Source organism: Asterias amurensis, chromosome 10 (genome assembly GCF_032118995.1).
Source record: "Asterias amurensis chromosome 10, ASM3211899v1".
Lineage (NCBI taxonomy): Eukaryota > Metazoa > Echinodermata > Asteroidea > Forcipulatida > Asteriidae > Asterias > Asterias amurensis.
This window is the reverse complement of record NC_092657.1, coordinates 4,458,822-4,747,179: the sequence shown is the minus strand read 5'-3', so window position 1 is coordinate 4,747,179 and position 288,358 is coordinate 4,458,822. Positions and strand designations below refer to the sequence as shown.

At 39.7% G+C, this 288,358-nt stretch overlaps 14 protein-coding genes across 29 annotated transcripts in view; 10 read left to right on the top strand and 4 right to left on the bottom strand.

Annotated features, from left to right (window-relative positions):
* The window catches only part of LOC139942484 (integrator complex subunit 12-like), a 9,741-nt gene extending 9,255 nt beyond the window's left edge, over positions 1-486 (top strand). Inside the window, exon 8 of the mRNA XM_071939290.1 lies at positions 1-486. This exon is cut by the window's left edge and continues 1,518 nt beyond it. The gene's annotated coding sequence lies outside the window, so the exon portion shown is untranslated.
* Positions 487-506: 20 nt separating this feature from the next.
* LOC139942494 (single insulin-like growth factor-binding domain protein-2) lies at positions 507-5,667 on the bottom strand. The gene is made up of 4 exons (XM_071939304.1): positions 5,521-5,667; positions 4,404-4,512; positions 3,092-3,237; positions 507-1,103 (listed from the first exon to the last, which is right to left on the bottom strand). Exons 1-3 carry the CDS (start codon positions 5,574-5,576, stop codon positions 3,100-3,102), a joined length of 303 nt encoding a protein of 100 aa, XP_071795405.1. The 5' UTR covers positions 5,577-5,667; the 3' UTR covers positions 507-1,103; positions 3,092-3,099.
* Positions 5,668-22,970: 17,303 nt separating this feature from the next.
* On the top strand, positions 22,971-75,529 carry LOC139942473 (vinculin-like). Of its 11 annotated transcripts, none has more exons than XM_071939265.1 (29): positions 22,971-23,358; positions 32,868-32,975; positions 34,294-34,465; positions 35,385-35,530; positions 35,986-36,154; positions 37,027-37,124; positions 37,797-37,920; positions 38,992-39,137; positions 39,327-39,519; positions 40,280-40,428; positions 40,579-40,741; positions 41,209-41,357; positions 43,107-43,172; positions 43,993-44,104; positions 45,656-45,853; positions 47,384-47,475; positions 48,803-48,934; positions 53,106-53,342; positions 55,970-56,077; positions 61,030-61,092; positions 61,817-61,879; positions 63,557-63,622; positions 64,451-64,606; positions 67,555-67,636; positions 68,949-69,073; positions 69,537-69,652; positions 70,966-71,089; positions 71,645-71,735; positions 72,722-75,529. In XM_071939265.1, exons 1-29 carry the CDS (start codon positions 23,296-23,298, stop codon positions 72,886-72,888), a joined length of 3,678 nt encoding a protein of 1,225 aa, XP_071795366.1. In that variant the 5' UTR covers positions 22,971-23,295; the 3' UTR covers positions 72,889-75,529. The 11 variants fall into 11 exon arrangements, with proteins under 11 accessions (XP_071795366.1, XP_071795365.1, XP_071795370.1 ...); XM_071939264.1 differs by having other exon boundaries at positions 53,103-53,342; XM_071939269.1 differs by lacking the exon at positions 53,106-53,342 and having other exon boundaries at positions 22,972-23,358.
* LOC139943361 (uncharacterized) lies at positions 56,147-59,127 on the top strand. The gene is made up of 7 exons (XM_071940189.1): positions 56,147-56,226; positions 56,851-56,913; positions 57,314-57,376; positions 57,635-57,700; positions 58,013-58,075; positions 58,332-58,397; positions 58,997-59,127. The coding sequence occupies exons 1-7, from the start codon at positions 56,147-56,149 to the stop codon at positions 59,106-59,108; spliced, it is 513 nt and encodes a 170-aa protein (XP_071796290.1). The 3' UTR covers positions 59,109-59,127.
* A 2,984-nt stretch (positions 75,530-78,513) lies between the features above and the next one.
* On the top strand, positions 78,514-89,686 carry LOC139942480 (WD repeat-containing protein 76-like). 2 transcript variants are annotated; one of them, XM_071939284.1, is made up of 13 exons: positions 78,514-78,664; positions 80,132-80,329; positions 80,593-80,673; positions 81,276-81,337; positions 81,645-81,786; positions 82,790-83,095; positions 84,071-84,229; positions 85,167-85,303; positions 86,279-86,380; positions 87,066-87,218; positions 88,199-88,249; positions 88,622-88,724; positions 88,958-89,686. In XM_071939284.1, exons 1-13 carry the CDS (start codon positions 78,560-78,562, stop codon positions 89,105-89,107), a joined length of 1,749 nt encoding a protein of 582 aa, XP_071795385.1. In that variant the 5' UTR covers positions 78,514-78,559; the 3' UTR covers positions 89,108-89,686. The 2 variants fall into 2 exon arrangements, with proteins under 2 accessions (XP_071795385.1, XP_071795386.1); XM_071939285.1 differs by lacking the exon at positions 78,514-78,664 and adding an exon at positions 78,722-78,817.
* Positions 89,687-94,205: 4,519 nt separating this feature from the next.
* On the top strand, positions 94,206-167,380 carry LOC139942475 (uncharacterized). Its single transcript, XM_071939275.1, has 10 exons — positions 94,206-94,600; positions 145,788-147,814; positions 149,663-149,819; positions 151,056-151,227; positions 157,613-157,706; positions 158,755-159,026; positions 160,622-160,804; positions 161,088-161,322; positions 161,897-166,369; positions 166,502-167,380. The coding sequence occupies exons 1-9, from the start codon at positions 94,499-94,501 to the stop codon at positions 162,129-162,131; spliced, it is 3,477 nt and encodes a 1,158-aa protein (XP_071795376.1). The 5' UTR covers positions 94,206-94,498; the 3' UTR covers positions 162,132-166,369; positions 166,502-167,380.
* On the top strand, positions 150,820-286,923 carry LOC139943434 (uncharacterized). The gene is made up of 5 exons (XM_071940245.1): positions 150,820-150,945; positions 272,253-272,581; positions 273,309-274,850; positions 277,609-277,612; positions 281,402-286,923. Exons 3-5 carry the CDS (start codon positions 273,321-273,323, stop codon positions 286,801-286,803), a joined length of 6,936 nt encoding a protein of 2,311 aa, XP_071796346.1. The 5' UTR covers positions 150,820-150,945; positions 272,253-272,581; positions 273,309-273,320; the 3' UTR covers positions 286,804-286,923.
* Positions 168,303-171,680, top strand: LOC139942492 (uncharacterized). The gene is made up of 2 exons (XM_071939301.1): positions 168,303-168,399; positions 170,817-171,680. Exon 2 carries the CDS (start codon positions 170,826-170,828, stop codon positions 171,300-171,302), a length of 477 nt encoding a protein of 158 aa, XP_071795402.1. The 5' UTR covers positions 168,303-168,399; positions 170,817-170,825; the 3' UTR covers positions 171,303-171,680.
* LOC139943435 (protein Hikeshi-like) lies at positions 186,558-190,516 on the bottom strand. The gene is made up of 3 exons (XM_071940246.1): positions 190,357-190,516; positions 189,402-189,424; positions 186,558-188,330 (listed from the first exon to the last, which is right to left on the bottom strand). Exons 1-3 carry the CDS (start codon positions 190,514-190,516, stop codon positions 188,130-188,132), a joined length of 384 nt encoding a protein of 127 aa, XP_071796347.1. The 3' UTR covers positions 186,558-188,129.
* Positions 190,357-205,425, bottom strand: LOC139942495 (uncharacterized). The gene is made up of 10 exons (XM_071939306.1): positions 205,291-205,425; positions 203,869-204,138; positions 203,358-203,461; positions 202,508-202,971; positions 201,654-201,841; positions 201,210-201,295; positions 200,935-201,046; positions 199,849-199,974; positions 192,097-192,334; positions 190,357-190,487 (listed from the first exon to the last, which is right to left on the bottom strand). The coding sequence occupies exons 1-9, from the start codon at positions 205,298-205,300 to the stop codon at positions 192,117-192,119; spliced, it is 1,578 nt and encodes a 525-aa protein (XP_071795407.1). The 5' UTR covers positions 205,301-205,425; the 3' UTR covers positions 190,357-190,487; positions 192,097-192,116.
* On the top strand, positions 205,421-215,912 carry LOC139942478 (uncharacterized). 3 transcript variants are annotated; one of them, XM_071939282.1, is made up of 8 exons: positions 205,421-205,503; positions 207,227-207,706; positions 208,165-208,269; positions 209,156-209,893; positions 210,343-210,450; positions 211,168-211,281; positions 212,528-212,908; positions 213,088-215,912. In XM_071939282.1, the coding sequence occupies exons 2-8, from the start codon at positions 207,430-207,432 to the stop codon at positions 213,309-213,311; spliced, it is 1,947 nt and encodes a 648-aa protein (XP_071795383.1). In that variant the 5' UTR covers positions 205,421-205,503; positions 207,227-207,429; the 3' UTR covers positions 213,312-215,912. The 3 variants fall into 3 exon arrangements, with proteins under 3 accessions (XP_071795383.1, XP_071795384.1, XP_071795382.1); XM_071939283.1 differs by lacking the exon at positions 205,421-205,503 and adding an exon at positions 205,993-206,189; XM_071939281.1 differs by lacking the exon at positions 205,421-205,503 and adding an exon at positions 206,405-206,512.
* On the bottom strand, positions 219,328-266,484 carry LOC139942476 (osmotic avoidance abnormal protein 3-like). Of its 2 annotated transcripts, XM_071939277.1 has the most exons (17): positions 266,429-266,484; positions 256,132-256,241; positions 243,853-244,083; positions 242,070-242,216; positions 241,332-241,470; positions 239,804-240,037; positions 238,295-238,444; positions 236,903-237,130; positions 236,296-236,313; positions 233,709-233,972; positions 232,828-232,955; positions 231,481-231,614; positions 230,658-230,880; positions 230,046-230,257; positions 228,914-229,115; positions 225,260-225,377; positions 219,328-223,432 (listed from the first exon to the last, which is right to left on the bottom strand). In XM_071939277.1, the coding sequence occupies exons 3-17, from the start codon at positions 244,075-244,077 to the stop codon at positions 223,257-223,259; spliced, it is 2,598 nt and encodes an 865-aa protein (XP_071795378.1). In that variant the 5' UTR covers positions 244,078-244,083; positions 256,132-256,241; positions 266,429-266,484; the 3' UTR covers positions 219,328-223,256. The 2 variants fall into 2 exon arrangements, with proteins under 2 accessions (XP_071795378.1, XP_071795377.1); XM_071939276.1 differs by lacking the exons at positions 256,132-256,241; positions 266,429-266,484 and adding an exon at positions 244,521-244,915.
* LOC139942488 (L-fucose dehydrogenase-like) lies at positions 246,534-259,343 on the top strand. The gene is made up of 9 exons (XM_071939294.1): positions 246,534-246,814; positions 248,760-248,798; positions 249,374-249,471; positions 251,207-251,273; positions 255,580-255,671; positions 256,227-256,331; positions 256,983-257,050; positions 257,547-257,643; positions 258,444-259,343. The coding sequence occupies exons 1-9, from the start codon at positions 246,724-246,726 to the stop codon at positions 258,606-258,608; spliced, it is 822 nt and encodes a 273-aa protein (XP_071795395.1). The 5' UTR covers positions 246,534-246,723; the 3' UTR covers positions 258,609-259,343.
* Positions 261,587-272,249, top strand: LOC139942489 (L-fucose dehydrogenase-like). Of its 2 annotated transcripts, XM_071939295.1 has the most exons (9): positions 261,602-261,873; positions 263,062-263,100; positions 264,168-264,265; positions 265,133-265,199; positions 267,077-267,168; positions 267,713-267,817; positions 268,573-268,640; positions 269,453-269,549; positions 269,710-272,249. In XM_071939295.1, the coding sequence occupies exons 1-9, from the start codon at positions 261,795-261,797 to the stop codon at positions 269,860-269,862; spliced, it is 798 nt and encodes a 265-aa protein (XP_071795396.1). In that variant the 5' UTR covers positions 261,602-261,794; the 3' UTR covers positions 269,863-272,249. The 2 variants fall into 2 exon arrangements, with proteins under 2 accessions (XP_071795397.1, XP_071795396.1); XM_071939296.1 differs by lacking the exon at positions 263,062-263,100 and having other exon boundaries at positions 261,587-261,873.
* Positions 286,924-288,358: the final 1,435 nt, after the last annotated feature.

Genomic DNA, 288,358 nt, shown 5'->3' with positions numbered 1-288,358 from the left:
TACATTTTATACTTTACAATCAGTCAACATTTTAAACTGGTCTCTAAAGGATAGAATATTTAACCCTCCTACTGTTGGACCTTTCAATATTTTTTACTTTGGTTTTCAATAATAGATAAACCATGCCAGCCTGAACAATGCGATTACATTATCTGCCTTTTGCTAGACCCCTTTGTAATACACGTGACGTCACACGCTCAAAAAACGCCCTCACTTTGGTCAAAAGGTGCCCTCACTGGAATCAAAGGAAGCAAATCATTGGACGACTGCTGTTCTTTATGCGTACAAACGTGCACGTGATCTCAGCATCCCTGTAGTGTTTTGCGTTATGCAAGGTGTCTTTATTGGTTTATAGTGCATCACATGACTATTTGGACTAAAAAGCCGCACGACTGCAACATGCTATTTTAAAGTAGCTAGCAGTGTTCTATACCTGTAGCAACCAATAAACTATCCAATAGCAACCAATTTACTATACCATAGCAACCAATTTACTACGCCCATAGTAAAAACGGCTTCTTGGTCATTATTACATACCTAGCAGCTATGCATTATGTGGAGATGTAAAACAATTACAGTGTATTAACTGTTTTCACTTTGCCTTGAGGGAAAACATGGAGCAATTGCTCCATGGGAAAGAGAACGCCCGAGTTGAGTCATGTTTTCAACAATAGCTCTTGAAGTAGTCAATACCTGATACTGTGCACAGCTGTGCACAGCTGTGCCACACAGGTGTGTTACTTCACGGCGGCAATGTAGGCAATTGCCTCAATGCCCCCGGTCATTGTCTTGGTGTCCTTGAAATGATCCAGTAGAATGTTACAAATTCCTCATATAGTGTGCCCTTTACCAAAGAGAAAATAAAGGCCTGACCACCAGGCCTGACCACCATACAAAACATGTGCAGTTGAATTGTGTTTAGCAACTCGCTGGAAAATTAATGTTTCCAAGAGTAGGAGGGTTGACTTCTTCATACAAATTATGTTTAGGTACATAGAGTTGGTACAAGTCATAGACTTGGTACAAGTCGAGTTCCATGCTTGTTCACACTGCTGGGCCGTTCCAGTGTTGAGTTGCAAATACCATCTCTTGATTTTCCTGACCTGTACAAGACAGAATACAATGTAGATAGATTTAGACTTAAGAGCAAGTTAGACTTGTGTCAAGTCTAGGGTTTAAAGGAACAACCGCTTGCTCATAAAATAAAATTAAACAAATCTTTAAAAATCAGAAATATCAGAAACCCAAAACTCCTTGTACACATTTTTTAGATCTAAAAGTTTAGATGATCCTGACCTATACAACAGGCATGCAACTCTTCCGCGTTTTGTTTTGTTTTTTAAACGTGAAAACTTTTTTTTTTCCTTTTTTTTTTCCGGAGTTATTTTTTTTTTAGCCTGATATATGCCTGGCATTAACAGTGTACAACTACAATCATGTAAAATAAGCCTAGTACATGCTAACAATGCACCTAAGAGCATAATAAACCTCAACATTTTCTAGGGTACCATTGTGGGTATCATGTCCCGTGGCATTTTGGCTGCCTCGCTCCGCACTTGCATTGTGCCTTTGAAAATTTTCCTCTTTTTTTTTCAATGGGCACTTGCATGCCTGATACAAGACGGATATAAAGACGAATTTAGATCAATGGGAAAGTTAGACTTGTGTCAAGCCTAGGGTTTAATGGAACAACCCCTTGCTCATACAAAAGTTAAACAAATCTTTCAAAATCAGAAACAAAGAAATGCAAACTCCTTGACTATTTTTTAGATCTCAAAGTTAAGATGATCCTGATCTATACAAGACGTATCAGACGGATTTAGATTAAAGACAGTGGACACCTTTGGTTATTGTCAAAGACCGGTCTTCTTAATTGGTGTATCTCAACATATATGCATAAAATAACAAACCTGTGAAAATTTGAACTCAAATGGTCGTCGAAGTTGCGAGATAATAATGGAAGAAAAACAACACTTGTCACCCTTGTGTGATTTCAGTTGCTTGATTTCGGGACCTCAAAATCTAATTCTGAGGTCTCAAAATCAAATTCGTGGAAAATTACTTCTTCTCGAAAACTATTACCTCAGAGGGAGACGTTTCTCACAATGTTGTATACTACCAACAGCTATCCATTGCTTGTTAACCGAGTAAGTTTTTATGCTGACAATTATTTTGAGTAATTACCAATAGAGCAAGTTAGACTTGTGTATATCTACTTAAAGCCATTATACACTTTCGGTAAACAGTATTGTCCAAGTCCCACACTTCGTGTATCACAACTTATATATAAAATAACAATCCTGTGGAAATTTAGGCTCAATCGGACATCGGAGTCGGGAGAAAATAACGGGAAAACCCATTCCTGTTTTCGCGCGTTTCGCCGTGTCATGACATGTGTTTATAACAACTCCGTAATTCTCGTTAACGAGAATTTATATTGTTTTACCGTTTTCTCAAAAAGTAAAGCATTTCATGGACTAATATTTCAATAGAAGTCTTTTACCATTACCTTCTGTAAACCCTGTAAATTATTTGTAAATCTGTGAACTTTTTTTTTTTTTTCTGTACCGAAAGGGTCCAACGGCTTTAAGTGGCTACGTAGTCTTGGTTCTTGTGCATAATTTGTGTGCTTTAGATGCATATTATATAATAAAAGGCTTTTTGTCTGAATTGTTTTGAGTGAGAAATTACTTCTCTCTCAAAATCTATACGCTACCAAAGGGGGCCATTTCTCACGATGTTTTGTTGTTTTACACTGTCAACAGCTCTTCATTGCTCGTTACCAAGTTAGTTTTTATGACAACAATATTATGTTGAGTATTTACCATTAGTGTCCAGTGCCTTAAACGATGACAAATACAGTGTATTTAATGGGAGACTTTGGGACGCTAGGTGGCAGCAGACTTACCAGGTAAATTTCCATTGTTTACGTAGTTCTGAGCGTGCGCACATGACCGAGAACAATGGATTCTACCTTGTTAGTCTGCTGCCACCCAGCGTCCGAAAAGTCTCCCATTAGTTTGCAGTCTTGCTTTATATTCTACTACCGCAAAGTAGATATTATCTTTTGCAATAAACCCATATAAATTACCTTTGACATTACTGCTCAGGCTTGCAGTATCCGGGCAGTGATGCACAACTGGTTTTCCCCTTTTTGCAGACTGGTTTTTCACAATAAAGACCTTCAGAGCACTTGCCGTAATTCTCCATTAGCCCCTCACACAGCTCGTCCAACCCCTGAAGATAATATTAATAGTTTGCATTTAGAGGGATATGATTTCTCCATTTTCAACCGGATTTCCGGGGGGGGGGGGCCCAAAATGGGAAATTCCGTGGTTTTTTTAGATCAAGTTCTAAAAGAATATTAACGCTCAGATTGAGGAGTAAGGCTGTTAAAACCAAAGATAAATGTTAAGTTTGTGAGCTCGCATGCTTTCGCGCTTTGCCGCTCAGAGTTTTTGTCTCTTTCTCAACAGCCTATCAACACATCCCTTATTTATAATGCGCTGGTATCCCTTTTAAACGTGCCACATACAAGAAGCAAAGATCTTCATTATATAAACAATTCTTTTGCAACTTACAGCCCGAGTTGTTGCCAACCCAGGGGCCAATTTCATAGAGCTGCTTAAGCAAAAAATTCGCTTAAGCACGAAAATAGCTCGCTTATTTTACACATGTTACTGCCCAAAATGTCATGCCATATACATTGCTTGTAACAGGTATTTAGCTGTTGTTTACTTAGCATAACAATTGGATGGAGTCTTGGCCGGTAATCAGATTTTACTCAGGCAAGGATTTTTTTGCTTTTAAAAGCAAAAATTTTGTGCTTAAGCAGCTCTATGAAATTGGGTCCAGGTTGGAAAACTATAAAGCCATATAATAATGCAAATCAAAAACACATCGCTACTTTTTGTGACAACGTTAGCATACCAAAATAGTCAAACATTGTGTGGATATTGTTGAAAACTAAACAACTAATTAGGCCCGTGGGAGGTATTTTATTTAATCGGGTTTAATCGTCTGTTAAAAACACTGGACACAATTGGTAATTGTCAAAGACCAGTCTTTTCACTTGGTGTATCTCAACATGCTTAAAATAACAAACCTGTGAAAATTTGAGCTCATTTGGTCGTCAAAGTTGCGAGATAACAATGAAAGAATAAAAAACCTTGCTTTCAAATGCATGATTTCGGGACCTCAAAATCTAATTCCGAGGTCTCGAAATCAAATTCGTGGAAAAGTACTTCTTTCTCGAAACCTACGTACCTTCAGAGGGAGCCGTTTCTGGCATTGTTGTATACTATCAACAGCTCACCATTGCTTGTTACAAATTTTATGCTAACAATTATTTTGAGTAATAACCAATAGTGTCCACTGCCTTTAACAACTAGGTTCAGTCTTACCTTAGTGCAGACCTTACAGCAATCGCACTCGTCTAGTATAGTCCCGTATTCACAATCTGGCTCTACACAGTTCATATCTTCACAATCCATGCAAATGGTGCCCTCGCAGCTTTAAAAGGATGGGTGTGAACACACAAGAACATTAATAAGAAACAGTTTTGTTCGGCGCTGCTATTGAAAAAAACTCATAAAAATATGGACTTGACCAAAAAATTGTTTTGTTTGACGAGAGGGCGTCTTTAAGCTTTAAAGCTGGGCAGGGCCCAATTTATTAGAGCTGCTTTAAAGGCCCCTGACCCGTTTGGTAATCAGCGGCGTTAAACTAGGGTATACAAAAGTAGGGGCAGGATTTGAAACTTTGCATGGTGGAGATAAGATACAGAAGAGTTTGCGGTAACACCAACCAAAAATTAGGGGCACACAATTTTCTAAGGGGTGGGGGGGGGGGCACTTCAGAACAAAGATGGAGCGTGCGAGCGCGTAGCGCAAAGTCTTCACGGCATGGGGTCTCGAACATTTTGCATTCTAGATGCTCCGTGGTGCAATCTCAGGCCAAATAGACGCATGAAGAGAACTTGTAATTGACGAGCAACTTATAATGTAGTAATAATAATAATAATGAAATTTATACCGCGCATTTTCCATATTAAAAATGATCAAAAGCGCCTTACAATAAAATGACTACGAAGAACTAAAACAAAGATATTATAGAACACAACCCAAAAATAACATATTTATTAATTAAGCAAAAGTAAAATATGCAATAGAATAAACACATTTCTAAAATCCAACTTCGAGGCTTTGAAAGCCTTCAAAATAAGAGATGTAGAATGTGGGCCCAAGTAGAAAAAAAAGAAGGGTTGGTCGGTTTGGAATATATTTTTTTTGTGAGAAATTTGGTGAGAAACTGCCTTTAATTTGCACCTTGTCAGAGTTCTGTGGAAAAGTGGTGGACTGGGGTGATATCCACTTTTTTTAACTAAGTGGTGACACAATTTTTCGTTTGATATGCCCAAGTTCAAATTTAAATTTTGGTCAAAGTCCCAAAACGATGACGTCACATTTGAAACATTAACATTGTATACAGTCAAACACAATTGTCTTCTTTAGCACTTACCGTTGAAGACACACAGCCAAGACTGCCAACATCGCCAGAGCAAGAAACTTAGACATTTTGTTTTTCGGAGTGTGAAGCCGAAATCACTCTTTTAAATGTCCTAAGATTGGTACGAGACTCAAATCGACTGAGAACGAGGTTGTCGTTATAGCTGTGACAGAAAAATTTTGTGGCGTTTCATTTCCGACGTTGACTCTTTTATACAAAGTACTCCGCTGCGCAAAATTAATATCTAGGATGTTCCATTCTAAATGAAGGGTTGATTTGAAATTTAATGGAAGGGGTATTTATTATTTACTGGGTTATTTATTTTATGTTATTTTTAATCTTTTGACAATAACAAGTGCACTATCGTCTACTGGGGCAACAAATTTGAACAAAAACATTCTCTCGCAACTTCGACGACCAATATTGAGTTCAAATTTCACAGGCGTGTTATTGTAAATGCATATGTTGAGATACAGCAAAACGGAATTTATGCTACTGGCTGGACATGTGGGGGTCATGAAAATAACTGAACAATGGACCCCACAAGACAATCTCAATGAACCCAACGAGGAAGTTCTTTAGAAAAAAGGGACAAAAGGTTAAACAACGCAGGACCCCAGCAAACCTTTTCCTTAATGATGTGCTATGTGGTTTTTACTTTTTACAAGTTAAGTTTCCTTTCGGTGATAATTTCTTTTCTTTTTTTCATTTAGAAAAAGAGCCATCCGTTTAATAATAATTCTAGAAGATTACCGATTTTGAAATGGTTTCTCCCTTTTTCTCAATACAAAGCAATATCGCATCATCACCAACATTTGATACAATTTAGAAATCTGTCCCACAATAAAATCAAAACCACCGCACTGTCATCACACAAAGGCATGTAATTAAAGCCAATATGTTTCTGAAATTATCATTGTGTCATTCATATAACTACCTCTTTTATAATACACACATATTGGTTTAGGCCTGAAAGGAATGATCATAGATTGGTTAAAGCCATTGGTCACTTTCGGTAAACAATGTTGTCCAAAGGCCCACACTTCGTGTGTATCACAACTTATATATCAAATAACAAACCTGTGAAAATTTAGGCTCAATCGGTCATCGGAGTCGGGAGAAAACAACGGGAAAACCCACCCTTGTTCCCGCACGTTTCGCCGTGTCATGACGTGTTTAAAATAAATCCGTAATTCTCAATATCGAGAATTGATATTGCTTTAATGTTTTCTCAAAAAGTAAAGCATTTCGTGGAGTAATTATTTCAAGAGAAGTCTTTCACCATAACCTTCTGTTAACCCTGTATGTTATTTGTAAATCCGTGAGCTATTAATTTTTTTTTCTGTACCGAAAGTGTCCAATGGCTTTAACGACCGTTTCATTATTTCAAAAATTAAATTACAATGTCCATAAGTTTAGCTGACCTGCAGCCGATTTCACGAAACTTAACGCAACTGCGTAAGTCCACTTGCGCAACGTTTATGATGGCGCAATTCTTACCCCCATAAACGTCGCGCAAGTGGACTTACGCAGTTGCGTAAGTTTCGTGAAATCGGCTGCTGTCCTCTAATTCAGTAATGCGTTGATACAACCAGTTTCTGACACTGCCTTTAATTTTGTAAACTAGAGCTATTATTCAAAGGATCAGCAATTAATTTCATCTAAAGCCTGTGACCCGTCCTTGGTGTTTTGTTCTCTTGCGTGGGAGGAACAGCTGCTTCGAGGTTCACAAACGGAATCTTTCAAAAACTAAACAACATCGTGCAATTATTTTTCCTTTGAATGAATTGGTAGTATTTGTTTCACACTCAATGGCCTTGTAAAGCAGTAGCCGCAGAGGGCTGCAATTTGAAATGTGTTTCAGGGACTCTTTTTTTTGTAGTGCAAAAACTAATTAAGAAATCATTCAATATTTTTTGTGTACTGTTTTGTTTATTGCAATATGGTTTCTGGTGTGGTATGAGATTCTGTCTGCCCGGGCATTCTGTGAAGTAACGCTGTTTTTGAGAAAAAAAAAGAATTTCGCACTCAAATAATAATAAAAGTCTTCAGCTGATGCCTTTTATTATGCATCGGAAAGCACATACATTTTTTGTGCAAATAGGTTGTTTTTCTGTCACTATTTTCTTTCAACTGTGATGACCAATTGAGTTCAAATTGTTTCAAATTTGTTGTTATATGCATGGGATACACTAGACTTGACTCAAGTCCCAATCCCGTGCCATCCCCAGAAAACTACTGTTTTGTGATGCTCTGAATTCCAAAACCTGTTCCGCATTTTGACGGCGAGCGCGCACTGTACTGTATGCTACGGTGTTGTTTCATAGTAAGTTGAGGTAATAGCTTAGAGACCTCTCACACGAGAATGGGACTTGAATCAAGTCTAGGGATACATCGAAAACCATAATAATTGGTCTTTGACAAATAATACCAAAGGTGTCCAGCGCCTTGCTGCCCATAATACGATCTCTATGCAGAGTCACCTATGAATTGCCTCAAAAACAAAATTTTACAAAACAAGAATTGAATTTGGTGGTTTTTGTGGTTTTATTTCTCCAACAAGCGATATATAATATAACATACATAATTTGTGAATCTTAAGTTATCTACAATTAGGCCTATAACTATAAATTCTTCAGGGTCGTAGTTATTAATTAGCTTCAAGTATGGGGATATTTTCTGGGCGCTCAGCCACGGGGCCACGATTTAACAATAGACCATTTTGAAAACTTAGACAACTTTTGCAATAAGTTACTCGATTCAACATGCATTTTGAACTACCTCAAACTACTAAATATAAATTGATGTTTGTAATTGGAAACTTTCGAACGCTAGGTGGCAGCCGACTTACCAAGTCCATTGTTTACGTAGCTCTCTAAGCGTGCTCACTTTACAGAGAACCAGTCTGCTGCCACCAAGCGTCTCAAAAGACGTACATTAACTAGCAAACTCCATAATAACATTAAAATGCGACACAAATTGTCTTTGCAAAACTTACAATGCACTAGCTTTTCAATTGATTGCACAATATGTCACTACAACAGACTTGGTGCCACAATTATTTTTTAAGTCTAATTAAGCATTATTAATATTTAATATTAACCTTCTACTTGTTGTGAAAGTTCCACCGTATTGTGTATGTACAAACAAAAATGCGTAAATGTTTTTATTGGTATTTTTTATGGATAAGGCTAATTCTATGAGCCCTAGTTTTTAATCGGCATGTGTATTTTGTAAAGTAAGCTTCCAGCTTAAAATCTTGCACATTCCCGTATATACCTTTGTTATACTATAACTGAAATCAGGTGCTCTATGACAGTTTATGTTCACATCAAATACAACAATATTGGCCTACATAATCTTATCTCTAAAAGGATACATTTATTTCAGATAAAGACGGTTTTGGGTTTCCGAACTTATATAGTGAACTTCCAGCTTGAAACTTAACACATTTACGTAGAAAGTTTGTAATACTATTATTGAAATCAGGTGCTCTATTGCAATTAATACTTACATAACAAATACCACAAAAGGCCTACTAGTATTTCGTGTGAAAGACTAATTTGGAGGCTCTAAAAGCTCTTTGGAGCCCTGCCGTCATTTTCACCAAACTCTTCCTAATCTTTTTTAGGACTTAGATTAAGTTCCGTATAATGAAGTAGGACGCATTGAACCCGTCCTATGTTTAGGACGGGTTACTCGTCCTAACTCGAGATATGGGTTAACCCTAGCGTTTCTTGAAATCGGCTGCAGGTTAATCGGTAATGTGCATTTGTATAGACGATGTGACCTATGTTTACATTCAAACCGCCCTCTGTTGACAAAACACTGTATACGTCATTTTCGCCGGGAAAAAGACACGTAGTCATGGTAATTGATTACATACACTTTCTGGCTGGCTGCCAAAACACAAAGGTTTTGCCCGGCGGTATGCACGCGAATCATGTTATTGTTTTCAAATGACGTCAGAGGTCACATCGTCTATAGTGAACTCCCTGTTTGAAACAAACATCTGTCGATAAATTATAATAATTCTTGAAATCATAATAGTATGTGTTCTTTCACACTACAAATACCACAAAAGGCCTACATAATCACAATAATAATTATTGGTGTTTTTTTTCAACAAAACCCCTAAAACTGTGCATCAATTGACCTGAGCTATTAAAAAAACGCCACTCGTCCTATAACTCGAGATATGGGTTAATCCTAGCGTTTCTTGAAATCGGCTGCACTAGGTTAATGTGTACAGTGCATTTTGTATAGTGAATTCCCCGTTTGAAACTTACATCGTCGATAACTTGTAATAATTCTTGATATCAAAATCTGTGTTCTATCACACTACAAATACAATCAAAGAGGCATGAATAATCAAAACTTGATTCTAAGAGTACTCTTGTTCAATTAAACCGATCAAGACGGCTTTCGGTTACCACTGATTTTTGTTTCATATGTATTGGGTGTTTTTTTTTGCAAGAAAACCCCTAAAACTGTGCATCAATTGACCTGCAGCCGATTTCACGAAACGCTAGGATGAATCCTAACTCGAGTTAGGATGAGTAACCCGTCCTAACTTAGGATGGGTTCAATGCGTCCTACGTATTTGAATACGGAACTTTACTTGTCCTAAGTCCTAAGATTAAGCCTAAGTTAAGAAGAGTTTGGTGAAATCGACGGCTGGAGCTATTAAAAAATGCAGATTTCTTCCTATTATTTCTTTTTAAAGGCATGCACACAGTGATTCGATCGTTGTGATAATATTAAATCATAGCAATTATACAGACACTGTAATTTTGGCAACAAAACCGGCTGGGTATCAATGCCTTGGCTATTAAACAAGTTTACTGCTTATTATTTGTTTAATAAGGCACATACAGTAAACCGAACGTTGTGCTATTTGTGTTCATTCATAGCAGTAACTATAAAAGATCCAGCTTACAGGCACGTTATACACAGCTAAACCGATATAATTGACTTGCACACTACGGGTCTCATTGTACCATTTCATAAATGGGTCGAGTTGACCACCTTGTCCCACCTGTATCATCCCGTTGTCGTAGCTTACCCAGAATCGACGATACTCAAACTCGTCCATTAGGTCGCCCTTGAGAAATTCCACGTAAGCAGGATAGCACTGCCCCTCACAGAAACGAATGATTGACCTGGTGTTCGTCCAACCACCGATAACTATAATGTACAACAATGAAAGACTTTAGAACACTAGGTGGTAGCAGACATACCAGGCAAGTCCATTGTTCTCAGTAATGTACGCATGCTCAGAACTATGCAAACAATGGAAAATTACCCTCAATGCTTTGTCTGAAAATACTGGGAAAACTTTGGTTTAAAATTGTCACAATGTGAGTTGTAAAATAGTAGAAACCGAAGAAAAAAAATCAAATTTACACTACATAGCGTTAAAAACACATACAATTATTTACATTGGTGTTTTTATAACACCAAAATCATAGTGACAACTTTGTTGTGAGCTTTAGATGGAAACACGCTACTGGTGAAAATTGTCTCTAAAACCCAAAGCAATCCAAGGTCAGCGTATATATACGTTTTTCCAGCCGTCGCAATCAATTTAACATTAAAACTTACCTATTTCGTAAAACTTGTCTTCATTTTCCCCTTCAGACAAGGCTAACAATATGCTGTGTTTCCCTTTTGCTGCAAAGTCCAGTCTAAATGTTGTGCTTGAGTTGAGTCTCGGGAACACGAACTTGTAATGGTACTTCTTCGGGATAGGGTTAGCCGGTATCTCAATAACATCGCATTCTGCCAGAAAAGAAAAAAAAAGAGAAAACATTTTTTCGGAACATTCTTGCTTGACAAAAGCAATCTGATGTAGTTACTTGTTATTGTCTAAGCTTTATTCAAAAATGTTGGACAATTTTGAATTCCAAACTAATTAGCAATACACTTCCTAGCCTTGCTCAAGGCAGTCGCATTATTCGCTCCGAAAAGACGCCGCTGTAAACCCACCCGTATACCCTGTTCGTGGTGCGTGCGATCACACCGCATGACCCACCCGTATACACACTGTCAGATCGTACGAATACTGTTCACACAGTCATCGCACTCGTACCACAAACCGCATGCGGAGGCCGTCAGGCCGACAGCCTTGTCGGGTCTGTATCTTCCGGGTTTAATGTGTTGTATTGAAAAATTCCACTAGTGGAAAAAAATGGGGGGGGGGTGGGCTCTCGGATATGCTAGTATGCAGCTCATGAGTATGTATATCGTTCGTCAGACATATCAGACAACACAGGATGTGAGGCAAATGAATTATTCATTTTGACATCCAATTACGCACGCCTATCATGCTCGCTGAGCGTCCGTGGTGGTGGTGTGTGATGATGTAGACATGTCTCATCTTTCGCGGGCATTATGGTAATGAGCTGACCGTGGGAACTCTTCGCTTATTATAGTAATGAGGTCAGTGGCTTCAACACAGACCCTACAAGGCTGTCGGCCTGACGGCCTCCGCATGCGGATAGTGTACGGGGGCACCGTGTCGTGCGATGTTACGCAGAGTGAATACGGGTGGGTTTTATACAACGGCGGTCTTTCTCCGGAGTGAATAATTCGACTGCCTTGAGCAAGGCTATACACTTCCATGAAAAGCTCATTGATTTCAGCCAGAAGTTCCTTTCAGCCATTGGATAAGAGATTTGTTTAAAAAATCCTTTGGCATTTTGAGGGGAGTGGTGCGGTGACTCTATCTTCAAACACTCATAATGTTCAACAACCTTATGTTCCGAAACCAAATCTGGGTATTAGGAAAATATACCATTAGTGTTGGACAGTAGAGTTAAAACATTAGGGTGTAACCGAAGTATGTTTAAGTCAAAGATTTAACCTAGGGAACAGTTGCCATGCTGTTTTGCTAGACCCTGAACTATGAGCTTTTGGACCGAAGCTTCGTTGGAGTACACAACATTTTGCTCTCAAACAGACTGTTTGGGACAGCCAAAATGTCACTAGGGTTTTGAAAACTTACCTGTATGAACTTGTTCGTCAAAGTAGTAACAGCCATTTGATGGTTGTAAGTCAGATTTATCCGCTGCGTACACTGCCCGGTTCAATTCGCAGAGCTTGTCATTCTCGCAGAAGTTGAACGATTTGCAGGCGTTCTCCTGCAGACAGAGTACTGCGCAGAGCACATGTGACTGCACTGTTGCAGTGCGGTACGTCTTACCGCGTAGTGCATGGTCCCGTATAGGGCCGGGATAAAACTGGTGTTGATCTCCTTTGCGCATCTTCTGATGGACGCTTTGTGGTTGACTTTTGCTCAACACATTCTCAGATGTTGCGCTGTCCCAATAAATGAGTGCTGACAGCAGAGCAAGTGCCCACACCACGTACACCATGTTGCTTCTGGTTGATATGAAACAAAAAGAATAAAGCAAAAATAAACACAAACACCCAAAAATGCATTTTTTTTATAAAGACGACTGATTAGTAAATCATCAGGTCTACCTATAGACGAATACCTTCTTAAAGGTAGCAGGCGTAATACAACAGACGTAATCATGAAAGAAAATTGTTCACACCGACCCCCCCCCCCCCCCCCACCAATAAAAGGGGGAAAATTTTGAAATTTTAAAAACGTAAGTTTCAAAGAGCTGCTTATGGCCGATTTCGTGATTACTGTACGGTTTCCACTTCACAGAGCTGCTTACCGTACGCACACGAACATGAATGCTTACCTCCGGTACTAAATAACTGCACGAAAATATATGACGTCACAATGGAAATAATACGCCGCCCTTACATAGCTTTTGTCTCTTGTTAACCGGCTACTGATTAAATGTGAAGGCGTTAGTTTTTCATGGATGATGAATAAATACAGTTTCCTTTGTGGTTACTAATGAGCGTTTTGTTGGGTAAGAGCTAAATTAGCAGCAGGGAGGGGAGGAATCGTGGCCCCAAAGACGGCAAACCTAGCTCCTTTGTTGTCACATTACTAATAATTTCCTAGGCATTTACAGTTTAAGCTGAGCATTTTATAAAAACATTCTTCAATGACCCAAGCCCACTGTTTGTTCAGAGCCAGATACGAAGTGACTTAATTTTAAGGAACTAATATGCGCATTTTTAGAACCTTTTTTTTTTCTTTACGGAATTCGCGTTTTGCTCAACAAAACATTTCAGAATGCAGCCCTTTTAAAGGATTTGGGTACTTTTTAAAAATGTCTATAGATTTACATTAAACTTACACACCGTTTGAAGATAATGATAGTAGAAAGCGTACCTTAAAATATTACTTGCTGAGGTTCTGTAGTTTTTGAGAAATGAGTTAAACAATGTCATGAAAATACGTTTGTAAATGCTTAAAATAATTTTCGTCTCATGAGACGAAAATTACTTTTAGGTCATTGTTTTACTCATTTCTCAAAAACTACAGCACCTCAGCACGTAATATTTTCAGGGAAGCTTTTTACTATCATTATCTTCAAACTGTGTAAGTTTATAGTGTAAATCTGTGGAAATTGTGTTTTTTGTCCTACAAAAAGTACATGCATGCCCCCTTTAAGGCGGACGTGATAGGAGTGTTCTGTTTCGGGATCTATGGAAAGCTCATGTCACTGCACGTTTATCCAATGATATCATTGCATCTAATGGAATCACTAGATCTGAGTAGCAGGTACCTGTCTTTGGGATAAAGACAGGGACACAGTTAAATGTTCCTCCAATGAAAGAGAAAAACACAAGGGACAAGTGGTGATCCTCTGATTAATAGCTTCAGTTTACAAAATTAAAAAATATCCAAAACCCGCATCGTTTTGATTTAAAATTGACTGTATTCAGCACATACACGTACTAGCTTCGCAATGGCGAAATGAGCAACTTAAAGGGTCTGTATATGTTTGGTAATGACTCTGAACAAAAATGGCAATAAAAACCTAAGTGGTAAAAAATTCAGTTTTTGATAGTATAATTAATGTTGAGGAACATTCCACTTCGAAGTACTGCGATTGGAAAAATATATCACCTTTATTCCCCGAAATTTGAATAATATGAAGCGCGCGCTTGGCCTCTCATAAAAGTGTATTCAATGGGAGACTTTGGAACGCTAGGTGGCAGCAGACTTACCAGGTAAATTTCCATTGTTTACGTAGTTCTGAGCATGTGCACATTACCGAGAACAATGGATTTACCTGGAGTGTCTGCTGCCACCAAGCGTCCCAAAAGTCTCCCATTAGCAGCAATCTTCCTGTGTGTGGACATAACCTCTCCAGATCTCGGCAGTATCCCGAAACACTACTACATTCTTTTTCAATGAAATTTCCACAGGTCACGCTATATAACGATAAATTCCAAACTTATGATCGTGATATTTCCTTAAAGCCATTGGACACTTTCGGAACAGAACAAAAAAAAGTTCACAGATTTACAAATAAGTACAGGGTTTACAGAAAATAATGGTGAAAGACTTTTCTTGGAATACTATTCCACGAAATATTATTGTTATTGTTATTGTTACTACTGCTACTGCTTCTGCTACTGCTACTGCTACTGCTACTGCTACTGCTACTGCTACTGCTACTGCTACTGCTACTGCTACTGCTGTTATTATTATTATTACGATAAGTTTGGATTTCTCGTGTACGTACACGATCGGTATACCGAAACTTGAGGTTATGATAGAGGTTTTATTCTATTTATGTGGCGGCAAAACGCTTCCGTTAAAAAACAGTTACGAAAGGCGCGTTATTAGTTTTTTACAAAATGGAGTCACGCCGTGCCTGGCTCTGTACAAACAGTGTGAGTGTGTCCTTGAAGAGTTTCATTATAAAGCACGGCTGAAACTGCCATGCCTATTATATATAAAAAATAGGCAATTATTATTAAATTGGACAACAAAGGAGGTTTGCCGTCTTTATTTGGGGTCAAGTTTTTATAGCTCCTTTTATAACTCCTGCCTGCTGCTAATGAAATTGCCAATAAAAAACAAGTCATGCACCAAAATTGTTTATCCTAAAACGCCTTGCATGACCTATATAGCATATAAGTATGGGCCAATTTTATCTGCGTCACACTTGAAGGTTTGCCGAGGTGCAGTAAAGACGTTGTTTTCATAGAGCCACCTAATTAGCGGTCTCTCTCCATCACGTAAAAACAAAGGTAAAACACGTGAAGTTATTCATCGTTTAGCACCATAAAATTAACAGCAGGCCCCAATTTCATAGAGCTGCTAATAACGGTAAGCGTACATTTTCGTGCTTAACTGTAGCAGAACAACATAATGTGTAAGGGCGGCGTATTCACAGGTAAGCAAGAATAATAGGGAGCCATGTTGCGCGTTCACATTGAAGCCGGGCTGAGTAGTAAAAAAAAATACTGCTGTAAGCACAAAATCAGCCGTTAAGCAGCTCCATGAACCTGGGCGCGGTTCAAGACCATTTCGATTTTTCAAATAATACCGTCAAATGCAATCAATGCGTTTCGCTTATTGCATTTTTTTTATTTTAAAATGTACACTTTGGGTGGACATCGCCATTTGTACTCCATTTTGGAGAGAGGGTCAGTTTTGACAATTATTTTCTTTCATGATTACGTCTGTTCTCATCCAAAACTATTTTTTTCTGGTTGACAACAACTGGGCATAGGTTTTATTATGGCTAATATAGGTTTTCTCGGTCAATTTGGGAAAATGAGCAGCCAATTTAATTTTCAGGCGATCGAATTAAAGCTACTTTGCCTCTCCGGTTTTTACTGTGTTTCAAATTCAGAATTCGGTCATTCAATTTCATCATAAGTCGAGTCAAATTCCTTTAGCATTCTGTTCAATTAAGCGAACCGTCATTCTTTTTCGTGACAAACACGCCTCAAGAAGCGTCTGCGAATTTGAATGCTGCTTTGATGAATTGTTAAATTGAATGATTATTTTGTTAAATCGAATGTCGCAACAACACATTTGACTAATCACAAAACGAAATCGACTGACCCTTTTCAGTTGAATTCGATTTCGTGCGAAATAGAATAGCTTGGTGGTTAAAGTCACCTGGAAGTGGTATTTTTTCAAAATAAAGCTTTTGTCACTAATATGTGTTTTGATGAGTGGAATGTGAATAAACAGTTAACTAAGGTTTTAAAAAATCAGTTCTTCTGTTATTTACAAATTTAAGAGTAGACCCCGACCCGAGAGGGCGCTGTTCGTGACGTCAACCGAGGCAGACTTTGCCTGTAATTCGTAGAGTAAACACAATTGCAAAGTACATGTACGGACCAAGTCGTGAGTTTGTACGTTTCAAAAAGAAAATGTTTTTTCCGGCAATGCCGACTAGGTGTATTGCTGCTGAATGCAGAAAAAACACTTTTTGAAATGTACCAGCTCACGACTTGGACGTACATGTACTTTGCACGTGTGTTTACTATACGCATTGCAGGCAAAGTCTGCCTCGATTGACTTTACAAAAGAGGTAGGCGGAGTCAGCCCCCCAAACAACTTTATATATTTTTGAAACATATAAATCGTGACAAACAATTACTAAAAAAATTGTTTTATTGTTCGTAAGCATATACTCTTATGTTTGAAAGGAAAAAAATCTATTTCCAGGTGACTTTAAATTGGCTGCTCATTTGCCGAAATTGACCGAGAAAACCTATACCTTTGAGAAGGTCTTGGGAATGGTAGACCTAATGATTTGGCCATAATCAGTCGTCTTTATAACAATTTGTATTTATGGGTGTTTGTATTTATTTGAGTTTCATTTTTATTTGTTTCATATCAACCAGAAGCAATGGTGTACGTGGTGTGGGCACTTGCTCTGCTGTCAGCAGTCATTTATTGGGACAGCGCAACATCTGAGAATGTGTTAAGCAAAAGTCAACCACAAAGCGTCCATCAGAAGATGCGCAAAGGATACCAACACCTGTTTTATCCCGGCCCAATACGTGACCGTGCACTCCGTGGTAAGACGTACCGCACTGCAACAGTGCAGTCACATGTGCTCTGCGCAGTACTCTGTCTGCATGAGAACGCCTGCAAATCGTTTAATTACTGCGAGAATGACAAGCTCTGCGAGTTGAACCGTGCAGTGTACGCTGCGGATAAATCTGACTTACAACCATCAAATGGCTGTTACTACTTTGACGAACAAGTTCATAAAGGTACGTTTGAAAACCCTGCATCTAGTGACATAGGGTTGTCCCGAGCAGTCTGTTTGTAAACAATATGTTGTGTGTTTCGACGAAGCATCGGTCCAAAAGCTCCTAATTCAGACCCAGCCAAATTGCATGGCAAATGTACCCCAGGTTAAATCTTTGACTTAAACAAAATTCGGTTACACCCCTATGTTTTGACACCACTGTCCGTCAGTCCTGGTATAGTATTTTCCTAACATTCAGATTTTGTTTGGAACATAAGTTTTTTTTACCATTATGGGTGTCTAGATGTAGAGTCACCGCACCACTCCTCTTAAAAATGTCCATAGGATTTGTTATAATTATAATAATAATAATGCATTTATAATGCGCCATCTATCTAGTGTACAAGACCCTATTCCGAGGCGCAGAACAAAAAAAAACAATACATACAACAAAAAAGAAATGTAGAACATAATAAAAAATTATACAATGAATAATCTACTGTCAAGACATGTAATGAGCTAAGTGTAAAAGGATTTAAATAAATGAGTTTTAAGCAAGTTTTTAAACAATGGAAGAGAACTACAGCACCTGATGTTATTAGGTAAAGCGTTCCAAAGTTTAGGAGCACAAGCGGAAAAGGCACGATTGCCATATGATGAGGAAGTTCTAGGAATAGTTAAAAGGGACTTAGCAGAAGAACGAAGAGTGCGAGAGGGGGCATAAGGTACAAGGAGATTTGCAATATAAGACGGAGTCAAGCCGAACAACAAATCTCTTATCCAATGGTTGATATAGGAACTCCTGGCTGAAATCAATGAGTTTTTTATTTGAAGTGTATCATTAGATTTGGACGGGAATGCTGTTATAACGTGTTTTTTTACTACTTAAATGTATTTTGATATTAATTTAGTACACTCTTTAATTTTACGTTATTATTAATTAAAAGATCAGGCCCCAAACTCAAGATTTTGAAAAACTAAAAACACTTCTGCCGTTGGCGGCGTGCGTCAAAATGGCAATACTTTGACGTCATGTGTGGGAGTTTGCTTTGTTATACCCCACGCTGCAACAACGCGGCTAAACAAGTTGGAGCTCCCACATTGACGTTACATGAGTGATGACGTAACAGCTTTTAGTGAATCATTCATAAAAGCACTGGATAAAACGGGGTAATCGAAATGATTTTTTTTTTTTACACATTTAAAGACTATTTATACCCATACGACTCAATTTCCTTATTGGTTGAAAACATTTTAAGAGAAATTCAGCCAAAAAACAACGCCTTGCCATTTTCGTTTAGGTAGGTTATACTTAAAACAAAATGTTTGAAACTCAAAATTTTCCAACATTTTTAGATATTCGGTAATCTTGAGCTTTTAGACAATAACAAGTAAACTAATCGGATTGCTTTTGTCGAGAAATTGTTCAGGAAAGTTTGTTTTCTATGTTGTTTTCTATTTTTTGTCTGGCAGAATGCGACGTTATTGAGATACCGGGCAACTCTATCCCGAACGACTTCCATTTCAACTTCTTGTTCCCGAGACTCAACTCAAGCACAAACATCAGACTGGACTTTGCCGCGAAAGGGAAAGAGAGCGCAATGTTAGCTCTTTCTGAAAAGCCAAATGAAGATGAGTTTTATGCAATAAGTACGTTTTCTGTTAATTGTTGTTTGTCTTTCATTGTGTCCACGGTTCCGCCCCTGTATATAATATTAATCTTATCCTGCGCTATGTTCCTTCCACACGTCTTCGTTCTTTGGATTCTGGCTTACTTGCTGTGCCCCAAAACGCTCGCTAATTTGGGGTTGGGGGGGGGCGACAGGTCCTTTGCACTCGCTGGACCGTTCATTTTGAAGTTGCCCTCACACATTCGGTATACTAGTACAGGACAGTAGACACATTCAAAGACAGATTGAACAAAAACAGCCTTGTTGCACAAATTTGTGTTTTCAGATGCCTTTCAGCTGAAGTCTTCCTTTTATTTGAGTAAGAAATTACTTCTTTCTCGAAAACTATGCTATAACTTCGGAGGGAGCCGTTTCTCACACAGTTTTATAGTATCAACAGGTCTCCATTGTTCGTTAACAAAAAAAATCTGCTTATAATTATTTTGAGTACTTACCGATAGTGTCCGATGCCTTACATCAATTGTTGTACATTTTTTACCAAACAGCTATCGGTGGGTGGGGCAACACGAAGTCAGCCATTCGTTGCGATAGGCATTGTTATCCTTTCGATTTTGAAGTTTCGAAGGACGACCTACTGGACGAGTTTGAGTATCGTCGATTCTGGCTAAACTACGACAACGGGATGATACAGGTAGGACAAGGTGGTCAACTCGACCCATTTATTAAATGGTACGATGAGACCCGTAGGGTGCAAGTCAATTATGTCGGTTTAGCTGCGTATAGCTCGCCTGTAAGCTGGATCTTTTACAGTTATTGCTATGAATGAATACAAATGGCACAACGTTTCTGTTTGCCTTTAAAAAAAAATAAGCAGTATACTTTTTAATAGCTCATTGATGCACAGTTTTAGAGGTTTTGTTGCCAAAACTATAGTTATTAACAAAAGGGGCTGTATAGCTGTTATTGAAAACAGTAGCACAACGATCGAATCACTGGGGTATGTATGCCTTTAAAAAGAAGTAATACCAATAATGCCTCTTTTTCAAATAGCTCAGGCCAATTGATGCACAGTTTGGGGGGTTTGTTGCCAAAAATATAGTTATTAAAAAAACAATAGATGTAACCGAAAACCGTCTAATTGGTCAGTTTAATTGAAACACTTAATGTTCTATTATTAAAGATATATTAAGATTATGTAGGCCTTTTGTTGTATTTATAGTGTGAATAACTGTAATAGAGCACAGATTTTGATCTCGATAAGTTTAACAAGTTATCGACGTGGATGTGTTAGTTTCATGTAAGTTAACGTTCACGGATAACCGTCTTGATCTGAAATACTCTTATTCTTGTAAATATTAAAGGCAGTGGACACTATTGGTAATTACTCAAAATAATTATTAGCATAAAACCTTTCTTGGCGACTAGTAAAGGGGAGAGGTTGATTGTATAAAACATTGTGAGAAACGGCTCCCTCTGAAGTGCCATAGTTTTCGAGAAAGAAGTAATTTTCCACGAATTTGATTTCGAGACCTCAAGTTTAGAACTTGAGGTCTCGAAATCAACCATCTAAACGCACACAACTTCGTGTGACAAGGGTGTTTTTTCTTTCATTATTATATCGCAAGTTCGATGACCGAATGAGCTCAAATTTTCACAGGTTTGTTATTTATGCTTATGTGGAGATACACCAACTGTGAAGTCTTTGACAAATTACCAAAAGTGTCCACTGCCTTTACAGCTAAGATTATGTAAGCCAAACAATATTGTTGTATTTTGTGGTGTGAAAACTAGTTGTAACAGAACACAAAATTTCAATTAAAGTATTAAAAATTAATCTACGGATAATAATGTGCTATAGTTTCAAGCTGGAAGTTCACCATACACAAAAACAAATGCACAAACCGATTAACCAGGGCTGCAAAAGAGGGGTAGCCTTTCCCAAAACTACTTATAATAAAAACATTATTGTACATACACAATCATGACGGAACTTTCACTTAAAAAGTAGTAGGTTAATACTAAATATTAATAATAATCAAATAGATTTTAAAAAAATTGTGGCACGAAGTCTGTTGTAGTGACATATTATTATCAGTTCATTTATAAAGCTTTGCGAAGAGAGTTAGTGTTGCTTTTAACTGTTGCTTTTTCTAGTTAATGTGGGTCTTTTGGGACGCTTGGTGGCAGCAGACTTACAACAGGTAAAATCCTTTGTTTCGGTTAAGTGCGCATGCTCAGAACTACGTAAGTAATGGACATTCTTGGTAATTCTGCTGCCACCTACCGTTCAAAGCTTTCCAATACCACACATCAATTACTTGTAGGGTGTACATGTTGGGGAGAGTTCAAAATGTATTTTTTGAATCGATGAACTTGTATTACAAAAAGCTGGACAGTCATAATTTTTGTAAATCTTGTCTAACTACGTGGCCTCATCAATGGTTTAGCACATGGAAAATCATCCCCATGCTTGAAGCCAATTTGATTACTCATAATATAAAATTATTGTACATAACCTATATGATTCTAGCCTTGATCAAGGCGCTACAGCCAGCCGCGATCTGCAAAATCCCAGTCCCCATCACTGAATTCCGCCAGCGCACCCCTATACATAACACAGTGCATATAATACGTGTACTACAGCGTATGTGTGTACATGTACATGTACCATCTGTATACGGTACACTTACGGTACATGGGTACCTCCCAATTAGCCACGTGTATGAGGTTGAAAATACAAAGACACGACCGTTCTCACGACTACGCTATACTGTTCTCGCTGTACAATGTATGGTAATGTACATTTGTGTATGCACTGCATGGGTGTGCCGCGAACCGGGACGGGGAACAGTACGTCAACAGCCTTGATCAAGGCTAATATGATTCACAATATTGATGTATGTCATTATCGTTCGTTGGATGAATAAAAACCACATAAAAAGACAAACATTTCTTGTTTGGTGAATCTGTTCTTCAATGCAAATCATTGATGCCTCTGATCTGTAGATTGTAACTATGAGCAGGGCCCAATTTCATAGAGCTGCTAAGCACAAAAATTAGCTTAGCATGGAATTTCTTCCTTGATAAAAACAGGTTTACAACCAAATTTTCATGTGATTTTCAGGATAAGCAAACAAAAGCTGAATACCAGTAACAAGCACTATGCAACAAATGGAAATTTGGCTGGTAATCTTGTTTTTATGTGGGTAGAAATTTCATGCTTAGCAAATTTTTGTGCTTAGCAGCTCTATAAAATTGGGCCCAGGTGCACAGGGAATTCTGTCCGCCGGAGATCTTCTGTGTGGTGATTATAGGTTGTAACTATGATCGCCACAAGAGGGCGTGCAACAGTCTCAAAAGGGTAGTGATGGAGGGGGCGGGGTTCGCTACCGGTGGACATAGGACCCACGCCTGTAATAATTATAGATTTGGGTGATCCGTCCCTCCTAGTCCTAGACATACATGAACATTAATTGAACTTTTTTTTTTTAATGCATACTTGTGATTTCCCATAAAGACATTTTTTATATTAAATTTGACAATTTTCATACAGTCTGGAACTCCCCCACCCCCGCACCCCCCCCCCCCGCCCCGCCCTATGCAGTAAACTTTTTGACAAGAAAAAACAATTAGCAACAAGTCGGGAAACAAGACCCGTCCAGCGTGTTCAAAATACCTCCTCGGAACGTGTATTATGCATGGAGACGAACGACCAGGCACCCGTCTATAAATAACCTCAAAAACCCAACCCGTGTGCCCTGCATTGGAACGCAAGGAATGTTGCTTGCTGAAAGACGATCATGTTTACTGACTTAAAAACTGTCATTAAACCGGAAAAGTGAGCATTTTTACACCGGAAAAACGCAAGTTCGTGGTATATCGGGGACACTGTTGGATTGCTGTTTATTCTACATTGCTTCCGACTAGTCGGTTTTACTCTGTATTCTGAGTGCAACAGTTCCAGACAACGAGAACGGAGTTGTTCAGCGAGCAGAGGTAATTTTACCCCCCGAGGCCAAATAGCAAACTAGCGGGTGCTAGTGCAAGCAGACAAGATGCCGACCACATCGTACCGCACGAAGACTATTCACAGCATCTTGGATCCAGTTGCCCAACAGGTATTTATGTCCACATTTCTTCGGTTTAATCATGGCATGACAGGTTTTGAGTCGAAGTGTTTGAACTTTGACTTGAGTTTATAATTATGTTCATCCTTCCATTCTATTTCTAATCTAAGGAAAACTTTCCAGCCACCACTTTCTTTGACTTTCTCATTCATTTTTTACAAAAATAAGTTTAATCTCGAAATTTTGACATCCCGATAATGTCAAAATTTCGAAAAAAGGAGAACAGCGCCCCAGTTACTAATACTGGGTCTACATCATGGTCTAGGCCTATAAGATGTAACTATTTTATTTCATAACGAATGAGAAAGTGGTGGCAGGATACGGACAATTTTCAGTTCAGTTCCTGCCGCCCCCATTTTTCTCTGTTTTATCCCAGGGCCAGGGTGTAGTTATAGTGCATGGAGGTAGAAAGGACCAAAGCCAAATGATATTGATAGGGCCTGTGTAAGCATTATAAAAACTTCCGACAGATTTAATAAGCACAGATAAATCCTGGAAACAATTTTCCGTATCCTGCCACCACTTTTTCATTCATTTTGGGATACTGATTTATTTTGAAACATTTTGAATGAGAAAGTGGTGGCAGGATGTACGTGTATACGGAAATGTTTCTGTTTTTTTTAACTGTAAATATAATGTGTCTGTTAAGTTTTTGTTATCAATCGTGAAGGTAAATATATCCTACATGACGTAAGCGTGGAATTTCCTGCTTCCGTAAGCGGCTATTTTTTGCTTACGGTAAGAAGAGCCATGAAATTGGGCCCTGCTATGATGGGGACACCTTGACAAAGTTGCTCGCTACATCGTGTTAGTTCCTGTGTGTTTCCTATCCCGCCCCCTGAGGAGGTCGGGCTTCGCTCTTTTCATTTGTTTATTTTGCTTTAAAGACACTGGACACCTTTGGTAATTTTTAAAGACCAGTCTTCTCACTTGGTGTATCTCAACAATGCACAAAATAACAAACCTGTGAAAATTTGAACTCAATTGGTCATCGAAGTTGCGAGATAATAATGGAAGAAAAAAAAACACCCTTGTCACACGAAGTTGTGTGCTTTCAGTGTTGGTTTCGAGACCCCACGCGAGAAATTACTTCTTTCTCAAAAACTATGTTACTTCAGAGGGAGTCGTTTCTCATAATGTTTTATACTATCAACAGCTCTCCATTGCTTGTTACCGAGTAAGTTTTTATGCTTACAATTATTTTGAGTAATTACCAATAGTGTCCAGTGCCTTTGATAAAGTAAAACAATACAATGGTCTCTGGGGAAAAAGGAAAAGTAGACGCTTAGTTTGCAAGTGAAACCACAGAGAAATCCTATGTCATAGAATACATGTCCTTTTTAACTTCACTTGACAAAAGCGTAGCCAAAATCTCATGTGTTTGTTTTGGACAGTAATTAAATTTGTTCATGTTTGTTATTTTTATTAATCATTTAAGTCAAGGTTCACTTTTGTGTGTGTTTTTTTCTAACCAGTTCCGCAGATTTTATTTTATTTAGGGCCTTGTGCATTCTGTCTATTTTAATAATAAGTTGATTTAATGTATTTCTTCCTGTTTAGCTAATATTACTACAATAGGCCTGGAATTTCATTTCAAGCCCATTTTCATTTTGCATTAGGAACTTCCATTGAAAAATCTTTAAAAATTAAACTCAGTTAGAAACTTTTGATGGGGCACCATTACCAAAGCCAAGACCAAAAGTGAGCAACCGATCGTTGACCTAAGTTGCCTCTTTGTAATTAATTCAAAATGAAATGGTTCTCAGAAGTAGCTGTTCTTTACCAACCCTTACAAGGTGTTATTTATTTTAATTTGGTTTTACTTCATTAAAGACAGTGGACACTATTGGTAATTGTCAAAGACAAGTCTTCTCACTTGGTGTATCTCAACATGCATAAAATAACAAACCTGTGAAAATTTGAGCTCAATCAGTCGTCGAAATTGCAAGATATTAGTGAAAGAAAAACCACCCTTCTGTCACACGGAGTTGTGTGCTTTCAGATGCTTGATTTCGAGACCTCTGCTCAAATTCTAAATCTGAGGTCTCAAAACCAAATTCAGGGAAATTTACTTCTTTCTCGAAAACTACTCCACTTCAGAGGGAGTCATTTCTCACAATGTTTTATATTACCAACCTCTCCCAATTGCTTGTTACCAAGTAAGGTTTCATAAATATTTTGAGTAATTACTAATAGTGTCCACTGCCTTTAAGAGACTCAAAAAAAAAAATATTAGTTGTTTTCTTGTTGTTTTCTGGATTGTTTTTTTTTTTTTTTAATTGTTATTCTCTAATTATAGGTTTTCCGGTTTTGACTGGAAGCTTACAACAGTGGGAAGAGAATAGATATTATTTTGCCACAAATATTTACAGTTGGCAAGTCCATGCACAAACAGACGGGTTAGCGGAAACAAACAATTATTTTTATTACATTTGTAGATCTCATTACCACCATTGTCTAGCCAGCTGGACTACATTGTACAGTAGTTAGACTCTTATAGTTTATTTCCTCTTCTCCGTTGATCATTGAGGGAGAGCAATCAACGATCATGGTTAAACTTTCAGCAGTCAAGGCCCAATTACTTAAAGCCTGTAAGCAAAAGAAAACTCGCTAAGTGAGACAAATATTCCTTTAAGGAGAAACTGGTTACCAACCAAAAGTCCTTTGGTTAACATTGATGTGACAGGCGCCCTGGAGTGTATTTTGCTTATTAGGTGTAGACAAATTTGCTAAGCAGAAGAAATTTGCTAAGCATGTCCACAGTGTTTTTAGTAACAGGTGCCCCACCCATTTGTTGCTTAGTTTAGGAATTTGCTACAATTTTAAAAGCATTTTTTTTGCCTAGAATAGAAGTTTGCTGAGCAGTGTAAAACAGCAAAATAATGAAATTGAACCCTAGCCACATAAGGCCGAGTGAAAAAAGAAATATGGTTTTTTGGATTTTTTTTTTTCAAGATGGCCACCATTCTTTTTAAAATGTCAAAATCCATTGGTTTTTCTACTGCGCAAACACACAATACATGAACGAAACATTTTGGACAAGACATTCAGATTGTTTTAGCTCAGATCGTTTGTAATAGCCCTTTTTTCATAAAAAAAAAAAGAAGAGAAAAAAAAGGAGGTGGCCTCTAAGAAGGAAGCGGGCGGGGACGCTAAACAAGTTTCTTTTTTTACTCGGCCCAGTAACAGATTGTGACATTGTGTATTCTGACTAACTGAATTCCTATTCATGAGTAATTTTACCATAACCCCTGCTGGGAGAAAGATAATCTTCAATCACTGTATGGAGTTGAAAATTATTAAAAAATAATGTGAGTCATTCAGATGCAGACATCAAGCAATGGGGGTGGCCAGCTGGCCGTGGTCGCCCTACCAGGTGCCTTGAACTTTGCTCTTGACGGGGCACAGTTTTCCTCTCGTTAAGGGCACCTTTGATGAGGAAAATTTTAATTTGTATTGGAACTTTGCACTGAACACCACAGCAAAAGCACGGGGCACTATTGTAAGACATGTGTTGGGGTCCGAAGACTAATGTAGTGTGGGGGTCCAAAGCAGCTGCTTAGTACTGGAAATGGAGTTTTAAAGACACACAGGGTCTGTTTTCTCTCCGCCAATGTAGTTAACCCTTTATTGAATTGTTGAGTGACCTAAGTCAATGAAACTCCCAAATCTACAAGAGAATTTGAATCTATGGATATTTGCGGATATAATGAAAATAAGCATGAGTCAATAACATTGCATTATAATGATTAAATAAAAGGTTTAAAACTACAGATACAGTTTGGCATCCTCACCTGATGAGGATTGTGCAGTCGGTGAGGAGCGTGGGGGGGTCTCTAAACTTCAAAGGGCGCCATCCCGCATCCTCAGTGGAGAGAGAATAACTTTATAGTATTTTATAACAATTAAACAATTGCTCCAATAATAAAGGAACAACTCCTCACACTATGGCAATTGTTGTGGGTGTCATGGGTTATTTTGACGCCTGCCCTATTTTTTGCTGATAGTGTCTGGCTGATTCAAGAATTCAGATCTGTAATGAAATTTTCTTAAGGAACACGTTGCCTTGGACCGGTCTTTGAAAAGCGATTGTAACCGTTTGTTATAAAATGCATATATATATTTGTTAGAAAGATAATTTAAAAATGGCCAACCGTGTTAGTCGATAAGGTAAAAAGAAAACCACGCAATTTTGAGTGATACTTGTGTGGATCATTATATTATACTTTTAAAAAATCTTTTTAATCATACATGCATGTATAATAAATAGTTACAAACACTTTTCAAAGACCAACCCGACCGACCGATCCAAGGCAACGTGTTCCTCTAAAGTACAAAACATAGTTCATGTAGCCCAAACAAAGTGGCAGTGATGTTATCAGGAAGGAAGTTGCAGATATAAAATGATATAGGAAAAAAAAACTACTTTTTCACATTTCACCCCAGAGCTGATGCGTTTTTGAACAGGCATTTTCTCCTTGGTAAAGGGCACCCAAACAAAGTGGCAGTGATGTTTACAGGAAGGAAGTTCCCGATATAAAGTGTTATTAGAAAGAAAAAAAAAACTTGTTAAAATTTCACCCCAGGTGCCAGGTCTGATGCTTTGTTTTTGAAAGGGCAAGGGCACTCACTGGCAAGGCATTTTCTCCTGAGCATTTCAGAGTATTTTAAGGGCACTAAGGCAGTGACCACGGGGCATGGAGGCAATCACCTGTGTTGCCTCCATGAAGTTTCCGGCCTGGTGTACTAGAATCAACGATGCATTATTATCACACATGTTCATGGTCAGCTGGCTTGCCAACCAGCTTGCCGCAGTACCGACTGTGTCACTAGGATCGTGCCCATGTTTGGTAGGGTGTAGTTCTCATACACACAAGCATCATGTGTGTGTGGTTAGATGCTGTATCATCACTATGTGTGTCATCAGTAGACCATGTATATATTCTGTCATGCGAGTACATCTATCCAGCTACTTGTCAAAGCCTATCCAGCATCTAGACAAGATGCTTCATGTATTTTAAATGATCTACCATGGCATTTTGTTTTATTGAGTGCATGGTGTAGGCCTCTCACACAAAATTGGGTTAGGATTTTTTCTTGGAAATTTAGAGGTTTGGAATGAATAGTGCTCTTCCCAAAAGCAATAGTGCACCATCCCTTTATGATGTTTTAATAGATAAATAAACAGAAAATAGGAATAGCCAACTCTTCCAAAGACCAAATGCTCTACCAGGCCTGATACTCCATGGATGCAGCGGAGGCAATTGCCTCCGTTGCCCCTTGTCATTGCCTTGGTGCCCTTGAAATGCTCCAGTGGAAATTTACAATTTCCTCATAGGGGCAATTCCACGGTTAGTTTCGTTACACTTTTAGCTGCTTAGCACAGCTCTGTGATCTCCAATATTAACATGAAAGCCTATCAAGTCTCCATTTTTGTACCATGGCTACATCTTGGTTAGACCTAATATACAACAAAATTACAAACTTCTAGACACATTTATTCCGTTGTTATGATCAGTTTAATTTTGGTTAGTTACGTTACAAAAAAGGGACATGGAAAAAAAATGCATGTCTTTGAACAAAAAGTTTCCTCAAACAGGGTACAGCTGAAACAAACTTTACTATTTCTATAACTACAAGGGTACTAGCAAGTGTTTTGGTAGGGGAAAAAATAAAATAACTCATATCAGTTCCAGGCATTGCCCCAAAATCATGGTTAGTTACGTTACAGTTAGTTACGTTACACTTTGTCCGTGACTAATATTATTTGTGATACACCCTTTGTACTTCACTCACAGCTCTAATATGGTCTATATTAGTAACTAGTATGCAATACTACACTATATACAAATCAATTAAGCAAAAAACAATGGAATAAAGTAATATTTGGTAACAAAATTGCAAAAAAGGTATAAAAAGCCATTACCTCGCCATATCATTAACCCAGGTCACATATATTACAAAATGTTTATATCTGTAACATATAAACTTGTTCCTTTACATTCATAAGCCATGTAGTATTTTAAAGTCACAATAAACCAAGTGAATTTCTCTCTTACATAGATACCAAAGAAAACAAAACAATAGAAAGGATGTTAAATGAGTCGCTTGTCTTGACTCTTGGTCATGGACACTAATCTTACAGTTAAACAGAAATTTTGAAATGCTCGTGATTGTTGACATTTTCTGGCACATCTAGCTTGAAAATCATTTTGTCCCTCGTATAGAAGATACAAACATTTTGAGTGGGCCATTTTACATAAGATGTTTCACTGCCCCTCCCATGCCATCCACATGACCTTTGCCATGGGAGGTGCAGAAGAAAGTCCAGCGAATTTCAATCTTGTGCTGCTCTTGAAGTACAGCTGTCACGCTCCACAATGCTTTTCAGCTTAATGCTTAAATGGGCAGTCTCTCTCTCTCTTCATCACACCCTCCCTCCTTTCCTAACCCCACCCTGACCTACCAACACCAGTTCCTCTTTGCCCTTCTACTACATACATGTACCCCCTCCCTAATTAATACCTAAAGCCTTTGATTATCCATGTACAAAGGAAGACTTATTATAATATTAAACCTTTTGAACACGTTCCGGTCCTACTTTTTTTTGTGCTTTGTCCTTTAAAATATCTCTACGAGATGCACATCAAAATGTTTTTGTTTTTTTCACACTAATCGCATCCCATGGTCTGTTTGCACAGGGCAACAAGCTTATAATGAGTTTGCTTCCCCCTTACATACAAGCTGATATTGTTGACGATTAGACAGCAAAATCTCTCGCTGTTTCTTATGTCACAAAATGTCTGGACGGCCACTGCCTTTTTCTCCTTGTATTTTTTTGTAGTGACTAGCTGCCTTTATGTTTTCTTAGTGTTGCTAATTGCTTTTCCTTGTTTGAAAATGGCCAGTTTGATCTATGGACATAAAAATAAGGAACAAAGTCAATCAACTTTTTTGAAAATTGCAATTTTTGTAACTATACACATATGTATGTACCTGATGAACAATGTTAGAATTATACACATGCAGCACTTGTACACAAACTCTCATTAATTTAGTATATAGAAGAGAAATACAACTTTAAGATAACCCTTTAAAATAAAATTCATGTGGATTACACCATGTAACTTTATTGTCATCAAACTTACCCCAAAAAGTTCACCACAAAAGTTGAAGAAGATGAACTTGTAGGACAGGGGTGTTGCGCATGGATCTTGCATACATAATATGCATACAGACAAAATGAGGCACATGGCAAACAAAACATTGCTAGAAGTTGAATTGTGGGTCAAAGAACAGTATCACACTTCCCTAACTTGTTTAAACTCTACAACATGGCTGAAAACTTATGCTTGTGTCAACTTAGCAGCATCTTAATAGTCTTTATGTCGGTTAGTTACGTTACGGTCCGGTTAGTTACGTTACATAGTTAGTTACGTTACAGTTTTTGGCTGCTTCTATTTTCCACATGGTACAATTTTTATGATTTTTCCTTCCTTATTTTAATTAAGGATTGCACCAAGTAGGAAAATTCAAGATATAAACATTTTAATTGATTGCCTTCTCTACAGGCAGAAACAATTGGAAGTTTTGGTTAGTTACGTTACATAAGGTTTAATGGGGGTACAAGCTTCACAGATTGATGGTCTGAATCTATCACAAACACAAATTTTGACGATTGCAGCCAATGTGTAGGTCCAATCAATGAATAAATATGACTAGATTGATTTGATACCTTGTTATCTTCCCCCTTCAGTAGTAAATTGAAGTTGCACAACTTTTTTACACATAATTTCATGATAAAACATTGTTGGCACAAAAATTATTTTTTTGTAACTTTCTTGCAAAGACATGACATTGAAACCATTTTTTCCTGAATATTTTATGTATATGCTACAATATAAGCCTAATTTTTACTTAAAAAACCCAATTCTAAATTTTGAGGTCATGTCCACTTCTTCATGGAATTGCCCATAGGGTGTCCTTTACCAGGAAGAAAATGCCTTGGTGCCCTTGCCCCTTCAAAAACGAAGCATACAGGCCTGCTCTACCATTCCTTTAGGGGCATATATTGCTGAAAGACTTTTTATTTTAAAACTTTAAAACTAAGAGAATTTGAATGAATGTACTACCATACTCTTCCAAAAAACCAATGATGTTTCTGGAGTGGAAAACTAGAGGTTTTGAATGAATGAATTTACTTATGATAAGTTATGATGGATCTACATGTACATGTACCATCAATTTGTGATGGTTTTTGGATTAATGCACCAGAGGGATTGAATGAATGTACTTGTTCAAAATTTAAGATGTACCATGCGTAATAATAACAATTATAGCGTTCATCCATGAAACATGCTCCTGTGTGCTTTTAAAACAATTTTTAAACAATATCAATCCATTTAAAACCATACAGAAAATACATTTAAAAAGTAATTATAGACAGTTATCGGTACACTAAAAATAAAATTTACCGGTAAAAACTGATGTTTATTGAAAACCAGAGGATTGAAATGAATGTACGCTATCAAATTACACTAAATCTATGTGTCAAGTTTAAATCACAACATTCATTGACAATATAAGTTATCACACAAGCGCGAGTGGAATACGGAAAAATTATAGCGCTTCTGGGTCCCACATCCAACGAGGCCGAAGGCTGAGTTGGATATGGGACGCAGACGCGCTATATTTTCCGTATTTTCACGAGCGCGCGTGTGATAACTTATTTATCTTCAAGAAAATTGGCGCGTGATATAGAACACACAAGACGCATGGTAGTGATATTAGCCGTGCAATATAGGTTTTTATCACCACTCCATTCTGCCAATCTGATTGGAGGATTAGTGTGTACCTGAACTTGACGATAATATATTGTACAAGCAGGCCTGTATGCTTCGTTTTTAAAAGGGCAAGGGCACCAAGACCTTTCTCCTTGGTAAAGGGCACCCTGTGAGGAAGTTTTAAACTCTACTGGAGCATTTCAAGGGGCACCAAGGCAATGACTAGGGGGGCATGGAGGCAACCGCTTTCGTTGCCTTCATAAAGTACATGTATTAGGCCTGTTGTTTGAATACAAGTATTTCATTTTATTTTATTTGAGAGTTTAAAGCCATCGGACACTTTCTGAACAGAACAATAATTAAAATAATAAACAAATAACTTACAGGGTTTACAGGAAGGTAATGGTGAAAGACTTCTCTTGAAATATTATTCCATGAAATGCTTTACTTTTTGAGGAAACATTCAAACAATTAGCAATTCTCGATATCGAGAATAACGGATTTATTTTAAACACATGTCATTACACTGCGAAATGTGCGGAAACGAGGGTGGGTTTTCTCAAATTTTCTCCAGACTTCGATGACCTATTGAGTCTAAATTTTCATAGGTTTGTTATTTTGTATATATAAGTTGTGATACATCTGTGTTGGCCTTTGGACAATACTGTTTACCGATGTTGTGCGATTGCTTTAACAAATACATTTCCTTTCCTTCAGGTTGGACAACTTGTGATCCTTCATGAACAAGCTGAAGATGGAAATGCTATGTCAGATCTGACGTCGCCAATCCAGATCGTCGCCCAAGCTGTCAGCAACCTCGTAGCTGTAAGGACTCAAAAATCAAACCGAGAATATTCTTTTAAAATGTAGAGACACGGGAAGGAGGCAGCAGCCGATTTCACGACACGCTAGAATAAATCCTATAACAAGTTAAGAGGAGTATCTCGTCCTAACTTAGGATGGGCTTAATGTGTCCTAACATCCATAGATACGGAAGTAAACTTGTCCTAAACGCCCGGTCACACAGGCCCGATAACAAGAACGAAAATGAGGACTATAAAAATGCACACCCTTGATTGGTTGAATGAGCTTGGGCATACTCTGCGCGGAGCAATGCAACCAATAGAATGTATTCTATTTTATGTCATAATCTTTCAGATTGAAATTTGAAACCTGGCATAATTTGATATCAACAACAACAACAATCTCTACATTCCAGAGAGGCATTTTTTGCAATAGTCAGAAGGTCAAATTCAATGCATTTTTGATTGAGTATCATCACAACTCAATAAGCTAACTCACACAAAAATATGCAGACCCATATTTATTTGAATTGTGCATTTAGGATGTTGAAAAAATTGCACTGTGCCAGATTTCATAAAGATGTAAGCACAAAAACTAGCTCATTACCAAGGAAGTTTGTGTGCAAATAACTATATATTTTGCGTTACTACCAACAGTGTCCAGTGCCTTTAATTTGGTATTATGTGCTTGGGTTACTTTTTATGATAAACATCCCTATGACATTGGACCCGGTTGTCTGCTGGCCAAATGCCGGTGAAAAGTCTGGCTGGTCTTTCTGGCTTACTTCATTACTTCATTAACTTACATATTTGTAAAGAACCACTTCCTGCACAGATTCTTCCTTTTGGCTTCAAATTCTATTCGAAGGAATTGTATTTGTTTGGTAATTGGAACCCTCTGTTGGTTTCAATCTTGTATAGAGAGGTTTTGCAAGCGTGCGGATACAGATACAGATACGGATATGATAACCGTATCCGTTCACGTCAGCCGCGTGTTGGATTTTGTTTCGCAACATACATGTACATGTATAGGTATGTGGCTCTTGAGTACACTCGCATTCATCATTAGAGTGTTTTTCCCAACAAGCATGACCGATAGAGACTATGTGTTTTGTACACTGCCTTTTTTTCATCGTTTTGCTTGCAAATGACTAACAATTTTCTATCTGTATCAAGCACTACATGTATACCAGTGAAAGCAATTCGGTGGGAAATGTTTCTTGATCTGGCCACAAAGAAATGTGGGATCCATGGTCATAGGTTCGATTCCCACCCGAGGTACAGTGCATTGTGCCCTCAACCTTCCTTAACATCTCCACTTTGAATCCCAACTGTTCTAGGTCGGTAAACAGACTGCAAGTACCAGCAAAGATGAGATACTACGCCGTGAGATGCCGCCTACGTTTCAGATGGTGGAGCGGTCTTCCGGGTTATTGGTGGACGCAAGTCACATGTTACAAGCCGACCCGTACTCTGTACCGGCTAGGAAGAAGCTCATTGATGGAGCTAGAGGTTGGTGCAGGATATCGTGGTGTATCGTGGTCTGTTGTTGTGTGTTGTAGTGTATTGTGGGCTGTCGTGGTGTGTCGTGGCCGAGCAGTCTACTGCTGAAACACCAGAGCTTGGGTCCAGTGAACTAGACTGTTTGGCCATAACACGCCCTACTTGTTTTGTTTGTACATCCAGGCTTTTTTAATCGAGGTATAACATTTTGACAATTTCAAACTTTGAGAGGTTTGCGATAACACCATGTGAATATTTCTTTTGAGTAGTGATGGGTCTGAAGAGAAATGGTGTTTAACGACTTGACGTTTCGAACAGTATGCTCTGATTGTCTTAGCATAACCACCGGTTTGTTTCGGGAAATTTTGTGGCCGAGCGGTTAAGAGCACCGAATTCTAACTCAGGTGTTTCTGATCAGCAGAGTGTGGGTTTGAATCCCCAGCCGTGACAATTGTGTCCTTCAGCAAGACACTTAACCATTGCTTCGTCCTTTGGATGGGACATAAAGCCGTTGGTCCCATGTGTTGTGTAACGCATGTAAAAGAACCCAGTGCACTTATTGAAAAGGGAAGGGGTTCGTATGCGCCGTAGCACCTTGTAAACCCTGTGCTAAATACATGAAATAATTGGGTCTTAGAATTCATCACTGCAATAACCTATCTTTCTGAAAGTTTGTATATATACTCAGCGCCTCGAGTACCTTGTTTGGTAGATACGTGCGCTATATAAGACTTCCATATTATTATTATTTTTATTAACCAACAGTACTCAAAAGACATTACACATGGTGTTGCTGCAAACCTCTCTTAGTTGAACTTCCACCGTGCAAAGTTTCCAATCCTACTTAATTTCAAACTTCCGCGTATTAAAGTACGACTTTAGGAGATTGTTTCGCACTTACTAAACGATATTTACATTTTCAATGCAGGGATTCTTCAAGGCACCTCTGATCTCCTCTTTGTATTCGACGAGAGCGAAGTGCGTAAGATCGTCAAGATCTGTGAGCAAGTGCTTCAGTTGTTGGCCGTGTCGGAGGTCGTTGACACCATGGCAGACATTCTGACCTTCGTTCAGGTACAGCACAATTTATTTGTTTTGTTTTGTTCTTAGCGTGCTGCGGTCAATTGGTACAGAGCACAGGACCCAATTGAGCAGACAATTTTGCTTACAAATTGTGAGCTTAGCATAAATTTCCAGAATACCAGTCAAATGTACATGTGTCCGTCTGTCCCTTGTCTTTGTCTTTGTGAGTCCTATACAACGTTTTAGTCTGTCGATACATGTAGGTATAGGGTACAAAAGCCACGGCTTAACCCAATCCTAAGTTTTGCCCTTCTGACTTACGTATAATGATAGCTACTCTTTGTAATTTTAGTCTGTTGATACATGTAGGTATAGGGTACAAAAGCCACGGCTTAACCCAATCCTAAGTTTTGCCCTTCTGACTTGTATGTATAATGATAGCTACTGTTTATAATTTAATTTTTTTGTTTGTTGATGAGGCTAATATCATCTATGTTTAATTACAGAGTCTTACCCCCGGAGCGACCAGCATGAATGGTCAGGTATCAGCACGCAGGGAAGAGTTGATCAACGCGTCCCATGCCGCTCAACTCGCTCAACACACCGAACAGTTCCAGAAGCTTATCCCCTTACTGGTCTCTAGCATGAAGATCTACGTCTTTATCGTACAGGACAGTAAGTATAACGGCAGCCCAGTGAAACCTTATGTATACACCGCCCTGATTAACCGTTCATTTGCTCGGGACAGACTTTTTCTTAAACTAGTTTCAGGCTCACTCTACTTGAAACAAATAACAAATAATAATAATAATAACCAATTCTTATATAGCGCATTTCACAATAATCGTAGCAATGCGCTTTACATTAGTGCCCTGGTCATGGGGCCAATAACATCCCTGTTTAATGTTTCTCAGCTCCCTTGGGAGTATACAGCCTGGGAAACAGTTTATATCGCTCCAAAGGCTTTTTCATTCACAATATCAACCTCTACCCTTGCAGGTACCCATTTATACCCCTGGGTGAAGAGAAGCAATTATAGTGAAGTGTCTTGCTCAAGGACACAAGTGTCCTGACCGGGATTCGAACCCACACTCTGGTGACTTAGCACCAGAACTTGAATTCGATGCTTTTAACCACTCGGCCATGACACTCTAAATGACTTCTGATTTATGATTTAAAAATCTGGGAACAGCAATTAGTTTTTTTACCACAGTAGAAACCTTTTTTACTGTAAGAGTCGTGCGTTTCTTTCAGTTAAATAAAACATAATGTCCACAGATTTAGATTAAACTTACATGGTTTGAAGCAAATGATGGTAGAAAGCTTCCCTTAAAATATTACTTTCTAAGGGGGCTGTAGTTTTTGAGAAATGAGTAAAACATTTCACCAAACTAATATCGTCTCAGTTGTAGCATGTAAAATGGGTCGAAACATCAGGCCATTTAAACTCGATTTTGCACTTACACCATAGGTCATTTTGGTTGGAACACGAGTGCAACACAACAGCTAAGCTACATGTAATTCTATTTTCTCCATTAATTTTACAGATAAACCAGGCAAGCAAGAAGCCTGGGAGAATCGTACGTACATTGCCAGTAAAATGATCTATCATATTCAGGAGATCATACGCGTTCTGCTAGCTGTGGTGAGTTGAGTTACATGCCATCATTGCCTACGCCCAAATACAAATATAATAAAATATCAGAGTCTTATAGCGCATGTATCTACCAAAAAGGTACTCAAGGCGCTTAGTACACATACATTTTTACAGAAAGATAAGTTATTGAAGTTATGAATTCTTGGCCCAAATATGGCGAACCCCTTCTCTTTTCGGTAAGTGCGCTTGGTTCTTTTACATGCTTTACACAACACACGGGACCAATGGCTTTAAGTCCCATCCGAAGGGCGAAGCAATGGTTAAGTGCCTTGCTATTAAGACCGGCTTCCATCTATGTTGCATGGTTGGATGTGGCTGGCTGCCAATGGCCCCCTTGCATTCCTAGGGCTAAAACACTTTGTGGCTGCGTTCGTCACATCTTGGCTTCTCAGCTTCAAGTAAGGAAGATTGGCCACCTGAAATATCAGTGTTATTTCTATAGAGAGGGGCTAAAGGCCCAATCACACAGGCCCGGGTAAAGAGAACGAAAACGAGAACGATTAAAATGCACGCCCACGATTGGTTGAATAAGCGTGGACGTATTCAGCGTGGAGCATTTCAACCAATAGAATGCGTTCTCTTTGCGTCGTTATTGATATCGTTTTCGTTATCGCTGCATGCAGTGTGACTCGGCCTTTATCCTCTATTTTGTCACCCTAGGACGATGATAGTTTCCGAGTGGATGACGTGACTGGTCTGCGTGCCGCTCAGAACCACATCAGGAACAACATGGAGAAGGCAAGAGGCTGGCTAGGTGATCCCAACGCAGCACCCGGTGGCATGGGTAAGACTGATTGCCCCTGGTGCCCCTTTACTGATTTTCCATTGTGCCATTTCACTGATTGCCCCTGGTGCCCCTTCACTGATTGCCCCTGGTGCCCCTTCACTGATTGCCCCTGGTGCCCTTTCACTGATTGCCCCTGGTGCCCCTTCACTGATTGCCCCTGGTGCCCCTTTACTGATTGCCCCTGGTGCCCCTTTACTGATTTTCCATTGTGCCATTTCACTGATTTCCCCTGGTGCCCCTTCACTGATTGCCCCTGGTTCCCCTTCACTGATTGCCCCTGGTTCCTCTTCACTGATTGCCCCTGGTGCCATTTCACTGATTGTCCCTGGTGCCCCTTGACTGATTGCCCTTGGTGACCCTTGACTGATTGCCCCGGGTGCCCCTTCACTGATTGCCCCTGGTGCCCCTTCACTGATTGCCCCTGGTGCCCCTTTACTGATTTTCCATTGTGCCATTTCACTGATTGCCCCTGGTGACCCTTCACTGATTGCCCCTGGTTCCCCTTCACTGATTGCCCCTGGTTCCTCTTCACTGATTGCCCCTGGTGCCCCTTCACTGATTGTCCCTGGTGCCCCTTTACTGATTGCCTCTGGTGCCTTTCATCCAATGAACAGCTGCAATGACACTCCAAAAAGAGCCCCAAAACTGCCTTGAGTCTTTGCCGAGAGTTTGCCCCACAGCAGGACATAAGTCACAACAGTGTAATTTATGTGGCATTTCAGCTGGTAATCTGTCTCTGTTTAGCAACATTTTGCTGTGCTAAGCAAATTTGTGTACGTGCCAGCTTTCTGAAACTGAGCCCTAATACAAGTTTTGTAAAGCTGTTGAGCAGAAAATACTGCTCAGCAAAATAAATAAAAAGAGTTGGGCACCACTCACAACAATTTTCTGTTATTAGCGGGTTTCTGTGCTTAAAGATTTCATAAAGCTGTTAACATAGAAAACACTGATTAGAAAATGTCTATGCCAAAAATATGGGTGGGGCACCAGCCACAACAATGTAAACTTAATGGACTGGTGTCCAGCAACCCGTTTCTGCTAAGTAATTTCTACTTTTGTAACCCACAGGTGAGAAAGCTCTACGACGTATTCTTGAGGACGCTCGGAAGGTTGCCAGCGGTCTGGACGGGCCACAGAGGGCAGCAATAGAGCAAGCTATTGACGAGATCACTGCCATGACCAATGAACTCGCTGACCTCAGGGCCAAGGGCCAGGTACGTCATACCGCCCCCCCTTCCCCCCCTCCAAGTCCTACTTTGATGGTTCTACCATTTTGTTTACCATTGTCGGCGGTGCCTTACAGAGCTTGGTTGACGAGATGGAGGGTCAAATTTTTCCAGTATTTTTTAATTAAGTAACTTCAACTCTACAATACCATCATTTCTTCATTTTGTCATACACAGGGGAATAGCCCACGCGCCTTGCAGCTTGCTAGTGCCATCAATGGTAAACTGGCCAATCTACAAGCACAGATCGATGCTGCCATAGCCGAGGTATTGAAGAGCAGCATGGGCAAGCTTGCCTACACTGCTGGTGGGAAGATGGCCCAGGCTAAGGAATGGTTGAACAACCCTGGTGTTGATGATCGCGGAGTTGGTAAGACTTTGTACTTTATTGTTTATTTTGATTTATTCTGGTTTTTAAGTCGATGACTCTCAGAAAAACGAACTTATTCACTGTACTTTTAGATGCAGGAGGATTTTAGATGCAGGAGGAAAAACCCAGAGAATTATTCTAGGGACAACCCACACATTCGGGCAGGAACTCAGTCGGGCAGGAACCCAATCCTGGTAGTGCCCCAAGCGTGATTCAAACCGGGGTCCTAGAGGTGGACGGTGACGAAAGATACCATGACGCCATCCCAACCACCCAATTATTGTGATGATGTTTTGGGTGATTTTGATCAATAGGATGCTCACGCCTATTAAAGGCAGTGAACACTACTGGTATTTACTCAAAATAATTACTACCATAAAACCTTTCTTGATTACAAGTAATAGGGAGAGGTTGATGGTATAAAACATTGTGAGAAACAGCTCCCTCTGAAGTGACGTAGTTTTCGAGAAAGAAGTAATTTCCAACGAATTTGATTTCGAAACCCCAAGTTTAGAATTTGAGGTCTCGAAATCAAGCATCAGAAAGCACACAACTTCGTGTGACAAGTGCGTTTTTTTTTTCATTGTTATCTCACAATTTTGACGGACCGATTGAGCTAAAATTTTCACAGGTTTGTTATTTTATGCATATGTTGAGATACACTGTCTGTGAAGACTAGTCTTTGACAATTACCAATAGTGTCCAGTGTCTTTAAGGGAAAAACTCATTCTTCCATGTTTGATTTTTGGTCACCCATCAGGTTATCGCGCCATCAAGGACATCATTGAAACCGGACGTAAGATCGCTGCAACCTGCGATGACCTGGCTCAGCGGAATGAGCTACTCCGTCTCTGTAATGAGACAGAAGCCTTGGCCAAACAACTCAAGGACCTGTGCGATAAAGGCCAGGTATGGTTAACTAGACAAATTTATGTGACGCGATCGAGCTAAATGAGTTGTTTATCGGAAACTTTCGGTAAGGCGAAAGAAGCCAACACATGCTAAGAGGGTGAAACGATTTGTGTGGTCTATCTGTATTTATTTTGGTTTTTTTCCTAGGGGAATACTCCGCAAGCAGAAGCAGCCGCTAAGAAGTTGTCTGAGAAACTTGGCAAGTTGAAGGAGAAGATGACGGAGATCGTGATGGGCCAGGTGTCGTCCGACTTCTTGGACCCCATGGCAGCCGTGCAGAAACTACAGGAAGCTGCGCTGGCACCGGAAGGTATGTGTAGCCTGAACATCTGACGTCACACTTTGAGGGCTGTGAATTACGCCGAGAACTTGCCTTGAGCAAGCATCAACAGACTGACGATGACTAGAGCAAGCTGGTCAAAACTTTGAGACCAATTAAGAACTCACACGCGGTAGTGAAGTTATTAACATCCACTAAAAGCTAAAGTAGTAGTCTTGGTCAAAATTCTACCTTCAGCCCAGGTTGTAGATCAAAAGCAGGACAGTTCTTTTCAGAACTAAGATGTCTCCCGAATTCCGAAAGTAGTAGCACATAAACCAAGAACAAAACCTACCTAGCAAGTAGACACCAGATGAAGTTACGGCGAACTGCCTCAAATTTCATCACCATGTTGTTTGATTGAGTCTTACAGTTTAAGTTCCTACTTTAAAAGGTCCTAGGATTCAACATTGGTTTTTCTGTTGATTGCATTACATGCTCTTTCCTATTACTTTCAGGAACCCCGAACCGTGAGGGTACTTTTACGAGCAGAGCGCAAATATTTCTGACGAATACTAACAAGGCGGCCGACACCGCAGCACGCTTTGCCGACATCGCAGATGCAGATAAAGATACTGTGGATGAGATCAATCGCCTTAGCAATCAGGTTAGTCTTTGGGGTTGTTAGGGATGTCTTGTGGTGTCACGGGGGTGCCCGGGAGACTCTGGGTACTTGGTGCCCTTGGGAGCATTTGGTTGTTGGGTGCCTGGGGAGCATTTGGGTGTCTGGGTGTTCAGGGGAGCATTTGGTTGTTGGGTGCCTGGGGAGCATTTGGGTGCCTGGGGAGCATTTGGGTGTCTGGGTGTTCAGGGGAGCATTTGGTTGTTGGGTGCCTGGGGAGCATTTGGGTGTCTGGGGAGCATTTGGGTGTCTGGGGTGTTCAGGGAAGCATTTGGTTGTTGGGTGCCTGGGGAGCATTTGGGTGTCTGGGTGTTCAGGGGAGCATTTGGTTGTTGGGTGCCTGGGGAGCATTTGGGTGTCTGGGGTGTTCAGGGGAGCATTTGGTTGTTGGGTGCCTGGGGAGCATTTGTAGGGTTTGTAGGAGTGTACCCAGGGAGCATTTGGGTGTCGGGTGGCTTGGGAATATTTGGGTGCCGAGTGACAGGAAAGCTTCTGGGCATCTAGGGTGACGTGGGACCATTGTGTGTTGGGTGCCTGGAAAACATTATGGGGGTAACTTGGGGAGCATTTGGGTGTCGGGGTGCCAAGGGAGAATTGGCAGTTGGGTGCCAAGGGAGCATTTGGGTGTCGGGGTGCCAAGGGAGAATTGGCAGTTGGGTGCCAAGGGAGAATTGGGTGTTGGGTGCCAAGGGAGAATTGGGTGTCGGGTGCCAAGGGAGAATTGGGTGTCGGGGTGCCAAGGGAGAATTGGTTGTTGGGTGCCAAGGGAGCATTAGGGTGTCGGGGTGCCATAGGAGAATTGGCAGTTGGGTGCCAAGGGACAATTGGGTGTTGGGTGCCAAGGGAGAATTGGCAGTTGGGTGCCAAGGGAGCATTTGGGGTGTCGGGTGCCTGGGAAGCATTTGGGTGTATGGTGGCTTGGGAATATTTGGGTGCCGAGTGACAGGAAAGCTTCTGGGCATTTTAGGGTGCCCTGGGAGCATTGTGTGTCGGGTGCCTGGGAAGCATTTTGGTGTCGGGGGTTACTTGGGGAGCATTTGGGTGACGAGGTGCCAAGGGAGAATCGGGTGTTGGGTGCCAAGGGAGCATTTGGGTGTCAGAGAATTATTGCACCGTCTCTAGAGCTGGTTCACGCGCTTTTTCTGCTGCTGCTCCAAATCTATGGAATTCATTACCATCACATCTTCGCCATGCAACTTCACATAAACAATTCAAGAAACTACTAAAGACTCATTTATACAGAAATAGCTGATTGGTTTATTTCACTTTTCATTGGAACATCTTGAGTTTGGATTTCTTTGTTGCATCTTCTGTAGGCGCTCTGTAACCTTGGGAAAAAGGCGCCTCATATAAATGTTTATATGTACATGTATGTATGTATGTATTGGGAGCATTTGGGTGTCAGGGTGCCCAGGGAGCATTTGGGTGTCAAAGCGCCAGGTATTATTACTGCAAGTAGTGGGACGAAGTTTTGAGATACAAGACCATGTCCTTAGCACCAACTACTGGTTTATGTGGCGCATTAAGCTGCCAATCCAGCCAGGAACACCGAGGATACACGACATGTATTAAACAGATTGATTCTTCTCTTTGGTATTTGTCAAGTTTTCTTGTTTGTTTTGTTTTTTTACAAGTGGTTGGGGGTCATTCCCACTGCCCCTGGATAGGCACAGGTTTTGCTGTTGCAATTTTGTTCATTTACTGACCTTTGACATTTTGTTGTGTTTTGTACAGGTTAAGGAGCTGACTCCTCAAGTGATCTCTGCCGCACGAATTGTATTGGTCAACCCCGGCAACAAGGTAATCTGAATTATTTAATAGCAGGTACCCGCTCTGTGCCAATTTCATAGAAAGCTGCGTAAGCACGAAAAGTAGCTAAGCTCAACAGAACTACAGTATGTCACACAGCATCAATGAATGGTATCCTGCTCGTTTTTGCTTAGCAGTCAATTTCCAAGCAATATTTTCTCTTTTAAGAGTAGCTCTAATAAAATGGGGATCTGGGCCCAATTTCTTAAATCTTGTAAGCCCGAAAGGGTGCTAAGCACTGAAAAAAAGTGCTTATCAAACGTTCCATAAAGTTTTCGTTATTGCAACTAGTCCCGCACTCAAATTTTGCTTAGCAAAGAGATTTGCAAAGCGTTAATTACTGCTTAAGCAGCTCCATGCGCTATGAAATTGAGCCCTGATTTTCAACTGAACTGTTTTGGTGTTGATGGTTAAAGACATTGGACACCTTTGGTAATTGTCAAAGATCGGTCTTCTCACTTGGTGAATCTCAACATATGCATAAAATAACAAACTTGTGAAAATTTGAGCTCGATTGGTCGTCGGAGTTGCGAGATAACCATGAAAGGAAAAACACCCTTGTCACACGAAGTTGTGTGCTTTCAGATGCTTGATTTTGAGACCTTAAAATTGAATTCTGAGGTCACAAAATCAAATTCGTGCAAAATTACTTCCTTTCTTGAAAACTATGTTTCTTCAGAGGGAGCCGTTTCGCCGTTTTATGCTAATAATTATTTTGAGTAATTACCAAAAGTGTCCAGTGCCTTTAATCAGCTCTATGAAAATGAGCCCTGATTTTCAACTGAACTGTTTTGGTGTTGATGGTTAACAGGTTGCAGCGTCCCATCTTGACTTCATGAAGAAGGAATGGGAGGGGTCAATGAGGGAGCTCGACGCTAAGCTAACATCCTCACTGGATGTACCTGCATTTATGAAAGCATCAGGTGAGTCAAGTTGCCTACACAGGTGTGATTCAAACCTCTAATGTTTAGGTCAATATGCCTACACTGGCGGGATTCGAACCCACAACCCCCAGTTTGTACATGAAGCTGATATCCTCACTGGATGTACCTGCATTCATGAAAGGTCAGTCAACTTGCCTAAACTGGTTGGATTTGAACCCCTCTTGTTTCTTTGCTGTACCCTCTGCACATTACAGTATCCAAACTGTTGCCACTAGTACTCAGTGTGTTAGTAGTCATCTGGTTTAGCATGCACGATTCAGATGGAATTTGAACCCTTCTACTGTATGTTATAATAATAATAATATTGAAGTCTTATATAGCACATGTATCTACCAAAAAAGGTACTCAAGGCGCTGAGTATATACAAGCTTTTAGAAAGATAGGTTATTACAGCGATGAATTCTGAGACCCATTATTTAGCACCTTATAAGGGATTACAAGGTGCTACAACGCATACAGCAGCCACAGCCAGGAACACCAGGGCGAACCCCTTCTCTTTTCGAAAAGTGCACTGGGTTCTTTTACATGTACATGCGTTACACAACACATGGGACCAATGGCCTTACGTCCCATCCGAAGGACGAAGCAATGGTTAAGTGTCTTGCTTAAGGACACAAGTGTCACGGCTGAATACAGTATTCTAACTGTTGCCACTGGCGCTCAGTGGTCTAGCATGTCTAGTGGTCAAGTACATGTAACCTGGTTTAATACATGTAGCATGCATGGTTTGGGCAGGATTTGAACCAACAACCCCCATTTGTGAGTAATGTTGTAAATAATTTTGGATGCGATCCCCGGCAAAACATATTCACAGGCCTAGCCTCAAAACAGACTGAACAGCAAAATACAAATATGTGGATGAAATTAAGGACAACTGGAACAATGAACAATGAGTGTATGAGGGGAGCAAGCAAGTACAAGAAGTTAATCTAGGATGGACGCAAGAAAACTAGCAAACAAAAGAACATTACAATACTGTGTAATAGCAAAGGTAAACTAAATCACTGTTGCTCAGAAGCATGTTATCCCACACAAAATAAGATTCTTCAGGACTCAAACCCGCACCATTCATGTAACAAGTCTTCGGCTTAACGCACAGAGCAACTCGACCAACCAATTATTAAAAATTTTACCCTTTTTGTTTGCCTTGTCCTTTATAACTTAATCACTCAAAATAATTATTTGCATAAAACCTTACTTTATAACAAGTAATGGGGAGAGGATGATGGTATAAAACATTGTGAGAAACAGCTCCCTCTGAAGTGACATAGTTTTCAAGAACGAAGTAATTTTCCACATATTTGATTTCGAGACCTCAGATTTAGAACTTGAGGTCTCGAAATCAACCATCTAAACGCACACACCTTTGTGTGACAAGGGTTATTTTTCTGTCATTATTATCTCGCAACTTTGATGACCGATTGAGCTCAAATTTTCACAGGTTTGTTATTTTATGCATATGTTGACAACTAGTCTTTGACAACTACCAGTAGTGTCCACTGTCTTTAATATTTATTTGGGTATTTTCAGAGGAAAGCATGAAGAAACAGACGGAGGTAGCCAAGGCTGCCGTCAAGCAGCACGACCCTCAGACCTTTGCCTCTAGTATCTCCAACATTGCTCTACGCGGCAAGAACATGGTGAAGGTCGCTAAACGGGAAGCTGATAACAGCGAAGATCCGGAGTTCAAGCAGAAGGTGGACATCGCATCGGATAAACTCACTGATTGTAAGCTAAACGCACCATCCATTACTTGCGTCCCAGTTCGAACAAATCCGCAATATTCATTCCTAGACGCAAATACAGTTGGGGTGATCGCAGACAAACTCACAGATTGTTAGTTAAACGCACCATCCATAACTTGTGTTCAGTGAGACACGGGAAGGAGACCAGGTCCTCTAATTAATAAAGAACGAGCATTCCCCAAAATACAATCAATGATAATAAATGAACAAGCCAATCAATGGCGTCTAAGATATTATAAGTTATCACACAAGCGCGAGTGGAATACGGAAAAATATAGCGCTTCTGCGTCCCATATCCAACAAGGCCGAAGGCCTAGTTGAATATGGGACGCAGTGCTTCTACGTCCCATATCCAATGGACGCAGACGCGCTATATTTTCCGTATTTCCATGAGTGCGTGTGATAACGTATTTATCTTCAAGCGTGACATAGAACACACAAGACGCAGGTTGTGGTATTAGCCGTGCAATATAGGTTTTTATCACCACTCCATTCTGCAATTCTGATTGGTGTTTTAGCGCGTACTTGTAGATAAATGATAAGATCTCTCCTTGACAGGTTCTTTAATTCTTCGAACCCATAGCACACATACAATACAATGAAAAAAGTCTCAAGAATACCACCTAGTACATGTATAATGCACAGTCAAAGGTCACAAAAAGGGGATCACATACGATATGACTACGCGGATGCATGTGTGTCAATGCTGTCTGGCAAATACACACTATAAGTTATCACAAGCGCGATTGGAATACGGAAAAATATAGCGCTTCTGCGTCCCATATCCAACGAGGCCGATGGCCGAGTTGGATAATGGACGCAGACGCGCTATATTTTCCGTATTTCCACGAGCGCGGGTGTGATAACGTATTTATCTTCAAGCAAACTTGGTGCGTGACATAGAACACACAAGACGCATGGTAGTGATATTAGCCGTGCAATATAGGTTTTTATCACCACTCCATTCTGCCAATCTGATTGGAGGATTAGCGCGTACTTGAAGATAAGTGGTTTTACAATGGTTCCGACCAAAGCTACAAATCGCAATCATTTAGGTATGAAAAGATGGTCTAACACACAATAATACTCACAGATACATGAAGCTCTATAACTATCACTCCCATACATATTACTTATTTTACACAGGTACATATTTTTTTTTCTTTTTTCTCTGTAGCAATTCCAGCTTTTTAACTAGGGTTTATTTTCTGTGTTTTTTAATTATTGATTGTTGTGTACAAATTCTGCATTTACATGTTTACTGCATTTTCTTTTGGGTGTTTTAACTTCATGGATTTTAATAGGTTTTCTTTTAATTGTTCAGCGCCCAGGAGCATGTTAACATGGATAGGCGCTATATAAATTTCCATTATTATTATTATTATTATTATTATTATTATTATTATTATTATTATTATTAATTTTATTATTATTATTATACATGTATAAACAGTGTTTTGGTGCCATGCTCCCTACAGTGTATAACAATAACAATTTTTTTGTATAATTGAAGGTATTCCACCAACGGTGTTGACTGGGAAGCAACTGATGCAGGACATGGGCAACCCCGACAAGATGGCCAACTGGCAAGATGCCAATAACAAGGTACATGTACCAAAACCTTTTTCTCACAATCTAAATAAGGGAATCAATGTGTGGTAGAGAGGTTTTCAACTAGTGGTTTAATCCCAACGAGGCCTGGTTCTTGATAAGTCGAGGTAAATTGTAAAGAAACAGGCCTCGGCGGGTTTAAACCACTAGTTGAAAACCGATTCAACACACGATTCCCATTCATAAATACCTTTTCGGTAAAAAACATTATGATTGTGAAATCCGCCGCCCTCTGGGTAAACAACTCCTTATAAGGGAATGCTGTGCGCGTCGCGCATATCATGTGATGTGGCACAACTGTTTCAGCCGTTGCTCTCGACCAATAGGAATGAAGAAACAGTCTTATAAGAACAGGTGGAAGGTGGCGTTTCACGCCCATGAATAAACACTTTTTACCGGTCATAAAAAAAGGTTTATACACACCCACGTGACGCGCTCTCCACCAATAGGAATAGCGAAACTGTCTGAGGTATTTATGAATGTCTTTTTAATTTGGTTGTTACCCTTACACCGATGCTTATTCAGGAACACCAGGGCGAACTCTTCCTCTGAACGATAAGTGCTCTGGTCCCTTTAACATGCTTTGCACAATGCACGAGACCTAAACAATATCTTAACATCTCATCCGAAGGATGCTGCAATAATAAGCAAGTTCGATCAGGTTACAATCGTCGACGGGTGGTTAGTTCGTGACGTACAAAGCGCATGCCGCTGAAATAAAAGTGCGACTCTAGTCGTTTTCTAACGACCGTAAGTGAAAAAGATGACCGTGAACCGTACCTCTATGCCGTGAACACATAAAAAGTCCATACTCACTCCTTTTCAGCCGTTTTAAGAATAACTGGTCCTCTCTGCCTGCAGCACACTGTGATATGACAAATTGCTATTGGTAACCAAGGATGCCTCAACCAGCCTCGAGTGGATGGTCGCGAATAGTCGACTAGACTGGTCCAACTATCGTTGACTAACGCGGGTTCGATCAGAGTTAGTCATGAATTAAGACTTCAGTTCTTTAAGAACTTTAGGAACACACAAGTCCAAGTGTACAGTAAGTCCACACAAAATGTTTCAAGTCCCTTCATTATGTGGACCTCTTTTGTTCTCTTGTCCGCACTTCGTAAGCATCATTGAAAAACTGAGGTAGACAGGCTCTTCTTTTAGGAAATAAAATGTCCATAAAGAAACATTCTTAAGGCATTGTAAGGAGTACAAGAACAAGACCAGCGAAAAGGACGCCATTGCCATCACGTTGTTCCAGATTATATTCATATGTTGCGACACTAACAGATTTGAGACTTTTACCTTTTTTCCCCCCACACAGCTCATGACGTCTGTTGCGGAACTTAAAGTTCCGTTCATCTTCGTTATTCCTCTTCAGGAATACTACCCCCCTCCGCCTCCGGTGCCGGCACCCCCACCGGCACAAATGGGACGTGCCCAGCCGGCCAATCAGGTGGTCCTATTTGTCAGATTGACTAACTTGAGTGTTTATTATCCTCCCACAGTAACGAAAACCCATCTCAAAGCATGACTGAAAGAAATATGTAGAAGGGTGCGTTGACATTTGGAAAAGTTTAAAATTTACCCTGTTTTTCCAGAAGAGGGCTACACTTCACTGATTGTGGCTGTGGATCCAAATCAACTGTTCCTTTTTTTTTTGGCATTTATTAATTCCTTTGAAGCCAAGGACTCAGAAAAGCGAACTTAATCACTGTATCACAAAAAAAAAAAACTCGGAGACATGACAAGGGAGAAAGTTCATGTAAACCCCAGAGAAATATTTCAGGGAAAACCCATGTAGTCAGGTAGGGACTGATAACCTTATCCACATAGTGCCCCCGGTGGGATTCGAACGGGGGTCCTAGAGGTGGAAGGCGCAGATAGATACAACTTCGCACACCGACAGGCCAGGGCGCGTTACCACCTACTCTCGGTAACCACCTTCAAAGTCCATAAGGATATAGGATTGTTTTTTTTATCTCACATACCAGAACATCGTTTAAAGCCATTGGACCCTTTCGGTACAGAAAAAAAAAAAAAAAGTTCACAGATTTACAAATAATTTACAGGGTTTACAGAAGGTAATGGTAAAAGACTTCTCTTGAAATATTAGTCCATGAAATGCTTTACTTTTTGAGAAAACGGTAAAACAATATAAATTCTCGTTAACGAGAATTACGGATTTGTTATAAACGCATGTCATGACACGGCGAAACGCGCGAAAACAGGTGTGGGTTTTCCCGTTATTTTCTCCCGACTCCGATGTACGATTGAGCCTAAATTTCCACAGGATTGTTATTTTATATATAAGTTGTGATACACGAAGTGTGGGACTTGGACAATACTGTTTACCGAAAGTGTATAATGGCTTTAATAAAAATTCCAACTTTTACTGGTAACCACCTTCAAAGTCCATTAGGATATATTCGATGTGACCTGTGACATCACATGTTTATTAAAGAGCCACAGAGCCTGGACTTCCTGCAGGCAAAATCTGTACCAGCCTAATGGAAGAAATCATAAAATCTTATATTTTATGGAGATTGCACTGTCTAATTCTTATCAACTTTTGATATGATGAAAGGGGGCACATCTCAAAACTTGACAAGCTTTTACTTTCATAATTCTTGGATTTATGTGGAATTATGTCACAAAGTGTCAACTTTCCCATAGGACCAGTGCAGTATTGTGCCTGCCAGAATACCCAAATAATGTACAAGGTCACACTTATTTTAAATCGAGTTTACATGGTCTATAGGATTGTTTTTTTATCTCACATGCCAGAACATCGTTTTAAAAATTCCAACTTTTCCAAATTGTCAATGCAACCATTAACTCAGTGTAGTTAAACCGTCACGTGTACATGTAGGTAACACAGTTTTATATTGTCATTTCATTGATAACGATTAATATAGGTAGATTCCAAAATGGAATGAGCGTCATCCATCCATGATTAATTGTTTCCATTTGATCAACGTTTTGTAAAAATAAATTGCACGATTGTAGATACATGCTTCTTAACCGTACACCACCGTTCTTTCTCTGGGGCATCTTCTTGCAAAATCAGACGAAATCTGGGAAATAATTCATGCCTTTGTGCCAAGTTCTGATTTTGCAAGAACACGTCACAAATAAACCAGTTGGTGAGACAGTCAAAATGGCCGATCGAGTCCAACTGTGTTGCACAGAGCAGCAATGTTCAGTAAACTAACAATCCGTGAGTGGAATGATGACTTTACTTGTGTCTGTTGGACCCTCTTGTTTGTATCTGTGTCTGCATGGAGAATACATATTGGTACTTTACCTGTTGGTACTTTAGCTTTTAGTACTTGTCATATTGGTACTTAACCTTTTGGTGCATTACCTATAGGTACTGTACTTTACCTGTTGGTACTTTTACCTTTTGGTTCTTTACCTTTTGGCACTTTACCTTTGGATCTATTCCTATTGGAACTTTAGCATGGATGCCCAACTGATTTGCTTTAAGTATATACTATTCATGAATAAAACTCTGCCTCTTGAAAGTAGCACTCAGCACTAATGCTAAAAGTAGAAGCTCAGTTCCCAGATCTCAGATAACATATCAAATTTTACTTTCGTCTGAGCACCAACATGTACATGTCTAAGCTCTCTGTTTATGTGGGTGGATATTTCCATCAGCTGTCCAGCTGCCAGCAACAACAATTGTGGCAATCCCAAGGTATCGCAGTAATGATAAACCGTCCGCCATAAAAAAAATAGTATACAAGTCGTCCCTGAAGAGCATGTTGTGTGTGTGTGTGTGCATAACACAGAGAAATGTTGAACATTGACGGTTACTCAGAGATTTTTCTGTAGATTTTCAGTTTTGCAAACATCAGTGATACTGTTAAAGTGTTCGGTATACATGTTAAGACCATACTTGAGAAATACATTTAGGTCTTGGTTGTTTGTTTTTTCTTGGTCCGTATTATTCAGGGCTAGATCTTTAGGCCTTGATGTTGTCAGGCTTGTGATTTGTTCATTTTGTTTTTTTCAGGATATTTCAAAGAAACTTCCCCTGTTTGAGAATTGTTAACGTCATATTCCTGCCTGTTTGCATGTGAACATTTTCAAGTAACATTCCGTGACTATCTACCCAAAGAGAACGAATCTGTGTTGCATCATTCCTTCCTCCTTGTGGTTGTTTTAAGGAAGGATTTTTCATCTTTGTGATTGTCGTCTAATCCAAGGTGTGGAACTAATTCTTCTGGTGTTTCTGTGATGTCTTGCAAGTGTTGGAATGTTGAGACTTTAACTGTCCGTTTTCAAGTGGCTGATATACCCAATTAAGACCAGGATGCTTTTATGTATGAAACTGCGGGGCCCAAATTTCATGAGCACTTTCTAAGCAAACAAACCAGCTTAGCTTGAAGGGACCGGACACGTTTGGTAATACTCAATACATTAATATTAGCATAAAAACTTACTTGGTAACGAGCAATGGAGAGCTGTTGATAGTCTAAAACATTGTGAGAATCGGCTTCCTCTGAAGTAACATATTTTTTAGAAAGAGGTAATTTCTCATTAAAAAAGCTAATTCTGAGAAAGACCTTTTCTTGGGTATCTCAAAGCACACAAATTCGTGCAACAAGGGTATTTTTTCTTCCAGTATTCTTTTGCAACTTTGATGACCAATTGAGTTCAAATTTTCACAGGTTTGTTATTTTATGCATTACAGTTGGGATAAGCTAAGTGAGAATACTGGTCTTTGATAATTACCAAACGTTTCCAGTGCCTTGAAAGGAAACTTTCTTAAAGAGCCTGTTTTTTTTTGTGACATTAAGTTTGTTGAGCACTGTTGTGAGCTGAACAGGTTTGCGAGATTGGGCCCTTTTTTTTTTATTTTATGGGAAAAGCATGTGCTGCGGAATGCAATACTCATCAGTGTGCTGCCTGAGGTCTCATTCGAGATAGTATAATATTGCAGAATGTGTCGTTGTCACTCATAAGTATACCCATCAGGGTGTATTTATACCCACATTGGGAGCCACCCCTCGACATGGGTACTACCAATAAATCTAACGAGGAATAGACACAAATCCAATAGGGGTTTTTTTATACCCTGATTAGGGAAAGTGGTTCCAATGGGGTATATTTTTACCTGTAGTTTAGCAAAGAGACATTATTTATCATACATTTGGAGAGAGGGTTCAAGTCGGGGTAGATGTTTATATCACAATGGGAATAATTAAGCAATGATATCCAGATTGGGGGAAATATTTTCCCCCAATCTGGTCCAGGGCAAAAGTGTATTCCAAAATTGCAATAGCTTAGCTGTTTTTTTTTAAGGAAAGGTTTGTGGTGTCCTCATTCCTTGTTCATGCTCATGGAGGTAGTTTTAAAAAGTCTTCCCATTTATTTGTTGGAAGGGGTTGAACTAGTTTCCCTGTAATCCTGAATAGTTCATTGTAAAGGGGGAGAGGGTCCCAGTCAATGTGTGTCTATCCCAAGTTAAAATTCTTCTTGGTATCCCGATCGGGGGAGAGGTCCCCCATCTGGGTATACACACCCCAATGGGTGTACTATAGGTGACAATGATCCTTTCTGTGTAAACAACAATGAACATCTTGACGAGTCTTTCCATGACCCACTGTATATAGCAGCCAATGGGAGGGCCGTATAACGGCCCCGGAAGCGTGTCTTCATACACGCCCCGCACCCACTCCTCTGGAGGACCTGATCTTCCTGGTTACCAGAGGGCAGCTGCTGAGTTACAAGAGGCCCTACACAGCCCGCCTGTTGCCCCCATGGCGCCTTATTATCCAGTGACACCGGCCTACTCCGCTAATCGTACCGACCCCCTCGTACACTCAGCGAGCCAACAGCCTTACCATGCTCAGGTTTTTATTTAATTTCCAGAATTTCTTTTTTACACCTCTTCTTCAATTGGTTACGATCAGACTTTTTCTTTTTCTTATTTCAGCCTTGTTGTGTTTTGTCATTCGTGTTTTTTTGGGTCAATTATGGCTTGTGATTTCTCAGACTTTTTCATGATTTCAAGATTTTCTCAAAGTTAAATTTATTTCAATTTTTTTTTTTCTTCATTCATTTTGATCAGGATTTGACCATTCTGTATTTTGTACCCTGTGTTTATTCCATCATATTTTCTGTGATCAATTCCGGCGTGTTTTTTTTGCCAGGATCTTCACCATACTAGGGTTGATATGGCACTTTTCTAAAGTTTATTTCTATTTTTTTTTTTTTATCTTATGTAATCAGAATCTTCCCTCCTGGTATTTTATCCTTGTACCCTGTGTTTTGGTTCAGCCGTGTGTTTTGTGGTTCGTGGTTTGATCCATTGTTTTTTCTGTCGTCCAATCAGGCCTGTGATTTCTCAGAATTTTTCATGATTTCAGGATTTTCTCAAAAAAAAAAAAAATCACATTCAGACATGAACTATTTTATTATTATTATTGGTTTATTAAAAATCAAACGTAGCAGCCAAAAGGCTGAATTGTGTTTAGGTTTACAATATAAAAATACATTAAAACATCAAAAAACCAGCAAATATACAATACGAGATTATAAAAATAGAGTAGATGGACTCCATGCACGCTTTTCTGGAAGTTTATTTTAACTGACTTCACTTGAAAATTGGCAATATGTTTTTATTGATCTTAACTTCTTTTAACATTTGCGTTCTCGTGTTATACTGCACATTTTGCATTTTCAATCTCAACTAATTTTTTGGTGCCCACGACAAACTCTTTGTGTCAGATCTGTGACGGTACGCATGCTTCGCACTTGTGGAAGGATTCACATTGACATCGTCTGAAGTTGGCAAAGTTGTTCAAATTTTATCCGCATTCCGCTGTGATGTACATGTACTGCACGCATTTCACATTGGATTTTTAATATTACAAGATACTCCTTCACTACTCTTGTTAAATTCTTATCTGCACTTTTGTGATTGTTTGTATAAGACTGCATCTAAAGTTGGCAAAATTTGCTTGAATTTTTCGATTTACTGGCTCAATATTCACATTTGCAAGTTGGTCATCGAGTTTGTTTTCTTGGCGGTGTCAACATCACGTCTCATTCTTAGAATTGACTCCCTGGACTAGACCTCAACGCTTACATTCCTACCAATAGACAGACAGATGGCGATATGAATCAGCTATGCGCAAAGCTGTGTATTCTTTGGTCAAGTGGTTTTGACATTTTCAGTCCAAAATGTAGCACAACCCAATTACTGGAACTACATGTAATTTTATAGAGCTGTATGTGAACATGTTTTTGGATCGCTTTGGCCCCATGTACCTTTATGTAGCTTATGACGGAAACAAACTCGCAAACTTAAACAGGTCCCAGTGTTCGCTTACGAGAAAACACTTACTGATGATTCTACAAAATTTATGGTCTATTAAAGATTATCGCTTTCACAAATATTAATACAAAGTCAAAGCAAAAGCTAAAGCTGCTGATTGGCTCCATGCTCAAAATGTCAAGAAGCTCATTGGCTAATACAATAATCCCACAAAAGACATTGAATGAAAAGCCAAGTAGAAAAAGATGAAAATGAATGACTGGAGAATGAATATATAAATGTAATATTAAGCATGTAGATCAAGTGATTACTAATTCACATTGTACATGTTATTTTTCTTCATTACATCATCTACATGTTCCTGACCGTTTTTTATTCCACTTTCCATTGTATTTTTGATACAATTTGGTTGATAATTTTTTTGTTCAGTTACTATAGTCACCATCCTTTAGCAGTAGTTATTTCCATCTGTTACCAATCTTCATGCAATATACCTTTGCCTAACTATTTTTTTCCTGCTGTTTACTATATATGCCAAGAACATGTCCAGATGTCTGTGTTGTATCAAAATATCTGTGTTGTATCAAAATATCTGTGTTGTATCAAGATATATGTGTAGTATCCAGATATATGTGTAGTATCCAGATATATGTGTAGTATCCAGATATATGTGTAGTATCCAGATATATGTGTAGTATCCAGATATATGTGTAGTATCCAGATATATGTGTGGTATCCAGATTCTGTGTTGTACAATGTTTACCAGATAAGTAGTTATTTGTGTTTGTTACCAATCCTCCAGCAATATGCCCTCACTGTTCTATTCCTTTCCTGCTGTTTACTAGATTGCAACGAATAGTTCCAGATATCTGTGTTGTATCCAGATAGTTCCAGATATCTGTGTTGTATCAAGATAGATATCTGAGTTGTATCCAGATATCTGAGTTGTATCCACTAGACATCTGAGTTGTATCCAGATAGATTCTGATATCTGAGTTGTATCCAGATAGATCCAGATATCTGAGTTGTATCCAGATAGATCCAGATATCTGAGTTGTATCCAGAAAGATCCAGATATCTGAGTTGTATCCAGAAAGATCCATATATCTGAGTTGTATCCAGATAGATCAAGATATCTGTGTTGTATCCAAAGCAGTAGTATATTTGTGTTTGTTGATAGAGTAACTGATTGTTTTACAGCCATCCGGTTATCAGCCAGTAGAGGCAGCACGTACTGCACCTCAGGTTTATGCTGCGCCTCCCGCCGTACCTCCTGTGCCTCAGCCACCAGCATCATACTCACCGCAGGTCTTTTCCCCTTTACTACTTTCTATCAGTCACTCATATTATAGTCTCTCACATATTCTGTCTACCTGCATGTTTCATTCTGTCACTTTCTTTATCTGTCTGTTTTATACCTTTCTGTTTGTCACATTTTCTTTTGTTTCTCGTCTCTTGTAAGTTTCGTTCTGTTGACCCTGATTGTAAGTTTCATTCTGTTGACCCTGTTTGTAAGTTTCATTCGGTTGACCCTGTTTGTAAGTTTCATTCTGTTGACCCTGTTTGTAAGTTTCATTCTGTTGACCCTGTTCGTAAGTTTCATTCTATTGACCCTGTTTGTACGTTTCATTCTGTTGACCCTGTTTGTATGTTTCATTCTGTTGACCCTGTTTGCATGTTCCATTTTGTTGACCCTGTTTGTACGATTCATTCTCCCACTGTTTGCCTGGTTTTATTCTGTCACCTCTGTTCTGAACCTCAGGTTTCTGCTGCGCCTCCCGCCGTACCTCCTGTGCCTCAGCCACCAGCATCATACTCTCCGCAGGTGTTTTCCCTTTCTGTCACTTTCATCATGCTCCTAGACCATATTCTGTTACCTCTATCTGTATTCTGTCATATTCTGTCTGCTGTTTCATTCTGTTAACCTGAATGCTCATTCAGTTGTTCATTTATACATGCCAGTTTTATACATTTCTGTTTGTCGTACATTTTCTTGTCTATTGTCTACCTGTTTGTAAGTTTCATTCTGTCTCCCACTGTCTGCCTGTTTTTATTCTGTCTACCTCTGTTCTGCACCTCAGGTTTCTGCTGTGCCTCCCGCCGTACCTCCTGTGCCTCAGCCACCAGCATCATACTCACCGCAGGTCTTTTCCCCTTTACCACTTTCTATCAGTCACTAATATTATAGTCTCTCACATATTCTGTCTACCTGCATGTTTCATTCTGTCACTTTCTTTATCTGTCTGTTTTATACCTTTCTGTTTGTCACATTTTCTTTTGTTTCTCGTCTCTTGTAAGTTTCATTCTGTTGACCCTGATTGTAAGTTTCATTCTGTTGACCCTGTTTGTAAGTTTCATTCTGTTGACCCTGTTTGTAAGTTTCATTCTGTTGACCCTGTTTGTAAGTTTCATTCTGTTGACCCTGTATGTAAGTTTCATTCTGTTGACCCGGTTTGTACGTTTCATTTTGTTGACCCTGTTTGTACGTTTCATTCTCCCACTGTTTGCCTGGTTTTATTCTGTCACCTCTGTTCTGCACCTCAGGTTTCTGCTGCGCCTCCCGCCGTACCTCCTGTGCCTCAGCCACCAGCATCATACTCTCCGCAGGTGTTTTCCCTTTCTGTCACTTTCATCATGCTCCTAGACCATATTCTGTTACCTCTATCTGTATTCTGTCATATTCTGTCTGCTGTTTCATTCTGTTTACCTGAATGCTCATCCAGTTGTTCATTTATACATGCCAGTTTTATACATTTCTGTTTGTCATACATTTTCTTGTCTATTGTCTACCTGTTTGTAAGTTTAATTCTGTCTCCCACACTGTCTGCCTGTTTTTATTCTGTCTACCTCTGTTCTGCACCCCAGGTTTACGCTGTGCCTCCCACCGTACCTCCTGTGCCTCAGTCACCAGCATCATACTCTGAACCTCAGGTCTTTTCCCCTTTACCACACATATTCTGTTATCTCCATCTGTATTATTCTGTCTACTTGCATGTTTCATTCTGTCACTTTCTTTATCTGTCTGTTTTATACCTTTCTGTTTGTCACATTTTCTTTTGTTTCTCGTCTCTTGTAAGTTTCATTCTGTTGACCCTGTTTGTAAGTTTCATTCTGTTGACCCTGTTTGTAAGTTTTATTCTATTGACCCTGTTTGTACGTTTCATTCTGTTGACCCTGTGTGTACGTTTCATTCTCCCACTGTTTGCCTGGTTTTATTCTGTCTACCTCTGTTCTGCACCTCAGGTTTCTGCTGCACCTCCCGCCATACCTCCTGTGCCTCAGCCACCAGCATCATACTCTCCGCAGGTGTTTTCTCTTTCTTTCACTTACATCATGCTCCTAGACCATATTCTGTTACCTCTAACTGTATTCTGTCATATTCTGTCTGCTGTTTCAATCTGTCTACCTGAATTTTCATTCAGACGTTCATTTATACATGCCAGTTTTATACATTTCTGTTTGTCATACATTTTCTTGTCTATTGTCTACCTGTTTGTAAGTTTCATTCTGTCTCCCACTGTCTGCCTGTTTTTATTCTGTCAACCTCTGTTCTGCACCTCAGGTTAACGCTGCGCCTCCCGCCGTACCTCCTGTGCCTCAGCCACCAGCATCATACTCTGAACCGCAGGTCTTTTCCCCTTTACCACTTTCTATCAGTCATGCTACTCATATTATAGTCTTTCACATATTCTGTAATCTCCATCTGTTTTATTCTGTCTACCTGCATGTTTCATTCTGTCACTTTCTTTATCTGTCTGTTTCATACCTTTCTGTTTGTCACATTTTCTTTTGTTTCTCGTCTCTTGTAAGTTTCATTCTGTTGACCCTGATTGTAAGTTTCATTCTGTTGACCCTGTTTGTAAGTTTCATTCTGTTGACCCTGTTTGTAAGTTTCATTCTGTTGACCCTGTTCGTAAGTTTCATTCTATTGACCTTGTTTGTAAGATTCATTCTTTTGACCCTGTTTCATTCTGTTTCATTCTGTTGATCCTGTTTGTAAGTTTCATTCTGTTGACCCTGTTTGTAAGTTTCATTCTGTTGACCCTGTTTGTAAGTTTCATTCTGTTGACCTTGTTTGTAAGATTCATTCTTTTGACCCTGTTTGTAAGTTTCATTTTGTTGACACTACTTTTAAGTTTCATTCTACTGAACCTGTTTGTAAATCCCATTCTGTTGACCGCCGTTTTTTCCCGGCTTTATTCTATCCACCTCTGTTCTGTATCCCAGGTATACACTGCCCCTCCCGTCGTTTCTTCTGTGTCTCAGCCACCAGCATCATACTCGTCGCAGGTCTTTTCCCCTTTACCACTTTCTATCAGTCATGCTACTCATATTATAGTCTCTCACATATTCTGTAACCTCCATCTGTTTTATTCTGTCTACCTGCATGTTTCATTCTGTCACTTTCTTTATGTGTCTGTTTTATACCTTTCTGTTTGTCACATTTTCTTTTGTTTCGCGTCTCTTGTAAGTTTCTTTCTGTCGACCCTGTTTGTAAGTTTCATTCTGTTGACCCTGTTTGTAAGTTTCATTCTGTTGACCCTGTTTGTAACTTTCATTCTGTTGACCCTGTTTGTAAATTTCATTCTGTTGACCTTGTGTGTAATATTCATTCTTTTGACCCTGTTGCATTCTGTTTCATTCTGTTGACCCTGTTTGTAAGTTTCATTCTGTTGACCCTGTTTGTAACTTTCATTCTGTTGACCCTGTTTGTAAGTTTCATTCTGTTGACCTTGTTTGTAAGATTCATTCTTTTGACCCTGTTTGTAAGTTTCATTTTGTTGACACTACTTTTAAGTTTCATTCTACTGAACCTGTTTGTAAATCCCATTCTGTTGACCACTGTCTGCCTGTTTTTATTCTATCCACCTCTGTTCTGTATCCCAGGTATACACTGCCCCTCCCGTCGTTTCTTCTGTGTCTCAGCCACCAGCATCATACTCGTCGCAGGTCTTTCCCCTTTACCACTTTCTATCAGTCATGCTACTCATATTATAGTCTCTCACATATTCTGTAACCTCCATCTGTTTTATTCTGTCTACCTGCATGTTTCATTCTGTCACTTTCTTTATCTGTCTGTTTTATACCTTTTTGTTTGTCACATTTTCTTTTGTTTCGCGTCTCTTGTAAGTTTCTTTCTGTCGACCCTGTTTGTAAGTTTCATTCTGTTGACCCTGTTTGTAACTTTCATTCTGTTGACCCTGTTTGTATCTTTCATTCTGTTGACCCTGTTTGTAACTTTCATTCTGTTGACCCTGTTTGTAAGTTTCATTCTGTTGACCTTGTTTGTAAGATTCATTCTTTTGACCCTGTTTCATTCTGTTTCATTCTGTTGACCCTGTTTGTAAGTTTCATTCTGTTGACCCTGTTTGTAACTTTCATTCTGTTGACCCTGTTTGTAAGTTTCATTCTGTTGACCCTGTTTGTAAGATTCATTCGTTTGACCCTGTTTGTAAGTTTCATTTTGTTGACACTACTTTTAAGTTTCATTCTACTGAACCTGTTTGTAAATCCCATTCTGTTGACCACTGTCTGCCTGTTTTTATTCTATCCACCTCTGTTCTGTATCCCAGGTATACACTGCCCCTCCCGTTGTTTCTTCTGTGTCTCAGCCACCAGCATCATACTCGTCGCAGGTCTTTTCCCCTTTACCACTTTCTATCAGTCATGCTACTCATATTATAGTCTCTCACATATTCTGTAACCTCCATCTGTTTTATTCTGTCTACCTGCATGTTTCATTCTGTCACTTTCTTTATCTGTCTGTTTTATACCTTTCTGTTTGTCACATTTTCTTTTGTTTCGCGTCTCTTGTAAGTTTCTTTCTGTCGACCCTGTTTGTAAGTTTCATTCTGTTGACCCTGTTTGTAACTTTCATTCTGTTGACCCTGTTTGTATCTTTCATTCTGTTGACCCTGTTTGTAACTTTCATTCTGTTGACCCTGTTTGTAAGTTTCATTCTGTTGACCTTGTTTGTAAGATTCATTCTTTTGACCCTGTTTCATTCTGTTTCATTCTGTTGACCCTGTTTGTAAGTTTCATTCTGTTGACCCTGTTTGTAACTTTCATTCTGTTGACCCTGTTTGTAAGTTTCATTCTGTTGACCTTGTTTGTAAGATTCATTCGTTTGACCCTGTTTGTAAGTTTCATTTTGTTGACACTACTTTTAAGTTTCATTCTATTGAACCTGTTTGTAAGTCCCATTCTGTTGACCACTGTCTGCCTGTTTTTATTCTATCCACCTCTGTTCTGTATCCCAGGTATACATTGCCCCTCTCGTCGTTTCTCCTGTGTCTCAGCCACCAGCATCATACTCGTCGCAGGTCTTTTCCTCTTTACCACTTTCTATCAGTCATGCTACTCATATTATAGTCTCTCACATATTCTGTAATCTCCATCTGTTTTATTCTGTCTACCTGCATGTTTCATTCTGTCACTTTCTTTATCTGTCTGTTTTATACCTTTCTGTTTGTCACATTTTCTTTTGTTTCTCGTCTCTTGTAAGTTTCTTTCTGTTGACCCTGTTTGTAAGTTTCATTCTGTTGACCCTGTTTGTAACTTTCATTCTGTTGACCCTGTTTGTAACTTTCATTCTGTTGACCCTGTTTGTAAGTTTCATTCTGTTGACCTTGTTTGTAAGATTCATTCTTTTGACCCTGTTTAATTCTGTTTCATTCTGTTGACCCTGTTTGTAAGTTTCATTCTGTTGACCCTGTTTGTAACTTTCATTCTGTTGACCCTGTTTGTAACTTTCATTCTGTTGACCTTGTTTGTAAGATTCATTCTTTTGACCCTGTTTCATTCTGTTGACCCTGTTTGTAAGTTTCATTCTGTTGACCCTGTTTGTAAGTTTCATTCTGTTGACCCTGTTTGTAAGTTTCATTCTGTTGACCTTGTTTGTAAGATTCATTCTTTTGACCCTGTTTGTAAGTTGCATTTTGTTGACACTACTTTTAAGTTTCATTCTACTGAACCTGTTTGTAAGTCCCATTCTGTTGACCACTGTCTGCCTGTTTTTATTCTATCCACCTCTGTTCTGTATCCCAGGTGTACACTGCCCCTCCCGTCGTTTCTCCTGTGTCTCAGCCACAGGCATCATACTCACTGCAGGTGTTTTTCCCTTTACCACTTTCTACCACTCGCGCTATTTGCACATCATGATGTAGTCTCACGCTTTCACTTATTCTGTTATCTCCATCTTTCTCATTTTCTGTCTGCTGTTTTATTTTGTCTCTCTGCGTGTTTCATTCATTCTTTTTGTCTGTTTATCTATCTGCATAAGTCCTACTCTGTATTATCTGTCTGTCTGTCTGTCTGTCTGTCTGTCTGTCTGTCTTTCTGTCTGTCTGTCTGTCTGTCTGTCTGTCTGTCTGTCTGTCTGTCTGTCTGTCTGTCTGTCTGTCTGTCTGTCTGTCTGTCTGTCTGTCTGTCTGTCTGTCTACCTATTGTTGTTTGTGTTTGTAAGTTTCATTCTGTCTCTCACTGTTTGCCTGTTAGTGTTTCACTTGTGTCACACTGTCGGCCTACCTCTGTTTCATTATGTCTACCGTGTCTGCCACTTTTATGTTGTTCACCTTGTTCCTCATTTGTCTGCCATTTTCATTATTTTGTCAATTTGTCGTCATAAATTTCAGGAATAATCAATTTTGTGACACCAAAGCATGAAAGCCATTTGGGGGAAATTTTCACATTCGTCCATTTCTGGCTTTTTGAAAACCTGTATTGTATGTGACGCATTTGGACAAATATTTTGATATCATTTCTTCATGTCATGTGTAGTTCTTTTTGTAGCTTTTTACCTTAAATCACCATCTTGAATGATTTGCTTGCTGTAGCCATCTTCATCTTACAAACAGTCATCTTCTCGACCTTCTCCTCCTCCTCCTCCTGCATCTTACTCATCAAGACGCTCCCCTTATACTACTTCTAAGGTAACTTACTTTCATCATCATCTGCAGTCCCCAGACCCAAGACCCCTCCTCCATCTCCCACTCCTCCTCCTTCTGCATCTTACTCATTAAGATGCTCCCCTAAAACTACTTCTAAGGTAATTTACTTTCATCATCATCTAAAGTGCCCGTACCCCTACCTGATCCCCTTATCATCCTGCAAGAAGTACTTTGCTCTGATGAAATCATGTGTTATCGTAAATCCTTTGTGTTGCGGGCTCACTGGCCCAATGATGATGCCACACCCTTCCTGACATACCCGATAAATGATGGTTGTATGTCCTTCGAAATGTATTGTGATGACACGACCCTCTTGACTCATCGTGATGCCACGCCCCTCTTGATTTTTGACCTACTTTGCCTTGAGTATACACTTTGCTTGTCTACCTTTAACTTCTCTCATTCTTATCACAGCTTTTTCCATTTATACTTTCATTTAATTTGATCCACTGTTTTCTACACTCACCCTTTTCGTTTCATCTTAAGCTTTCATGTCAGAAAAGTCCGTTTCCAATGGGAGACTTTTGGGGACTCTAAGTGGCAGCAAATTTAACCAGGAAAATCCATTGCTCTTAGAAATGCGCGCATGCTCAAAACGACGTAAACTCAAAGTGATTTTGACGCCACATGGCTTTTTCGCAGGGATTGTTTCGCAGGAGTTGACCACAACTTAACTGAATTATTCGCTGCAAATTTGTGCCGTCGAAATTGGCTTTGCATTCACAGGTAGTATGAACTGGTCTAAATTTTTCTGCCACCCCTAGCAATCAAAAGTCTGCCATTCTGCACCTTTGTGATATTTCATCTTTCTCTCTTTCTTTCTCTCCCTAAACTGTAGACTCAGGATTCTGCACCCTTACCACCACCACCACCACCCAGCTACCAACCCATAGAACCACGCAAGGTTTTCAATCCTTTCTGCCTTTGTGTTATTCTCTCCCATTTCTTTAGTCTTTCTCATTGGTTGATTATGTAATGCACTGTGAGGGCGCTTTTAAACCAAATTGGTTATAAGAGAATGCATTTTATACCGCCCAAAGAGGAAATTAAATGATGAAATGCGTCACATTATTCATGTTCTACTCCCATTTCTTAGCATTTCTCGTCGATTTATTATGTAATGCGCTGTGAGGGCCCTTCCTCGCCAGTTTATGTGCGAGAGACCGCCACATACCTCCAAATTTGTGTGGTATGTATGAATGGCTAATGCATTGCCTCTCACCAATGTGGCCCTGGTTCGATTCTAAGCGAAGGCTTTATGTGAGAAGGGTTGTGCATTGGTTCTTTCATACCCCACAAGGGTTTTTGTTTTTTCTTCGGGCTCTCCAGTTTTCATCCCTCCAAAAAGTCAAACACTTTCAATCTGTAGCTGTAATCTGTGGTCGACATGGGTCGATGTGGCTGGCTTCCAATGGCTTGAACACAGAGCCGCTTCTTTCACAAGTCGGCTTCTTTCACAAGTCGGCTTCTCGGCTGCAAGTCAGGATGATAAGCCTCCCAAGATTGGTTACTAAGTGCCCTCACCCAGTCTAAAATAGCGCCATTATTGTTGTTCAGAAATGAAGAAGCGTAAACAGTTTATGGAACTAACACGCTTTGTGGAAGTCACCCACTGTTAAAGTCTAGAATTGTGAGTAGCTATACCTGTTTGGGAGCTCAAGAACTTTGTTGTTGTTTTTGGAGGGTTTTCTTTCTTGGTATTAATGTCACTTAATAACGTTGCTTTGTGTAGGCCGATACCAGACCTATATCCACGGCCCAAATGACCCAAGCACACGTTCTGGACCCCTATGTACCATCAGCCTACAAGGCCACACCCACTGCAGGTCAAGGGTCACGGGCAGCCAACACCGCCGTTGGCCAACAGGACTGGCATACACCAGCAGAGGTTTCTGACTTTGTACTTTTTTTTCCCGTTTTCTGCCGTGAATTTCATTTTTTTTTCACAGATAACTCCTCCTGCCTGCTGATTGCCATACCTAATTCTTTCATTAGCGTTCAGCAGTTAAGATATGCTTGTAATTTTTGCAAGTTTGTTTACTTGTTGTTTATTTGGTTGTTGTTTCATTCATTACGATGTTTAACCCTCAGCTTGAAGCGTAATAATCCGCATGATTGACATCATTTTTTTTCTCATTATGAATTGGTGCGACAGTAAACTATCATCGTTGGTTTGAGCAAGCTTCAGAAGAACAGACTATTACACAGAAGCTTAGGGACTGTTAAGCAAAGTTGTGGGACTCGCTTTTGTAATAGAGTACTTTTTTCCGCACTCATATACTCAATACAATTGTACTTGAACACATTACTCATATTGTCAGAAAAATGTCTTCAACTTGTGTTGCAATTTTATGTGTACTCACGGAAAAGAACTCTTACTTGTACTTAAACATTAAAGAAAGCTCTTTATATTCATCTTGCTCACTGAAAGTTACTGATACTCTTATTCACAGAAAAGAACCCATACTTAAACTTACAGAAAGTTACAGATAGTCGTACTCACAGAAAAGAATCGTTACTCAAACTTAAATTCAGAAAGTTATTCAAACTCGGCAAATTCACAGAAAGGTGCTCATACTCATACTCACAGAAAAGAACTCATACTTAAACGTACAGAAAGTTACTGATAGTCGTACTCACAGAAAAGAATCAGTACTCAAACTTTAGTTAAAAAAGTTATTCAAACTCGTCAAACTCACAGAAAGGTACTCATACTCATACTCACAAAAAAGAACTCATACTTAAACTGACAGAAAGTTACTCAAATTATTCATACCCACAAAAGGGTACTCATTCATACTCATGAAAGTTATAGGTACTCAAACTTGTACTCGCAGAAAGGTTGTGTATGCCCGTCGCACTGTTAAGAACTCTTGGAAATATAATTGTACTCTCAGAAAAGTACTTTGCTCTTATTCGTAAAAAAAAAAAGTACTTACTATTGAATTCACTGTAAAATACTTGTACTCAGACTATAACTCAATCAAAATACTCACTTTAAAATACTTGTATTTACTCTAAATTATTACGTGCAGGTTTTCTAGGAAAAGTGCTCAACTAGCAGCCCTGGTGTAGTGTTAAAGGAACACGTTGCCTTGGATCGGACGAGTTGGTCTGAACAAAAGCGTTTGTAACCGTTTTTTATAAAATGCATATGGTTGGAAAGATGTTTTAAAAGTAGAATACAATGATCCACACAAGTTTGCCTCGAAATTGCGTGGTTTTCCTTCTACTGTGCGAACTAACCTGGTCGGCCATTTATGGGAGTCAAAATTTTGACCCCCATAAATGGCCGACGTGTTAGTCGACAAGGTAAAAGGAAAACCACGCAATTTCGAGGCATGTTTGTGTGGATCATTGTATTCTACTTTTACAACATCTTTCTACCCATATGCATTTTATAAAAAACGATTACAAACGCTTTTCAAAGACCAACTCGACCGTTCCAAGGCAACGTGTTCCTTTAAGGATCCTGTTTTGAATGCCTGTAGCCCTGTACTTTTTTATAACCTTTAGATATTTAAATTAACTGCATCATTTCTCATCTTAAACTGTTAAAGATTTTTTTCCCCCAAGCTAACATTTTTTAAATGTCAAATTCTCTTGGATGCTTTTATTCCTCTTTAAGGCATGATTGGTGTGTAATTATTAAAGACGTTTTAATAAGGTCGACCTGCGATTTGCGTGCGCTGTTACGGAATTGTTGGCATCATTCAATGTGTTGCCTTCTTTCTTAGTGCTTGTTCAAAATTATGACAGTTTAAACTTTAAAAAATTGTCCTAAAATTGCAGTTTTTTATTTTTGCACCACGAAAACATTTACTGCCATTTCCACAGGTCTGTAGTATGGTAAGTTTGTTACAGACCAAATAATGGGAATGAACTTATGAACCCCTAATCAAGAAAAAAATAATGACATATTTTGCCTTTATTTTTATTGCGATATCATGTTTCAAATTCATGAATACTAACTATTTGTTGGCTAACCTTGTAACACTATTCATAAAAATCGTAGACATATATAGCAGCTCAGTTTTGTTATTCGTCAGTCATCTATATTTTTAAGCCACTTGTGTTTCCTACTTTTTTACAAAGACAAAGTATCATCCAACTGTGCAAGCGTTAAATAACTGTGCTAGCTATGTAAGTGAGGATTGCCTAGTAATGTGGAGTACACACACACACACAAGGAAGAAAATCGTTGCTAACCCGTGAAGTACGCTTGACAACAGTGCGGAATTCTCTGCTTACTGCAGAATTCTGCGCTTACGATCACGATTCCCCGCTTATGTGCAAGCGCCGAATTTCTGCGCTAGCCTTGTAAGCGTAGATTGCCTAGTAACGTGGAGGACGCACGCGCAGAAGCCAAAATTCGCCGCTAACCCGTGAAATCAATTGCCGTAAGCAAATAATTCCTGCTTCCGTAAGTGCCGATTCTGTGCTTACGGTAAGCAGAGCCATGAAGTTGGGCTCTGATTCTTTGCTTACAGTAAGCAGAGTAATGGAATCGTGCCCAGGGCCAAATATCGTATAGCCTGTAAGCACTAGAACTTGCTAAGCACAAAAAAAAAGATTCCTTGGCAGAAACACGTTCCAGCAAAAAATTACATTGCGTTTACATTGTTATGACTGGTTTGCACTCAATTTTTGCTTAGCAAAGAAAATTGTCAATACTGTCTCGGGAGTCATACACGGTCTACAGCACTCCGCAAATCTACATGACCCCCAATGGAGGGGCGTGGAGCAGGGGTTTGTAACCTCTTTCCGGCTGGCGCTAAGAAATGCTTCTGCTTATTATTTATGCCGTATGTTTCGTTTATTGTTTGTCGCCGTTAGATGCTGGACAGTGCTGGTAATGTGCGTCAGGCATTTGTGATGTCTCAGCCACCTGTAGAAGATATGAGCAATCTGAGAGTCGGTGAGTCATTTAAAGGAACATTACAGAATTGGTTTTTTGCTAACAAAACAGTTGCTGGCAGTGTAAGCACTTTATGCAATCCACCATATACATAAACTGACAAACCTGTAGAAGTTTGAGATTGATCGCCATTTGGGTCACAAGAGAATAGTGAAAAACCGATAACAAATTTTGCATTGCGTCGATGCCAAAATAAAAATGAATAAAACGCTCACTGAGCGATTAACTCCAAACGCGAAGTTAGATTATTTATTTCTCATCAAATATGAAATTTCAGACAGAAATATTTCAAGGGATGTTTTCTACTATCATCATCAATAGACCGTGTAAGTTTTATGTAAATCTGTGATCTTCACGAATTTTGTTTCTTACCAATTCTGTAACGTGCCTTTAACACATTTCATGTATGCAAATATAATTTTTAAAAATTTTTAAGGCTTTTTCACAGCTCGAAGGGCATACCAAAGCGCTTCTGAGATTATTACCCCTGGTCACTGGGCCATATATTTCATTCCTGAAACCATCTCAGCTCACTGGGGGTGCTGCGAGTTACTGCGCTCCAAGCTAATCATTCACATAAACCATCTCTGCCCTCACAAGTACCCGTTTACCCCTGGGTTGAGAGAAGCAATTAGTGTCTTGCTCAAGGACACAAAAGTCACGACGGGATTCGAACCGACATCGCAAAGACTTAACAACCAGAACTTCAATCCGATGCTCTTGTTTACTCAGCCACAACATCCCCACAATATACCCCCTGCGTAATGCGCAGCGCTACCACACGCGCCTGTCCTGTCTGCACTTATCAAAAAGAGAAGGGGGTTTGTCTGGATTTCCTGGTTTGAGTTGCTGCGTATTGTCCCACAGCACCTTGTAAACCCTCACATGGTGCTATGTTAAGGAATTGGTCTCATACTTCAAGCTCCACAAAACCTTACAGGAAAACACTAGATTGTCGTAGCGCTGTGAGTGTCACTGAGGGACGGATACGAGATGAGAAGCCATTATTGTTTTAACAGATGGGCGAGGAACAATTAATTTAGCAGTGACGCTACAAAGTGCCAAAACCATGCTTTATTTATCCAAATAGGACTCCTATCTTCTATATTAAATTTTAAAGCGTTGCGGTAGCTAAACATGTACAAGGCAAAATAAGGGATGAAAAGTGACGGTTGATTGACCAATCACATGACTAGAGTCTGTGTGCGTTATAAAACACCAACTACCTCCTTTTTCAATTGGTTTTAATTTGGCATTCATAGGATCCAATTCTTAGATTTTTTTGTTCTCAATATTTTCCCATTTCATTCAGACCATGCGCCACCACGACCACCGCTACCCCAGGGTGAGATCCCACCTCCCAGGCCCCCACCCCCAGAGGAGGAGACTGAGGCTCACTTCCCAAGAGAACCACCACCAAGTAACCAACCAATCATGGTGAGTATAGGGACACAGCAAAGGCATGAAAATGTTACGTGTTAATAATAATAAACACCAGTTATATAGCGCCTTTTCCTTACAGTACAAAGCGCTTAGAAAATTACAGAAAAAAGCAATTGGAGTGCAATAAAAAAATCCAAGAGGAAAACCACGACTAGGCAAAGCCTGCAGTATTTAGTAAAGAAAATCCCGCGAAAAAGCCGGTCTCTCTTTGGCTGGAGAGTGCAGGCCAAGCAAGGCGAGAGTTACTGATTGAAAAAGAAAGTTTTAAGTGACCTTTTGAACTTGGTAATAGAGCTAGAACTTTTGATGTAGTGTGTGGAATGGAATTCCACATTCTAGGGCCTGAAACGGAAAGTGTTCTGTCTCCTGATTTTTTGACGAAAAGATGACTAAACTAATTTAGCAACAAACATAGTAGTAGATTTCTTTTTCAATTATCAATTTGTTTTTCTTCCAGAAAGCAGCTTATGATTTGCATCTGGAGACCCAGAAGTGGTCGAGTCAAGGGAACGATCTGATTGCTGCTGCCAAGAAGATGGCTATCCTCATGGCTCAGATGAGTAAACATGTCAGGTAAGAGGGTAGGCAACCTCGGTCCCAGGGGTGATCCCTTTGGCCTCGCCATGGGTGGGATGGTAAGGCGAGATTGGTCACCCCTTGCGCATCATAACATCTGGAATTGGTTGAAGGCATAGAGTTATATATAAGAACTAGAGGGCGCATGAGTGATGCTTCGTGCACAAACGGGACTGCAAGATGACAAGCGCGTCATTCTGCACGCGCGTTGAACATGAAATACACGTTTGAGGTTTTTTTTATTGAACGTTCACGCGATGCTGTTTGTCACAAACACACGCTGTGAGATGCCAGTTTTGTCAACTTAGAAAATGGCCGCCTGCGCACATGCCGGAGCGCGTATATAGGCCAGTGCGCCCTCTAGTTCTTATATATAACTCTATGGTTGAAGGTCTGTGGCCAATCCTCTCAAAGTGGTCGAGTCAAGGATGGTAAGAAGATGGCTATCCTGGCTCAGATGAGTAAACATGTCAGGTAAGGAAGTAGGCCACCGCGGTCCCAGGGGTGATCCATCTCGCCTCGCCATGGCTGGGGATGGTAAGGCGAGATTGATCACCCCTTGCGCTCTCATGACATCTGGAATTGGTTGAAGGTCTGTGGCCGATCCACTCAAAGTGGTCAAGTCAAGGATGGCAAGAAAATGGCTATCCTGTGGCTCAGATGAGTAAACATGTCAGGTAGCGTAAGACGACCTCGTTCCCTTCCCAACAGAAATCACAAGGCCCTACGGCCACTTCAAAGTTAGGGCTTAACTGTTGACCCTAATAAACTGTCACCAGAGACCTGTTGCCACCTTACTCCTGGGGCTGGAGCAGGGTTACCCCTTTCATAGTCCGTATTGAAGGCATGGATATCATCCACTAGGAGCCTGGCTGGTAGAGCAGAAAGCACTACCATCCCAAATTTTACGAAGCAATAATGATTAAGTGCATTGCTCAAGGGCACAAGTGCATGACTGGGATTCGAACCCACCTGCTGCTGACGACAACACGAATGCTCAGGTTCAGCGAACAAGACCATTGGACACGACACGCGAATCAATGCAAGGAAAGGCTTTATCTTCAGCTTTCTTGATACACCTGCAGCTGATTTCACGAAAAGCCAGGATTAATTCTATCTTGAGTTAGGACGAGTAATCCCTCCTAACTGAGGATGGGTTCAATGCGTCCTACCGTCTTCGGATACGGAACTGAACTCGTCCTCAGTCCTAAGGTTAATCCTAAGTTAGGAAGAGTTTGGTTTTCCAGATGGTACATGTATGTAGATTTCAGATTTTGCCAATTGTCTGTGTTTTTTATTTTTTTTTGTAGGGGTGAAGGTGGTAGCAAGAAAGACTTCATCATGTGCGCTCGTATGATCGCCAAACAGTCTGGAGAAGTAGTGAGGCTAGCTAATATGATTGCAGATCAGTGCACAGACAAACGCATTAGACTTGTAAGTAGTCCTCTTATTTTATTTGTGTGCTCGTATGATCGCTAAACAGTCTGGAGAAGTAGTGAGGCTAGCTAGTATGATTGCAGATCAGTGCACAGACAAACGCATTAGACTTGTAAGTAGTCCTCTTATTTTATTTTTTTGTCTATAAGCCCATATGCATGAAGCGATTTTGTAAAGCACTTTCGCATAGCAACAGATTTTGACTGGTAACTTTTGGCAGTAGCAGTAGTAGTGCAAGAGGTCATCTTCAGCCGACGCCAATTCAAGATTTTCTGATGGTAAATTTCTACACATCCTGATCAAGCATGCACCATATGGGACCGGGCCCTGTATAAGCCTAGGCTTTTTCCTGGTGCCCTCCACTTATCACCCTTTGTTCCTAATGCATGTATGTTTTATGATTATTTATTGTGATATTTGGAAATCAAAAAAACAAACAAACAAACAGAACAAATACGAACAAGAAGGTCAGCCCTTTTGGTCAAAAATTGTTTTCCAACTTTTTTCTTCGGACCAAATATTATTAATATTTTCTGTTGTTTCTCTTTACAGAACATGAAGCAAGTGATTGAGAGAATTCCAACTTTCAGCACTCAGTTGAAGATCCTGACTACCGTCAAGGCCACAATGTTGGGAGCTCAAGGTAAGTCAAGGCATTGTCCACACAATGGATATGGCATGATTGGCCTGTCTGTAAAGCGCTTGCATCTCACCACTTTGGCCTTGGTTCAATACACTTGGTTCAATACACCTGGTTCAATACACCAATCCACGTGTGAGCCACGGCGCACGTGTGAGCCACGGCGCACGTGTGAGCCACGGCGCACGTGTGAGCCACGGCGCACGTGTGAGCCACGGCGCACGTGTGAGCCACGGCGCACGTGTGAGCCACGGCGCACGTGTGAGCCACGGCGCACGTGTGAGGAACGGCGCACGTGTGAGCCACGGCGCACGTGTGAGCCACGGCGCACGTGTGAGCCACGGCGCAGTGTGAGCCACGGCGCACGTGTGAGCCACGGCGCACGTGTGAGCCACGGCGCACGTGTGAGCCACGGCGCACGTGTGAGCCACGGCGCACGTGTGAGCCACGGCGCACGTGTGAGCCACGGCGCACGTGTGAGCCACGGCGCACGTGTGGGCAAGAACATGTGAGCCTCTCCAATGCCATTTTGCCATCATTCTGCACAACTCTGCTGCGCGCGCCAAGCATTCGGGCACGCATGTGGGACTCTGTAAATGTCGGCTTTTTGTGCACACCTACTCTTCTCGTTTTGCTCTAATAAAAGCGTTGAGAATGTCTATCCAGATCCAGTTCTTCAGAACAAAACCTTGAAAGTGGATACAAGGTAAAGTAACTTTAAAACTACGACCCAACAAAATTGTGTGACAATGCCCAAACAGTCACTGCTGTCACGTCCGCAATAGAATTTGACTGCGTATCTCTATGTGAAATGACTGAGGTCAAAGGTGAATATACGCGCCGGTTTTGAAGGCAGGTCTCTGGCCTTATTCACGAGCCTCGAAGTGTGACGTCAGATGTTCAGGCTATGGGCTTGTGAGCCTGGGGTGGTGGAAGTGTGAGGCACAACAAAAGATAAGCTTACAATATTATTATTATTTGTACAACAGACGAAGAGAAAGATGAAGAGGCCACAGAGATGCTGATTGGGAACGCCCAGAACCTGATGCAAGCCGTAAAGGAGACCGTCCGTGCCTCTGAGGCTGCGTCCATCAAGATACGCACCGATGCCGGTCAAAAACTTCGCTGGGTTCGACGCAATCCATACGCATACTAGATGGCAAGAGAGGGCGCTGTCACCCAAGGTAGCCCGACAGGATTCTAGGCAACCGACTGCACTTCATGCAAATTGTTCAATTGCCGTAGACCTTTTCGCAAATACCATTGCGCGAGCGCAGACTGTTGAATGAGGTGCATTGTGGGATAGATATGGGTCAAATTTGATTACCAGCTAGACCACACTGCACCTATATCCAAGCTTAACGCACGTGCCCCAGTATTTGCGAAAAGGTCTATGTCACACCAGGGCTCAATTTCATTTTTACAAATAGTGAAAAGACAGATTTTAAGCGGAACTCTTTTTGGATTTTTTGTACAGAATACCTGCTTTTTAACATTAACTAATTAACATGAGATTTCAGAACTCTACGTAAACTAACCGAAGAACATTCATATTGATTGGTGCTTGTGTTTTTTCAGTAAATTGTTTAGAAGGTGGCGTGTTTAATATTAGGTAGATAATTGTTTGTCTTCACTGCCTTAACAAAAAGGCCACTGCTGGATTACCGACCAAGGCCCAGGGGGCGATTTCACAAAGAGTTAAAACTAGTCCTAGGAGATATTAAAATCGAACTCGGCTCGAGACGTTGTGACCACGTTGTTTTTTTTCAATGCCAGAAATTCGTCTGTGCCATCCAGGCCGATCCTGGGCAGCTTGAACAGCTTGATCGTGTTGTAGGCCGATAGCATTGAGGTTTTAAACCTGTGATATATAGATGCAGCGGAGGCTTCCACCCTGTCGAGTAACTCGTCCTAACTTGAGATAGGACCAGTTTTAACTCTTTGTGAAGTCGGCACAGGGCCTGATTTCGTAGATCTGCTTAAGCACAAAAAGTAGCTAAGCACAATAAATTATGCTCACCAAAATAAGGTTACCTGCCAGAATGCCATATCATGTGCACAATTTGGACTGGTACAATGTATGTCCTATGTATTTTTGCTTAGCAGAAAGTTGGTAAGCACTATTTTCTGCTTAAAAAAGCACCTCTATCAAATTGGGCCCAGTTTCATAATATGCAGCCAAGCAGAAATTCTGAACAAAGAAAATTTGACTAGAGTGGGACTAGAACCTGCGACCGGATTAACGTGTAGGCATTATACCAACTGAGCTGTGTAGCCCTATGTTGATGGTCGCCTTTTGGGGCAAAATATCTTTATTCAGGGTGCCAGTCTTATAGTTTTACATAATAACATTCATGTTCATGGTGTGTCTAAAACGGTACATGAAATTGCTGTTTGCTGTTCGCTGGGCTTGACAAGTTTTTGTTTTAGTTTTTAGTTTCTTTATCGTGCTAATTCAGTTTTAGTTGTGTTTCAGAAATCACAAAATTTCTGATAAAGCCATTTTTACAGGCAGCGTAGGTTTTGGTTTTGAGCTGCGTCAAGCGCTCTAACTTTTCGACACCAATATGGCCGAATCATACACTGTGTGACTTCAAAGAAGAACTACCTTTTATTTCATAGAAATGGCACTAAACGAGGTGATAGTACCCTAAAATGTTTAACTAGATATTCTAGACTAATCTAAAGTAGATAAACTCTAATAATGCTTATGTAACTTTTTTTTAATAACTATTTCAAGAAATTTATTAATGTTAGAAGTTTAAGAATGATTATTTTTATAATAGACTTTATTTATTAGAGAGGCCCTATTTTTGCCAGTGCTTTGTGTTTTCTTTTTCTTCTCTCTATGCATATATTAATAAAAATAAGCCTTATTCTATTAACGTGGTAAGAATTAAATTTCTAATAATTTGTCCTATAATCGCAATATGACGTTTTCATATTTAAAATAAAATCATGGGTGTCATTATTTACCCTTGATTCAATCAGCATGCTAGTGAATTGTCCTTTGAAAATAGGATTTTTGAAAATGATTCTTGTTTTTATATTTAAAGAGAATTAGTATGTGGGTTTATCTTGTCAGTCTTTGATCCTACACTTTCAATGTCGTAACTCTATACCAAATCATGTTGAATGCCTGACCCTTGGAAGTGTTATGGCCGAGCTGTTAAATCAGCAGAGCGTTGGTTCGAGTCCAAGTCGTGGCACTTACGTCTTTAAAGCGAGACACTTTGGCCAGGGATCACACTCAAAGATACAACCTGATGGAAGGGGCAGCCAGGGGGATCACACTAATTATAAGAAACCTGCAGTAATTTATTGTTGCGGCTGCAACCGCTGCCAAAACATAGGATTCAAACTGCCTCTACAAATGTAGCTACCATGCAATCTCAGTAGTCTAGTTGGTAAGACACTGCTCTAAAATTGCAAGGTCCGTGGGTTCGAATTCCACCCCAGTAATATGCCTGCGATATTTTTTCACAGGACTCTGGAAAGTACCGAGTATACAGTGCTAACACACATCAATGTACATGTATGGGTAAAAATCAAAATTAATATACCACAGTAATTTATTCACTTCTTTAATACTTTCTCCGTTGAATTCAGAAACACTGCCATTTTCATTTCGAAAAGGTGTTTTGCCTCGTTTTTAGGAAGGCGTTTTGGTACAATGTACATGATCATGTTTGTCATCCATTAAAAGTTAGAAGTAAACGATTAAAGGAACACATTGCCTTGGATCGGTCGAGTTGGTCTTTGGAAAGCGTTTGTAACCGTTTTTTATAAAATGCATATGGCTGGAAAGATGTTGTAAAAGTAGAATATAATGATCCACACAAACATGCCTCGAAATTGCGTGGTTTTCCCTTTACCTTGTCGACTAACACGTCGGCCATTTATGGGGGTCAAAATTTTGACTCCCATAAATGGCCGACCGTGTTAGTTCGCACAGTAGAAGGAAAACCACGCAATTTCGAGGCAAACTTGTGTGGATCATTGTATTCTACTTTTAAAACATCTTTCCAACCATATGCATTATATAAAAAACGGTTACAAACGCTTTTGTTTTGACCAACTCGTCCGATCCAAGGCAACGTGTTCCTTTAAAAGAACAGCTTTTGTTTTGTTTTATTGTACAAAGTTTTTCATTTGTTGTTCTTAGATTCCTTCTATAGAAAGATTTTAATAAACATGATCTATGCAGCAGATAATGAACACTTTACATCGGAGTTGTTGAATTTTGTGTTTATAAAAGTCTGACTTAATTATTTAAAGACACTGGACACTATTGGTGACTGTCAAAGACCAGTCTACTCACTTGGTGTACCCATATGCATCAAATAACAAACCTGTGAAAATTTGTCGCACAAGTTGTGTCTTTTCAGATGACTTGAATTCGAGACCTCGATCTTGAATTCAATTCAAATATTTTAGTGGAAAATTACTTCTTTCTCAAACAATACGCTACTTCAGAGGGAGCTGTTTCTCACAATGTTTTATACTATCAACAGCTCTCTGTTGCTCGTTACCAAGTAAGTTTTTATACTAACAGTTATTTTTAGTAATTACCAATAGTTTCAAATGCCTCAAAAAAATGTAAGAAGTAGTTAATGGTCTAGACCTAATTTCATAAAGCCTATAAGCACAAAAACTTACTAAGCACACAGAATAGTAGTGCTTAGCAGAAACAGGTTACCTAAGTTTGCATTGTTGTGGCTGGTGCCTGAATGACTAAATGTTTGCTTAGCAAAGAAATTTGTCGAGCAGTATTTTCTGCTTAAAGACACTGGACACATGGTAGGATTGTCAAAGACCAGTCTTTTCACTTGGTGTATTTCAACATGTGCATAAAATAACAAACCTGTGAAAATTTGAGCTCAATTGGTCGTCGAAGTTGTGAGATAATAATGAAAGAAAAAACACCCTTGTCACTGGAAGTTGTGTGCTTTCAGATGCTTGATTTCGAGACCTCAAAATTTTAATCTAAGGTCTCGAAATCAAATTCGTGGGAAATTACTTCTTTCTTGTAAACTACGTTACTTCAGAGGGAGCCGTTTCTCACAATGTTTTACACTATCAACAAAGCCTTTTTGAGATATGGCGGACACAATGCTACAACACTATCAACAAAGCCTTTGTTACCAAGTAAGGTTTAATGCTTAAAATTATTTTACACAATGTTTTACACTATCAACAAAGCCTTTTTGAGATATTTTTGAGATATTAAATTTTCTGATGTACACCCAAACCAAACAGTGCGCTCCTATAGTGTCCACCATACCTCAAAAATTACTTGAAAAAGGTTTAATGCTAAAAATTATTTTGAGTAATTACCAATAGTGTCCACTGCCTTTAACATCTGTAAGAAATTAGGCCCCCTGATGTTTCGACCCCAGAGTCTTTCTCAAAGCAACCCTACCTCCATGCTCAAAGGCTAAATGAAAACACAACATTAAACAGGTACTATCTAAGTGTAACTTCGAGAGAGAGAGGGAGAGGGTCAGAAAGCCCACAGGATACAAAACAAGAGGTAAATAATGAAAAAGAGAGATTTGGGGTGGAGGGAACTTCTAGGCTGGTCTTACACTAAGAAGATGGAAACACAAAGTATAATATCAAAGGCGGGAAGAAGGGAAAAAGTAATTAATTCTTAAAAGGGGAATATCTGAAAAGGTTCTTAGTCATTTTCTTCTTGGATGGTTTATTATAAAAGAAAACATTTATAATAACTGTTTGTTACAAACTGCTAATAATAGTATTGAATAATTGAATCTCATAAATCTTTGCCTTAAAATAATCCCAAAAGTCTCATCTCGTTTCCTCAAAAGTGTAAGAGCTAGGGGTTAACCCAAAATAGTTTGAAGTAGGGCCCAATGGTCTTATAAAATCGCAAGTCTGGATTACGTTTGGTCTCTCTACTTTTTAGGTTTAAAGACAAACTTTTAATTATTTTTAATTTACAAAAGGGTACATTGTTCACAATTACTAAACCTGGAAAATTTTGGCTCCATCGAATTTGCACGAAAAACACCCTAGTTGCATTATTTACTTTGTGTGCTTTCAGATGTCTAGCTTGAGCTGAAAAAGTATTTTATTATTAATTGAGTGAGAAAGTAGGCCTACCTCTCTAATTACTTCAGAGGGAGCCTTTTCTGATGTTTTATATCAACAGCTCTACATTGCTCCTTCAAACATGGAGCTCCATGCTTCAAGTAAGTCACATGGGCCCAATTTCATAGAGCTGCTAAGCACGAAAATTTGCTTAGCATGAAATATCTTCCTTGATAAAAACAGGGTTACCAACCAAATTTCCATTTGTTGCATATTGATGCATGTTACTGGTTTTCAGTTGTTGCTTGCTTATCCTGAAAATCACGTAGAAATTTGGTTGGTAATCTTGTTTTTATCATCGAAGAAATTTCATACTAAGCAATTTTTTGTGCTTAGCAGCTCTATGAAATTGGACCCTGGTCACATGCTAATAATTATCTAGAGTAGTCAGTTTATCAATAGTGTCACGCGCATTCAAAGTATTTGCATTTGACTGGTGAAAACTAGCAAACAACCTCCAACAATTACAAAGGCGCCGCCGTGGCGGTGGTCTTTCAACACCACTTATTGAATTCCCACTGCACCTGAGGGCGTCTGCTAATAAACAAAGTCTGGTACCCCGTGTTCTGTTTAATGCAGACCAACAGTGAGAGCTTACGGTACCAGTCGAAAACCTTCAGCATACATTTTCGCGCGTAATATCGAACAGGGGCGAATTACATAACATTTCACTTTTTGGGGTTACCAAACAGTCACAGAAGTGAGAAGAAAGCATGCTCGGAATTGCCGAATTCTACAAATCCTCTCCCAAAACCATGCCGAAAACGAAGAGGGCCCCGACAGAAGTGGCAAGTGCTATTGTGACGAAGAAACGAATGGTAAGGGAAAATCGCGGTGGTATTTTGACGGAGAAAACTGAGGATGATTGGAACTGGAATTCTCGAGTTGTTATTCCAAAGTTGAAGTTGACGGGTGGTGTTAAACATGTGCACGGCATGGTTGAGGGTTTTGACCAGGGATGTGGAGATATGGTAAACTGTTTGTATTAAGTCAAGCTGCTTTCGTAGTGATTTAGTTTGCTTTGTGTTTGTGTAAGTGAGTCTTTCAGGTTAGTAGAGTTTCACCGCAACTGATTTCATGGATTTTGTTTTTCTGCTTAAATTTGACATCTGTTTTGTCTTACTGTGCATGCTGTTCTTCCTTTCTGCTGCTGTCAAAATTTGCTGCTCTTTTTTGGGCCATTGCTGTAATCTATAGAAAATGTGTGTTCTTGCAAAAAGCCCACTTTTCATTCTTTTTAACTTAAGATAAGGTAGTTTGAGTGATTTTGGTCATAAAAGTGGTTCTCAAATTCAGCATCTTTTCCAAAAACTAAAACTTAGGGCAACATGCTGTTGTGCTACTTCTATAGTTTCTAGAAGTACTGTTGTGCGTGCTCGTTCTCTTCTATTGTAACACCCCTTACAAGTATTCTCCCTGCTCATTGGTTTAGAGCGCGTCACATGACATGTCTTAGTTTTGCTAGACGACAGCCGTGTGATAGTGCGTCGGTTTGCCGTGTGCTAGTCCGAAGACTCAGTTCTCGGAGTACGTTCTTGGTTATTGGCGTATTGACTGGCTACCAAAGAAAGCAGTTTTCAAATGCATGCGGCGCGACCGTGTCAAAGTCATCATTCTTTGCAATTGAGCTTCTCAGATACGACTAAGGATGACTAGCCTCCAAAATTATTACCGGTACTACTATTCTTATGACATACACTTGTGGGAATTTGCCTCCATGCCCCTGGTCATTGCATTTGGTGCCCTTTAAAGCCATTGGACACTTTCAGTACAGAAAACAATCAAAAAGTTCACAGATTTACAAATAACTTACAGGGTTTACAGAAGGTAATGGTGAAAGACTTCTCTTGAAATATTATTCCACGAAATGCTTTACTTTTTGAGAAAACATTAAAACAATATAAGTTCTCGATATCGAGACTTACAGATTTATTTTAAACACATGTCATGACACGGTGAAACGTGCGGAAACAAGGTGTGGGTTTTCCCGTTATTTTCTCCCGACGCCGATGACCGATTGAGCCTAAATTTTCACAGGTTTGTTATTTTATATAGAAGTTGTGATACACGAAGTGTGGGCCTTGGACAATACTGTTTACCAAAAGTGTCCAATGGCTTTAAATTGCTTTAGAAGAAATGAAAAATTATTTTTGCCCTTTAGGTCTACTCAGGAAAAAGATGCTAGTCCTAAGAAAGAATGAAGAATTTTATTTGCACTGAGGCAGTTTCCTCTGTTTTTGTAATTAAAGAATAATAAACAATAAGTTTGGCGATCTCGTTTTCAGACTAGAAGCTCGTTTGCTCTGTTGGACCAAAACGGGACAAGTATCAACGTCAAAGTAGAGAATGAAACGAAGAAGCCGGGTAGAGTTCGTTCTGTCAAAAAGGAAAAAAGAGTGGACATCATGAAAAAGAAAGAAGAAGAGGAGGTGGAGCAGTTGCTTGGCAAGCAAGGAAGCGATGATGATAATTCCGATTCTGACGTAAGTTAGGCCAAATAAAAAAAAATACCAGTTTTTTCAAAATAGAGGAGGATGAGGGCCTTTTTATTTGTTATTTATTTATTTTTTTCCAAGATGGCCGCTTAGTATTTCAAGTTAAACAGGCCGCAAATTCTTCAGCTTGAAACACCGCAAACTTATTTTATATCTATTTTATATCCTTTTGATATTACAAGCTGTTTGCAACAGCTGGTTCTATTTCCCATTTTTATTTACGCGCATTTTTTTTTGAAACACTTTGACAGGAATCCGTGGATTATGAGAAGAGGAGACTTCAGAATATCCAGGAGAACAAACGCTTCTTTGAATCCTTGGGCATTCTAAAGGTAAGGATCTGAACCATGAGGGAAACTGACTGAATTTTTAATCATTTTGGGTAGAACAAAGACAGATTTACTAGAGCTGAACATTTAGCCTGGGAGGCGACTTAAGTGTAGAAGTCGCGACTATTGATTGCTTAATCGAGTCGCGACTACCATTATTCAACTACACGATTAATCGTGCAGCCCGACTACAACAAAAATAGTCCCGACAACCTGCTTGGTGAACCTATAGTAGACTCTCTGGGATGATAGGCGGCAGCAGACTTACCGGGTCAAGCCGTTGTTCTCAGAATTTTACCCGGTAAGTCTGCTGCCACCTAGCGTTGGAAAGTCTCCCATTGTGACGCTCACGACTATTTAGACCAACATAATTTACTTTACAAAACACATCCTTTCAGCACAAATTTTACTATATTGCACCTTTGAAGTTGCAACTATTTGAGGTGGGTTCGAGTAGTAAATTTCACTAGTCGCCCAGGCTTATGGGATGCGTACCTGCAACCTCCTTATTAATGTAACGGCACTCGCAGGGTATTTGATGTTCATGGTACTTTTTTTGTCAAGGTCGTTTTTGTTTGAAATTTTATGTTCTTTGTTGTCTGCAGACTAAAAGCACACTGTCTACGCCAGCTCAGCAAAAGACAGCCGTTGTCAGAGGATTGAAAAGGTGATTTTGATTGTGTGGGAACAAGAGATTTTAAAGGGACATATACCTTGGATCAGTCAAGTTGGTCCATGAAAAGCCTTTGAAACAATTTGTTATGAAATCGATATGGTTAGAAAGATGTTTTAAAAGTAGACTATAATGATTTGCATAAACATGCCTTGAAATGGCATGGTTTTCCTTTTACTTTGCAAACTAACCATTGGCCATTTTATGCAGTCAAAAACTTGACTCCACAAAATATCAAACTAGGACTAACCCTCCCTATTAAAGTCTGTCTGTAATATTTTTTGTGATTTTCTAATTTTAGAGAGAAGAAACCACCCGTAGTCATACCAAGACGTGCTCCATCTTTGCGAATCCGAAGACTCGACCCATCGGGGGCATCACTACCAGACCTTCCGGAACAACCGACTCTGGATTGGGTTGAAGGAAGTGATTCCTACAGACATGTGAGTGGGTCTGTCTGTATGTCTGTCTGATTGTTTTATTGTTACCTGCCGGAACAACCGACTCTGGACTGGGTTGAAGGAAGTGATTCCTACAGACATGTGAGTCGGTCTGTCTGTATGTCTGTCTGATTGTTTTATTGTTACCTGCCGGAACAACCGACTCTGGACTGGGTTGAAGGAAGTGATTCCTACAGACATGTGAGTCGGTCTGTCTGTATGTCTGTCTGATTGTTTTATTGTTTCAGGAGATGGGCAAAACCCTTGGCACAGCCTGGCTGGTGGTAAGCTTGGCCAGGCCCAGGCAAGGCCTGAGAGCCAAGCCTAGGCAGCAAGGCCTGAGCCATGGGGCCTTTATAATCCCTTACAGTCAACAAAGGGGAAAGCTTACTAATGGAAAGGATCTCTATTGTTGTCTCTACTGACTGACAGCTCACCCGAAACAGGAATAACAAAAGAGATCACTGTCTGGGGAAAGAACAGTCAAACGTTCATGCCTTCACTGTGTGTGTAATCTTCACGCCCAACTGTACTTTCTTTCAATAATAATGCCTTAAATTGGCCAAGATAGTGAGCTACGTGTACAGTGGGCAGGGCTTATTAGGCCAGCTCTAGGCCCTGAATTGACTAATAAGCAGGTTCTTCTATTGTTAAGCGATTATCAAACACAAAGGGCAGATTTTAGGCTGCAGGGCCATGGGTGGATTTCACAAAGAATTAAGACTAGTCTTATCTTGAGTAACTCGTCCTAACTTAGGACTTGCCATACATTGTTAATATCTCTTAGGACTAGTACTCACTCTTTGTGAAATCGACCCGTGGGCCTGGCCCAGCTTATGGACAGTCAGGCTGGGCCAAGGGTTTTGCCCTCCTCCCTTAGATGATCTTCCAATCAAGGTAACTCAGCAACTTAAAGTGGCTTTCTGGCCCTTCTGATGTTAGACGATATCTCACACAAAAAAAACTAATTGCAAATTTCCATCGTACAATATTTTGTCCTTCATAGGCGAGAAAACCCTCAGGACCTCTGGAGATGAAACCGACAAACAGCGGCACAGAAGTCAACGGGGAGCTTTCCTTCCCCCTCATCGAAACCGTTTCACAACTCTCAAAATCGACGTCGCCTTCGGATCGAGTCGTTTCTAAGGACCTGCTGGCCCTGACCAAGACGCTACAGGGCCTGAAACTGGCTCCGGAGCACCTGGCCAAAGTGACCAAAGACAGAATTTTCTCGGTTGCGGTCCATCCGTCTGAGACCAAGGTCATCGCCTGCGCTGGTGACAAGTGGGGACGGATCGGAGTGTGGGATGTGGTAAGTAGGTGACTAGTGAAATTTACTACTCGACTAGTTGTGCCTCATGTAGCCGCGACTTTGACACTAGTTGCGGTTATAACACACCTCTTGCTTGTTCTGTATTCTGGTTGGCTGAAACACGGTCACGTGGGATGAACTAATATAGGCTAGTGATCGTGCGCGCCTGTTATGCGGGAATAGTACCAGAGCGGGCAATAGTCTTTGAATATAGTGCCCGCAGTAACAGCGCCCTCTCTTGACTTGAACCGTGAACAACAACTACACTGCTAAAAATGGTTTTCTTGAAACAAGAAAAACATCTTATTTTGAGAAAATCTTCTTGTGTCACTCCCTAGAAAATATTTTCTAGGGAGTGACACAAGAATAATTTTCTTAAAATAAGATGTTTTTCTTGTTTCAGGAATACCATTTTTAGCAGTGTACAAAATTCCTTTTTCTGTTCTTATTTGACATTTAAGACCGAGCTGTGTTATGAAACACATATTGACTGGCATAATTCGGTAACTAGTGTATGTCTATTCCCCCACGGGCCTGTAAGTGACCAGAAGAGGGGCCTATTTCCCTCGGCCCTCTTCTGGTCACTCAAAGTCCCTCATGGGAATAGACGTACACTAGTCACCTCGTTGCCAGTCAATATGTGTATACTAATTTCTAATTACCAAGATGTATTGCGGCATAATGTTTGCCGCAGGGGCAGTAGTCAAATTCACTCTGAAATCATTGAAGGATTCAATCACATTCCCAACGTTAATGGAATCCCACTCTCTAATCCGCTGGGCAAGTCGAGAGAAAATAGTGAGAGAACAAAAATTTCACATTTTCCAACATGTAAACATATCCTTAGATTTAGCTGTAACAACCAAAATCAGCTATTGTGTTGTTTTAACAGACTTCATTTAAGAGCGAATATTTTCAAAGTGAACCAAAGGTATACTTTCCCATTAATTGGTCTTAAAAACTGCATTTTAACAGGATTCCCACGATGGTGATGATGGCGTGTACCTCTTTGAACCACACTCTCGGCCCGTCTCATGTCTCAAGTTTGCCCCCAGCAATCCGTCCAAACTCTACTCTTGCAGCTATGATGGCACCATCCGATGTGGCGACTTTCAGAAAGGCAAATTCGATGAGGTATTTAGTCTCCATTTCTCTGTTTTTAATCGGCAATCAGGGCTCCCCCCCCCCCTTGAGTGGGTGTCATGGTCGAGCAGTTTAGAGCATCAATTTTTAAGTAGTCTTCAAAGAGTGGGTTCGAATCCCAGTCATGACACTTGTGTCCTTGGGCAAGATAACATAAACGGGGTGTCGTGGCCAAGCGGATAAGAGCACTGAATTCAAGCTCTGGTGATTCTGTTCAGCGGAGTGTGGGTTTGAATCCCGGTCGTGACACTTGTGTCCCTGAGCAAGACACTTCACTATAATTGCTTCTCCACCCAGGGGTAAATAGGTACCTGTGAGGGCAGAGTTGGTTCTTGTGATTGATTAACTTTGATTGCACTACATATCGGCGGCACAGACTGTATACTCCCCAGGGAGCTGAGATGGTTTAAGGAATTATTTAAGGCCCAGTGACCAGGGGTAATAATGTGAAGCGCCATGAGCGTCACTGCGTGACGGGCCTGAGCGCTATATAAGAAGCCACTATTATTATTATTAACTTTATATGATTGATTTTCTTCACCCAGGGGTATAAATGGGTACCTGCGAGGGAAGAGGTTGATGTACCAAAATGCCCATAGCAGCCGCAAGGGTTGACCTACCTCCATTCACATAAAAAGGTCGAAGTAAAAGTCATGTACAGATATGAAATTTACCAATGAAGTACATGTATGTTAAGACACCTGAAGTATCCTAAATTGCTATCACAAAACTAAATTTCTTGTGCCATGGTTTTGTTGTTGACATTTTTACTGACAAGATTTGGTTAAAGAAATGAACAAAAAGCCACGGCTGGGCATTTTGTGATGGTGCCTTTTTCCATTGTTCATCATCAAATTTGGCGGTCGATAACGCTATGTGAAATCCATCTACTAAATCTCTCCTTTTGTCTCTCCTTCTGTGTCTTTAGGTGTATACCACGGACGTTAACGAGGACATTTACTGCAGCCATTTTGACTTTCTTAGTCCTGATGGATCCAAGCTGTTGGTCAGTCAGAACTATTGTCGGCAGGGACACGTTCAAATAAATGACTCCAGGCTTCGTTGGTAGGTAGAAAACAACTGGAATAAATTTCATAAAACTCTTAAGCAGAAAATACTGCTTAGCAAACTTCTGTGCTAAGCAAAAAAATGGGTTGGGCACCAGTCAAAACAATGTAAACTTTATCGATTTTGGCTGGTATACTGTCCTTATCGACTTTACGAAATTGGGTCCTGCGCCAAATTTCATAGAGTTGCTTAAAGGCAGTGGACACTATTGGTAATTACTCAAAATAATTATTAGCATAAAACCTCACTGGGTAACAGGTAATGAATGGGGAGAGGTTGATAGTATACAAATATTGACTGCTTCGACTGCTATGGTTAAAACTACGACACCCGAGGTGATCCCTGGAGCGTTCTATTTTCCTGAGGCGTAGCCGAGGGGAAATGGAACGGTCCGGGGATCACCGAGGGAGTCGTAGTTTTAACCATAGCACGAGTTAAAGCAGTCAATATATATTTGTTTTATAACACGCCAACAGACTATTTATCATCTTCGTACACGTAACGTTCGTGCGCGTGTTTCAGATACACAGATGCACAACTGATTGGGTTTGAGGTGAGTAAAAAGACGTCAGGGTACTGCACGTCGTGTGATAGTCGTGTTATGGCCGAGCCGATAAAAGCACCGAACCCGAGCTCCGGGAGTGTGGGTTTGAATCCCAGTCTTGACACTTGTGTCCTTGGGCAAGACATTTAACTCTAATTGCTTCTCTCCACCCAGGGGTAAATGTATACCTGTGAGGGCAGAGATGGTTCTTGTGGTTGTTTTAGTCGAGTAGCGCATGTATTTGTTGCACAGGCTGTGTACTCCCCAGGGCGCTGAGATGGTTTAAGGAATGAATTAAGGCCCAGTGGCCAGGAGTAACAATGTAGGAAGGGCTTTGAGATGTCCTTCGAGTGTGAAAAGCGCTTTATAAAAACTGGTTATTATTAAATAAATAAGATTAAATTGTGTGCTTTTTTTTTCTCCTGTAGCCTCACCTCCCAAGAGGGTTACTTTCTTCAAACCCGGTCGATCAAGACGGTGCACGTTAATCCAGCCAACTCCAATCACTTTATCACTGCTGCTTCCGATGGGTAAGTATTTAGTTCTCAATCATAGACCCATAGTCCGCAGATCTTAATTGCGACCGACTCGTACACATACACCCCAACTCGGGCGTACTTGCGCACCCAGATTGATGTAGTGTGTATTGGGATCACGGATGTGTGTACCGTCCCTGCAACTGCAGTGGGAACTTTACACAGAGCGACGGGCGGCGAATAAACAACAACAATTACCAGTGTAGTGAATACTGGATTATATAAGTTACACAGAGAATCACGCTCGGTCGCTCTGGCTCCTCTGGTCTTACTTGTCATAAAAGTCCTCAGAATCATGTTCTCCTCGTGCCTCTGTCTAGGCAAGCCTCTGGGTCCTTATCATCTCACACGGGGTTGTTCCTGCTTTAGGTAGACTTAATGACGGACACTCAAAAGACTAATAAGTTGGGATTCTTATGCCTTGCGGTGTTGTTTATTCATACTCGGAAATCAGACTGATTCGTCACGCCACCCCAAAAAGCACGCCCGCATCGACCACTGGTCAGGTGCTAATATCACATGACCCGGCACATTAGATTCACCCAGTCCTCCCGCCAGTGCTTCAACTGGCAGTACACCAGCTTGATTTCAAGACCAAGCCATGTGTTTTCATTCTCACTCCAACTCAATAAAAGAAAAGATTGTCAAATATGTTGTTTATCCCCCCCCCCCTCCCCAGGACTGTTGCATTATGGGATCTTCGGAACCTCAAGCAGAAAGGCCTGTGCAAGAGCATCTCTTCCATGTCGTTCCATCGCTCTACATCGTCTGCTTATTTCTCCCCTGTAACGGGACGTAAGATCATCGCAACGTCGTTGGACGACAAAATCAGGTATAAGAGATACTAAATTTGCATCAGGGATAAAGAATATTAATTTGTTTTGTTTTTTTCCATTCACCGATGTCTGTTAGCACTGTATACTCGGTACTTTCCAGAGTCCTGTGAAAAATTATCACAGGCATGTTACTCGGGTGGGATTCGAACCCACGACCCTTGCAATTCTAGAGCAGTGTCATACCAACTAGACTACCGAGGTTGCCCAGTAGCTAGAGGTATGTGTTGTGATGTTCATTATAAGTCGCTGAGCTTCAGAATTTGTTTTTTCTTTCATTATTATCTTGCAACTTCGATGACCAATTGAACTCAAATCTTCACAGGTTTGTTATTTTATGCATATGTTGAGATACACCGAGTGAGAAGACAGGTCTTTGACATTTCCAATAGTGTTCAATGTCTTTAAAGCTAAACGTTAATCCGGAGGTCGTTTGTTCGAATCCCACTCTAGTCAATTCTTTGTTCAACCCCCAAAATCATTTCAAAATTTACCCAGTCAGTTTCCCTTGTGGTTTATATTGATATCTGGCACAAAAAGTCGCATCCCCTTAAGGTGATCCCCTCGCTGCAGCTTCCCAGGTTGTATCGTAATTTGGGTGTGATCCCTGGCTACACGGCAGTAGGGTGTGATCCCTGGCTACACGGCAGTTAACAGTTGTATGGCTTCTGACTGGCACCCCGAACAAAGATGTTGACAAAATAGGGACACCGCCAATATAGGGCTAGATAGCTCAGTTGGTAGAGCGCCGGCACGTTAATCCGGAGGTCGTTGGTTTCGAATCCCACTCTAGTCAATTCTTTGTTCAACCACAAAAATTATATTATTTTTTCAGAATTTAATTTGCCCTATTAGACAACTATCTTTCTCATGACATACTCCGATTGGAGTGCTTTATTCTATCCATGTTCCTTATCATCAAAGGTGCAATTCATTTCACAACATCATAGTTATTGATTTTATTTTCCTGTTTCCAAAGATTTCTGACCGTGGCTGAGAGTGGTAAGATGGAAGTCCAAACATCTATAAGGTTAGTGTTTTTCTTGTCATGCCTTGATTTCCACCAATCTTACACCAGCAACCTTATTTTCCCTGTTCAACGATGGACGGATGGTAATGGAAATCACACTTACAATTTCCCTTTTAAAGGATTTGGGCACTTTTTGTTACACAAAACACAGATTTACATTAAACTTACACCATTTGAAGATAATGATAGTAGAAAGCGTACCTTAAAATGTTAGTTGCGATAATATGTTGAGATACACCAGGGAAGGAGACTGGTCTGTGACAATTACCAATAGTGTCCAGTGTCTTTAAGAGTAAGGGCTGGAAGCCTACTTCATTGGTAAACAACCCTTTAAACTAGTCAGATGTTTCTATTTGTTCTACCCCTGTGTAGTCATGATAATCACACAGGACGCTGGTTGTCTAATTTCCGCTCTGTGTGGTACCCTGGACGGGAAGATGCAGTTATCATCGGGAGTATGTTGAGACCACGAAGGGTGAGTTGATAATCACCATAGAGCTATATATATTGACTAGAGCGCTAACACCCCGTTATACACGCACCAAGGTTTTGAAGCCGTGTGGGCGCATCCATGTTTGTTTACAAACCAGTATTTGTTGTTCTAATATTATCAATAATAATAATAATAATAATAATAATAATAATAATAATAATAATAATAAACAACGCTTGTAAAGAAATTCTTGCTTTGTCGTTTTTTATTTCTAGATTCAAGTGTATGGAGAGGGCGGAACGTTGCTGCACACGTTGATGGACGAGGAATCTCTTGGGTCGGTCTGCTCCATCAACGCCTGTCACCCAACGAGGGACATCATTGTCGGGGGAAACTCCAGCGGAAAACTTCATGTCTTCATGTAAACAAAAAAGCAAAAAGACCCGATGTTTTGGGTGTTTTGTTGTTTTCTAGACAAAAGAGAAGAGGGAATTGCTTCACGTCTTCAAGCAAAGGACCAAAGAAAAAAAGACCCAATGTTTTGGGGTGTTTTGGTGTTTTTTAGACAGTCGAGAAGAGGGAATGGAATTTCCAGCTGAAAACTTCATGTCTTCAAGTAAAGGACCGAAGAAGAAAATACCCAATATTTTGGCGATGTTGTTTTGAGACCAAAGAGAACGTGATGTCTTGAAATTAATACCAAAGATTCATTTTTTGTTTGAAAGTTGTAAATGCAAGAGAACTTGTTTGGTTCAGAGCTGTGTGTGGCATTTGGTGCTCGATATTTGGGGCATGGTGGTAACCCCCCCCCCCCTATTGTGTTTAATTGGTGAAGTTCGCGCAATGATTAACAAGGGGTTGTTTAGTGACCTACGTAGGTAATGCGCACATAAGTTGAAGTCAACGGCAGCGGAACACTTTTAAAAGTGGGGGGGGGGGGTTTCCTATGTCAGTCAGAGTATGTGTTTTTCAAACATCATGCATGCACACAGGTTTTAAGTTGCCGGTCGCCCTGAGATGACAAGACAAGAGTCGTTCGTACTTGAAGTACGAACGACTCTTGTCTTGTCATCTCAGGGCGACCGGCAACTTAACACCTGCTAACATTTTTTTATAACTGGTCCATTCTGCACTGTGCTGTTAAACTGGCTGTTGGTAACAAGTGATGCGATCACGTCTTGAAGGCTGGTTCCAAATAGCTGACTAGGGTAGTCCAACTACCGTTGACTAGACGGAGTTCAGACTATGGTCAACGATAGTCCTTGCGCGAACTTAGCCATTGTGTGTTTGAAATCTCAGGAAATGATTAAATGATCTTGATAAGGGGGGGGGGGAAGGTACTTCAGTTCAAGAGGAAAATAGTGTGTTAAACTATGGGAACATTGGGGGGGGGTTGAACTCCGTGACCCCCCCCCCCAATGTCAGGTACATGTATGGTACATGTATAGTGTATTGAAAGAGTTGTAAATTTGAAGCCCATTTTGATCCAAATGAACGCTTCTGCGTAGATGGGTTGTCAGAATTCTCCTGCACATTGGGTTTATTGGGTTGTGCTGTTTTTGTACCCAAAATGGCTCTAGGCAACCGCATGACCAGAGAAAACGGGTATTTTGAGCATGCTTTTGATAATGTCCAGAGATGCACATTGTTGCTTTCCCCGAGTACTTTGGAGAAAAGAGATAGAGAAAACGTCTTTCTTATGTACATGTATAGTTATAAACAAACCTTGTATTTATGTAAAAAGCCAAGAAGCTGTCATTTTTATTGGACATAACAAAGCCGGCAAGCTTTCTGTATATAGAAGAAGGGGGGGTTCTCTGAAAGTGTACAGAGCTTATCAATAAGGTTGTTGACATTCCAATATATTAACCACGGAACTGGGTATTTAAAAGAACATTACAGATTTGCTATTAAAAACTCTGGTGTTGAGGAGATTGTTTTGTCTAGCAAAGTTTGTTGGGAAACAAAAGATGATATAAAGGATATAAAAATGCCAAACTGCTAATCAAGAACACAAAAATCACTGTATGGTAAAGTCAATTTCAACTTGGGGAGTAGGGAAGGTACACGTTTGGTAATTACTCAAAACAAATATTAACTTAAAAACTGACTTGGTAAAGAGCATGGGAGAGCTGTTGATAGTATAAAACATTGTGGGAAACGACTCCCTCTGAAGAAACGTAGTTTTTGAGAAAGATGTGTTTTCTCAATAAAATAATAAAAGACTTCTAGCTAGTAGTCTTTTATTCTGAAAGCACACAAACTCGTCCAACAAGGGTGTTCTTTCTTTCATCATTTTCTCGCAACGTTGATGACCGATTGAGCCCAAATTTTCACAGGCTTGTTATTTTATGCTTATGATGGGATACACCAAGTGGGAACACTGGTCTTTGACAATTATCAAACGTGCCCAGTGCCTTAAAACGCACTGTTAGAGTAGACACTTTAAGTAATTTAATTTAATTTAATTACTCAAAATAATTTTAAGCATAAAACCTTACTTGGTAACAAGCCATGGAAAGGTGTTGATAGTATAAAACATTGTGAGAAATGGCTCCCTCTGAAGTAGCATAGATTTAAAGATGCTATGTCAGATTTTTGGCCCCAAACATTAAAAAATAGATTTTTTTGAGAGAATGGTATTTCAAAGCGAATCACCCGCTCTAACGAAAAAAAGTGTAACTTTTACTTTTAATGGTCAGGAACCATGACAACAATTTAAAATGTTTCTTATAAAACACATAAGAATTGGTCGCGTGATATATTGTCGGGATCCCGACAAAAACTAATTCTGAGCACTTTCTTTCACTGCTACTAATAACTGGCGAACTTTTTTTCGAGCAAAGGCTCAAATGAAAGCTTGTAACTTTCTTGACCCCCATCAAAATACCTATTGAATTTTAAATCAAAATTTTTGGGTCAAATCTGCAAAAAATCTGACATAGCATCTTTAATGTTGGGAAAGGGAACAAACAAAGTCCCCTTTCTTGCCGCTTATTGCCACCAAACTAGGGATGTTTATACATGTTACTATATTTATTCTAACTTTTTGATCACAAATATAATCAAACAAAGCTATATTAAGTTAAAAGATGATTAATAGAACACAATGTATACTTGTTTACATTACTTATTAATGTTGTTTGTATTGTTGTTTGGATTTTTCTTGTACCGTCCTCGAGGCAAGAGATTAAAAAATAAATGTTTTTTTCTTGAATATGAGTGTTTGAGTTAGATTACTCCAAAGTGCCCACAATTTACTACAACTTGTTACTGTCCTTGTTGGAGTACTTGCTAATTTAACCCTACCCTAAAGGCAGTGGACAATATTGGTTATTGCCCAAAGTAATTGTTAGCATAAAAACTACAAGCAATGGAGAGCTGTTGATAGTATAAAACATTGTGAGAAACGGCTCCCTCTGAAGTAACGTAGTTTTCGAGAAACTTGTTATTTTCCACTAAATTTAACATTTGAATTTGATTTCGAGACCTCTGAATTAGATTTTGAGGTCTCGAAATCAAGCATCTGAAAGCACACAACTGTGGCGGGTGTTTTCCTTCCATTATTACCTCGCAATTTGACAACCAATTGAGCTAAAATTTTCACAGGTTTGTTATTTTATGCATATGTTGAGATACATCAAGTGAGAAGACTGGTCTTTGACAATTACCAATAGTGTCTAGTGTCTTTAAAGCAAAGCGTGATGTCACAATAAAAATCATTATGGTAATAAAATGAATCTTTAGTGCTTTGTTAATTCAAGCTCGGGGTCAAAAGCGTGTCCTGGCCGAGTGGTTAAGAGCAGTGGACGCAAGCTCAGGTGTGTTTCTGAGTGTGGGTTCGAGTCCTGGTCATGACACTATCCTTGAGCAAGATGCTTTACCGTAATTGCTTTGTCCTTCAGAAGGAACACGTTGCCTTGGATCGGTTTATAAAATGCATATGGTTAGAAACTTTGAGACCAATTTCAGAACTGACTCCGTGGCAGTACAGTTAATTACGATCCTATAAGCTAAAGTAGTAGTCCAGTCTAATTTCTATACCATCCACCCTGGTAATAGTTAAAAAGCAGGACAGTTCTTTTCAGAACTGAGAAGTCTCCCGAACCTCCGATTATCTACTCCATGGCAGTAGAATAAAGCAAGACAGTTCCCTAAGAACAACTCTACCTGGCAAGTAGATACACACATGGTGTTACCGCAAACCAAGTATACGTTAGAAACTTTCTAACCATATGCATTTTATAAGATATTTTAAAAGTAGAATACAATGATCCACACACATTTGCCTCAAATTGCGTGGTTTTTCCTTTTACTTTGCGAACTAACATGGTTGGCCATTTATGGGATGGCCGATCGCGTTAGTCAACGAGTAAGGAAAACCACGCAATTTCGATGGCCGAACGCGTTAGTCGACGAGGTAAAAGTAAAACCACGCAATTTCGATTGATACTTGTGGGGATCATTGTATTCTACTTTTAAAGTATCTCTTTAAATCATATGCATTTTATAACAAACAGGTTACAACGCTATTCAAAGACCATTGGTTGTGCATGTATTAAAGAACCAAGAACACTTATCATGGAAGTGTAGGGGTTGACCCCAGTGTTTCTGGTTTTGCCTAGCAAGAACCCTTATTTACAGGTTTCCTCAGGATTGTGAGTTACAGTGATTAACATAAATCATGAGGCATCATTGGTTTCAATGCCAAGTATATATTAATTAATAATAATATCATCATCATCATCATCATCCTCTTGATCCATCATGGGGGAACGTAGAGCCGCCCAACCAATGCGTTCTGCTGTTGATTGCCTCAGCTGCCCAGCCTGGGACTCGAAGTCCCCTTCCAGCTGGCCCACCCAGGTGCTGCGAGGTCGGCCTCTTGGCCTCTTCCCGGCTGGGCAGGGGCGGGATCCTCCCCGTGCTTCCACGCTCAGCCTGAGGGCCACATGGGCAGGTGAATTCTCTGGGAGCCGTCTGACATACCTAATATAGCAGCCTTTTCATTCTGAATTTTTAAAGTAAAACAAAAACAATTTACCCCGTGTCCCGTTTCGAAACCCCTGCCAACCTTACGCAACTTCCCCTTCCAACCCACGCCTACAACTCGCCCACTTGGTTTACATATTGCACATAAAAGTACACAATTTCAGCGGCAGCAGTGCAATCACGCAACTAGCCTTGCTCAAGGCAGTCGAATTATTCACTCCGAAAAAAGACCGCCGCTGTATAAAAACCCACCCGTATTCACTGTGCGTAAAACCCACCCGTATTCACTGTGCGTAACATCACACGACACGATGCCGGTACACTATCCGCATCCCATGCGGAGGCCGTCAGGCCGACAGCCTTGTAGGATCTGTGTTGAAGCCGCTGTCGGCCTGACGGCCTCCGCATGCGGTTAGTGGTGTACGAGTGCGATGACTTGTGTGAACAGTATTCGTGCGATGTGACAGTGTGTATACGGGTGGGTCATTCGGTGTGATCGCACACACCATGCACAGGGTATACGGCGGGTGGGTTTACAGCAAGGCTATCACGCAACGAGCAAACCAGAAATGACAACATGAAGAGTAACATGACTTATATCTACACACAATTCCAATTAGTGTTTACAATCAGGGATGCACCAGACTAGGGAAAAGGGGAAACCCCGCTTTTCTAACCAATCACACGACATCAATCTTTGGGGAAAACCAGACACTACGAAATAACATGCCCTGATTTTACATACAGTGGGATGAGAAACGCCAGATTGATTCATTGCGTGATGATTGCTGAAGGACTTCACGTGGAAATGATTTGCTCACACTATGTCTGCAAAAGACAGTAAATCCAACTGTAAGAGTTATCCCGTTCGTCGAAGTTTGAGATTGCAACCGAGGAAGACGGCGACGAACAAGAAGAAAACGGCGGTAAGTCCATCTGCAGATCACTTCGTTATACACAATATTAATTTGCATTGATCTTGCCTCCGAATCTGTAAATTATAAATGAGTTCATTTTGCACCCCCAGCCCTCTATCTATGCCTCTATATATTAAAAATGTTAAACTTGTTTTCCCCCTTAAGTGCAACTACAACTACATGTGACAAGTATACAACCAATTAAATTTACTCTTAGTAAAGGATTTGGGTACTTTTTGTAACAAAAAAACACAATATCAATATAAACCACAAGGGAAACTGACTGAGTAAATTTTGAAATGATTTTTGGGGTTGAACAAAGAATTGACTAGAGTGGGATTCGAACCAACGACCTCCGGCACATTAATCCGGAGGGTGTTGGTTCGAATCCCACTCTAGTCAATTCTTTGTTCAACCCCAAAAATCATTTCAAAAAAACACAATGATTGACAATGTCCACTGATTTGCATCAAACTTACACCGTTTGAAGATAATGATAGTAGAAAGCGTATCTTAAAATATTACTTACTGAGGTGCTGTAGTGTTTGAGAAATTAGTAAAACAATGTCATGAAAATACGTTTTTAGATGCTAAAATAATTTTCGTCTCACTGATCATGAGTCATGATCAGTGAGACGAAAATTATTTTTTATGACATTGTTTTACTCATTTCTCAAAAACTACAGCACTTCAGCAAGTATTTTCAGGGAAGCTTTCTACCAACATTATCTTCAAACTGTGTAAGTTTAGTGTAAATCTGTGGACACTGTGTTTTTTGTCCTACAAAAAGTACATTTATAGACCCTTTTAAATAGAGATTGCACTTTTCAAGGCAGACCGGCATGACAGGACAGGCTAGTCTTGAAACATAGTTTTTGTACTTGTTTGTAAAATGTAAGGATAACTTTCCGTATGGCGCTACCATTTTTCACTCATTTTGACTAAAAGAGAATCTCATTGTTGAGGTAAATTAGATACTAAACTGTTTCATAATATGTAACTGATTTATAAACATATATTGATTAGACTTTGTTGGTCATGTTGGCGCATTGTTTGTAAGAATGCAGGATACACTTCGTAATGTAACTACAGCATACCACCAGCACCTCCGCGGAGTCGGAGTCACAGTATGATTATGAATGATTAATAATAATAATAATAATAATAAAAAATCATTTATATAGCGCCAAATCCATTAAAAATGCTCCCAGGCGCTTTACAACATAAAAATGTTAACCACAAAAACAAAATAATTAATTAAGGTCCAAAATTTAGATCCATAAAATATAATATTAAAACAATAAAGATACATGTACAAGTAAAAAAGATGACTATATAATCAATCAAACACATTTAGTAAAAGCCACCGAATTGTTTTAAATATCGCTGTAATATTAAACATGACAATGTTGAAGGATGATTTTTTTTAAAGGAGATTTAGTCCAAAGTCTTTCTCCTCGCATCCACCTCCCCATGATGTCTTCTCAATCATATTCTCAGTATATTGCGGTGTCAATCAGAAAATGCTGGCCACTTTTTTACTCAATTTCCAAAAGTATTGATTGAGCCTGCACCAGCATTAAACAATTTGTGCTCCGAACATGTCCCATGTACATAGTAGTATCCACGTGTTAATAAATAATAGGGCCTACTGTATGGAGATGGTTGGAGTTGAGGGACAAGCCCCCTCTATTGACGATACTGTCAGTGTAACATCAGCTTCATGAAACAACATCAGTGATGACAAGGTTCATGTACATGTATCATGCACTAGCCCACCACCATTTGAGGGACATTATGAAAGCCAGACACCGGACATTACAATCTGGCAAATAAGTTCTTTGACTTTGCATGCCATGTACGTGTAGCCTACCGAGTACCGGTGTCAAGCTTGACCGGTGTCCCAGGGAATTCTGTCCGCCGGAGATTCTGTCCCCCATTATGGGAAATTAAAATTGGATGGAGGAGGATGGTTCAAAAGAGGGCGCTAACGGACAAGTCCCACACTTCGTGTATCACATCTTATATTTAGAATAACAAACCTGTGAAAATTTAGGCTCAATCGGTCATCGGAGTCGATAGAAAATAACGGGAAAACCCACTCTTGTTTCCGCACATTTCGCCGTGTCATGACATGTGTTTAAAATAAATCCGTAATTCTCGCTATCGAGAATTGATATTGTTTTAATGTTTTCTCAAAAAGTAAAGCATTTCATGGAATAATATTTCAAGAGAAGTCTTTCACCAATTACCTTCTGTAAACCCTGTAAATTATTTGTAAATCTGTGAACTTTTTTTTTTTTTTTCTGTACCGAAAGTTTATAATGGCTTTAAAGGGAAGGTACACGTTTGGTAGTTGTCAAAGACCAGTCTTCTCAAATTTGAGCTAAATTGGTCATCGAAGTTGCCAGAAAGTGATTAGAGAAAAAACACCCTTGTTGGACGAATTTGTGTGCCTTCAGATAGGAATAAAATACTTCTGGCTAGAAGTCTTTTATTATTTTAGTGAGAATTTACCTCTTTCTCAAAAACTACGTTACTTCAGAGGAAGTTGATTCCCACAATGGTTTATACTATCAACAGCTCTCCAATGCGCGTTACCAAGTCAGTTTTTAAGTTAATATTGTTATGAGTAATTACCAAATGTGTACCTTCCCTTTAAAGACTCTGAAAGACCAGTCTTCTCAGTTGGTGTATCTCAACACATAAAATAACAAACCTGTGAAAACTTGAGCTCAAATGGTCGGCGAAGTTGCAAGATTTGAAAAACCACCCTTGTCACATTAAGTTCTGTGCTTTCAGATGCTTGATTTCGTGATCTCAAATTCTAAATCTGAGGTCCCGAAATCAAATTCGTGGAAAATTACTTCTAAAAAACTAGGTCACTTCAGAGGGAGCCGTTTCTCACAATGTTTTATACTATCAACCTGTCCCCATTACTCGTTACCAAGTAAGGTTTTGTGCTAATAATTATTTTGAGTAATTACCAATAGTGTCCATTGCCTTTAAGGCCAGAATTGTTTAAAGGGAAGGTACACGTTTGGTAGTTGTCAAAGACCAGTCTTCTCACTTGGTGTATCCCAACATTTAAGCATAAAGTAACAAGTCTGTGAAAACTTCAGCTAAATTGGTCATCGAAGTTGCAAGAAAGTGATTATAGAAAAAACACCCTTGTTGGACGAATTTGTGTGCCTTCAGATAGGAATAAAATACTTCTGGCTAGAAGTCTTTAATTATTTTAGTGAGAATTTACCTCTTTCTCAAAATCTATGCTACTTCAGAGGGAGCCGTTTCTCCAATGTTTTACTATCAACAGCTCTCCAATGCTCGTTACCAAGTCAGTTTTTAAGTTAATATTTGTTTTGGGTTACCAAACGTGTACCTTCCCTTTAAAGACAGTGGACACTATTGGTAATTGTCAAAGCTCACTTGGTGTATCTCAACATATATGCATAAAATAACAAACCTGTGAAAGATTGAGCTCAATCGGTCATCGAACTTGCGAGATAATAATGAAAGAAAAAAACACCCTTGTCACACGAAGTTGTGTGCGTTTAGATGGTTGGTTTCGAAACCTCAAGTTCTAAATCTGAGGTCTCAAAATCGAATTCATGGACAATTACTTCTTTCTCGAAAACTATGGCACTTCAGAGGGAGCCGTTTCTCAACGTTTTATTATGGTGGCCCTGAAGGGACACAGCCAGTCGTGAATATTTTCGCGACGTCGTATATTTATTCACGACAAGTCGCAAATATTTTCGGGACGTCGTATATTTATTCACGACAAGTTGCGAATATTTTCGCGACGTCGCGAATATTTTCACGACTAGTCGCGAATATTTTCACGACTAGTTGCAAATATTTTTTACGACGTCGTGAATAAATTCGCGACTAGTCGTAAATATTTTTTCAGTAGCTTGAGTGTGTAATTCTTACACGGCACGCGTAGAGAGCCAAGCTATGAAGATTGTAGCCACTCAGCTATGTGTATGGGGCCCATGTTTTATCCAGTAGAATTGTTATCGAAGTTCGAAAAAACAGTGTCTGACTTTCATCAATATTTCGGGGGTTTTCAAGGTTGAATTACTCCAAACCCAGGTAAAAATTGTCAAATTTATTTGCTGAAATTGTCAACACATTATAATTAAACTTATCATTGGGTTGTTTGTAAAATTTACCTCGGGTGACATATAACGTTATGTTTTATCTGAAGAGTGAAAGTGCCAACGTTTATTGCCTAGCATAGGATAGCCTACTCCTACTAAAGTACTAGTAAAACTATAACGTCAGGCCTCGTAGGCCTACCGTAAGGGCCATACGTCAACGTTAGTTTTGTTTAAATAACCCACCATCGATTTGCAAGAGTCGGAATTCTCCTCCGGATCCATCATCGTACGGGACAGCTTTCAGCTTAGTCTTACTAAGCCGTCAACATGAATGCAGTAATTACACACTCAAGCCACTGAAAAAATATTCGCGACTAGTCGCAGAAATATTCACGACGTCATGAAAATGTTCGCGACTAGTCTTGAAAAAATTCGCGACTAGTCGTAAACAAATTCGCGACTTGTCGTGAAAAAATTCGCGACTAGTCGTGAAAAAATTCGCGACTTGTCGTGAATAAATTTACGACGTCGCAAAAATATTCACGGCATTGCAAAAATATTCGCGACTTGTCGTGAATAAATTCACGACGTCGCAAAAATATTCACGACGTCGCAAAAATATTCACGACTGGCTGTGTCCCATCAGGGCCACCATATTTTATACCACCAACCTATCCCCATTACTCGTCACCAAGAAAGGTGTAATGCTAATAATTATTTTGAGTAATTACCAATAGTGTCCACTGCCTTTAATGAGTGTTATGAATTGCGCATAAAGCTAAGTAGGTTTGTCCCCCCCCCCCCCTGCATAAACACACTCTTACATACTTGAATTTATTCAGCGAGGTATCAGGTGGCGCCGACCTGTCACAAGAACATATCATCCTCCCTGGTCCCAAGTGCCTCTTGATGTCACCTTTGAAATCTCACACTCCGCTCCGAACAGGGGTTTAAAGGCACTGGACACTATTGGTAATTACTCAAATAAATTTTTGGCATAAAACCTTTCTTGATGACGAGTAATGGGGAAGAGGTTGATGGTATAAAAAATTGTGAGAAACGGCTCCCTCTGAAACGCTATAGTTTTCGAGAAAGAAGTAACTTTCTACGAATTTGATTTCGAGACCTCAGGTTTAGAACTTGAGGTCTCGAAATCAACCATCTAAACGCACACAACTTCGTGTGACAGGGGTGTTTTTTCATTCATTATTATCTCGCAACTTCGATGACCGATTGAGCTCAAATTTTTACAGGTTTGTTATTTTATGCATATTATGAGATGCACCAACTGTGAAGGCTAGTCTTTGACAGTTACCAATAGTGTCCACTGCCTTTAAAGACACTGGACACCTTTGGTGACTGTCAAAGACAGTCCTTTAAAGGCATTGGACAAATGGTAGTTACTCAAAATAATCATGGCCTAGTTACATTGTTTGTACGTATGTAAGAGCACCGGGCTCAAAATTCTGGTGTTTCTGATCAGCAGAGTGTGGGTTTGAGGCCCAGTCGTGACACCTGTGTCCTTAAAGCAATCACTTGCTTCGTCCTCTGGATGGGACGTAAAGCTGTTGGTCTCTTGTGTTATGTAACGCATGCAAATACACTTGATTGGCTGCATGCCGTGCCAGCAGCACCTTGTAAACCATTGCATGATGCCTTTATTATCTTCTTGCAACTTTGACGGCCAATTGAGTCAACATTTTTCGATTTTTAATTTTATTTTTTGCATATTTTTGATACACCAAGTGAGAATATTGGTCTTTTACATTTACCAAACATGACCAGTCACTTAAAGTAAAAAAGAGAGAAGATCGGAAGGCGAGGGGGGTAAATAATGAATAACTGAGCAGGGACGCCTGTAAAACAAGTTTTGCATTATTGCGCAAAATTATCTGAGGGGCTTGAACTTTAACAGAAACAAATTGTATGCCGTGAGCCTTGAAGCGACTGGTCCCCTTGTTGTGCAGTGTTTACATTATGTAACACAGGTGAGAATGCAACCTAATCCAGCCTTGCTACCATGGGCAGCGCGCCGTATCGATACCTCTCGTCACTAACCCCTGGGAGGGAGGTGCTGAAAAACAACGATGATTGGCTCAGGAAATTGGCTATGCATTAGATATCAAGTGCGTGTGCGCGTAGTTTTAAGATATTAACATGTGTCACGCCTGCGTTTTTTATGACACGAACACGCTTGTTTTAAACAAAAACAAAAACATTCTTTAAGACGAAAGACATGCGTGCACGCATAGAAAGGATTGATCACATGTCTAATTTGGCAATAGCACATTTAAATTTGCCAATTCCAGGGGTTATGATCGAGCAAGGCATGCTGGGAAAAAATGGCGCGGCGAGATTGATCACCCCTGGGAGCGAGGTTGAACCTAATCAGATGTTAATGTTTGCTGTGGATCAGCTGATTTTCTCTTTTTTTGTACCATGTCACTAAGGGTCCTGTTCAGACTGTATACTAATAGTTAGACCCAACCTCGTTCCCAGGGGTGATCAATCTCACCGCGCCATTGTTTTTCCAGCATGCCTTGCTCAATCATAACCCCTGGAATTGGCAAATTTAATAAATGAGCCATAAATGAGCGTATATTCAATCTTTTCTATGCACAGACGCATGTCTTTCGTCTTAAAAGAATGTTTTTGTTGTTGTTTAAAAAAAAATGTGTTTGTGTCATAAAAAACGCGGGCGTGATCAACATGCAAATATCTTAAAACTACGCACGCACGCACTTGACATCTAATGCATAAACAATTTCCTGAGCCAATCAGCGTTGTTTCCCAGTACATCCCTTCCAAGGGTTAGTGACGAGAGGTAAATGTATCGATACGGCGCGCTGCCCATGGTAGCGAGGCTGAGTTAGACCCAAATCGGTTTAACTTTTACAAGCAGCAGGGGACGGTCGTAAAAAGATTGACATTGTGAGAAACGGCTTCCTCTGAAGTAATGCAGTTTTTGGAGAAAGAAGTTATTTCTTACACAAATAATTAAATTATGTACTTCAGATTGAGGCCTTTTATTTTGCATCTGAAAGCACACACAGTAATGCAACAATTGTTTGGGTAAAAAACAAGATTAGTATTCTTTATCCCAGATGCAAATTTAACATCTATTATAACGTTGCGGTTCCCGCTGCCAAAACATCTGGATTCGAACTGCCTCTAGCTACCGGGCAATCTCGGTAGTCTAGTTGGTAATACACTGCTCTAGAATTGCAAGGGTCGTGGGTTAAAAGCCCACCCGAGTAATAATGCCTGTGATATTTTTTCACAGGACTCGGGAAAGTACTGATTGTACAGTGCTAAGACACATCGGTGTATGGGTAAAAACCAAAAAATTAATAATGCAACAATGATGTTTTTTCTTTCACTATTTAGACTTATTCTTTTGCAACAAATAACGACCAATTGAGGCCAAATTTTCACAGGTTTGTTATTTTATGCATGTTGGGATACACCAAATGAGAATACTGAGATCTTCGACAATTACCAAATGTGTCCAGTGCCTTTAATCAGCTTCCTTGGATGGTTTCAAGTTGGATGAACTCTGGGTGTAGAGTTACTTGAAAGGGGCAGGTGGCATTTTCTTACGACAATTATATGCGCAATTATTCTCACCGCTAGGGAGATTGTTGCCTTTGCGTCTTGCCTTAACTGAGGTGTACCTCTTTGCTGCTTGGAATGTGTAGTTTTGAAATTGATAGACAGGTTTTTCTTTTTCTAAAGACCTCAATTGCTTTTGTTGAAAAGGCGGGGACTGGATAGAGCATCTTTCCTTTTTTGTTCATTTTGATACGGTGTTTGTGATTTCACTTTCAAATCAAGATTTCACATTAGAATAGTATTGTTAGGCTATTATTGTATATTTTTAAAGACCTGCTTGAACGAAGATGTCAAGTCGTGAACTTTGCTGAGTTCCACTTAAAATGTTTTCGATGAATAAGGAAATCGAGTCATATGATTATAAATAGGTTTCAATTGTGTAAAAAAAACAATCATTTTGTATGCCCTTGTCCAGAGCTTTTCTGCGAGATTTGCGAAAAGCCCCGTTACGTAATCACTCTCAAAACGTCATAAGTAGATAAAGCCGCTTTGTTGCAGCGTGGATGTATAACAAAGCAAACTCGCACAAATGACGTCAGCGGCATTGTCCTTTGACGCCCGCTCTCAACGGCAGAAGTGTTTTTAGTTTTTCAAAAAACCTTTATGTAGGGGCCTGATTTTTTACTCGATAATTACGAAAAGTTCAGAAGTGTACACGTATCAAAATTACATTAAAATGATGAACAAGTGCATTATAAACAAGTAAAAATACCATTTCTGTTAAAAACATTCCGCTCAGGTAGCTGTTTAAGATTACAGGCTTTGAACTTCGCTCTTGAAGGGGCACAGCAATTTCCTTCTGGTAAGCTGGGGCACCTCGAGTATTTTTGTATTAGAACTTTGCAAAAGGCACCACAGCTAATAAAGCACAGGGCACCATGGCATTTGCTGTCGTTGCCTTGTGTTATTTCGATGCCTGATGTGAAAACAATCAGGCCTGACACTTCACCTAGGCAACAAAGGCGATTACCTCCATGCCCCTGGTCACTGCCTTGGTGCCCTTGAAATACCTCATTGTAGTTCCTCATCAGGTAGCCCTGGCGGCCTTACACTTTCGTTTTGTACTACAGTGACGTCCTGGACATCAGGGTACATTTCTGGGGCGGAATTTTTTTTCCACAGCTTCATAACTAAAATCTTACCTGCAAGAAAGCACCAATTTCAACAGATTCACATTCCATGGCAGCATATGTTTTTCTGCGGTGGGTTTTGATCGTCATATTTTCTTAACAAATCCGTCATTTTCATGAAAGGGTCCAATGGCTTTAAAGGGTACTTTTTGTAGGACAAAAAACACATGTCCACAGATTTACACTTAACTTACACAGTTTGAAGATAATGATAGTAGAAAGCTTCCCTGAAAATATTACGTGCTGAGGTGCTGTAGTTTTTGGGAAATGAGTAAAACAATGTCACGAAAATAGTTTTCGTCTCATGAGACCAAAATTATTTTAAGCATTTACAAATGTATTTTCATTACATTGTTTTACTCATTTCTCAAAAGTTACAGCATCTCAGTAATATTTGAAGGGAAGCTTTCCACTATCATTATCTTCAAACCCTGTAAGTTTAATGTAAATCTATGGACATTTTGAAAAAGTACCCAAATCCTTTAACTGTTTGAATGACTGGCCAGTAAGACCAGTAAGCTTGTCATTTTACTAGTCCTTTAGCTAAATTCCACCTGTCATTATTTAATATGAATAATGGATCCCTTTCAACACTGAACTACATGTAGCCAGCTTCAGAAAGAAATCTGCCAAACAGCTTTATAAAATTTGGGCCAGGTAAGAATACAATTTGACATAAATTATTTAGGGAAATTAAATAAAGTGCCGGCCGAAAATAAATATTTAGCCTAGCAAGTTTGCACATTAAATGCATTTTGTGTACACAACACCATCTGGGCTCACCACCGATTGTGTACATTAAAAGTATGTTGTATACTATCGATGCACAATGTGTATTTCTGCTATTGCATTTTGTTCCCCCCCCCCCCCCCAAACAAAAAATACATGTATAAATAATTATGGTACACGCCTTGAACTTCGCTCTTGAATATCCCCTGGTTATTAGAAGGGGCAGTTCTATGAGGACAGTGTTAGTAAGAAACTTAAAGGCAGTGGACACTATTTGTAATTACTCAAAATAATGAGTAGCATAAAACCTCACTTGGTAACGAGTAATGGGGAGAGGTTGGTGGTATGAAACATTGTGAGAAACAGCTCCCTCTGAAGTGCCATAGTTTTTCGAGAAAGAAGTAATTTTCCACGAATTTGATTTTGAGACTTCAGATTTAGAACTTGAGGTCTCGAAATCGACCATCTAAACGCACACAACTTCGTGTGACAAGGGTTATTTTTCTTTCATTATTATCTCGCAACTTCGATGACCGATTGGGCTCAAATTTTCACAGGTTTGTTATTTTATGCATATGTTGAGATACACCAACTGTGAAGGCTAGTCTTTGACAATTACCAATAGTGTTCACTGCCTTTAAAGAGAGCACCACAGCAAAAGCAGTTGCTGTGGGTGCCGTGGGTTATTTTGATGCCTGTTCATAACTTATAAATATTCTTCTAGTCGTAGATTGCTTGCAAGGGGGAACTGCAAAATAATGCATGAATGCGCATTACACAACACACCTTAAAGGCAGTGGACACTATCGGTAATTGTCAAAGACCAGTCTTCTCACTTGGTGTGTCTCAAAATATGCATAAAATAACCAACCTGTGAAAATTTCAGCTCAAAATGGTCAGCGAAGCTGCGAGATAACTATGAAAGAAAAAACACCCTTGTCCAGTTGTCACACGATGTTGTGTGCTTTCAGATGCTTGATTTTGAGACCTCAAATTCTAAATCTCAGGTCTCGAAATCAAATTCCTGGAAAATTGCTTCTTTCTCGAGAACTACGTTACTTCAGAGGGAGCCGTTTCTCACAATGTTTTATACCATCAACCTCTTCACATTACTCGTTACCAAGTAAGGTTTTGTGATAATTATTTTAAGTATATTACCAATACTGTCCACTGCCTTTAAGAGTATTAATCAGACTGATAAGCGACCTGCTATACGCTTGAGGGGGATGGGACGCTATATAGCTAGCCCCAAGATTCATAAATTGCCGTCCCTCTAATTGAGTTCTAAGTGATCTGGTGCACAAGCAGATTGTTTTTTCATTAAGAGACCACCTCCTAATTGCCTGTGTGTATAATTCAGTTCGAAGACGACACGCGTGGTGCTGTATCGTCAATGTTGTGTGCACTGTATGCATGGTTGGGCTGTCGTCCGACATACATTACACACACGACGTCTGGTTATAGCGTCATCTATTTACACATGTAGTTCTCCTTGCTCTCAAATGTAATTTTAACCACCGCTGCCGAGGCGTTAGGGTAGATGGTTTTAAAATAAAGAGCAGAGAACCTTAGCGTAGATGCTTTCCCAAGTACTGTCATAAACACGAGCTTTAAGAAAAGGTAGGACAATTTAAGTAGTATCTATTGTTGTTTACTCGTTATGTTGGTGAAATTTTATTTCGACATGGTGTAGTCACACTGACACTAAGCTTGGACGATACACATTTATTTTATTCCTGATATATCACCGATATTCGATGTAGTCGTGATTAATTAAATTTGACATCATCAGTCTTCAAACTCCCAGTGAAAGTTGTAGAAGAGACAGTCATAGCATAAGAGAGGTGTTCTAATGACCTATTCTTCTGGTTTTACTCCAAACCTATGGGGTGCAAGATGTCTCAGCTAGGATACAATGATATACTGCGATATATCGATATTTCGATTCAAACCAAATCGATCCGATATCGAAATCGTTTCCAAATCAATATCGGGATATTCGATAACATCGTGGTATCGCCCAAGCTTAACTGACAATCGGCAAAGATCATTACTACTAATTAATTATGTAGCAGTACATATGTACATTTACACACAGAGCTGCCAAAACTCTCCCTGATTCTGCAGTCTTAGGTTTCATGAAAATCAACCGATCTTTCCATGTTCTGAGGAACAAACTTGACATTCTCCATTTCTCCCTAATATGGCAACTTTGTCCCTGTTATGTAAAAGACAGTGGACACTATTGGTAATTACTCAAAATAATTATTAGCATGAAACCTCACTTGGTAACGAGTAATGGGGAGAGGTTGATAGTATAAGTGACCTAGTTTTTAAGAAAGAAGTAATTTTCCACAAATTTGATTTCGGGACCTCAGATTTAGAATTTGAGGTCACGAAATCAAGCATCTGAAAGCACACAACTTCGTGTGACAAGGGTGGTTTTTCTTTCATTATTATCTTGCAACTTTGCCGACCAATTGAGCTCATGTTTTCACAGGTTTGTTATTTTATGCATATATGTTGAGATACACCAAGTGAGAAGACTGGTCTTTGACAATTACCAATAGTGTCCAATGTCTTTAATGTATTTTCTAAATATCTCCCTGATTTCAAGATGCAAATGTTAGCAGCTCTGACTACCACATTTCCAAGTCCTGTGAAAAGCAAGTTAAAGGAACACGTTGCCTTGGATCGGTCGAGTTGGCTGAAAAGCGTTTGTAACCGTTTTTTTGTAAAATGCATATGGGTAGAAAGATGTTGTAAAAGTAGAATACAATGATCCACACAAACATGCCTCGAAATTGCACGGTTTTCCTTCTACCTCGTCGACTAACATGGTCGGCCATTTATGGGAGTCAAAATTGACTCCCATAAATGGCCGACTGTGTTAGTTCGCACAGTAAAAGGAAAACCACGCAATTTCGAGGCAAACTTGTGTGGATCATTGTATTCTACTTTAAAAACATCTTTCCAACCGTATGCATTTTTAAAAAAAAGGGTTACAAACGCTTTTTATAGACCAACTCGTCCGATCCAAGGCAACGTGTTCCTTTAAATACGTATGTAACACAGGCCTTAAATTTCAAGCAGGCAACAGAGGCGATTGCCTCCATGCCCCAGCCGTGACACTTGTCCCCGACACTTGTGTCCTTAAGCAAGACACCTAACCATTGCTTCGTGTGGATGGGTCGTAAAGCCGTTGGTCCCATGTGTTGTGTAACGCATGTAAAAGAACCAAGTGCCATTATCGAAAAAGAGAAGGGGTTCGCCCCGGTGTTCCTGGCTGTGGCTGCTGTATGCGCCGTAGCACCTTGTAAACCATTGTTATAAGGTGCTATTAATAATTGGGTCTCAGAATTCATCACTGCAATTACCCATCTTTCTGAAAGTTTGTATATTTGTATATATACTCAGCACCTTGAGTACCTTGTTTGGTAGATACATGTATGTGCGCTATATAAGACTTCGATATTATTATTTTTATTATGCTCTCGGTCATTGCCTTGGTGCCCTTAAAATGCTCCAGTAGAAATGTAAAATTTCTTCATAGGGTGCCATTTACAAAGGGGAAAATGCCGTGGTGCTTTTACCCTTTCCAATGACGCACCATGGCAGGCCTACATGTAAGGTAGGAGAAATTGAATAGTGTGTTTGTCTTTGTGTGATGACATTTTTTTGTAGCTACAGTAACAGTTACAACTCACTCGTTGATGGTGATCACAGTTAATTAATTATGTCAGCTTCATGGGTAGGGAGTTTAGTAATTGATCGTCAGTATCGGCTGATTATCATGTCATGGTTAGGTCATGACAACGAGTACGTGTAGTCAGTACTCAAAACATTTTCATTGAAATCGGGGAGCTGCCTGCTATGTTTCTTATGGGTCCCTATCGCATTTTAAATGTAATTTTAAAGGGTGCAGGCACTCTCTGTACAACATTGCGTTTAACACTATCATGTTCGGACTGTTACGTCTAGGTCATGACAACGAGTACGTGTATTCAGTATTCAAAACATTTTCATTGAAATCGGGGAGCTGCCTGCAATGTTTATTATGGGTCCCTATCGCATTTTAAATGTAATTTTAAAGGGTGCAGGCACTCTCTGTACAACATTGCGTTTAACACTATCATGTATGGACTGTTACGTCTAGGTCATGACAACGAGTACGTGTATTCAGTACTCGAAACATTTTCATTGAAATCGGGGAGCTGCCTGCTATGTTTCTTATGGGTCCCTATCGCATTTTAAATGTAATTTTAAAGGGTGCAGGCACTCTCTGTACAACATTGCGTTTAACACTATATCATGTTCGGACTGTTACGTCTAGGTCATAACAACGAGTACGTGTATTCAGTACTCAAAACATTTTCATTGAAATAGTTGTAACACAATCGGGGAGCTGCCTGCTGCATACATGTATATGGATCCCTATCACATTTTAAAGGCAGTGGACACTATTGGTAATTACTAAAAATAATTATTCGAGACCTCAGATTTAGAACTTGAGGTCTCGAAATCAACCATCTAAACGCACACAACTTCGTGTTGGAAGGGTTATTTTTCTGTCATTATAATCTCGCAAGTTTGATGACCGATTAAACTCAAATTTTCACAGGTTTGTTATTTTATGCATTTAATGTTGAGATATACCAACTGTAAAGGCTAGTCTTTGACAAATTACCAATAGTGTTCACTGCCTTTAAATGTAATTTTAAAGGGTGCAAGCACTCTCTGTACAACATTACGTTTAACTCTACGTATATCATGTGACTGTTGATACGTTTGTAACACAATCGCGACGCTGCCTGCTATATTACGGATCCCTACCGCATTTTAAATGTAATGTCAAAGGGTATCTAGGCACTCTCTGTACAACATTGCATTTAACATCATGTGACTGTCATGTCTATTCTATGTACCTGTACATAGGTCTCGACAATGAGTAGGCAGGGCTCAAAACATTTTTATTGATGTTTGTAACACAATCGCGACGCTGCCTGCTATGTGTATTATGGATTCCTACCGCATTTTAAATGTAATTTAAAGGGTGCAAGCACTCTCTGTACATCATTGCATTTAACACTATATCATGTGACTGTTATGTCTAGGTCTGGACAACGAGTAGGCAGGGCTCAAAACATTTGCCCTTGAAATGCTCCAGCCTCAGCCCTCAGAGGGTGCCCTTTACCAAGGAGAAAATGCCTTGGTGCCCTTGCCCTTAAATTTATTTTTTACAAGGCCTGTGTTTATATGTTTATGTCTCGACAATGAGTATTCAGGGTTCAAAACTATTTTGTTTGAAATGTTTATAGCACAATCGAGCTGCTTGTTATCGTACACCATCGGTTTCTCACACATCGTGGATCCCTAGCCGCATTTTAAATAAGGGAATCAATGTGTGGTAAAGAGGTTTTCAACTAGTGGTTTAATCCCAACGAGGCCTGGTTCTTGATAATTTTACCAAGACGAAGTTTGATTTGATTTCCATTCATAAATACCTTTTCGGTAAAAAAACATCAACACTTATGGTCAAAAAGTAAAATAAATGCAAAAATTATAATTGTTCAATGATTTCTTTCAACACAACACCCCTCCAGCTATGAAATGGTAAGGCCCTCTGCCGTCCTCGGGTAAACAACTCCTTATATAAGGAAATGCTGTGCGCGTATCGCGTGATTTGGCACAACTGTTTAAGCCGTAGCTCTCGACCAACAGGAATGAAGAAACTGTCTTATAAGAATAGGTGCAAGCTCGCGTGTCACGCCCATGTTTCAACACTTTTTACCAGTCATAAACAAAGGTTTATACACACCCTCGTGACGCACTCTCCACCAATAGGAATAGCAAAACTGTCTGAGGTATTTATGAATGTAATTTTAAAGGTTGCAAGCACTATCTCTATTAACAACATGGTCTTTTAACACTATAGCATACACAGTGTGTCCTTTTCACAAAACAAAAACTCTGTGTTGATCACAGGTCACTCTTGTAAGTTGACAGACCTTTTCACAGCAACATTTTAATCAAGCGTTGCCTCGTGTGTGTGCTGCTCGAATCTTGTCAATCCAGCTCTGCTTGGTAGGTGGTTTTTGTGGTAAATTACACTTTCAGCAAAACAGCTGATTTCGCACCCCGGAAGTGTGAAAGCAGAGCGGATTGGAAACAAGTTGAAATAGCACTCCGAACTTATGGGCGATTCCAAGCAAACATGGACATGACACCAAAAAATAAAAATTGTGTAACAACTTTCTTTCCACGTAAAAGTTATAGCTAACATATGAAAGGAAACAGACATTAACTTTTTTTACACACTCTGTACCATTTTGTACAAATTCAGCTCATGTTTGCACAAGCTGTGAACAGACCCTAAAAAATGAGCACATTAAGGTGATTTCTTCAAAGTTAAATATTGTCCCCCACAAAGGTTCTTCCAGCAGCAGGTACAACTATTTAAAATCCAGAATGAATTTTAATTCGTGTTTCTCATTTAAGCAATATGTGAGTGTACTTGTGGGAGCTTCAACAGGGCGTAATGCAACTAACCGAGAGATGAAGTTATTTCAATTGCACGAAAAGTCCACTGACCATCTTCATGGCAATTCATAATATGCTTGTACCCTTATTACCAAGTCTGAAATGAGTAAAGAAATCAACACTCTAGTTGGTGTATTTTAATAACGAGTCATCAAAAAGTGTAATGCGACTAACCTATAATGCGACTAACCATACCATGTAATGCGACTAACCAAATCTTTTTTCAAGAGGAGGACACTAAGAGGTCAGCAAAGCTGGATATCTTGGTTTTGACTTACTATGAGGACAATATTTCATGAATTAAGAGATCTGGGGCTCTGCAGATGCCACTCATGCCCTACCCACAATGCATTTTTCCATGCTGAAAACTATAACATGTGTTGTACATGTGCCACTCCAAGCTAGTTTCATCATTAACATATGAAACAAAATAAAGAAAAGCAACATTTCTGAGAATTTTGAGTAGAAAAGTGAAGTAATGGAACTAATTTACTCCACAAATTGTGGACATGTACATGTTGTACCATTGCCTAGGCTGAAAAAGCAGAATGATGTTAAAATGCAAGGAATTCAAGAAGAGCACAGAAAAATTTCCCAAAAGAGCAAACAAAAGCAAAAAGCTGATGTCCTCTTGCCACCATTTTCCTTCAGAAAGAAGAAACATGATAACTACAAAATGCTGCCTTACAAACCAGGGTAGTGATGCAAGGGTAGCAATGCATGGTCAGTGGTGTGTGGTGAAACATGCAGTGAAATGTATCCAGGTAAAGTCGAGGAGATGGGTGATCAAGAAGGCTTTTTGATTTGTTTTATACACTTTTTCGACACAAAACAAATGGTTTGTTGCATTGAGGAACCTGTGATAACCAACAAGGCCATTTTAAATTCACAGTCCACTTTTAAACAATAACCCAAACTTTGATTTTTCAGGGACATGGTTACATGTATGTTAGTCACTTTAAATCTGCGATTTTATTTTTGTTCAATTCCTACATACTCGGCAAGATATTTAACATTTTATGTTGAATGCACAACTCTGAAAATAAAGGTGGTCAGTAAAATGGGAAATAATAATATTTCCGAAAAATGTAAGTTTGCTTTTCAAAAAATACACATTTCAGCCTTGTTTCTATGATTTTTAAGAGAAAAGGCGTTATTATTTTAGTAAAAACAAGTGAAATTAATTTATTTTGTTTGTTGATAAGGAATGAACCCAATTTTGCCAAACAAGAACTCAGTTTGGGCTCCATTGGGCTTGGCTTAAGTGGCCGGACAAACTGTAATGCGACTAACCGTAATGCGACTAACCATGGTTTTGCCACGTAAACCTAAAAGTTCAAGTTGCTGACTATTTATAAGTATCCTGTTGGATACTAATGTATAAGAGATGTGTGCTAAACGTAGTAAAACCTTTGCAAGTTTTTTAGTTTGAGGAAACTTTTGAATTGAGACAAGTGTATTTTTTATCATGTCCTTTTTGTGTAATGCGACTAACCACTTTTTACAAAGCTATAACATCCAGAGTACAACGCCCACAACATTTTTAATATCATCACTTCAAAGCCTTGGGTGTCAAGTACAAATCAGTCTATAAACTTAGTGGAAATAATATCTCACATAGAACTACTAGCACCAAGATCAAGAAATGACACTAAAAAGTGTAATGCGACTAACCATGGAATCGCCCTTATGCTTAAAATAGAAGCTAAGAACATAGGTCTCAGGTAAAAGTGTCAAATTTCACTAACGCGGGCGTCTTTCCAATGTATACCCGCGACTAACTACTACTACCGGTGCCGATGACGCAGCGATCATGTAGGCGGTGTGGCATGGTTGGCTTGTGCGTAAAAGCCCTCGCCTCTCACCAAGGTGACCCAGGTTCAGTTCCAGGCCAGGGCCACATGTGAGTTGAGTTGTGCATTGGTTCTCTGCTGTGCCACGAGGGTTTTCCAGAGACCATCCGGTTTTACCCCCTCTGGAAAAATCAAACACTTTCGATCTTTGCTGTGCTCTTATTCCGTGGTCATAATGGGTTGATGTGGCTGGCAGCCAAAGGCGCCCTTGCGTTATAGCCACATTCTTCCCAATTCAGCTTTTAGCTGCGAGTAAGGATGATTAGCCTCCCAAATTATTATTAGGCCTATGTTTGTCTGACAGCCAAGTATTTCTAAGCACTAGTGACGTCATTAGTGTGGGGTGCTAAATGTATGAAGTCAATATTGGAATGGTGTAGCTTTCAGCACAGATCGGGGTTGAAAGTATGAAAAGGCTGCAACGATTTAGAGCGTCGAGTTCAAGTTCTCGTGGTGGAGTCATTCGGGTGTGGGTTCGAATCCCGGTCGTGACACTTGTGCCCATGAGCAAGACACTTAACTATATTTGCTTCTCATCACCCAGGGGTATAAATGGGTACCTGAGATGGTTCTTGTGATTGGTTTAGCTTGGTGCGTTACATATTTGCAGCATGGGCAATAGGCCCCCTATTTACCCCCTTGCACGCGTGTCACACACGGGGCGACTGATGCCACGCTCACCATGTTGGTGGGCAGTTAGGTTTACATGTATTAACGCCGCGTCGCCTAAAACGCGCACTTCACTGCATAACGCACAGCATACTCAATGCATAGAGTTATATATGAAAAACGCACAGTGAAATTGCCCACCAGTATGGCGCATTCAAGAATCTTCTGATGATGACGTCAGGTAAATTGGGTCAATACTCCAAAGGGAGCTGAGATGGTTTTAAGGAATGAAATAAAACGGCCCAGTGACCAGGGTTAATAATTATTAATGTTACAATGTTGGTAGATGTAAAAAGGAGTAGGTCTCATAATTCAAACGTAGTCCAACATACCTTGCAGGAAAACATTGTATGTTAAAGCGCCTAGAGCGTCACTGAGTGACAGAGTTATGCGCGCCATACAAGAAGCCAATACATAGTGCTTTGTGAAAGGAAGTTAGGTCTCATAATTCAAACGTAGTCCCACATACATTGCAGGAAAAAACTGTACGTTAAAGCGCCTTGAGCGTCACTGAGTGAAGGATATCAGCCATTCCATGGTATTTGCGCTTCATAGTAAAAAAATTAAAATGGTTATCAGTGAAGTTTTTACATTTATTTTGAAACAAGAACACCTAGTGCTTCTATTTCTAAAAAGACTTTATAAAAATATTCTTTATTGTTTTTGTGACAGCCTTGGGAGTAAAGGGTAAAAAGTGTACACTGAAGTCTGAAAAATCCTTGAAATTCAGGTTTTGAAAAAAAAATCATGAAACAATAGGTGTTCAGATTTAATCATTATGTATAAACAACAAAGAGTCATTAGTAAGGACAGCCAAAATTAAATATACCTTATTGAACTATTGACTTTTGAAAAATTTTAGTTAATTTTTACCCTCGTTTTACTGTCACGCGAGTCACAAAAAAAATGATTATAGTATTTTTTCTGTTATAGACCCTCAACATTTTTTTTCTTCTCTCTCATAATAGTGGTCTTTTCAAAGGGTCTTTCAAGAATTTATTAGTTTTTTTTTACCTAGGCATTCTACTTTTTAAAAAAAACACCCTCGAGTTTGTCACGCGAGTCACGGCAAATGCACTTAATGCACATGGTTGGCAAAAGCTACCAAAGTATTCTGGGGATGATGTCTACATGGAATGTTAAAAAAGCACCCCAGCCCACTGGAACATACTACTATGCCCCTGAATTTATAAATTTATGTTAGAAAAAGGAATTATTACAGTGTACAATTATGACTTGGCACACTGTCAGCAGATCATGTTGAACTACATGTACCATGTGTACACTGCATACTGCACTGTACAATGTATTCACATCTGCATAATTTAAATAATACAAGGAATGATAAACTTAAAACAAGAACGAACAAAAATATTTGATGAAACTGGGTATTTTAAGACAGTATTCTTAAGTTAGATTTGGAGAGGGGCATCAATAAAGAAATTACTTAACAGATGTACATGTACTCAGCCTAACACAGTCTAATGCCATTAGAACTTGACACCAAAATTGGTTGTTTCTTATCAACCTACTCTGCCAAGCGTAGTGAGAAAAAAGTCCTTCCCCCAATCACAAAACAATATAATAATTTCTAGTAAGGGTTCTCTCTATGAGTTTGAGTGGTTCTGAAAAGAACTGGTGGTTTCACAACTCAACGTTTTGACCAGACAGTGTTGTTGAACCACCAATTCTTTTCAGAACCGTCCCAACATTACCATGTTTAAGTCAAAGCCTCTTCAGATTCTTAATTTTCCTTTAAATGTTGCTTCAGGTGTTTCTTCCTTTGATGAAAAGATTCAATTTCAAGTTCTAAGTGTTCTGAATGAAATAAATTGTTCTTGTTATGCAGTATCCTGTTTAGCTATTGTATATTTTCTCACTTGTCACGCGAGTCACAAACTTCTGTCACGCGAGTCACATTGCATTTAACAAATTTTCAATTTTTTGTACTTTTTATTGTAAAGTATAGTGCTTCTCTTGTACTTAAAAAAAAAGTGACCCGGGACTAAAAAGTTTCTCTGAGTTCTCACGAATGGGCAACGGCATACAGGGATACAAGACCTTTCATTTTTTGGCAGTCACGCGAGTCACATTTTTGGAACACCTATAAAAACATGATACCCACACAATTTGTGTTCGTTTTTTTTTTTTTATTATAGGGCTCTTTACTAAGTTTATATAAATTGAGTTACATGAGAGCCACGTTTTATATTTTGGAGTATAGATCTTTCAAAAGTTGAAAAACCAGTGAGATTGTCACGCGAGTCACAATGGAATGGCTGCTATGCGCGCTATAAGAAGGCACTATTGATTATCGTGGAAATAGGAAACAACTCATTTTCTTTTGTCACTGATTTCGGTTCAGCACCTTGTAAACCACCAGCTATGTGATGGTGTTCGTATTCTTTTCAAGCTGCTTCTTTATGTCTTTAAATGCTCCCAGGGTCTTGCTCCAAATTATCTTTCTGATCTATTGTCTTGTTATACACCTGGCAGAGAAGGTCTGCTCTCCTCCTCTGACAAATCCCTTCTCTGTGAGCAAAGGCCTTCTCGATCTGCCGGTTCCAAGTCTTTTTCTCTGGCTGGGCCGAAGGAATGGAACAAATTACCCAAACTCATCAGGGAATCATCTTCAACTGCCATTTTCAAAACAAAACTCAAAACCTACTTCTTCAATCAGCCTCGTCATTAATCCTTTGTTGTTCTGTTTTTCTCTCCTTTCTCGCTTTGTTCTTGTTTCATTTATTGTTCAGCGGTTTGATCTGTGTTAAAGGCGCTATATAAAAACCTATATTATTATTATTGTGTTAAAAGGAGTAGATCTCATAACTGAAATTTAGTCCCACATACATATCTTGCAGGAAAATACTGTATGTTACAGTGCGTTGAGCGTCACAGAAACCACTTTTATTATTATTATGATGAAACAGGAAACAACTTGTTTTCTTTGTCCCTGATTTCGGTTCATTGATCTCCGGACTGGTTTTTACAGAAAGAAAAAAAAAATGTGATTAGGCGCGCAAGAAAATCAATCGACCACTCACACTAATGCAACTTAACTAATCAATACAATCCTGAGGTCTGATACAGGCGCAATCTGTCATTGGAAATAGATGGGAGATGATTATGCTGCGGCTGGGCCGTCTGTTATGGTTGGGGATTTGGTGGGGGAGGATTAGGGAGGGGATATAGGGCACCGAGTGGGATACATGTGCATGTAAATTGAAATGGGTTGTTACTTCTTCCTTCTAGTGCAGCCTTCATAATTGATGATAGTCGCACTGCCAGACGCATTGAGGTGAACCCCCTTCTCTTTGTGAGTTGTACTGGGGTCTTTTACGTGCGTTGATAGTGTTGTGACAACACACAGGACCTACAGCTTTGCGTCCCAACCGAAGGACAAAGCAGTGGTTAAGTGTCTTGCTTTTAAAAGGACACAAGTGTCTCAACTCCAAAACCCACACTCAGTGGACACTTTTAGTTGTTACAGTTATACGCTGATGGTATTTTTTTGTAAGAAATGACTCCCTTTGAAGAAATGTAGTTCCAGAGGGAGAGGTTATTTTCGTGTCTGTATGGTAACGGATGTGGTGGGGGAGGATTTGGGGAGGGGATATCGTAGGGCACTGGAGTGGGATTTGGAACAAAACTGAATGAGCTAATGATAGAATTGAGGCCTAATTGTATGTACATGGTGTCTCTGTAAACCACACTAGATTAATTACATGTACATAACAAGGCTTTACTGTGAGGAAAAAAATCCACAATATTACAGGGTTTGCACATTTGGTACACAAGACCAGAATCAAAAGCTACTCAACTGTTATAGAAAGGTTTGCGGTAACACCATGTAATGACTATCTCTAATGAGTTGGGGTGGTTCTGAAAAGAACCGTTGGTTTCAACTCGACGTTTCAATCAGTATGCTTTGATCGTCTTCTGGAGAAAGTTGAAACCAACATTTTATTTCAGAATCACCCCAACTCATTAGAGATAGTCATTACATGGTGTTACCGTAAACCTTTCTATATCGTATTTCCACCATGCAAAGTTTCAAATTCTCTTTACTCAACTGTTATTTATGTGAACAAGCACTTAGAGAAGATGGTGATACTTTCACACTGAACAGAATCAAAATATATTTATCCAACTGAATAAAGTTAAAGTCAACATTTGAACAAAGTTTTTCAAGTTAAAGATGAGAAGAGAAGTTCAAAAACACAAGACCACCGGACTTGTGCGGTCGTAAGCTTACTGGCCCAACCGTGGTCATATGTAAATTTTGGTCCCTGTAATTTCCTTGTTAGAATGCACCTTTAAAGCAATCGCACAACATCGGTAAACAGTATTATCCAAAGGCCCACACTTTGTGTATCACAACTAACATTTACATATAAACTAACAAACCTGTGAAAATTTAGGCTCAATCGGTCATCGGAGTCGGGAGAAAATAACGGGAAAACCCACCCTTGTTTCTGCACGTTTCGTCGTGTCATGACATGTGTTTACAATAAATCCGTTATTCTCGATATCGAGAATTGATAATTGTTTTAATGTTTTCCAAAGCATTTCATGGAATATTATTTCAAGGGAAGTCTTTCACCATTACCTTCTGTTATTTGTAAATCTGTGAACTAATAATTTTTGTTTTTGTACAGAAAGTGTCCAATGGCTTTAATGATAGACTACAGGAGTAGATGTTATCGCAAACAAATTTGATTAGTTTTCATTCTAAAAGCTCATTAGCTGAACGATTGAAAGTTCATACCGTCATTTCCGATCTGCCACTTAAATTAAATTTTCCTGTCTGAAACACTGAGTGAGGTTTATAGATGCCAAGGTTGAAAAATGGGAAATTGAAGGTTTGCTATTTAAGCGCTAATGGCTTTGATTGCCCTGGTTGAAAATTTGCTGATGGGAGTGTGCTGAACAAATAATTTACTTAAATATTTTTAAGAACAATTTCACGAAAAAAAATGGGGTTTTAATGTTTTCAAGGGTTTTAGGTACCTTTTTTTTTACTACAAAAATCACAATTATTAGACATCAATATAAACCACAAGGGAAACTGACTGGGTAAATTTGTAAATGATTTTTGGGGTTGAACAAAGAATTGACTAGTGTGGGATTCGAACCAACGACCTCCGGATTAACGTGCCAGCGCTCTACCAACTGAGCTATATTGGCGGTGTCCCTATTTTTTTTCAATATCTTTGTTCGGGGGTGCCATTTGGGTGTGATCCCTGGCTACACGGCAGTTAACGGTTGTATAGCTTCTGACTGGTATCAGCTGAAAAGGTTGTTTTTTCATGATAAGAAAAAAAATAAGAAAAAAAATGGGGTCAGGGGGTTTTGAACGGTCGGGCGGGGACGATCAACAATTTTTTTTTGTATGGCCTAATGGGGGCGCTAGACATACAGTATTGACTCCCTGTCTTTCGTGTGTTCTAGTATCATCAATCATACAGCGCACAAAAAATGGCATCCACAGTTGCCATTTAGTTTAGGCTCGTCACTCCATGTACATGTACTACCACAGCTGGATCTTGCTTGTTTTCGATAGCGAACACCTTAGGCCAAAATTGTTTAAGCGTCCCCGCCCGCTTCTTTTTTAGAGGCCGCCACCTTTTTTTCTCTCTTAAACATGTTTTTAAAAAAAAAGAAAAAAAAGAGATTTTGTTATCTTTCTTTTCTTCTTTCATAAAAAAGGATAGCTTTGAATGATCTCATCCATATTTTGAAGAAGAAAAAAAAGCCCAGCTGACTGCCTCTTAAAATGTGTCCGATGAGCATTTTAAAAAAAAGGAGAAAAAAACAAAAGGGGGCCCTCCTTCCTTTTTGTCAAGAAGGCAGAAAGCTCAAAACATGTGGTTGTTTTTTTGTTTTGTTGGGGGGGCCTCATTATCTAGGGAACTTGTATTTATATATATATGATAATAATTACACGCTGGAAATTCATGGAGGATACAGTTACTGGTTTAACACATTCATTATCCTAGTTTTGACTGATGTTCATGAGACCCTTCAAAATGCACGGCCCAATTTCTTTTGCTCGGGCCAGAAATTATTGCTTAACAACTTTCTGCCTAGCAGAAATGAGCGTGATACCACCAGTCACAAATTTTACATGTGACAAGGTGATTAGGCTGGTAACTCAGTTCTGGTAAGCATTGTTTTGTTGTGCAAAAATGGCTTTCATGGTTCTTGAGATTTGCAGTTAAATCTGATGTACATACGGTGTATACATATAAAGCCAGCACATGTCTTTACCCTTGCAGATAAGGACAGGGGACCAGTCTAACCTGTATGTGATAAGCAGGCCTGGAATTTCATCTTTGAAAGGGCAAGGCCATTTTCATTTTGCAAAGGGCGCTTCCATTGGAATGTCTTAAAGTCAATGGGGAACTTTTGAAGGGGCACCAAGACCAAGACCAGGGGCCCTATAAAAAAAATAAAAAAAATAAAAAAAAAAATAAAAAAATTGCCGCTAGAGGGCGCTGTTCGTTTGTGAATGAGATCGTTTGGGCGGATTGATAATAGTTTAAGACAGTGTCACTCGGTTCATTCATAAAAATAACCGGATCTAATTTAAAGATGGCGATTTGCTTTTTTTTTTTATCGTGATTGACTCTACATGAAGGAAAACTTTCGTAATCTTTGAACAAATTACTTTAGAAATGTCATTGTTTTAACTCTTCACGGAGGTGAGCATAGTTGGATACTTAATTTAAGCTGTTTTATGCTGTCTTAATAGAAGTTTCATAAGGATTCAGACAAAACATTCAGTTGTCGCCCGAGGCCGCGGATATTCGGATATTAAAAGAATATCCGGTTACTTGGTTGTAATTACAGAACTATCCGGTTTATAAACAGGTATTCGCGCCCTATGCAGATATCCGGTTAAAAAAAAAAAGGCATTCGCGGTTACGCATAGGAAAACCTATTCGCCATTAACCGGATATTCAAAAAATTTGCCCAGGCCTACTGGATACCTTTGGTAATTGTCAAAGACCAGTAATCTCACTTGGTGTATCCCAAACATGGATGCATAAAATAACAAAAATATGAAAAATTTGACCCAATTGGTCATCGAAGTTGCAAGAAAAAAATGAAAGAAAAACACCCTTGTTTCACAAATTTGTGTGCTTTCAGATGCCTTAAAAAAGGCTTCAGGCCTGAAGTCTTTCACACAAATGTTTTTTATTAACAGCTCTCCATTGCTCATTACCAATTAAGTTTTTGTGCTAACAATTATTTAAAGTAATTACCAATAGTGTAAAGAGGACAGTAAAACATTCCAAACTTAAAAACAGAAACATTTAAATGAGTTTGTGTCGGCGAATACAGTCCTTACACACATCGGTGGAAGGGTAAACCAAAATTAATATTCTTTATCCCAGATTCAAATTTATCATTAATTATAACAGTATAACTGTCACCATATCGACTTGTCACAATACCTTTTTCTAATGACCTTGTGTTTATGCAATCTCCACTTAGGCGTTAAGGAACAGCACTTGAAGTTGGCTTGATGATAATTTTTGTGGCACTTGAGCTGTAAATATTAATGGTTTAATTCTGCATTTTTAAAGATGTGTCGTGTCGTGTCATGGTCGAGCGGTCTAGTGCACGGACTCAAGATGTCGTATTGTCATAGAGTTATATATAAGAACTAGAGGGCGCACTGGTGATGCTTCTTGCACAAACGCGACGGGACCGCAAGGAGACGCGCGCGCCATTCTGAACTCGCGTTGAATATGAAACACACGTTGGTAATTACTCAAAATAATTGTTAGCATAAAAACTTATTTGGTAACAAGCAATGGAGAGCTGTTGATAGTATAAAACATTATGAGAAACGGCTCCCTCTGAAGTAACGTAGTTTTCCAGAAAGAAGTAATTTTCCACAAATTTGATACGAGACCTCATACTCAAGAGGTCTCGAAATCAAGCATATGAAAGCACACAACTTCGTGTGACAAGGGTGTTTTTTCCTTTCATTGTTATCTCGCAACTTCGACGACCAATTGAGCTCAAATTTTCACAGGTTTGTTATTTCATGCTTATATGCGGAGATTCACCAAGTGAGAAGACTGGTCTTTGACAGTCACCAAAGGTGTCCAGTGTCTTTAAAGGCAGTGGACACTATTGGTAATTGTCAAAGACTAGTCTTCACAGTTGGTGTATCTCAACATATGCATAAAATAACAAACCTGTGAAAATTTGAGCTCAATCGGTCATCGAACTTGCGAGATAATAATGAAAGAGAAAAACACCTATGTCGCACGAAGTTGTGTGCGTTTATGGTCGATTTCGAGACCTCAAGTTCTAAATCTGAGGTCTCGAAATCAAATTCGTGGAAAATTACTTCTTTCTCGAAAGCTATGGTACTTCAGAGGGAGCCGTTTCTTACAATGTTTCATACCATCAACCTCTCCCCATTACTCATCACCAAGTAAGTTTATGCTAATAACTATTTTGAGTAATTACCAATAGTGTCCACTGCCTTTAAAGGAGCAAACCAGCCACCTGCATTATAATTATCTGTTCGGCTCAGACAGTAATGATCAGCAATCAAAGATATGTCGTTCAGAGGATGATCGTCGGTCATGCATGAAGATCAAATGACTCTTACTCCAGGTAATCTGCAATGCACGATGCATAATTAATAGGATTGTACACAGACATCATTGGCTTAGTGGTAGAGTACATTCCAATCCTCTTACAAGAAACATTTCATAATGAGATTGTGCGCCTTTGGTTTTTGGAGGAGTACATTCATTATAATCCTCTAGTTTTCAGGAAACATATCGGTAGGGATGGTACATCATTAGTTTTGGAATGAGCATTTATTCCAATCCTCTAGTTTTAAACAAACCTGAGATTAAATAGATGGTACATCATTGGCTTATTGGAAGTGTACATTTCAATCCTCTTACAAGAAACATTTCATAATGAGATGGTACATGTATGTCTTTGGTTTTTGGAGAGTAGATTTATTCCAATCCTATAGAAAAAAAATCAAGGAACATTATAATTAGTGGCACTGGCTGAGTCAGAAACTAGCTGAGAAGTTTCATTAATCATTAGACTCTGTAAACCCAGCTTGGCAAACAATGATATACGTGCTATAAGTTTTTGTGAGTCTACCATTTATTCCAATCCTCTAGTTTTCAAGGAACAAACAGGGATGGTACTTGGTTGGTTTTCGAAGAGTACATTCATTCCAATCCTCTAGTTTTCAAGAAACATATCATAAAGGGATGGTACATTATTGGTTTTTGGAAGAGAACATTCATTCCAATCCTCTAGTTTTCAAGAAACATATCATTAAGGGATGGTACATCATTGGTTTTTGGAAGAGTACATTCATTCCAATCCTCTGGGTTTTCAAGAAACATATCATAAAGGGATGGTACATCGTTGGTTTTTGGAAGAGTACATTCATCCCAATGCGCTAGTTTCCAAGAAACATAATTAATGGCACCGGCTGAGTCAGAAACAAGCTGAGGGGGTGTATATCATTAGACGTTGAAGCTTGGAAGAGTCTTACCATTGCTCCCTTCTTATGAATGAGCCATATTCCTCGCATCTCATGAATATTAATGAGCCACTGACCTGAACTTGTTATGCAAATTTCCATTCACTGAAGCCAAGTCATTCAACCCTGACACCCAGGTGCATTCTGAAACTCTCTATAGTGTAGTGTTTCCATATCTTAAATAATAATGAACCCCTGACCCAAACTTATAATGCAAATTTCCATTCACTGAAGCTCAGTCACTCAACTCTGACACCCAGGGAGTATTCTGACACCCTCTGTAGTGACGTCTTCTCTGCAGTTAACAATCCTCCCTCATTATTACTAAGCAATATTCATCGCATATCATGAATATTAATCAGCCACTGATCCAAACTTATTATGCAAATTTCCATTCACTGAAGCTCAGTCACTCAACCCTGACACCCAGGTGCATCCTGACACCCTCTATAGTCTACCCATTGCTCCCTCATTATGAATGTGCAATATTCCTTGCATCTCATGAATATTAATGAGCCACTGACCTGAACTTATTATGCTAATTCCCATTCGCTGAAGCTCAGTCACCGAGGTGCATGCTAACAGACTCAGCATAGTCTCATAGTTTTTGACAGTTCGCTGTCTGTAGTGGACGATCTACATGTGGTTGGGACGTTAGTTTTTGTTATCTGTTGTGGCATGGAGGCTGTAGTAATTACATGGCCCACCTGGATTCCCATTCCCTGTCGCTGTCGTTCGGTATTTTAGTTGAGATACTGTCATACAATTGGACCTTGGAATGGCTGGATGCGCTGCACGCCTCGTCCGATTGTCAAGGCAACCATGGCAGGGAGGGCAGGTGGAGGTTAAGACGATAACTAAGTTTTCTGTAAGTTGAAATTTGTTGTTAATCCATTTTTTTACAAAATCTGACGTTGTAAAACCATATTCATTAGTTTGGGCAGTCAGGTTGGCTCTGTGATTTCTGTCCCTTTTTTCCATCTCTGAGGACCCTGGTTCCAGCACGGACCGAACATTTTAAAATAGGCCGCTCTTCTGGTCACTCCGAGCCAGAGGGGGAATAGACGTATACTATTTACCTCGTTACCAGTCAATATGTGTTTTATAACACAGCTCGGTCTTAAAATGTAAATTAAGAACAGAAAAAGATATTTTGTAGTTTATTACCGAGGGCACTATTTGCGAAGACTAGTGCCAGCTCTGGTACTATTCCCGCGAAACACGCATGCGCCATCACTAGCCTATATTTGTTCATCCCACGTGACCGTGTTTCAGCCAACCAGAATACAGAAAAAGCAAGAGGTGTGTTATAATCTCACTTGGTGTATCTCAACATTACGCATACATTAGCAAATTTGGGCTCAATTGGTCACCAATGTTGAAAGAATTTAATGATAGCAAAAACAAACTTTTCGCACAAGCTTGTGTGCTTTCAGACAAAGAAGAAAGGATTCTCGACTGAAGCCTTTCTCAGATTCAAATATTTTAGTGAGAAATGACCTCTTTCTCAAAAACTAAATTACTTCAGAGGGAGCCGTTTCTCACAATGTTTTAATATACTATAAACAGCTCTCCGTTGCTCATTATCAAGTAAGAATTTATGCTTTTAAAATATGTATTTTGAGTAATTACTTTTAAAGAAATGGACAATATCATTAGCACTAATTGACATTCTGAGGTGATTATACAGAAACAAATGTCTCCAAAGGGTTCAGCTGTACTTGCAGATGCAGAAAAAAAAAACCTTAATTTTCTTATTAAATGCTGAAGTGAGCATGTTTCCCTCTAGTTTAAGCGTCATGCATGTACAATTCTGGTTTCAAAGTGAGCCCATCTGTGACCAATTAAACCTAACAACACAGCTGGGTCTCTTTCTTTAACTTTTTAATTATTTAGCACTGGTAACTAAAAGCTGGACTACCTAAACATGGGCTGCTTTTAGCAAGTATATTTGGGCTATTAATTTTTGTTTTTTTCACCCATACACCGATGTGTGCTAGCACTGTCTACTCAGTACTTTCCCGAGTCCTGTGAAAAAACATGACCCTTGCAATTCTAGAGCAGTGTCTTACCAACTTGACTACCGAGGTTGCCCGCCAGGTAGAGGCAGTTCGCTGCCAAAACATAGGATTCAAACTGCCTCTAGCTGCCGGGCAACCTCGGTAGTCTAGTTGGTAAAACACTGCTCTAGAATTGCGCGGGTCGTGGGTTCAAATCCCACCCGAGTAAAATGCCTGTGATATTTTTTCACAGGACTCGGGAAAGTACTGAGTATACAGTGCTAACACACATTGGTGTATGGGTAAAAAAACAAAAATTAATATTCTTTATCCCCGATGCAAATTTAACATCTATTATATTTGGGCTACTTTGCATTTTTTTCTGTGACCATTTTGTCAGCTCCATTATTCCTGTAAAACACATTTAAAAGTTAGAGGGAAGAATTTTCTTTTGTTAATCACTCTTAAAATTAATGACAATAGAGAAGCCTACAGCAGGTTTTGGTAAAGCATTTTTGACAAAGATTTCACTTCGAAGAAATGTGGTTATAATGTAAAAAGATATAAGTGTTTTAATCTGAGAAGCGTTACTGTCAGTAACCTTTCTGAGATTGTGTATTTCTATTTAGGATTATCCTTCTTGCTTGGGACATATTGGGTCTGGATTTCCGTCAATATCTCAACAACGCGACCACACTTTTTATTTGCAAGAATATAATGAAAGCAAAAACCAATGTTGCACAAACTTGTGGGCCTGAAGTCCTTCTCAGATTCAAATATTTTAGCGAGAAATTACCTCAGATGAAAAGCAATGTTACTTCAAAAGGAGTCCATTCTCACAATGTTTGGTATTATCAGCAGCTCTCTGCATGTTGCTTGCAAGTACATAGTTTTTATGCTAATATATGTTTGTGTAATTACTAAACGTGCCTTTAACTTTCATTACAAGAATGATTGACAGAAATCAAAAAATAAATGAAGCGCCAAAATTTGCACAGATGTACTTTTAAATGTCCATACAAAATTGGTCCCACAAACAAAGTTATTTGGTTGTCGATGTTAAATTTGTAGGGGGATATTGAATGTTAATTTTGGTTTTTACCCATACACCGATGTGTGTTAGCACTGTATACTCAGTACTTACCCGAGTCCTGTGAAAAAATATAACAGGCATATTACTCGGGTGGGATTCGAACCCACGACCACTGCTCTAGAATTGCAAGTGTCGTGGGTTCGAATCCCACCGGAGTTAAATGCCTGTGATATTTTGTTGAGTCGTGCGAACAAAATATCACAGGCATATTACTCCGGTGGGATTTGAACCACCAACACTTGCAATTCTAGAGCAGTGGGCGTGGGTTCGAATCCCACCCTAGTAACATGCCTGTGATATTTTTTTTCACAGGACTTGGGAAAGTACTGAGTATACTGTGCTAAAACACATCAGTGTATGAGTAAAAACAAAACAAATTAATGATTTCTTTGTTCCTGATCGGATTTAGCCCAGTTGTTAATGGAGTATTGATCCTGAATGTGTGGATAACAGATCAATGCATAATGCATACATTGTAAACGAGCAGGATTTGCATACGTACCACACATTTAGTCGATTGGGATACAACATGGTTTTCAAGAACAAAAGGAATAATGTTTGGTAATCGGACAATTTCAATGTCTGCTGGCTGGAATGGTGTGAATTTGTTTTACTTTGATGAATGTGTACTACTTGGTAAGGTTTTTCTGTGTAAACAGTTTTGTGAAAATTTCAGAGCTGATCTGTTGTTTCATCAAAATAGTTGCTTCCTGAAATGGCACCCATTCCTGAATTCCCATCTTGTGCCTTTGTGCTCTAAAGTCTTTGCTTTTAACAACAAACTTGGAAAATGTGTCTTTGAAGTTAGTTTTTTTCCTTAAAAAAGCAAATATTTAGTGGGGCGCTAGTTACCTAATGCACACTTAATGTAGTCTTGGCTGGTAAAATGTTTCTGCGAAGTAATACTTTTTTGTGCTCAGCAGCGAAGTAATACTTTTTTGTGCTCAGCAAATTCTGTGCTAACAGGCCATGTTCCTTGAACTCGCCTGGCCAGTTACTGGTTACATGTAGACTCTGGAACTCACTTCCGAAATACCCCAGACAAATACACAACATCACTCTCTTCCAGCAGAAACTCAAAACACACTTGCTCTTGCTTGCTTTCCAACATCTTGGGTGGGTGGCACGGTTGGCTTGTGCGTAAAGCGCTCGCCTCTCACCAAGGTGACCCCGGTTCGATTCCCGGTCGGGGCCATATGTGAGTTGAGTTGTGCGTTGGTTCTCTGCTGTGCCACGAGGGTTTTCCAGACTATCCGGTTTTTCTCCCTCAGGAAAAAATCAAACACTTTCGATCTTGGCTATGCTCCGTGGTCGGGTTGATGTGGCTGGCAGCTGAATGCGCCCTTGCATGCCTGCTTCTCGAACACGTTGTAGCCGCGTCCTTCGCAATTCAGCTCTTAGCTGCGAGTAAGGATGATAAGCCCTCCAAATTATTATCTTGACAAAAACTTGACCGGCGCCTTTGAATGTTTCTCTTTTTCAGTAAAGTGCGCCTTATAAATGCTGTAGTTTATTATTATTTATGAAATTGCTGTAGTGGCGTTCATTGGACACACATGTAGTTCCCTACCTCGTGTATTTGGCACTCTATGGTCTTAAAGGAACACGTTGCCTTGGATCGGACGAGTTGGTCGTTGAAAAGCGTTTGAAATCGTTTTTTATGAAATGCATATGGTTAGATAGATAATTCAAAAGTAGAATATAATGATCTACACAAATGTGCCTCGAAATTGCGTGGTTTTCCTTTTACTTTGCGAACTCACACGGTCGGACATTTATGGGAGTAACAAATTTGGCCAACCGTGTTAGTCGACGAGGTAAAAGGAAAACCACGCAATTTCGAGGCATACTTGTGTAGATCATTGTATTCTACTTTTAAAACATCTTTCTAACCATGTCATTTTATATGAAACGGTTACAAGCACTTTTTACAGACCAACTCGTCCGATCCAAGGCAACGTGTTACTTTAAAGGCATTGGACCCCTCGGTAAACAGTGTTGTCCAAGGCCCACACTTTGTGTACCACAACTTCTATATCAAATAACAGACCTGTGAAAATTTAGGCTCAATTGGTCATCGGAGTCGGGAGAAAATAACGGGAAAACCCATCCTTGTTTCCGCGCGTTTCGCCGTGTCATGACATGTGTTTAAAATAAATCCGTAATTCTCGTTTTGCTGTTTTCTCAAAAAGTAAAGCATTTCATGGAATAATATTTCAAGAGAAGTCTTTCACCATTGCCTTCTGTAAACCCTGGAAGTTATTTGTAAATCTGTGAACTTTTATTTTTTTTTCTGAACTGAAAGGGTCCCATGGCTTTAATGTTAACAACCAACTTAGAAAATGTGTCATGTGCTTAGCAAGATTTTGTGCTTACAGGCTTTAAGTCAATTTGGCCCTGCTAACCAGCTTAGCAAATGTAATGAATATTCAATAAGTAAGTAGACTTTACCTGACAGATGGGTGGCTACTAATGGTACATTTAATTATCTCTTAACCATATTTGCATAACTATGGTATTAGGGCACTCAGAAAAGAAAAATCAATGGTGTAGGGAGTGATCTTGATTTGAAGAGATCGGCTGGCAAAAGTGCTGACAGCAATCAGTTTATGGGATTCGAGGCATTGCATGGTGAGGTATCAATGTACATCGGTTTGCGGTAACACCATGTGTGAAACTGCTTGCTTTGTCGATAATGTTCTTTTGAGAACTTGTCTTGCTTTACTCTACTATTGCTGAGTAGATTTCTTGGGAAATCAGGAGACGTCTCAGTTCTGAAAAGAACTGTCCTGCTTTTTAACTACTTCCTGTGCGAAAGGTAGAAAATCGGTCGGGACTACTATACTTTTGCCTTGGTGGATTGAGGGGACCCATCGTTGTTAACTTCACTACCGCGGAGTGAGTTCTTATTGGTCTCAAGGATTGTCTAGCTTCGGAAGACTTCTCAGGTCTACTGCTTTTTAACTACTACCTGGGCGGATGGTAAGGATCCGCCAGGACTACTATACTTTTGCTTAGTGAATCGAGAAAACTTCTCGTCCGGAACTTCACTATCGAGGAGTGAGTTCTTATCGGTCTCAACATTTTGACTGGCTTCGGGAGACTTTTCAGTTCTGAAAAGAACTGTCCTGCTTTTTAACTACTACCTTGGCGGATGGTTAGAAGTGTAGGCTTGGACTACATTTACTGTACATTTGCTTGTTAGTGGATTGTTGGGACTTCTTGTATTAAATTCAATACCACAGAGTGCATGTTTTGACTAGCCTTTTGAGAATTCTCAGTTCTGAAAAGAACTGTCCTGCTTTTCAACTACTACCTGCGGCTGGTTGGTAGGAAATCGATTGGTCGTCTTCTCTGGAGGTTTTCTTCGTTGACAGGTATTTAATGTTTCTTGATTTATGAATGTTTTTCTCCTAAAACCAATGGTGTACCATCCTTTTACATACAATGTGTTTCTTACTAACCAATGATGTACCGTCCCTTTAGGATATCAGGATTGTTAGAATCTTTGCGTGGTGTGGATAAATAGGAAGAAACTATAAATAAATATTCATAAATACCCCAGACAGTTTCTCTACTCCTATTGGTGGAGAGCGCGTCACGTGGATGTTTAAACCTTTGATAATGACCAGCTGGAGCTGTTTATAACAAGCTGGCTTGCGCGTGTCGGGCACGCAAGATTATCACGCGGAACGCAACTCATAGCTATAGTAACAGCGCGTAATTTAAGTGCGCGCGCGCGTACACACAACCCGCCCGCATCGAACAGGTTCTTCTTCACAAAGTGTTTGAAAAAAATATTTCAAACCTCAAATTTTCAATTGTTAAAGTGTCTATTTGTATTTTTTTATGTTTTTTAACAAAAGGGCATTTATGAATGGGAATAAAACAGTAGTGCAGCTGCAGTAGTGACTCGTTCTTCTCACACGGCCGCCTACCCTACCGGCTTTAAACGGCCGTTGAAGAACTCGTCGCTACCCTTTTATTCCCTTAGTAAGTTTGCAGGTACAACCATGTGTATCTCTTTTGTGTGAGTGTTGGCTCTAAGATGAGCTGGTTATATGAATGCACTCTTCCAAAAACCAATGATGTACCATCTCTTTATGATATGTTTCTTCATAACCGGAGATTTAAAATGAATGTATTACATAAACTAATAACATATCATTTCTCATAATCATAATTAACCAAGCTGGGCCTTCAACGTCTAATGCTACACCTTCTCAGCTGGTTTCTAACTCAGCCCGGTCTGAGGCGACGATTCTAACAACTCTAAGAACTTGTTATTCATCCCTGGTATCAGATTGCATGATATCGTCACACCAGAGATGAGACTATTTTTAATACGCTACGCCGAAAAACACCATGAGTTTTTGTTAGGCCATATTAAAAACAAAACATGTTTAGCGTCCCCGCTTGCCTCCTTCCTAGAAGCTGCCTCATTTTGTTTACGAAAGAAAAAAGGGTACATTTTAAAGAATTCAGACGAAAAAAATATATATATTTATTTGGTTTGCGGTAACACCGTGTGTATCTTGCAGAGTAGAGTTTGTTCATTAGCGAACTGTCTTGCTATATATTCTACTACTGCGGAGTAGATTTTTCGGGAGTCAGATCTTCTCAATTCTGAAAAGAACTGCTTTTTAATACCTGGGCAGAAGATGGAAAAATCGGCGGGGACTAAAAATCAAATAAAAAAATAGCCCAGTCGGTTGTCTTAAAAAATTTCTTAAATTTCATGGGGAAAAAACTTCAATTTTTCAAAAAGGCAAGATGCTAAACATGTTTTTTAATTTTTGTATAATGATTTGTGTGACGGCTCAGCTGTAATTTCTTGTTACAGACAAGAAATTGGTGTGGATTTTGCTGTGATTGACCGGTCAACCTTTTTAATTTGAAAGACAAATGGAAATTCTTAGTCGGCTGAAGCTGTAAACTGTGTACTTTGTGGATGACGTCAGATGAGCAGTATAATGCTGTGCTAAAAATAATTACATCCCTATGTTCCGACAGCCCTATGTTCCGACACCCCGACCCATCTACAATGTAATATGTATGTTCCGTCACCCTTTGTTCTGACACTCCTGTGTAGCTAAGCACAACCTGATTTTGCTTACCAGCATGATATGTTTTCTAGAGGATTGGAATGAATGCACTCTTCACAAAGCCAATGATGTGCCATCCTCTTATGGTACTCTTGTACTCTTCCAATAACCAATGATGTACCATCCCTTTATGATGTGTTTCTTGAAAACTAGAGGATTGGAATGAATGTACTCTTCCAAAAACCAATGAAGTACCATCCCTTTATGATGTGTTTCTTGAAAACTAGAGGATTGGAATGAATGTACTCTTCCAAAAACCAATGAAGTACCATCCTTTTATGATGTGTTTCTTGAAAACTAGAGGATTGGAATGAATGTACTCTTCCAAAAACCAATGATGTGCCATCCCTTTATGATATGTTTCTTGAAAACTAGAGGATTGGAATGAATGTACTCTTCTAAAAACCAATGAAGTACCATCCCTTTATGATGTGTTTCTTGAAAACTAGAGGATTGGAATTAATGTATTCTTTCAAAAACCAATGATGAACACCAATGATGTACCATCCCTTTATGGTATGTTTCTTGAAAACTAGAGGATTGGAATGAATGCACTCTTCCACTAACCAATGATGTTTTAAACAGCTCACTGAGACACACATTGCTGGATTAAGCCAATAAATCCCGATCAATAACTCAACATGACGAAATCAAACGGTGTCATGACCGCGCGGAATTTCCCCTCTACCATGTCTCCCCCAAAGCCTTGTTGAATGATGTCTAAGTTGCTGCGGTAACAACAACTCTCCTCTTGTCATTGCCACCCGAATCCCCGCCCCCCTCCTCCATCTTCCAAATGTTTAAAGGTACAATATGACGCCACAATAGATTATATGAATAAGTACATTCAGTAAAATCTCAAAGGCATCTTTGTTGGGATTCGAACCCACTACTTCCCTCGTTCTACAATAGTCCCCCACACTTATGACATTCATGTCCTCCCCCCTCCCATTAGTTAAAAGAAGTTGGTTTGCAGAGTGACGATTGCGAGTTGGCGTATAGACCAATCCGACGAAACAAAATTGGTAGCGCCCTCTATTGAAAATTATCAACTGCAGTGTCTTTTTTTTTCGCTCGGCCCCAGCGGCCAGTCTATCCAGGACCGCTGGGATGGGCTAATCGCTGGCACAGATTCTTGTTCAGGAAGTACGTCATGTATGCAGTGCATAGAAATATGGTGCAGTGTGAGTGTGATGCATGATGGGACTGCGCATTATTAAACCAATGACAGTGCATGATACGTTTGCCCATCCCAGCGCCTTTGGTTAAAGCAAGGCGCTGGGGACGAGCGAATGTCTTTTTGTGCACGATCTAGGCATTGAATACACCGCAGCAAATGGCCCGCGGTGCTCAACACTTGCGCGCCCGTTGTGCGTCGGATTGGTCTATATGGTGAGAGAACTTCTCTGAGATAAGGAGGAGCCCTATCATTCAAACTACATCTTGTACATTGTAATCTGTTGTGCAATTAGCTGCAAGAGGTTCAGTTTCTAATCCAATTACTTGTTAACCCTATTCTTCCAATCACCAATTTTCCCATGTGAGTGGATTAACATGATCTATCAGCTTATAAATTCTGTTCTAATCTCACCACCAGAGGCACCCACTTGGGGAAGTAGAGTAGTGAGGTCGTTCAGACACAGTACTAAAGTTGGTTTAACTCATGGTTCAACCCGATCGAGTTCAACTCTGTGTGTCTGAACGGTTTTAAAGTTAGTCCCAATCGAGTTAAACCCACAAAAGATAAACCGTCCAGGGAGGGGGTTTTTTCTTTAGACCGCTTCGGGTTTATCTTTTAACACTGTGTGTGGACAGAACAAAAAAGACCACATCCGGTTTAAGTCACAACTGACGACCCAGTGACCAATGACGTACGGTGACCAATGAACAGGCCAATAAACAGGATGTTAGAGTAATGGGGTCGCGTTTGCTTTGACCTCTTAAAACCAAAGATAAACCGTATCGGGTTTAACTCAGTGCTGTCTGAACGCAAGGGGGTTTTATTTTTACGACCACCCCCTACTGCTCGTAGAAGTTAAACCGGTTCTGGTCTAACTTAGTACGCTGTCTGAACATACCCAGTGATTGACTTTGAAGGCACTGGAATTTCACTGGAGTCCTAACTCAAGAAAAATGATAAAACTGTAGTTGGGATTTGAAACTTTGCATGATGGAAAGGTTTGCAGTAACACCATGTAATGACTATCTCTAATGAGTTGGGGTGGTTCTGAAAAGAACCGTTGGTTTCAACTCAACGTTTCGATCAGTATGCTCTGATCGTCTTCAGTATGCTGTGATCGTCTTCTGGAGAAAAGACGATCAGAGCATACTGATAAAAACGTCAAGTTGAAACCAACGGTTCTTTTCAGAACCACCCCCAACTCATTAGAGATAGTCATTACATGGTGTTACTGCAAACCTTTCCATATAATAAAATTGTAAATGTGACATGAGGAAATATGCTGTTAAAAGCACCTTCGTGTGGTCAAATATACGGTCAATACGCCTCTCTTAATATTTATGCATGACTTTATAATTCTTAACTGACTTTATAATTCTTAAAAAAGAGTGACACTAATTGACTTTCACTCTCAAAAGAGCGAAACTTAAACCACTCGAACAAGAGAGTGAAATTTTCACTCTTTTACATTAAGAGAGTACTGTAGGTCTAGACTGCTTCCCTGTCCTTATCTACATGTACAAGGATAAGAGGAGGTATTGGTTTACATTTATACACCTGTACATTCGATTTAACTGTGAATCTCCAGAACCATGAAGCCATGTGAAATGATGCGAGGTCAAAGGTGATTATGTTACTTGGGCTCACCAGCAGAACACTGGCGTTACTCATAAGCCTCGAAGTGTGACGTCAGATTGTCACAGGCTACTTTGAAGGTCCAGTGTTATTATGAAAATAATTTATTTTAAGGTGGTGATGACAGGTATTCGATTAAGTGTGAAGCAGTCCAGCTTCTCGTGTGGTGTGTATTATGCGTTCTGTCCCAGTTGCTGACTTGGGGTTGGGGGGGGGGCCGAGGCAAGACGAGGGCCGCTCCACGGAGATGTCTTCCCATGGTGTCATTAGTCGACAGATTCTTGTGAATTAATCTCCATATTTTATAAGCCCACTCAAAAAGACATGTCGGCACATCGCGAATCATCGGGCGTGATGTTATTTTTATCGCGCGAGGTACCAGCCGACTTCAGCGGTGAACCCACTTGCCCTTTCTGAGCTGTTGTTGTGTCATGCTGGTGACAGTTTGTCTCCGGAGGCGCCGCATGTGTGCAACGAGCACGGACCCTTGTGTTTATGAGAGAAATAGTCATAATTTGCCCTGAGGCTACCAGGAGTAACATGTACTCAAAATGCACAACTCGCTTGTGTTGCGGCTGTGTAAGATGAAAATAGAAAAATAGAGCGGGTTGTTGTGTGGGGCCTACAGATACAGATTTGAAAACTGTAACCATTCTAGAGTTTGGAAGTTTAAGGGCAGTGGACACTATTGGTAATTGTCAAAGACTAGTCTTCACAGTTGGTGTATCTCAACATATGCAAAAATTTACTTCAGCAGGCTCCTCTTGGGAACGGTTTAGGAGAATGGATCTTAAAGGAGTGTCTCGAGTGGAAGGAGAAATGTTCATTCCTAGCCTCCTGTAGAATGCAAGAAACATTATCTTGGAGGGATGGTACATCATTGCTTTTTAATTTAAAAAAAAAACGTGAAATAGGATGATATCATAGGTGTTGGAAGAGTAGTACATTTATTCCAATCCTCAATATTTCAAGAAACATATTCTGTGTATCATATCATAAAGGGATGAGACATTATTGGTTTTTGGAAAAGTACATCCTTGCTCTACATGTACATGTATGTTCTAAACAAGCCACTAGCTCAAAAAAATATAAAAGGATGGTACATCTTTGGTTTTGGAAGAAGTACTATATATTTATTATATAGGATTTGAGGCATTGCATGGTGAGGTATCACTGTATATTTGGTTTGCAGTAACACCATGTGTGTATCTACTTGCCAGGTAGAGTTTGTTCTTAGAGAACTGTCTTGCTATATTCTAACAGCCGCGGAGTAGATAATCGGAGGTTCGGGAGACTTCTCAGTTCTAAAAAGAACTGTCCTGCTTTTTAACTATTACCACTTGCCAGGTAGAGTTTGTTCTTAGAGAACTGTCTTGCTATATTCTACAGCCGCGGAGTGGATAATCGGAGGTTCGGGAGACTTCTCAGTTCTAAAAAGAACTGTCCTGCTTTTTAACTATTACCAGGGCGGATGGTATAGAAATTAGACTGGACTACTATTATAGCGATCGTAATCAATTTCAAAGTGTAGTACTTATGCAAGTGTTGGATTCAACTCTTTAGTTTTAAAGCCATTGGACCCTTTCGGTTCAGAAAAAAAAAAAAAAAGTTCACAGATTTACAAATAACTTACAGGGTTTACAGAAGGCAATGGTGAAAGACTTCTCTTGAAATATTATTCCATGAAATGCTCTACTTTTTGGGAAAACAGCAAAACAATGTAAATTCTTGTTAACGAGAATTACGGATTTATTTTAAACACATGTCATGACACGACGAAACGCGCGGAAACAAGGGTGGGTTTTTCCGTTGTTTTCTCCCGACTCCGATGACCGATTGAGCCTAAATTTTCACAGGTTTGTTATTTGATATAGAAGTTGTGGTACACAAAGTGTGGGCCTTGGACAACACTGTTTACCGAAAGGGTCCAATGGCTTTAAGAGTGTAGTGTTCAAGGGACATCATAATGGGATGGTGTACATGTACATTGTTTTTTTTTTGGGGGGGAAGAGTACATTTATTCCAATCCTCTAGTTTTCAATATGTTTTTGGAGGAGTACATTCATTCCAATCCTCTAGTTCTCAGAAACATATCACATCCTGTCACTACACCAAGGCTGCTATTATGGGTACACCATTTACATGTACCAACCTCTTCTTGAAAAAGGTGGTGGCGAAATAAAAAAGAGTTGGTTGATTTTTATCCTCTGAAAATTATTTCCTTTTTTTGGGAATTTTATTATTTAAATTGCTTTGAATTTTTATCCTTCTGTTTTCAATGTTTTCAATTCAATTCAATTCAATTCAATTTAATTTAATAAGGTTGGTCAAAATATCTGACAAATTACACGACAGAAGTTCAAAATACTTAAATTCACATGCTTATTATATACGTACATTGTCAAAAAATATACAAAAGTAAAACAATTTTTTTTTCTGGGCACTTGCACTGTGGATGCTTTATGAAATAAATCAAGTAATTAGACAGCCATGGATTTGAGATCCAGTGTTAGCGTTTCCGGACATCCATGGTTATAATAGCGAGGTATTTTTCCAGGATTTACCCTGCATAACTGTGTCTTTGATGCTCAATGACAAATATTCCCCCCTGCTAGCTCAAACTTAAACTCGCTCAATTTGGATAAAGAGTTGGGAAAGATTTCCTTAAAGGAACACGTTGCCTTGGATCGGACGAGTTGGTCAAAACAAAAGCGTTTGTAACCGTTTTTTATCAAATGCATATGGTTGGAAAGATGTTTTAAAAGTAGAATACAATGATCCACACAAGTTTGCCTCGAAATTGCGTGGTTTTCCTTCTACTGTGCGAACTAACATGGTCGGCCATTTATGGGAGTCAAAATTTTGACCCCCATAAATGGCCGACGTGTTAGTCGACAAGGTAAAAGGAAAACCACGCAATTTCGAGGCATGTTTGTGTGGATCATTGTATTCTACTTTTACAACATCTTTTTACCCATATGCATTTTATAAAAAACGGTTACAAACGCTTTTCAAAGACCAACTCGACCGATCCAAGGCAACGTGTTCCTTTAAAGGTAGTGTCATTTGATTGTAAATAATACAGCATTTTACGACCATACAAACTTGAACGTCAACAAAAAAACTTGGGGGAAAAAACAAGTTAAAACAAAGATATTGACAAAATAGGGAAACAGCCAAGAAGGGGCTATTAGCTCAGTTTGGTAGAGAGCTCAGTCCGGAATTCATTGGTTCAATTCCTGCTTAGAGGCAAATACTCTTTGTTCAACCCCAAATCAGAAATTAGTGTCAAGGATTTGTAAAAACAAAACAAAACTGATTTGCAACATTCTTCTCTTCATAGAAACAATAACATTCTTTTAAAAATTGGCTAAACGGTTAAAGGCGCTGGACACTTTTGGTAATAACTCATAACAACTGTTATCATAAAAACTTACTTGGTAACAAGCAATGGAGAGCTGTTGATAGTACAAAACATTGTGAGAAACAGCTTCCTCTGAAGTAATGTAGTTTTCGAGAAGAAGTAATTTTTCACGAAATTGATTTTGAAAACTCAGAATTAGATTTTAGATGTCCCGAACTCAAGCATCTGAAGCACACAACTTTTTGTGACAAGGGTGTTTTTTCTTTCATTATTATCTTGCAACGTTCAAATTTTTACGGGTTTGTTATTTTATGCCCATGTTGAGGTACACCAAGTGAGAAGACTGGTCTTCGGCAATTACCAATACTGTCCAGCATGTCCAGTACATTGTACCTTTAAATGTCCCAACCCTAGAATAATAACGGTTATCAACTCCATATTCATTCCGATCCCCTCGAATTTGATTTCAAGGTCTCGAAATCAAGCATCTGAAAGCACACAACTTCGTGTGACAAGTGTGTTTTTTCTTTCATTATTATCTCGCAACTTTGATGACCGATTGAGCTCAATTTTTCACAGGTTTGTTATTTTATGCATATGTTGAGATACACCAAACTGTAAAGGCTAGTCTTTGACAGTTACCATTAGTGTCCACTGCCTTTAAAGGGAAGGTACACGTTTGGTAACTGTCAAAGACCACTGTCCTCAGTTGGTGTATCCCATCATAAGCATAAAATAACAAGCCTGTGAAAATTTGAGCGCAATTGGTCATCGGAGTTGCGAGAAAATGATGAAAGAAAAAACACCCTTGTTGGACAAATTTGTGTGCTTTCAGATAGGAATAAAACACTTTATTGTTTTAGTGAGAAATTACCTCTTTCTCAAAACTACGTTACTTCAGAGGGAGTCGTTCCCACAGTATTTTATACTACCAACAGCTCCCCAATGCTTGTTACCAAGTCAGTTTTTAAGTTAATATTTGTTTTTAGTAATTACCAAATGTGTACCTTCCCTTTAAAAGCACTGGACACTATTGGTAATAGCTCAAATTAATTTTTTGCATCAAAACTTACTTGGTTACGAGCAATGGAGAGCTGTTGATAGTGTAAAACATTGTGAGAAACGGCTCTCTATTAAGTAACTAAAGTTTTTGAGAAAAAAGGTAATTTCACACTTAAAGAATAAAAGACTTCAGGCCTGCCGCCTTTTATTGTGCATCTGAAAGCACACAAAGTTGTGCAACAAGGGTGTTTTTTTCTTACATTATTTTCTCTCAACTTGGATGACCAATTGAGCCCAAATTTTCACACATTTGTTATTTTAATGCATGTTGAGGATACTGGGCCCAATTTCATTATGCTGCTTAAGCACAAAAATAAGCTAAGCAAAACAATAATTATGCTAACCAGAATAATGTTACTAGGTAAAACACCATCTGTAGGCATTGTATTTTGTTGTCCTACATTAAGTACCAAGACCCTTTAAGCAGCGCTATGAAGTTGGTGCCCTGGTCTTTGATAATATTACCAAAGGTGTCCCTTTAAACATGTCCTACCACCCCGACATACACACACAGTGTGGCATCTTCGTTGACATCTACAGTCGACCAGCACCAAATGTCAGCGGCTTTTAGATGCCAGCACACAAGTTTTTTTGTTGAGCAATTGGAGCAATTACAAACAGAGGTGACTGGATGTCTAGTGTATTGGACTCTCCGCTCTTTACCCTCTCTTGTGTAGCTTATGTTTGGGATGTGTGCTGCTGTGGTGATGGCCCATCGTCGACGGGTCTCTCAGACTGACCTCTGGGAAACTTAGATGGGTGGGAAATATATATTTGGTTTGCGGTAACACCATGTGTGTGTCTACTTGCCAGGTAGAACTGTCATTCTTTATATTCTACTACCGCAGAGTACCTTGTAGATTGAGAGATGAACTAAGTACATACTGTATAGGGGGCTTTGCTTGGCAACAGACAGCGCGGGATAGAGTGAAACAGAGAATTGGTGAATAGGCTTTCCTTCTGGAGTGGAGTGAAATAGGCTAGATGACGACCGCAGAGTAGATTTTCGGAATCCGGGAGACTTCTTAGTAGTGAAAAGAACTGTTACTACTACCTGGTCAGATTGTTAAAAAAAATTGGCTGGGATAACTACTTTAGCTTTTAGTGGATCGTTATTTACTTCACTACCTCGGAATGAGTCCTTAATTGCTCTCAACGTTTCGACTAAATTGCTCTAGTCATCATCAGGAGACAGGAATTATTCGGCAGAAGAGCATCCCTTGTGGCTTTGGGGCATTCTTCGGGCTTCGTCTGCGGTGTTTGAATGTGGACTTTGTTATAAAGGAATTGTGGCACTTTTGTTGGATATGATGTATGGTGTGCATTACAGCACACAGCGATGGCCACGGGTATGTACTGTTGAAAGTGTTCGTACTTTCATATTTGATCTTTTTTTTCCATTTTTCTTTTTAGTGGCGTTATGCTTCATCATTTACTCAACAAACAATTTTATTTATTTATAGGTTAAGTCATAGATTGGCACAATTTTTTTCTACCTACTTAAGTCTGATATCCAAGGGGGGGGGTCAGCAAAATGGTTTTTTTACGGGAAAGTCAAATGTGATTTTGCTTTTGACTGTCGACATTGTCTGTCGTACTCTCATATTTGATTGTAGTTTTGTTTATTCAGATGAACTTGGAGTTTTCAGGTACAGTCATAGATTTTAAACCAGGTGCAATTATCTTCCTACAGGTACTGATTTCCAATTGTTTGGTCCTCAGTAATATCAGTAAAATTGTATTTTTTAAGGGAAAAATCAAAATGGGATTTTGCTTTCAGTCCATATCTGACAACATTGTTTATAACCTGACAACACGGGTTTGTCAGGAGTTTTCCTCTCACTTCTAAAATCGAGACTTCCTTCTTTGTCTACTCCATTGGGTTCTTGGCTAGCACAGTGGTTAAAGGAACTTAGTCTTGGATTGGTCGAGTTGGTCTTTGAAAAGCGTTTGTAACCGTTTGTTATAAAATGCATGATTAGAAAGATGTGGTAAAAGTAAAATACAATGATCCACACAAGTATCACTCGAAATTGCGTGGTTTTCCTTTTACCTCGTCGACTAACACGGTCGGCCATTTATGGGAGTCAAATTTTTTGTAAATCGTGAACTTTTTTTTTTTTCTGTACCGAAAGTGTATAATGGCTTTAAAGGATTAAAGTGTGGAAACCTAGTATATAAATAGCATTAAACACAAACAATCAATCAATCATTAGGGGGGAGGTACACCCTCTGCTCCATCTGGCATGGTACATGTTTATTCCACCTAGTCCCTCATCGTCAATCCATTCATACAGTCCATCATTACTCCTTCAGTCAAGGTGACATTTGCTCCACCGCCTCACACTGCTTGCGGGGCAGAGTCAGACCACAACTGACTGAAGGATCTCTATATCTCTGCAATCGTGGTAGCCCGCAGGAAAATTGCTTTGTTATTCTGTTTGTTTGTTTTTGTTTTTTTGCCAATGGATCATTGAGGCGGTATATTTTGTTGTCTGTCATCTAGGTATGAGGAGTATTTTCCTCTGGCTATGCTTGAATGGTAGAAAAAAGTAGTTGGCTCTGCTACGTGCCTACGTGACAATGTGTGGCTTTTTTTTGTTAGGGGGAGGGGAGGTTGGGGAAGATTTGTGAACAGTACACGTACATGGATGTCATTATCTTAATCAAATTAAAGGCAGGGGACACTATTGGTAATTGTCAAAGACTAGCCTTCACAGTTTGTGTATCTCAACATAAAACCTCTTGCATAAAATAACAAACCTGTGAAAATTTGAGCTCAATCGGTCATCGAAGTTGCGAGATAATTATGAAAGAAAAATAACCCTTGTCACACAAAGTTGTGTGCGTTTAGATGGTTGATTTCGAGACCTCAAGTTCTAAATCTGAGGTCTCTAAATCAAATTCGTGGAAAATTACTTCTTTCTCGAAAACTTGGGCATTTCAGAGGGAGCTGTTTCTCACAATGTTTTATACCATCAACCTCTCCCCGTTACTCGTCACCAAGAAAGTTTTTATGCCAATAATTATTTTTAGTAGTTACCAATAGAATCCACTGCCTTTAATGCAGTCGACATAATCTAATGCATTATTCACTGATTGATTAACCAACTTATGTATTGATTGATTGATTTATTGATTGATAATTCATGTACTTAATGGATGACCTGTGATGGTTATCAATACATTGTTTTGTATGAAGTAATTTGAATAAGACGTACATAGTTCACCATCTGGTATTAAAACTGTTAGTTTAGCCCTATCCCTTACCCTAACAAAGGACCCTATTTAGGTTCAGAAGAAGCTGGGTGCTTTGTGCCATAATCTAGGGATACACAAAAATATATACAACCCAACTCTTACCTTCCCCAACCCTAACCTCGACCCCACCCCTAAACATGACCCTTACCCTGCCAAACCATTACCCACACCCTGCCCAACCGTAACCCTTTTCCTGCCTAACCCCAACTCTAACCCTTACAGACACTGCCCAACCGTAATCCTTACTGCTTACCCCAACCCTTTACCATCACCCTGCCAAACCCTAATCCTTACCCCAACCCTCTACCGTCACCCTGCCCACCCCTAACCGTCACCCTTGTTTTTGTCTTTCTGTAGTTTTAGCTTGCGTATAAACTTGATACCAGTTTCCCGGAAATAATATTTCTATCAGAAATAATTTTTTCCTGTATGTGAGGAAACTGTCGTCCAACTAAATCTGCTCTTGAGTATATTTTGATAACGGCAATTAATGTAAGCACATGAATGTGCTCAGAATTCATCTAGTCTAAGTTCATATCTGAAAAAGAAGACCACAAATTTATGAGGTTTTTTTTTAAGGTCAACTGGTTGTATTCCCTTCTTATTGGGTGAGCTTTATGTAGAACTCTGCCCCTTCCTTTGGTTTTAGTGGTATTCTGGACCCAAATTTGTTGATGTTTGGCCAAAAGCATCATGACATGAAACACTGAGGTCTTTCTACTGTTTTTCACAAATCATCATTTCACTGTTCCCTCAGCTTTTTCTTATTAAAGGCAGTGGACACTATTGCTAATTGTCAAAGACCAGCCTTCACAGTTGGTGTATCTCAACATATAATGCATAAAATAGCTAACCTGTGAAATTTGAGCTCAATCGGTCATCAAAGTTGCGAGATAAAAATGAAATAAAAAAACACCCTTGTCACACGAAGTTGTGTGCGTTTAGATGGTCGATTTCGAGACCTCAAGTTCTAAAACTGAGGTGTCAAAATCAAATTCGTGGAAAACTACTTCTTTCTCGGAAACTATGGCACTTCAGAGGGAGCCGTTTCTCACAATGTTTTATACCATCAACCTCTCCCCATTACTCATCACCAAGAAAGGTTTTATGCTAGTAAATATTTTGAGTAGTTACCAATAGTATCCACTGCCTTTAAAGGCAGGGTATCCTTTCGGTAATTACTCCATAAGTTTATGACCATACAAACAAAACTGACTTGGTAAAGAGCACTGGAGAGCTTATAATTTAATATAAAACATTGTTAGAAACGGTCCCTATTGAATGATGTACATATTAATATTAATTTTGGTTTTTACCCATACACCGATGTGTGTTAGCACTGTAGTACTTCCCCGAGTCCTGTGAACAAATATCACAGGCATGTTACTCGGGTGGGATTCGAACCCACGACCCTTGCAATATTTTTTCACAGGACTGAGTATACAGTGCTAACACACATCGGTGTATGGGGGGAAAACAAAAAAATAATATTCATTGTCCCGATGCGAATTTAACATCTATTATATCGTTGCGGTATTGCTGCCAAAACATAGGGATTCGAACTGCCTCTAGCTACCGGGCAACCTCGGTAGTCTAGTTGGTAAGACACTGCTCTGGAATTCGTGGATTCGAATTCCACCCGAGTAACATGCCTGTGATATTTGTTTTTCACAGGACTCGGGAAAGTACTGAGTATACAGTGCTAACACACATCGGTGTATGGGTAAAAAACAAAACTAATATTCATTATCCCCGATGAAAATTTAACATCTCTTATGTACATATAGTTTTAGAGAATGGGGTAACTTTTTACCCAAACATTTGAATCTGAGAAAGCCTTCAGGCATGAAGCGTTTCTCAGGCATCTGAAAGCACAGAATTCTTTGCAACATTAATGATTTTCTTGCAACTTTGATGACAAAATTTTCTCAGGTTTGATATTTCATGCACATGTTGGTCTTTGACATTTACCAATAGTATACGCTGCTTTTGGCATTATAGAAACAAAATTGTCAGCATATACGAACAAAGTACCTTAGGGCCTTGCAACCAGACAGATCGCTCGCTGCAGGGTTTGAATGGTGAGACTGGTGCTGGGGTATTTGGGATCGTCCAAACAATCACCTCTCTTTTCTTCCAGTGGCTTTCAGGAAAGCTTTGAGCCAGAATGTTCATTTTTGAATTGCATCGAATAGAGTTAAAGGAACACGTTGCCTTGGATCGGTCGAGTTGGTCTTTGAAAAGCACTATGTAACCGTTTGTTATACAATCGGTATGGTTAGAAAGATGTTGTAAAAGTAGAGTACAATGATCTACACAAATATGCCTCAAAATTGCATCGTTTTTGTTTTACCTCGTCGACAAACACGGTCGGCCATTTATGGGGGTCAAAAATTTGACTCCCATAAATGGCCGACCGTGTTAGTTCGCAACGTAAAATGAAAACCGTGCAATTTTGAGTGATATCTTGTGTGGATCATTATATTCTACATTTAAAACATCTTTCTAACCATATGCATTTCATAACAAACGGTTTCAAACGCTTTTCATAGACCAACTCGTCCGATCCAAGGCAACGTGTTTCTTTAAAGGCAGTGGACACTATTGGTAATTACTCAAAATAATTATCACCATAAAACCTTTCTTGGTGATGAGTAATGGGGAGAGGTTGATGGTATAAAACATTGTGAGAAACGGCTCCCTCTGAAGTGACATAGTTATCGAGAAAGAAGTAATTTTCCACGTATTTGATTTCGAGACCTCAAGTTTAGAATTTGAGGTCTCGAAATCAAGCATCAGAAAGCACACAACTTCGTGTGACAAGGGTGTTTTTTCTTTCATTATATCTCGCAACTTCGACGGCCAATTGAGCTCAATTTTTCACAGGTTTGTTATTTTATGCATATGTTGAGATACACCAACTGTGAAGACTAGTCTTTGACAATTACCAATAGTGTCCAGTATCTTTAAACAAGCCCAGTGTTCAACCAAACAAGAAATGCAATGCCTTTATGAATGAGACGTAATTAACTCCTTGCCGTTTAATAATGCCACGCCAAATTTCCTCATTAAAGTAGGTTTATTTGGGATTTGTTAACATCTGCTCTTGTCATACTCTCTTGTTGAGAAATACCTACATGTAGGGAAAAACACCTGTCTTTTATTAATTTAAATACACTTTCCTAACTGCGCTACTTCAAGTTGTGCTCTCTTTGTTCTTATTACATTTGAATCTAGATCTGTCATTTAAAGGCACTGGACACTATTGGTAATTACTCAAAATAATTGTTAACATGAAAACTTCCTTGGTAACAAGCAATGGAGAGCTGTTGATAGAAACGGCTTCCTCTGAGGTAAAAGAAGTAATTTTCCACTAAAGTATTTGGATTTGATTTTGAGACCTCAGAATTAGATTTTGAGGTCCCGAAATCAAGCATCTGAAAGCACACAACTTCGTGTGGCAAGGGTGTTTTTTCTTTCATTATTATCTTGCAACTTCGACGACCAATGAGAGCTCAAATTTTCACAGATTTGTTATTTCATGCATATGTTGAGATACACCAAGTGAGAAGACTAGTCTTTGACAATTACCAATAGTGTCCACTGTCTTTAATCGAAAAAAATACTGCAGCTTTGGCTAGTGTATTGGTTTGTACCATGTGTAATCTACTTGCTGGGTAGATTTTTTTTTGAGAGAGCTTGTCTTGCTGTATATTCTACTACCGCAGAGTATATTTTCAGACTTTGGGAGACCTCTCTTGGTAATCCGGGTGATTTCCTACCCTCTGCCCAGGTAGTAGTTGATAAGGTGCGCAGGTTTTTTTTCAGATCTGAGAAGTCTACCAATAGTGTCCAGGGCCTTTAAAGACACTCGACACTGTTGGAAATTCTCAAAGACTAGTCTTCTTACGTGGTGTAGCTCAACATATGCATAAAATAACAAACCCTCGGAAAATTTGAGCTCAATCTGTCAATCGGTAGTCGAAGTTGCGAGATAATAATGAAAGAAAAAACACCCTTGTCACCTGAAGTTATGTGCCTTCAGATGCTGGATTTCGAGACCTCAATTCTAAATCTGAGGTCTTTAATCAAATTCGCGGAAAATTACTTCTTTCTCGAAAACAACGTCACTTCAGAGGGAGCCGTTTCTCACAATGTGTTACACTATCAACCTTTCCCCATTACTCGTTACCAAGTAAGGTTTTATGCTAATAATTATTTTGAGTTATAACCAATAGTGTCCACTTTCTTTAAAGAAGAACTCTCTGACAATGACGGTTCATTTATGAATGTTCTTTTTTTCTCTTTTTCTGCAGGGGTCTGTGAGAGCCAAGATGGCTGCCCACAGCAGTGACCTCAGAGAAAAGGTCATCGGTAAGCTGCGTGACAACAATGGACCGATGGAAACCCTCGCTCTTGCCCGCTCCTTGGGCTTGAACACGCGGAAGCAGATAAATCCAACGCTGTACAAAATGCAACAGCAGGGCACCATCTTAAAGGTGTCAGACTCCCCACCCAAGTGGGGTCTCAAACACGAGGTCACGCTGGGTCATGAATCTTTGGTCACAGGTCAAAATTCACCCCTGCATAGTTCCAACATGCAGTGCGACGTGAATGAAACGGAAGACGACATGCCTAGTTTGGAATATGTAAATAATATCGGACCGGGTGAAAGCGCCCAACGAGGGATGGATGGTTCTTTTAATCTGCATAATGATGCTGCCTCGCGACACACCTCAGATAAAAGGATGTACCATCAAGACGAGCGCACAGTGCAATATAAATCCTCCCCCATGAGAGATAATGAGCAAGGCCCACTCTTCTATGGAGCAGCACCGGCAGCTGCCTACACTAAGGGTGATTCCATTTCAGAGATGGGTGCAAGAGGGAGTCAAGCTGACTTGTACTGCGCACCTGGTAGCAACGACGTACAGATGGGTCCTGCTCCGTCCTCATCCAGTTCCAGCGATGATATGGAGAGTTTGGACCAACACGACGGAGTCAGCAATGGGCTTCCAAATACGCCGACCATTGCAGAAGCTATCGAGTTCCTGAAGCCTTCCATAGCGCAGCCAGAGAATAGAAACAACATGAACTACAAGTTGCTGTCCGCACTCTGCCAACAGAAGGACCCCATCCACTCCAATGAGCTGGCGAAGCTTGTTGGTTATCGATCCAAGAAGGACATCAACCCGACCTTGTTCGGGATGCAGAAGCAAGGTCTTGTCCGAAAAGTATCAGAATCACCTCCTCTCTGGGTGGTAACGCACCATGGGAGGCAGTCAATGGTGAGTGGGGAACCATCTGGCCAGCCACAGGGACAGCAGCGCCAGTTTCCAAAATCTCAGGGCGGGGTCTCTGGGAGTTCCACACAGCAGCGCCAGACACAGCATCTGCAGCAGCAACAGCACCAGCAGCATCAGCAGCGGCAGTACCAGACTTCCCAGCACAGGAACATAAGAGGTCCTCCCATGACAAACAGCAACCAGTCCTGGCAGTCTGGGTGGGTACCCCCGACACCAGCTACCCTGATTCAGGGTAACCACAACGATAGATTCCAAGGAAATACAAACGGCCCTAGTATGCAGAGGCCAGTAGATGGTTTCCAAGATGACAATGCCTGGACGATGGACCAGGAGAGCCAGCCGCAAGACTCTACAGAATCAAACGGTGCAATCCCACCTTCTGCACCCAGTGAGTTTGAGTCTTACCAAGACCAGCAACACCCACCGATTCCTCAATATGAGAACAGAGGATCCCCTCAACCAAACAACGACCTGGCTGAGCAAATCAAAAAGGCTCTGTCCAGTGGGGATCCTGTGTCAACGATGGACATCGCTCTCGCCATTGGATGCAAAAATGCGCGAGACATCAATCCGACAGTTTACACCATGCAACGAAACAAGCTCCTAGAACGAGTTAAAGATTCTCCTCCAGTCTGGAAGCTGTCTCCGGCCGGAATGGAACTTGCAAGGAGCAACACTTCGCCTGACCTCACTGCAGCCGGCAGACCACCTCCAAGTCCCCAAGAGCTTTTCCAAAAGAACACTAGCTGGAGAACTAGTAACAACGGCCAGGCATCCGTACCGAATTTCCACGCTCAGAGTGCCGGCAACAGTCAAGCAATGGTGCCGTCCCACATGGCAAAGGGCCAATCTCCTATGGTGACCCATAGTAGCGGACCTGTTGGTTCCCACAATGCGGCCGGGGCAACAATGAGTAGTGAAATGTTTGGTGCTATCAATAAGAACCCGATCAGCGCGCTTACTGAGTACGCCCAGTCCAGGCACTTACCGGTCACTATCGAGATGGTCAACCAACAAGGACCTCCTCATAATCCAAGGTAAAAAATAAATAAACATGAGTCGGATTGCATCACTATAACAATATTGTATAGATTTTTGTTTAAATTTTGCATCAGGGTTGAAGGCAGTGGACACTATTGGTAATTACTAGAAATAATTATTAGCATAAAAGCTTACTCGTTAAAGATTAATTGGGAGCTGTTGATATTATAAAACATTGTGAGAAACGGCTCCCTCTGAAGTAACGTTTTCGAGAAAGAAATAATTTTCCACGAATTTGATTTCGAGACCTCAAATTTAAATTTGAAATCAAGCATCTGAATGCACACAACTTCATGTGACAAGGGTGTTTTTTTTTCATTATTACCTCGCAACTTCGACGACCAATTGAGCTCAAATTTTCACAGGTTTGTTATTTTATGCATATGTTGAGATACCAAGTGAGAAGACTGGTCTTTGATGATTACCAATAGTGTCCAGTGTCTTAAAGATTGTAGTTTGTTTTTACCCTTGGGGCCTTACCACACGAGGCAATTATTTTGTGGTCAACTTGGGGGCAACCACCACCAGGGCAGGACCACTCTGGTAGCACATTTTTCAAACACTGTCTTACGATCCACTATTATGTGAACATTCAAATGTGAATGGATTCTCTTCGTGGACATTGCGAGGAACTGGTTGCCTGTAATTTACCCCGTAATTTACCCTGTAATTTACCCCGAGTGTGACATTGACCTAACACTAATGTATTTTGAATACACTGGTGTGAATTAATCACTGTTAAAGCCATTGGACACTTTCGGTAAACAAGATTGTCCAAAGGCCCACACTTCGTGTATCACAACTTATATATAAAATAACAAACCTGTGAAAATTTAGACTCAATCGGTCATCGGAGTCAGGAGAAAATAACGGGAAAACCCACCTTTGTTTCCGCACGTTTCGCCGTGTCATGACATGTGTTTTAAACAAATCCGTAATTCTCGATATCGAGAATTGATAATTGTTTTGTTTTCTCAAAAAGTAAAGCATTTCATGGAATAATATTTCAAGAGAAGTCTTTCACCATTACCTTTTGTAAACCCTGTAAGTTATTTGTAAATCTGTGAACTTTTTTTACATTTTCTGTTCCGAAAGTGTCCAATGGCTTTAATCATTGCGAATCCAGTGCTCGAACACAGGATTCGAATTGCCTCTATCCATCAGGCTAGCTCAGTGGTCTAGTGGTAAGACATCTGCTCTAGCATTGCAAAGGTTGTGGGTTTGAATCCCACCACGGTGATTTGATGATGGATTTTGTTTTTTACAGAACTTGGCGAAAGTAGGCATTGGTATCATCCCCTAGTAGCCTTGCTGGTTGAGCAGGATGCACTACTTTCCCAACTTTTTACAAATCAATTATCATGGCCGAGTGGTTAAGAGCACCGGATTCAAGACCTGGTGTTTGATCAGCAGAGTGTGAGTTTGAATCCCCAGTCGTGACACTTGCTACGTAAAATTGGGGAGGTAGTGCTTTCTGCTCTACCGGCCAGGCTTCGGATTGATGATACCCAAGCCTAGATTCGTATGGACTGTAAAAGGGGGTAACCCTGTTTCAGCCCTAGGAGTAGGTGGCAACGGCCTCTGGAAAAACAAATTGTAGCCCACACCTTGAAGTGGCCTTCAGGCCTTGTTTGTCTGGCAACTTGCATTTAAAAAATAAAATGTAATTTAGTGCCTTGCTTTAGTGCACAATTGTGTCATGACAATTATTTGATCCCACACTCTGCTGCTGACAACACCAGAGATATGGTCCGGTACCTAGACCCCTCGGCCACGACACGCCGTGCAGCTGATGCTCAATGTGTAAGATTTGTGAATTTTGTTGTATTACTTCTTTCGTTTAGGTTTACATTCTGTGCTGTCGTTGGCAACAATTACTTCCCCCAAATCACCAGCCGAAGCAAGAAAGATGGCCGCCGGGAAGCTGCGGATATCGCACTACGGACCCTGATAGCAGAGGGAAGCTACCAGCCGAAAATGAGTACCGGCCCACTTGAAGCGGTATGTATTTTTTCCAACTAATTGTTTTGATAAAATAACGACAAGTTGTGTTTATTATTTTACATTGTTTGGGGTTTTGATAAAAAAAACGGTACAGTTTGGTGGATGACAACATAAAGAAGCTAATTTGTTTGAAAACTTGTAGGTGTTTTTTTTGTATTTTGGATGATTTTTGAAATGAAGAAGTAAAAACTATTCAGTTTCAAGGTCATTCTTAATTAATCTAATTAATATTCAGGAATGAACTGAAAAATCTCTGTACAAAAACATACAGACCATCTACATGTATTTGAAATGTGACATCATCCAAATTTGTTTGGGTTTGAGTAAAAATTGCACTTGACAGGTATCAAACACAGTGGCGTTTTACACCATTTTAACACGAGGCTAGAAGCTTGTAATTTTTCAGCCACTTTCATGAGAACTCTATCTTTTGGAAATTGCGTGGAAAGAAAATCATAGTTTGACATTGGAGCCCCTCTTTCTACCTATTTTTATTATTGTTATTATTATTATTATTCCGCCCAGGTAGTAGTTAAAAAGCAGGGCAGTTCGTTTCAGAACTAAGAAGTCTCGAAAAGTCTGAAATTCTACGCTGCCGCAGTCGCTGCGGTAGTAGAATAGTATACAAATATTGAGTGGCTCAGAGTGGAATGGGAGGAATATTATCGCGGCGGCGCTGTACTGCTCAAAAACATTGAATGGGAGTAATAGTGAATGTCACGTGAAGTAAGTTCCAATCAAATGACAAGGATCTGTATGTCAGTTATATAATAGAATGTAAGGCAAGACATGTTCTCAAAAGAACATAATCTTCACATGGTGTTACCACAAACCAAATATTTATTGATACCTCACCAGGCAATGCCTGAAATCCCATATATTCATAACATTTGTGATATTATAAGTTATCACACAAGCGCGAGTGGAATACGGAAAAATATAGCGCTTCTGCGTCCCACATCCAACAAGGCCGAAGGCCGAGTTGGATATGGGGACGCAGACGCGCTATATTTTCCGTATTTCCACGAGCGCGCGTGTGATAACGTATTTATCTTCAAGCAAACTTGGCGCGTGACATAGAACACACAAGACGCATGGTAGTGATATTAGCCGTGCAATATAGGTTTTTATCACCACTCCATTCTGCCAATCTGGTTGGATGATTAGCGCGTACTTGAAGATAATATGTATTTTTTTTTGCTTCTTTTTTTCTGTCATTTTACACACATACAGTCCTCAGGTGGCTCGACTACATTCTATGACCACATGGCCGGTTTGAGTCATCAAGCATTTAATTCCATAGCAGCAAATATACCCGATAACATCAGTGGGCGTAAAGTACTAGCTGCATTGATAATGAAGACTGGAGAGGCAGACAAGGGGAGGGTCATCAGCCTGGGAACAGGTAGGAGTCCTTAACCATATAATGAGAAGAGTAATAACAGTAACAATATAAAACTAGACATACTGACATAGGTGTTTTTTTGCTGTGGATGAACACAAAGTTACGTATATGTTGATTCTGGTGAAAATAGTACTGGCTGCATTGATCCTCAGTCTTTATCAGAAGATGGTCAGGTCATCAGCCTGGGAACAGGTAGGAGTCCTTAGTCTTTGTACCTGAGTCATCCACGCATGTCCGTGCATCCGAGTTTCAAAGTTTTAGGGCGGCTTTCAGACTTCTTGATACCGAAAGTGACAAGTAGGCGGCTTTGCGTCCAAACGATCTCAACAAGCCTCCCTACGGGATTTTTGTGCACAGATCTGTCGATGAGAAAATCAAAAGTTACAACGGGTCAAATCGACCCCAAATTTCCTCTCGTACAAAACTTAGTGCTCTTGGGATTTTCAAAGCGAGGCTAGGGGCCAGGGAGTGGACCCGACACCCCCCCCCCCCAAACAAACAAAATTTGGGGCATTTAATGCATGATACACCCGGCGCGTAAAAAGCATGCTGTGTCTTTAAATGCAGCAGGAAAGCTAAAATAATAATATCAAAGTCTTATATAGCGCACGTATCTACCAAACAAGGTACTCAAGGCGCTGAGTAACTACAAACTTTTAGAAAGATATGTAATTGCAGTGATGCTTTATGAGACCCAAGTATGTAGCACCTTATAATGGTTTACAAGGTGCTACCCAAGTATGTAGCACCTTATAATGGTTTACAAGGTGCTACCCAAGTATGTAGCACCTTAATATAATGGTTTACAAGGTGCTACGGCGCATACAGCAGCCACAGGAACACCGGGCCAACCCCTTCTCTTTTCGATAAGTGCACTGGGTTCTTTTACATGCGTTACACAACACATGGGATCAACGGCTTTTTGTCCCATCCGAAGGACAAAGTGTCTTGACACAAGTGTTATGGCTGGGGAATTCGAACCCACACTCTGCCGATCAGAAACACCAGAGTTTGAATTCGGTGCTCTTAACCGCTCGACCATGACGCTTCTCGAGTTAGGGCAGCACTATAGCCTTAAGTACTTAATAGCTTTTAAAGAATCCTAGGACTAGTTCTTAGTTTAGGACTCTCTTTGTTGAAACGACCCAATGTAATATTAATCCAGAGGTCGTTGGTTCAAATCCCACTCTAGTAAAGTAGGCCTGTCTGTTCAACCCAAAATCATGTTTTATTTATCCAGTCAGTTTCCCTTGTGATTTATTATCCGACAACGTTTATTTACAGTTATGTTTCATATGTTTTGTAGATCATAGCAATTAAAGTAAAGTGCCTTTGGATAGATAAACCATCTGGGATCTACTTCTAGATTTCCTGCTGCATAGACACGTAGCATGCTTTTTACAAAGAATAACATTTTTGCTATTAAAGACGTGCATGACAAAAAGTAAACCCCAAAATTGATCATCTCTGCCAGGCAGTGGACACTGTTGGTAATTACTCAAAATTATTATCAGCTCTCAATTGCGTATTACCAAGTATGTTTTTATGCTAGTATATTTTTTTAAGTATTTCCCAAACTGGTCCAGTGCCTTTAAAGGATTTGGGTACTTTTCAAAATGTCCATATATTTACATTAAACTTACAGGGTTTGAAGATAATGATAGTGGAAAGCTTCCCTTCAAATATTACTTACTGAGGTGCTGTAGTTTTTGAGAAATGAGTAAAACAATGTCATGAAAATACGTTTGTAAATGCTTAAAATAATTTTCATCTCATGAGACCAAAATTATTTTCATGCTTTGTTTTTACTCATTTCCCAAAAACTACAGCACCTCAGCACATAATATTTTCAGGCAAGCTTTCTACTGTCATTATCTTCAAACTGTAAGTTTAGTGTAAATCTGTGGACATTGTGTTTTTTGTCCTACAAAAAGTACATAACCCTTTAATGAAAGTGGGAATTTTGTCCCTCTCCATAATTTTTACTTTTTAAATGTTTTCTTTTCTCGAGCTGTGCACACTTTGTGCAAGTGGGAAGTCCAGACTCTGCAGGCCGTTTAGTAAACATGTGATGTCACGAGAAACATCACCAGTTATAATATTTCCCAAGCATTCTATTTCTGGTCCTTGTGAGTTAGTTTTGCAGCGGGGCATCACTCTGTACTGCCTGTGGTGTGTGGTATTTGCTGTGGAATGTTCAGAATGCTTCATGCCTGTATGGCTGGCCGGGTAGGCTGGCAGAGTTAAAGCTAGGGTCATGGATTTGGTAAATACTCCGAAAGAATTGATGACCCTTTAAAACTTAAGTGGTGAAGCTCTGCAGCTGTTGTTAGTGTAAATTAGTTTGGGAAAGGATGCACTTTGTAGTTAAAGGCAGTGGACACTATTGGTAATTACTCAAAATATTTTTTAGCATAAAAACTTACTTGCATGGGGAGAGGTTGATGGTATAAAACATTGTGAGAAACGGCTCCCTCTGAAGTAACATAGATTTCGAGAGAGAAGATTTAGATTTTGAGGTCTCGAAATCTCGAAATCAAGCATCTGAAAGCACACAACTTCGTGTGACAAGGGGTGTTTTTTTATTTCATTCGTATCTCTCAACTTCAACGACCAATTGAGCTCAAATTTTCACAGGTTTGTTATTTTATGCATAAGTTGAGATACACCAAGTGGGAAGACTGGTCTTTGACAATTACCAATAGTGTCCTTGTCTTTAATGTGGTTTGGATCATATTTTGTTCATTCCAAAAATATTTGAATCTAAAAGAAACAATTCATGCTTTCGTTATGAGGGTTGGTGCCCATGTGAATGCCACATCTAGAGATGCGATTGGTACTTTGGTGAATTGTCACCTTACTTAACGTAGAAGGCTTTGTACATTTTTGTGAAATACTGTGACTGTTTGTTGCCGTTGTCTTAGACATTGTATTTAGCTGATCGAAAATTTCACATGTGACTATTGTATGTTTCCTTATAATTTTGCCTGTACAGCATTATTAGTATGGGAAAAAAAGAAGAAAAAACAATCTATGACCGTACCTTTAAGGCACTTTAAGATGCCCAGTTAGTGCTCTAATAACATTTAAACTGAGGACATGACCTGAGTCTTTCAGTCTGAGTGGGTCAAACATACAAACATCCATTTATAAATGCATTAAAGGAACACGTTGCCTTGGATCGGTCGAGTTGGTCTTTGAAAAGCGTTTGTTATAAATAATGCATATGGTTAGAAAGATGTTTAAAAAGTGGAATATAATGATCCACAGACATTTGCCTCGAAATTGTGTGGTTTTCCTTTTGCTTTGCGAACTAACACCGTCGGCCATGACTCCCATAAATGGCCGACCGTGTTTATCGACGAGGTAAAAGGAAAACCACGCAATTTCGAGTGATACTTGTGTGGATCAGGCTTTGGACTGATGATACCCAAGCCTACATCCGTATGGACTGTAAAAGGGGTAACCCTGTTTCAGCCCTAGGAGTAGGTGGCAACGGCCTCTCGAAAAAAATAACTGTAGCCCACACTTTGAAGTGCCCATCAGGCCTTGTACGTCTGGAAACTTGCAATTGCAAAGTTAACGAAAAAAAGAAAAGAAAAAAACATAAAAAACTAGGTGCACCAGTGCACAGGGTAGAAGTTCTCAATCCACCGTAGTTATCAAAACATTATTTATGATTTATGATTAATGAATGCGACTTGTCATTTGAAGATTGATTTGACCCGAATAATAAATAAGGAAGAGGATCATTTGCTAACATTCCAATGAACATTTTATGTCATAAGTTAAAGGGAAGGTGTGCGAGTGTCTGTCACTCTTAAAACTAATGGCAATAACGTCAATTTGTTTGTGCAGAGCATGTATAGAAACTTTTAAAGGAACACGTTGCCTTGGATCGGACGAGTTGGTCTATAACAGACGTTTGTAACCGTTTTTTATAAAATGCATATGGTTGAAAAGATGTTTTAAAAGTAACATACAATGATCCACACAAGTTTGCTTCGAAATTGCGTGGTTTTTCCTTTTACTGTGCGAACTAACACGGTCGGCCATTTATGGGAGTCAAAAATTTGACTCCCATAAATGGCCGACCGTGTTAGTCGACGAGGTAAAAGGAAAACCGTGCAACTTCGAGGCATGTTTGTGTGGATCATTGTATTTTACTTTTACCACATCTTTCTACCCGTATGCACTTTATAAAAACGGTTTCAAACGCTTTTCAAAGACCAACTCGACCGATCCAAGGCAACGTGTTCCTTTAATAGTATACAGCATTTTCAGAATTATTGCTTAAAGGGTCTATGTACTTTTTGTAGGACAAAAAACACAATGTCCACAGATTAATACGAAACTTACACAGTTTGAAGATAATGATAGTAGAAAAGTTTCCCTGAAAACATTATGTGTTGAGGTGCTGTGGTTTTGGGGAAATGAGTAAAACAATGTCATAAAAATTATTTCCATGACGTATCCAAAAACGTATTTTCATGACATTGTTTTACTCATTTCTCAAAAACTACAGCACCTCAGTAAGTAAGATTTGAAGGGAAGCTTTCCACTATCATTATCTTCAAACCATGAATGTTTAATGTAAATCTGTGGACATTTTGAAAAAGTACCCAAATCCTTTAAGTAATACATGTAATATGGTTACAGAAACAAATAACAGTTTTTATCCCTCAAAATTTGAATCTGAAAAGCGTAAAATGTCTCTCGGATTGCGTGTTCCAATGACAGAATATTCTTTGACAGGTTTTATGCAATATCTCAAAAACGTGTCGACCTTTCGAAATGAAACTTTTCACAGACTTTTAGCTTTGTTGTTAGTTATTTATATTTATATAGGATTAAAACAATCAAACCGTTAAAAAAAAACAGAGATATACTGTTAATGCAAAAATCCTCCTATTTTTGTGTAAAGTTCCCCTCTTAACAGTTTAAAGGCAGTGGACACTATTGGTAATTGTCAAAGACTAGCCTTCACAGTTGGTGTATTTCAACATATGCATAAAATAACAAACCTGTGAAAATTTGAGCTCAATCGGTCATCGAACTTGCGAGATAATAATGAATGAAAAAAACACCCTTGTCACACAAAGTTGTGTGCTTTTATACGGTTGATTTCGAGACCTCAAGTTCTAAATCTGAGGTCTCAAAATCAAATTCGTGGAAACTTACTTCTTTCTCGAAAACTATGTCACTTCAGAGGGAGCTGCTTCTTTCAATGTTTTATACCATCAACCTCTCCCTATTACTCGTCACCAAGTAAGCTTAAAATTTGTTGTTTTTAGTCGTAACTGTGATTTTGATAGGCAATAAGACATGTCATTTTGAAGGACTTTAGATAAAAGGGATGATTAGCTGCACGTTACGCGAGAAAAACGTGAACGTGAACGTCAGAAAATTGTGTCATTTCTAGGTGATTCACAACTTTGGGCTTATTGCAATGCTCACGTATTGCATCTGCACATATACATACCTGACGTGAAAAGTGGTAGCTTTCAAAATGGCGATGTAAACAACTTTAGGGCCATGGAATCAAGCAGGAGTTTTTCCCTCAACTCTAACATGATTGTCTGGGATTTTTTTATATTTTTTTTCCTGCCTTTTGTAGAATGTCGTCTAGCTAAAACAAACGCAAGAATGCGTGAAGTTGACATTAATTTTCTTCCTACGTGTTGATACAGATGCCAGCCGGTAGATCATGATGAGGGTGTGTGATCTTGGCTGGAATGTTAAAAAAAAAAAAAAAATCACTATCAGAGACAGTTGGGTGCCAAACATGGGAGCTATTACTTAACCCTTTTGATACCTATCCAGGCCTGTATGCTTTTTGAAAGGGCAAGGGCACCAAGGCATTTTCTCTTTGGCAAAGGGCACCCTTTGAGGAAATTGTAAATTTCTACTGGAGCATTTTAAGGGCACCAAGGCAATGGCAAGGGGCAACGGAAGCAATCGCCTCCGTTGCCTCCGTGAAGTATCGGGCCTGCCTTTCACTTATCATTGGTGATCAGTGATTTTGATAGGCAAGACGTCACAAAAGGATGTTTTTGGCACTAACCTTAGGTTATTGGAACCGTTTTATTGTTCTAAGTCTATACAAATATTAAAAAAATCTACTCGGTGGTAGTAGAATATAAAGTAAGCAATTTGTCCAAAGAAAAAACTGTACCTGGCAAGTAGATACACACATGTTGTTACCGCAAACCAAATGTATATTATTTTTTAACTTATGCATTTCCATTTAATGACTTTTTCATCATTTCAAAATATGAAATTGCCATTAGTGACGCTATAGTTATGAGCAGACGTTATCCTGTTTGTTTTAATTTCCTTGGATGTACTCGCATTTAATCCTGATTTATGGTCTCCTTAATTGCAGGCAACCGATGCGTTACGGGTGACATGTTAAGCTTGGAGGGTGGAACAGTCAACGATTCCCATGCAGAGATCATCACCAGACGGGCTTTCTTAAGGTAAGATCTGTTAATCCACACCCTTGGGAGGGGGAGTGGGTGGATACCCCAGTTCCTTAATTAATTATAGTTGTACTAATTTGGGTTGAACAAAACACCTCATCTAAGTACATGAAGTTGCGAGTGGATTTCTTTTTTCACAGAACTCGGGAAAGTACTTTATATTCAGTACATTTATTTCAATGCTGTCATACAAAACAATAATACAATAGCGTACATTTATGTCAAAATTAAAACAAGCAATAGAGTATGAGGTATGATTAGGTACACAATACTTCAAAAAAATAAACAAGCAATAATTTAAAGACAACATTTAGGTGTAAGGTTAAGCAAAATGCTTTTGTGCCCTAACCTATTGACAGACAAACATGATACCAAGGAACACAAACAAAGACGAAGACAAGGGACAACATGGTCAGACGATAGGTGTAGGCGTACAAATGCGAGTCATCATTAAATGGACTCCATGGGCATACAGTGATTTAACAACTCCATTGGGAATACAGTGTTGTACACACTTCAGTGTATGGGCAAAACCAAATAAAATTCTGATGGTTGAATTGGAGTGTGGGTTCGATTCCCGGTCATGACATGTGTGCCCCTGAGGAGTTTCTAACTTCTCAAGCATATTTCATGGGTTAGCAGGGAATTTGTGCTTGTGCGTGTGCGTACTCCACGCGACTAGGCATTCTTCGCTTAGACAGCTTTAGCGCAGAAATTCAGCGCTTGCACAGTATAAGCGGAGGTGCTGAAATGTGCCATCCCTTTATGCAATAATTTCCCCTCGATCAGATGGAGAGTTAATCTAAATGCTAATTCACTGCGCCTGATTAAGCGTGAACAATCTCCGAGCTGTAAATGCATTAGTTCCTTCACCATGGATTCCTGCCGATGTTTATCACACCTTTCACGATCACTGCCTCCATTCTAAACAATAAGAATGATGATCATTCATTCTAGTTTCTTTAAAGGAAATGTGAACAAAAAAAACTTAACTATAGGCCTGGAATTTCATTTTTGAGTAAATTTTATTTTCTTCAACACCCAGGTACCTGTACAACCAACTCACAGACTTCAAGCAAAACCCGGAGAACACGATCCTGAGTGAGAGGTCACCGGGTCAGTTCAGGGTCAAGCAAGGTGTGACCTTTCACCTCTACATCAGCACGGCACCCTGCGGTGATGGGGCGCAGTTCTCTCGGACTGACGCCGGGGAAAACGCAGAGGGTCCCGAGGGACTAGAGCTGACTGGGCATGCTCAGCATCTACCGACATTCGGGAAGAATATACAGGGGCTGCTCCGGACGAAAATGGAATACGGTAAATATCTAATCTAATACAAGTAGAATACACCCAACGATTTGGATTTTCCTGAAATGAAAAGCACTGCGGACTTGTGATATCACTTTTGCTCAAACTGCCCATTTATCATCACCGTTTTCACGAAGAGGCATTTCTTCAAAACAATCCTTTGTTTGTTTTTTTGTGTTTTTTTTTCATTTTTGATGTTCGTAGACATCAATATGTTCTCAAGTTTCAAGTGATTGATTTTAGTTTTTTTTTTTTTTGTGAGGTGTCGCCCAACTCACTGGACCAGACTGCAACTTCATTTAAATTATTTGGGCTGTCGACCCAAATCGACTGCCATTAGGGGCACATTGCCACCTACTCCTGGGGTTCGCTCGTCCCCAGCGCCTTGCTATAACCAAAGGCGCTGGGATGGGCAAACGTATCATGCACGCACATTGGTTTAATAATGCGCAGTCCCATCATGCATCACACTCACACTGCACCTTGTTTATATGCACTGTACGCATGACGTACTTCCTGAACAAGAATCTGTGCAAGCGATTAGCCCATCCCAGCGGTCCTGGATAGACTAGCCGCTGGGGACGAGCGAACTCCTGGGGCTGAAGCAGGGTTACTCCCGGTACAGTCCATAAGGTTGTAGGCATGTGTATCATCCACTAGGAGCCAAATGCACTAGTAGGCTGGTTACAAATTGAAGACTAGCGTAGTCCAACTACATGTACACAGAGTCCGGGCAATGTTAGTCAATGGTCAACGATAAGTCCTTGCACAAAGTTAGCCTAGACTGCCTTATAATATTGATAAAAATATCAAAGTCTTATATACATTGTAGCGCACGTATCTACCTTGTAAGTGCTCAACGCTTAGTAAAAACAAATTTTCAGGAAGATAATTAAAGTGATGAATTCTGAGACCCAATTATGTAGTACCTTATAAGGGTTCATAAGGTGCTACGGCGCATACAGCAGCCACAGCCAGGAACACCGGGGGAACCCCTTTTCTTTTTGATAAGTGGGCTGGGTTATTTACATGCGTTAAACAACACATGGGACCAACGGCTTTATGTCCCATCCGAAGGACGAGGCAAAGGTTAAGTGCCTGGCTTAAAGACAGTGTACACTATTGGTAATTGTCAAAGACCAGTCTTCTCACTTGGTGTATCTCAACATCAGCATAAAATAACAAACCTGTGAAAATTTGAGCTTGATCGGTCGTCGGAGTTGCGAGATAACTATCAAAGAAAAAAACACCCTTGTCACACGAAGTTGTGTGCTTTCAGAGTTCTAAACTTGAGGTCTCGAAATCAAATTCGTGGAAAATTACTTCATTCTCCTAAACTACATTACTTCAGAGGGAGCCGTTTCTCACAATGTTTTAAACTAGCAACCTCTCCCCATTACTGGTTACCAAGTAAGGTTTTATGCCAATAATTATTTTGAGTAATTACCAATAGTGTCCACTGCCTTTAAGGACACTGTGTCACGGCTGGGGATTCAAACCCACACTCTGCTGATCAGAAACACCAGAGTTTGAATTCAGTGCTCTTAACCGCTCAGCCACGACACTTCTTGTAAACAGTTTGCTTGACTCTTGTTCCCATTCAGGTGAAGGCACAATCCCAGTGGACTCCAGCCATCCAGTGCAGACATGGGACGGCATCATTAGAGGAGAGAGACTCCGCACTATGTCATGCAGTGATAAGGTGGCAAGATGGAACATCCTTGGCCTCCAGGGGGCGCTTCTAAGTCACTTCATCGAGCCGATTTATCTTAGCTCTGTAACACTAGGTGAGGATTACTGAACGTCTGGAGATGCTAATATCCATGTGCCATGAGCGCTAATACCAGTTTTGCTCTTGTCACTTTTCTTTTGTTGTGTACTTAAGTTTATTCCATAGTTTTAACATAGTATTTTTGTCTTCTAGTTCTATACTACTTATTTAGTTCTTTTAAAAAATTGTTTCAAAAGGGCGCTATCAGATGATATTTCTTCACAATTCTCCTTAGGCGGATGGAATCTCCTACTAAAGTACTGATATTTTATTCAATCACACACATCTACTCTCCACAGGTTCCCTTTACCACCACGGCCATTTATCTCGCGCCACCTGCTGCCGTCTAAGCCACTCCTTGGAGACCCAAGAGTTGACCACATCCCTACCTTCCCTCTACCGAATCAACCACCCCCAACTGGGCTGCGTCACGGCGTTTGACCCTCCTAGGGGTACCGAGAAGACCAAGGCTCTCAGCATCAACTGGTTCGTTGAATGCCCGGGGCCGGAGGTAACAGATGGGACCAAAGGAAGGTACACATTTTGTTTTATTTGGTTTTACCCATACCCTGATGAATGTATAGCACTGTATATAGATAGTTCCTACATGACATAATTCGGCCATCTTTACGGGCAATTTGGGAACACACAGCCATGCATTTTGCGCGAGAACTGCGTGCAGCATCTGCACATTTCACAAAACTCTTTGCCTGATTGGTTAGTAAACGGGGTGGTTGCGTTAATAAACTGGGTGCTTGACACGCCTGCAATCCAAAATGCAATTTGGCCGTAAAGATGGCGTCTATTGCAACTTATATATATTCAGTACTCTCCCAAGTCCTGTTAACAAAATAACACATCCTTTTCTTCTGGCAACTCACACCTGTTATCTGTATGTAATTCCTTTTCTAAATAGTGGATAGTGGACTTGTTTGAATCATGCACAAACTAGTAGGGCTGCCGACTGTCCATTGCAGATTAACTGCTCATTCATAAAGTTTAGGGACTCAAGTAAATAATGTCAACACCAACCACTCGTTGAAAATGAAAATATGCTGATTCTAAAATCTTGCTGTCTTGTTCTGTTGAAATTTTTTGTCTTGACTAGGATTCAAGGTGTGGTACCCTCCCAGCTATGCAAGTCCACTCTCTTCACAGAGTTCCAGCGAGTCGCCCAGCTCTACGGCAGAGATGACCTCCTCCAGGCCAAGACGTACCACGACGCCAAGGGGATGGCGGCAGATTTTGAGACGGCTAAGAAGTATATGAAAGAGAGCTTCAAGAAAGGGGGCTACGGAGTGTGGATCGAGAAGCCGGTCGAAGAGGAACTTTTCTCGTTGTGATGAGGGTCAATATCGCTTAGCATGAATGGAAAACATTATCATACATTGTATTTTCTATGGGGTTTCAGCGGATAAACGTTTTAGCTGAGCAGGTTTTGTCTATTTGGGGTTGTTTTTCTCAAGCAAGAAAGGAGGCTACAGATCGAGAAACCTGTTGAAGAGGATTTTGTTCTCATTGTGATGAGGGTCAATATTGCTTAGCATTAAATATAAACATTGACAGGCATTTTTTTTTTTCTATGGGGTTTCAGCAGATTACTTGTTTCAGCTTAGCAGATTTGTTTGTTGGGTTGCTTAGCAAGAAAGGAGACTTTGTGGGAGGATCGTGAAACCTGTGGAAGAGGAACTTTTCTCATTGTGATGAGGGCTGATATCGCTTAGCATGAAAGGAAACCATTACCATGTATTGTATTTTCAATGGGGTTTCATCAGATTACCTCTTTCAGCTTAGCAGGTTGATTTGTTTTTGCTTAGCAAGAAAGGAGTCTATGGTGTGTGGATCGAGAAACCTGTCGAATAGGAACTTTTTTCACTGTGATGAGGGCTGATACTGCTGAATGAAAAGCGTTAACATGAAATGTATTTTAAGCAGATAACTTATTTCAGCTTAGCAGGGTATTTTGCTTAGCAATTAAATAGGCGAAGCCGTTTTTAGATTGAGAAATCTTATGCAGAGGAACTTTTCTCATTGTAATCAGGGTCTATGATTATTGAGTCCCGTTGTTGCTTAGCATAAATTAAAAGCATTTACACACAATTTTTTTCTATGGGGTTTCAGCAGATAACGGTTCAGCTTAGCAGTTTTTTTTTCACTTTGCAACAAAGTAGGCTAAGCAGTGTCTTTTGCAGAGTCCCATTGTCGCTTAGCATTTATAACATAAAATCATTGACACGCAGTGTATTTTGCATGGGGTTTCAGCAAATAACCTGTTTCAGCTTAGCAGGTTTTTTTTTTGCTTAGCAACAAAGTAGGCTAAGCATATATAGCCTTTTTCAGAGGAGCTTTTCTCATTGTCGTCAGGACCTATTTCATCTTAGCAGGTTTGTTTGGTTTGGGCTAGCAAGAAAGGAGGCTAAGCAGTGTTTTCCTTACCATGGTCAATATTTATACACTCCATATAATGTTTTATAGACTTCTTGTATGATGTAAGCTCGGACTTCAAATCTATCTCAGTTTTTGTAAAACTTTATAGAATCATGTTTTCTCTCTTAGGGTTGTATCTACAATTTTGAACTTGCTTAAAAATATAGATAGTGATTGGAGGATAGTGTAACTTTTCATGTAGACATTGGATAGAGAGAGGAGAGAGCAGGGGAAAATTATATGGCACTGTTTTTTGCAAAATTCTACCATTGTACTTATACCACAAAGATGATAACACGCAATAAGTTGAAGCTATACAAATCAGTTTCTATGCATATATTTAATGGGGTCTCAAAAACAGTGTCAAATAGCAGAAAATTATCTTCCTCTGGGTTTCCTTTTGTAACTGAATGGTAATTTATATCTTTGAAAGAAAGTATCCGCCGTCGATTTCACAAATTAGGACTCGTCTTATCTCATCCTAACTTAGGATTAATCTTAAGGTCTGCATGCTGCAGTGCAGGGTTGGGACTTGTCCTAAGTCCTAAGATTAATCTTGAGTTAGGAAGAGTTTTGTGAAATCAACGGCTGTTCCTTAATGTCTCTGAAAAGCAGAAAAATCTCTGAAATTTATTTGTTATTTCCAAGTTTGAGCAATGACTACTCTATATTCCGACACCCCTATGTTCCGACAATATTTTGTTAAACAAAATAAACCTCACGATTTACATGTCGGTGGTTAAAACAAGGATTGGGAAAATACACAAGTTGTATCAAAATATTGGGTGTGTTTGTTTAGCTTCCCTGGGTCGACCCCGGTCTGCCCCGGTACGTTGGAATAGCTTTGACGGGGCTCACCCGGTCAGCCCCCAGTGCCCTGGTTCTGGAGTGGGTCACTTGGGGGTGACCTGAGGTGCATGCCGTCACCAAGAGAGTGAGCCTTGCGGGGTCGACCCATGGAAGCTTATCGAACGCACCCTTTGTGGTGTCGGAACAAAGGGGTGTAACCATTTGAGCAATTGCCAGAATAGTATGTATCTATTATGAAACATTTGCAAATTTGAATATTTATAAAGATTATGTAATCATCAAGAGTTTTTTGTATCGTCACTTAAAACAAAAAAAAGGTAAATAAATAATTGTAACTTCCAAAAATTTACTTACATTTAATATTATATAATATGCAATTTAAGTGTCGATAAAGTGCCTTATTTCCCTATTTTGCTGTGAGTATTATAGTTTATGGATTTAGTTCCAATTATTGAAGAGTTTTGAGGGTTTTTTATCAGTATTTTTTCTTCCTTTTTTTTCTTGCGGTTTGAGTGCATTTAAGAGTTAAAGTGTACATGTATATATATATCGCTGCAAAGTGTTTTAAAATTTGCATGTAACGTTGTTCGGATATTTCTAAGCATAGTTGTGATACTTTGCTGTCGTCAATTTTTTGGGGGTAGAAAAACAAGCAATTTATTAATAATCGTCCTTTTTCCCATTAGAGTCAATTTCAATTTGTAATTAAAGAGAAAATATTGTTTAGTAAATAATGAAGCAAAGTTATAGCAGGGCACCAGTCAATTGTAAATGTTAATGGACTTTGACTGGTGATCTATTTCTGCTATTACAATGTAAGCAAGAATCTCCTGTGGTAAGGAGTATTTCAGGGGTGAGAGTCGTTGCTAAAAAAAAAAGTCTGAAACTTGGAAACAAATTCAAAGGTATGTTGAAATGATGGCATTTCTACCGTTTGGTAACCCCTGGAGTTATAGATTCCAAGGAGCTTTGGGAAATAGTATCCAAAGCATAGAGAACTAGATCAATGAGCAGGATTTCTTTATTTGTGAAAAAAATATTGTCTGTTTTTCTTCACCAGGCCAACATAAAAGTCTGAACTCAGCCAAAAGTCTGAACAATCTTATCCCTGTATTTTGTGATTGCCACTTTCAGGAAATTGGGTCTTGTTTGGTCACATAAATTTATCCAACAGTGTGCAGGATGTAGTAAAGAGACCTTGGGCCTAATTTCATTTGGCTGTTTTAAAACAAGTAAGCAAAGTATAGTACTTGGTGTGCAGAAACACTTCCATTTTAAGCAAAGTTGCAGTTTATAAAAGATCAACAAGATTTGACAGTGCGAGTGCACATTCACAAAGGATTGGTCTTTTATTTGTTTTAAACCATACTTTGCTACATTAATCGCCCTTTGGATTTTTTTTAAAGAAAAGATAACCATGATTACTCTCTGATTCTTTGATTCTATGAAACTTATATTCATCTACTTGATCCATTTTATTGATCTTTTTGTATGGTTTTGTAGTCCTTACGTTTCATTGTACAGTGTGTCCATTATTAAAGCTATTGAGCGAGCCGAACAAATTTTCAGTAGTATTATGCGATGGTATGCCCAAGTTTTTTACTCCGCCTAGTAGTGTGGAATTATACAATTGTGGCTTACAAAACCATCAAAACCCATTTCTATGGGTTGTAGGTGCAGAATTCTGTATAGAGCAGTCATGCAGTCTATTTCATTGAGCTGCTTTAGCAAGCAATTGCTTGACAATTTTCTGCTGGGCAAAGATGTTATGGATACCAGCCACAGGTACCACGTACATTGTAGGATAATGGTATTTGGCTGGTAACCCCGTCTGGTAAGCATAATTTGTTATTATGCAAGGCCCAATTTCATAGAACTTCTTCAGCAGAAAATATTTCTTAATAAATTTCTGCTTATAGTTAAACTTCATAAATTTCTACTTAGCAAAAGTTAACAGGATTACCAGTCCCAAATGGATCCTAAGGCATGGTATTTTGGCTGGTATAACCAAGTCAAGGTAAGCACAATATTGTTTTGTGCTTAGACATCTAGTTTTTTTCTTCTATTCAACTGCATGTAAACCAAAGAGAGGCTGAGAGGAACAGATAGTCTGGTTCCTTTTTAAGACATTACAATTGGTATCTTATTGTCATTGTGTATACGGGACACCTGGCAAAATGAGGATGATGCCATGGTAAGGAAGTGGACGGGGTTGGTAGCCTTTTTTTGTAAGTGTAAGTAGTAGGACTTTGTTCTAAGTGGTTTTCTATTTCATAGTCAACATTTGGAGAAAGTAGTGTGGGGCCCAATTTCTAGGCTCTGTTTACCGTAAGCAAAGAGTTAGGCCGTGTCCGAAACGACGACTTCGGCTACAGCTACGTCTAGATCAGCGCGTCTACTAGTGTTGAAGAATAGGCAGACGCGCGCGATCTAGCCGTAGCTGTAGCCGAAGTCGCCGTTTCGGACACGGCCTTAGCCATTTGCGAGTTTGATTTGAATAATGTCTTGTACAATGACTCGCTTAGTTACGATGCACGGCTTACATTTGAATTCCTCAGACTATCAAGACAGTTGCTACGCCACGTGACTAGGGGCAAGCTTTTGTGTAGCTACATAACAGACTGTGAACACCCATACACAATTCTGAATGGATGTGTATGGCACAATGGTACCAGGGTTTGCTCATCCTGGAGGTTGCTATACAAAAGCTTGCCTCTAATCACGTGGCATAGCAACTGTCTCGATAGTCTGAGGAATTCAAATGTTAACGGTGCATTGTAACTAAGCAAGTCATTGTACCAGACATTATTCAAATTAATGGCTTATTGGTGATACAGAAGCTGGGAATCCTGCACTTACATCAAACGACTTCACTGGTTAGCGGGGAATTTCTGCTTGTGCGCGGCCATACTCCAAGTTACTTAGTTGTCTGCTTATGCAGTTAATTGGGCCCTGGGCCTAGTTACATAAAGCTGTTAGGAATAAATTTCTGCTTAGCAAATTTCTTAGCTGTATGGTATTTTGTATGGTATTTTGGCCGGTAACTTGTTTTTGGGTTTTTTCTGTGCAAGAAATTGGGCTTGAACTTACTAACTTTTTTTTTTTGTCACATCTGTAAAGTTAACCTTCAAGAAAGAACAAAAAAAGCAATAGCATTTTTAACTTGCCTAGCCATTTAAAGTTAGTATAATTATTTTTATTTTATTCAATTTTAGATATGCATTGAGAGGTTTTCTGAAACTTGTTTAATGTAGTTTTTAAAAGTTACATTCTACAGTTGTTCTCGCAGAGCCAGTCACATGATTGTATTAGCTGTTGCGGGTTTTTATGATTTTAAATAAAGTATGCTATAATATTATCATCATATTAAATGTTGATATTGTATGAATTGTTTGATTGAAATCAGTATTGAGTTACACTTGTTACCTTGACCCAACTTCGTAGAATTGCCTAAAGGCAGTGGACACTTTTGGTAATTACTCAAAATAATTTTTAGCATAAAACCTTTCTTGGTGACGAGTACACTCAAAAAAATGAAATTCTGGTTCAGTAAATTAAACTCGAATTATTTAATTTGATAATACTTAATACCGTTTTTTTGTTGTTTTTACTTGGTCATCCTAAGTGATTGAAACTTAAATCTTGAAAAGTCAGATTTACTTTAATTATGTAAGTTGTTTATCCATAAATAATAGGTCAAATCAACAAGAGTTACGATGAAGTAGTTACTACTGACACTTATTGGTTAGTGATACTTAAAAATAAAACTTTGCCACTTTTACTGCGGTTATTGAGTAAGAAATACTTAATTACTTGTATTGATGCTGAAGAGCTTAACTTAACAGTATGCAAATTTTTCGTAGCACAAACATGAGTAGAACGAACAAACAAGGCTTATGACTATTTGGGGGGGGGACCATGGCATAATCTAACTTTCCATGCTCTAAGCATTTCAAACCCAAACCAAACGAAATACAATAGTTTTCTCATCTGTCACTCACCAATTATATTTAATTGACAGACAGAAAATGAATAAAGATAATTTATAGCATATAGCTTGGTCCCAATGTAAAGAAAATATATTGTATGTAATGAATTTGAGGTTCACAATACTTGGACCAGCCGATTACCTCAACTTCATAGAACAAGTCATATGAATGTGCGCCCGTACCGGGCCATATGGCCTGGTCCCCTGCCTATAGTGAATGGCTTCAAGTACTGCTTGTATGGGACCAACGTTTCCCACACCAACGGCATGGCACGCTCTCTTCGAACAACAACAGAGGAGCTCAAAGAGAGCAAGCCAAGGGAAGATTTGCTGTCCCCTGCATTGAAGACGTGATCAGTTACTTCGTTGAATGCCATTCATCATAGGTAAGAACATAATCCAAAAGGTGTTATTTTAGTTATTACACTATAGTAGTTGTGATATGCTCATTACTATTTTTTAAGTTAAGCATTTCGTTGGAGTTGTAATGTTGAACCACGTTGTCCGCCTCCGTACACAACAACATGCTCACTTACTGACTGTGACATGCTAAAACTGACAATATGACTGAGTGATATAGGCCTCTTTGTAGGACAGTTGCATTGGAGCATTTATTTAAATTAACTTGCCGTTTTCTAGTTTTGCTCGAGGGTTCGTGTTTTGCCCCCGAATAAATAAAGACAAAACAACACAAACACAAAGTGATAGTTACTCATGTTCAAGCTAGTTCTACTGAAGTGTGTGTGTGTTGCACCCCTAAAAATTAAGTCCAAACTACAAAAACACAAAGTAATAGTTACTCATTTATAAACAAAGTTGGTTTTACCGAAGTTTATGTGTGTTGCACCCCTAAAAATTAAGTCCAAACTACAAAAACACAAAGTAATAGTTACTCATTTACAAACAAAGTTGGTTTTACCGAAGTTTATGTGTGTTGCACCCAAAAATATGAAGTCTAAACAACAAAAACATAAAGTTATAGTTACTCATTTATTAGCAAAGTTAGTTTGACTGAAGGTTATGTGTGTTACACATTAATAAATTAAGTCAAGCACCAAAAACACAAAGTAATAGTTACTCATTTATAAACAAAGTTAGTTTTACTGAAGGGTTTTTGTTTTACACCAAAATAAACAACAAAAACACAAAGTACTAGTTACTCATTTATAAACAAAGTTAGTTTGACTGAAGGTTATGTGTGTTACACATAAATAAATTAAGTCCAAGCAACAAAAACACAAAGTAATAGTTACTCATTTATAAACAAAGTTAGTTTTACTGAAGGGTTTGTGTTTTACACCTAAATAAATTGAGTCCAAGCAACAAAAACACAAAGTAATAGTTACTCATTTATAAACAAAGTTAGTTTTACTGAAGGGTTTTTGTTTTACACCAAAATAAACAACAAAAACACAAAGACATAGTTACTCATTTATAAACAAAGTTATTTTGACTGAAGGTTATGTGTGTTACACATAAATAAATTAAGTCAAGCAACAAAAACACAAAGTAATAGTTACTCATTTATAAACAAAGTTAGTTTTACTGAAGGGTTTGTGTTTTACACCTAAATAAATTGAGTCCAAGCAACAAAAACACAAAGTAATAGTTACTCATTTATAAACAAAGTTAGTTTTACTGAAGGGTTTTTGTTTTACACCAAAATAAACAACAAAAACACAAAGACATAGTTACTCATTTATAAACAAAGTTATTTTGACTGAAGGTTATGTGTGTTACACATAAATAAATTAAGTCAAGCAACAAAAACACAAAGTAATAGTTACTCATTTATAAACAAAGTTAGTTTTACTGAAGGGTTTTTGTTTTACACCAAAATAAACAACAAAAACACAAAGTAATAGTTACTCATTTATAAACAAAGTTATTTTGACTGAAGGTTATGTGTGTTACACATAAATAAATTAAGTCAAGCAACAAAAACACAAAGTAATAGTTACTCATTTATAAACAAAGTTAGTTTTACTGAAGGGTTTTTGTTTTACACCAAAATAAACAACAAAAACACAAAGACATAGTTACTCATTTATAAACAAAGTTATTTTGACTGAAGGTTATGTGTGTTACACATAAATAAATTAAGTCAAGCAACAAAAACACAAAGTAATAGTTACTCATTTATAAACAAAGTTAGTTTTACTGAAGGGTTTTTGTTTTACACCAAAATAAACAACAAAAACACAAAGTAATAGTTACTCATTTATAAACAAAGTTAGTTTGACTGAAGGTTATGTGTGTTACACATAAATAAATTAAGTCCAAGCAACAAAAACACAAAGTAATATTTACTCATTTATAAACAAAGTTAGTTTTACTGAAGGGTTTGTGTTTTACACCTAAATAAATTGAGTCCAAGCAACAAAAACACAAAGTAATAGTTACTCATTTATAAACAAAGTTAGTTTTACTGAAGGTATGTGTTTTACACTAAAGTAAATGAAGTAAATTAAAGTAAATTAATCAAAACAAACACAAAGTAAAAGTATTCATTTATATATAAAGTTGGGATTACTGAAGGTTATGTAATTTGCACTCAAATTAGTTAGGTCCAAACAACAAAAACACACAGTAATAGTTACTTGTTTGTAATAAAGTAAGTTTTACTGAAGGGTATGTAGTTTGCACAGAAATAAATTAAGTCCAATAACAAAGCATTTAGTAATAGTTACTCATTTATAAACAAATTTAGTTAACTTTGGCTGTAGACTACTGTAATTTAACAAACAAAAGAAAAATTAATTTTAATGATTTAATTGTGTTGTTCTCGTTTCTTTTATGACAGATAGTCAAGATGGCAGATGCACTTGTTGTACCATCGTGCATAATGTTGAGAGTCATCATCACCGAAGGAAACATCCAGAAGCTGATTCTACCCCCTGGGCTGGAAAGTGTGCAGGATTTGAAGAACCAAGTCAAGGAGAGGTTTGAACTCAAAGGGGAATTCAGTCTCCAATTCGTTGATCCGGACTTTGATAATTTCATGAGCTTATCATCACTCAAGGATATTAAAGACAGGGGAACTATCAAAGTCGTTCCACTTTCTATTCCTGATTCAGATTCAGACACAGACATTGACACTGTGTTTGATCCTTTGAGTAATTCATCTCTGCTGTCATCGTCCCAGTCGATGTCGGAAGCATCATCCATGTCTACTGCTGTAAGTACATGTAGTACAGATAGAGCACTTCAGTGGCCTACCGTCTTTCCAATCCCATCCTTCTCAATCGACACAGAGATGAAACTTTCAAACGGGGAAAAAACAGTTTGAGAAGGATGGAACTTTGACAAACCCCACAGGAATGAAGTCTGATATTTTGGAAAAACTTGCTGAAGCCATGTTTAGCTACAAGGCATATCCATCAGATGATCAGTTCTGCTCTGTAGCACAAGCATTTGTCAAGAAGCACCTATACCTGAAAGAACCAGGTGCTGCCACTGGCTCACTTGGTTGGAAAATAAGCCTTAACTCAAGATGGGTAACTATAGATCAAAATTGCGAAATCACGGATGCACAGAACTAACTGTAAAATCACTCTAAATCAGCCAAGAACATAAAAAAAAACAAGAAAGGCAGAAGGCAGAAGATAACTACCTCCCTGAATTTCCTGGTGATGAAACAGCTGCAAGCTCTGAAAAGGAACGGACTGCTCTTTTTGATTGATTGAAGAAAACATAAATGGAAAAGTGATTATGGAAAAAATGGCAAAGACATTTTTCCCACCGCAGACAAGAAGTAGTTCTTCAAAAACCATATGTTGTTCTAAAGAATAGTGATTGAAACCAGCTGACCATTTGCCAATGTAATGCTATAATTAATCATGTACCTTTATACAAGTTTTACTGAACAATCCTTTTTTCTACTTATTACTTACAGGGACATGTTGCCTTGGATTGGTCGAGTTGGTCCATGAAAAGTGTTTATCCAAGGAAAAGTGTTTATCAAACGGTTTCAAACACTTTTCAATGACCAACTCAACCGATCCAATGCCACGTGTCCCTTTAAAGTGATGTAACATTAAGGTTGAGCAAGCTGAATATCTATGCCCAATGCTAGACATTACAGTGACCTAAAGTTGATTTCTCTGCACTTTTTAAGGTTTTTTTTAAAGGTCAACTAAATGGGTCCTTAGCTTAAAAATTATTGTTTGTAAATAATAACCTGCAGTAGGTCTCTTTGCTAGAGACACCTTATTGCAGTACATTATCTTTTATTATTCCACTAATTTTACTCGCTTAACAAAGACTAACAAAAATACATCTTTCGGGGGGGAGGGGGGGGGTGTTAACTTGAAATTTATTTTTTAAAAGAATAGTCCAAAAAAGTCTTATCTTATAAATGCATCCTAAACCTGTTTGATATAGCTTGTCAGCCAGATGCTTTTTCTTCAAAGTTCTTTCTGAAAAATCTGTACTTTAGTTATGTTCCACACGGTCAAGAGAATATTGTTTTGAAGTGTATGACCACTTGCCCAAAAAATACTGTATTTAATAACTTCCGTGTCAGATAATTGAGACGTGAACAAATGAAAGTTGTATCATAAACACAACTAAAAATTGATACAACAAAGCAAGGTGTTTTTTATGTGATTATGCTATGAAGTTAAAGGGTCTGGGTACTTTTTGTATGATACAAAACACAATATCCACAGATTTACATTAAACTCATACAGTTTGAAAATAATGATAGTAGAAAGCTTCCCTTACAATGTTACTTGCTGAGGAATGAGTAAAACATTTTTTTCTTTCTCAAAAACTACAGCACCTCAACAAGTAATATAAGATTTCTACTGTCAATATCTTCAAACGGTGTAAGTTTAATAGGAATCTGTGGAAATTGTATTATGTGTTACAGAAAGTACCCAAATCCTTCAAGAGTGTTCAAACGAGTTTGCTGATGTTATCGTTAAAAGATATTGTGGTTGTTGTTGTTGTTCATATTATGTTTACATAAAATAAATGCGTTCATGGTAGATAATTGCACAAACCGCAAGTCAAACCTTACTGAATTTGGAGTGTCAATAATTTTAGTAACACACAGAAATCACTTTCATGATTTTGTTTGAGTGTTATTTACAAATTAATATCAGTATGTAATTTACCCCCTAATCGGTTAATTTCCTCAACTCAGTTAATTTCCGTCAACTCTATGACTTAAATTGTTTACACATTGATTTGTGTTAATTCTTGCATCATAATATATACACACCAGTATAAAATCACACTGCGAATTAAGTTTAAAACATTTCAGTACTATTAGCGCTGTAATTCAGTTTAATTTCATGTGCAATCTGAATAAATACCTTGTGGAATCTACCTCAATCAATTAAACTTGCCCGGATCATTTTATTTTTGTTATTGTCTAAGTTAAATGTGAGTAGCACAAACTTAAATTATTTGCGCCTATTTACCTTGCAAATTCAAGTTACATACAATAAGATAATTTTGTTAGGTTAATAACCAAATTCAAATAAATCAAACAAACCCATACTGAGTAAAATTGAATTGATTTAATCAATTGGTTTTTAGTTAATTTTACTTCAAATGAAAAGTAGCGCCCACTTCGAATTGTAAGTTAATTCAACTTGCCATAGGAAGTAATATTAGTTGCATCACAATGAGTAAATTGGGCTGTGATATTTTAAGTTTAACAAACTTGGGGAATACAAGTACAAAGAACTTATATTCTTGTCCCGTTCAATTTACTCAATTATATCGAGTCAACAAACTTGCCTTAATACAATTAAGTAATTCGAAGAAAACGCGTTTTGAGTTTATTTTACTTACAATTAAACGTAGCGCCTACTTCTAGCCTCAATTTATTTCAACTTGCCTTAGATTTGAGTAATAGTAAATGAATCGTAATATGTCATCCCAACTCATTTCAAATCAGTAAAGCTAACTTGAAAAAGCGAGGAACACATAATTTTTAAGTTAACTGGACGTTGACATTTTAAGTTTAAATAACTTGAGGAATAAAAGTATAAAGAACTTAAATTCTTATCCTGTTCAATCTACTCAATAAATATGAGGCAACAAACTTGCCTTAATAAAATTAAGTAAGTTGAACAAAACATTTTTTTGAGTGTAATGGGGAGAGGTTGATGGTTTAAAACATTGTGAGCAACGGCTCCCTCTGAAGTGCCATAGTTTTCGAGAAAGAAGTAACTTTCCACGAATTTGATTTCGAGACCTCAGATTTAGAACTTTAGGTCTCGAAATCAACCATCTAAACGAACACAACTTCTTGTGACAAGGGTTATTTTTCTTTCATTATTAACTCGCAACTTCGATGACCGATTGAGCTCAAATTTTCACAGGTTTGTTATTTTATGCATATGTTGAGATACACCAACTGTGAAGGCTAGTCTTTGACAATTACCAATAGTGTCACTGCCATTAAAGCCCCAAAAGTAGCTAAGCACAACAAACTTATACTAACCAGAATCGGGTAACCAGCTAAAATGTTACTACATCCTGTTTATGTTTGCTTGGCAGGAAAATGATTCTGCAAAACTCTCCGCCCAAGCTTCTGAAAGGATTGGCCCCTTTTTGCAAAAAAAAAATGTTTATGATGGTATGACATTCTCCCCCTTTGAAGTTTTTGTTGAAGTTACATTGCCCATTTTTCGCACAGAAAATTTTTCTAACTCGAGGTAGGATTAATCCTAGCGTTTCGTGACAGCCCCTGACACTAAGTGCAACAAAATCTCCTTAAAATAAGGGAATCAATGTGTGGTGAAGAGGTTTTCAACTAGTGGTTTAATCCCAACGCTAGGCCTGGTTCTTGATAATTTTATCGGCGGGTTTAAACCACTAGTTGAAAACCGAATCAACACACTTTGATTCCCATTCATAACCAAACAAAAAACTGTAGCATTTCACACCATTTGAACGCACGAGGGTTATATTCGATACTGTAATTTTCTTTTCCTGTTTTCAGAAGGACTCAACTTATTAGAAAATGACTGGCTAAAAACACTGAACCCCTCTAATAATGGAACTTCTCCATTGTTTTATTGATGCCGCTCCGGTAGTACCATGTGCAGTGCTGTAATCTATGGTGTGTAGTGTTGGTTCCGAGAAGAACTGGTGGTTGACGGTGACTTGGATTCCCCGGGCCACGATTGGTCAACACTTTCAGAGGCGGGGCTTGGAGGATCCGATACTTTATCTTGATTGGTCAACAAGTTGCCGCTTATACAACACGATGACCAACACGGTGACACGCACGGTAAAGCTTAGCCCACCTTGTTGAGCTGTTAATGGCTCCGCTTTTAACATCGGTCTCATCACTGTCACCATTACAGCCCACCTTCGATACATGTCTTAAACGCTAAGTTTTCAAAGGTCGCAAAATGCGAGGTTGTTTGATTGCAAATTTCTCCCACTTAAAAAATTTCAATACTACTCCAACATACCTCATTTTATTCCTTACATTTGTGGAATTACTATGACACATAACATGGCTTACTAAATTATGACTTTGTCCAGATGTGATGATTTGAAATTTGGTCAAAAAAAACGTGTACACAAATTACATTTATCGTGACATACGATGGCCATATTTTGTTATTATTATTATTATTATTTTTTTTTTTTTTTGGGGGGGGGGGGGTGGTTGAAGTGTACCGAAGGCTTTAAAAGTTAGATTATTTGGTGGCGCAAATTTGAGTGAGATATTTTCAACAATGCAATAAGGTCACTTTTTAATAATCTACCTACAAGTTATTTATTCCTACATTAATAATAAGCTGAGAAACGAACAAAAAATAGACCTCATATATTACCTTTAGTTCTTTCAACTTTGCGCTAAATCATTTCAAGTTAAACAAACGTAAGGCTACTTGGTTTAATTACCACAATTAGTTACAGTGTAAGCGTTTATTCATCACTTTTAATATGATTCAAGCCTTCGATTCTCGCATTTCGAATCATTCCGCGAGATCTTGCGGGAGCCAGTTTGCCCCTTTGATCTTGGGCAGGCACCGGTGATTGGAACCAGCTAAAGCAACCGACAGGTACCTGATTTCCACGCTACGCGAAATAAACATAAACAGAGTAGTAGAGGTCTGGGTACTCGACGGCTTGGTGCCGTGACGCGATATTCAAAATGGCCACCAGCCATGCTTGTGAAGTTGTCAACACCGTGGATATACTTACGATGATTTGATGTGATTTAATGTCTCTTTGGGTAAGCTTTATCATGCAGCTTATTTAAGTTAATAATGTAGAATAGGATGATGGCCTCGTGGAAGGCGTGTAACCACCTAGTTTGTCATAAAACGGGCAATTCTTGTCACAATTTTATTCCACCTTCATGCTCAACATAAACAACGGCAATCCGGAAGTAGCTGTAACGTTAGAGCATAGGTCATTGCATTGTCATTGCCAATTTGCCGTCAATCAGATACTGGATGAAGAATTCCTCCATGATCTGATGAAACAATCGACTTTTCTGTGTAGTTCTTATAGATTATCTACTTCAATTCGTGTCGGCCACTCCTACGTGTTTCTATGTCAGTTTTTGTTTACATGTTATGTAACACCGGTGCTCTGACATTCGGAGTCGTATAGGCCTACCATCCAAAAGAATTGATACATCATGTTTAAGCCTTTGCAGATTGCCTTTCTCATATCAAGTTGTAAACCTAAAACTGGTTTGCCACCTATACTGCCAAATGATAATGTAAATGTTTAAAGTCTGAACATGGTCTGAATAAAACTGGCGGGTTTTTTATTTTTATTTTTTTAATCGTCTGAAATTTCATCCAGATGTGTAATGAAGGGCGAGGTGCACAGAAAAACCTTGGTCTGAGTCGTAGGCAACTTTTTGAGGTATTGTCTAGTTTTCGATGCCCCCAAATCAAGATTAAAGTTAATATTAATTTGAGGCCCTTCCAATTGTTCCAGCAATCTGTAATCCGTAGAGCGTCTTCTGCACATAAAGAACTTTCTTTTGTTAAATTTTGAGGCAAATCTGAGAGAAATTTTTTTTGAGGGTGAAAAAAACGTCAAGTTATACCCCATGCCGTTTTCTCAAAAATCTGCCGAAAAAATTTGTGTTTTTCAAAATCGCCTGAAAACTTGGGTTTAGTCGTCTACCTTAGTAACTTTTTGATGTAATTGTTTTTATTGCCTGATTTTCGATATAACAATGTCTCAAATAATTATTGTATCAAACTCAATAAACCCAATTGTACCATCTCGGCGAGTACCCACCAAGCACACTGGTGGAAATTCAAAGAAGTTATATCCCCGCCGTCATGTTGATCCCAGCTAGCCTACTAAAGACTCAGCCACCCAACCCCATTGTACCCCGCTACCCTTTTCACAGCGACCGACAATCCCCGATTCCCATCTAAATGCCAGACCAACTTCCCCTGTGAACTAACTCAAATAATTATTTTGTATAAGTCCCCTATTATGCCTACGTTCCGTGTAAACCAATGCGCCATACTTACAGCGTGAAGCGTATGCCTTCCACTCTCAAATTATTTACTAAGTCCAAAGCAAGGATTTCCCTATGCCATTGTACCATGCGTACCATTTCCCCATTAATTAAACTAATTGTCTATCTTTATGCCTACAGCGTGTGCCTTCAACTCGTCGAATACTTTTTAAGTCCGAACACAAGAGTCCCCTATCTACTACCAATACCCGTCAGTATTGCGTATTATGCCTTCCACTCGCAAATTATTTACCAAGTCCAAAGCAAGGATTTCCCTATGCCATTGTACCATGCGTGCCATTTCCCCATTAATTAAACTAATTGTCTGTCTTTATGCCTACAGCGTGTGCCTTCAACTCGTCGAATACTTTTTAAGTCCGAACACAAGAGTCCCCTATCTACTACCAATACCCGTCAGTATTGCGTATTATGCCTTCCACTCGCAAATTATTTACTAAGTCCACAGCAAGGATTCCCCTATGCCATAGTACCATGCGTACCCCTTTTCCCATTAAACTATGCAGTGTGTAGATTTTAACTCAAATGTTTTAAGTCCGAACCAATGAGTTTCCCATGCCTATGTATAACCAGCCCACAACTTGTGCATTTCATTCGAAATTACTAAGTATAAAGCATTGATTTTACTATGCCATAGCATCATGTGGAAAGTGTTCCCCTCGCAAATTATATACCAAGTATAAAGTACAAGTATAATATACAATATACCAAGTATAAAGCATTGATATTCCCATACCATAGTATCCTATGAAAAGTATTCAACTCGCAAATTATACACTAAGTATAAAGCATTGATATCCCCATACCATAGTATCCTATGATGAGTATTCAATTATATACTAAGTATAAAGCACTGAAATCCCATGCCATAGCTTTCTGTGTAAAGTATGAACCGAAGGTTTATCAGGTCTAAAATGCGAATGATGCTGGGGGGGGACCCAAGTGGGTGTCGTGGGTAGGTGTCGGCCTCCGAAGTGAAAGGTCCCCGGTTCGAACCCCGGTGGTGACAGTGGTTGCCGTCCGAGAAGTCTCGACCCACCAGACAGTGGCACTCACCGCTAGCACTCGCTGAGGAAAGAAACTTTAAACTTAAAACTTAAAACGAACCTATGCTCTTTTTTATATAAGTTTAAAAAAAATTATAAAAAAAAACATTTTTAAAACGTCTCCAACTTTTCTGAAGCTGGATTCGATCCCGGGACCCTCCGGTCCAGAGACCAGAGCCCTTCCACTGGGCCACTGCTCCTTCTTACTAATATGCGTTCGAGTTTAATTTTAAACCTTCGTATGACAAACTTTTAATTAAAACGTAGTAAAAGAACACCCGGGAATCGAACTCCGCACCATTGGGTGTAGAGTCCGGAGCCCTTCCATTGAGCCACGTCTCCTCTTACTTCATTTGCGTTCGAGTTTAATTTTAAACCTTCGTATGACAAACTTTTAATTAAAACGTGTAAAAGAACACCCGGGAATCGAACTCCGTACCATTGGGTGTAGAGTCCGGAGCCCTTCCATTGAGCCACGTCTCCTCTTACTTTTATTGCGTTCCAGTTTAATGTTATACCTTAGAATGAACAACTTTAAATCAAAACGTAGTAAAAGAACACCCGGGAATCGAACTCCGTACCATTGGGTGTAGAGCCGGAAGCCCTTCCATTGGGCCACTACTACTCTTACTTCATTTGCGTTCGAGTTACATGTTATACCTTAGAATGAACAACTTTATATCAAAACGTATTACAGCTTATGCCTTCCACTCTCAAATTATTTATTAAGTGTAAAGCAAGGATTTCCCTATGCCATAGGATACCGCGCAAACCAATGTTCTCAAGCATACTAAAAGAACACACATCGGGAGTCGAACCCCGTACCATTGGGTGTAGAGCCGGAAGCCCTTCCACTGGGCCACGTCTCCTCTTACTTTTATTGCGTTCCAGTTTAATGTTATACCTTAGAATGAACAATTTTAAATCAAAACGTATTGTAGCTTATGCCTTCCACTCGCAAACTATTTATTAAGTGTAAAGCAAGGATTTCCCTATGCCATAGGGTACCGCGCAAACCAATGTTCTCAAGCGTAGAAAAAGAACACAGATCGGGATTCGAACCCCGTACCATTTGATGTAGAGCCCGGAAGCCCTTCCATTAGGCCACTACTACTCTTACTTCATTAGCGTTCGAGTTTAATGTTATACCCTAGAATGAACAATTTTAAATCAAAACGTATTATTTGCCTCCCACTCGCAAATTATTTAGCAAGTGTAAAGCAAGGATTTCTCTATACCATTGGGAACCGCGCAAACCAATGTTCTCAAGAAAAAGAACACAGACCGGGGTTCGAACCCAGTACCATTGGGTGTTGAGCCCGGAGCCCTTCCATTGGGCCACTACTACTCTTTCTACATTAGCGTTCGAGTTTAAAGTTATACCCTAGAATGAACAATTTCAAATCAAAACGTATTATAGCTTATGCCTTCCACTCGCAAATTATTTATTAAGTGTAAAGCAAGGATTTCCCTATGCCATAGGGAACCGCGCAAACCAATGTTCTCAAGCGTAGAAAAAGAACACAGACCGGGGTTCGAACCCAGTACCGTTGGGTGTAGAGCCCGGAGCCCTTCCATTGGGCCACGACTACTCTTACTTCATTTGCGTTCGGGTTTAATTTTATACCCTAGAGTGAACAACTTTATATCAAAACATATTGTAACTTATGCCTTCCACTTGCATTAATTATTGATTAGGGGTTAAGCAAGGATTTCCCTATGCCGTAGGGTACCGCGTAAACTAATGTTCTTCAACGCAGAAAAAGAACACACACCGGGGTTCGAACCCAGCACCTTTGGCTTCAGAGTCCAGAGCCCTACCTCTGTGCCACTGTCCTTCTTCATTACTAAAGGTTCGAGTTTAAATATAAACCTTAGAATGAATTCAACTTTAAATCAAAACGTAATAAATAGCGGGTGCCTTCCACTCGCATGTTATTTATTAGGTATAACGCAAGGATTTCCCTATGCCATAGGGTTCCGCTTAAACCAATGTTCTTACGCGTAGAAAAAGACACACGCCGTGGCTCGAACTCGGTACCTTTGCGCTCAGAATCCGGAGCTCTACCACTGGGCCACCGCTTTTCTTAAGAACAATGGGTTCGAGTTTGATTATAAACCTTAGAGTGGACAACTTTAAATCCAAACGTATATAGCGAGTGCCTTCCACTCGCGTGTTTTACAAGGATTTCCCGATGCCATAGTACCCCAGGTAATGTCAACATTGGGACTGGGTACAACAGAGTTGATGCATGCACAAATTCGACGGTGTTTGAGATAAATAAAATGCACGGGACTAAAACGGGTCTATCTAACTGAGAAAATATCAGCGATTGAAAAAGTCTCTAGAAGCCGGGCAAATCGGGCGAAAGGGGGGGGGGGCATATTCAAACATGGGGCGTAACAGTGTGACCAACAAAACCATTTATTATTATATGTAATAAATATTTGATAATCTAAGTAAATTGAACTCTAAATAAGACACGGGACGGACTATTCTTTATGTTTTAATTCAATATTTGTTTAATGTTTGAGATTCTACATTTCACATTATGACTGCTCTTTAAATCAATATAAAAAGAATTCAGACAATAATTGACATACAGATTCAAAATTATTTTAAGCAGCAATTTTTTATTTTATTTTTTATGTTATTTAATTAAAACCATTAAAAATAAAATTTAAACGTCAAGTGTTTGTGCATCGTAAAAGAATTTTTGTTTTTCTCCACAGGCGATCAGAGAATACTGACCGAAACGTCAATTGAAACCAACGGTTATTTTCAGAACCACCCCATATTTAGAGATGATGGTCATTGCATGGTGTTACCGCAAACCTGTCCATATCGTAATTCCACCATGCACAGTTTTAAATCCAGGGTACAACATATCAAATCATTGTCATAGATAGGTCGTACAATATTATGCAGTGAATAATTAGACGGGAACAATTTTACGACCTCACCCTTAATTTCTGGCCGTTTTGTTTTAATCTCCGAATAATCAACGGGAAAACAGCAACCTACAGGCCCACTATTAAAGGAACACGTTGCCTTGGATCGGACGAGTCGGTCAAAACAAAAGCGTTTGTAACCGTTTTTTATAAAATGTATATGGTTGGAAAGATGTTGTAAAAGTAGAATACAATGATCCACACAAGTTTGCCTCAAAATTGCGTGGTTTTCCTTCTACTGTGCGAACTAACATGGTCGGCCATTTATGGGAGTCAAAATTTTGACCCCCATAAATGGCCGACGTGTTAGTCGACAAGGTAAAAGGAAAACCACGCAATTTCGAGGCATGTTTGTGTGGATCATTATATTCTACTTTTACAACATCTTTCTACCCATATGCATTTTATAAAAAACGGTTACAAACGCTTTTCAAAGACCAACTCGACCGATCCAAGGCAACGTGTTCCTTTAACAGAGAATTATATTGAGCAATACACGTACATATACACATACACAAGCATACCAGCTAACGTAGTGTAGACATATTATAGCTAATAGAAACAAATCACAAACATTGCTTTTACCATGGGTTCTAACGACCGACTTAATATTGAATCAGAATAAACGAGTACACATTAGTCTTGCCTGAACAGTTCCCTGAAGATTAGAACTACATCAAAAGGGCTCTAAATATCGTCCAAGGAGACAGCCAGAGTCAACTGCATGGTTGGAGATCATTTTGAATGCATGTGTACGCGGTAAATTACTGGGTACGAAGCATGGGTTATAAGACCAACTATAGGGTACCCGACTATTCGTGTTCTTGTCGCAATGTCGCTTACTTCTTGATATAGCAGTGCCTCCAAAAAGAGAGGTTGAAATGAATTTGAGACCCATCCAATTGTTCCAGCAATCTTAAACTTGGAGACTGTCTTTTAAACATGACGAATTTCCTTGTTTCCGAGGCTGAAAAACGTCAAGCTTACCCCCTTGTCGTTTTTTCAAAAATCGACCGAAATTTTTGTCTTCCAAATCGCCTGAAATTTCATACCTAGGTGTAATAGAGGGCGAGGAGCAAGAAAATCTTGGTTTTAGTCGTCTACGATGGCTACTTTTTGAGATAATGCCTTATTTCGGATAGTACGACGGTTTAAAATCAACGTTAAAATGAATATTTGAGACCCATCCTATTGTTCCAGCAACCTGTAACTTGGAGACTGTCTTTTACACATGACGAACTTCCTTTGGTTAAATTTTGAGGCAATTCGGAGAGAAAGTGTTTCCGAGGCTGGAAAAACGTCAAGCTTACCCCCTTGTCGTTTTTTCAAAAATCGGCCGAAATTTTTGTCTTCCACATCGCCTGAAATTTCATACCTAGGTGTAATTGGGGGCAAGGAGCAGGAAAATCTTGGTTTTAGTCGTCTACGATGGCTACTTTTTGAGATAATGCCTTATTTCGGATAGTACGACGGTTTAAAATCAACGTTAAAATGAATATTTGAGACCCATCCTATTGTTCCAGCAACCTGTAACTTGGAGACTGTCTTTTACACATGACGAACTTCCTTTGGTTAAATTTTGAGGCAATTCGGAGAGGAAACGTTTCCGAGGCTGAAAAAACGTCAAGCTTACCCCCTTGTCGTTTTTTCAAAAATCGACCGAAATTTTTGTCTTCCAAATCGCCTGAAATTTCATACCTATGTGTAATAGAGGGCGAGGAGCAAGAAAATCTTGGTTTTAGTCGTCTACGATGGCTACTTTTTGAGATAATGCCTCATTTTGGATAGTACGACGGTTTAAAATCAACGTTAAAATGAATATTTGAGACCCATCCTATTGTTCCAGCAACCTGTAACTTGGAGACTGTCTTTTACACATGACGAACTTCCTTATGTTAAATTTTGAGGCAATTCGGAGAGAAAATGTTTCCGAGGCTGAAAAAACGTCAAGCTTACCCCCTTGTCGTTTTTTCAAAAATCGGCCGAAATTTTTGTCTTCCAAATCGCCTGAAATTTCATACCTAGGTGTAATAGAGGGCGAGGAGCAAGAAAATCTTGGTTTTAGTCGTCTACGATGGCTACTTTTTGAGATAATGCCTCATTTCGGATAGTACGACGGTTTAAAATCAACGTTGAATGAATATTTGAGACCCATCCTATTGTTCCAGCAACCTGTAACTTGGAGACTGTCTTTTACACATGACGAACTTCCTTTGGTTAAATTTTGAGGCAATTCGGAGAGAAAGTGTTTCCGAGATTGAAAAAACGTCAAGCTTACCCCCTTGTCGTTTTTTTCAAAAATCGGCCGAAATTTTTGTCTTCCAAATCGCCTGAAATTTCATACCTAGGTGTAATTGAGGGCGAGGAGCAAGAAAATCTTGGTTTTAGTCGTCTACGATGGCTACTTTTTGAGATAATGCCTTATTTCGGATGTTACGACGGTTTAAAATCAAGGTTAAAATGAATATTTGAGACCCATCCTATTGTTCCAGCAACCTGTAACTTGGAGACTGTCTTTTACACATGACGAACTTCCTTTGGTTAAATTTTGAGGCAATTCGGAGAGGAAATGTTTCCGAGGCTGAAAAAACGTCAAGCTTACCCCCTTGTCGTTTTTTCAAAAATTTGCCGAAATTTTTATCTTCCAAATCGCCTGAAATTTCATACCTAGGTGTAATAGAGGGCGAGGAGCAAGAAAAACCTTGGTTTTAGTCGTCTACGATGGCTACTTTTTGAGATAATGCCTTATTTCGGATAGTACGACGGTTTAAAATCAAGGTTAAAATGAATATTTGAGACCCATCCTATTGTTCCAGCAACCTGTAACTTGGAGACTGTCTTTTACTCTACCACCTGGCCAAATAATCCAACCTAGTTTGGGTATGACCTACCCCAAATTCATTCCCGCGCCAAGCAGTAAAATCAAGTCTATATAATGTATGGGTACAGGATTCGAACCGGGTGTACCAGCTCTCGGTAGAACACGCATTGGAGCTATCCAGTGCACCTAGGTGCCTGTTGGTGTGTCTGGGGGGGGGGGGGGGAGTTTTTATACTACTTATAATAATTCACTGCGTCCACTCAAGCAAAAAAGAAAAGAAACATACACCCAGTAGAGTTGAACCAGGGTCTCGTGGCTCCCAGTCCCATACGTAGTTAGTGTAGCTACGGCGCCACCTACCATGTTACGAGATTTAGTACAATTAATTGAATGAACCCAATTAACCACACCATTAAAGACATAATTTTTGTTTCATTTATTTGACCTCGGAAGTTTTTTCTTCTGGACAATTATGTGTATTCAAATTATCTTTCTTTTTTTAACTGAAAAAAAAGACGTCCAGCTGCATTCTCATCAAAAATTTGCCTAAAATTGAAGAAAGGCAAGGGGTAAGTCCAGCATTTTCATCACTAAAACCATCTTTAAAAAAACGACTAAAATGCTTGACTTCTGATGATGAAAAATGTTTGTTCCTTAAATTAGGTCTTTGTTGATGAAAATGCTGGAATCACGACCTCTTTTGTTTTGTTTTTAATGTGATTTTGTTTAATTTCGGGCCCGTAATGGATACAAATCCTGGACTTACTAACCTCTTGTGATGTTTTCAAATCTTGAGGGTGCACAGTTTTAAAGTTTGATTTTAGGTTAAAGGCTTTGCACAACAATAATAAAAGAGAAAACATGAAACACAGATTCAACCTTATTCCATTGCAATTTAATTTCGTACAGTTGCTATTAAAACTACGAGGCATTTAAATAACTACACGCATTATTTTGCAACTATTGGATGCATTAATAATAATAATTGTATTGTATTGTATCAAATTTTGTTCCTTAAACGGAACAAACCTCATTCCCTACGGGAAGGGTTTACAACAATAACAAAACTTCAACTTATTATACAACACAGAAGAAGAGCTCTCGAGAGGTCAGCAAGAACAAATTTTAAATTATGTTTGGGTTTCGAAACACAATTAATAATGGTTTTCTTTTGAGAACTCACAAGGAAAATTATTTTTTTCTTGTCAGATAAGATACTAAAAACCTGTGTAACTTTGACCCATGGTATTATACAATATGTTTCCGAATACAGTAAACATTTGGTAAAACGAATGAAATGGATTTGGATTTCAACATCCTCTAAGCAGTGAATACATACGATCCTTAAATTCTACACCTGTATATCTCCCAACCTCAACTTGTAATTTATGTGCTTAGCACCTAAACCTTGCTAAGCAGTGAAGATATTGAGGATTGTGTACAAATAACTTAGGTATGGCTATATGTCAAAGTTCTTTTTAAACGTCCTATATGTATATCTATTTGGTTTGCGGTAACACCATGTGTGTATCTACTTGCCAGGTAGAGTTTGTTCTTAGAGAACTGTCTTGCTTTATTCTACTACCGCAGAGTAGATGTTCGGGTATTCAGGAGACTTCTAAGTTCTGAAAAGAACTGTCCTGCTTATTAACTAATTACCTGGGCGGATGGTGAAGAAATAGGCTGGGACTACTACTTTAGCTTAGGCCGATTCGATCGTAATTAACTATACTACCGCGGAGTAAGTTCTTGGGTTGGTCTCAACGTTTCGACTAGCTTGCTCTAGTCATCGTCAGGAGACTGAACAAACTCTACCTGGCAAGTAGATACACACATGGTGTTACCGCAAACCAAATATACATGTACACTGATACCTCACCATGCAATGCCTCAAATCCTATGTCCTTTATGTACTAAGTTTATTTCTTTTGGTAATCTCTAAAAGCAATTGCAAATAAATACATTACATAATTCTTTAGGTACTTTTTGTAACACTAAACACAATGTTTACAGATTTGCATTAAACTTACACCGTTTGAAGATAATGATAGTAGAAAGCTTACCTTTAAAAGTTACTTGCTGAGGTGATGTAGTTTGTGAGAAATGAGTAAAACAATGTCCTGAACATACGTTTTTACATGCTAAAATAATTTTCGAAGAGTCAAAAATTATTTCCATGACATTGTTTTACTCATTTCTCAAAAAGTACAGCTTCACAGCAAGTCATGTTTTCAGGGAAGCTTTCTACCATCATTATCTTCAATTTGAGTAAGTTTAATGTAAATCTGTGGACATTGTGTATTTTTTGTCCAACAAAAGTACCCAGACCCTTTAAATGCATCAACATAATAATAATACTTGGTTCTTATATAGCGGTTTTTAACACACCCTTAAGGGTCGAAACAAAGCGCTCAGTATTTTCCCTGCAAGGTATGTGGGGCCAGGTTTTTGAAGTATGGTATTGTTATCTTATAGCACCATGTAAATGGTTTTACAAGGTGCTGTGGTGCAATATGCTTCCGCTTAAACCAGGAACACCGAGGCGTACTCCTACTCTTCTGATAAGCGCACTTAGTTCTTTACTGTGCATTACACAACACACAGGAGCACACTCCGGTTCGAGCATCGATTAGAAGATCAGCGCAGAAGATAAGTACACATGGCATAGTCTTTAATAGACATTCAAGGCTGTTTAATCACAATTTTTCAGATTTTTCAAGGGTGAACAAAATACGGTAATTAGACTAAAATAGAAAGATCGCCATGCCCAATTGAAATCACCATAATAATTGCATCAATTTCAAAGTAAAGACATCGTGCAAAATGATTTATATACAGTTATTAAAAAATTGTTTAGTAAATGTTGAAGGCACTGGACACTATTGAGAATACAGGGGTCACCTTCACAAAGAGTTGGGACTAGTCCTAACTTAGGACTAGTCCTAGGAGATATTAAAATCTTAAGGCTAGTCCTAAGTTAGGACGAGTAACTCGAGTTAAAAGACTAGTCTTAAAGGCAGTAGACACTATTACTCAAAATAATTTTTAGAATAAAACCTTACTTGGAAATAAGTTATAGGAAGACGTTGATAGCATAAAACATCGTGAGAAACAGCTCCCTCTTAAGTAATTTTCCTCAAATTTAATTCTTAGACCTCAAGTTTAGAATTTGAGGTCTCGAAATCAATCATAAGAAAGCACACAACTTCGTGTGACAAGGGTGTTTTTTTCTTTCATTATTATCTCGTAACTTTGATGACCGATTGAGCTAAAATTTTCACTGGTTTGTTATTTCATGCATGTGATGAGATACAGCAAGTGAGAAAACTGGTCTTTGACAATTACCAAAAGTGTCCACTGTCTTTAACTCTTTGTGAAATCCACCCCTGGTCTTTGACAATATTACCAAACAGTGCCCAGTGCCTTTAAAGGCTCTGGGTACTTTTTATACAATGTCCACAGATTTCGAGAAATGAGTAAAACAATGTCACACAAGTTATTTTAGTCTCAGTATTAGCATGTTACAATGTATTAGCATGTAAAAACCATAACATACCATACATGTAACTGGTTAATACGCTTTTACTTGCAATCACTGAAAGTGAGACGAAAGTGATTTTGGTGACTTGTTTTAGTACTCATTACTCAAAAACTACAGCACCTCAGCAAGTAATATTGTAAGGGAAGCTTTCTACCACCATTATCTTCAAACTGAGTAAGTTTAATGTAAATCTGTGGACATTATGTTTTGTGTTACAAAAAGTACCCAAATCTTAAAATTGTTATAATACAAAAGTTACACATGTAGAGTTACTTCCTCCAAAAGTTCTGATCCTGCGCCATTTTTTTCTTGAAGTTCTGAAACCATTTATCTAGGACCGTCATGGGGATCCAGCTGACATTTGGCTGGGGTGTCATCTGCGACTGGTTGATCCCGAACGATGAGGCATAGTTGTAGAAATTCTCTAACATCTTCATGGAGAACTCTGAGAAGCTGGTCAAAGTCGACGTCTAAAATAAATGGAGAGAAAACAAAAAGTAAGTAAAAGGCACTGGATCCCTTTGGTAATAGGCCGATCCATTTAGCTCCGCCCCATCATTGCGTATTGACCAATCACATCCCATTGCGCAACACAAAGTCTGACAAATAAAGTCTGACATGCGTATGCTTGGCGTGGGCGGACGAGTTGTGCAGAATGGCATAGGAGAGCCTCACGTGTTCTTGCTCACATGTGCGCCGTGGGCGGAGCCTAATGGATCGGTCTATTGTCAGAGACCAGTTTTCAAGCACTTGCCATGCCCATGTATCCCAACATGTATGCATAAAATGTAACAAACCAGTGGAAATTTGCCTTAATCGATTATCAAACTTCCAGAAAATAGTTGAAGAAAAAATTCTTTTTAGAAGTCTGAGAAAGGCTTCACGCCTGAAGTCTTTCGCAGATGCAAATATTTAAGTGAGAAATCACTTCTTTCTCAAAAACTTTGTTACTTCAGAGGGAGCCGTTTCTCACGATGTTTTATTTAATCAACAGCTCTCATCGAGTCGCATTGTGTTTCTGATCGTGATGTCCGATTGTGTTTCGTAAGTAAATTATGTCGTCGTAAATAGTGGTGAGCAACACCATTGGTTCACCAAGCAGGAAGCCACGACTATTGTTGTAGTTGTCGTGGAGGTACGATTAACCGAGTAGTTAAAAAACGATAGTCGCTACTCGACTAAGCAATCAATAGTTGCGACTTTGACACTAGTCGCAATAGTCGCCCAGGCTTAATTGCATCACGATTAATTGAAGACGTAATAATAATAGAGACAAGTTCTTATTCAGCGCATTTTTCAATAACTATCTCAATGCGCTTTAGATTAGTGCCCTGGTCAATGGGCAAATTACATCCCTGTAATCTTTCTCAGCCCCCCTGGGAAGTATACAGCCCTGAGCTGCCTTGGCACACCAGTGGCTTTTTCATACACAATATCAACCTCTACCCTCGCAGGTACCCAATTATACCCCTGAGTGGAAAGAAGCAACTATGGTCAAGTGTCTTGCTCAAGGACACAAGTGTCATGACTGGGATTCAAACCCACACTCCGCTGACTTTTCCACCTGAACTTAGATTCAATGGCCTTAATCACTCGGTCATGACACCCAACAAATCCGATGCAGCCCTTTCATTTTTCAAATGTTACTAAAGCTTCCAGATGTTTCCGCCCCAGAAAAAACCCTAATATTTAGGACTCTGTTTCTGTGAACAGCACAAAGGAAGAGTCCTGTAGAGGGCTAGGCGCAACCTGAACTCCTGAGATACTGGGCCAAATTTCATAGAGCTGCTTGAAGACACTGGACACTATTGGTAATTGTCAAAGACCAGTCTTCTCACTTGCTGTTTCTCAACATTTGCATAAAATAACAACCCTGTGAAAATTTGAGCTCATTCGGTCATCTAAGTTGCGAGATAATTATGAAAGAAAAAAACACCCTTGTCACACGAAGTTGTGTGCTTTCAGATGCTTTATCTCGAGACCTCAAAATTCTTAATCTGAGGTCTCAAAATCAAATTCGTGGAAAATTACTTCTTTCCTGAATACCACCTTAATTCAGAGGGAGCCATTTCTCACTAAGTTTGTTACCATCAACCGCTCTCCATTACTTGTTACCTACCAAGTAAGGTTGTATGCTAATAACTATTTTGAGTAATTACCAAAAGTGTCCACTGCCTTTAAGCACAAAATAAGCTAAGCAAATCAAAATTATGCACACCGAGATAAAGTTACCAGCCAGTGAGAATTTTTTTAACAGTATTTTCTACTTGAGCAGCTCTATGCAATTGGGACCTTGTTAACCGGAATAAAGTTACCACATGTACAAGGGTGTTTTTTTCTTTCATAATTATCTCGCAACTTAGATGACCGAATGAGCTCAAATTTTCACAGGGTTGTTATTTTATGCAAATGTTGAGATACAGCAAGTGAGAAGACTGGTCTTTGACAATTACCAATACCCAGCCGACTGTGCACAACAACAAAATAAAAACGTACCTGGGTAGTTTCTGCTGGTATCTGATGCTGGATAACGTGAAGGGGTTCCACAGAGATTCCAATCTGTGACATCGTTTTCATCGGCTGCTGTACAGGCATAGACTGCATGAATGAGTTGTTTGTAGAACTTCCTTTGAAAGACACATTCAAACAAAATCATAAAAAGACATCAATCAATCAACCCGCAGAGGCAGCAAGGGTCCATCGCGCCGATGTCATGTGTCCACGTCCTACAGCCTCACGCCACATGTGGGCGATTTCGCTCGGCCGGCCAAGTTGTTGGGCCTAGGATGACCGAGGGCGGCCTCTGTCTAGGTCTCTTCCAGCCAGGAGCTGGTGCTAGGCCTCCCCTGGAGTTGATGGCGATGCTTTAGAGCTTTTTTAGCTGGGATGTTGTCAGCTAGGCGAGCGACATGACCGAAGAAGGCAGAGTGGCGGTGTTGAATTAGTTGGTTGATGGGGGGGCGGACACGTTCTTTGGGTGACCTCATTGTTGTTGACTAAGTGGAACCACTGGATGCCAAAAATTGATCATTGACACTGGACACCTTTAGTAATATTTTCAGAGACCAGTCTTCTCACTTGGTGTATCTCAAAATATGCACAAAGAACAAACCTGTGAAAATTTGAACTCAATTGGTCTTCGAAGTTGTGAGAGAATAATGGAAGAGAAAAAACCCTGTACGTACGAAGTTGTGTGCTTTCAGTTCAGATGCTTGATTTCCAGACCTCAGCTGAGGTCTCGAAATCAAATCAAATATTTTAGTGAGAAATTACTACTTTCTCAAAAACTACGTTACTTCAGATTCAGAGGGAGTCGTTTCTCACAATGTTTTTTACTATCAACAGCTCTCCATTGCTCATTACCAAGTCAGTTTTTATGTGTTAACAATTATTTTGAGTAATCACCAATAGTGTCCAATGCTTCTAACCAAGATGATTTCTTGCTTTGCTTTAGGGAATATCTCAATAGTCTTGCTCTGGGCAAGAAGGATTGTTCCTGTAGGTATTTGGGCAATTCCAAGCAAACATGGACATAACACACAAAAATCAAGTTTGTGTCACAACTTTCTTTCCACTTAGAAGTTATAGCTAACATATGAAACCAATTTATTTTTAGTTGTTGACAAGGAATGAACCCAATTTTGCCAAATCAGAACTCGGCTTGGGCACCATGTAGGCGTGGCTACATTGTCTGGAAAACTATAATGCGACTGACCGTAATGCGACTGACCATGGTTTTGCCATGTATACCTAAAAGTTCAAGTTGCTGACCATTTATAAGTATCCTGTTGGATACTCATGTATAAGAGTTGTGTGTTACATATAGTAACACTTTCACAATCTTTTTGATAGAGGAGATTTTTGAATTGTGACAAGTGTTTTTTTTACCATGTCCTTTTTGTGTAATGCGACTGACCGGTCTTTACAACGTTATAACATCCAGAGCACAAAGCCCACAACATTTCTAATAATTATCAATTCAAAGCCTTGGGTGTCAAGTACAAATCAGTCTATAAACTTAGAGGAAAGAATATCTCACACAGAACTTCTAGCACCACGATCGAGAAATGACACTGAAAAGTGTTATGCGACTGACCGCGGAATTGCCCATTTGCCTGTACATGGACATGTAATCATAATATTTTGCGGGTGGAGATGTGACAGTTATGCCAATAAAACGGGATATAAACACCGGCCTGATGAAACATATTGACTACATTTTTTTGTCAACCATACCTTTCTTCAAGCCGACTACTTTAAAAATGGCACTTGGCTTTTTGTTGGAGATGAAACCGAGAAACATCCAGACCATTTCGCCCTCCGGTGACGGCCAACTGAAGTAGATGGCCTCGCCCATTCCCTCTGGAAACGCTCCGGTTCCGGTCAGGAAGACAACAATGTGGTTGTTGGTAGCCGCATTGAAAATGTTGAAGAGGACATGAGTGTCGTCTATCTGTTGCATGTCCGTCTGGACCTAGAGAGTAAAATGGGTGAAACTAGTTAAGAGATTGTTGCGAGAACTAGATGTTAAATTTGCATTTGGGATAAAGAATTTCACATACTTTTGATTTTACCATTACACCGACTACTTGGGTGGGATTAGAACCCAGGACCTTTGCAAATCTGTAGCAGTGTCTTACAAACTAGACCACCTAGAGTGCCTGGTAGCTAGAGGCAGCTAGTTTGAACCCTTTATTGAGGATGGTAAGAAGACACTGCTCTATAACTGCAAGGGTCGATGGTTCGAATCTGTAATGTATCACTGTGGCACTACTTTATGAACGGCTCATGAATATATAGATATGTAGTGCACAGTCCATGTATGTATACAGGTCAAAGGTTATGTGAATAAACCACTTCTCAAAATGGCAGCTATTCTGTGCTAGACTACTCTGACACTTAAGTATTTCTCCACGTAAATACACCACAACTGGCGACGAGGATGGGATTATTAGCCTGCTATGTTAAAGATCTAGGTATTGTGATCTTAAGAGTACAAATTTAATGTACAAATTCGCCAGGGTAGCTGCATAAAATGTGGAAATTTGGAGTGAATCTTGATCCGTTTTACAACACCAGTGAGGGTATGTACATATACACATAGACTGAATCTGACAGTTCATCTCTACTCGTGTGGCGTACGCATTGCCGATTGCTGTTACATGTAATTCTGTGAACTTGAGCTACCATTCTAGATCATGGCTTCATCAATGATTGGCAGAATTGATCCCTTTGATGGGACAGAGGAAGACTGGCCCACATATATTGAAAGGCTTGAACAATATTTTGATGTGAACTCAATCTCAGCAGCCAAGAAAGTGCCTGCACTTATCAGCCTTATTGGACCAAAGACGTATGGGCTCTTGAAAAATTTAACTACGCCAAACAAGCCATCCACAAAGACATACAAGGAGTTAGTTGAAATTTTATCACAACACTTGTCACCCAAGCCACTTGTCATCGCTGAACGTTTTCGTTTTCACAAGCGAGAACAACTTGAGGGTGAGAGCGTCAGTACTTACCTAGCTCAACTTCGACGGTTTGCTGAACATTGCAATTTTGGTGACTATTTGAATGATGCCCTCCGTGACCGATTTGTGTGTGGGTTACGGGCAGGGAGTATCCAGAAGCGACTGCTCGCTGAGGCAAAACTAACACTAAACAAAGCCTTGGAAATGGCCACTGCAATGGAAACAGCTGCTAAGGATGCAGTTGAGCTTCGTCAGCAGTTAAAACCTGATTCTACTGTTCACAAATTTAATGTGAAATCACGCTCCCAATCTTCAGCTTCATGCTACCGCTGTGGAAGGTCAAATCACAGCCCAGATCAGTGTCGATTTAAAGACGCAACTTGCCATTCCTGTGGGAAACCAGGCCACATTGCGCCTGCATGTCGTTCAAAGCCACCACAGACCCCTTCGAACAAAACGTTCAAACCTAATACAAACAGACGTAAGCATACTTACCAGGGGAAGGCGCAGTCAACAAAAGTCATGGAGAACATTCCAAATGATGAACAGGAGGATGATGAAATTTTTATCGGAAGAGTCAATATCAACAATGTAAATTCTCGGTGTGACATGAGCACAGCGATATGGGTCACACCGAAAGTCAACAATATCCCGATCACCATGGAAGTTGATACAGGATCTGCCATTTCGATCATTTCAATGGCTGACTATCGAAAACTCTTACCGACAGTAACTCTGCAACCGTCAAAAGTAAAGTTGCAAACATATACAGGAGAAAGAGTTTCCCCTGCAGGATTGCTGACAGTACATGTCCAGTACAAAGAACAGAGTTGTACACAGAAACTGTACGTTGTCGAAGGAGGTGGTCCTCCCCTCTTCGGTCGTGATTGGCTCGCTACAGTAAAATTGGACTGGCCAAGTATTTTAGCCATGAGAACCTCCTCCATGGATATGAGAGACACTCACCTCAACTCGCTGCTCAAGAAACATGAGAAGCTATTCAGTGATAAAGTTGGTGAGTTACAAGGCATTAAAGGGAAACTAACGCTCAAAGACAATTCGTCCCCCGTATTTCTCAAAGCAAGACAAGTGCCATATGCACTGCGACCTAAAGTTGAGATGGAACTAGAAAGACTGGAACGTGAACATATAATAACTCCAGTTGCCACAAGTCAATGGGCAACGCCTATCGTACCAGTTCCAAAGAAAAACGGCGGAGTTCGAATTTGCGGTGATTTCAAGGTTACAGTCAATGCGAACTTAAAGATTGACCATTACCCCTTGCCTAAAATTGAAGATGTATTTGCAACACTCGCAGGTGGACAAAGATTTAGCAAGCTTGATTTGACTCAAGCATATGTACACATGGTTATGGAGGATGAGTCAAGTAAATTGTTGACACTCAACACACACAAGGGACTTTTTCAGATGCATCGCCTTGCATTTGGAGTAGCATCCGCCCCAGCCATATGGCAGCGTACTATGGAACAAATCCTCCAAGGAATTCCTGGTGTGCAGTGCATACTTGACGACATGATTGTGACAGGTCGTGATGATAGAGAGCATCTTCACAACCTCGAGCGAGTCCTCAATGTTCTTGATGACCGCGGATTAAAACTCAACAAGTCAAAGTGTGAGTTCTTCAAGAAACGCGTTGTCTTCTGTGGGCATGAGATTGATGCTGAGGGACTACATAAGACTCAGGACAAAGTCAACGCAGTGAACAATGCCCCACAACCAACCAATGTCAGCCAAATGCGCTCATTCCTTGGGCTCATCAATTACTACCACCGTTTTCTACCGAATTTGGCCACTATACTGCACCCACTCAACAGACTGCTTGAGAAGAATAAACCATGGGTTTGGACTGCAGACTGTGAAAATGCATTCAACAAGGCCAAAACTCTGATCACTTCTAAGGAAGTTTTGACACATTACAACCCAGATCTACAGGTGAAGTTGGCTTGTGATGCCTCACCATATGGGTTGGGTGCTGTGATGTCTCACGTTATGCAAGATGGATCTGAGCGGCCAATCGCATACGCATCACGCACACTATCTTCGGCAGAACGTAACTATTCACAGATTGATAAGGAAGCCTTAGCACTGATATGGGGTGTTAAAAAAATTCCATAACTATCTCTCTGGAAGGAAATTCACGCTGGTTACAGACCATCAACCGCTCACATCCATATTCAACCCTGCAAAGAGCATTCCTGCGACTTCCGCGTCACGATTGGTGAGATACGCGATATTTCTTGGGAGTCATGACTATGACATTGAATACAAAAATACAGCGAAGCATTGTAATGCCGATGGACTGTCGAGATTGCCATTGCCAGAGGTCACTCATGAGTACAGTGACCCAGATAATCTTCTCTATGTCTCACAACTCGAAATTTTGCCAGTGACATCTTCACAAGTTGCTCGAGAGACAGCATATGATTTGACAGTCGCCCAGGCTCGTGAGTATACCATGAAAGGGTGGCCTCACACTCACGACTCCGTCCTTGCACCATTTCATACACGCAGAAATGAACTCTCTGTACATGAGGGATGCCTTATGTGGGGACTACGCGTCGTAATTCCGTCCAAGCTACGCAAGAAAGTCCTTGATGAGTTACATTCAGGGCACCTCGGTGTTGTGAAAATGAAAACACTCGCACGAGGCTATGCTTGGTGGCCTGGGATTGATCATGATATTGAACAAATTGCCAAAGGATGCTCTGGATGCCAAAGAGTTCAGCGTAATCCAACTTCAGCACCACTCCATACATGGGAATGGCCAACGACCCCATGGCAACGCATCCATATTGATTATGCCGGACCGTTCCTTGGACAAATGTACCTAGTGGTCGTGGATGCACACTCAAAATGGCCAGAGGTTGTGTGTACCAAATCATCGAACACAACTCAGACCATTGATATTCTTCGTGACATTTTCTCACGCAATGGAGTTCCCGAACAGCTTGTTAGCGATAATGGGCCCCAGTTCACGTCTGAGGAATTCCAAATTTTCCTCAAGAGCAATGGTATCAAACACATCCGATCTGCTCCATACCATCCAGCAACCAATGGGCTGGCTGAACGATTTGTACAGACTTTTAAACAAGCTCTAAAATCTATGGCGGGGGAGAAAGGATCAACATCAGCAAAACTCGCTAACTCTCTTCTTGCTTACAGAAGTGCACCTCACAGTACAACAGGACAATCGCCTGCTATGCTATTCATGAAGCGACAGCTTAGATCTCGCTTGGATATTTTGAAACCGGATATTCGCCGCCGTGTTAGTGACAAACAAACGGACCAGACAGCTGCACATAAATCCGCTAGTACAACACGAGAGCTTCAGGTTGGACAGACAGTCTCAGTTCGCGATTATCGAGGCAGAGAAAAGTGGATTCTTGGTGTTGTGCACTCTCGAAACGGTCCCCTGTCGTATGAAGTGCGCGTAGGGCCAGATATGATTTGGCGCAGACATATCGACCAGATTTTGGATTCTGATACAGGTGTTACCCCTGACATTGATCAACCACAAGAACTAGCACCAGAGATAGCGACAACTCCATCAACAGGCGCGCAACCCTCTTATGATGAAGAGACACAAAACCCTAAAACTCTAGTGCCAGTTAGGTCCCCAGTGCGTGAACATCGCTATCCATCACGTCAACGCAAACCTCCAGATAAACTGAACCTTTAGTCTTAAGAACAGAAACAAAGCAAAGTGGAGTGAAACAGTTGATTTATTACTCATGTTTAAACAGTTGATTTATTACTCATGTTTGTTTTAAAAATATTTACTCCAAATTAGAGTTGATAGTTCTAGTTCAGTGTTATGTTAAAAGAAAACAAAAGAAATGCCATGCAAAACAAAACAAGAATTCTTACTATCCTGATATAAGAAGTGCAACAAACTACATGTGTATTTTCCAGAACTTTATGAATAATTAAAAGTAAACTGCTGAACATTTACATCACTTCATAATTAGTGAGGAGGAAGTGTAATGTATCACTGTGGCACTACTTTATGAACGGCTCATGAATATATAGATATGTAGTGCACAGTCCATGTATGTATACAGGTCAAAGGTTATGTGAATAAACCACTTCTCAAAATGGCAGCTATTCTGTGCTAGACTACTCTGACACTTAAGTATTTCTCCACGTAAATACACCACAGAATCCCACCCAACGATGGTTCGAATCCCACCCAAGTAATATGCCTGTGATTTTTTTTTCACAGAACTCGGGAACGTACCGAGTACTAACATATCGGTGTAAAGGGTAAAACCACAATTGATCTGATTGCGAGTTTAGTGTTGGGGATGGGGAACAGAGGGGTCTCCCTCACTCAGAGGTCTCTGTAGAAAGACAACGATGTGGTTGATGCTAGCCGCATTGTCATTGATAGAGGATGACGTGCGAGTCGTAAACCTTTGAATGTCCGTCTGGACCTGAGAATAGAATGGGTAGAATAGTTAAGAGATGATTGCGAGTATACAGCCCGGTTCATACTTCTTCCTGCGAAAGCGAATGTGAATGCGTTGTTAATTTTGCACCCCAAATTCGCAAGGAATAGTTCACATCAGTTTGCTAAGTGCTAAACAGCCATGTGAAATTGTCACCATTTGTTCTATCGAATAATTGCATTCGCATTTGCAGGAAGTATGAACCTGACTTTGCACTCGCAATCCTACTGCTACTTGCCGTCAACTCGTTCCGTGTCGTCCACTCCGTCAACACAACCAAATATCATTTTGATAAGTTATTCCAATGGCCACCAACTCAGAAAAGAGAGCATTGTACTTTATATAGCCCTGGTTGGACTCCTCCGTTGCATGCAACGCGACGGAGTCCAAAGGTCCCATACCATTGCGAAAAATTTTCAAAAATCTGTTAAAAATATTTCTACCTAAGTTGGGAGTCTGAACTTTTACTCACATGTTCCTTGTAGTTGGAACTCCAAGCCCGCGTTATTTAAAATTGTTGAATTGTCTCCTTAGGTGTTAATATTTTGTGAAAAGAAAATTGAAATTTACGTTTTCCATTCCCACGTCGTGCACTAACTTCCGTGTAAACACTTTCTTGCACTGATCACTGGCGGCGCCACCAACTTGCGTCAACCACTCACTAAGCAGATGGATAATAGTCAGCGAGCAATTGACACAAAGCGCAGAACATAGTATACCGAGCATAGACGTCTTGTGCCAAGACTCCATGTGCTGGAAGCATATCTTTTTCCCAGGACAGATGAGGCCGTTAAGTTGGCGCATGCTAAGTGGCCTCATCGGTCCTAGGAAAAAAATATATGCGTGCAGGAAAGCGCCCTCTGCTGTCCGTCTATATGACAAGAAGAAGCCATGTGAAAAAGCAAGATGGCGGCAGACGGCTTTGCTGCTTATAAATATTTTTTAAGAAAAAAACTCACTTTGTAACCGAAATTCAACCTGAAACTTTAAAAAATTCTATTTGAGGTGTAGTGCTTTCCAGTTTTATGCCTCCTGGATTTTAAATGTGTATTGGAGTTGACGGTGAATAGCGGCAAGACAACGCGCTGCACTCTAAAGCCATGCGCACTTGAGCTCACACTATCAAGTGGTATACGATGATCAACATCGCCAGTGCAGAACTTCGACATATTTTCGGAAATAATTTCTTCCATGGATATATTTGTTAGCTGTAAACTCGTTGAAAATATGGTGAGGGACACTATGAATATATGAACGAAATTTCAACTTCTCAAATCAGGTAAAAAATAAAGAAAATTGTAGTCAAATTTGTGTTCGCATTGTAAAGAACCTTTATACCCAGGACGTCAGTGCAGAGGCACTCTAATCATATTTGAGTTTTTTTGTTTTTTTATCAGGTTTATTTTTTAATTTCTTTGGGGTGTTTTAGTTTTTTTTTAAATAAGTTTCAAAGATCCATTCTTTTGTATTTAATCTGTTCTTTGTTATTTTTGTTAGTATTTTCTCTGTAAGAGCGCCCTGAGCACTTTTGTGGATTTGTGCGCTCTATAAGACCTCGTTATTATTTTTATTATTATTATCGCGCCCAACAGAAACTCTGCTCATTTTTCTGTTAACTTGACCTCTTTTCACCAATCCAGTGCTTTCTTAATATTTTTTATTTTCAAATTTTCATCCACAGATTTCACGTTTTTCTTTTTCACTTCTCCAGAGAAACGGCACCCTCTGAAGTGCCATAGTTTCCGAGAAAGAAGTAATTTTCCACGAATTTGATTTCGAGACCTCAGATTTAGAACTTGAGGTCTCGAAATCAACCATCTAAACGCACACACCTTCGTGTGACAAGGTTTTTTTTTTCTTTCATTCATATCTCGCAAGTTCGATGACCGATTGAGCTCAAATTTTCACAGGTTCGTTATTTTATGCATATGTTGAGATACACCACCTGTGAAGGTTAGTCTTTGACAATAACCAATAGTGTCCACTGCCTTAAGGGAGAATGCTGACTGGCTCATTAATGTCTCAATAACAAACATTACACAACGTACCCATGGCTCGGTACACCGTACCGATGTTCCCGTAGGCTATTCCCAGTCCGCGATGGTTTCCCGTTTGACTGTGGACTTCCAAGCATTCCACAAGGAGCAAGATGGCCGCCTTGTTGTCCTTTAGAGCTGATGATGAAGAGAAGAACAGACACAAATCAAAAATGATTTTGATTTTCAAATAGTTATTGACTTCTTTAAAGTAATTATCCCTGGGGGTGCTATCTGATAGTGGCTTTCTTTATACAGCACAAAAGGAAAAATATAGCATAACTACATCCCATATCCAAAGAGGTCCAAGGCCGAGGTCTTGTTGGATGTGAGATGCAGACGCACTTTTTTTTTCCGTTAGCCCTATATAGGACTCTTCCTCTGTACACAGATACAGAGTCCTAACTATTGAGGCCTGTTACTGGGGCGGAACATTTTCAAATCATCATAACTCAAATCTTACCTGCAACAAGCCACTAACTTCAACAGATTCACATTCCATGGCGGCATACATTTTTCTGCGGTGGGTTTTGGTCCTCATATATTCCTCACAAATCCGTCATTTTCGTGAAATAATGCAGCTCCCAACAATAAAAAAATCCTGTTTTTATTGTTTTCTCACAGTGTTGTCTGTTGCCGTGCGTCTGCATATACATTCGCATGCAAGACGCATGATGCAAGACGCATGAATTCTTGGTCACCATACTCTTGACTGCACAGCATTAACACACAAACGCAACACAAGATTTGCGCATCTTGTGTAAACACGGCAGACTGTGAGAGTACGAACAAAAATAGGAATTCCTTAACGTTGGGAGCTGCATTATTTCATGAAAATGACGGATTTTTGAAGAATATATGACGATCAAAACCCACCGCAGAAAAATATATGCTGCCATGGAGTGTGAGTCTGTTGAAATAAGTGCTTTCTTGCAGGTAAGATTTGAGTTATGAAGCTTTGAAAATTTTCCGCCCCAGAAATGTACCCTGATATCCAGGATGTCACTGTAGTATTACGAAAGTGTAAGGCCGCCAGGGCTAATTTTTCCGTAGTCCATGAGCGTGTGTGTGATAACTTATAATACTTAAAATTCAAACCTGTGTATATCTTGCCGAGGCAGTTTAAGGCACGCGACTTCATCACCAAGTACCCGATCCTGTCGGACAGCTCCAGGTGTATGGCGTGGTAGACCAAGGCCATGTCACAGTCCTTTGGGCTCATGGAGTAATGAGTGAAGCCAATGTTGAAGCAGGAACTCACTAAAGCTGCCTGTCACCTAGGGAATGAGAGCAGGTATAATGTAAGAGGGTCGTTCACAGTTATCAACATTTCCGATCCTGTCCGAGAGCTCCAAGTGTACTGTGTGGTAGACCAAGGCTGAGTTGTAGTCCGGTGGGCTCATGGAGTAATGAGTGAAGCCGATGTTGAAGCAGGATACAACTAGAGCTGCCTGGTCACCTAGGGAAGAAGAACAGGTATGAACGAGAGAGCCCAATTTCATAGCGCTGCTTAACTGTAAGCAAATTTGCGTGCTTACTGTAGCAAAAACATTTGGTTAAGCCTTAGCGTATTTCACAGGTTAGCAGAAAAATTGGACGGCCATTGCGTGTTTACCATGGATTTGCATTGTGACGTCATTTATTTTTGTGCGGTAAGCACCAGAAGGTTAGCATGCCTTTTCGTGTGCTTACGGTTAGCAGCGCTATGAAATAGAAATTGCACAGTAAGCACAAAATTCGACTGTTAAGCAGCGCTATGAAATTGGGCCCAGGTATGAACGAGAGAGCATACTGATCGAAACGTTGAAATAACTTGCCTCTTTGTTTTGCAAACACAAACTGCTTTTTCTGATGGGTAAGGGCATCGACGAACCGCCCCTCCGACCGAAAAATGGTTCCCAAGTCCCCATGGCGATCTGCCACGGCAACAGGATCTTCAAGTCGCTCAGCGATAGCGCTGGCTTCTCTCAAGTACTCTTTAGCTGTTCCGAAGTCTGCTGAAGCCCTGGAATGCAATGCAACAATCATAAATTCAGGCTGGTTTTATCCCATTGGTTGAAAAATGTCATATGATGACGTTTACTACAGGGCCAAATTTTAGAGTGCTGCTAAAAGCCATTAGACACTTTCGGAACAGAAAAAAACATTAAAAGTTCACAGATTTATAAATAACTTACAGGGTTTACAGAAGGTAATGGTGAAAGACTTCCCTTGAAATACTATTCCATGAAATGCTTTACTTTTTGAGAAAACACTAAAACAATATCGAGAATTAATATCTCGATATCGAGAATTACGGATTTATTTTAAACACATGTCATGACACGGCGAAATGTGCCGAAACATGGGTGGCTTTTCCCGTTATTTTCTCCCGACTCCGATGACCAATTGAGCCCAAATTTCACAGGTTTGTTATTTTATATAAGTTGTGATACACGAAGTGTGGGCCTTTGGACAATACTGTTTACAGAAAGTGTCCAATGGCTTTAAGCAGAAAATTGTTGCTTTTAGCAATTCAAAACAAGATACCAGGTACAGATAGTACAAATGATGCTGGTGTTAGCTACTTTTTGTGTTTTAAAAGCAGCTCTATGAAATTGGTCATCTGAATTAAAATTGTGAAACATAAAAAAAGACAACCAGGTAAGATCGGTGGCTTCGACAAACTTACCTACAAGCATTTCCAAATGACTGTAACATTAGCCCCCTATTCTTGTCGCTCATATTCCGTTTCAACAGCGGCTGGAAAACCTTGGCAATAGCCTCCTTCAGATGTCCGCTCCCAAGAATCCAATCCCCGTGATGGATGGTTGCCGTGGTGATCTTGTCCACGTCGCCTATCTCGACAGCCAACGTCTCGGCTTCGTCAAGAAATGTCTTGGCCTCCTGCAAGTTGCTGAGGAAACGGTGAGCATTCCCCAAGTCCAACGTCGCCTGAAAGTGCATCTCCCTCAATGATGAATCAGAGGGCCCAGCATGGATCCCTGGGGAACCCTCCTTTGGTGTTGGCAGGTTGCTAGCACCCAATGGTATAGACTTTGCTGCTTTATACTCATGTTGAGCAGCCTCCAGGCCTTTGCTAAGTGGCCCAATGGACATGTAAACTTGGTACTTCAAGTGATAACACTTCACTTTCTGTCAAAAAGAGAAGATAAAAGCAAAATGTTAAAGGGGGGGTACAGAACTGGGATCAACTAAGTGCGGAAAACTGCACTTACAGCCAATGCAACTATTGATAAAACATTGTGAGAAACTGCTCCCTCTACTCTCAAGTATCTTTGTGTTTAAGAAAGAGGTAATTTCTCAGTCAAATAAAAAGGCTTCATATGCATCTGAAAGCACACACTGAATGTAAATTTTTCAAAAAGGGTGTTCTTTCTTTCATTAATTTCATGAAACTTCGATGACCAATTGAGCCAAAGTTTTTGCAGGTTTATTTTATGCATTCGATGGGATAGTACACCAAGTGAGAACATTGGTTTTCGACAATTACCAAACACCTCCAGTGCCTTTAAACTTACCTGCACAATAGGTACTTCTGAGAAGCTGAGCGTATCTTCAAGTAATGCGGCCGCAGCAGGCAGATTGGTCAGCAGTAGAACTTGGGCCTCGGAAATCCTCTCATCTGTAAAAGACGACAGGCATTTAACATTTAGTTTTTGCCAAGATGGTATAATGGCCAGACGTTTCGACCCTAGCAGAGTCTTTCTCTCACAGACTGAATAACAACACAACACACACAAACTTGAGTTGTGATTTGGCAATCGTTAACAATCTGCTTCTGTCATTGGCCAGTGATTAAACAACGGCAAACTCAACCGAATCAGATATTGTTACGACTGCAAAAACACACCCTTGTAGCCCCCCTTTGTAACAGAAGCAACAAAGTGAAAGTAAGTGTGAGAGAGAGGTTATAGGCAGAAAGAACACAGAAAAAGCAAGAATTTTGCCCTAAACTCTGAAGAAATTGGAAACCCAATTTTAGGTCTTAACTATCTTTTGCAAACAATAAAATCTATGACTATCTCTTACCGATAGTGAACGGTCTGTATTTCTCTGCCTGGTACTCTGCTAGCAGCTTTTCATGCTGGGTGTCAAAGCCCTGCAGTATCTCCTGAATCTCTCGTCTATGGTCGTTCGATAGACTTAACTTATCAATGTATTTGTACGACATCTTGGTATCCAACCGGCCTGGAACATCTGGGTGTATCGGAGTATGTCGAGCATGAATAGGGACCAACGTGAACAAGAGAACCAGAGTGGCTGATATCCTGGTCACTGGTAACATGGAATGATGATTATCTGTGTGGATTTAATGAAGAGAAATGAAAAATATTTCAGATGAACTGAACCCAATTTCATAAAGCCTGTAAGCAAAACAACTGTGGCTCTTTTATCAAACATGCAATTTCACTATGTAACCCATGGCAAAATATTTACAAAAGAGCCCTGCGGCCGAATTCACATAGAGTTGGGACTCGTCTTATCTCGAGTTAGGAGTAACTGTCCTAACTTAGGATAAATCTTAAGGTCTGCATACTACAGTGCAGGGTTTGGACTCGTCCTAAGTCCTAAGATTATAGTCTTAAGTTAGGAAGGGTTTTGTGAAATTGGCGGCAAGTAAATAAAACAGCCTTACTTTAGGGACGTCCTGAAGGCACAAAGTAATTGAAAATACGAGTTTTATAAATGATGGTTGAGTTTTGCAACTGATTACGACAAGCCCACTGGACACTTTTTTTGCCAGGAGGGTAGTGGCGATAACATAACCCTCCTCCTCTTAGTGGAAAGAGGGTCATGAATGATGGGTAGGAGTAGACCCAGTAACTGGGGCACTGTACTCTTTTTTTTGAAATTTTGACATTCTGTCGTACTAATACTGTAATAGCTAGTTCGACCGAGAATGTCAAAGTTTCGAAAAAGTTTCGAGTACAGCGCCCCTAGTTGCGATAACGTAACGGACGCACAGGCCGTCGGGAGGAGGGTTACGTTATCGCAACTACAGCGCCCCAAGTTACTGGGTGTAGAGTAGGAGTACATAATATTCTACCCTTTTAAAGATTATTTTAAACATCTTTCCAACAAGCAACATGTTAATTTAATTACAACGAACAAGTTAACAACAAACACTGAACATACACTTTGTAAATGTAAGTGAAAGTCAGTTACATCCGACTGATTGTGAAGTGAACTGTACTGTGTTGTACTAACAAGACTGCGCTCATTTTTAAAGTTAACTATTTGCAAAATGTCATCATTTTAAAAAATGAGTGCAGAGCACCAGTTACTCAGCTCAACTACTAGCTCAGCTAGCTGGGTCAACTAGGTCGTGGACACCAACTTAATAGTGAGATAGGCCGTGTCCGAATTGGCGACTTCGGCTACAGCTACGGCTAGGGCGCGCGCGTCGCCAATTCGGACACGGCCTGAGTGTTGTCGAAATTATGAATTTACTTTGTAGCATTTTGCTTTCTCCATGTTTTACTTTCAGTTTATAATCAACACTCTCAAAACCAACACGAAAGAAGGAGCCAGTACTACTGCTGTACTACTAGGTAAAATCAGGTAAAATCCAAGCGAATAAACCAGCTACCTTCTCGCAAATCACTTCAATTCAATGGGAGACTTTTTGAAAGCTCTGCCACTAGAGGGCAGCAGACCTACCAGGTAAGGGTGCACAACTCCTATAGCAAACAGTAGTAAATGCTAAAAATTCAAAAATACTCAAAAAATATTTAGAAGTCTCTCGGCCTCTTGAAAATTAAATCAGATACATTGTCATACAACTAAATTTCAGATTTCTTCTCAATTTTTGGTAGGTCAGCATTTTTGAATTTTTGCTAATTACCCTAGAAGAAACACTCCCAAAAACTCATGCACACCGCTTGTTATCCTTGGGGAACTCGTGTCCAGTACGTCCTGTTCCAGAACAGTTTGGTTTATGCTGGCATTGTGTTATAAAAAACAAAATACAGTTTGGCTAAATTTAAATACAAAATCAAAAACACGCAAAACACAAGGTATTTGCTGTCAGTGACCGTCACTCATGCTTCTCCTATTCCTAAGTTGTTGACAATTACCTGGTGAAGAGCGCCCTCTCTTGTTGATTGGCAGATAGTCTAAAGTTTCCCATTAACATTTTCCAATTTCCATAATCGATGCTGGACCAGAGAGCACACGTTTTGCTTTTCGGGATTTCCAAACGAAAGAACTTTCTCTTTATGGCACCACCTTCACAAACTCTGTAGCACGCAACATACAGGCATATAAGTCCAGGTACCAGACTGTGTGTATATTTATATCTGGCGGGGAAAACCCGTAAAAACAAGGGCAGTACCCTCAAAATAATACGGGTAAGTTTGTGAAAATATTTATCTTTTTTTTCATCACCCAAAAATTTGTTGAAAGTGTTTTAGTATATAAAAAATACATTTAACGAATATTTTGGCTCTGTTTGTACAATTCAAAAAGATAGTTTGGTGATTTAGAAAGTATTTCAATAATAGTACTACTATTGGTAGTGCCACCCCATTGCGTCAACTTCCACTTTATTGTTTTTCCAGAAAGCATTGCGAAAGTCCGTTAGTTATTGGCGTAATGCGTGTGTGTACGTCGTGTAGGTAGGACGGTGGTTACACCAGAACTCGCATTTTTCAAGCATTTTCAATATTTAAAGGTAAGTTTTGAGCATGTTTTTTAGGTATTTTGTGGACGGGGAACATGGAGGTTTCTGAATGACGTTATAGGCCCGTTTTCCTTCTTTCTGAAGCAATCCGATGGGGATGTTTTTGCGTGCTACTCTACGCAAATACAAAGCAGACCACCATTTTAATCGCGGTTTCATGTGGTTGTTGTTGGTTGTTATCATCCACGTTGGGGGCGTCAAGCCAGACATGCGACTTCCGGTCGAATGCTGAAATGGGAATGATGACACTGAGGCCCCAGTTGTTGTTGTTGTTGTTTTTGTTAATGTCCTTGTTTTGGAATTTGGGGTTAAGTTTTCTTTGGTCTAATTTAAGTGTGATTGGTTTATATATATTTTTTTTATCATGTTTATTTTTTAATTTCTTTGGGGTGTTTTAGTTTTTTTTTTAAATAAATTTCAAAGATCGCACCCATCAAAAACTACTGTTAATTTTTCTTGTTAACTTTACCTTTTTTCACCAATTCAGTGCTTTCTTAATATTTTTTATTTTCAAAATTTCATCCACAGATTTCACGTTTTTCTTATTCACTTTTGAGGTGAAAAGTAGTTGCGATATAACGTAACCCTCCTCCCGACGGCGAGTAGAGCATGAGGAGGGTTACGTTATCGCAACTACGGGAAAAGAAGCATCGCTACCTTTGATTCTCTTTCAATTCCGTTTGAAAACATCTTCTGCTTTTTTAGGTTCATCAAAGAAAACTTACAAGAGTAGGACGGCTCGAACTAATGTCCTCCAGATTGACGTGCTGACACTCTACCAACTGATGAGCTATCTATGTTGGCGGTCTTCCAATTTTGACAATTTCTTTGATCGAGGTGCCAGTCAGAAGCCATTCGTCAATATAACTGCCGTGTAACCAGGGATCGACCTGATCGTGGCGATACAAATGGCCAAATCAGCCGTGACAAGCTACAGCTCTCTCCTGAAGGAGATTGCCGATGGACTGACAGAGCAAGATGTGGGAGATATAAAATTGCTTTTGAGGTACCAAGCGGCCGTCAAGATATTTACGGGGACCCAGCTCCTTGTTGAGATGGAGAGACAAGATGATTTAGATGAGGATAATCTTGCGACGTTGAAGGATGCTCTTGGGAAACAAAAACTAAAACGTCTGGTCAAGATTGTGGAGAAGTTTGAGCAAGCTTCATCTGACACAAGTCAAGGTGAGTTTTTTATTCATGCTTTTTTTTCTATGAGGGAAGAAAGTTGATGGCTCTGCTTTTTGCTGAATCTGCGCTTGCGACCATCATTCTTCGCTTACAAGCCAAGAATGTGTAACATGGAGTACGCAAGCGCACAAGTAAACATTTCCTGCTTACCTGTGAAGTACGCTTGGTGTAAGTAAGCGCGGAATTTCCTACTTTCGTTAGCGCCTACAGATTATATTTTCTGTAGCTGTCCTAAACTGTGGAACTAAATTCCCATCAATATCAGGAATATGCTCCTTCTATCGCCATTTTCAGGAAATGTCTTAAAATATTTTTGTTCTTGTAGCCTTCGTCTTTGTCTTCTTGTTTCTCGTCTTGTCCTGTTCAGCGCCTTTTTGCAAAGCCCTTTAAATATACCTATAATAATTATTATTTTTGTGGTCTGAGAAACTTTGTGTGTTTTTTAATGGTAGGAGATCCACTTACCAAGAGTTGGCCGTGTAGTACTTTCAAAGAACAAACAAAGGATGACAGACATGACAGACTAAGCCAGAGTGCCAATTCAGCAGGAATTCAAGGTAAAGGCCCTAATAATAATAATTCGATCATGCATTTCATTCAGTCGATGCGGAATATCGGATGATGGCCCTCCAAACACGTTGGTCCTCCATTGCTGTATGCAGCTCTTCCCGACGCAGTTCAGAGTCCCGGCACAAGGTGTCCACATAGGTGGTTTGTGGTCTGCCTCGGGAACATTGACCCTGAGTAGGGGGCCAATATCACCAGCCTGTTCACTGCCAGCTCAGTATGTCTGAGGCAGTGACCTGTACAGTACACCAAATGAGAACACTTGTCTGTGACAATTACTAAACGTGTTCACTCAGGGGTCGAAATTAAGTGTATTTCCATGGTAGTCAGCAGGGCTAGTGACCAATAATTTTTAGTAGCCCTGATTAGATTTTGGTAGCCCGAAAGACACATTATGTCTCGCGTCACGGCTCAAACTTTACAATACACCAATAACATAGTTCTTTATTGTTTGTGATGATGATTTTTGCATTATTTTTCCACTAGCCCGTCGGGCTATCAAGCTGGAAAAATGAGTAGCCCGGCTGTAAATCTGGTAGTCCCGGGCTAGCGGGCTAGTGGCAATTTCGACCCCTGTCACTGTCCAGTGTCTTTAAAGTAAAGATTGTTCTTTTTTTAATCCATTTTTTGAGGTTGAACAAAGAATTGACAGAGTGGGATTCAAACCAACGCCCTCCGGATTAACGTGCCGCCCTCTACCAACTGAGCTATCTAGCCCTATGTTGACGGTGTCCCTATTTTGTCAATATCTTTGTTTGGGGGTGCCAGTCAGAAGCCATACAACCGTTAACTGCCGTGTAGCCAGGGATCACACCCAAATTACGATACAATCCAATGATGTGCAATCCAGTGTTTTCACCCTTTTGTATTTTGCAGACCAACTACAGCGTCAACAAACACCAGTACAACAAAATCTTCAAGGTGCGGCACCCCCTGCTAGTTACCAAGGCAACTTGCCACAAGACTACCCGCAACAGCCACAACTGCTTCCTGGGGTGGGCTACCCTATGCAGCAAATGGACCCGAGCTTGTACCAGCAAAGTCCACAAAGCCAACACCAGCAGAGCTTACCATACCCAGGGAATATCTCTAGCTATCCAAACCAACAGCAGTTAACACTGCAGCAGCAACAGTTACTGCAGCAGCAACAGCATCTGCAGATGTTGTCCCAGCAGCAGCAGCAGCAGTACATTCAGACTCCCACCGGTCAATTTGTTCCAATGAGTCCCGCCCAAACCCTGCATCACGTCGCTCCGTTTCAACAAGGGTACCAGCCGTACACTGGTTTCCAGCCACCACCTGGCAGTGAACAGCACACTATGCAAAGAGTTAAGTCTGTCCCGAGCTCGACGACCGCACCGCCCGGAGGTTCGGGTCACGCTAAGGTTGTACCGACCAAGTCGTGTCCAGCCCAGTTTAGAAAAGATCCTCCACTACCAGTAGAAGAAGAAGTAGGGTTGAAGCGATTTCCTAGCAATGCGCAGACCACAAAGGAGATGAATATCCCTGCCGAAAACATGTATGCGGTTGCCGAAAAGATGGCGGGAGAAAAGACAGTCAACGGGAACATTGTGATGGGCACATCAAGCTTGGCTGGGGAGTATACACCAAGTGGTAAGATGTGGTGGTAAGCCACGTAGATCTTTTTGCAATTACCTATTGCGCAAGCGCCAACTATTAAATGAGGTGCATGTTGGTCTAGCTAATGATCAAACTGGATCCCACAACCTTGAGATTGCAAGTCCTGCAACCACTTGGCCAAGGGGGAATTACCATATTTTCCTGCGGATAAGACGCGTCTTATCTGACGTTTTTGACCCTAAAAACATCAGTGCGTCTTATCTTTCGGTGATTTTTATGATCACTGCGTGAAATAAAAAATACCTTCTTGTCCAGTTCAAATCAACGGTCTTTGTGTGAAGAATCCTTACTCAATAATGCGGTCAAACAAGGCTATTCAGACACTGAGACTGTATTTTCGTTCGTAGTGTCCAAAGCTGGTGGAGCCAGCTCTGATAATCTTCTTTTTTTTAAATAGAGTTTTTTTGTTTTTTTTTTTCCAGGAGTAGCTTCGCAGTTTATGGGAGGAAACACAATAGCAATGAACATAATGAATGGGAGAGGTCAGGGTACTGTACCATACCAGGCAGCGAGAGTGCGTGTCAACTCTGGTAAGTCATGAATATTCATGAGGAGTCAGTCAATTAGTTGTTAGTAATCAATCACGTCAAAGATAGTGATTTTGCTTGATGTGAAACTTTCAGCGCTTCTGTTTTTTTGTTCCAGATACGAATTTGCCAATTTTATCTGAAAAGCCACTCGGTCATGCTAGAATCTTAGACTTGCCTCCTATGCCAAATACAATAGTGGCAGCCAAAAAATGCTTACATGTAATCCTTTGTTGTCCAACAAAAGAGCAAAGGTCTCAATTTGGATTACACAACAATCCCCGGAAAAGGAGAAATTTGGATCATGATTTGGTGGAGGTGTAGTGGTCGAGCAGTTAAGAGCACCGCAACTGAACTCAAGAGTGCGGTTTCGAGAGTCGTGACACTTGTGTCCTTTTAAAGCAAGACACTTAACCACTGCTTCGTCCTTTGGATTGGACGTAAAGCTACATGTATAGGTCTTGTGTGGGTTGTTATTTAAAAACTATCAACTCCATAAAGACCACAGTACACACTTATTGCAAAGAGAAAGGGTTCGCCCCGGTGTGTCTGGCAGTACGACTGTCTTCAATTATGAAAGCTGCACTAGAAAGGAAGTAGAAGAAGAAGATGAATTGCAGTACCCTTTTCCCCTTTTGTAAGAGGGCAAACAAAGCATTTGGAAATTTTTCAAAAACACTAAAATTGTGAACTCTGAAACTTTTTTCTTTCTTTTTTCAGAGGAGAAAAACAATGAGTCGATGGGAGAAGGAGTCCACCCAGTGTCCCAACAGATGACAGAGACGGAGGCGGATCTTTTCCTTCTTTCTGGGTTCAGTGGCAAGAAGTTATATGGTGTGTATAGCTAAGCGAGACTTCTTGCTTTATAGACGATGTGACCTCTGACGTCACTCGAAAACCATAACATGATTCGCGCGCATTCCGCCGGGCAAAACCTTTGTGTTTTGGCAGCCAGCTAGAAAGTGTATGCAATCTTACCATGACTACGCATCTTTTTGCCCGGCGAAACATGACGTATACAGTGTTTTGAGGGCGGTTTGAGGGCGGTTTGAATGAAATTATAGGTCACATCGTCTATAATTTTGGTGCATAGTTTGCTTGACTATGGTGTGGGTTCAATTTAAAGAAGTTATGATGGTGGGTCTGTTTGTTTGTTTGAATGATCTTCCCATCAAGGGAACTCGGCAAACTCCCACAAGGGGATATAAACACCAAGCTGACAACAACCAATCTCTCTCATACAAACATTGGTTTAACGTCAATGATTATGAATTGCACAAATCAAGAAATTGTGATTCAGTAACTAGACGACAATATTTATTCTAGTCATTGTGAAATCAGCGGTTAGCTGGGGGGATTTGAACCCACAACCTTGTGATTGCAAGTCCTGCAGTCTAACCACTTGACCACGGTGACCTAATCGTTAATAAAGCGATAACATTTTGCTGCATAGTTTGCTTGTCTCCGGCCCGGGTTCAATTTCAGGTGACGCTTGTGTCCTTAGAATAAGCAAGACACTTAAACCATGATTGATGCGTCCTTCAGATGGGATGTTGGTGTTGTGTGTTGTGTAATGTACAATGTACCTTATAGAACCCAGTGCACTTATCGAAAAGAGAAGGGGTACACTCCAGTGTTAAAGCATTACATGGTGCTATAAAGGTATAGGTATCATACTTCAAAAACGTAGCTCCAAATACAGTGCACTTATCGAAAAGAGAAGGGGTTCGCCCCGGTGTTCCTGGTCCGATCGGCAGCAAATTGCGCCACAGTTCCTTGTAAAAACATTACATGGTGCTATCAGAATTAAGTCTCTTTATTCAAACGTAGTCCCACATCTGGCAGGAAATACTGTATGTTACAGCGCCAGGAGCGTCACTGAGTGACGGACATGTGCGCTATATAAAAAGCCACAATTATTATTATGTTTATTATACCTTGCAGGAAAATAGTACTAAACACTTTGATACAAAGTGCTATATTTAAGAATTCAGTATTATTATTATTATTATTATCTACAATTCTTGCTCTAGCTACGTTTATCTTAATACTGGGACTTCCATCTTTTTTTCTATTTTAGACTTTCGCAAAGTTGACTTCATCACCATCGGATCGTACCAAGTGCGCATTCCGCAGGGGGTACACTACCACACAACTGAGGGGGCTTTTGCCATCTTGCCGTTCGACTCTCCCTACACAATACAGCTAAGGAATAACGATGAGCGTCTTCGATGTAGCGCCCTCGTTGAGAACAACGGGAAAATCGCAGGCGATTGGACAATCGATTCGAAGGGATTTATCTTATTGGAGAGACCAGCGATGGACGAGAAGAAGTTCCACTTCATGGAGGCACGCTGCGCCCCTTCCGGGTCGGGGGTCAGGTTGGATGACCCCAATAACGGGGTCATCTGCGTGACCTTTACGCCGGAGAAGGACGAGACATTGAATGATCTCTCTCGAGGTAGGCTGAACAGCATGTTCAACAACATCTCAAAAATGCCTCATTTTGAAATGAATTTGTTTGTGGTTTCTTTGCCCCATTTTTTCCGCCACTGGCCACTTGAGCATCACTTCAAACAGGGACTAATTTTCAGCAATATTTCAAAAATGCTTTATTTTTTGTTTTTTGTCCCTCGTTAGGGTTTGGCCACTTCGGCATCTCTTCAAATAACGACTACTTTGAGAGTGGCGACATGAATGATGTCCAGCGAAGCATAGCACCGCCACCCGTCAACGATCGACAGATCGGCTGCACCGTCCTACAAGGTGAGAGCCACCAACGGTTTACTAGATCGGAACACTTCCAACTGGACACCGCCAAAAAGACCAGGATTATGCTGAAACTCGTTGGGAAATCAACTTGAAGGGAGTGTGCTCCAGATAATCTCTATTTACTTGTTGAAATCCATGACTGCCCATACTCCCTTCAAAGTTATGGCGCCATTTCAACAAGCCATGCAAACTAGCTTGGCGAGAGAGCTTTTTCCAATGCTGCCTCCCGCTTATGGAACGGTCTTCCTGTCCCCATTAAAAAAACCGCTTAGACTGTTCTGTCCTTCAAATGAAGGTCTCAAGATTGACACACCTGGGGCGGATTGCAATAAAACGGTCTTAAGTCAGCGGTCTAAGACCAGTCAGTTATAGCCGGCTTCCCGGCTATCTGCCTTAGACGGTCTTACATGTAGCTTAGTCAGTCATTAAGCATGTTGCAATAAGCCGGTCTTAGATAAGTCCGCGAAAGTAATGCAATACGAACTAATGTCCCATCATGTAGAGTGTCATGGCTGAGTGGTTAAGAGCATCGAATTCAAGTTCTGGTGCGTTTTCACCGGAGTGTGGGTTCGAATCCCGGTCGTGACACTTGTGTCCTTGAGCAAGATACCTTACTATAATTGCTTCTCTTCACCCAGGGGAATAAATGGGTACCTGCGAGGGCAGAGGTTGATATTGTGAATGAAAAAGCCTTTGGAGCGATATAAACTGTTGCCCAGGTTGTATACTCCCAAGGGAGCTGAGAAACATTAAAAAGGGATGTTATTGGCCCTATGACCAGGGCACTAATGTAAAGCGCTTAGAGAATTAAGTGTTAGTTATTAGGCGCTATATAAATCGAAAGTTATTATTATCATTATTATTGTTATAATAGCACATCTACAGCACTAGTTAAACAGCATTGTTCTTATTGCTTTTTGGGGTTTAAATCATCAAATATCAAATCTGTGAATATTTTTTTTTTACTCTTTGGAATACTGTATCATCATCATAATGCCTCTAATGGGTGTAATCCATTTCTAATATTTTATTGGTAAAGTTATGCATAAAAATGCAAATAAGAACAGTGAAACACAGTGACACTGTCTCGGGGGATGGTTAAAAAACTGAAACAAAGACTGATTATAGCCAGCTCAGAGCTGGCTAAAGATTTAAGACTGGCTATAATTATAGATCGTGCTATTGCAATCGGTCTATAATTAAAGACTGTCTAAGCGCTTCTCAAGTTAGCTGGCTATAGCGCATAGACTGGTTTGAGACCGCTTGGTGCAATCCACCCCATGGCCCAATTTCATAGAGTTGCTAAGTACAAAAATTTGCTTGGCATGAAATTACATCCTTGATACAAACAGGATTACCAACCAAATTTCCATTTGTTGCATATTGCTTGTTACTGGTGTTCAGCTGTTGTTTGCTTGTCCTGAAAATCATGTGGAAATTTGGTTGCTAATCCTGTTTTTATCAAGGGAGAAATTTCATGCTAAGCAAATTTGTGTGCTTAGCAGCTCTATGAAATCGGGCCCAGTTCTCTCTAATCTGTAGTTGGTTTTCCCTATTACCTTGGTAGGTAATATTTCAACTTGCTCATTTAATGTTTATCTATGTAAAATTTTATAAATATTTTATCACATACATGTACTTGAGTGTTGCACTTGTGTGTTATAGTTTTGCTGTAGTACAGAAATTCTCACATTTTTTAAATTGAAGTTTAATGTTCAGAACATCAGTATTTTTTATTTATGTCTATTCCTTCCATTTTATTTTCATCCGTAAGTTTTCTTTTCCCCTTACTATATTTTACTTTAAAATGATTTGTTGTTGGGTTAAATATTGTACTCCATTGCAAATAATGTGCTTTTATATGTATGTGACTGACAGTGCTAACTGAAGATAAATATTAGATGTGAATTTTGCTTCGGGATAAAGATTATTATTTGGTTTTTCCGAACTTTGGTACTGGCTAGCTCAGGGGTCTTGTGGTAAACAAATTTTTTTGCAATTAAAGACACTGGAGGCTATTGATATTTGTTGAAGACTAGTCTTCTCACTTGATGTATCTCAACATATGCACAACATATAGCAGCAAGAGCCAGAAACACCGCGGCGAACCCCTTCTCTTTTTGATAAAGTGTACTGGTACTTTAACATGCGTTACACAAGACATGGGACCAACAGCTTAATGTCCCATCTTGAGGATGAAGCAATGGTAAAGTGTCTTGGTTAAGGACCATGGCCAAGTGACCAAGGAGATGGCAAGGATCTGTGTGGGAAGGACTTGCGCAAAGCTAGCGGGCGATTCGGCGCCCTGCCCATGGTAGCTAGACTAGGCTTACGCACAACTATCGAGCGATTCCGATGGTAGCTAGAATAGACTTACGCACAGCTATAGAGGGATACGGCGCGCTGCCGATGGTAGCTAGACTAGACTTACGCACAGCTATCGAGCGATACTGCGCGCTGCCCATGGTAGCGAGGCTGGGGAAAAATCCATGTGAAGGTCTTGCCTAACTTTGTGAACGATCTGCTACAACTAAATGTATTTTGTAAATATGTTTGTGCTACAACTGCAACTATAATTGTATACATATAACTTTCGTGGCAGAATAGCAATTACTAAATAATGTCACTTTCTTAACAACATGAAGTACTTGTATTAAAAGCTACATGCATATGTGATGTACATGTACTACGAATGAATGAGTTATGTATGTTATTTGTCAGTAATACTTCAAGCTTTAATCTAACACAGAGTAAATTGGTATCTGTGAGGGCAGAGATGGTTCTGGTGATTGATTTAGCCGAGTGCGCTACAAATTGATATTAAAGCTGTGACTAAAGCTATTGATAGGGCGCGCTGCCCATGACAACGGGGCTCTGATATATTTAACGAGGCTTCTATATTTAATGGGACATTCCTGTGATGCGAGGAGATACAAATAAGTTGACAACCTAACCATGAAAATAATAAAAATGGATAAATGTCTACTTGTCAATGGGTTTATTCCTAGTTCTTATTGTTGACGCCTACAACCGTGTTTGTCACAAGTTAATAACAGACACAATCTCTTGACAAGTATTTAGTAATTCTTAATATTATCAAGTAAACACACTACATTTAGTCCCGTCAGCGCATAAACATCATATCTCCCAAACATACGGCCCAATTTCATGGCCCTGTTACCGCCGAATTCTGCGCTTATAAATGCAGGGTATATGCCAAATTTCTGCGCTAGATATGAAAGCATAGAATGCCTAGTTGTAGTAACGTGGTGTATGCACGCGCACAAGCCAAAATTCCCTGCTAACCCGCAAAATACGCTTGACGTAAGCGTGAAATTCCCTGCTTCCGCAAGCCAAATCTTTGCTTACGGTAAGCAGAGCCATGAAATTGGGTCTATATCTCGCTTGAAGTATAAAGATACGTTTGGAGGAAATCGCCCAACAACATTTCTGCACTGACTCACAATTTTGTATCTACCCAGGTTTATTGCACAGATCTATTAAAGCTTTTAATCGCATTTGAGTGGATGGAGGCATAAAACACAAAACCCTTCGCGCTAAAACCATACCGTTCCTGCCCAAACTCTCAACTTTTTTTGCTAGTACATTGATGCCGTAACAAGCTTTCAAATTACCCAAAATTGGGGCTTCAAGGTATTTTTCAACATATAGAATGAGTGTGGGCTATTAAAGAAACACGTTGCCTTGGATCGGTCGAGTTGGTCTTTGAAAAGCGTTCTGTAACCGTTTGTTAAAGTAGAATACAACAATCTACACAAATATGCCTCGAAATTGCGTGGTTTTCTTTTTACCCCGTCGACTAACACGGTCGGCCATTTATGGGAGTCAACATTTTGACTACCATTAATGGCCGAAAGTGTTAGTTCGCAAGGTAAAAGGAAAACCGTGCAATTTCGAGTGATACTTGTGTGGATCATTGTATTCTACTTTTAAAACATCTTTCTAACCATATGCGTTTCATAACAAACGGTTTCAAACGCTTTTTATAGACCAACTCGTCCAATCCAAGGCAACGTGTTCCTTTAAAGCAAAGGTATAATAATAATAATAACAAGTTCTTATATACCGCATTTCACAATAAACTGTATCAATGCGCTTTACATTAGTCCCCTGGTCATTGGACCAATAAACATCCCTTTAATCTCTCTCAGCTCCCATTAGGGAGTATACAGCCCCGAGCTGCCGTGGCGCTCCGAAAGCTTTTCATTCACAATATCAACCTCTACCCTCGCAGGTACCCATTTATACCCCTGGGTGAAGAGAAGCAATTATATTAAAGTATCTTGCTCAAGGACACAAGTGTCACGACCGGGATTCGAACCCACACTCCGGTGAATTAGCACCAGAACTTGAATTCGATGCTCTTAACCACTCGGCCATGACACTCTACAAATGGTCATCACTCTTAAAATTAATGCCAATAAAAACCTTTGGCTGGAAGCCTACAGCAGCTTTAATAGTATAAAGCATTTTGAGGAATAATATTTCATTTTGAAGTAATTCGGTTATGTGAAAAGATAAAAAAAATTATGCCCCAAAATTTGAATCTGACGAAGCGTTACCGCGTAATGCTTCTCAGTTTCTTCCTGCGTGGAAATATTCACTCCAGATTTTCAGCGTGATCTCAAAAACGTGACCTTTGATATGAAATTTTATTGTGTACCGAACCTTACATTTATAAAGGATTAAAGGCTGGTTTATAGTCGGTTGCGCGATGGTCGGGTGATGGAAATCTTGCGCGATAAAAAAAAAGACACAGTTTTGGGGCCTCAGCGGCGACTATAAACTGTGTCAAGTGTCAAAATTTCCATCGCGCGACCGACTATAAACCGGCCTTAAAACAATCGAACGGTTCCAAATTGTCAAAAACCAGTCTTTTCACTTGGTGTATCTCAACATATGCATAAAATAACAAACCTTTTAAATTTTGGACTTAATTGGTCATCGAAGTTTCATGACAATAATGAAAGAAAAAACACCCTAGTTGCACAAATATGTGTGCATTGAGATGCCAATAAAAGGCTTCAGGCCTGAAGTCTTTTAATATTTGAGTGAGAAATTACCTCTTTCTCAAAAACTACGTTACTTCAGAGACAGCCGTTTCTCAAAATGTTTTAAACTACATATCAACAGCTCCCCATTGCTACATTACCAAGTAAGTTTGTATGCTAAGTTTTGTGCAACATACTAAATGTATCGAATGCCTTTAATCTGGAAATTCAACTCTGACAGCCCTCATTGATACTTTGGGAAACATTTTTGGTTTGTGCCTTCATCCACGCAAACTGATTGGAATGATTCATGAGCAATACAAGAATACTACCACTCTATATACTCAAGTACTCAGTATTACACACAGAGAGTTATATATAAGAACTAGAGGGCGCACTGGCCTATATACGCGACCCGGTGTGGCGGTTTTCAGTCTTCCGCGGTGTTCAGTTTTCCGAGTGACGTAGTCGGACATATCAGCCCATTGTTCGAACGGTTTTAGCTTTCCGGCGTGTTCAGTTTTCCGGGTGACTCGTCAGACACCGCCGCGAGCACCCTGGCGAGTACTGTTGTTCTCTCAGCAGTGACCCCACACTGTTTATAATATTACGATTCTTTTCTGTGTAGTCACATAATCTCTTGCCCCATCTTTACATGTATGCATGGATACAACTCTGCTTGCATAAAAAAGAACTCATATCCACGCGTTTGCCGCTAGTTGTACTAGACTCGTGGACGCCGCTTTGACAGCTACCGGAGGGTAACGGATGACTCAATACGGCACTAAAAATGGACTACTTTCGCTTGCTGTGCGCAGGCATCGCATGACGTAATGCTACCGTATTTGGTCATTCGGAAAACTGAACACAGCGGAAAGTTGAAACCGCCACACCGGCATGCGCGCAGGTGGCCATTTTCTAAGTTGAAAAAACAGGCATTGCTTAGTGTGTGTTTGTGCGGCCATTTTGTAAGTTGAAAAAACAGCACCGCATTTGTGCAAGAAGCATCACCAGTGCACCCTCTACTTCTTATACATAACTCTATGGTATTACAATAATCTTAAAGCTGCACAGGCGCGAATCCGGGGGGGGGGGGGGGGGGGGGGATTTCACAACCATGCTACAATTTAGCAAGGGACCCTTGATAAATTGCTTGTGGGTGAAAGGGGCTTTTAATTCATACAAATCGACCAAGTATATCCTGTTATTTTACACTAGCAATCACTGGCCTTCCGGAAATTGGTTCCAGGTTGAATATTTATCACTTATAGAAAAATTACTGTATTGATAACAGCTGACAAGACTCACAGTGGAACCGGCGAGTAGAATTCAGAGATATAGCTAGGATTATGAACTTAGGTCTGGAGTGAGATAGGGCTATTATATACTTATGTGATGGTGCAACTTACAAAAGAAAAAAGATGGGGAAAGAAAAAACAATAGGATTAGTCCCATCTCGTCCTTACTTACAATGGGTTCAATGCGTCCTAACGTCTATGGATACGGAACTTAACTCGTCCTAAGTCCTAAGATTAATCCTATATTAGGAAGAGTTTGGTGAAATCGACGCAAGATATAAAAAAGTTGTTGAAAGCGGGTAGCCGCCTACCCACTATGGGTCCCCGTGGGCCCATTCCCTTGGTCCGCGCCTGCTGTACCTGTATTCGAATAACATACTACACAAATTCTACAAGTTTCTTTTTTTTATAGAGATTATTCTTATAAGATATAACTGTACAGCGCAGATAGAATACGGCAAGGGTCATGCAGACTAGGACGGAACTTTCAAAATAATACAAGATACTGAAATTGGAGCAAAATTCCACAAATTGTTTTTATACACAGCGCCGCGCCTGTACAAAACATGACACCGTTTTCTCCACTCAGTTTGCACCTTTTGTAGTAATGTTTGGTTTTTTGCATGTTAAAGCACCTTCCAAAAGACTATTCCAGGGTAAGTTGTGGAAAAGTTTATCCCAGACTCACATACATTGTAAATGACCTTGCAGGGAATCAAACTAGGGCCAAAATGGTGAGAGGTGAGCGCTTTACGCACAGATCACCAATGCCATCCAAACGAATGTTGTCTACTCAAAACCAATGATGTACCATCCCTTTATGATTTCATTTCTTGAAAACTATAGGATTTGAATGAATGTTCTCTTCCCAAACCATTGATGTACCATCCCTTTATGATGTGTTTCTTGAAAACTAGAGGATTGGAATGAATGTACTCTTCCAATAACCAATGATGTACCATCCCTTTATGATGTGTTTCTTGAAAACTAGAGGATTGGAATGAATGTACTCTTCCAAAAACCAATGATGTACCATCCCTTTATGATGTGTTTCTTGAAAACTAGAGGATTGGAATGAATGTACTCTTCCAATAACCAATGATGTACCATCCCTTTATATGTTTCTTGAAAACTAGAGGATTGGAATGAATGTACTCTTCCAATAACCAATGATGTACCATCCCTTCATGATATGTTTCTTGAAAACTAGAGGATTGGAATGAATGTACTCTTCCAAAAGCCAATGATGTACCACCCCTTTATGATGTGTTTCTAGAATACTAGAGGATTGGAATGAATGTACTCTTCCAATAACCAATGATGTACCATCCCTTCATGATATGTTTCTTGAAAACTAGAGGATTGGAATGAATGTACTCTTCCAAAAGCCAATGATGTACCACCCCTTTATGATGTGTTTCTAGAATACTAGAGGATTGGAATGAATGTACTCTTCCAAAAACCAATGATGTACCATCCCTTTATGATGTGTTTCTTGAAAACTAGAGGATTGGAATGAATGTACTCTTCCAATAACCAATGATGTACCATCCCTTTATATGTTTCTTGAAAACTAGAGGATTGGAATGAATGTACTCTTCCAAAAACCAATGATGTACCATCCCTTTATGATGTGTTTCTTGAAAACTAGAGGATTGGAATGAATGTACTCTTCCAAAAACCAATGATGTACCATCCCTTTATGATGTGTTTCTTGAAAACTAGAGGATTGGAATGAATGTACTCTTCCAATAACCAATGATGTACCATCCCTTTATATGTTTCTTGAAAACTAGAGGATTGGAATGAATGTACTCTTCCAATAACCAATGATGTACCATCCCTTCATGATATGTTTCTTGAAAACTAGAGGATTGGAATGAATGTACTCTTCCAAAAGCCAATGATGTACCACCCCTTTATGATGTGTTTCTAGAATACTAGAGGATTGGAATGAATGTACTCTTCCAAAAACCATTGATGCACCGTCCCTTTATATTTTTTCTTAATGGCGCGAATTGGTTTTTACTTCTGAAAACCTGAACTTTTCAGCAACTCCTCGGCTACTCGCCAATGGTCGCTCTTGAATACAACTTAACCAACTTCTCTTTTATAAACGACTTGATTTCTGAATATATTATACTGTACACAATGACTCTATATTACTTTTTTTACACATATCAAAGCTGAAGGTAAAATGCGCACACACAAACGTATATTTTTTCTAAACAAAATTGCAAAAATAGTCTCTCAATAAGCGCAGATGCAACGTCTTATACTTTCGCTTACAATAAATATGAAGACGTCTGTTTAAATGTACACAAAATATTTACACGTCTTTCCATCGGAACTTAAATATACAGAAAACACACTAAAGAAATAACGTTAAAAAAAGAAGAAACAAAAAAAATCCACATCAACTACTTTCTGAACCAATTTTGGACGGCAAATACAAAAAATCTTTATGAATTTTTACATACTACAGAACACTGAGCGCTATATTTTGAGGCATGGTACGGCATGCACTATTTGTAACAAGTTAATATGTAAATCTGACTATGCCTCATACATATTCATAAGCCAGGACTACATGTATATTCATATGATGCGCGTTGTGTGCGGCGAATAAGAACATGCATGACATGTACTTTCCAACCAAATGGATAACATCAACTTACAGACTACGTCAAATTTCTACCCTGCTTGCCTTCAAATCCTTAAAGACACTGGACACTATTGGTAATTGTCAAAGACCAGTCTTCTCACTTGCTGTATCTCAACATGCATACAATAACAAACCTGTGAAAATTTGAGCTCAATTGGTCGGCGGCGTTGCGAGATAAAAATGAAAGAAAAAACACCCTTGTTTCACAAAGTTGTGTGCTTTCAGATGGTTGATTTCCGGACCTCAAAATCTAATTCTGAGGTGTCAAAATCAAATTCGTGGAAAATTACTTCTATCTCGCAAACTACGTTACTACAGAGGGAGCTGTTTCTCACAATGTTTTATACCATCAACAGCTCCCCATTACCAAGTAAGGTTTTATGCTAAGAATTATCTTGAGTAATTACCAATAGTCTCCACTGCCTTTAAGTTCTACAATTTTTGGACAAAATAAAGAAAGACCGAAAGAAAGAAACATTATTAAGAATATTCTTTACTAACGGTTTTTCAAACTTACGATGGTAAAAGTGCATTTTTTTTTTTTTTTAGAGAACAGGCCATTGTTCCGGTCAGATAAACTCGCAGTGATACAAGAACGTTTTTATTCTCTTTTTGGACAACATAAAATGGTTCCGGTGGGGGTCAGGTATACACACGCACATACACAAATAGACTACACCATGTATTTAAAGGGGGGTGAAGTCCCCTCACAGAGGTGCATTATCACAATAAGCAGTGCTAGAACACCCCTCAAAATGGAATCAAGTAATATGCTTTTGTTCCTACCTACCTCCCGAGATAGATTTGACTGGACTTTACCACTGTCCACACAGGGGTGATCTCCCCTCACAGAAGTGCAATATCACTGTCAGCAGTGGTAGAACACCCCCTTCAAAATGGGTCCAAGTAATATTCCAGATCAGAATATACCTACTGTATACTACATGTATCTAGTCTACCTACCAAACTAGATTTGCTTGGACTATACCACTGTCCACACAGGGGGTGATCTCCCCTCACAGATGAGCATTATCGCACCAAATGAAGTGGAAACTACCCCCTTCATATAGGTTCCAGAGAGTTGAAGTGTTTTTTCTTGCCCTTCTTTGTCTTCCCACCAGGTTGCAGAGCCTCGAGGCGGGTTGGGCGCCTTAGGTGGAGGTCTGAGGGGGCGGGGGGACCGTGGATGTCCTTTTGTGATGACAAGGCTGCTGATTGGCCCTTCAGTGGTTGGTGTTCTGGAAAACAAAGGTGCAAGGACGAAGGAAAAACAAAATTAGTTGCAAAAGAATTGTTACCCAATTTTTTGTTTAAAATATATTTATAATTACAATATAAGTTTTTGTAAATTCAATGGTTTAGTTTGGTTCCATACTAATAACATTAAAAAAAGGGTCTGTGAAAAGGGTCCAAGATAACATCTGTTTTAAGTTAACCCTTTCCAATTTCATAGAGATGCTTTCAAGCCATAGAGTTATATATAAGAACTAGAGGGCGCACTGGCCTAAACAGCGCCATGGCATGCGCGCAGGCGGCCATTTTCTAAGTTGACAAAACAGCCATCTCATAGCGTGTGTTTGTGCGGCCATTTTGTAAGTTGAACAAACAGCATCGCGTGAGCGCTCAAAAAAAAACCTCAAACGTGTATTTCATATTCAACGCGCATACAGAATGGCGCGCTTGTCATCTTGCGGTCCCGTCGTGTTTGTGCAAGCAGCATCACCAGTGCGCCCTCTAGTTCTTATATATAACTCTATGTTTCAAGCACAACAAGCAGCTAAGCAGAACAAATTTATGGTGAACAAAATAAGGTTACCAGCCAAAATAGAACCTCACATGTAAAGTCTATGACTGGTATCCTGCACACTTTTGCTTAGCAGACAATTATTTAAGTGCTCTTTTCTGCATAAGCAGCTCTATGAAATTGGGCTCAAACATAAATCTATATTATGCTCTTACATGTATACTAAAAGAGTAATAGCTAGGCCTGTCTACAGCAATTTTCATTTATATAGGGCATGGAAATAAGTTATACCACTGCCCTAAAAATGTATTTGTTTATTTTATTTATTTTTTTATTTCGGGAGGGGGGGATTGAAAAGGGTGGGATTGACAGATCAATAATATCTTTCAACATACAAAGGTGTTCATGTCAACAAAAACTAACAATATCTATTGACTAGAATCCTGCATATAAATGCCTAAAAGGGAAAGAAAATATCACTTATCATACCAAAATGCAAATAAGTTTAGAGACAATTGCACAATTGCGGATTATAAAAAATAAACAAAGGAAGGCAATGTACAAACACAACAGTCTAATATGCAAATATATTCAAGGCAATGGAATAAATAACAGAGGAGTTCATCAGTATATGCAAATTAATTCAAGGCAAATAAATACAAAGTTAAATAGTCCATATTCATTTGCATATATGCAAATTGATACATGCAAATTCATTCTAAGGCAAAGAAACACAAAGTTAAATAGTCCATATTCATTTGCATGTGCAAATTGATACATGCAAATTCATTCAAGGCAAATAAACACAAAGTTAAATAGTCCATATTCATTTGCATATATGCAAATTGATACATGCAAATTCATTCTAAGGCAAAGAAACACAAAGTTGGGTAGTTCATAATCATGTGCATTATGCAATATTTTTCAATACAAATAAATACAATTCATGGCATTTCAATATTATAAAAACATGAGATAAATAAACACAAAGCTGTCACATACACATACAATGCAAATAAGTATTCAATACAAATCAATAAACAAATAGCAGTCAATTTATGCAAATAGCAGTCAATTTATGCAAACATATCCAGAGCACTAAGAGAAACAGTGACTCTGTTAAAGGTACTGGGGTGGATTTCACAAAGAGACTAGTCTTATCTCGAGTTACTAGTCCTAACTTAGGACTAGCTGTATGTTTTTGATATCTCTCAGGATCAGTCCTAAGTTACGACTAGTCCCAACTCTTTGTGAAATCGACCCCAGGTCTCTTTAGAATAAAACCCACAAATTAAAATAAAAGAGGAAAGCATGCACTCACCGACAGGAGGGATGTGGTAATTGGGTTCGTGGGTGTGGCTACTGCTACCAAGCAGCTGATTGGCTCGTTTGGGTTTAAAGTAATCGACAGCCGCATCATGCGTGGAACGACTCAGTTTCTAGGCAAAGTAGTGGGAAATAGCGGAAACCAAAAAAGAGATAACGGTGAACAGAAGGGTTTACAGAATAGCCCCCTACCAAGAAAAAACAAATATTTATATGGAAGACTCGGAGAATCTACAACAGGGGCTGATTTCATAGCACTGCTTGGCTGCAAGGAGTCTTTCGTTCTTACTACAACAGAAAGACTTGTTAAACGAGAGCGTACTTCACAGATAAGAAAATTAGGCGGCTAGCTTGCGCGTTCACCATGGATTTGCATTGTTATATTAACCATTTTCATACCTTAAAGGAACACGTTGCCTTGCATCGGTCGAGTTGGTCTTTGAAAAGCGGTCTGTAACCGTTTGTTATAAAATGCATATGGGTAGAAAGATGTTGTAAAAGTAGAATACAATGATCTACACAAATATGCCTCGAAATTGCGTGGTTTTCGTTTTACCTCGTCGACTAACACGGTCGGCCATATGGCCGACCGTGTTACATGTAGTTCGCGACGTAAAAGGAAAACCGTGCAATTTTGAGTGATACTTGTGTGGATCATTATATTCTACTTTTAAAACATCTTTCTAACCATATGCATTTCATAACAAACGGTTTCAAACGCTTTTTAAAGACCAACTCGTCCGATCCAAGGCAACGTGTTCCTTTAAGCATTGGAAGGTAAGCATGCCTTTTTTGTGCGTTTATGGTTAGCAGGGCTATGAAATAGAAACTTGCGCAGTAAGCACAGAATCAGCCTTTAAGCAACTCTATGAACTTTGGCCCACATTGACTCATTAGCCCCGCCCACAATAGACCTTAAATGCACCACGCCACTATCTCTAAGAACAATTTAATAAAGCGGGATTTGAACCGACGACCTCGCGATTAACGTGCATAAGGAAATTTGTGTGTTCATTTGTGACTAACGCCCAATTCAGACAGACGCGCCAGAGTAGTGCCAAATCCAAATAGATTAGGAGCGACTCTAGGTCGACCCAAATAGTGTGGTTCCAGACAGGCGAACTTAACCTAACATTTACATTGGCTCGGCTCATAACAAGATCGACGTCTGAAACCAAGACGCTCCAGAGTCGTTACGAACCACTGCAACAATAAAAAAAAAATTACTTCTAGCGTGTCCAGTCGCTCCTAACTGTTTCAGATGTCAAATTTTTCATGTACTTCATTCAAAATTTGGTTCGGCGCGAATCTGAAAGGGGTGTAAGCTAGTCATTGTACCTGACATTATTCAAGTCAAACTTGTAATGGCTTATTAAGTATAAGGAAGCAACAGCCTCTTTTCTCCACCTTGCCTTGGAGCCACAAGGAAATTCTTTTGGGGGACTTGCCATGCCAGACAACAACATTTCTCATTTTATAACAGACAAATAATTACAACGACAGTTTTTCAAGCAAATTTCATTAAAGGAACCGCAAAGAAAGATGGTTCTCTAAAAGACATTCATTTTTTTTCTTCAAATTTGAACATAAAACATTCACCGAGTTTTGCCAGTTATTACACATGCAAGAAAACAGTGTCATGCGAAAATAATTAAATAAATACAAAATTTAATTGTAATTAAGTGGTCAACTTACTAAACACAAATCATGTTTCCTTTATTTTCTTCAGTTAAACGAGTAAATTTTATGAAGAATATGTGTACTCTCTGTTGTTTTTGTAATACTTCCTATTTAAAACGGTTGTTTTCGCTCAATAAATTTCTTGGCAGAAACCCATTTCTGGTGCTTCGACGAACAATCGTCTCTTCATTCAAGAGAATTGTACTGTCCATTGCACAACGCACTCACACAAGCCTGTCCTGTACATCATTATGCCAGTCAAAATGTACACAAATGAATCGACTTCCTAGAATAATGGAAATGGTAGATGCTGGCTTGGAATTACACAGAAGCCACAGCAGGCCCTGTAGGCAATGACTTCTGTTGCCCCTGGTCTTTGCCTTGGTGCCCCCCCTTCACAATTTTAACAGTGGTCCCTCCTGCTCTGGGGGGGGGGGGGACGGCATGGTGGCCTCCCTCGTCCTGTCATAGGGGAGCTTCTCTAGTGAGACCCTGGAGGCAATGACTTCTGTTGCCCCTGGTCTTTGCCTTGGTGCCCCCTTCAACATTTAACAATTTTAACAGTGGTCCCTCCTGTTCTGGGGGGGGGGGGACGGCATGGTGGCCTCCCTCGTCCTGTCATGGGGGAGCTTCTCTAATGAGTCTCTGGAGGCAATAAATTCTGTTGCCCCTGGTCTTTGCCTTGGTGCCCCCTTCAACATTTAACAATTTTAACAGTGGTCCCTCCTGCTCTGGGGGGGGGGGGACGGCATGGTGGCCTCCCTCGTCCTGTCATGGGGGAGCTTCTCTAGTGAGACCCTGGAGGCAATGACTTCTGTTGCCCCTGGTCTTGGCATTGGTGCCCCCTTCAAAATTTACAGTTTTTCAATGCAAGTTCCCTTTGCAAAATAAAATTGTCCTCTCGAACATGAAGCCACAGGAGGACCTGGCGGCAATGACTTCTGTTGCCCCTGGTCTTGGCATTGGTGCCCCCTTCAAAATTTACAGTTTTTCAATGCAAGTTCCCTTTGCAAAATAAAATTGTCCTCTCGAACATGAAGCCACAGGAGGACCTGGCGGCAATGACTTCTGTTGCCCCTGGTCTTAGCATTGGTGCCCCCTTCAAAATTTACAGTTTTTCAATGCAAGTTCCCTTTGCAAAATAAAATTGTCCTCTCGAACATGAAGCCACAGGAGGACCTGGCGGCAATGACTTCTGTTGCCCCTGGTCTTGGCATTGGTGCCCCCTTCAAAATTTAACAATTTTAACAGTGGTCCCTCCTGCTCTGGGGGGGGGGGCATGGTGGCCTCCCTCCTGTCATAGGGGGAGCTTCTCTAGTGAGACCCTGGAGGCAATGACTTCTGTTGTCCCTGGTCCTGAACTTGGTACCCCCTTCAAAATTTACAGTTTTCAATGCAAGTTCCCTTTGCAAAATAAAATTGTCCTCTCGAACATGAAGCCACAGGAGGACCTGGCGGCAATGACTTCTGTTGCCCCTGGTCTTGGCATTGGTGCCCCCTTCAAAATTTACAGTTTTTTAAATGCAAGTTCCCTTTGCAAAATAAAATTGTCCTCTCAAACATGAAGCCACAGGAGGACCTGGCGGCAATGACTTCTGTTGCCCCTGGTCTTGGCATTCAAAATTTAACAATTTTTCAATGCAAGTTCCCTTTGCAAAATAGGGTGAAGCAAGGCTTATGTTCCCGTACCTACGGACAGACAAAATACGAACAAACAAAAAAACACACCAGCAGACTATCACAACACTGACTTCCATAAAAAACATGTACATGTATGGGTACAAAGACAAAACATCATCCGGAAAATATATCATAACTTTTCATTCTTAACTAAGAATTTAAGGACTGCTTTGAATTTTTGTGCAAAATTTGACAAAGTAAGTGCAGATTTTAATGAATCACTGACACTATTCCAATATGTAGTACCACGTTGGACAAGACTATTTCTATTTCTAAATAGTTGACTTACTTGTAGGTAGCGATCTTCCTCCGGTAGCTCCGCCCCTCCCATGGGGTACCCGTTGACGTAAGCGTTTGGTGAGTGGTCCCTCCTGCTCTGGGGGGCAGCATGGTGGCCTCCCCGCCCTGGCATAGGGGCGCGTCCCCCTGGCATTACACCCCCGGCGTGGGGGAGTTTCTCTCGTGAGAGAATGAGCTCGGGGATTTTCCATCTGAAGGAGGATGGGTTGAAAGACAACAACGTAGGCTGGGTGAAATAGACCGGTAAATTTGTATAGGCCTTCCTTGCTATTGCAATGAATTCAAAGTCTGTGCACAATTTAGTAGAGCTCCTTAAAGGAACACGTTGCCTTGGACCGGTCGAGTCGGTGTTTGAAAAGCGTTTGTAACCGTTTTTTATAAAATGCATATGATTTGATAGATAATTTAAAAGTAGAATATAATGATCCACACAAGTATCACTCAAAATTGCGTGGTTTTCATTTTACCTCGTCGACTAACACGGTCGGCCATTTATGGGAGTCAAATTTTTGACTCCCAAAAATGGCCGACATTGTTAGTTTGCAAAGTAAGAGGAAAACCACGCAATTTCGAGCCAAATTTGTGTGGATCATTGTATTCCACTATTAAAACATCTTTCTAACCATATGCATTTTATAACAAACGGTTACAAACGCTTTTCAAAGACCAACTCTACCGACCCAAGGCAACGTGTTCCATAAAGGCACTGAACACGTTTGGTAATTGTGAAAGACCAGTATTCTCATCCACCAAATGAGAATATGCATAAAATAACAAATATGGAAAATCTGCAAAAAAATAGGCTCAATTGGTCATCAAAGCTGCAAGAAAATAATAAAAGAAAAACACCCTTGTTGCACAAATTTGTGTGATTTCAGATGCCTGAGAAAGGCTTCAGGCCTGAATCGTTCTCAGATTAAAATATTTTAGTGAGAAGTTACCTTTCTCGAAAACTACGTTACTTCAGAGGGAGCCATTTCTTACAATGTTTTATACTATCAACAGCTCTCCATCGCTCAGTACCAAGTAACTGTATATGCTAATACATATTTTGAGTAACTACCAAACGTGTCCACCGCTTTAAGTTAATATTTATTTTTCTTAGCGACTTTCTATTTTACCTCCCTTCCTCCTCGTCCCAGCTACTCTCCGCTTTGACCTTGTCCAGGTTGTAATAGTTGCAGTCCCGTCGTAGACACGGCTGCACTTTGTCCAATATCTGCTGCATCATCTTCACCTGCTTCTCCTGCTTGCGGATGGTGTCTAGATAGTCGATCCGCTCGAACTCAAACTCGCTGTTTAGATCCGTGATCTCGATCTCCGCTCCTCGGACCTGGTAGAGGGAAATTTCAAGAGTATACGGAACAAATTCATTCAGATGACAGGGCTTAATGAAGGTAAGGTCATGGAATGGTTTTAGTCCACGTTTTGCCAGGGATGTATTAAGCTGTTGGGAACAAAAACCTGAAAGCCTGAAAGCTTGCGAGCGCGAAAGCTTGTTTGTGCGAAGACTGCTTACATACATTTATCCTAAGTTTTTAAAGTCCTACTCAGCAGTCTGGGGTGTTCCAAATGATTTTATCTTAACTTTCTTATTAATTTGTTATAAAATATCAACAAATACAACAAATTTTAATTGATGTTTTTTTGGAGAGGGGTGGGGTGGGGTTTAAAAAAACGGATTTCCAGTTAAAAACGGAGAAATCACATCCCTGTTTAATTCCATTTTTTACCTTCTCCTTCTCAGCATCCAGTAGTTTATTCTTAGCCTTGAGCTCCTCTTCAATGTTGCTGTAGATGTTCAGCATGATACCGTCGTCGTCCATCTTAGCGATGGCCTTGGCCAGCTGCAGCTTGCGCACCTCGGCGTGCTTCAGCTTCTTGCGTCGTTTCTCCTTCAGGTTCTCGTCGGTGGCCCGCTCGCCGCCAACCATCTCGTGCTCCAGCTGCTGCAGTCTGAGGAGCGGAGAGGAAAGAGAAATTCAATCTTACTCCTCTAATACAGGTCTTTTTCTTCAGCTGTGCCACGCATTTGAAACTCTGCACCATTCAATCTTGGATCTTGTCTTTGTACCACAAAATTCAAATCTCTCCTCAAAATTTATCTCATGTCACAGGTTTTCAAGGACTAATAATGTTGTGTCTGTTTTTCTTTTAACTTTGTTTTTTGTTTTGTTTTTGGTTTTTACTGCGCCTTGAAGATAATGATAGTGGAAAGCTTCCCTTCAAATATTACTTACTGAGGTGCGTAGTTTTTGAGAAATGAGTAAAACAATGTCATGAAAATACGTTTGTAAAAGATTAAAACAATTTTCGTCGCATGAGACGAAAATTATTTTCATGACATTGTTTTACTCATTTCCCAAAAACTACAGCACCTCAGCACGTAATATTTTCAGGGAAGCTTTCTACTATCATTATCTTCAAACTGTGTAAGTTAAGAATAAATCTGTGGACATTGTGTTTTTTGTCCAACAAAAGTTACGTAGACCCTTTAAGGTAATCTTGGCATCAGAAAAACCCCTAGAGAAATCACAAGCATAAAGACTGTTTTACCTTTTGAGAGCTTCATTTTGGTCCAATCCCTGTGACTTGTCCTTACGGGGCAGGGTCGGGGAGGCCATTGGAGCTGAAGGTCCCTCATCTCTCTCACTTGGCTCTGCTTCATCTAAACTGGCTAATGGTTCTCCCTGAGGGGACAGATTAGTGGATAGGTTAAGCAATGACAATGACAGATGGTGACAATAAATAATGACAGCCGATGACAGAAATAGATTAAAAGACAGTGATAGATGGTGACAATAAATGACAGTTAATGACAAGGGTCAGGGAGGCCGATGGTTCTCCCTGGATGGACAGATAAGAGAAAAGACCATGACAGATCATGACAATGAATAATGACAGTGATAGATGGTGACAATAAAAGACAGTTAATGACAAGGGTCAGGGAGGACATAGGAGCTGAAGGCCCCTCATCTCTCTCACTCGGCTCTGCTTCATCTAAACTGGCTAATGGTTCTCCCTGAATGGCCAGATAAGATGAAAGGTTAAGCAATGACAGATGGTGACAGTTAATGACAGTCAATGACAAGAGCAGAAGGCCCCTCATTTCTCTCACTCGGCTTGGCTTCGTCTAAACTGTCTAATTGTTCTCCCTGAGTGGTCAATGACAGATGGTGACAATAAATAATGACAGCCGATGACATAAAGAGGCGGACAGTGCCAAACAGAAGACCATTACCATTGCATGGACCGATTTTAATTTTTTGTTTTGTTTCTTCTTCTTCTTTTTATTCAGAATTTAAACTTTGCCCATCAACCACACCCAAATTTGTTTGTTTGACATAAGTCTATAATAGCATGAACTTCGGTTGGGCCAAATTCCTAATTGTTTACAATTAGCTTGAAATGGAAGTTAAGTCTCATTCACAGATTTTCGTGGTTTACTTGTTAAATTTATTTTACTTTCATACATTTCATGACACAATTTTCGTTCCAAACAATATGCTTGAATCTTTATAGCCGTAAATGATGTTAAACTAAAGTGTTTGGATAATTCAAGGGTCACCGAGGCAATGACCAGGGCCCAATTTCATAGCTCTGCTAAGCACAAAAATTTGCTTAGCATTAAATTTCCTCCTTGATGAAAACAGGATTACCAACCAAATTTCCACGTGATTGTCAGGATAAGCAAACAACAGCTGAATACCAGTAACAAGCAGTATGCAACAAATGGAAATTCGCTTGGTAATCCTGTTTTTATCAAAGAAGAAATTTTATGCTAAGCAAATTTTTCTGCTTAGCAGCTCTATGAAATTGGGCCCAGGGGCAATGACCAGGGGCAATGGAGGCAATAGTCCTGTAAGGTAACATGGCTGAAAACTACAAGGCTGTCATATATACCTGTTCGTTGCGAGCAGCCGAGACAGACGGTTGCGTGGTGGTGGGTTTCCCTTGGTCATCGACAAGGCCCGACTTCAAGGCACTGGTTTCATCACCCGGGGTACCGGTTGACGGTTCACCGCCATGAGCTGTGGATACGAGAAAGAAGTATTTGTGTCATGACAACCAAGCTAACCGCTTAAAGGATTTGGGTACTTTTTCAAAATTTCCACAGATTTACATTCAACTTACAGGGTTTGAAGATAATAATAGTGGAAAGCTTCCCTCAAAATATAAATGTAGTTTTTAAGAAAAGACCAACTCGACCGATCCAAGGCAACACGTTCCATTAAAGAAGAGTTTGTGTTGAGAGATATTTGCTGTTGCCAGCTTGGTGTTTTTATCCCTTGTTGCAGAGTTTCCCTAACAAGGAGATCATCTATAACACTATGGAAGTGTCGCGGCCGAGCGGTTAAGAGCACCGAATTTAAACTCTAGTGTTTCTGATCAGCCGAGTGTGGGTTCGAATCCTCAGCCATGACACTTGTGTCCTTAAGCAAGACACTTAACCATTGCTTCGTCCTTTAGATGGGACTTTAAGCCGTTGGTCCCATGTGTTACGTTATGCATGTAAAAGAACCCAGTGCACTTATCGAAAAGAGACGGGGTTCGCCTCCGTGTTCCTTGTCCGGATGACAGCAAATTGCACCACAGCACCTTGGTACTATCAGAATTACATGGTGCTATCAGAATATGGTCTCATAATTCAAACGTAGTCCCACATCTTGCAGGAAATACTGTGTGTTACAGCGCCAGGAACGTCACTGAGTGACTGACATGTGCACTATATAAGAAGCCACAATTATTATTATTATTATTATTATTATAATTATCAAACTCACCAATCTGTTTAATCGCTTCAGGGACCTCCGCCAGCCGTGACCCATAGTACTTCTTGAGATCCTCGATGTCCTGCTGAAGCTTATTCTTGTTGGACTGTTCCTCCTCGTACTTGGCCGACATCTCGGCGATCTTGGCCTCGTACTCCTGCCGGATGCGTTCCCTCTCTGCCTCGATTTCGGAGGAGAGAGAGCCGGTGGAGGGAGAGGGGTCCTGCGGGGTGGTGGACCCATCGGTGATGGCTGCCTTGGGGATCTGGAGAGCTCCTTTAAGAAAGCATTTTAAGATTGAGAAAAGTTAACGAGACAGTCGCAAGATTCTTGATATTTTGTTAAAACAATAAATCAAAATCATATGTCCTATCATCATAAACCTATAGAGCACCAAAATCAAAATGTTGCTTTAACGTGATGAGGCACAGTTGAATGGTGTTAATCGTGGTATGGGTTAATTGTAGTATGTGTGCATAGATGACAGTGTGTCTTGTTGGTAAATCACACCAAAGCCAAACCAAAAAATAGTTCTGTTTCTTGTAACACACTTGCAAATAAAGTTATCTTATTATTACTTTTTATTAACTTTTTAGGTTTTTGATCAGTTGGGTTAACCGGAAACAAAATTTATTTTTGGTGGACCTAATATGGGAAGACTATGTGAAACAAGTTGTTCTTGAGGCTGAAAGTCGAAAGGGAAGTTTGATGGTAATTTAGGCTCTGAGGCCAGTGGTTTTGTCATCAGAACAGGGCCAAATTTCATGGCTCTGCTTACCGTAAGCAAAGAATCGGAGCTTATGGAAGAAGGGAATTCTGTGTTTACGCTAAGTGTATTGCATGGGTTAGCAGGGAATTTTGGCTTCTGCGCTTGCGTACTCCACGTTACTAGGCATTCTACAGCTAGCGCAGAAATTCGGCGCTTGCACGTAATCGGAGAATGGTGATCGTCAGCACAGAGTTCTGCGGTAAGCAGAGCCATGCAATTGGGCGCAGTAAACTCATGAACAATGGCCTTTGTGTAATTCAAGGCCTGACATTGAATAAACACTTTTAAACAAACATAAACAAATTTGATGAGCTCCTTAGAGTGTGCAGTGGTGCTGACAATAATTTTCATTTTTCTTTTTTTTAATATTCATTCAAAATAAAAATGATACATTTCCTCAATCAAAGTTATAAACTGTTCATGCCGGTTTGAACTGTACGAGATATGGGTGGGGGTAGGGAGGGGTGGCAGGAAGGGGTAGTAGGGTGCAAGAAATGAGGGTGAATGCCAAGGCCGAAGTGTCGTGGCCGAGTGGTTAAGAGCAGTGAATTCAAACTCTAGTGTTTCTGATCAGCAGAGTGTGGGTTCGAATCCCCAGCCGTGACACTTGTGTTCTTATAAAGCAAGACACTTAACCATTGCTTCGTCCTTCGGATGGGACGTAAAGCCGTTGGTCCCATGTGTTGTGTAACACATGTCAAAGAACCCAGTGCACTTATCGAAAAGAGAAGGGGGTTTGCCCGGTGTTCCTGGCTGTGGCTGCTGTATGCGCCGTAGCACCTTGTAAACCCTTCTACATAATTGGGGCTCAGAATTCATCACTGCAATAACCTATCTTTCTGAAAGTTTGTATACACTCAGCGCCTTGAGTACCTTGTTTGGTAGATATCTGCGCTATATAAGACCTCGATAATATAATGTTAGCCAGTGGGGTGCATGGGTGTCTTTTGGACACCCCGTTTAAAATTTGTATTAGTCATTTATATGTAAACGTATTGTGAGTGAACAATTAGGGCACCAAGTTTTTAAGTTTCCAGAAAATTTGGAAACCCTTTTACCAAATCCTGGCTTAAACCTTGAAGGAAAGATCAAGCCACCGATGTTGGACAAAAATATGTGAGAGTAAATGCAGACGAAAAAATCTGATACTTGGGTCCAGGGCCCAATTTCATCCAGCTGCTTAAGCAAAAAATGTGCTTAAGCACGAAAATAGCTCGCTTATTTTTCACATGTTACTGGCAAAAATTTCATGCGATATACATTGCTTGTGACTGGTATTTAGCTGTTGTTTACTTAGCATAACAATTGAGTGGAGTCTTGGCCGGTAATCTGATTTTACTAAGCAAGGATTTTTTTGCTTAACTTAAGCAAAATTTTGAGCTTAAGCAGCTCTATGAAATTTGGCGCAGATCTTAGAACAGATTCAAATGTTTCCAGTTGACAAATATTATCCAAACCATATTTTTTCAAAGGGAATCCTTTTTCACTATAGTTTATACAATCAACAGTGCTTCACGCCAAGTTAGTTTTTACGGTCGTTAATTTTCTTGAGTGTTTTACTGATCTATAACCCGACCTTGAAATAGAGATAGGGATTTTTTTTTTGAAGAAAAATTAAAGAAATAAAACTCAATCAAGTGGGTTTTGGCTTTTCAACCGTTGTGATGTTTCAGCCCATAATTCACACAAGGACAAATTTGAGTGAAAACGTGAAAATGGTGACGGAAAAAATAAAAGGTGAGTTCTTGTGGAGTGTGACACAGTGTTGTTAATAAAACGTTAGATCATGGGTATTGGTCATTTCATCGATTGGTGTGTACGTGTACTTACCCAATGCAACCCCAAAGCCTTCAAAATAGTATTTTTTTTAAGAGACAGAGGGGAACGCCATCGGAACAGGGCAAAACCAAAACAAAATTAATGTCAGTAAAAGAACAATTATTCATTGTGACAAAATGAAAACTATTCTGCTGGGAGGGGTGAGGGGGAAGAATTTGTGGGAGATCAAATCCTTTTGAATAACTACAGCAAAGAAAGAAAATAACTGACATGTTTGCCATGAAAGAAGAACGGATTCAGAAGAACCTATTTTTCCTTTTTTCACAGAAACACAGAAACATGAATTTTTTCTTACAATACTAGCAAAATCTACTTCAAAAGACAGGAATTAGCTCCATTTGATAAAACAGACAAGTGTAAGGCATAAAAAGCAATACATGTCTTGCTTAGCAAAAACTGGTTACCAGCCAAAATACCACGTAATGGACACTGTTTTTGACTGGTTCCATACTCATTTTTGCTAAGGACCATTTTCTGCATGAAAAACTGGACTGCCACAACTTTCTGACAGTCCATGACAACTCAAGCCTAAATAACCTGCCTCGAGTCACCAAACTCGACTCACGACCGCCTCTCGGTGAGTCTAGGAGAAACTCACCTTCGAATCCCCCGGCGGGTATCGGCATCTGTCCCATCAGCATTGCCTTCAGGTTGTTAATCTCCTCCTGGTACTGCCTCAAGAGGGCGTCCTTCGGGTCCTCGTTGATCTTGGGCTTGTTCTTGATGTTCTTGGCGCGGTTGGCGTAGCGGAGGGTGCTAAGGGTCTCGTCGTAGTTGTTGTCGGCCGGGGAGAGACACGCTACCATCAGCGTCTTGGTGTTACCACCTGTCATGGGACAAAACATAAAATCATTCAGCCCAGTGTTCTCCTCATTTGGGCCAATACGCGCGAAATGAGTGACATGCACAACTCTGCCGATGCAGACAAAAATTAATGATTTTTTTTAATTTTCCATTATCTGCCCTGGTAGTAGTTAAAAAGCAGGACAGTTCTTTTCAGAACTGAGAAGTCTCCCGAACATCCTATCATCTACTCCACGACAGTAGAATAAAGCAAGACAGTTCTCTAAGAACAAACTCTACCTGGCAAGTAGATACACGCATGGTGTTACCGCAAGCCAAACATACATTGATTTTTTTTATCTTTATCGTTTTACTACATGTATTAATTTCACAAAAATCATCAATATGAAACCACTTATAATGCTCCATAATGCACATTTGGGCATTAAAAACCAAATTAAACACCCAGAAAACATTCCAAAGACCTTGTTTCATATATTCAGCATCCCTTGGTCAATTTTGAAAAAATTTGCGTCATGAGTGCCCCAAGTCTTTTAAAATCCTCGGGAGACCCTGCAGCTAAGCTAATACAACCCAATAGTGTAAACTTGCTAATGCAATCATGAATCAAACTCTTTCGGGGATGTTCACTCTGAAAAGAGCCAGTGTGGTCTTGATGTTTCAAACGCTATTCCCTGTTTTGGATTTTGGGGTGTTTTTTTTTTGGAGGAAGGACTCTGATTCAAGAGAGGAAGAGCAGAAGACAAGCAGAAGACGAGGCGTTACTCAGTCAAACACTGTATGGTAACTCAACATCCAAGGAATAGATCTCATACTTCAGCACATAGCTCAGGGCCCAATTTCATAGAGCTGCCAAGCACAAAAAATTTGCTTAGCATGAAATTTCTTCCTTGGTAAAAACAGGATTACCAACCGAATTTCCATTTTGTTGCATTTCCTAGTTACTTGTATTCAGCTGTTGTATGGTTATCTTGAAAATTTGGTTGGGAAATCCTGTTTTTATCCAGGCAAACATTTCATCCTAGGCAAATTTTTGTGCTTAGCAGCTCTATGAAATTGGGCCCAGCTCTGTATACCTTGCAGGAAAAAAATACTGGGTTGCTTTGATATGCCCGTCCGGGCGTGATAAAGGGCTATATAAGAACTCAATTTTATTATTAATATTCATCCAAACTGTTAAACTCACCGAGTGAATCCTGCAACAGTCGGGTCAGTTTCGAGTCTCTGTACGGGATGTGTTTAGATTTGCCGTCAACGAGGGCCGAGATGACGTTGCCCAAAGCGGACAGTGACAAGTTGATCTTGGTTGCTTCCTTCAGACGATCGCCCGTCGCTCCTGGAAGAAAAAAATGGAATGGAAACAAATTAGTTTTTTGATATTTTACGATTAAAGATGGTCTACCTATGGGTTAAAGTCGCAGCAGACAAAATGGAGCGGTAAAAGTGTAGGAGAGCTGAGAATAGCGGCAACTGAAAGAGAACAGGTGACCATGGCAACTCCAGAAATGCGCCCCATTACAATTTGGGAATGAAGCGGCCACGGATGCAAGTCTATGCGAAACAATGACGTCTAATTGTTGCGGTACCCATAGCCTGAACATCTGACATCACATTTCCTAAATAACGCCAGATACCTGCCTTGAGCATCTGGCAGGATCCTGCCAGATGTACCTGTGACCTCACAACCATTTCACATGTAGATTCGTAGTCAATCCACGCATACATGTACACATAGTGAACAAACAATACGCACACGCTGCATGCAGACGATCGGAAGTGCAAGTTGACAAACTAAATCGCCTCAGACCAATCACAACACATACATGGAAAGCTTACATCCCTTCACGTTTTATCCAATGAAATCATTGTATCCAATTAAAGCTGTGCCTAGGGGAACAGTCTACTCAGTACCCGCCGTTTCAAACCTTGCAGGGTTGTGGCCGTGCAATAAATAATAATAATAATAATAATAAAACACAGCATTTGTAAGGCGCACTATCTCTGTAAAAACATTCAAAGGCGCTGGTCCAGGTCACTAAAAGAAAATTTCAGGTGTGTTCAAAGGCCAGTCTGAAAAGATGTGTTTTAAGGGAGTTTTGGAAGTGAGACATTTCATGTGTATCTCTTAGACTTTGAGGCAGAGAGTTCCAGAGGCGGGGGGAAGTTTAGAGAAGGCCCTATCACTATCAGAGGCAAGGCGAGTCCGGGGAACAAAAAACATGCTGCCTGATGACCTCAGACCTGGCCTGGCATGCCGGTGCTGAAGCATGCTCCCAAGGTAGGGAGGGGCTGAACCCTCGATTCCAACTAACTCTAGCAAGCTCGGTGGTCTAGTGGTAAGACATCTGCTCTAGAATGGCAAACTTCATGGGTTTGAATCCCACCTAAGTAATATGCCTGCTAATTAATTTCACAGGACAGGGAAAGGGAAAGAGATTTACACATGGTGCTTCTGTAAACCTCACCTAAATACTGACCCCTAGCACGCGCTTCAAACGCGGCGACTGTGCCACGGTCACAATTTTGGTGGTCAATAGGTTTAAATGTAAACGCCGCATGGCCTAAAACGCGCACTTCACTGAATAGTGCACAGTGACATTGCCCACCAATAAGGCGCATCCAAGATTATTCTGATGATGACGAACGGTGAATTGGGTCAAATTCCCACCAAGCAAAGTTTCAAATCCTACTTTACCTGTCTTTGCTTGCCGCTCACTACCGGCCAAATCCACAAGATTGAGTTTGCCGGCCCTCAGGTGGTCCTCCCCTGTGTCATCCAGATCACAGCGCTCAATGTGGATGGTGAAGATGGAATGAGAACGAGACGAGTCCGCGTTCATCAATGTCGACCCTGTGGAGCGATTCTTCCAGCCAAGCTCCATGATGTGTTCGCACTCCCGGGTGTTGTGGACAATGTGCATGGATAGATCTGTAAATTGCAAATCAATCAATAGCAAGCAATCAGTCAATCATTTAACTATTTATTCAATTTATCACATAATAATTTAATCATTTAATCATTTATCAATTTATCAACAAATCAATTCACCAATAACAATCAACAAATACATTTTTGTAAATTGACCATCAATCAATCATTTAAAGCAATCAGTATCAGTCAATCAATTTATCAACCAATAACTCAACTGATCATTTATATTAGTACATCATAATCAACGACAATTAACAAATAACTGTACCAATCAATACCAGTGAGTCAAGTCAATCAGTCAATCGATCAATCAATAAATTTTCCTGACCAAGACATGTTGAAGATCAAGCTCACATTTATTAACAAAATCCTGTGGGCAGGTCCTATGACAACTCAAACTACACTGGAACACAACCATGATTCCATCATCATCATTTAGCGGTCGCAATCGAGATTCCATGCACAACGTCACGCCAGAGGTGTGTATCCCTCATCATGTTTGGAAGGTCCACGATTTCAGCCTCCGTATCTCTCCCGATCACGTCGATGTAGTTGAGTGGTCGAGATTCCAGCCATGATTGTAAGAAGGGTAGTTGTGACTTGATATGTGGACGCTGATCATTCGCGGTAAAAATTTGCTCAACAGTAGTAAATCAGACAATTTCCTACATTGAAGGGGGGCATTGTAACGAGCAAGACTCACCATGGAATCGCTTGTTATCGGATTCACATGCACACGTACATTTCTTCAAACTGTTTTCAAACTTTTAGCAAAGCACGACAAGTTGTTTTGTACATGCTATAAATTTTCAACTGAACGATTCTCAAACTGGGTGTCCAAATATAAAACAGGGTGTCCAAAAGGCACCCAGACACCTCTGCTGCTAACACTATGATATGGGCTATTATCTTCAAGTACGCGCTAATCCTCCAATCAGATTGGCAGAATGGAGTGGTAATAAAAACCTATATTGCACGGCTAATATCACTACCATGCGTATTGTGTGTTCTATGTCACGCGCCAAGTTTGCTTGAAGATAAATACATGTACGTTATCACACGTGCGCTTGTGGAAATACGGAAAATATAGCGCGGCCTCATTGGATATGGGACGCAGAAGTGCTATATTTTTCTGTATTCCACTCGCGCTTGTGTGATAACTTATATCGTGCATTCTATCAATGTTTCAATGAATCATTCTCAAACTGGGTGCCAAAATATAAAACAGGGTGTCCAAAAGGCACCCAGACACCTCTGTGGCCAACACTATGATATGGGCTATTGTGCTGACCTTTGACATACACCCCTCTGTCAGGGTGTTCCTTCAGCTCTAGTTTGACCCGGTGATCCTTTCCTAGTAGGTCTCTTATCTCCTCGTTGTAGATCTCGAGGTACGAGGCCCGAACGAGGAACTTTACCCCCTCTGTCACCTTGTAGAAAAAAACGAAGAGAAAGAGTACATTAATATCAATTAAATATTTGATCACAACACTGGAAGTAATTCTGTACCAGCAATTTTCGACCAATAGACCGTATTGAATGAGACATCACCGTTCAAATATCTACCCTACAACATGGCATCTGTGAGCGTGTGCTCACATTCTGTTACTAAAAATAATAATAATATCGAAGTCTTATACAGCGCACGTATCTACCAACAAGGTACTCAAGGCGCTGAGTATATACAAACTTTCACAACGATAGGTTATTGCAGTGATGAATTTTGAGACCCAATTAGTTAGCACCTTATAAGGGTTTACAAGGGGCTACGGCGCAGGCAGCAGCCACAGCCAGGAACACCGGGGCGAACTCCTTCTCTTTTTGATAAGTGGACTAGGTTCTGTTACATGCGTTACACAACACATGGGACCAAGGGCTTTTCGTCCCATCTGAAGGACGAAGCAATGGTTAAGTGTCTTGCTTTAAAAGGACACAAGTGTCATGGCTGGGGATTCGAACCTACACTCTGCTGATCAGAAACACTAGAGTTTGTGCTCTTAACTGCTCGGCCATGACACATGTTACCTACCTGTATGTTCTCAAAGATGTGCTCAAATGACCTTGGAATAATCCCCCTCTGTGTGGCAGGGTCTGTGATGCCCTGCATACTGAAGGACTTTCCGCATCCTGTCTGGCCGTAGGCAAAGATGGTTCCATTGTAGCCCTCAAGCACTCCCTGCAACAGACAAAAACATCATAAACACTTGATTTTTACCAGTTCAGGCCTAGAAACTACATGAATGCCACGGAGGTCATGACCTCTGTTGCTCCTTTTATTGGTGCCGCTTAAAAAGCTTAACATAGACTAAGATTTTTCAATTGATGGATTTTTCCAGGCCTGCCAGAGCCAGTTTTTTTTTAATGTTTTTTTTTACGAGACATCGCCTAACATCACAAAGCAAAACAGCAATTCAAGGTGGGGCTTCTTTTAATAGACCGATCCATTACGCTCTGCCCTCAGTGAACGTGTGAGCAAGAACATGTGAGCCTCTCCAATGGCATTCTGCACAACTCTGTCGCGCGCGCCAAGCATGCGCGCACACATGTCAGACTTTATTAGTTGCAAATTATTTGTTGCACTTTTGGTTGCGCAATGGGTTGTGATTGGTCAAACCGCAATGGGCGGAGCTTAATGGATTGGTCTATTGATTTGGGCTGTTGACCTTAATCAACTGCCACCAGGGGCATGTTACCCCCCTTACAGTCTGTAAGGATGTAGGCAACGTTATCAGAAACCTTTCGTTTCCAAATTTTTTAAATGTAACTGGGTTCTTATACATGCACATGGGGCCAACGGCTTTACGACTAGGCCTGGGCGAATTATTCGAATATCCGGTTAATGGCGAATAGGTTTTCCTACCCGTAACCGCGAATGCCTTTTTTTTCTTAACCGGATATCCGCATAGGGCGCGAATACCTATTTACAAGCCGGATAATTCTGTAATTACAACCGAGTAACCGGATATTCTTTAATAGACGCAGACGTCGGGCGAAAACTGATATGAATGTTTTGTCTGAATTCTTATGAGACTTCTATTAAAAGACAGCATAAAACAGCATAAATTAAGTATTTAACTTTGCTCACCTCCGTGAAGAGTTAAAACAATGACATTTCACACTTAATTTGTTCAAAGATTACAAAAGTTTTCCTTCACGTAGAGTCAATCACGATCAAAACAAAAAGCAAATCGCCATCTTTAAATTAAATCCGGTCATTTTTATGAATGAACCGAGTGACACTGTCTAAAACTAATATCAATCCGCCCATAAGATCTCATTCACAAACGAACAGCGCCCTCTAGCAGGAAAAAAAAAAAAATAATTTTTTTTTTTTTTTTTAAATAGCGCCCTCTTGCAGGGAAAAAGCTATTCCAATATCCGGTTAATTTCGGATAGTTGGCCAGCGGTATCCGAATAACAAAATTTCACTATTCGCCCAGCACTATTTACGACCCTTCCAGAGCTTGGGTTTGGTGAACTAGACCGCTCAGCCACGACACGTACATGCTTAGGGATTAACCATGCAGGATTATTTTTAATCAAAAAGCATTTTTGTTTTCATCAGGGAAATGCTTCAGTGGACAGCCGTTCATGATGCGTAGAATGGTCTGCAGCCGATTTCACGAAAGTTTACTTGCCCAACGTTTATGGTGCAAGTTACTCCATAAACGTTGCGCAAGTGAACTGACGCAGTTGCGTAAAGTTTTGTGAAAACGGCTGCAGGTCTGAAGGTCTGGAATCCCTTTTTCGTTTGCGGTACGCAGAGCCATGAAAATCAGGACCCAAAAATCTGTTTTAAATGTTCTACTTACGTCCACGAGAGGATAAGCGATATCATTGTAGATGGTCTCTGTTGTTGAGTCGATGAAGTACGCACCGTCGAATGTGAAGGACTTTGGAGGGTCTTTTGATTTGGGCTTCTGTATAGCGCAGTAGCCCCGCCCCCCGTCCATCTTGACTACCATGCCGCACTTGAGCGCATTCTCTCTCGCGTTCATCGGCCGACATCGTACAATTACTTTCACAGCTTCGGCCATCTTGACCTACATAAAAAATATAAAAAACTTTATTTTTACATCAGATAGACCTTAGTCAAGTTTACAAAAAAATTGATTGAAACCAGCCATTTCCAGTGTTCATTGTTAAAACGAAAACAGAGTGCAGGCCTCGAAGTGCTTTGGCTGTGGTGCTCTCAGTCTCTGTAGACACTAGACAGTGTTAAGTAAGTGTAGTGTAGTAGTGATAGTGTATGTGGTTCAGGGAAGCAAAGTATTTAACTCAAGTCGAAATGAACTGGGGGGTTTTACCAGAGGTGAAAAAAAAAAACAGCTCAAGATGAGCCAAAAATGTCAGGTCCTCTGTCTGTTCACAAATCAAATGTCTTAAAAAATTAATAACATTATGATTGCGTGGAATGTCACTGAGGAACTCATGAACTGGCTCAGTCAATTCAAAGTATTGAGCCAGAAACTAAACTTACCGTATTGCTAGGGAGTGAAGTATGGAATATTCACTACAAACTGTGTGTGCCGTCACACAATAATTAACGTACAGCCAGTGCAAGCATGCACCGCACTGCGCACACCCCCGGCCCGCCGGACGTGCCGCCCCGTGAAACCCGGTGACAGCTAGCTGAATAGCCCGTTGCTAAACACTCGACGTAAACACCGGGAAAACAGCAGATGGATCAAAATAAACGGCAGAATTAACGATTAACAAACATTCAACAGCTTGCCAAAATAACTGTGAACAGCACTCAGATCATTCTTCAGATAAAGAACAACATGTCAAAGTAAATTAAGCCACAAAGCTGTCAGAAACTTGATAAAACATGTCGAGAATTTTGCCGTCAGAAAAATTCTGTAAGGTCGGCCATGTTGCTTTTTCGTTTGACGTCAGTTGGGCCTCGTTCACAATAATATTTATAGGTTTCTTTAAATGTTGATAATTTTTTTTTTAAATAAATATGTTAAAAGTTAAAATAATAATAGGTACTGAAATATTTTTATCTATTAAAAAAATAATTTTAACAAAATGAAAACATTTATTTGTGATACATTTAATTTTATAAGTTGTTGGTCGACATTGATTATAATAACTTTGCATAACTTTCGATGAAGTTCGGCTCGGGGCCGGCCTTTTATCGCACGGCCGGTTTTAAACGGCAGTTTAAAAACTAGTCTCTACCCTTTTAAATCTCTACAATGTCTACAGACACAAAACAAAATTAAAGGCAGTGAACACTATTGGTAATTACTCAAAATAACCTCTCTTGATTACGAGTAATGGGGAGAGGTTGATAGTATAAAACATTGTGAGAAACGGCTCCCTCTCTCTGAAGTGAAGTAGTTTTCGAGAAAGAAGTAATTTCAACGAAATTGATTTCGAGACCTCAGATTTAGAATTTGAGGTCTTGAAATCAAGCATCTGAAAGCACACAACTTTGTGTGACAAGGGTATTTTTTCTTTCATTATAATCTCGCAACTTCGATGACCGCTTGAGCTTAGATTTTCACACTGGGTTTGTTGTTTTATGCATAATTATGTTGAGACACACCAAGTGAGAAGACTGGTCTTTGACAATTACCAATATTGTCCAGGGTCTTTCACAAGATAAGTTTTATAAATTATGAGAAGACATTTTTAGTTCATATTTCTACAAAATGCAGTTTAACAAGGTGTTTTCTTTCTCGAATGTTCAACGAGTGTAAGGTTGAAAACAATTATTATTATATAGCACGATCATTTTGTGTGTGATTTATTATTGCATTATTTTTTAGCTGTTTGTCGACAATTCTAATAATTTGCTTTTGACAGATGCTTGGTCCTAATTTTGGTGGATATTATAGATTCAGGAAATGCACAAGCTTTCATGTTAGGCTATTAAGGTATTTTACGAAAAAAATATCCGCGCAAGAAGATAAGTGTGCTAGTAAAAATGAACTGTAAATAGCGCCCTCTCTTGCTTGTTTCAACCACTTTGCATAAGCATTTTGCATCCTAGACTGCTCTGGGCCCCTGTCTTTATCCGCAAGTACTATCTGCCGTGTTTTTGTGACCTTTTTATTGCTTTTTAAGCCTTTTTAGACGTACAAATTTTCATTTAAAAAATGGAGTTGCGCCGATTGTTTTCATACAAAAACGACAGATAACATCTTCGTTTCAATTAACTGGTGCATTTGTTTTTGTTGAGACTTTTCAGAAAAGGCCGCAAAAGAAGACTGAATGGACCCTTCCCATGGAATATGCTAATCACCTTCACGCATGCGGACACCCTGTTGGTTGGCAAACGCCATAGAGAGTTGTGCACTAAGGAGACGCGCAATCGCGTCTGCGTCACGCACCCATTATAGCCGTGTACAAAACAGCGCGATGTTCCCTTGTCAACAAACGTTAGTGCGCACGCGCTATGTGCAATTTACATAATTTAATATTCATGCAGAGGTCACGCACGAAAACCTATTAATATTTTGCAGATAAAAAGCAACGAATTGTGTGTGTGCCGCGGCTGACTGATGACCATACTGCGCGGTCATTAGCTATTGTGATACCAGAAACAGGATCAAGGTCACGTACTAAAACAACAGGAAGCAGTGTCTACCAAACCTAGCACTAGCAGCAGCGTAGTACTCTATCCCCTAGCTAGAAAAATTGCTCACAAAACCGGGAACTAATAAAAAAGTATGGCTGCCAACGCTCTAAGGTACAAGGACAAAGTGGTCCTGGTGACCGGTGGTTCTAAAGGCATCGGAGAGGGTGCAACGCGTGAATTCGGTGAGAACACTTTCCTTAAAGGAACACTTTCCTTAAAGGAACACTTTCCTTAAAGGAACACGTTGCCTTGGATCGGTCGAGTTGGTCTTTGAAAAGTGTTTGTAACCGTTTGTTATAAAATGCACATGGTTGGAAAGATGTTTTAAAGGTAGAATACAATGATCCACACAAACACGCCTCGAAATTGTACGGTTTTCCCTTTACCTCGTTGACGAACACGGTCGGTCATTTATGGGAGTCAAAGTTTTTACTCCCATAAATGGCCGACCGTGTTAGTTCGCAAAGTAAAATGAAAACCACTCAATTTTCGAGGCAAATTTGTGTGGATCATTGTAACCAACTCGTCCGATCCAAGGCAAGGTGTTCCTTTAACTGTGTCTGAAGTCGAAGGAAGAAAAAAGTCAGACCCAGCGTCTGTTGTTGAGCATAAGTTAACGACTATACAATAATAGATTTGCACTAGGGATAAAGAATTATGGTATTTTTTTGTAATAATACACATTAACACTGATGTGTGTTACTGTTTGTGTTAGCTACTGTACTCTCTCTAAATGTAAAAGAGTGAAAAACACCACTCTTTACATTTCGAGCTGTCCCTCATATGGCTCTTCAAAAAGAGTGGTGGTTATTTCACTCTTTTAGAGGGGTTTCACTCCAGGACAGAGTGAAGAATTACTCAAAAAGATGCAAACTTCAATCTAAAAGAGTGGAAGACCACTCGAAAAAGAGTTGTCCCTCATAATTATGTCTCTTGAAAGAGTGTTTTTTCACTCTTTTACATTAAGAGAGTATACCCAGTCTTTTCCGAGTGCTCTGGAAATGTTACATGATTGCATGAGTTCGGTGAGTGACTACACTTTGAAAGTGTTTTTGTTTGTTCCAGCGTTTTGTTTGTTAAATCTAGCATTTTAAATGGTTGATCCAACGCAAAAAGGGTTAATTCAACAATTTAACTGTTATTTCAACATTTCTCAAAAAAAAAATCATTTTAATTGTTGCATCTGCTTTTTAAACGTTAAACTGGCACTTTAATTGTTGGATTTCACATATATAAAATGCTGGATCCAACACTTTGAAAGTGTAGTCACTCACCAAACTCATGCAAGTGTTGGATTCAACTCTTTAGTTTTTAGAGTGATAGCTTATAGACCTTTGCTCCTGTTTATTTGTTTTTCAATTTGGCCCTGTTGGTGGACATTCTCAACAATGAGGTTGTGTTGAACTGTATTTCAATAATTATCCAATGATAAAAGCTGATATCCTATCTGCAACCCCCTCCCTCCTATAAACCAGGAAGCCCCTCCCCTCAATTCTCAATTTTGTTTTGGACACTATTGGTAATCACTCAAAATAATTATTAACATAAAACCTTTCTTGGTGACCAGTAATGGGGAGAGATTGATGGTATAAAACATTGTGAGAAATGGCTCCCTCTGAAGTGCAAGTTTTCGAGAGAGAAGTAATTTTCCACGAATTTGACTTCGAGACCTCAAGTTTAGGATTTGAGGTCTCGAAATCAACCATCTAAACGCACACAACTTCGTGTGACAAGGGTGTTTTTTCTTTCATTATTATCTCGCAACTCCGACGACCAATTGAGCTCAAATTTGCCGTTGTTATTTCATGCATATGTTGAGATACACTAAGTAAGAAGACTGGTCTTTGACAATTACCAATAGTGTCCACTGTCTTTAAACTATTTAGTTTTTAGAGTGTAGCTTGTATATTAGACCTTTGCTCCTGTTTATTTGTTTTTCAATTAGGCCCTGTGGGTTGACATTCCCATCAATGAGGTGGTGTTGAATTGTGTTACTATAATTATCCAATGATAAAAGCTGATATCCTATCTCCAACCCCCTCCCTCCAATAAACCAGGAAGCCCCTCCCCCAATTCTCAATTTTGTTTTGAAAATTAACTATGAATTTCTCATTTTATTGTTTGCAGTCAAAGCTGGTGCAAAAGTTGCCTTCTGTGCAAGAGGAGGTAATGCTTTATAAAACTTTTATAATTACTAGCTATTTCTTTTATTCAAACAACAATCTGAAGATTTCAGAGACCAATTTTCTTCACATAGATCAAAGTTATCGTAGAAAGAATGCATTTTAGAAATTAAATTGTCTTTTTTAAACCCCCAACCATAATATCTCATAAGAAACTTGAAACAGCAAATTAGAAATATGTTGTTCATGTCGTGAGAACTGAATATTGTTTACTGTTAAAACTCACAATAACAAAATTAAACATGCTGGACAACATCCAACAAAACAAAACATATTTATAAAAAATAAAAAAATAAAAATATATATTAAAAAAAAGGAAGGAAGATGACCCGACGCACTTTTATAGGTATTTTCTTAATGAGACCGTTAAAATAAATCCATTTTTTTCCATTTACCCAAAAAAATCATTCAAAGAAAAAAAAAAAAGAAAAAAAGGCGGCCTCTAAAAAAGCGGACGGGGACGCTACATGTTTCCTTGTTTTACTTGGCATAATGTTCATTTACGTTTCACTACCACAAAGCTAAACTTGTTTTGCAATAACTTCACTTTTATTTTAGTGGAAGCGGGCAAGGCCCTAGAGGCCGAGCTTAATAAAGCTGGTCCAGGCGAAGCCTTCTATATCCAATGTGACATCAGAAATGAAGAGCAGATTAAGGTAATTATTATGACAAAATATAAGATTTGAGGCATTGCATGGTGAGGTATCAATGTATATTTGGTTTGCGGTAACACCATGTGTGTATCTACTTGCCAGGTAGAGTTGTTCTTGGGGGAACTGTCTTGCTTTATTCTACTGCCGCGGAGTAGATAATCGGAGGTTCGGGAGACTTCTCAGTGTCTTCTCAGCAATACAGTTCTCTATAAGAACAAACTATACCTGGCAAGTAGATACACACATGGTGTTACCATATACAAATATGACAATGATATCAACTCCTATACCATGCACTGTAAAAAAATCCGTAAAATTGACGGCACTTTAACTGCCTGGCAGACGGTGCCAGGTAAAGTGCCGTTAATTTCACGGTGGAACTACCCCTTCAAGGAACAATATTTACAAAACTTCCACCGTAAAAAAGCAGTGAAAAGAGTGAAAAAGCAGTGAAAAGAGTGAAAAAGCACTCTCTGAAGAGCCTTATGAAGGACAACTCTTTTTCGAGTGGTCTTCCACTCTTTTAGATTGAAGTTTGCTTTTTTTTGAGTGATTTATCACTCTGTCCTGGAGTGAAACCCCTACAAAAGAGTGAAATAACCACCACTCTTTTTGAAGAGTCGTATGGAGGACAGCTCGAAATGTAAAGAGTGGTGTTTTTCACTCTGTTACATTTTTTAGAGAGTATAGCTGCCAGGTAAAGTGCCGTAAATTTACGGACATTTTTTACAGTGTGCCTCTAGATAGCCCACTGTTATTATATAGACTTCTGGATATCTCGCGCTGAATCATTACGACACCGCCGCAACTCGATTATCTCACGGCGGCAGACCATTACCGACTTGTCGACAAGTCTACTCACGGTGTAATATACAAATAATGATTGCTGGTTTGCGATCATGACCTTCAAGGTCTTCAGGAAACGGCACAGCACCTGTTTTTACCATTACGCAGAGTCAAAAAGAAGTTGACCAGCTAGGGTGGATTTCACAAAGGGTTAGGACTATAGTCTTATCTCGAGTTAGACTAGTTACTCGTCCTAACTTAGGACTATCCATGCAATTTGTATATCTCCTAGGACTAGTCCTAAGTTAGGACTAGTCCTAACTCTTTGTGAAATCGACCCCCGGGGATCGGTGATTTTTTTCTTCTTCAAAACAAACAAAAATACACTCACACGTTCAGTATCACACGTTCAGTATTAAGCATATTTTGAAACAAGCACCCTCTCCTGCACTTATAGAAAAAGAATGACATAAATTTATCATTCCTAAGAGGTGTTTTGTCTGTTTTAATCAAGGTACTCAATTTGCAAGCTGTCCATGGAATAGTTGACAAAACAAAAATGAAAGACCTTTTTAGATTCAGTCAAGCATTAACATAAAATTTCATGCGAGTCTCGAAATCAAGCATCTGAGAGCACACAACTTCACACAAACAAGGGTGTTTTTTCTTCATTAATATCTCGCAACTTCGACGACCGATTGAGCTCAAATTTCCACGGGTTTGTTACTTTATGCATATGTTGAGCTACACCAACTGTGAAGACTAGTCTCTGACAATTACCAATAGTGTCCAGTCGCTTTAAACCATTATTGTAGACCTTTTCAGAGACGGCACTCCCACAACAGAGGTTTACACATGGTTGTACCCGCAAGTTTACTATTTATTTGTTAGTTTCTTCATATGTCTTCTTTGTTTGTATTGTTTTGAGTTTTGTGGATTATCTTTCTTTCAGAAAACAGTTGAGCAGACAGTGGCGAAGTACACTCAGCTTGACTGCCTGGTGAACAACGCTGGCTGGCGTAAGAAAATTATTCAAACGTTGTCAACCCACCAAGTTGTAATTTAAGTAGGATTAGAAACTTTGCGAGGTGGAATTACGATTTGCGGTGGAACACCATATAATCTCTAAATGAGTTGGTGTTTAGACATTTATTTCAATATTGGCAACAATAACAAAAGCATCAAATGCAATTAAATCATTATACAATCCACAGAATTGAAACATAATTATAACATGGCTAAAGATACTCCGTTAAGTTGGGGTTAGGGTTAGGGTTAGAGAGAATTTGAAACATAGTGCTTTAAAGTTTACCCTGGGACAGACAAGACTATGGTAAGATAGATATAAATAGGTACATTGTTTTGTTAAAATGACATTTTACAGCTTTCGCTATTGGCCTATAGTAAATACATATTTAAGAAAGACGTTTTAATTTTCCTGAAACCAACGGTTCTTTTTCAGAACCACTTAAACTCATTTTAGAGATTATCATGACATGGCGTATCGCAAACCTTTCTACTGTAAGTTGTAAATTTGTGCCTAATATACCTTTTTAAAGGGAAGGGTATTGGTATAGGCTTACAATTGGAAATCACTGTGTAAGTTAATGGCAATGATGTTTGGTTGAAAAGCCTACCGTAGCTTTTGATAAAGTATAAAACATTTTGAGAAACATTTCACGGATTTCCGGCGGAATCTCAAAAACGTGACCACCTTTAGAAATTAATCTTACCGGTGTCAGATGCAATTGTGTCCGCCATGCAATACTGTCCTCTCCGGACACATTTGCACATGCAATCGTGTCAGGGGCTATGCAAAAACCGTCCGGCGGACATGTACATGACTGTTGATGTATGTGCGAGCGTGCATGCACTGAACCTACGTATATGCAGCATGATTATTCACGTATTATGATTTCAGCGAATACCCAACGGCCGAACATTTCCCATATCATTCATGTATGCACTAGCTTGTAAAAAAAAAATGGCGAACGTGTTCCGTCGACCAAGGGCGTTTAATTTACTGCAAGGGCGGTTTTGCACGGGGCGGACACAACTGCATATTATGCAAATGTGTCCGGGCGGACACAATTGCATTATGCAGCAGCGTCCGGGCGGACACGATTGCATACATGCAAAACCGTCCGGCGGGATAGTATTGCAACACCGGATCGTGGGTTCACTTTTAATTATTTGAACAGATCCACAATATAATAGATGTTAAATTTGCATCGGGGATAAAGAATATTAATTTTTGGTTTTTTTTACCCATACACCGATGTGTGTTAGCACTGTATACTCAGTACTTTCCCGATTCCTGTGAAAAAAATATCACAAGCATGTTACTCGGGTGGGATTCGAACCAACGACCCTTGCAATTCTAGAGCAGTGTCTTACCAACTAGACTACCGAGGTTTCCCGGTAGCTAGAGGCAGTTCGAATCCCGGAAAGTAAAAGTTGGTGTTGCAGAGTTTATTCATTTATTTATTTATTTATTTATTTCCAGGCAAACAGTACATACAAAAATATAGGCAATACAAAATAAGACTACACAGAAAACAAGCCTGCGGATAACCAAAAAGCGAAAATAATCACTATAAACGGCATGCCTATACTTGCAATGATTTATTGCCTTTGATCACACACCGGATCACACTAAATAAACATTCGGAGTCTAGACAGTATTATGTTCATTTAAATGCACTGTATGGACACTAATGCCAACTGGTAATTACTCAAAATAAATATTTGAATAACAACTAACTTGGTAACGAGTAATGGAGAGCTGTTGGTAGTTGTAGTATATAAAGCATTGTGAGAAACGGCTCGCTCTGAAGTAATGTAGTTTTCGAGAAAGAAGTTACAATATTTTCCATCAAAATATTTGAAGATGATTTCGAGACCTCAGAAATCCGAATAACATTATGAGGTCTCGAAATCAAGCATCTCAAAGCACACAACTTCGTGTGACAAGGGTGTCCTTTCTTCCATTATTATCTCGCAACTTTGACGACCAATATTGATTTGAAAGTCTCACATTTTTTTTCTTCTTTTTGGTGCAAATGTTAAAGGAACACGTTGCCTTGGATCGGTCGAGTTCTTTGAAAAGCGTTTGTAACCGTTTGTTATAAAATGCATTATGATTAGAGAAGTATTTGAAAAGTAGAATATAATGATCCACACAAGTATCACTCGAAATTACGCGGTTTTCCTGTTACCTCGTAGACTAACACGTTTGGCCATTTATGGGAGTCATTTTTTGACTCCCATAAATGGCCGACTGTGTTTGTTCGCAAAGTAAAATGAAAACCATGCAATTTAGAGGCAAATTTGTGTGGATCATTATATTCTACTTTTAAAATATCTTTCTAACCATATGCATTTGATAACAAACGGTTTCAAACACCTTTCAAAGACCAACTCGACCGATCCAAGGCAACGTGTTCCTTTAAGACACGGCAGGGGAGAAGGCTGCTCTTTGACAATTATTACCAAAGGTGTCTTTAACGTAATATTTCTGCCAAGTAACACTTGGTGTTGCTGCGATGGTTTATTGCTGTTGGTCACACAATGCTCACACAATGGATCACACTAAATAAACATTATGCGTCTATATGATTAAAGGAACATTACAGAATTGGTAAGGACAAAAAATCGTCCACAAATTTTACACGGGCTTATGATGATGTGCAAAACATCCCTTGAAATTGTTTTCTCTGAAATTTCATATTAATTTGATGAGAAGTATAAAAATAAAAAAATAACAATAATAATAATACAAAAATAAATTCCCGTACGGAGTTTATCGCTCGTCAGTGGTGAGCGTTTCATTCATTTTTTTTTTTTTGAATCGGTGTCATGCAAAATGTGTCAATGTAATCGGTTTTTCACTATTTTCTCGTGACCAGATGGCCGATCGATCTCAAACTCATACAGGCTTGTCAATTTATTGAATGGCGGATTACATAATGTGCTTACACCAACAGCAACTGTTTTGTTATCAAAAACCAATTCTCGCCAGTAATGTTCATTTATTCAGTGCACAGGTGGTTTCACTGTTGGTGTGTTGTCATGCAAAATCGTTTGTTTTTCCCACTATTCTCGTGACCCAGATGGCCGATCGATCTCAAACTTCTACACGTTTGTCAGTGTATGGATATGGTGGGTTGCATAAAGACGTACACTTCCAGCACTTTATAGCAAAAAACAATTCCTGTAAACAGTGCACGGATGGTTTCACTGTTGATGTTTTGTCACTAAATCAAACTCGGTTCCATTCTGTGCTGTCAGGTACTTTCTTTTGAATAAAAAAAAAATTTCCTGCACGTAATTTTATTGTTCGCTGACAGTAAAAGTGTTGGTTATTATGGCGACAATATACCTTTGTCGTTTTGAATGTTCGACCCTATAACTAAGTTCTTCTCTCGTAGCTAGTAGGGTCAAAACGTACGTGACGAGGTCAGAAAACGTACTTTTACTATACATGTAGTTTTGTTTGGGAAACAGTTTGAAACAGCTAATTTTTATTTTTTCATTTGAAATGAAGTCAGAATGTTTAACTAGTTTGCTTGTAACATAATAAATAAATAAAATAATAATAATAATAATAATAATAATACAATCAATTGAAGTTGAAGCCAACAATATGTACTTAAAGGAACACGTTGCCTTGGATCGGTCGAGTTGGTCTTTGAAAAGCGTTTGTAACCGTTTTTTATAAAATGCATATGGGTAGAAAGATGTTGTAAAAGTAGAATACAATGATCCACACAAACATGCCTCGAAATTGCGTGGTTTTCCTTTTACCTCGTCGACTAACACGTCGGCCATTTATGGGGGTCAAAATTTTGACTCCCATAAATGGCCGACCATGTTAGTTCGCACAGTAGAAGGAAAACCACGCCATTTCGAGGCAAACTTGTGTGGATCATTGTATTCTACTTTTAAAACACCTTTCCAACCATATGCATTTAATAAAAAACGGTTACAAACGCTTTTGTTTTGACCAACTCGTCCGATCCAAGGCAACGTGTTCCTTTAATAATGATTTTGCTGACGATAGTGCATGACGATAAAATTTGATTAGTTTCCTTCATTTTTTATCTCACACATCTCAAACCAGAAACTTTGTCAGTTTCTTTGGTTCTTAAAGGCAGTGGACACTAATGGTATTTACTCAAAATAAATATGCTAATTATTATTTTGAGTAATTACCAAAAGTGTCAACTGCCTTTAATAAGCGCTGTTAAAGTTTTATTTCGATTGATTGAATACTTTTTTTTTAGCAGATAATCTCATCGAAATCCCCTTCTTATCTAACTGTAGATGCCGGTGCGGAGGTCATCGATGACATAACTGTGGAGCAGTTCAACTCACTCCTCAACTACAATCTTGTTAGCTACTTCATTTTTTCAAAGGTGACAAATTCCCTATCATAGTTAAAGTTACTTCCATGTTCCTTAAAGTAAACATTTTTAGGTTCTTGGGAAGTGAAGGTTTTCAGGTTCCTGTAACTGAAAGTTTTAAGGTTTCTCTTAGTGAACATTTTCAAGTTTCTGTTTGTGAAAGTTTTCAGGTTCCTGTATAGGTGAACGTTTTCATGGTCCCTTTTAGTGAAAGTTTTCAGGTTCCTTTAAACATTTTCAGATTCCTCTCTAGTGAAAATTTTCAGGTCCTGTAAAGTAAAACTTTTCAGGTTCCTCTTGGTGAAAGTTGTTTCATGTTCCTTGCATGGAGATAACAGGTGCTACTTATTTCTGTAATAGTGCTGACCCATAATGTGCATGATCCATTTAAGTCCAACTGTTTTAAATTTAAGGAATTACACAGAGATAACAGGTGTTAGTTGTCAGATGAAAATGATGTTTTTGTTCTTACCTGTTTCTCTAATGGTGCTTTCCCGTAACGGAGGCCGACTGTAGATGTTACCTTGATTGGTTTCTAACATCTTTTCGGATCCTTCTTTCCTGCAGTATTCACTCCCACATCTGAGAAAGACAAAGGGAAATATCATCAATGTGTCCAGCGTGGTATCCACTCTCGGCCAGTCACAGGCCATTCCTTATGTTACTTCAAAGGTATTTACCTATAGCGGTTAAGAATAATATAATAATAACCCGTTTTTATATAGCGCTTTTCACACCCGGAGGGCGTCCCAAAGCGCTTCACATTATTACCCCTGGTCACTGGGCCTTAAATCACTCCTTAAATCATCTCAACTCTGTTTCAGCCCAGGGGAGTAGGTGGCAACGGCCCCTGGAAAAATAATTGATTGTAGCCCACACCTTGAAGTGGCCTTCAGGTCTTGTGTGTTTATCGACTTGCATAAAAAAAGGGAACAAAATCCTGCTGGTTTTATTTGTTGCTTAGCAGAAATCTTTAAGCAATATTTTCTGCTTTAAAAATAGATCTATGAAATTGGGCCTTGGTAGGGATGTACTGAAAAACAATTACGTTTATTGGCTTCTAAAAGTGACTAATGAGTGCACGCTTGTTAAAATCTTTTGACTGAAAAAAAAACCTGCACAGGTAATTGGAAAATTGTTTTTAATCTCAAAGAAAACTGGTATGTGCTTGTTTTAAATCAGTCAAAATAATAATTTATGATGATTTGTTTTTAAATGTTTATTTATTTGGTTTGCGGTAACACCATGTGTGTATCTACTTGCAAGGTAGAGTTTGTTCTTGGAGAACTGTCTTTCAATTGTTTCTTTATTCTAATTTTATAGGGAGCAATTGATGCGATGACAAGAGCTATGTCAATTGACGAGGCTAAACACCAAGTTCGTGTGAATGGGTACATAATTTGTTTACTTAGTTAACCCTCCTACTGTCTTACCATTCAGTGGCACCCATTTGGTTTTAAATAACAGATCAACAGTGTAACTAGTCTCCAAATCAATTTATGCTTATAGCAAAGAAGTTTTTGCTTGACAGCTTTACGACACTGGGCCCTACTACATGCTGAAACTCCTGAGCAGAATTCAAAGATTTTGGTTCATGAATGCAGTCACTTTTGCGAAGGGCAAAGATCAACACGGGGCTGGCTACAATACTACAAGATCACAATACTCGATTCATTCTTTTTCATGCTGTTTTTCTAAACAATTTGTTCGATTTATTGTTTATGTTGGTTTTGGCTCTTCCTTAATGTTAGTTTGTTTTGGGGGTTTGGGCCGCCCTTTTGGTGGCCAATATTTTCAACTATCCTGAAAATTGCAATATAACTGTAAGCAAAATCTCATTTTATGTTGTGTTTTTTTTTCTTCTCTTTTCCAATTTTGCACACCCAGTGTCTCCCCTGGTAACATTTGGACACCCCTATGGAACAGTTTTGCACACACCGCCGCAGATCCAGAAGCAATGATAAAGGGTGGAGAGGAGGGTCAGGTAAGAGAGGGGTTAATGGGCAAATCCATTTATATAGGGTGAATCTTTTGGTATAGAGGTTTGAAAGATGTTTTAGGGGACTCCCACCACTTAATCATGACATTATTCGTCGGCTCAGTGATATAAGGTCATCAATTGTAATTTCATATTCGTAATGATCAAAGGGTCATTAAAGACAGTGGACACTATTGGTAATTGTCAAAGACTAGTCTTCACAGTTGGTGTATCTCAACATATGCATTTAATAACAAACCTGTGAAATTTGAGCTCAATGTTCGTCGAAGTTGAGAGATAACGATGAAAAAAAAAAACCTTGTCACACAAAGTTGTCACAAAACAATTCTGATGTCTCGAAATCAAGTTCCCAACATATGCATAAAATAACAAACCTGTGAAAATTTGAGCTCAATTTGTCGTTGAAGTTGCGAGATAATAATGAAAGAAAAAACATCATTGTCACAAGAAGTTGTGTGTTTCAGATGCTTGATCTCGAGATCGCAAAATAATTCTAAATCTGCTGAGGACTCGAAATAAAATTCGTGGAAAACTACTTCTTTCTCGAAAACTATTCGTCACTTCGGAGGGAGCCATTTCTCACAGTGTTTTATACTAAAACAAAAACCTCTCCCCATTATTACAAAGTATAAGGGTTTATGCTAATAATTATTTTGAGTAATTACCAAGTAGTTTCCACTGCTTTAAGTTTCCCTCGTGGGTTTTTACTTGGTTTGCTCAATTCAAATAATGTACATTGTTCCTAATATGACGCTCCCCTAAATTTCTGTTATTTTTCCTCGCAGCTCCTTGGGCGCTTCGGCACTATCGAAGAAGCCGGGAAAATGTTCTTATTCGTCGCGGCCGAAGCAACATTCTGTACCGGCAATAACTTCTTATTTACGGGTGGAGCTGAGCTCAACTACGCATGCAAGACCCAGTTGAAGGAACGCACCAACATCTTTGAGTGATTATTTGAAGGGGAGATTTTTGTAAAGTACTGTATTAAAGACAGTGGACACTATTGGTAATTGTCAAAGACCAGTCTTCTCACTTGCTGTATCCCAACATATCTGAAGTGACGTAGATTTCGAGAAAGAAGTCATTTTCCACGAATTTGATTCCGAGACCTCAGATTTAGAATTTGAGGTTTCGAAATCAAGCATCTTGAAACACACATCTTCGTGTGACCAGGGTGGGTTTTTTTCTTTCATATTATCTCGCAACTTCGATGACCGATTTAGTTCAAATTTTTACAGGTTTGTTATTTTATGCATTTGTTGAGCTACAGCAAGTGAGAAATAGTGTCCAGTGTCTTTAACATCCCCAGTTTTTGCAGTCCTATCTTAGGATGGGTTCAATACTTCCTATTACGTCTATGGGTACGGAACTTAGCTCGTCCTAAGTTTAATCCTAAGTATTGGAAGAGTTTGGTGAAATCGACGGCTGGACACTATTGGTTATTACTCAAAATAATTGTTAGCATAAAAATTTACTTGGGAGAGCTGTTGTAAAAGTATAAAACATTGTGAGAAACGGCTCCCTCCAAAGTAAAATATACTTTTTAAACAACATTTACGCTGGAATGATTATCAAGTTATTGGAACATCTTTGGGTTTTTTTAAAGATAATTTCTACCAATGTTTCAACCGTTATTTAAATATATTTAAAACAAACATATTCAAAATGTACTTTTATTAACTGATTTGCCATGTTATTAAATACTTTATGCAACATAGTAAAAAACAACTGCGTCACAACATCTGTCTAATGTGTAAACGTATGGATTTTAAAGGGACACGTTGCCTTGGATCGATCGAGTTAAACTTTGTCCATGAAAAGCGTTTGGAACCGTTAGTATGACATCGATATGGTTACAGAGGTGTTTTAAAGTAGAATATAACCATCCACACAAACATGCCTCAAAATTGCGTGTTTTTTTTTTATTACTTTGCGAACTAACACAGTCGGCCATTTTGTGAAGCCAAACAAATTTGACTCCACAAGTGTTAGTTCACGACGTATGAGAAAAACCATGCAATTTCGAGACATATTTGTGTGGATCGTTATATTCTACTTTGAAAACATCTTTCTAACCATATCACTTTAAAACAAACGGTTTCCTAACGTTTTTCATCGACCAACTCGCCCGATCAACATTTGGGGAGGCGTGTCTTATAGGCCTTGCAGCAAAAAACTTGTCTGCCGGTGTCGCATGCAATTATGTCCACTATGCAATACTATCCGGAGGACATTATTGCATATGCAATAGTGTCCGCCGGAGGGTTTTGCATATGCATTCGTGTCCGCCCGGACTCTGCTGCATATGTAATTGTGTCCGCCCGGACACATTTGCATATGCAGTTGTGTCCGCCCCGTGCTAAACCGTCTTTGCAGTAAATTAAACGTCATTGGTCGACGAAACACGTTCGCCATTATTTTACAAGTTAAGTGCATGTCATGAATGACAGTCATGAGAAATGTTTGGCCGTTGGGTATTCGCTGCAATCATAAAATACGTGAATATTCATGCTGCATAATTATACGGAGGTTCAGAGCATGCCCGCTCGCTTGCGCGCGCACATACATGTAGACCTACAGATCATGTACATACCCGCAGGACGGTTTTTGCATAGCCCCGGACACAATTGCATTTGCAAAAGTATCCGGAGCGGGCAGTATTGCAGTGCGGACACAATTGCATCTGACACCGGTTGCTATGTTATTCATCATTTCCACTTAAATTTATGTGATGGTACCTACAATGTTTGATTCAGCCCATTATTTTGCCTCTTTGTTGGGGTCCATGCACAACACGCAGCGGGGGGTCCCCGGCAGACATACATATTTGGCAATGTCATGTTTTACGTTAAAGGAACACGTTGCCTTGGATCGGACGAGTTGGTCTATTAACCGTTTGTCATAAAATGGTTGGAAAGATGTAAAATACAATAATCCACAAAAATTTGCCTCGAAATTGCGTGGTTTTCCATTTACTTTGCGAACTAACACGGTCTGCCATTTACGGGAGTCAAAAATTTGACACCCATAAATGGCCGACCGTGTAAGTCGACGAGGTTAAAAGCAAACCACGCAATTTCGAGGCATGTTTGTGTGGATCATTGTATTCTACTTTTACAACATCTTTCTGCCCATACACATTTTACAACAAACGGTTACAAACTCTTTTCAAAGACCAACTCGACCGATCCAAAGCAACGTGTTCCTTTAATTGTTCCTGTACTCGAATATTGGTACACTGTACATAACGTTTGGTAATTACCCAAAACAAATATTAACTTATAAAAACTGACTTGGTAACGAGCATCGGAGAGCTGTTGATAGTATAAAACATTGTGACAAACGGCTCCCTCTGGGGTAGCAAAGATTTTGAGAAAGAGGTAATTTCTCACTAAAATAATAATTATAAAACACTTCTAGCTGGAAGTCTTTTATTCCTATCTGAAAGCACACAAGTTCGTCCAACAAGGGTGTTTTTTTTCTCTCATCATTACCTCGCAATGTCGATGACCAAAATGAGCTTAAAGTCTCACAGGCTTGTTATTTTATGCATATGTTGAGAGTTGCACCAAGTATTGGCAATTACTAACGTGTACCTTCCTTTTAACCTTTCACTAGATCGGGAAAGCACTAAGTAAACAGTGCTAGCACACATCGGTCACGGTAAACGGGTAAACTGTGTGCAATTTTCTATTTGTTTTACTGCACTCGCATACATGTACAAGTACATATTCAGGTCACGATGTCACTGCTCCAACAGTTTTTAGTTGCGGCTAGACATGTGGACCAGTCGTTAAATGTCTGTCGCGGTGATAGCGTTCCGACTCTCCCTGCGATATTCCCGCGAGACTGCTGGCCCCGCGAGACAACTGCTTTGGCGACACGATCCCATTTCATGAGGAGTAGAAGTCGGCAACCGGCAGTTCGCGCGAGAGCAGTGACCTCGCGAGAGCACCGCCACAACTCGACTAGCTCACCGCGTGGGACCATTAACGACTTGTACACACGTCTCAGTTGAGGGCCGATTGCGTTGCATAACAAAGTCCATACACTGCTACACATTATGGAGATACACCATTTTTGTGTAAAACAGAGCAAGGGTGACCTGATATGTTGTATACAAGTATCCAAAAATCATGCTCAGGTTTGAGAATAAGGTCGCCCTGGTAACTGGTGGTTCCAAAGGCATTGGTGAAGGTGTGGTACGAGAATTTGGTAAGTTTCTCAGTTTGCTGTGTGTGCCGTGCGGTAGTTTTCGTTACAACATTAATGTTGCGTTCATTTGATGGTGTTTTTATGGACATTTGCAAAGCGCCATAGTCTGTCAGACAGACACTCCTGGGCCCAATTACATAGAGCTAGCTGCTAAGCACAACAACTTGCTTAGCATGAAATGTCTTCCTTGATAAAAACAGAGTTACCAACCAAATGTCCACGTGATTTTCAGCATAAGCAAACTATAAGATGTATACCAGTCACAAGTAATATGCAACAAATGAAATTTGGTTGGTAATCCTGTTCTTATCGAGGAAGAAATTTCATGCTAAGCAAATTGTTGTGCTTAGCAGCTCTATGAAATTGGGCCCCACTCCCCCAGTGCGTTGAAAAAAGAACTTGCTAGTGTAACACATTGTGAGAAATGGCTCCCTCTGAAGTAACGTAGTTTTCGAGGAAGAAGTAATTTTCCACTAAACTATTTGAATTTGATTCCGACACCTCAGAATTAGATTTTGAGGTCCCGAAATCAAGCATCTGAAAGCACAAAACTTCGTGTGACAAGGGTGTTTTTTCAATTCCTTTCATTATTATCTCGCAACTTTGACTATCAGTCGAGTTCAAATTATCACAGGTTTTGTTATTTTATGCATATGTTGAGATACACCAAGTGGGAAGACTGGTCTTTGACAGTTACCAAAGGTGTCCACTGTCTTTAAAGCCATTGGACACTTTCGGTAAACAGTACTGTCAAAGACTCACACTTCGTGTATCACAACTTATATATAAAATAACAAACCTGTGACAATTTAGGCTCATTTGGTCATCGGAGTCGGGAGAAAATAACGGAAAAACCCACCTTGTTTCCGCACATTTCGCCGTGTCATGACATATGTTTAAAATAAATCAGCAAACCTCTCAATATCGAGAACTGATATTGTTTTAATGTTTTCTCAAAAAGTAAAGCATTTCATTAATTCATGAAACAATATTTCAAGAGAAGTCTTTCACCATTACCTTCTGTAAACCCTGTAAGTTATTTGTAAATCAGTGAACTTTAAATTTTTGTTTCTGTTCCGAAAGTGTCCAATGGCTTTAAAAGGAACTGCACTCGATAAGCACATTCCAGTAAACCAGTGCACCCCATATCAGAATTTATTTGTTTTTCTCTATTCCCCCCCCCCCCAGTCAAAGCTGGAGCTAGAGTTGCATTTTGTGCGAGGGGTGGTAAGTGTACTTTATTATATTTATTTTTAATCTCTCGATAAAGGCCTATACTAATAATAAGCTCATTAAAATGAAATAATCTTTAGGCTTGGTATACCTTATTCTAGTAAGCATAAGTTTGATGTGCTTAGCTATTTTTTTTTTCTGTGCAAAGACCAGTCATGTTGCTTTGTGTATCTGAACATATGCAAAAAATATCAAACCTGTGAAAGTTTTAGCTCAATTGGTTGTCGAAGTTGCGAGATGATAATGAAAGAAAAAACACCCTAACCCTTGTCACACGAAGTTGTGTGCTTTTAGATGGTTGATTTCGAGACCTCAAATTCTACATCTGAGGTATCGAAATCAAATTCGTGGAAAATTACTTCTTTCTCGAAAACTATGTTACTTCAGAGGGAGCCGTTTCTCACTATGTTGTATACTTACCCCTATCAACCTCTCCCCATTACTCGTCACCAAGTAAGGCTTTATGCTAATAATTATTGTGAGTAATTACCAATAGTGTCAACTGCCTTTAAAACATTAATTTAATCGCTCGATATAGGCATATACTAATAATAGGCTCATCAACATGAATTAATTAATAATAGACATTCATTAGACACTTTCATTAAACTGATGTGGAAATATCTCCATAGCAAGATTCAGTACATGTGAAATGGTCTTTTGACTGGTAACCTTATTCTGGTAAGCATAAGTTTGATGTGCTTAGCTACTTTTTATAATATAGCTTAGCTACCTTTTGTGCTTAATTGGTTCCTGCTCAAACGGTTTGTATAGATTCAAATACCCACAAGTATCTAAAACATGTTTTAGTTTATACATGAGAGTAAAAGAGAGTAAATGAGAGATAAAATAATGTGCACGTTATAAAAGTGAGTACAAAATTCATGGTGGAACTGTGTTGAAAATCTAAATAGTGAAAGTACATTATTAGTAGATAATAAATTTACATCGGAGTTAAAGAATATTAATTTTGTGTTTTTCCCCATACACCGATGTGTGTTAGCACTGTATAACCAGTACTTTCCCCGAGTATAAAGTATATAATTTTTGCATTCTTTTAGTGGAGACAGGGCAGGCTCTGGAGAAGGAGCTAAACAAAAAAGGCCCCGGGGAATGTTTCTTTATTCAATGTGACGTCAGAGACGAGAGCCAAATTAAGGTAAGCCTCTTGAGGGCGCTTTTTCTGATGGCCCACGGGGTTTTTCTGATTCAGACACTAGGTGCATCCCAACATATGCATAACATAACAAATCTGTTAAAAATGTTGGCTCTTGGTCATCAAAATTGCCAAAAAATAATGAAAGAAAACAAATACTTGTTATACACAAATTCATGTGCTGTCAGAGGCCTACAATCTTTTCTCATATTCAGTTATTTTACTGAGAATCTCATAAACTACGTTACTTCAAAGGGAGCCGTTTCTCACAATGTTTTACAATATCAACAGATCTCCATTGCTCGTTACCAAGTAGGCTTTTACGCTAGCAATTATTTTGAGTATAATTACCAATAGTGTCCAGTGGCTTTAAAGCTATTCTCTTTCTTTCACTTAAAGGCAGTGGACACTATTGGTAATTACTCAAAATAATAATTAGCATAAAACCTTTCTTGGTGACGAGTAATGAAGAGAGGTTGATGGTATAAAACATTGTGAGAAACGGCTCCCTTTGAAGTGCCATAGTTTTCGAGAAAGAAGTAATTTTCCACGAATTTGATTTCGAGACCTCAGATTTAGAAATTGAGGTCTCGAAATCAACAACTGAACGCACACAACTTCGTGTGACAATGGTGTTTTTTCTTTTTTTGTATCTCGCAAGTTCGATGACCGATTGAGCTAAAATTTTCACAGGTTTGTTATTTTATGCATATGTTGAGATACACCAACTGTGAAGGCTAGTCTTTGACAATTATACCAATAGTGTCCACTGCCTTTAAGTTTAGCGTCCCGCCAACTTCCTTTTTTTTTTTTGGGGGGGGGGGGTCCTAAAGTATCATTTATTTTGCCTTATTGTTATCCAATATGCAGAGAACCATCGAGAAAACCATAGCACGGTACACACAGCTTGATTGCCTGGTAAACAATGCAGCTTGGCGTAAGTATAATGGTGTCAAGAGGGATAACTTTTCGTATGGCGCCACCACTTCTTCACTAATTTTTACAAAAAGGGGTATCTCATTGAGTAAAATTAGATAAAGTGGTGGCGCCATACGGAAACTTAAGTTTCCGTTACGGCACCACCTTTTTCGATATGAAATAATATAGTATCTAATAAATTTACCTCAATCCCTTTTTGTAAAAATGAGTGATAAAAAGTGGGGAGAATAACTTTCCGTATGGCGCCCCCACTTTTTCACTAGTTTTTACCAAAAGGGATATCTCATTGAGGTAAATTAGATACATATTATTTCATATCGAATGAAAAAGTGGAAACTTTTCCAGTGGTGGCGCCCATTACGGGAAAGTTATCATTGTTTATTTTTTCTTACACAGGTTTGAAAATCCAACTTATTTTTATGTGTCCGAGTCCCAGTGGAGAAAAAAATCACAAGCTACTTTTAACGTTCGAACCCACGACCCACGTATTCTAAAGCAGCTTTGACAAAGCCTTTGTTAACCACTGTGACCACCGAACGTACAGGGCGTCGAGAACCCACTGACTGCAGTTCGATTCCTGTAATGTAATGGGCCTCAGTATATAATTATGCGTGTTCAAACAGAATTTATGTTAAACATTTTCAATATCAGAAGAAAAATGGGAAATTTTTCTCCTGGATGCCTCCAATTTATCCGCTCCAATTTATCCGCCCCAATTTAGGTTATTTTACACTGAATTTCATTCTTACCCAACCAGCTGAAGGGTTTACCCGGATACATAACATAGCCTCCTTGCATCGCGCGTTCTGTAGCCACACCAGGCGTTTGTACAGTAGCTGACAGATGCAGATGCAGATTCAAAAATAGGCAGAATTTTGTTTTTTTAATTCTAATGGCTTAAATACGGAAATATTTCCCCAAAAGTATCGAAGAGGACAAGGCAGAAAACAAAACAATTGCCCACAATTAATATTGGTCACCCAGCATGCAGAAACACGAGTTTTAAACAAATTTACATTTCCCGCTACTAAACGCGAGGCATGTGTCAGCACTCAGTCGCCATCTTGTATCTTCGCCATGTGCGTAAAACGCCGCAACTCTACGACATGAATTTCTTATAGACAAGATTTGTGACAATTTTTACACGGAAACTCTTGTTATCAGTGACAAATTAATGAGCTTTAATTTTGTCTAACTAAGAGAGATTGATAAAAAATGTTGGCCTACCTGGAATAGCGGTGACTTTGAGCATAATATTGGTCCAAACGGAGAGCATAGTCCAGGGAAACGTGTGTGGTGTTTTTTTTGGTCTCGGTAAATGCGGAACAATGGCGCCACCATCGGTCCATTAGTGCGTAGTTTTGTCAAAGATTATAGAGCGCCTATAAGGCACAAGCTGGGATGGAACTCTATCCATTTGTTGTTGGGTATTATAATACTTTTGGGCGCCACTTCAGCAAGCAAATTTTGTGTTATTCGTTGATAGAAATTGTCATTTTGTCTGCACTTATCTATTGCTACATCAAGAGAGTTGCTTCCTAAAACGGCGTTCACTGAGTGCACATTTCGCTTCAGCCCGAGTCTCTCCCATCTTGCGCCTTGGGCACTCTGTCATCTTTGTTGGAAGGCCGTTTAGTAATCAAATTTCATCCTTAAGGCTGTCAAAAAGCATGTCTGACACAACTTTCAAACCCAACAAAGACAACTAAAACATGCATCGCTACAGACACTTCAATGTTGGCAAACGCCATAATGTGCACTAACCCATGCCAGATGCACAAAAGCATATTATGCGTCACGTTGCATGTAGGAATAATTTATGTGTGTTTCAAAAATAATTATTTTAACAGTTTTAGATGCATTTTATAATTTCAGACCCTCCTGAGCAAACCATCGATGACGTCAGTGTTGAAGAGTTTACTGAGCTGCTCAAATACAACGTTGTCAGTTATTTCGTTTTCTGCAAGGTATAAAGTTGCAGTTTGTTTGTTTGGTTTCTTCTTTCGTTTCTTCTTGGTTTCACAAATCCGCGAAACCATATTGATGTGATTAAATGTACGTGTTGACCCGATTCCTCTGACGTCATTAAGTTGGTCCGCCATTTTGGGAGACGAGTCGGTTTCTAAGGCCCATGTCACAATATGGGGCAATTCTTTACAGGCAACCCCTTTTTATATAGGCAATCTCCGAACAAAGGGCATTTACACTTCAACACTCACTAATTTTTCTAGGGGATCTTAATACATTGTTTGTAGAATTAATCCTGTGCTACCAAAAGTGGTCTATAACCTTTTCCCCCTGGCCAATTGTGGATCCGTCTCAATGGGAGACTTTAGAACGCTAGGTGGCAGCAGACTTACCAGGTAAATTTCCACTGTTTACGTAGTTCTGAGCACGCGCACATTACCGAGAACAATGGAATTTACCTGGTAAGTCTGCTGCCACCAAGCGTCCCAAAAGTATCCTTTTGAACACCATAATGCTCATTTGGCTCTTTCGTGTAATCAACAGAATGCACTTCCGCATCTTAGAAGGACGAAAGGAAACATTATAAATGTCTCAAGTCACGTGGCCAAGATGGGAGAACTTTGCTCCATTCCGTACATAAGTACGAAGGTAAGATTACGACAATGGAAGTCACTGGACACTAATGCCATTTACTATTGTTAATTACTCTAAATAATGTTTAGCTTAAAAAAATGGTAACGAGCCATGAAGAGCTGTATAAATTATAATAAAACATTTTGAGAAACGGCTCCCTCTGAAGTAACGTAGTTTTTTAGAAAGAGGTAAATTCTCACTCAAATAATAAATCTTAAGACTCCAAGCCCGAATTGCTTCTTATCTGGCATCTGAAAAACACACACTTTGGGCAACAATTTTGTTTTTTCTTGCATTATTCTTCGGCAGCTTGGTAACCATTTGAGTCAAAATTTGCACAGATTTGTTATGCCATGTTGAGATACACCAAGTCAGAATACAGGGGCCAATTCCACAGAGCTGCTTAGCACAAAAATTTACTTAGCATGAAGTTTTTCCGTTGATAAAAACAGGATTACCAACCAAATATCCACGTGATTTTCAGGATAAGCAAACAACAGATGAAAACCAGTAACAATCAATATGCAACAAATGAAACCTTGGTTGGTAATCCTGTTTTTATTAAGGAAGAAACTTCATGCTTAGAAATGGTTTGTGCTTAGCAGTTCTATGAAATTAGGCCCTGGTTTTTGACAAAGGTGTCCAAAGTCATGGCGAAAGAGAAATAGCTCCTTGTATTTCAGCCAAATACTGCACTTCTTGAGATTTTAAGTTGGTTTCAAAGCAAAATTTCAAAGTGTTTGTCTGTCTGTTGTTGTTTTTGATATCAGGGTTGCATCGATGGAATGACAAAAGCTATGGCGGTAGATGAAGCGAAATATCAAGTCCGAGTAAACTCGTAAGTTTTCACACGTGGCTCTTTAAAGCCATTGGACACTTTCGGTAAACAGTATTGTCCCAGTCCCACACTTCGTGTATCACAACTATAAAATAACAAATCTGTGAAAATTTTGCCTCAATCGGTCATCGGAGTCGGGAGAAAATAACGGGAAAACCCACCCTCGGTTTCCGCACGTTTCGCCGTGTCATGACATGTGTTTAAAATAAATCCGTAATTCTCGCTATTTTTATCGAGAATTGATATTGTTTTAATGTTTTCTCAAAAAGTAAAGCATTTTATGCAATAATATTTCAAGAGAAGTCTTTCACCATTACCTTCTGTAAACCCTGTAAATTATTTGTAAATCTGTGAACTTTTATTTTCTTTTTCTGTACCGAAAGTGTCCAATGGCTTTAAAGGCAGTGGACACTATTGGTAATTACTCAAAATAATTGTTAGCATAAAACCTTACTTGGTAACGAGTAATGGGGAGAGGTTGATGGTATAAAACATTGTGAGAAACGGCTCCCTCTGAAATAGTGTAGTTTTGGAGAAAGACGAAGTAACTTTCCACGAATTTGATTTCGAGACCTCAGAATTAGATTTGGAGGTCTCGAAATCACGCATCTGAATGCACACAACTTCGTGTGACAAGGGTGTTCTTTCTTTCATCCCTGGACGTTAAACCATAGAGAAAGGTCTCTATGGTTAAACCAACTTAGTACTGTGTCTGAACGACCTCACAGTTTTACTGCCACTATCTCACATTGTAAATTCATTATCCACACATCTTTCTTGCAAATAATGGGCAATACTTGTTTTTCTTTCAGTGTTTCTCCAGGCAATATTTGGACACCCCTTTGGAAAGAGGTGGCAAGTTCTTCTGCCGATCCGGAAGCAATGATTAAGGAGGGAGAAGAAAGCCAGGTGATTGGATTATACCATTATTATGGGGGATCACCATATTAACACATTGTGCAAGTTTACTATACTATTTATTTATAGTTTATTTCTAGTTTCAGTAGTTGCCGTTTAAAAACAAAACCCCTGATGTAATGATTTTCCCCGGTTTTATTACACATTGCAGCTTTGTGGTAGGTTTGGTACCATTGAAGAAGCCGGGAAGATGTGCCTATTCGTGGCCGCTGATGCGACATTCTGCACCGGCAATGACTTCTTATTCACCGGTGGAGCGGAGCTGGGGTACGGCCGCAAAACGCAGATTAAACCAGCGGAATGAACGGTCGAGTTGGTCTTCTGTGACAGTGATAGGATAAAAGTGTTCTGATGATATGACCCCAATTTCAAGAACATTATACCCTAATTCTCATATGAAAATCTTTGCTTTGAATAAGACTGCCATGAAATCTCAGTGAAGTGCAGGATTAATGGTAGACTTTGAGGCGATAGGTGGCAGCAGACTTACCAGGTAAACTTCCATTGTTTACGTAGTTCACATTACCGAGAACAATGGATTTTACCTGGTAAGTCTGCTGCCACCAAGCGTCCCGAAAGTTCCCTATTGGCTGAAATTCAAGGAGTTATTTCTCTGTCACAAAGTGAAATGTGATTGCTTATACCATCTTGAAAATCGGAGTCACGAGAAAATAGTGAAAAACTGTGTACACCTTTTGCATGTGATCGATTGAAAAAATAATGAATTAAAGGAACACGTTGCCTTGGATCGGACGAGTTGGTCTTCAAAAAGCGTTTGAAACCGTTTGTCATGAAATGCATATGGTTGGAAAGATGTTTTAAAAGTAGAATACAATGATCCAAATAAGTATCACTAAAAAAATGCACGGTTTTCATTTTACGTCGCGAACTAACACGGTCGGCCGGTTATGGGAGTCAACAATTTGACTCCCATGCAATGTTCCTTTAATAATTGTTATGTTAATATTATGTAATCGGTGTCAGGGAAAACAATTTTTTAAACATTATTATGTTAAAGGGAAGGTACACGTTTGGTACTTTCTCAAAACAAATATTCATTTAAAAACTGACTTGGTAACTAGCATTGGAGAGCAGTTAAATAATATAAAACATTGTGAGAAACGGCTCCCTCTGGAAGTAGCATAGATTTTGAGAAAGAGGTAATTTCTCACTGGAATAATAAACGAATTCTAGCCAGAAGTCTGACGCACACAAATTCGTCCAAAAGGGTGTTTCGTCTCTCATCATTTTCTATCAACTTCAATGACCAATATTTAGCTCAAATTTTCACAGGCGTGTTATTTGATGCTTATGTTGGGATAAACCAAGTGAGAAGACTGGTCTTTGAAAATTACCAAACGTGTACCTTCCCTTTAAGCGTGTTAGCTAATTAATTCGGATACAAATAAATAACATTCCAAAATCCGGTAATTAAACAAAATATATATATATTAATTTGCCATAATGCAAGAAACAGGGGTCGAGAAAGGTTATAATTAATGTGTCCCTTGGAAATCGGTCCGCCGCCGGAGAATCTGTCCCCCAATGGAAAATTAACGTGGTCTGAATGAGGATAATATTTCAGAAGAGAATATAGTTTATACACAGATTGTCGTATGGGGACCTAATCACCGGGGGGGGGGGGGGGCACATAATCTCCTGCCACATAGGCAATTAATCTGCAGATTAATCGTCTCAAACAAACAAAAAACGACCCGCGTGAAAGTGATTGGTTTTCTGCCATTAGTCAGTGCCGGAAAGTTAAATTCTGCATGGTATGGGAAAACAGCTCTGTGGGTGTTTTAGAAACAAAACAAAAGTATTAAAACAGTTGGCCCCAATGTAAACTTACGTTTTGTTACTCGACCGTTTTTGACTGTCACAGAGATTCTGTTTTACGACCCGAAAACTGTGTACACAAACCACAGAGAGATAATATAAGTTATCACACAAGCGCGAGTGGAATACGGAAAAATATAGCGCTTCTGCGTCCCATATCCAACAAGGCCGAAGGCCGAGTTGGATATGGGACGCAGACGCGCTATATTTTCCGTATTTCCACGAGCGCGCGTGTGATAACGTATTTATCTTCAAGCAAACTTGGCGCGTGACATAGGATAGAACACACAAGACGCATGGTAGTGATATTAGCCGTGCAATATTATACAAATATTGACTGCGTCGAGTGCTATGGTTAAAACTATGACTCCCGAGGTGATCCCCGTAGCGTTCTATTTTCCCGAGGCGAAGCCGAGGGAAAATAAAACGCTCCGGGGATCACCGAGGGAGTCATAGTTTTTAACCATTGCACGAGTAAAAGCAGTCAATATTTGTTTTATAACACCCCAAACATTTCTAAATACTGTACTATTATTATTAAGTTACAGACCTGAATGCTACAATCCACGGACGACGCGAATACAGATTGCAAACACTTTTACTGAATGTGTTCATGTAGTGTCGTGCAATCCGAATAGGTTACAGACTATTAATTTGTCATACTCGCACACGCAACGGACGTCTGGGTACTGCACGCCGTGCGCTAGTCTGTCGGACTAGCGCACGGCGCCATGTGCTAGTCTTCGGACTAGCGCATGGCAAACCGACGGCCGTCGTCTAGCAAAACTAAGACATGTCATGTGACGCGCTCTAAACCAATGAGCAGGCAGAATACTTGCAAGGGGTGTTATAAAGGTTTTTATCACCACTCCATTCTGCCAATCTGATTGGATGATTAGCGCGTACTTGAAGATAATTAATTTTATACAAACTTATTCTGATAGCGCCCTCTATTGATCAGGACGATGTCGACTAGACTAGACACCGATTACAACGCCGTCACAACAAAGATAAATCGTTTGTTATTGTGTCACTCAGAAAAAAAGGCTGTGTCCCTGTGAGGTGGCGGAGTCGAGACGGTAAGCGGAGACAAATTGTAGCATTTTTAGTACTGTTTGGTGAATTTATTATGAGTAAAACAATAAACAACTGTTCGGCACAACAAACTTGTCTGTACATAATGCGTGGGTTTTGTTCTCCTTTTGTGTCAATTTTCTTACTCCGTAATTTAATAAATAATGCATGGTCAATGTATTGTTAAGGGTATGTGTTATTGTTTAGCCCACGAAGGAATAAAACCTCTCCACTGTTAGTGTTAGGGTTAGCCTCACCTCTAGCTGTGTGTGGTCAAAGTGGGGTTATATATGTCAATGTCAGTCACATGTCCATAACTGTGTACGTCCTTTGTTTAAATAATTATGATGTTAAATATTATGATGGGATATGAAACAATACAAATTTTCATTTTTTTGTTTTATTATTTTCAAATATTGCAATTTTTGATATGGCATTTATTAATTTTATGACTGACGCTCATGCTCACTTCTCTATGTAAGGGGGATGGGGATGGGGTGTCTTGTGAGGTTTATCGCGATTCATAACTGGGTAGGCAGATGCGGCAGTTTGCTATGCAATTGTCATTCACGACTTGCGCACGCATCGCCTATATCTTTGCATGGGTTTAACAGTGCCCTCTCTTGATATTTTGCTATTCGCGATAAGCCTTATTGGGTTCGATAGTTATTGTAACTTGAGTTTCAATACTCAATAAGGTTTATCCGCAAATAGCAAAATATCAAGAGAGGGGGCTGTTGAAGCCACATAAAAATAGAAGTTAGAAGTAGATGTTAGAACTTTATAGCAGAAAAATTAATCTCCAAATTATTCATTTTTGTTGTTTCTTTTCCATAGAAAGCGACAAACATGGCGAAACGTCTCAGACGCGGCAGAAGCCAGGGAGTCATTCAAAACAACGCAAAAGTGTTACATTGTGACGTTTGTTACGCATCCTTCTCAAGAAACTGTTATCTCGTGGAGCACATGATGGTACACACCAACGAGAAACCTTTCGTCTGCCAAGACTGCGGAGTTTCCTTTTCGCAAAGAAGCGCCCTCAAGTCGCACAAACTTACCCACACTAAGGATAAGGAGAGACCATACCTCTGCAAATGCGGCAAGTCCTTCACCTTAATACAGAATCTTAAACGACATCAGAAGGTTGACATGAAGGAGAGGCCCTATAAATGTAACAAGTGCGGGAATACCTACTCGATGCGCTGGAATCTTGACCGGCATATGAAAGGTCACGGTGAGGGGTTGGTGTGCGATAACTGCGGAGTGTCCATCTCGCAAAGCAGCACTCTCAAGATGCACAAACTTACACGCACTAAGAAGAGACCATACAACTGCAAGAATTGCGGCAAGTCCTTCCCCATGAAACAGAATCTTCAAAGTGACTCGAAGAGGCCCTATCAATGCGACAAGTGCGGAAACGCCTTCACAATGCGCTGTAATCTCTCCCGCCATATGAAAGTTCACGGTACTACGGAGTTGGTGTGCGACAGCTGGGAAGTGTCTTTGCACAAACTAACCAAGACTAAGGATAGACCATACAAGTGCAAGACATGCGACAAGTCCTTCCCCATGAAACAGAATCTTCAAAGACATCAGACGGTTCACACGAAGGAAAGGCCCTATCAATGCAAGAAGTGCGGAAACGCCTTCTCGATGCTCTCTAATCTCTCCCGGCATATGAAAGTTCACGGTAGGGGATTGGTGTGCGACAACTGCGGGGAGACATTCCGGAGGAAGAGCTCACTGAAGAAGCACATGAGGAGTCACGTGAACCCCTTCGTCTGCGACATCTGCGGAAAAACGCTCTCACACCACAACAGTCTCAAGGAACACCTGAAGCTTCACAACAACGAAAAGCCGCACGTCTGCGACGAGTGCGGGAAAGCGTTCACCCAAGTGGGCGGTCTCAAGGCACACTTACGAGTCCACACACTCGAGAAGCCGTACAAGTGCGACCTGTGTGACGGAGCCTTCTCTCAGAATAGCACGTTGAAGATGCACCAAAGAATTCACACAAAAGAGAAACCGTTCCAGTGTGAGAAATGCCCGAGGGCTTTTGCGTGGCGGACAACACTGGTGCGCCATATTAACATTCACAACAATGAAAAACCGCATTCCTGCGAAGTGTGTAACAAAAGATTTGTACTCCGCAAGAATATGAAAAGGCACATGCGGGTTCACAGTAAAGACACACACAGTTTTGCCTGCAAAATTTGTGGTACTACTTTTGTGTATCTTTGCGACTTGCAAAGACATCGTAAATCCCACGCAAAGGAGAAAGGCTCGGATCGCATCAATTCTAAAAAACGTTTCACGCGTACTTCAAACCTGAAAAGAAAAAAATCACAAAAAAACATTGGAAAACCCAACTTGAAATGTTAAAGGAACACGTTGCCTTGGATCGGTCGAGTTGGTCTTTGAAAAGCGTTTGTAACCGTTTGTTACAAAATGCATGGTTATACCTCATACATATTTTTATGATCGAGACTTGAATTCTCACCTATTTATTTATTCAACATCAGGTGCCAAATCCTATTTTTACTGTATGACTGCCTGCACCTGAGTATTACCGCATGGTAAATAAGCATGACAGTTAAACTGACGCCCTCGCAGCCTGGGTGTCAGTCTATCTGTAAATGCACTTAATGGGAGACTTTTTGAAAGCTCTGCCACTAGAGGGCAGCAGACCTACCAGGTAAGGGTGCACAACTCCTATAGCAAACAATGGTAAATGCTAAAAATTCAAAAATACTCAAAAAATATTTAGAAGTCTCTCAGCCTCTTGAAAATTAAATCAGATACATTGTCATACAACCAAACTTCAGATATATTCTCAATTTTTGGTAGGTCAGCATTTTGGAATATTTGCTAACCCTAGAAGAAACACTCCCAAAAACTCATGCACACCCCTTGTTATCCTTGGGGAACTCGTGTCCAGTACGTCCTGTTCCAGAACAGTTTGGTTTATGCTGGCAATGTGTTATGAAAAACAAAATACAGTTTGGCTAAATCTAAAATACAAAATCAAAAACACGCAAAACACAAGGTATTTGCTGCCAGTGACCGTCACTCACGCTTCTCCTATTCCTAAGTTGTTGACATTACCTGTTGAAGAGCGCCCTCTCTTGGTGATTGGCAGATAGTCTAAAGTTTCCCATTACCTGGGAACTGTTCCCCGAGTGTTGCATGCGCATTCAAGTAAAAAGTTGTTAATGTACCAGACATTGACTTGGCCTAGTTAGGCCTTAGTGTTGAATTCGACGAGAAATTTGAAAGTAATGTACTGAGAAATATATTTTTTAAAGTGAAGTATTTTATTTCTATTGAATTTCATGTAAAAGGGCTATTTCTCAAAATATTGAGTGTGTGCAATTTTAAAATCTGAATGTTTAAAGGAACACGTTGCCTTGGATCGGTCGAGTTGATCTTTGAAAGGTGTTTGAAACCATTTGTTATAGAATGCATATGATTAGAGAGATATTTTAAAAGTAGAATACAATGATCCACACAAGTATCACTCGAAATTACGTGGTTTTCCTTTTACCTCGTAGACTAACACGGTCGGCCATTTATGGGAGTCAATTTTTTTACTCCCATAAATGGCCGACCGTGTTAGTTTGCAAAGTAAAAGGAAAACCATGCAATTTAGAGGCACATTTGTGTGGATCATTGTATTCTACTTTTAAAATATCTTTCTAACCATCTGCATTCTATAACAAACGGTTTCAAACACCTTTCAAAGACCAACTCGACCGATCCAAGGCAACGTGTTCCTTTAACCACTGTAATTGCAATATCTGGAATTTGTTTTCCAAACACATGGTAAAAGAAGTCACTGGACACAAGCTTGACTGGACACCTTTGGTTAGAGCAGTTTTTGAGTCTCACTTGGTGTATCCCAACATATATGCATTAAAGTAACAAACCTGTGTATATTTGGACTCAATTTGTCATCGAAGTTGCCAAAGAATAATGAAAGAAAAAACACCACTGTTGCATGAGTTTGTGTGCAATAAGATGCCTAAAAAAACATTAAAAGACGAGGACTGAAGCCTTTTAATATTTGAGTACAAAATGACCTCTTTCTCAAAAACTACTTTACACATGTACTTCAGGCTAGGGGAGCCGTTTTTCACAAAGCTTTATACTATCAAGAGCTCTCCATTGCTCGTTACCAAGCAGGTTTTTATGCTAATCTAATAATTATTTTGAGTAGTTACCATTAGTGTCCAGTGCCTTTAAATGTTTAAAGTTGTTGTACCAGACGTAGACATGATTAGACCTAAGTGATGAATACATGAATTTGATAATTGTTTTTAAAATAATGAAATTTTTCTACAAAGTATTTTTCCCTATTGAACTTTATGTATAAGATCGCTATTTTTCTCAGTGTTGAGGCTGTGTTACATGTAGGTACTTTAAAGCCATTATACACTTGCTGTAAACAGTATTGTCCAAGTCCCACACTTCATGAATCACAACTTACATATAAAATAACAAACCTGTGAAAATTAACGGGAAAACTCACTCTTGTTTCTATGGGTTTCGCCGTGTCATGACATGTGTTTAAAATAAATCGGTAGTTCTCTATATCGAGAATTGGTATAGTTTTAATGATTTCTCGAAAAGCGTTTCATGGAATATTATTTCAAGAGAAGTCTTTCACCATTACCTTCTGTAAACACTGTAGATTATTTGTAAATCGATTCCGATGGCTTTAATTCCAGTGGCTTTAATTGCAAATAGCCCTAATTGCAAACTGTTGGTTTTCCAATTGTAGGGAGACACTACAGTATATTGTTGTTTTCACTATATTGTTTTTTTATTAAGGATCTGTGGCACCTGAGTGTTTGTGAAAATTTATAGTACAAAGCTGTAGATGGTAATAGTGCATTGTTTGAACTCATAACGACATAAGTTTTTGTTTTAAACAACAAAAACAATTATTTTAATAATTATTTATTCAATTGTTTAATATTATAAAGACAAAATTCTTGAGTCAATGCACTTCATTTTGTTGTAGTTGCCAAACATGTCAAAAATACTGAAAGAACCTAGATAGAAGTACTAGCCATTTGTTGTATACTGGTTTAATTTATATACTCTAACCTTTTTACTTATTTATGGGGTTGATCAGGCCAGTAAGAAAAACTCAAAATTGTAAAACCTGTTAACTACCAATGCATGTAGGCAAACTTTCTAAGAAAGATGCAATAAAAGTCACATGTGAAATTTTCAGCTGAACAAAGTCGTTTTGTGAATTGTCATTTAGCCTTTGAGAAAGACCACTGGAATTGATGTCAGTAATAACTATTTTGTTGCATTTTTACTAATGTCCATTGTTAATTGGCTTGAAAGCAGACTGTGGACCCCCCCCCCCCCCCCAAAAAAAAGGGGAAAAAAAGCAACGGAGAGCAGTTGATAGTAAAACAAACTTTGTTAGAAAAGACTTCCTCATGCTCTGAAGTTACAAAAGTTTTTGAGAAAGGGGTAATTTCCCATTTAAGTATTAAAGACTTCATGGCCGAGTCCCTTTTATAGTTTTGAGGCACCTGAAAGGGATAACTTTCCGTATGGCGCCACCACTTGTTCACACATTTTTACAAAAAGGGATATCTCATTGAGGTAAATCAGATACTATATTGTTTCATATCGAATGAATAAGTGGTGGCGCCATACGGAAACTTTTTCACTGAAAGCACACAAAATGCAACAAGGGTGTTTTAGTCTTTAAATTATTTTCTTGCAACTTGCACACAGGTTGGTTTTTTTTATACATATTTAAATGGGGATGCACCAGGCACCAAGTGAGAATACAGGTCATGCATGGAATGGGTCATGTCAGTAGAGTGTGCCTTTATAATCGCTACCCCATGCATGCCCAAGGTTCAATGGTTCAAATGATTCAATGAACAACAAAAGTAAACAAACTGTGTCAAACCCTCCCCCCCCCCTCCTCATGGCCACAGGCTAATAACACCACCACACACAAACAACAACGCCCCAAAAATTATCGACGTAAGTCAACGTTTTACAATGACCTTAATGAGGCTATAGGTCAGCGATACGCGTTTAATCGCTTCACCAGACATTGAGATTAATTTGTTTGTCCGGTCACAACTCGCTCCTATCGGCCCACCTAGGCCCTGTGTGTACACCACTGAAATCTACTATCAGTGGCCTCCTTACACACACTACCTCCATTACAACACCGGATCCACAGATAAAAAAACTGACCAAAGTTCACACAATGTGCATGCTTTGTTTGTTCAAAGAATTACATGTAACGATCGAACCACACCACCACGACTAAGTTTCAAGTTGATAGCTCCCTACCATACATACCATACAGCAGGGAATCCATCTGCGAGAGGTTGTTGAAACTTCACAAAACTTTGTAAAGAAAAACTGCACTGAAAAGTACAGCCGAGAGCATGCAGCAGTCACCACGTTCATAGACGTAAGTATTTCAAAGTTTACAGTTGGGCCAACGATCATGGAATATAGACCTACACCATGGAGGTACCTACACATAGTTGCTAGTAGACACTTGATTTGTTGCGATAACGTAACCCTCCTGCCGACGGCGTAGCGCCCAGGAGGGTTACGTTATCGCAACTAACACTTGATATGGGTACAGAACTCACTTTAGCTACAGGTCATATTCTTCTTACAATTATCCAATTCAATCCAGACATCTCATTTTAGCTGCATGTCATGGTTCTATTCTACTAACTAACAATTATCCAATTCTACCTCCGGCCATGCAACCACGCAGTAGATTTTCGAGAGACTTCTCATTTCTGAAAAAAGAACTAGGCCGTACACCCGCGTGCGTATGAGCGGAACGTAGAAACGGCTGCCACCAAGTTTGGTCAGTCTATGATCCTTTATCAAGTTAACTGTTCTCAAATCTCAATTGCATCTTTTTGACGTTCAACTGCTTCCGCTATTTGTTTTTACAGGCCAAAGCATAGAGCAAGACCTGATTTTGAGACTTCACAAAACTTTGTAACATTAAAACTGCAGTAAATACAGCTGCCAGAGTTGATGCATCACGTTCATGTAGACGTAAGTATTTCAAAGTTTCCACTTTTGGTTATAAAAATTATGATTGATAAAAGTTATAACAATGCCCTACGAGCTGCATCTTTTTGACGTTCTACTACTTTCCTCTGCTGTATAGGCTCCTCCTACACAGGGAAGGACTTTGAGACTTCACACAACTTTTTTTGTACGGAAAAAGTGTTGCAAAGAAGGACAGCTTGCTAGCCAGTGTCAGCAGTAAAAGTGCCATGTTCCTGTTGTTTTTAAAGTAGAGGTAAGTTATTTCAAAGTTGTTCATTTTGGAATATAATTTATGTTCAATATAAAAGTTAAAGGCCTTTTTCTCCACTGCATCTTTTTTTCACTAAACTACTTCCCATGTTGTAGGGGGCCTACTGGTTTGTATTGACAATTCTACGTTTTAGTGAAGAAAGTTTCTGTATATCGTGCTACATCATGCATCTTTTTTTATTCATTATAAAAGAAAACAGGATTTGGTTTACTCGAATGAGATATTAATTTTGGTAAATTGAACCATGTTAGTAATCTACTTTATTGCATGCTGCATGGTAAACCTAAATAAGTGAGTGAAACAGTGATGGCAGGATACAGAAAGTTTCCCCATGTTTATTCCTATGCTCCTATATTCTGTGAACCTTTTGCCCGTGTGTATGTGGTGCAGTGTATGTAGGACACAAAATTCAATATCCACATTTAGATTTACATTAAACTTACACGATTTGAAGATAATGATGATTAGAAAGCTTCCCTTAAAATATAACTTGCTGAGGTGCTGTAGTTTTGTGAAAAGTAAAACTAGTCACGAAAACAACTTTCGACTCAGGAGATGAAAATTATTTTAACATGTAAAATATATTTTTGTGACATTGTTTTACTCATTTCTCAAAAACTACTGCACCTCAGCAAGTAGTATTTCAAGGTAAGCTTTCTACCATCATTATCTTTAAGCGGTGTAAGTTTAATGCAAATCTGTGGACATTGTGTTTTGTGTCCTTCAAAAAGTACCCAAATCAACATTTTAACCCTAAAGATACTGGTCAGGGTAGTCAAAAATTTTGTCCACCAAACTGTGGGTTGGCAAACTGTGGAAAAGTTTGACTTACTCATGATGTTGAAATGTAGCATAAATCCCTTCCAAGCATGGAGATAGAATCAAAGTGATAGTTCTCCACAACAATGGTGGAGGTTATAGGTCTATTTTAACCTTCAACCATTCCTTCATGCTTCACGACTCCATGCACTGTATAAACTAGGCCACACAAACTTTCCTTTCTAGCCGATAATGACTGTACGCTACCACCACTACCAGTTTCTTTAGATGCACAATTTTATACAAAGCTCAGAGGTCAACAAACCGATTTGAGATATGGGTCACACATTACTATAACACTGTTACCTTTTGTAGTGTTACATGTGTAGATGTTCTGGTAAATTTGTTCCAATTATATACATATTTTTAGTTATTTAGTTTTATAGTATTTTTGTAGTGATTGCCATTCTAGTTTGTGATCTGCAATAGGAGACTTTTTGGAACACTAGGTGGCAGCAGACCTACCAGGTAAGTTTCAATTGTTGTGTAGCTCTGAGCATGCGCATATTACCAAGAACAATGGAATTTACTTGGTAAGTCTGCTGCCACCAAGCATCCCAATATTTGATTTGGTCACAGGTCACAGGTCACAGAACTTCTCAAGGTTCTGATATTTACAAATGAGTGTCGCATGCCACCATTAACATTTCCTGAAGTGATAATGTGATCACCTCTCTGGAATTCTAACCTTGCAGTATTTTGTTTCTTTCTGCAGAAACATAACGTTCGGAAAGTTGGCAGTCGGAGAGAAAGTATGATTTCGCTTATTAAGGAGAAGCTGATCAAGTGGAACTCTCTCATCGAGAAGTGACTAGGGGAGGAAAGCAGACTTCCTTTACTTGGAGAAAGTATGACTTCCTCAAGAAGTACGCAGTAGAAGGGCAAGTTGGTAGTCAAAGAGACAATATGAATCCTATTATCAAAGAGGAGCTGATTCAGTGCTGTATTTGTGGACTAAGCACTCCTTTCAAAACGCATTTGGAAAAAATAAACAACTATGAAATGCCATACTTCTGTAACATTTGTGACAAGGAGGGTTTGTCACAGGAAGGTAATGTGGCTTCCACCATCAAATCTGAAGTTGGCTTGCATGGAGAGAATGGGAATGCCGCACTTGGAGACGTTTGGAATTCCTTCAATAAAGAAGACGGAGGGAATAGAATTTCCTCACTCGGAGATATTGGGACTTCGCCAAGAAGTGTTGCAGTAGAAGGGAGAGTGGACAGAACTTACACACTTGAAGAAGATCGAATTAGTACCTCAGGAAGTGATTGGGAGGAGAATGGGATTCCTGTTCTCAGAGACTTTTGGACTCCCTCAAGAAAGGAAGCTGGAGTTAGCAGAACTTCATCATGTGGAGAAGACCCGACTTCCTCAAGAAGTGCTTATGGATGGAATGGAACTTCAAGACTTGCAGAAGATGGAACTACCCCGAGAAGTGACTTTGGAGTGAATGGAGCTTCAGCGCTAGGAGAGGTTTGGACTTCCTCAACACTTGAAGCTGAAGGGAATAGATCTTCCTTAATTGGAGAAGACCTGACTTACCAAAAAGGTGTTGCAGTGGAAGGGAAATTTGGAGACATTTGTGACAAGGAGGGTTTCTCACAGGAAGGCGGGAAGGCTTCGGGTTTCGAATCTGAAGTGGCCTTGAATGGGGTGGACAGAGCTTCTAAACTGGGAGAGGACCTCAATTTTCCAAGTGTTGCAGGAGGCTATGATGCTGGAAGCGATGCTGGATTGATGGATATTTCCTCAATTAAAGAAGAAAGCACTTCCTCAAGAGCTAATTCTGAAAACTATTCCATCTTTGGAGGTGATCTTGCCCCCTTGCCTGGACAGGATAATGAGAATTCTTCACGTCAAGGTGAGGATTCCTTGCTTGGAGGTGATGATCCTATTGTTAAGGCTGAAAATGCACCTTGGCATGATGACAATGGGAGCCATTCTGGGTCACCAAAAACATCTTCAAAAGTTCTACAGCTGGTCATTAAAGCATTTTCTCCTAAGAGTTTCTTTACATGTGAAATTTGTGACAAAATCTTCACCCGTGCTTTCTCCCTTAAGAGACACCAAAGAGTGCACAGCAACGAAAGACCCTTTGGTTGTGACATTTGCAGCAAAGCCTTCTCATCTAGTTACGGTCTGAGCCGACATATAAGAACTCACATAAGTAAAGACAAAACTATCTCCAAGAAATCTTCAACCTCAGATGTTAAGTGCAGAGTTTGTAGCCAATTCCTTCCCGACGAAATTAACGACTTTGAGAAGCCACATGTCTGCAACATTTGCGACAAGGAAGGTTTCTCACAGGAAGGAGGAAAGGCTTCTGCCATCGAACCTGAAGTGGCCTTCCATGGGGTGGACAGAGCTTCTAAACTTGGAGAGGAGCTGAATTTCCCAAGTGTTGCAGGAGGGAATGGAGCTTCCTCATTACCAACGACTGCAGTTACAGAAGCTTCCTCACTTAAAGACGAAAAAACTTTCTCAAGAGCTGATTCTAAGGACTATTCCATCCTTGGAGGTGATCTTGCCCCCTTGCCTGGACAGGATAATGAGGGTTCTCCACTCCAAGGTGAGGATTCTCTGCTTGGCGGTGATGATCCTACTGTTGAAAATGCGCATGTGCTACAGCTGCCCAAAAAAGCAATATCTCCTAAGAATCTCTTTACATGTGGAATTTGTGACAAAATCTTCACCCATGCTTTCTCCCTAACAAGACACCAAAGAGTGCACAACAACGAAAGACCCTTTTGTTGTGACATTTGCGGAAAAGCCTTCGCGTCTAGTTACGGCCTGAACCGACATGTAAGAACTCACATAAGTAAAGACAAAACTATCTCCAGGAAATCTTCAGCCTCAGTTCCTGATCTTTATCCTTGTAAGGTCTGTGGAAAAGGCTTCTCAAATGCGTTCAATTTGAAGAGACACGGAAATATCCATACATTGGCGGCAAAAGCAATCTCCAAGGAATCTTCATATTCTGTCAAGCATCTCAAAACCTACCATGATGAGTGCAGAATCTGTGGCCAGTTTCTACCTGGCGCATTCTCTCTAATAAGGCATGTACGACAGGCCCATCCCGGGAGGAAACCTTATTCTTGTAAGATCTGTCGAAGAGACTTCTGGACTTCGTTCAATTTGAAGAGACACGGAGATCTCCATACATTGGCGACAAAAGCTATCTCCAAGGAATCTTCATATTCTGCCAAGCATCTCAAAACCTATCACGTTGAGTGCAGAATCTGCGGCCGATTCCTACCTGGCGCATCCTCTCTTATAAGGCATGTACGACAGGCCCATCCTGGCAGGAAACCTTATTCGTGTAAGATCTGTGGAAAAGGCTTCTTGAATTTGTTCAACTTGACGAGACACGGAAGTTGCCATGTATTGGCAACAACAGCTATTTCTAAGGAATCTTCATCCTCTGTTGAGCGGCTCCACACTTATGATGTTGAGTGCAGATTTTGTGGCCAAACTCTACCTGATGCATCTTCTCTTAAGATACATGTGCGACAGGCCCATCCTGGAGAGAAACCCTATTCTTGCATGTCTTGTGGAAAGGGCTTCTCTAATGCGTTCAGTTTGAAGAGACATAATAGAATATGTTGCCATACAATGAAGGAAACAGATATCTCAGAAGAATCCCCTAATTCTCCTAAGCTTCCCTTCACCTGTGACGTTGAGTGTGACATTTGTGGCCAGGTTCTACCAAGCACATCATCTCTTGCAAGGCATGTAGGAAAGGTTCATCCTAGTGAGAAAGCCTTTAACTGTAAAATCTGCGGAGAAGGTTTCTCAACTATGTTTAACTTAGAGAGGCATGAAATCATTCATACAATCAAGGAAACACCTATCTTTAAGGAATCCCCAACCTCTGTTAAGCTTTCCAGTGATGTGGAGGATAAAACTTGTGGCAAGTCTCAACCTAGCCCAACCTCTCCAACAGGAGGAGACATTCCTGTTGAGAATGCATTATCTTGTGAGACCTGTGGAAAAACTTTTACGCGTTCGTGCAACCTAAATAGACACAAAAAACTTCATAACTTCAATGATGGCGAAGTGACTGAGACAACACCAAGCAGTATCGAGTGTAGAATTTGTGGCCTATTTTTATGTAGTGGAGTTGCTCAAGAAAGACATGCAAGAAAAGCCCACCCTATCTCTACTACATCTCCTACTACATGTGCACAAATGTATACTTGTAAGTACTGTAAAGTAGAGTTCAATCGTTTTAACGATCTTAAGACACACCTACTAATCCACATGGATAAAGAGGTGGCATCAGGTTCTTCAAATTGTGACGTTTGTGGCAAATACTTTAAGTTCAGGTACAGCCTGAAGAGACATCGAGTTACCCACATACTAAATAAAAAAGGTACCGTGGAGAAATCACCTACAGTTACAAAGAGTCGCCATGTGAGTCTAAGAGGTTTGTCTGGCTCGGAGTCTAAGACTGATGATGCTTCTGGGCCAACACTTCAAAGCAGATACAATAACAACAACAACAACATGAAGAGTGATGACAATGGAGAGGCCCCCAGCCGCAAGAGGAGCAAATATGAGTGTGTCGCATGTGACAAATCCTTTCCTGGTTTCCTGTGCATACAAATACACAATGTTAATGTGCACTCACTCGACAAACTCTTTGCCTGTGAGATTTGTGGGAAGTCCTTCTTATGCCAGAGTACTTTGAGGAGCCATCTTACTGTTCACAATCACAAGGAAACAGAATTATTAAGCCATGCAAGGAGCTCTCCACAAAAGCAGACAAATGTTGAGAACGAGAGATGTAACACAGTCCAAGTTCATCAAAGTCTAAACGAGCATGGTCAGGTTGGCAACAGCAAAGTGACAAATGTCAACGAATCTCCCGCCAACAGATGCATCGTAGAAGGTCAAGATGCTGTTCACATCAAGCAGGAACCACGTAGTGTGGATACCTCACAGGGTAGAAGCCTTTCTCTTGACGGACTCATTAAGACGGAGCTCTGTGGTGAATCCTCACAGCCTAGTTCTCCAGAAATGTGTCCCAGAGCTTCATCAAGCATAGATTGCCATCAAAGAGATCAGGCAGATAAGGTATCCTTCAAATGTGAAATATGTGAGCAAGTCTTCACACGTGAATGTGATCGACGAAGCCATCAAAGAAGCATTCACACAAAGAAAAAATCCTTTGTGTGTAAAATTTGCAGCAAGTCTTTCACAGAGAAATTCACCCTTTTTGAGCATCAAAGAATACACACTAAGGAGAAACCTTACAAATGTAATATCTGTTTAAGACCCATGCGATACTTGGGAAGCTTAAGGAAGCACATGAGGGTCCACAAGAAGGATGATCCTTCTTACCGCGAAGTTTATGAAATTTTAGACAGGAACCTCTCCAAAAAAGGCTGCTTTGTTTGTGGCATTTGCAAGAAGCCATTCAAAAGGTTAGCAAACCTAAAGAGGCATTACTTTGATATCCATTCCACAAAGACAACAATGTTTGACTGTGAGCTCTGCAACAAGTCTTTTATAAACAGGCAGAGATTGGATGCACATAAGTCTAGAGTCCATAACAGGGAGAGGCCAATGCTTTGTGAGGTGTGCGGCAAATCTTTCTTTTGCAATGAAAATTTAAAACTACATCAGCGAGTACACAACGGTGAGAAACCATACACTTGTAAACTTTGTGGTACTTCTTTCAGTATGACCAACAGCCTGACGAGACATCTAAGGATCCATTCCAACGAGAAACCTTATGTCTGTGGTCGTTGTGGAAGGGCATTCTCTCAGGATAGCAGTCTTAAAAGACATCAGAAGGTCCATGAGAAACGGTCTGCTTCTGAGCGGAATGCTGAGAAAGATAGCGAGGGTGATGAATCTGAGACTGATTGGGCAGATGGCAAAATAGATGTTGGTTCTGAGTCGGATGAGTTAGACGACGAGGGTGATGATGGATCTGAGACTGATGAGGTAGATGGTGAGGCTGATGGTGGATCTAAGACTGATGAGGTAGCGGGCGATATTGGTTCTGAGTCAGAAGAGGTAGATGGCGAGGCTGATGGTGAATCTAAGACTGATGAGGTAGATGGTGAGGCTGATGATGGATCTAAGACTGATGAGGTAGATGGCGAGGGTGATGATGGATCTGAGACTGATGAGGTAGATGGTGAGGCTGATGGTGGATCTTAGACAGATGAGGTAGATGGCGAGGGTGATGGTGGCTCTAAGACTGATGAGGTAGATGGTGAGGCTGATGATGGATCTTAGACTGATGAGGTAGATGGTGAGGCTAATAATGGATCTGAGACTGATGAGGTAGATGGTGAGGGTGATGATGGATCTCAGACTGATGAGGAAGATGGTGAGGGTGATGTTGTATCTTAAACTGATGAGGTAGATGGCGAGGGTGATGATGGATCTGAGACTGATGAGGTAGATGGTGAGGCTGATGGTGGATCTAAGACTGATGAGGTAGATGGTGAGGCTGATGGTGGATCTTAGACAGATGAGGTAGATGGCAAGGGTGATGGTGGTTCTAAGACTGATGAGGTAGATGGTGAGGCTGATGATGGATCTTAGACTGATGAGGTAGATGGTGAGGCTAATAATGGATCTGAGACTTATGAGGAAGATGGTGAGGCTGTAGATGGATCTGAGACTGATGAGGTAGATGGCGAGGGTGATGGTGGATCTTAGACTGATGAGGTAGATGGTGAGGCTGCAGATGGATCTGAGACTGATGAGGTAGATGGTGAGGGTGATGGTGGATCTGAGACTGATGAGGTAGATGGTGAGGCTGATGGTGGATCTGAGACTGATGAGGTAGATGGTGAGGCTGATGATGGATCTGAGACTGATGAGGTAGATGGCGCGGGTGATATTGGTTCTGAGTCAGAAGTGGTAGATGGGGAGGGTTCTGGTGAATCTTAGACTCATGAGGTAGATGGTGAGGCTAATGATAGATCTTAGACTGACGAGGGAGATGGTGAGGCTGATGGTGGTTCTAAGACTGATGAGGTAGATGGTGAGGGTGATGTTGGTTCTGAGACTGATGAGGTAGATGGTGAGGCTGATGATGGATCTAAGACTGATGAGGTAGATGGCGAGGGTGATGTTGGTTCTGAGTCAGAAGAGGTAGGTAGCTAGGAAGACGATGGATCTGAGATCGATGAGGTATCAAATTTTGAAGTTCAAGCTGATAATGACGACTTGCTTCAATCATTACAAATTACCTCTGACAGGGTTCGGTTACCTTTTGTTGGACATAAAACAGAATGTCATGAAAATAATTGTTGTCTCGGGAGATGAACACCATTTTTGCACGTATACTATATTAATGGGACTCTCCTTAAAACATTTCTCTGTGATTTTCACCTTTTTTCTCAAAAAATTTACGACGAGTAAAGGTGAAACTTCTACAGGTACCGTTAAATTATATTACCTTCATCTTCATTCACAGTTAGTGGGGATTCAACTCAACTACAAAAGGTATCTCACCCTTGAAGTATGTATTCCTCAGAGACAATTGCAATGACAAAATATTCCGGGCAAGTATTGTGTAGCAACCTCCAGATGGGCAAAACCTTGTACCATTGTGTCTAAACAAACACCTTCGCAAAACCATGTGATGTAGTAGTAGTCTGAGGAATTCAAACTTTAAGCAGTTATACTGTGATCAAGCGAGTTAACATTGTACAAAACATTATTCAATTGGCTTATCCACCTGACATCATTATCAAAATAA

Coding starts and splice junctions, on each gene's coding strand:
- LOC139942494 (XM_071939304.1), bottom strand. CDS start 5,576: ATGTCTAAGTTTCTTGCTCTGGCGATGTTGGCAGTCTTGGCTGTGTGT. Junction 4,513..5,520: donor TTGGCTGTGTGTCTTCAACG/GTAAGTGCTAAA, acceptor ATCCTTTTAAAG/CTGCGAGGGCACCATTTGCA. Junction 3,238..4,403: donor GCTGTAAGGTCTGCACTAAG/GTAAGACTGAAC, acceptor TATTATCTTCAG/GGGTTGGACGAGCTGTGTGA.
- LOC139942473 (XM_071939264.1), top strand. CDS start 23,296: ATGCCGACCACATCGTACCGCACGAAGACTATTCACAGCATCTTGGAT. Junction 53,343..55,969: donor AACAGCCTTACCATGCTCAG/GTTTTTATTTAA, acceptor ATTGTTTTACAG/CCATCCGGTTATCAGCCAGT. Junction 61,880..63,556: donor AGGCATCATACTCACTGCAG/GTGTTTTTCCCT, acceptor CCTAAACTGTAG/ACTCAGGATTCTGCACCCTT.
- LOC139943361 (XM_071940189.1), top strand. CDS start 56,147: ATGTTTCATTCTGTCACTTTCTTTATCTGTCTGTTTTATACCTTTCTG. Junction 56,227..56,850: donor TCTTTTGTTTCTCGTCTCTT/GTAAGTTTCGTT, acceptor TCTGCACCTCAG/GTTTCTGCTGTGCCTCCCGC. Junction 58,398..58,996: donor CATCATACTCTGAACCGCAG/GTCTTTTCCCCT, acceptor TCTGTATCCCAG/GTATACACTGCCCCTCCCGT.
- LOC139942480 (XM_071939284.1), top strand. CDS start 78,560: ATGCTCGGAATTGCCGAATTCTACAAATCCTCTCCCAAAACCATGCCG. Junction 81,787..82,789: donor GAAGTGATTCCTACAGACAT/GTGAGTGGGTCT, acceptor TGTCCTTCATAG/GCGAGAAAACCCTCAGGACC. Junction 86,381..87,065: donor ATCACTGCTGCTTCCGATGG/GTAAGTATTTAG, acceptor CCCCCTCCCCAG/GACTGTTGCATTATGGGATC.
- LOC139942475 (XM_071939275.1), top strand. CDS start 94,499: ATGTCTGCAAAAGACAGTAAATCCAACTGTAAGAGTTATCCCGTTCGT. Junction 149,820..151,055: donor GTACCGGCCCACTTGAAGCG/GTATGTATTTTT, acceptor ACACACATACAG/TCCTCAGGTGGCTCGACTAC. Junction 157,707..158,754: donor ACCAGACGGGCTTTCTTAAG/GTAAGATCTGTT, acceptor TTCAACACCCAG/GTACCTGTACAACCAACTCA.
- LOC139942492 (XM_071939301.1), top strand. CDS start 170,826: ATGGCAGATGCACTTGTTGTACCATCGTGCATAATGTTGAGAGTCATC.
- LOC139943435 (XM_071940246.1), bottom strand. CDS start 190,516: ATGATTTTGTTTGAATGTGTCTTTCAAAGGAAGTTCTACAAACAACTC. Junction 189,425..190,356: donor TACCAGCAGAAACTACCCAG/GTACGTTTTTAT, acceptor ATCTAAGTTCAG/GTGGAAAAGTCAGCGGAGTG. Junction 188,331..189,401: donor GAAAAGTCAGCGGAGTGTGG/GTTTGAATCCCA, acceptor CATTTATTTTAG/ACGTCGACTTTGACCAGCTT.
- LOC139942495 (XM_071939306.1), bottom strand. Junction 203,462..203,868: donor ATACAGACCGTTCACTATCG/GTAAGAGATAGT, acceptor CGTCTTTTACAG/ATGAGAGGATTTCCGAGGCC. Junction 201,296..201,653: donor TGTGTTTGCAAAACAAAGAG/GCAAGTTATTTC, acceptor CTTCTTCCCTAG/GTGACCAGGCAGCTCTAGTT.
- LOC139942478 (XM_071939282.1), top strand. CDS start 207,430: ATGGCCAAATCAGCCGTGACAAGCTACAGCTCTCTCCTGAAGGAGATT. Junction 209,894..210,342: donor TGGGGAGTATACACCAAGTG/GTAAGATGTGGT, acceptor TTTTTTTTCCAG/GAGTAGCTTCGCAGTTTATG. Junction 211,282..212,527: donor CAGTGGCAAGAAGTTATATG/GTGTGTATAGCT, acceptor TTTCTATTTTAG/ACTTTCGCAAAGTTGACTTC.
- LOC139942476 (XM_071939277.1), bottom strand. CDS start 244,077: ATGGCCGAAGCTGTGAAAGTAATTGTACGATGTCGGCCGATGAACGCG. Junction 241,471..242,069: donor ACATCTTTGAGAACATACAG/GTAGGTAACATG, acceptor TTTTTCTACAAG/GTGACAGAGGGGGTAAAGTT. Junction 232,956..233,708: donor TGAAGCGATTAAACAGATTG/GTGAGTTTGATA, acceptor TCGTATCCACAG/CTCATGGCGGTGAACCGTCA.
- LOC139942488 (XM_071939294.1), top strand. CDS start 246,724: ATGGCTGCCAACGCTCTAAGGTACAAGGACAAAGTGGTCCTGGTGACC. Junction 249,472..251,206: donor GAAATGAAGAGCAGATTAAG/GTAATTATTATG, acceptor TCTTTCTTTCAG/AAAACAGTTGAGCAGACAGT. Junction 251,274..255,579: donor GGTGAACAACGCTGGCTGGC/GTAAGAAAATTA, acceptor ATCTAACTGTAG/ATGCCGGTGCGGAGGTCATC.
- LOC139942489 (XM_071939295.1), top strand. CDS start 261,795: ATGCTCAGGTTTGAGAATAAGGTCGCCCTGGTAACTGGTGGTTCCAAA. Junction 263,101..264,167: donor TGCATTTTGTGCGAGGGGTG/GTAAGTGTACTT, acceptor GCATTCTTTTAG/TGGAGACAGGGCAGGCTCTG. Junction 268,641..269,452: donor TATCAAGTCCGAGTAAACTC/GTAAGTTTTCAC, acceptor TTTTTCTTTCAG/TGTTTCTCCAGGCAATATTT.
- LOC139943434 (XM_071940245.1), top strand. CDS start 273,321: ATGGCGAAACGTCTCAGACGCGGCAGAAGCCAGGGAGTCATTCAAAAC.